At 46.9% G+C, this 288,358-nt stretch overlaps 1 protein-coding gene across 1 annotated transcript; it reads right to left on the reverse strand.

The window, feature by feature from the left end:
* Nucleotides 1-75,257: 75,257 nt before the first annotated feature.
* TBC1D10C (TBC1 domain family member 10C) lies at nucleotides 75,258-213,305 on the reverse strand. Its single transcript, XM_086953257.1, has 10 exons — nucleotides 213,083-213,305; nucleotides 192,222-192,444; nucleotides 171,662-171,761; nucleotides 161,182-161,289; nucleotides 137,032-137,138; nucleotides 118,857-118,971; nucleotides 103,874-103,939; nucleotides 96,465-96,654; nucleotides 79,164-79,318; nucleotides 75,258-77,179 (listed from the first exon to the last, which is right to left on the reverse strand). The coding sequence occupies exons 2-10, from the start codon at nucleotides 192,407-192,409 to the stop codon at nucleotides 76,709-76,711; spliced, it is 1,500 nt and encodes a 499-aa protein (XP_086809383.1). The 5' UTR covers nucleotides 192,410-192,444; nucleotides 213,083-213,305; the 3' UTR covers nucleotides 75,258-76,708.
* Nucleotides 213,306-288,358: the final 75,053 nt, after the last annotated feature.

A 288,358-nucleotide genomic window follows, 5' to 3' on the forward strand; every position in this document is an offset into this window, starting at 1 on the left:
AACACAGGCCCGGTTCTGGGACCTAGGCCTTATCACGGCCAAACGCCTGCTCACCAGACACTGGAAAAGAAGAGAACCGCCAACCCCCGCACACTGGTACACATCCTTTATTAACTGGGCCAGAGCAGAGGGCACGGCGCTGCGCGGAGAGGAGATAGCAGGTCTGAGACAGTTCCCGATCGCACACGTCTGGGATGACATCCTGGGAGCCCTGCGGGGGGAGGGCGAGGCCAGGGGGCTCACGCAGAGACAACTGAGAGAGGTAGGCGCCCCGCGAGCGGCGGCACCATAGACAGGACTACGCGCTGCGCACCCCCCCCCCCAGATGAGCAACACCGACCCCCCGGAACACAGGCCGCGACCATAATTGGTCACACACATACACTGGGGCTCTACACCACACAATGGCCCGGCCACTGCACTTAGCACTATAGCCTAGACCCAACCCCCACGAGTACACTCCCCCCCCCCCTATTCCTGACGCCCCCTACGCACCCCCACGTTAAACGTTTCGCACTCCTATTCTCACTAGCTGCGTATATACCCACCATCACACAGCGGCGGATAGGTGCCGCTACTTGAACTCTCGCCAGGGAACGCGGGAGCAGGTGACACCCACAGTCAGAGCAAATGGGGAGACACATATGTCTTACCACACACGCCGTGCACTGAACCGGCAGTTGGGGTGACATCTCCGCTCACCGGGCCCGTACCCCACCAGCTTTACAGATACTCATGCAAGCGAGCCATAGATCCCACATCTCACTGACGCGCCACCAGCGCATACCTCACAAGTAGATGGGACGATGGTGCCGTGCGCGCCGTTGGTACGTGATGCGGCACTGGCACCACAGACATAATGGGACACACCGTAGTGAGCAGCCCTGTTTTTATGCTGAGGAGTTAATGGTTGAGTTATAGAAAAATGTAAAATGAGACGTCAATTACAGGAATGGTCGTGCAATAAATGTGAGGAATGTGTACCAACTATCTGTGACAAAGCACACCAGACAACGAACGAGACACTGCATAATGCCTTCCCCTGTACCCTATGCCTCAACAGTGCACAGACTACTTGCAGCCGGCCCGCAGGGTTGTAGGCTTGGCTATATGTACTGCATTTTTTCTCACAATAATAAACGTCTTCAAAAAAAAAAAAAAAAAAAAAAAAAAATGATATATAAAAAACCATGTTGGATGGGATGAGGATTCAACCCACCACATAATTCCATTAAAAAATACTCTGACTTCCCAGAGGCAGTATCCAATAAAGCAAGGAGCTAAAAAACAGGTCAGAGAGATTGTAGATCAACTTGAATACCAAGGGGTGATTGAAACTTGCACCTCTCAAATGAGTAATCCTTTGTTTCCCATGATGAAACCAGACAACTCATATTGTCTAGTTTTAGATTATAGACATTTAAACACTTGCACAAAAACATTTGCAGTACAAAATGCACACAGTGCCGCATTAATGTCAAGTCAAGTCAAGTCAGAGCATTTATATAGCGCACTACATACCCAGAGGGTCTCAAGGCGCTAAGGAAGAGGAGGAGGATTACTTGTCAAATATCCACGTTTTAAGTTGCTTTCTGAATGCTAGGTGGTTCTGGGTAAGGCGAAGGTAAGCGGGGAGTGAGTTCCATGTTTTAGCAGCCAGGTATGAGAAGGATCTACCTCCCATGGTGGTCTTGTTGATGCGAGGTACCGTGGCGAGGGCTTGGCTGGAAGAACGTAGTTGGCGGAAGGGGGTGTAGAAGGACAGTCGTGAGTTTAGGCATTCTGGTCCGATGTCGTAGAGTGATTTGTGTGCGTGGGTTAGCAGCCGGAAAGTGATTCTCTTATTGACGGGTAGCCAGTGGAGGTCTTTCAGGTGACCAGAGATGTGTTCGTTGCGCGGGATGTCTAATATGATCCTGGCTGAGGCGTTTTGGATTCGTTGGAGTTTCTTCTGGAGTTTAGCGGTAGTACCTGCGTAGAGGGTGTTTCCGTAGTCCAGTCGGCTCGTGACCAGAGCATGTGTGACTGTTTTTCTGGTTTCGGTGGGGATCCAGCGAAATGTTTTTTTGAGCATGCGAAGAATGTTGAAGCAGGATGAGGATACGGCGCTGACTTGTCTGTTCATTGAGAGTGAAGAGTCCAGGATGACGCCTAGGTTCCGTGCGTGGTCTGTCGGGATGGGTGCTTTTCCAAGGGCTTCCGGCCACCAAGAGTCGTCCCATGCAGAGGGGGATGTACCTAAGATGAGGACTTCTGTTTTGTCTGAGTTCAGTTTCAGACGGCTTTGTTTCATCCATTCGGCAACTTCTTTCATTCCTTCGTGTAGGTTAGTTTTGGCGGTGCTGGGGTCATTGGTGAGAGAAAGGATTAGTTGAGTGTCATCCGCGTAGGAGATGATGTTGAGGTTGTGTTGGCGGGCGATGGCCGCGAGGGGGCTCATGTATACGTTGAAGAGGGTGGGGCTGAGTGAGGATCCTTGTGGTACGCCACAGATGACTTTAGTGGCCTCGGACTTGAATGGTGGAAGGCGGACTCTCTGGGTTCTTCCGGTGAGGAACGAGGTGATCCATTCAAGTGCTTTTCCTTGTATTCCGATGTTATTGAGGCGTTGTAGAAGGGTGCTGTGGCAGACTGTGTCGAATGCTGCAGAGAGGTCGAGGAGGATGAGGGCGACTGTGTCTCCATTGTCCAGTAGAGTTCGAATGTCATCTGTTGCTGCGATGAGGGCGGTCTCAGTGCTGTGTTTTGCTCGGAAGCCGGACTGTGAGGAGTCGAGGGATTTGTTAGCTTCGAGGAAAGCGGCGAGCTGGTTGTTGACAGCTTTCTCGATGACTTTGGCCGGGAATGGAAGGAGCGAAATGGGGCGGTAATTTTTGAGTTCGGTGGGGTCCGCTGTGGGTTTTTTCAGAAGGGCGGTGAGTTCAGCGTGTTTCCAGTCTTCCGGGAAGGTGGCGGAGTTGAAGGAGCAGTTGATGACGTCTCGGAGGTGCGGTGCTATGACGGAGTCTGCTTTGTTGAAGATGTGGTGAGGACAAGGGTCTGTGGGGGATCCTGAGTGGATGGAATTCATCAGGCGGATGGTGTCCTCAGTGGAGATTGGGTTCCAGTTGTTAAGGGTGTTCACGGGGGGAGAATGTTCAGCAAATGGTTGGGTGGGATGGTCTCCGGGTTGGTTGTCGAAGCTGTTGTGGATGTCTGCAATCTTGTTGTGGAAGAATGAGGCTAGGAAGTCGCAGAGGGCTTGAGAGGGGGTGATGTCGTTGGAGTTGGCCGAGGGATTGGAAAATTCCTTGACGATGTTGAAAAGTTCCTTGCTGTTGTGGGCGTTGTTGTCAAGTCGATCCTTGAATGCTGTTTTCTTGGCCTTTCGGATTAGTTGGTGGTGAGTGCGGGTGGCGTTTTTGAAGGCGTCCTTGGTGCTGGTGGTTGGGTCTTTTTTCCAGGCCTTTTCAAGGGAGCGGCAGAGTTTCTTGGACTTCTTAAGATCATCGTTGAACCATGAGGCCTTCTTGCTGCCAGGTTTGCTTTGACGTTTTTTCAGAGGTGCTAAGGTGTCGGCGGTGTTGGATAACCATAGGGTGAGGTTGGCGGCGGCTTGGTTTGGGTTAGAAGAGTGGGCTGGGGTGTTTAGAAGGAGCGATGCGGAGATCTGGTCGGTGGTGATTTTGTTCCAGTTTCTTTGCAGAGTTGGTTGGAGGTGGTTGGTGGGTTTTGGCTTGTTGTAGGTGAAGTGAACGCAGCTGTGGTCAGTCCAGAGGAGATCCGTAGTGTGGCTGAAGGAGACATGATTGCTGGAGGTGAAGATGGGGTCGAGTGTGTGACCTGCGATGTGGGTGGGGGAAGTGACTAGTTGTTTAAGTCCGAGGTTGGCGAGGTTGTCCAAGAGGGTGGTGGTGTTGCGGTCGTTGTTCTTTTCAAGGTGAAAGTTGAGGTCTCCCAGAAGGATGTAGTCTTTGGAGGGGAGCGCGTGTGGAGTGATGAAGTCCGTGATGTCTTCACTGAATTTTGCGCGGGGTCCTGGTGGTCTGTAGAGGAGGGTGCCTCTGAGTGTGGTCTTGGGGTCGATGTGGATCTGGAAGTGAAGGTGTTCAGAGTTGGCGAGGTTGGTGTCAGAGCTGGTTGAGATGCGGATTGATTTCTTATGGACGATAGCGATTCCTCCTCCTGTGTGGCCGGTACGGTCCTTGCGTGTGATCTTGTAGTCTTCAGGGATGGCAATGGTGATGTCTGGGGCGGAGGAAGCGTTCATCCATGTTTCTGTTAGGAAGGCGACGTCAGGAGAGATGGTGTCTAGTAGATTCCATAGGTCAATGGCGTGCCTGTGGATCGATCGGGTGTTGAGCAAGATGCATTGTAGGTGGTTGGGGTCGGGAATCTGTGGTGTGGTCGTAGCGGCGATGTTGTCGGTGCCGCTGAATTTGCAGGAGTTGCAGGAGAAGGGTCCATGGGTGTGTCCAGGAGCGGCTTGGACGCAGTTGGGGGCGCGACCGGGGTTAAGGGCTAGGAGGGTGGTGGCATCGTAGGTAATGCGGGAGGGCTGGGCAGCGCGAGGGGCAGGGGGTCTGGCGCTGGGCGCGGTCCAGGCGCGGACGGGCGTAGACGGGCTTACCTTTGGCGCACCTTCGGCGCGGATTGGGCGCGGTCGCTGCGCGTGAACGCTGCGCGCGGGAACTCCTGTCATATATGGGTGGTGGAGGGGGAGGGGCGAGGGCGTCTCAGCTGGGAGGCGGGGCGGGCACACGACGACCACAACAACAACAATCAAAATGGAGGCGGAGGGGGGAGCACAGCGGAGCGCTACAGGTAGACGCGCAAAACAGCAGTAAAAATCACAAAACAATGCAAAACAAGCAAAGAGGCAGGCAGCAGGCAATAATAGTCGGCAGATGCAGAGGCAAAGCAGCGCTACGATACCAAAACCAGCAGGGGACGCTGGGAGCGACCACTCGGCTCGGAGAGAGGAGTGAGTCACGGCGCTCTAAGGTGGAGAAGCGCTATTTGAGGACAGTGGGAGGGCGTCTCAGCTGGGAGGCGGGGCGGGCACACGAGGACCACAACAACAACAATCAAAATGGAGGCGGAGGGGGGAGCACAGCGGAGCGCTACAGGTAGACGCGCAAAACAGCAGTAAAAATCACAAAACAATGCAAAACAAGCAAAGAGGCAGGCAGCAGGCAATAATAGTCGGCAGATGCAGAGGCAAAGCAGCGCTACGATACCAAAACCAGCAGGGGACGCTGGGAGCGACCACTGCGTAAAAAATACAAAACAACACTAGATATCTCAAATGGATTTTTTTGCTAAAATATAGTGCCCGAAAGCAGGCATTTAACCGCATTCTCCGCATTTGGCTCACAACATCAATTTTGTCGAAGCCTCCAGGGGTATAAGAACAGCCAGAGTAACTGAATTGCTTCAAAATCTGGATGAAGAGGCATTGTCCTGCTTGGATGATATTTATCTAATGGATGATGACCTGGAGTCACACTTGAACAGAGTAAATACCATAATATTGGGATTTGCTTCTGAGGGCTACACATTTAATTTAAAAAAATCAAAGATAGCTCACCTCATTGTCCTTTTTCTGGGATATGAGCTTTCAAGTGAAGGAAAAAGCCTAGCAGCTAACTTTTAGAAAAATGTGATCTACTACAACCTCTGAAATCATTAAAAAAAATTACAATCAAAACTGTGATTCCAGAACTTTGCAGAACATACATTTAGGATTACGCAGAAAGAGTTAAACCTTTCTACGATTTGATAAGACCTGACTTTTCAGTTAGACAATGGACACAGGAACACACAGATAATCTGCATTCCCTACAAGCTGCTATGATAGCTTCAAAACACTTACAGACAGGCGTAAATATACGCAACTTAGAGTAGTTGCTGGTCAATCAGGATACACCTATCCAACATATAATGAAGGTGAAACAGTACAGATCGCACACAAATCGCATTTGTACACAAATGGTGAGAAGTGCTTTGCATCAACAGAAAAGATTCTTACAGCTGTACAGACTGCTGTAGTGAGAGAAAGGAAAAAAGGACTATTGATGGACAGAATGCAGAACAATGTCATATATTCACCCCAGTACAGAGATCCAGGCCTAAATCCATAGTTTTATTGCTCACCATGCCATTCCAGTTTGGACCCAGCCATATGCAAATCAGTCGTGATTCCAGTGGCATGGAGAGCATGGGACTCACGTCTGAGAATACCCGTCCCGCTTGGGGTGACAAATGCAAAAAGAACTTTTGATGGATATAATGCAGAACAATGTCATACATTCACCCCAGTACAGACATCTGGGCCTAAATCCATTGTTTTCTTGCTCACCATGTTATTCCGGTTTGGACCCGGCCATATGCAAATCAATCTTGACCCTGCGCCCAATGGGAACAGTCCAGCCCGAACTGCCAGGCCAGGTCCTCCCTGGATTGGAAAGAAGCATCCTAGGACCGGTTTCGGGGTTTCAACCCTTTTCAGCCAGGATAGCTTGATTCTAGTGGCATGGAGAGCACGGGACTCACATCTGAGCAGACCCGTCCCTCTCGGGGTGACAAATGCAAAAAGAACTATTGATGGACAGAATGCAGAACAATGTCATACATTCACCCCAATACAGAGATGTGGACCTAAATCCATAGTTTTCTTGCTCACCATGCCATTCCAGTTTGGACCCAGCCATATGCAAATCAGTCTTGACCCTGTGCCCAATGGGAACAGTCCAGCCCGAACTGCCAGGCCAGGTCCCCCCTGGACTGGAAACAAGCATCCTAGGACCGGTTTTGGGGTTTCACCCCTCTGCAGCCAGGATAGCTTGATTCCAGTGCCATGGAGATCACAGCACGCACGTCTGAGCATACCCGTCCCACTCGGGGTAACAAATGCAAAAAGAATTATTGATGGACAGAATGCAGAACAATGTCATACATTCACCCCAGTACAGAGATCTGGGCCTAAATCTATCATTTTCTTGCTCACCATGCCATTTCGGCTTGGACCCAGTGTTAGAAATGGGGCTGCCAATTCTACGTGGGGTAGCATGGAGCAGAGCGGGCAGGCCAAACTCCTGAGGACATGTGTGAAGCATCCACGCAGTACCCACAGTCGACACACCAGGCACACCACAAAAGAGACACAACACCAATTTGAATGTAAAAGAATAACTCATGTATTATTCAAAATAGGCAAAAGTAAAACACAGTAAAGCACAGTAATCACAATAGGGAGCCAACGGGCGCCAGGGCAATGGATACCAGGGGGATTATTTACAGGGGAAATGGGCAGAGCAAGAAAAAGGTGAGTCCATTAGTTTCCAGGGCTGAAATCAAACAAAGTGTTATCATTTGACATGGAACATTAGCAGTATAATGTAAGGGAAAGAAACACTAGGCATGAAACACAGCCGGCCTGGCATTAGCACCCCCTGCAAAACGGAATAATAGTCACGCAATACTAACATCTGGCCTAGGCAGGCATAATCACATTTAACATGGGCCCCATCATATAGGCGGAACACGGGACTACAAACCTCCCTTGGCATGAACACATTAGGTGAAACCTATGCGGAGACATATCACTCACTATACCTCAACAGCCCACAGCATAGGAACAGAGAGGCACAACTTTAGCAGTAGCACCATTGCCCATGAATGCAAGGAAAACATCAGCAGAGGGACATCTGGGCATCCTCCTCATCGTGGGGGCATCATTCAATAAATCAACCCTAGGCAGATGTTCTGCTAATGCCCAATTCAGGAGCCTCAGTTCCCTCCGGGCCTCTTCAGTTTAACAGGGGCCAACGGGCCCGACAACAGTTTCCAGCTAGGCAGGACGGCCTCCGTGGCAGCAAAACACCAGTCCTGGGGGCGGGCCCTGACCAAATGCCCCAACACGCCCCCCAACCCCCTCGCGGTTGAGCCCCCACTCACCGGGCTATCGCGGTGATTTCCTCGGCTGGTGTGACACCCGGGGGGGGGCTCACTTTGGCGCCCTCCGGCAGTGTCTTGGCCTCCTGGGGGTGTGGTGCCCCTCCGGGGCTTTAGATGGCTGGTGGGGGCTCTCGTGCTCCTCCTGAGCCCCCTCCGCGCGGGTTTCTCTAAGGGTACCGGGCCTCCCGGCTCTTCCCGGGCCCAGGACCAATCACAGGCAGCTAAAGGGGAGGCATGCCCGCGGCCGCCAATGGCAGCCTCCCTCCCAATGGCCGGCAGCAAAGACGGGTGCGCGGCCGGTGACGCGGCCGGACGTCTCCCGCCACGTGATGGGGGTGTTCTTGGCCTCTGAGGCCTAGCGCGGCCTCCTGGAATCCCGCGGTGGCCCTCCCTGAGCTCGGGCCGCGGTGGGGAGCAGCAACACAGGCGCCGGGGCCGGTGCGGTGATGTTCAGCCCCAGGCACACTTCAGCCGCGCCTACACCACAACCGTCAGTGGTGGCCGCGGCAGCAACGGAACGGCCGGCTCGTCAAGGGGCCTACAGCCAAGCCACGGGCTGCGGCGGTGAGTCGGGCAGCGCTTCCCCGGTACAGCGCTTAGATAACGCAGCGCTCTGGGCACACAGTCGTTTGGAGGCCAGCGCTGGGAAGTGACAGCGCTTAGGCTAGCGTCACGTAGGGGCACAGAAGCAGTTCTGGCATTGGCGCTTTGGAAGCCCAGCTCCTCGGGGGCAACAACAATATCTGCAGCCACACAGCACTTCTGCAGCACAGTGCTTCCAAGGGGCACACAGCTCTTTAGGATTGTGGCGCTTAGAGGGCAGACAGTTTCTCAAGCCCCAGCGCTTGTAGGCTCAACGCTTCTTGCAGTCCCAGGCAGTATAGCGCTTGACAGGGGCACAGTGCTTCCAGCAAAACAGCTCCTTCAGGCCAGGCAGCGCTTCTGCAGCACAGCGCAGGGGAGGCGGACAGTCCCAGCAGAAAGCCCCAGGGTAACACTCCTCACCTCCTGGGCGGCGGGTCCAAGGTGCTCCTTCCCTTCTAGGCGCTTCTGGGCACAGCGCTTGCGTGGCGCAAGTTTCCGGCAGCTTCAGGGACCTAGGAGGGCCCTCCTTCTTCAGGGGCCCGGGGGGTGGGGGAACAGAGCAGTAGGCACTACTGGGCCAGGTCAACAGTCAGTGGGGGCTTCATCAAAACAAGGCGGTAGGCTTTCACCATCCCCACTGCAGAGTGGCCCTCCTCCTGAACAGCAGCCTGAACTCCTGAAGTGGGGCTTCCACTAGCCCTGGGGACAGTAGGGGGGTCCTAGAAGGGTGCAGGGTCCAGCACACAGGCCCAAGTGGCGGTCTCCCCTGGCAGCAGGTCCCCTCACGTTCCTGTCCCAGCTCTGTCTCTGCACGTGGTGGCACATCCCCCTTATTTATACCCTCCTCACCCCACCTCCCAGACAGTGCCAGCAGCTTCTGGAATTCTCTGGGGAACTGGTTTAAACTGGCTCAGGGGGAGGAGTAGAGCACCCTGGGTGCCAGGCTTTCCCTCCAAATGCAGGGGTGACTGGGTACCTAACGACTAGACCGCTAACCTAATGCAGTCAGGTGGCACAACGCACAGCCATGGCATCTATTTTAAAAATAGCAGTTCACCAGGGTACATTTTACACAATGGGGAGAAAATAGGTGTACACCATTGCATCACAGTATCACATTGACATGGCATCTCACACCACACATGGCCTATACCACTTTTTTTACCATGGAGGAGACATCCTAAAATAGTGGGGTGAAAGGCAAAAAATTTTGGGGGAAAAGGCCCAAGTCCAACACCCAGCCATATGCAAATCAGTCTTGACCGTGCGCCCAATGGGAACAGTACAGCCCGAACTGCCAGGCCAGGTCCTCCCTGGACTGGAAACAAGCATCCGAGGACCGGTTTTGGGGTTTCACCCCTCTTCAGCCAGGATAGCTTGATTCCAGTGGCATGGAGAGCACGGGACTCGCGTCTGAACATACCCGTCCCACTCGGGTGACAAATGCAAAAAGAACTATTGATGGACAGAATGCAGAACAATGTCATACATTCACCCCAGTACAGAGATATGGGCCTAAATCCATCGTTTTCTTGCACTCCATGCCATTCCAGTTTAGACCCAGCCATATGCAAATCAGTCTTGACCCTGCGTCCAATGGGAACAGTCCAGCCCGAACTGCCAGGCCAGGTCCTCCCTGGACTGGAAACAAGAAACCCTGGGCGTAGTTTGAGTAGCAACACTACACGTAGCTTCACGTAGTATACTTTGAGCTACACATAGTACACGTAGAACTGCGTAGCTTAGCTGATGGCACTGTGTACTGTCTGCACTGTGAAATAATTACAAATGGCATCCTGCACAGTGCCAGTTATGATAAAATAAGTATCTCTATCTTTATATGCTAAAAGCATATAGTACTTTCACAAAAGTGAAACTGAAAAATTAGCAAGCAGGGAGAGAGGTGATGATTTTGTGACCCTCCCTAACCTAGGGGGAATACTGAGCAGATGCCTTGAAAACGAAAACAAAAAACACATCTTATTGAACGATTTGGTGGTGGTCCCATCCTCTTAGGACCACCCCAAGCACAATTATTGGCAAAAAAACATTCCCAACCAAAGGCCCTGTAAAGCATTATGGGATGAGATTAACAGTGGGCAGTGAATATTATATAGTATCCAATATCAAAATAATTCTACAAAGAGCTGCAGTTTAACTGGTGGTTACTAGATGTCCCTCACAAGTCAAATGCAAATGCTTGATGAAAGGGTTCCAATGGTTTTGCATTTGACGCGTGAGGGACATCTAGTAACGACTAGTGGAATTACAGCTTGATGTAAGAATAATTTCAGTGCTTTGCATTTGACTCGTAACGACTAGTTGAACTGCAGCTCTTTGCCATTCCAGTTTGGACACAGCCATATGCAAATCAGTCTTCACCCTTCACCCAATGAGAACAGTCCAGCCCAAACTGCAAGGTCATGTCCTCCCTGGACTGGAAACAAGCATCCTAGGACCGGTTTAGGGGTTTCACCCCTTTTCAGCCAGGATAGCTTGATTCTAGTGGCATGGAGAGCACAGGGCACAGGGTCAAGAATGATTTGCATATGGCTGGGTTCAAACTGGAATGGCATGGTGAACAAAAAAATGATGGATTTAGGCCCAGATCTCTGTACTGGAGTGAATGTATGACACTGTTCTGCATTCTGTCCATCAACTGTTGTTTTTGCATTTGTCACCCGAGTGGGATGGGTATGCTCTGACGTGAGTCCCCTGCTCTCCATGCCACTGGAATCAAGCTATCCTGGCTGATGAGGGCTGAAAGCCTGCAACCGGTCCTAGGATGCTTGTTTCCAGTCCAGGGAAGACCTGGCTTGGCAGTTCGGGCTGGACTGTTCCCATGGGGCACAGGGTCAAGACTGATTTGCATATAGCTAGGTTCAAACTGGACCGGCATGGTGAGAAAATAAATAATGGATTTAGGCCCAGATCTCTGTACTGGGGCAAATTTATGACATTGTTCTGCATTCTGTCCATGAACTGTTATGTTTGCAGTAGTGAGAGAAAGAGCACTGGCACAGGGGGAGCGAATAATTGACGTAACCCCGGTACCGGCCTTAGAGGCTGCTACCAAAGCTAGCGTTCCTAACACTAAAGCCTTGCATCCAAGATGGATACAATGGGCTAATTCTCTTACTGCAACAGACATGGACTACAGGTATGATCCAAGTTTAAAAACACAAACATTCCTGCAATACGAACAAGAATATCCTCTCCAAAATGAAATATTGCTGCTAGATCAGTATGAATATATAATTTACACTGATGGATCTGCTCAGCTGGCCATTGGGAGTAATCAGCAATACAGAGACGCATGCGCAATAGTTAAAGGTCACATGCTGGATGAAAAATTTCCTCCAAGTTGTTTAAAAACTCAGGGCCTTATTTATGAAGGTCTTGCGCCGCCGGTGTGTCACTTTTAAAATGGGAAAAAGTGACGCACCAGTGGCGCAAGGCCTTTATAAATGAGGCCCCCAGTCTCTAGGAGACTGCACGGCATAGCTGGCAGAATTAAAAGCCCTGTTACTGGCACTGGTAAATACGGATCGAGAATACCCCACACTAATTGTGTGTGATTCCTTTTACTGTGTACAGTCGTACAATGAATGCTTACACCACTGGGGACAAAATGGGTTCAAAGATTCAAAAGGTGGCACAATTAAGCACAAAACACTACGGGAACAGGTAGTGGAGTTGAAAAATGAACTACCAAGGGCTCATGTGATACACACTCTGAGTCAACAACATGATGGCGTTCACATTGAAGGGAATTCATTGGCTGACCAAGCCATGAAGGGGGCTGTACGTACGGCTTCCGTAGCTGCAATCACTCGTTCAAAAACGAGAATAGATTATGGTTGCAATTATTGCTACATGCAATAAATCTGCAGTACCGAAAAGATTTCCACTCAAGTACTCCTACAAGTTAGATGCAACCAACATCCCATTTGCTCAGATTCCTTGAGTTGGGGATATAGTAATACCAAATATGGATCGCAGGTTAGGTTTCATTCTAGCAGCAAACGAGGGTATAGGTTCTGCACACATATGAGTTATGGTGACTGTTTCCTTACTAAAACAATGTTACTGGTGGCCAGTATTAGCAAAACAGACTAAAGATTATGTGCCCGATTCACAGAACTAACTTAAGACAAAATCCTAAACTTACTACCATTTTGGTATTCACAGAAGTAACTTACTCATTTTGGTATTCACAGAAGGCACTTACTCATTTCGGTATTCACAGAAGTTAGGAGTCCTAACTTTAGGACTCCTAAATGCCTTTTGTGAATACCAAAAGTCTTAAAGTTAGGATTTTTTTCAGTTTAGGAGTAGTAAAGGTAGGACTCCTAACTTTAGGACTCCTAAATGCCTTCTGTGAATACCAAAAGTCTTAAAGTTAGGATTTTTCTCAGTTTTGGAGTAGTAAAGTTAGGACTCCTAACTTTAGGACTCCTAAATGCCTTCTGTGAATACCGAAAGTCTTAAAGTTAGGATTTTTCTCAGTTTAGGAGTCCTAAATTTAGGAGTCCTAACTTTAGTACTCCTAAATGCCTTCTGTGAATACCGAAAGTCTTAAAGTTAGGATTTTTCTCAGTTTAGGAGTCCTAAAGTTAGGAGTCCTAACTTCACTACTCCTAAACTGAGAAAAATCCTAACTTTAAGACTTTTGGTATTCACAGAAGGCATTTAGGAGTCCTAAAGTTAGGAGTCCTAACTGTACTATTCCAAAACTGAGAAAAATCCTAACTTTGAGACTTTCAGTATTCACAGAAGGCATTTCGGAGTCCTAAAGTTAGGAGTCCTAACTTTACTACTCCTAAACTGAGAAAAATCCTAACTTTAAGACTTTCGGTATTCACAGAAGGCATTTAGGAGTACTAAAGTTAGGATTCCTAACTTCTGTGAATACCGAAATGAGTAAGTGCCTTCTGTGAATACCAAAATGAGTAAGTGCCTTCTGTAAATACCAAAATACACAGATATCTACACCAACATGCCTCAACAAGAGCAAGCTACAGTTTCCACAAGACCTGCGGAGATACCGAAAATTGATTGAACTGCATCTGGCTAGATACGTTTGATACGTTTTCTTTGGATCCAAGTGAACCTAAAATGAGACCAGCCCAAGAAAGACGCAACCAGCAAATTTAAGATTTTCTGAACTTTCTTAAGAAGACTTACCTGGTATCGCCTTGGGTAGAACTCAGGGTAATTACTTGGATACTTTTCTTTCTTTTCTAGATAGGCTAAGGTAATGTCTTTAGTATGCTTATAAATTGAACTTTCAAAGTAACACAAGATGGGAGTGAAGAGGTAATGCTCACAAAAGCAGAACTTACCTTCGACAAAGCTCTGCAGCACAAAAAGTGAATCTGATTCTAAAACCTCACCTATCACCACATCGTGAACAAAGAGACTTGTCATCAGTGAACATTACAGCAGTTCCTATGCCTGATGGTATTGTGTGGGACAGGGTTGATTACGATATTTTTGGTCCGACCTTAACTTTAAAAAATTTCACATTTATTTGAAACTAGCTTACCCGTCGCGCGTTGCTGCGATCTCAGAAGAAAAGAAATTTAAGGAAACTTGTTATGATAACATTCAATTTACATTCTGTCATTTTTATTGAAACTTATTCATTTTAATATGGAAAACATTTTAAAGTGTTGTTTTAATTCTGTTTATTTATTTGAGTGCTTGTGGATACACAGTATTTTTTGTTTTTCCGTCTGGTGCGTACACAAATAAATCAGAAGGTTTTCCGACGCGTGAGCTGGCCACATACAGTTGTCCATGTGAGAAGCACGGATTCTCCAAATCTAGTCCACACACTTGCAGCAATTTTCCTTGTGCTTTGTTGATGGTCAATGCAAAAGCAAGTCGCACCGTAAGCTGTAAACGTTCAGTATTGGAAAGATTATGAGGGCCCTAGCGGGCCGGGGGGCTGATATTTAACACATTTTTCTTTTTTTTCTTTTTTGCCAGAAACCTTCGCGGGAGTGTACTCAACAACTTTTAACATTTTTTTTTTTTTATTATTATAATTTTTTTTTGTTGCCAGAAACCTTCGCAGGAGTGTACTCAACAACTTCCCAAAGTTTCATGACGATTGGATGAATGGTGTAGTAATGCATAAAGGACAAACAGACATACTTTCGTTTTTATATATATAGATATCATTGAGTGATATTATTACCTCCAGTACATTTTCCGATGATTGGGATTATGAAACTGTAAATAATATGTTGTCTGATTTAGAAAAATCTGATGCTTTTTCTAATAGTGAAATGTTGGAAGAAACATCAGATTTTGAAACAATGTATTGCTATCAACATTATGGTCATCATTATCTGTGAAAAATTGCTAATCCCAGAAATGTTTTTACCTACCACTAATGGGAACATTGCCCTACACTGCCGAAAAGCAGTTCAAGACATTTGCACAGAAATTTCCACATTTTTCAGGGTTTAACACATCAGACCCAGTCTCAAATTATTATAAGGTTGCACCAACACCAGCACAGAAAAATATGTTGACAAACACCATACAGATTTATTCTACTTCCTTTATTGCTCAGTTGTCTGAACAAAGTTTCGGATCACTGACATAATATTGATTGCCATAATATCCCCATACACAAATATCAACACATAAATATCGATGTCCAAAATATCGACATCCTATCTTTGTAATGTAAAGTACAAAAATATTGAAAAAATAATATAGATGTAAATAATATCGATGTACAAAATATTGTTTTTGAATATATAAAAAGTCATGTTAAATAAATTAAATAATAAAATTAACTTAAAAAAAGTATTTAGGTGTAATATACATTTTACCAAATATAATAAATAAATGTAATTTAAAAATGTAAACATACATATATAAAGGGGCCGATTCTGATTCGATAAAATGCCCTCCGAATAGCCGTACGGAGTTTTTTTCCCATACGAATCGTGTGCAGAACCATACCCGTCCGTACGATGTAGTACAATGTGTACCCAAAGCAGTTTTCCGTACGAATCGTACCGAAGACCGTACAACTCACTAATCGGTACGAATCGCATTTGGAACGCGCAGTACGCGATGTCCGTACGGATCGAAGCTGCATTTTCCGACCCAGCAAGTACGAATCGTATCGACAACACTTCGTACGACTCTTTTTCTATGGGAGATTTCGCCTCGAAATGCGTACGAAATGGACCCCCCAGGTTCGGTGCGTACCCCCCATGACTGCAAGGGTACAATGCATCGGGGTACGGTGCGTACACCCCTGGATTTCAGGGGTACGGTGTGTATGTCCCCATGTGTACACCCCATGATCGTAGGTGTACGGACTGTAGGGGTATGGTTCGTACACCCCAAGGTCGTAGGTGTACGGTGCGTATATGATAGTGTTGCCCTCTGTACGAATTGCTCATACGCGACATTTACCGTACGAATCGCGTACTGATTTCCCGGTCCGGATCGTAGGTGGCGGGTCGTACGGCATTTTTACGAATCGTACGGTTCACTGTGTGGGTCGATGTCGTACGAATTAACCCTTCATTTTCGTACGGTTCGCAAAGATTCTGACGTATTTTCTCACAACGGATCGTACTACGCAATTCGGACGGATTCGTACGATTCAGACGGAAACGGCTATAAATACGAATCGTCGTACGGATTCGTTTCCGGAATCGGAATCGACACCAAAATGTAATAAATAAATGTATATTTATTTTAAAACAATTAATAAACTAATTATTGTAATTTATTTTAAAATGTAATAAATATATAAACATTTACAAATAAATATATATGTGTATTTATATACATACACCTACAACATAAAATCTAGTAAAAAAACACTATATTATAAAATAAAACATTAAAATAATTAATAATTTTTAAACTTACATTTTTCACTCCATTAAGTGCAAGAGTAGGGAAAGTGTTGGTTAGCGTAGGGGTAAGAAATACGATTCCCACTCCAGTGAGTGCAACAGTTGGGAAAGTATTGGTTAGCAGAGGGGAAAAATTACTATTCCAACTCCAGTGAATGCAACAGTAGGGAAAGTGTTGGATAGTGGAGGGGTAAAAATGACTATTCACACTCCAGGGAGTGCAACAGTAGAGAAAGTGTTGGATAGCAGAGGGGTAAAAATGACTATTCCCACTCCAGTGAGTGCAACAGTAGGGAAAGTGTTGGATAGCGGAGGGGTACAAATTACTATTCCCATTCCAGTGAGTTAAACAGTAGGGAAAATGTTATATAGCAGTGGGTTAGAATTAATTTCCCACTAAAGTCAATTCAAAATTAAAAACAAACAAAATATCAACTACAATACTAAAAATGTTAATAACAAAAAAATAAAACATATAAAAATTACAAAAGATCAAATCATATTATAATGCTAAAAAAATCTAAAAATGACCTACAAACATTATTTTATAAAAATGTAAAAAAGAATTTACAAACAAAAACTATCTTTAATAGGAAATAATTATAAAGAAAAACATTGATTGTTACATAAAATTTACATTTTTTATTTACTATCCTATAACACCACACAATTCACAACACACATCCAAATTTCTAAAAAAAGTATACCTCCATAAGTAACATAATTAATGATCAAATAAACAAATATTATTATTTAAAAAACAAATTAACACATATAAAGCCAAAATACACACACAAAATAAAAGTAAACAATTACCATAAATATTTATCAATTAATGAATGAATAATAATGAGCAACTAATTATTAATTAATAAAACCTAAAATACTTTCCACCCTCTACCTCAATAAACCCACAAAACACACCTAAAACTCAGTACACAATTTCCAATACTAATATTACATTATTAAAGTATTATCACTTAACAAAAACGTATTAATTAATTGAAAATAATTTACTTCCCACCCTTTACCACTATAAACCCCACAACTCACATCTCAAATTAATTACACAATTGCCATATTTAATTTTTAATTAATTAGTTACCATTAATTAACAATTAATTATTATTTAATTGTAAATACATTTCTTCCCACCCTATTCCGATATAAACCCCACCACCCATTCCAAAAGAATGACACATTTAACATATTTTATTACCAATTAATTAATTAATATTAAGTAACAAACAATTTATCAATAAGTATTAATACATTATTTCCCACAGTTAACACTATAAATTTAATAAATATTAATATATAAAAATTCTTATTGCATTTATTAAAATTAAATTACTTCCCACCCTTTTCCCCTATAAACCCACAACCCACTCCCACAAAATTAACACAATTAACATAATTACCAATTAATTAATAATAATTTATTTATTTTATTTATTTAGTGTTTTATAGAGCACGAACCGGACCCGTGAGGGTATCAGAGCGCTTTACAGTAGTATCAGGTGGGATACAAAACAAAGGGGGGAGGAGAGTCCAGGGATAAGGGAACAAAATGGAACAGTATATGGTAAAACAAAACAATCATAATATTCGACTACTATAAGGGATAGGAGCAAAACGATGCAATAAACTAGAAAAGCAGTCTCATCACCCAGAAGGATTGTTCAAAGTGCAGGGTGGGTAACATAGGGGAAGGCAGCCAAGGAATAGTGCAATGATGATAGGTAAAGTCAGGTTGAGGGGTTGCTTGTAGCGTGAGCTTTATGGGAGGAATTTGCCCATTAAGAAAGATTTGGTTTCCTTTTTGAAGTGGGCTAGAGACAGTATCCTTCTGGGTGGGAGTGAAGTCCATATTCTCGGGCGGCCCCAGAGAAAGCCCGATTGTATGTTCTTTTTTTCTTGACGCGTGCAGGTTGGAGCAAGAGGGCTCTGGCGGACCGGGAGATTCTGATTCCTCTGGATAATACAAGTTTCTGTGTGAGAAAAGCAGAGGACTTGGAATAGAGAGCCTTGTGGGTGATGCAAGCCAGTTTGAAATGGATTCTGGCCTCAAGAGGAAGCCAGTTCAGAGCTTTAAGGTGGGGCGAGATGTGGTCAAACTTCTTAGAGCCAGTTAGAAGCCTGGCAGCGGCGTTGAGGCAGGCTTTCAAGGGTGCCAGAGAGATCTTGGGCAGGCCCGCGAGAGTGGAGAAACCATATTCTAATCAAGAGATGACTAAGGCCTGGATAGCCGATTTTAGATCAGGAGGGTCGAGGAAAGGTTTCAAATTTCGTAGGTAGTTCAGGTGAAATCTGGCGGTTTTGGCCATCGCGTAGATATGGCCCGCATGTTCAGGTTGCCGTCTAAGGTAATTCCCAGGGATTTAGCAGAGTCCACAATGGTAGGAGAGCAGTTTAGCGCTGTGATAGCCTTGGTCTAAACTTGAATGTATTGGCGTTGGGTGGCGAGATTAGGAGGAGCTCTTGTTTTTTTGCGTTGAGTTTAAGCTGGTTGGATGTGAGCCAGTGTACAGTTAGTTTTAAGGCCTCATTCAGGGAACGGATATCCTCTGGAGAAGAGATATTGTGGTAGAGCTGTGTGTCGTCGGCATACAGGTGGTAGGAGACATTGGCAGTGCGCAGCTCCTCTGCGAGCGGTTCGAAGTACAGATTGAAAGGGTAGGGCATAAGGTTGATCCTTGGGGGACTCCAACTGTGATCGGAGAGGAGGCAGATAGGTTGCCGCTGATCAGGACTCTCTGCGAGCGGTTCTGGGGGAAGGATCGGAACCAAGCCAGCACGGTGCCATCCTGGCCCATCCTAAGTTTGAGGTGATTCAGGAGAATTTCGTGGTTAACCGGGTCAAAAGTCGAGGATAGGTCAAGGAGAATCAAGAGACAGGTTTTGCCTTGGTCAAGGGCTTGAAGGGCATTATCGACAATGTGGAGGAGTGTGCTTTCCGTGCTGTGTCCAGGTCTGAAATCAGATTGCAAGTCATCTAGAAGATGGAAGTTGGAGATGTGTTGGCTTAACTGTTGCTGTACATATTTTTCCAGCACTTTAGCTAGGAGAGGGATGTTAGAGATAGGTCTGTAATTGTCAGGAGAGGCAGGATCTAAAGGGTTTTTTTTTAGAATGGGGATCACCTGTCCGGCTTTTAGAGAGTCAGGAATTGATCCCTGTAGGAGAGAGGAGTTGATTATAGTCGTCCAAGAGGGGACGATAGCCTGAGAAATAGAGGCAAAGCAGTTTGAAGGGAGAGGGTAGTTGAAGTGATTGTTGGGGCTTAAGGAGGAAAGAGTTTTTGAGATCGAGTGTTCATCATGGACTTTGAAGTTGGACCATGAAGCTTGGTTTTTGGGGGAAGTCTGGGAGGGCAGCGCTGGGTGGGGATGAGGAACAAGAGGGGTTTGGGAATTGGTAGCAGATATGAGTTCCTTTCCTAGGGCAGAGATTTTATGATAGAAGAAGGAGGAGAATTGCTCACATGGGATTGTAGAAATAGGGGTTTCTTTGGATGATTTAGCAAGTTTGTTTGATTGGTGTTTGACTAACTCGAATAATTTGCGAGGTCTATTCTTAGCGTTATCCAGTTCAGCTCTGAAGAATTCTTTTTTAGAATTTATGATTTTTTTGTTGTAGGCGTTTCTGGCCAGACGGAGAAGTTTAAGATGGTCGGCGGAGGGGTGCTTTTTCCAGTTCCGTTCTGTTTGTCAGAGGGACCTCCTCTCATTGTTAAGGGATCCGTTGAACCAGGGATTCCTGTCTTTGATCTGTGTTCGTTTCAGTTTTAGCACGGCAAGGTCATCGATTATATTGGCTATAGTTGAGGAATAATGTTCAGTGAGGTTGTCGACCGAGGTGATATGGGGAGGAGGGGGGTGGTCAGTTGCACAGCGGGCAGCCAATTTCTCGTGATCCAGGTTCTTGGTGTCCCTGATCCATCTTTTGGGGATCACCAGTTGCGGTGTCCATGTCTTGTGAGTGCCAGGAAGACAGAAGGTGATAGCTTGGTGGTCAGACCAGTTGCAGGGATCTATGCAAATGAGTTTGACGCAGATTCCTTGGCGATGATCCAGTCTAAAGTGGCCCCTTTTGAGTGAGTAGGGAGGGAGCAGGCTTGGGTAGGAGCTTTGTCGGTCAGGAAGTCTCTGATGGCGTTGACCTGCGGGTCCTTGGGGTCATTCCAGTGCAAGTTGAAGTCACCAAGAAAAATGTCATTGGCGTTCTGAGAGGCCTTGGCTGTGATGATTCCCATGAGGTGGTCTATGAAGGTGTCATTCTTGCCTGGGGGGTGGTAAAAGATGTGCAGCCTGCACTGAAGGGAGGTGTTGTTGCAGACAGATAGGGCAAGATATTTGCAGGAATCAGTAGGTTTGGCTAGAAGTTCAGTGATAAGGAGGTTGGAGCAGTAGATGCAGGCAATGACGCCCCCTTTTTTTTAGATTGCCTGTCCAACCTTACGATGAGATAGTTGGGCGGGATTAGAAGGTCTAGGCAGGGCGAAGAGGATTAATTTAGCCAGGATTCCGTCAGGATTGCTACATCTGTATTAAGGTTCAGGATGAGATTGGCGACATCAGCGGCATGCTTTACCGCAGAGCGGCAGTTGATAAGAAGACCAGATAGAAAGGGGACGGTATGCAAATCATGATTAGGGCCGAAGTTGGGACTGGCGCTAGGTTACTGTTGACTATTCCTCTGTTGCGGAGAGTGGCTGATCTGCAGGGATTGATTGCAATCGTCGTATGGGTTGATCTTTCTTCAGGTCAGAGAAACATGGGTGTTCATAGCTAATGAGGAGGTCAGCAATTTCATCCTCCATGAGTTCCATAGTGCTAGTCGTAGCAGGGGTAGGTTTGTAGGATAGGAGGAGGGCCTGTATTTCTTCCTCTGAGAGGTAGCAGGGCTGCCTGTGGGGGTGCAGGTGTCTCAGGGGTAACAGGAAAGGGTGCAGAAGGGGCTTGGAGTAGGATGTGGGGGGGGGGGGTAGGGTTCTGTGAGAGCCTGATCTTTTGGAGAGTGAACTCGAAGAGGTGCAGGAGGTTTTTAAGGTCCGTGAAGGACTTGTGGATGCTCAAGGTTAATTCAGTGGCTTTGCGGTGGAGAGTGTCCAAATCCCTAAAAGAAGGGTGCTCTTGCGGGCAGGGGGTCGGCGATGAGGGAACTGACTTGGTGGAGAGTGCAGTGGGCTTAGTAGTGTGGTTAAGATGACCAGAGTCAGGGTTCCAGTATCCCCACGGAAGGGAGGGTTTAGGGTAGAGTGTTTAGGGAGGCTACTGATGGCTTGTGAAGGTGGCCTGCTGGACGGGCTATGAGGTCTAGAGGGTTTGGCCAGGGGGGGTGTCAATATGCTTAGTAGTGTGGGTAAGTCGACCAGCGTCATGAGTTCCAGTATCCTCACGGTTAGGTGGATTTGAGGTAGAGGGATTAGGCTTAGAGGTGTGGCTAAGACGACCAGAGATAAGAGTTCCTGTATCCCCCCAGAAGGGTGGATTTGAGGTAGAAGGTTTAGGGAGGTTATTGATGGCTTGTGTGGTGGGCATGTAGACGGGCTAGGCTGTCTAGAGTGTAGGACCAAGGGGGTGGTGTCAGGATCCGTAGGAGAGGGAAGGGAATGTGGAATGGAGGTAGTGGGTAAGGGCTCGTCGGCGTTGGTAGGCGCTGGATGCATAGTATGGGGGCTCTGTCGGTCTGTGTTGGGAGCCCTATCGTGGGTGGCTGGAGAGAGGGCAAGTTCCCTTGGAGGTTTTGGCGGGGGAAGGCACAGGGGGAGCGAGGGTGCAGGGGGGTCGTGTACATGTTTTTTAAGGAGAGGGAAGAGGTCCGCAAATTTGTTGAGGTCTTTTGGTGAAGCTTGGATCAGGATGATGCCATTTTTGTATAGGGTGATGGTGAAGTCAGCACGCAGGATTCCAGAAGGTGCGATCGTGAGCTTGCTGCCATGTGGAATGTTCCTGGTATTATGTACGTTGAGAAGGTTTGAGAGTGTGCTGCGCCAGATGGACGTTCTGAAGTAGAAGATAAGGTCATTGACGATTGGGCCCTTGTCCGCAGTGGTTCGATGGTCAGAGACTAGGGTCTCAGGGTGCCTTTTCAGGATGGAGTGTTTAAAGGATTTAGCGGCATTTTTTTTAGGTAGGGAGGTTAGATAATGTTGTAGGAGTTGTTGCCTGTGGTGGTCAAACCATGCCCATGCTGGGAAAATGGATACTCAGGTCCCGGAGGAGTGTTGCAGGTGGTAAGTCGAAATCCACAGAAGGTCTGAGCTATGCACAAGGATTGTCTAGTGCGCAATAATGCCAAGAAGAGTTGCCCCCTCAAAAGGGTACAAAATATAGTGAAGGTCCAGAGAGACCCCCTTTCCTTTTCCTTCCCCCTCTTTCCTTCCTTTTCTATTCTTTTCTCTTCTCTTCTTTTTTCTGTTACACAGGTCTAAGATGGCCGCTGCTTTTTTATCCTAGATCAGGCCTCTTTTCCTTTCAAAGTTCAGTGATTCAGTCCTCCTTTCATGCCTATTGTAGGGGGGCTGGGTGTCCTCGAGGCAAAAAGGAACCCAAAATGGAGGATAGGATCCCCGGACACCGAGGGCCCCCCTTCCCCCTGCAGGCAGAAGGAAACGGGATTTGCTCAGCTGATCCGTGATGAGATAGGAGGACTTTCCCTCTATTATGCCAGTAATAGGTAATAGTGACTCACCCAGTTCCTGTGGAGTCTGCTGCCATGCATGCCTTTTTCCAGCCGTCCTGCCCTCTCCTGATTAGCGATCAGCTGCATGGGGATGTCTTGAGCTAAGCCTCGGCTCCCCTCTTCTCTGATTAACATTGCAGCAGCGCCTTCAGGTTTATTCCCCTGGGGCATGGATCGGAGCTGCGTCCCTGCTCACCGCGTCTCCGGCAGATCTGTACAGCAGGGTGCTCCCCGGCCTCTTGATCAGATCGCCTCCCGCGAGGCCAGGGTAGAAGCAATGCCTGAACCCACTATTACAAAGTGTCACCCTCGTGGTAGACAATACAGCTAACTGTGATCAGTGGTGTCCGAAGTCAGTTTCAGTTTGGTAGCAGGGCCGCGTCGTAGCCGTTGGTTGGTGATGATCTGTGCTGTACAACAGTCCGGTGGCCTGTTCCGTGCTAATGCTAGTGAGTAACAACCAATTAATCATTAATTAATAATACATTATTTCCTACAATTAACACTATAAAATCTCAAATAAATAAATACTAATAAATAAAAAATATTAATAAATGTATTATAATTAAATTACTTCCCCCCTATGCCCCTATAAACTCACAACCCACTCATACAAAAATGACACAAGTAACATCATTACCAATTAATTAATAATCATTATCAACCAATTAATAATTAATCAATATTAATTTAATTCCCACAATTAACACTATAAAATCTAAATTAAATAAATATTAAAAAATAAAAAATATTAATTAATCTATTATAATTAAATTAGTTCTCACCCTATTCCCCTATAAACCCACAACCCGCCCCTAAAAAACACAATTAACATAATTACCAATTAATTAATTAATAGAAATTAACAACACAATAATAATTACTTGATAATAACGTATTACCCACAATTAACACTATAAAATCTTAATTAAATAAATACTAATAAATAAAAAATATGAAATAACTTACTACACTTAGATTAATTCCCACCCTACTCCCCTATAAACCCACAACCCACTACAGAACTAAAAAAAAGCTAAATTTAAGTAGCATAAAACTAATCACTACTAAAAATGTAACACATCTATACTAATATAATAAAGAGAGAGCCCAAACCTTTGAGGCGGGTAAACTCAGGAACCACAGCACCAATCACAACACCCAATACAGCGTTGGAAAGGGCAGTTGCAGCAGAAGGACATAGGCTATGCAGACGCCCACCATATACATTTAAAAGGTAAAAGAATCGTGCCAGCAAAGTAGTCCCTTGTGGGCGTGTCTGCATTGTGCTGTGGGTGTGTGCTGGGGGCGTGACAATCGCTAGGGGCATTCCGTCACAAGTGTTGTTTTTTCTTCCCAGGTTCTATACATTCCTGCTCTCTTTAAATAGTAATTCAGTGGAGGTCCCATTCTCTTAGAACCACCCCAAGCACAGTTATGGGCAAAAATACAACTAAAAGGCCCTGCAAAGCATTATGGGATAAGATTAGCATCATTTTTAGCATTCATGAAAGGGTTTCAATGTTTTTGAATTTTACTCATCAGGGACATCTTGGGACAACGAGGTGAACTGCAGCTTGCTGTATAATATTTTAAATGCTATTGCATTTGCCTCATCAGGGACATCTAGGGACGGCGAGGTGAACTGCAGCTTGATGTATAATATTTTAAATGCTATTGCATTTGCCTCATCAGGGACATCTAGGGACAGCGAGGTGAACTGCAGCTTAATGTATAATATTTTAAATGCTATTGCATTTGCCTCATCAGGGACATCTAGGGACGACGAGGTGAACTGCACCTTGATGTGTAATATTTTAAATGCTATTGCATTTGCCTCATCAGGGACATCTATGGACCACGAGGTGAACTGCAGCTTGATGTATAATATTTTAAATGCTATTGCATTTGCCTCATCGGGGACAACTGGGGATAACAAGGTGAACTGCAGCTCTTTGTAGAATTATTTGGATACTATAATATTCACTTCCCACTGCTAATCTCGTCCCATAATGCTTTGCAGGGGCTTGATCTCAAAATCATCACCTCTCTCACTGCTTGCTGGAAGCTAATTTCACTTTTGTGAAATGACTATATGCATTTTAGCATGTGGAAATACTTGTTATTTTACCTTGAATATATGAGGTTTCTGTTTTAATAATTGGAAATCTGATGGAAGAAATATTGCGGATTTATTGTACTAAGTTCGCGCCAATTCCGCCCACCCCTACTTTAAATACCCCTGCACCCCATAATCATAACCCACCCTTACTCTATAAAATACCCCAACACCCTTAAACACTAACCCATCTTAACCCTATAAATATACCCTATACAACAAAACCCAAACCTATCCCTAAACCCTATAAATACCCCTGAACCTCAAAACCCAAACCTATCCCTGAACCCTAAATATACCCCTGTGCCCCAAAACCCAAACCTACCCCTGAACCCTAAAATACCCCTGTACCCCAAAACCCAAACCTAGCCCAGAACCCTAAAATACCCCTGTATCCCAAAACCCAAACCTAGCCCTGAACCCTTAAAATACCCCTGTACCCCAAAACCCAAACCTACCCCTGAACCCTAAAAATACCCCTAAACCCCATAACCCAAAACTATATCTGAACCATTAAAATACCCAAACACCCCAAAACATATACCTCAGTACCCCAAAACATATACCCCTATAACCATACTTGCGTTATCCAAACATTTAAAAAAAACATGCTTTTACCATTCATGCATTTACAAAGAATTTTGTGTAAATGTATGCGTGGTAAAAGTATATAAAATGTAATGCCATGCGTTATAATGGCATTGCGGAGTCATGGTACTTTCGTAATGAAAGTATGCGTAGTGATGGTATGCGGAAAGAAAGTTGCGGAATAATGGGTGTTTACCCTCCCCCGTAAGTACATTGGTGGCACGGCGGCCCACATCTCCAGCAACATACTCATATTTTTTCACCACCGATTGGAAAAATGCACAGGTCTCTCTCATTGATGCCCAGCACCGACATACACTTTTAGACACACCTCCCACCACAAGTTCTAGAATTGCGAACTTTAGAGATGGGGAGCTACGTTCGAATCTCGGCATCAGCTCAACATCCTGTGATTCCAGGCAAATCGCTTTGTCTCCCCGTGCCTACCACAAATGAATGTGTTCTTCTGTAATGTAAATTGTGCTCATGCCATGTTGTCGAGTTCGCGCTATATAATATTGCAAGGAAAATAAACTAGGGAAACTCGAGTTCACACACTACTGAATCGGAGCGTTTCACAGGCCTGTCACAGATAAGAAATGCTATCAAAATGAAATCCTACGAAACAATATACTACTGGCCGGCAGCAATTCATACCCGGACAACGTCGGGACGGGCTGCTAGTATATTAATAAACAAAAGCAATACTTATACAAAAAGTTAGATCACATACTTTTAAAATATATACTAAAATACATACCACGAATTTAAAAGTCAATATTTTAAAGAACTATATTTTTGCAAACGATGTTTCTTACCTTAAAGTCGATATTCTTGACCACGATATTCTTGCTGTCGATATTTCTGTATCACGATATTTCCAACTCAATATTTATGTATGTCAATATTAAAAACCCGATATATGGAAAGACATTATAGACAGAGGGGCAGATTACAATGAAAGTGATTCGATTAATGGAAAGACACTATAAACAGAGGGGCAGATTTACAATGAAAGTGGCTCAGTGCATTCAGCAAGCCAATTGGCTGCGCCGCAATAAGTCACTTTCAAAGCACAGGGATGCAACATATTTACAACAATATGTCACATCTCTGTGTTTCCCCCTGCGCTGGCACTCAAACTGCAGCCATGCACCGGCGCAGGCACCCTTGCACCATGGTGCAAGGATGCCTGTGTCGTGGGGAGATTGTTTTTGTGCAGGAAGGGGCACCATCCTGCACAAAAGCAATCACTACAGGTATTTTCCTCTTTCAATGCTTGCTGAAGAATGCAGCACTCTTTGAAGGAGGAAACAATTATGAGAAATGAAACCATTGCTTCTCGTGCCTCCCTACGCCTTCCCTGGGGAGGAGTTGCATTCACACGCATTTCCAGATTTACAATTCCTCGTAAATCTGGAAATGTGTCTGGTTCCATGGGTTTTGCGTGGGATCACCCACAGCAACACCCATGGAACGCCCCTTCCACATATAGGGGACCATTACGATGCGATTCGTATTTACTTTGTCCGCCACGTAGCAGAGATTGGGTCCGACCGCCATGCATGCAGCGGTCCCACTCATCCAATTATGATGAGCCCGCCACCGCTGGGGTCGGATTCCGCAATGTTAACATTGCCGCAGACGATGCTGGCAGCAGCACCACCGCGATGCAAAAAAGAGCATGTTGTGCAATTCACTACACTATGTAGCAGGCACTACACTTTGCCTGCCACTTGGTGCAGTGAACCCCCCAGTGCACCCACAACCTCCAACACACGGGGGGCCTGCAACAGGCCCCGGAACCAATCCCTGTCAGCCTTTCAATGGCGGTTCACACGGAAAAATGAAATGAAATGAAATAACAGCATTTGTAAATCGCACAGCTACCTCCGGAGAGGTGTCCCAGCGCCAGGGGCCATCGGGACGATTAAATGAGAAATTGCCCAGAGTCACATGGTGCTGGGCTAACTTTTCGCCGGCACTGGGGATCAAACCGTGAACCCCGTGGTCTGGAGCCAGGCACCCTGGCCACTGCACCACACCTCTTCTGGAACGGCTGGCTTCCGCTGGCATCCTAATATGGTAGAACGTGCCTGCTAGGCACAACCACCATTTTAGTGGTATTGCTCCGCCCAGCAGGCAATTGTAACGAGTGCTACTGGCAGAAAAGCGGCGGACGTACTTTCTCTCATCCGCAGTACCTACCGCCAACATAATGTAGTGGGGGGGTTTTCACGTTACGATGGCGGAGCGGTCGCCACTGCCGGGCCGGCGGTGGTGATCGTTCTGCCATCGTAATGAACCCTACAGTGCTGCGTGTAAAGGGGCCATATTTACAAGGACAGGAATAGTTACACAGGGTGGCTTTTCCTGTCCTTGTAAATATGGAGCTGTAAAATGTGCCGCCAGTACGTCACAAAAAAGTGACGTACTGGTGGCGCAGGGGGCTTGTAAATCTGCCCCTTAAAATCTGTCTGGGGTACTAGAGACTGGCAGGTCCAGGGAACAGCAGCAATATTTCGAGCATGCCTCATTCCTCAGCACATCATGTTTTTGAATGAAACTGTGCAACAAACTTCCTGTCTTGGAATAGCCAAGAACAAAGACGTGAATACATCTCGGATGCCCACACCATTTCACACCGAGGGTAACATAACATTACAAGAAGGGATCACATTAGATGAAATCATGAAATATAACAGATCAGACCACGATTGGAAGGGATGGTTGATTTGGCCCATAGACACCAATAAATGTTGTGAAAGATTCATGGGTAAAAGCAAAGGGTTTAATATCCACGGGCCAGATCCACGCTATGTACAGAGAAAACATCCAGGGGTAGTGTTAGAAATGGGATCCCTGGCTGGCCAGGGCTTGCGCCAAAGTCAGTCAGAGACCACCACTCCTAAGTCCGGGCAAGGGAGTTACACGCCAAGATAACCCCTGCTCACCCTCTAGGTAACGTGGCGCGAGCAGCAAGGCTAAACTTGGAGGCTATGTAGGTTAAGTGTTTGCGCGCGCACCCAGCAACAACACCCAAGGCCCACCACAAAGGAAACTCCACACAAGGTTATATATAAAAATAGCCTTTGTATTATACCAAAACACATTAGATAAGAACACACACTTTACAATGTGCCAACAGGCACGGGCAGAATTTACAGGGGATATGTACAAGACTGGGCCACATGGACCATTGTCAGGAATAGGCACTTTTAGAACTTAGCACTGGGTAGAATTAGCACTTAGAACATAGAATATAAATCACTGTAGCATAAAATAGAACATAAAGCACACAACCAGTAATCACTGGTAACAGGTAAGTACCACCTACGCAACCCTAACCACCTTAGGAACAGGTCACGCAGGGAACCAGGACCTCACTAGCACCACCTGCACTAGCAAGAACAACCACCTAAGTATCACAATACAAGTAGGGGCATTGGCACATTACACATGATGCATCACAACACATTCAGAGGTGTAGGGAAGGAAAACACATGATGCATAACATACATTCAGCGGTGTAAGAACAAGGCACATGACGCATTAAAACACATTCAGAGGTGCAGGAAAAGAACAATTGCGCCAAACTTACATAAGTCACCACCTGTGGCAGTCCCTAGGCCAACTGGCCTTGTTGGGGCTAGGACGCCCTGTGTCCCAATGTCAGGGGCCTAAACGTGGCAGCTGCCCACGAAGTGCTGGGCAGCTGTATAACAAGGATGGGGCCAACGCTGGAGCCTCGCAGGCTCTGGCCAACTGACTGTCCCCTGAGCCCCTCTGGGCTCTAAACAAAGGACTGGCCCCTCCGGAGCCTCTCAGGCTCAAAATAAACTGATGCCCCTAGAGCCCTCGTGGCTCTTCACACAGCAAGGTCGCCTGAGCCTCTCTGGGCTCTTAACTAATGATGTGCCCCTCGTTGGAGTCCCTCCTGGACTCAAGACAAATAAATGCCCCCTCGAGCCTCCCGGGGCTCGTCAACACATGGGGCCGCTTGGGGGGGAAAGAAGAAACTGCTCTTGAGCCTCTCTGGGCTCCCGGAAATGAATGTGCCCCCACGAGCCTCTCAGGGCTCAATCAGGAATGCCCCCGGGTACTGCCAAGCGGAGCCCCACTCACCTAGATCTGGCGGGGGAACTCCTCTCTGGTCCTGGTGCTGCTCCTCGGCGGGGGCGGCGTCTCCACTCTCAGCTCCTCACAGCAGCGGCCGGCCGGACTTTACCACAGGCGGGGCTCTCTCCTGGCACAGGAGCCCCGCGGCCTCACGCGCTGTTTCCGGTCTCTCCTCTCACCCTCCGGGGCTCACGTCTTCGCTTTCTTGGAGCCTCGGGGGGGGGGAAATGTGCCGGCTTCTTCTTCTGCTGCAGGAGCACGGGGTGGGCTCCCGTCAGCTTCCTGTTGTCCCGCCACAGCTTGCCTGACTTCCGGGTCGCGGCTGCGGCCAATCGCAGCGCAGCTCTGGGGTAGGGAGGCGGGACAGCGCCTCCTAATCTCTCTCTGGGCCGGCGGCGGTGAAAAACGGGGCAATGCCGGGTGGGCATCGGCTTTAAAGATCAATAAAGTGCTACAGGCGCTATAAGCAGAATAAAGCGCAATTAAGCGCCGTGGGCCCAAATAAAGCGCTCCTCAGCGCTAGCAGGGCAATATGAAGCGCTCCCAAGCGCTATGAAAAGGTAAAGCGCTTCCAGACACTTCAGGGGGGAATACAGCGCTCCCAAGCGCTATAAAGACAAATCAAGCGCTCCCAGCACTTGAGGGGAACAAACAGTCCAGCAAAGTTCTTCAGGTGGGCAGGGGGGCAAGGCTGGACCCAGAGCCAGCTCACTGGGTCTCCAGGCAGGGAGACAATCCAAGTGGCGGTCCTCCTGCCCAGCAACAGCAGCAGCCCCCTCAGGATCCTGGAAGAGAACAGCTTCTGTGGGGACACAGCCCCATTTTTATACAGGTCATTCCTTTTTTCTGAAGGCAGGGTGGGGGAAGAACCAGTCGCAGCTGGTCTGGGAGCACCCTTGATGTGCTCAGCCCCTCACTCTATTCACTGGCAGGGCTAGGGTCGTTAGACGCACCACAGGGGGCGGAGCCAGCATTGTGTGGGGAAAGCCCAGCCCTATTCAGGAACCAGGTGCACTCCTCTCCAGCCATCAGCATGCTAATCTCCACACTCCCCACCGGGCAGACCCATCATGACTCATGGAGCCTGGCATCCCAGCCAGCTCCAGCCAATCACACGCCAGCACCTTTACAGCACACGCACAGCCATGTCTAGAAGTGGCACTTCCACACTAGACACATACACGCCGCATACATCATTTCACAGCATTCAATCACACGAGTCTGCACATACCAGACTCGAGCCTGTACACCCCACGCATCAGGAACTACCAGGAACTACCAGGGACACATACATTCCCCATGCATTCCTATGGGAGGGCAGGCCAACCACTCAGAGTGCGCACGCACTTTCCACTGGGACACAGTGAAAGTGCGCAGAAACCAAAAATCACTACCTTCAATTCACATACACAAGCAAAAAGTTTTAGGGGTGAACCTGCCAGAAGGGCCAAGTCCAACAGGTAGTTACATCATACAGTGTTGGAAAGTTCTGTCTCGATTGGCTAAAAACCTCAACACTTGCACAGGTAAAACAACACTTATCCTTACTTGCAGAGGATGTGGACCTACGTGATTTTTTTTGTTAGGTCCTAGAAAGCCACATCATAGATGTTTCTATTATGCTGTCTAAAACGAAATTTGGAAAATATCACAACAAGAGGCCGCAGAGAGAGTACGGGAAAAGATCGTATTAACTTAGAGGAAGCTCAGGCAGTGGTTAACAAAGGTTTAATTACACTAACCTCCAGGATATATTCACTGGCCAACTTTGTATCTCCTGCTGTTGATGTACTAGACAGGATTTGTCCATATTACAACATGGGCAATCACAATTGCTTTCTATTATGTTGTTAAGCCGGATGCTGCAATCGTTGCTCACAGGCTATGTGCCTTGGCGTTTCATTAATAGCACATCTCTGTTTTCTGCATACAATCTAACGGAAAAACAGATAGAAATGGCACAAAGGGGAGCAAAGTATACATTGCTGCGCATTGAAAAACTGAACAGATTAGCTTTTACAGTGGCAGATTCACCGTCCACAGAATGGTTAATCAATGGCCACATAACTCTACTTTTCAATTTCAATATTGCCTTAAACAAAAGCAGGCAAGCAGATATGAAGAAATGGGTAGGGAATTCATGAAGTAATCTTGGGAATTACCGTACAGATTTCGATGCCTGAGTGGGGATAGGGAAGTGTTTTTAAGCGGTACAAACTGTGAGAACACTTTAAATGGATCACCCATATGCCAGGATATAATGCTGCATGGGGCCTGTCAGCTGCATGGGGCCTGTCATGGTTCAGTGGCGAATGTATCCTGTCACTTGAGGGGTGCCCCAGCTGCAGTGATCACTCTGGTGTTGATGCTGAACGATCAAGGTTGCTGTGGGATGCTTATGGGCATCGCATATCTGGTAACCCTCAATTCCAGGGTTACTTGCTGTATGCAAGTATTGTTTCCACCAACACATACAGTCAGGGAGACGCCATTATGGCCTTCGCTAAATGTTTCTTTAATACGGTTTGATGCTTTGAGCAGAATGGAAGCCATGCTTTTACAGAAGTCTGTGCCCTTAACCTCCGCTCGAGAGACTTTTGATCTCCAGATCGCAAGGTCTTCAGCAGAGATACAGGCACTCATACGTATCAACTGCCCCTTTCATTTAGCAGAAATGGTAAATCGTATCTTTAACATGTCTGATACGACAGACATCGTCCACCTATTTCAGACTATATGTACTGGACTATTAAGTACCTTTCAGACAGTCCTCGGAGTTATACCAAACTTTATACACCCAGTATTTGGAAGCATTTTTGGAGGACTGCCGCTGATCCTATTTCTAATAGCAGGTATCCTGATTGTCATTTTTCTGCTACGCAATGGACGTCCCAGTCACCAATAAGATGGAAACAGTACTACTGGAGTGAAAATACTGTGATCGCATGGTACAACATCTAGGCACACTTCGCCTAATAGAACTAAATGCATCTTGGTTCTTGTCATTTAGACCAGTCTGGATGAACTGCATCTTACCTGTCCTCTGATGCCTGTTTTGCAGAGAAGAATACATGTTGGATTTCTGTCTGACACTCCCATCATGTGCGCAACCGGACGTTGATGCGGACCCGATAATGGCCCATGTTCTGCAGTGTCCGCAGCATATTCCAATGTTGATGGCAGCATTCCTAGAACCACCACAGGTAGTATCAGCTCCTGCTGGTATGGCCATCAGCTCCTCCTCTGACACCCAGGCCTTGGATAGCGCACAGGCTGCCCCAGCACCGGCTGTGGACAGTATGGAAGATCATCTGTGCTCAATTGACATAATCTGCGAGGTGTTACAGGGACCATAGTCTGCGGAGGCAGGCAACGAAAATGTTGCGTCTACCAGCCAGGACACATTCACATTTGACTCATTTAGCCCGTTGTGTGCATGAAGAATCTTGGCTTTTTTTTTTTAAACCTTTATTATATCGTTCACAAAAATTACAGAAATAGACCTACAACCACAGGGGCTGGACACTGCATTTAGGAGATACGTATCAGAAGTTCAATAACACAGCTCTTCAGCCGGCAACCCTGAGGTCCGGCAGTGGTACAGGATATACGGTGCATTGAACACAGTGCAGATCGCATATTATTCATAAGGTTTCGTTTTACATTTAACCCCCTTTCCCCCCCCCCAGAGACAAGATAAAGAAGAAGATACAGGATATCCGGAGCCACACATTCGAAGGTATAATAAAAGCAGGTAGGTGTAAGAAGGTAGTCGCGGACCAACTTAAAAGGAACAGTAAAGACGCAAGCGCTAGCAAGCTCAAGGAGGGTAAAGAACCGAACAACCGATCTCTCATCGTAGCCGCCCACCCTCAGACCCCGCCCACTCGTATACTTCAGGATGAAACAGAAAGTACTGCTACCGGACACTGCAAAAAGAAGAAAGGGGCCATAGAACAAAACAAAGGCAAAATAACAAACCCCCCCCCACACCCTCCACCCTGCACCCCTGCAATGGCTACGGCCTACCCCACTAGCAGCGTGCCTGTCGCCCAGAAGAACACCCTAAAAAGAGAGAGAAAGAAAGATAAAGGGGCCATAGAACAAAACAAAGGCAAAATAACAACCCCCCCCCCCACCCTGCAATCCTGTAATGGCTACGGCCTAACCCACTAGCAGCGTGCCTGTCGCTCAGAAACATCCCTAAAAGAGAAGAAAAGCAGAGGAGGAGAGATAAAAACACACTCCCGGACTCCCTTACCCCCCACCAGTTGCGACCACCCCGAAACACGGTCAAAATAGAATGCAGCGAAAAATAAAATGATGCACACCACCCGACTCCCGTACATTACAGGTCACAATCCCAGCAGAAAATTAAAATATTATGCCAAACCCAAAAAACACAAATTAACCCTGGCCGGTACGATTCTTCAGTAGAGCACTTATAATCCAGACCACAACAACAGCGAAAGAAGCAGAGCGTTCATAAAAGTTCAAGTCAGTACGAGCGAGTCGAAGAAAGGATAAAAGTTCACGGTATCCACAGAGCAAGTGAGGAAAAGCGTGGAAGGATAATGAAACTCTCCGATAACCACTGGTGATCTTGTTGAGGCACTCAAGGTTGTCCATGTCGATGTTTAGCGGGATATGGCTCAAGCAGGGGAAGCTAACAGTGTTCACGGGCGCGCGATCTATCCTGTAGGGATCAGCAGCGCACACAGAATCCGGCTTCCGCACAGGGTCCTCGAAGTTGAGCATACAATGTTCCATGGGTATTACAGCTGGCTGATATAATGCCAAAAAGTCACCGTCCGGTCTCCGGCAGATATTGTCCACTATTGCAGACAGTGCCTGGTATTTGACGATGATCTGCGAGTGGAGCGCCCCAATGGCTGCCATTACGGCATGCAGCAATGGTGTGCCTTCTGTCCCCTCCATCTCCTCTCGCGAAGCGACAGAGCAGGATATGAACCCCGGAGGTCGACTACTCCGGGGTAGCAGGCACAACCGGATCAGACAACAACAATGGGCGCCCTCACCTCACGATTTCTACACCTTCGCCACTAGTCAGGGCTCCGGTCCGTCACCCCCGGGAGGCTTACGGTGTCTCCGGGCGTCAGATACAGGACCGCAGCAACCGAAGAGTCACGATGCAGCATCTGCGGTATAGACAGGATACGAAATCGCCGTTGGAAACGAGTAAAGTGTTTCTCCGTTCGGGAGACCGGACGAAGCCCAAAGTCCACAGCCGATGTTGTTCAACTCCAGCCCGGGTGGGCTGGAAATCGAGGCCCCGGCTTCCACGCTGAGTTAGGCCGAGAATGAAACACGGCGTATCTTCGTCACCCGATGAGTTAAAAAGTTCGGGATTGCACCTTCAGAGTCAGTCACTCCTCGTGTACACGGGAGTCAGGTGTGAAAGCAGGATAAATTGCAGGATATACGAGCTGCTGGCGGAGGTCGGCGGAGCCGGGAGCTTATGCGGCCATCTTGCTTTCCAGCGTAGCTCCTCCCCCAATCTTGGCTTTTTTTAAAGAAACAAACTGAAATTGGAATTCCAAAACAAAATTGACATTCTTTTTTGGCATGCATGGCTTTCAAATGCTTGTAGTAGTTTGAGCTATACCTATGGACACATTAGAGCTATAGCTTGAGTGACAATTTCCTTTTTCCCATTTTAAAAGATTTTTTTGAATTTTTAAACATTGTTTTAGCAAAACAAAAAAAAATAATGTTTTTAACTATTTGCATACCAGTATCTAGTCAGCCTAGTAGTACATTTCGAATTTAACTATATCATCCATTTGGAAGAGGAGTGGGTGTTATATTCCATATAGGCACCCTGATATAGGCCCAGGTAACATCGTAACCCTTTACCTATATTCTTCCCTACATTACACTTATAACGGTTTACAGGGACTGACCTTTTACCTAGATGTGACACTGCATTCAGAACGCGGGTTTTCCCTAGTTTCCCTAGTTCAAAATACATTATGCATGAGGATTCTTGGAATCCCAGCAGGACTACCATCTCCTGTATAACATCTATGTATAAAGTTCATCCCAAGTCCGACACAGTAATACAGCGAGGTAGGACCCCTGGGGAGATCTATGGGTATATAAACAACACATCTTGCGAAGATAGGCAGAGGAGACCCGGACTTCCTGGCCGACACACTGACCAGAGACGCTGAGGTTCCTACATGCAGACACTTCAGCTCGCAGAGGTCTAAACATCCCTCATGGGGTGTCCAACTAGAGACCAGGACGGGGTCCCACAGTCTCTCACTTCAGGTAATGGGGTTGACTTTATCCTAGACGGATTCTTGGCATAACACCTACACACATGCTAGGTACACTTAGGTACATCTAGTTAGGGAGTCATTGTAGGAGTACGCATCTTTTTATCATGTATTTTATATACTTGTATGTATTCATGATTACTGCAAGATGGTAGAACTTAACCATCCATTTCCTTTTATAGTACTGCTAATTATTTATATCTTTTACTGTCCAACATTTTTTGCAGCTCCTCTATTTTACACCAGAATAACAACTGTTCAATAAATACCCATTGAAAACGCCCAGCCTGTTTATTCTGTGTATCTCTCTAAGACAGACTAAGTAAGCACGAGAGCCTGAGCGAAAAGTAGTATATTGTTTCCACAGTCCTGAGGGATCAGGGTTGTCATGTTTGATGGTTGCCAAGAAATATTCCTTCCTTGGTAAGAGGAGATTACAGTGGCACTGTGAGCTAGCTGGTACAAGTGGCCAACATACTCGGTGAGGGTGTTCAGAATCAGTCTGACACCAATCCTGCAGTTTATGCTGCCCGAACGCACATATCCTGTATAGATTTTATAGGAATTACACAACACTGCCTTCTACGGCAGCAACCAACATGTGGGTATAGCTGTGACATTGCGGTCACAGGCAGGCCAGTTTTGGCAGGTCACAGCTCTCATTGATTCAGGAGCCACCAGGAACTTTATAGACACCCAGTCCACGGTGGGCTTGGATATGACTACAGTGACTAAAGATAAACCGGAAACAGTAAAGGCAGTGGACGGCATTGATTTAACTTCTGAACTAATCTGTTTTCAAACTGAGGTCATGATGTTGGCGTTTAGAAATGAGCACACAGAGTCCATCACCTTTGACGTTATTGATGCACCACAGTTCAGACTAATTTTAGGCCTCCCGTGGCTGGTAACCCACAACCCTCACACTGATTGGGTAACCAGGATTATGACATTAAATTTGCTCACTGCAATGACTCCTGTTATCCGCAGAAAGATATCTCCGGTGGACGGGCAATACAAGCTCATGCGCTACCTCTTACTGGGATGGGTACGGTCACACAGGGGGATGTACCTGAGGCATATATTAATCTGGCCACAGTGTTCAATAAAAAAGGAATCAACACGCTACCTCCTCATCGCTGTTTCGATTACAGGATAGACCTACTTCCGGGATCCACACTTTCATGTAGCCGTGTCTACTCCCTTGCGAAAAAAGAAAACAACCACCTCCACACCTTTCTGGATGAGTATCTGAAGAACAGATTCATCCGCCATTCCAAGTTGCCTGTTTCATCTCCCCTCTTTTTCAAGGCTAAAAAGGAGGGGGACCCGAGAATGTGTACCGACTATAAGGCCATGAACGACATAACAATCAAAAAACGATACCCTTCGCCCCTGATATCCAACCTTTTAGATCAGGTAAAAGACGCAGCCATCTACACCAAACTGGATTTACGTGGGGCCTACCATCTCATCAGGGTCTGGAAGGGAGATGAGTGGAAGACCGCATTCCGAACAAAATATGGTCTTTTTAAGAACAAGGTCATGCCTTTCGGACTCTGTAACGCCCCTGCTGCCTTCCAGTATTTTATCCATGAAATACTGAGAGAATACATCAATCTACTCTGCATCGTCTACATAGACAATATACAGAATTTTTTTAAGGACATCCCAGAACACATTTAACATGTTTGTACCGTCCTTCAGCAACTACAACAACATGGTTTGTACATCATGCTACAGAAAAGCGTATTCCACACCAATACGGTTGAATTCCTGGGTCGTATCCTAACCACTGCAGGGATTAAAATGGACACAAGAAAGGCTGAAACCATATTGCGATGGCCATCCCTTGCTCTGTGAAATAAGTCCAGAGATTCCTGTGATTTGCTAATTACTATTGTTGCTTCATCGCAGGTTTCTCACGGATTGTCACTCCCATTACAAGTTTACTACGCAAGGGCTTAAAGTTCTTATGGGATCCCAAAGCTGAAAAAGCCTCACAGGAACTGAAAACCAGCCTTACATAGTCGAGGCCGATGCTTCACAGAATGCCTTGGTGGGTGTGTTGTCACAATGGGACACCAAGACAGGCCTGTTACATCCAGCGGCTTTCTATTACCGGAAACTACGGCCAGCAGAACGCAACTACACAATATCAGATTGAGAACTCCTAGCCATTAAAGAAGCCTTTGAGGAATGGCGTCAGTACCTAAAGGACGCAAAACATCCAGTGAGCATCTACACAGACCATAGAAACCTGCAATTCCTCCGCTCAGCCAGGGCCCTCACATCTAGGCAATTACGATGGACCTGGTTTTTCAATGAATACAACTTCCTGATTACATATCGACCTGGAAGGGAGAACACTAACGCAGATGCCTTGTCCTGACTAAAAGAAACCGAAGAAGAAACAACTGCAGCAGAACCTGTGTCCATCATTCCCGAACACTGTTTTCAAGGGCTAATCCTTTTGTCTACTTTCTTATCCCTGCTACACAATGTCATCAAACAAAAAGATTCGGTGGTTTGGATCGGTGAACTCAAAGAGATTACTGTACAAGATGGATTCCTGTACAAAGGAGTCTGTTACTACCTCCCTTTGGCAGACCACCAACAATAGGCGCAATGCATGTGTCATGACCACCTCTTCTTCAATCATCCTGGATACCATAAAACCATGGACCTACTACAGAGACACTTCTGGTGGCCATCCATAGACACTGACGTTCACGCCTACATAGCTCGTTGTGCCATCTGTGCCCAAGGAAAGACCATGTCCCAACCTACAGAAGGGTTATTGAACCCAATCCCAGTGCCTCTGTATCCTTGGCACACCATACAGTTGTTGTACCGCCCAGGACCAAGACAGGATACATAACCGTCCTCACCATTGTGGACCACCTAACTAAAATGGCACACTTCCTTCCATTGAGGAAGCTACTGTCAGCGGCTGAACTGGCTGTGATCTTCAGGTACAACGTGGTGCGGTTGCACAGAGTGCCTTCTGTGTTGATCACGGACAGGGGTTCCCAGGTCATATCCAAATTTTGGAACGAAGCGTGCAACTCTATGGAAATGGAAGTGCAGCTGTCCTCAGCGTATCACTCCCAAACCGATGGGCAGGCAGAAAGAACCAATCAAATCATGGAGCATTACGACTGGAACCCAATCTCCACTGAGGACACCATCCGCCTGATGAACTCCATCCACTCAGGATCCCCCACAGACCCATGTCCTCACCACATCTTCAACAAAGCAGACTCCGTCATAGCACCGCACCTCCGAGACGTCATCAACTGCTCCTTCAACTCCGCCACCTTCCCGGAAAACTGGAAACACGCTGAACTCACCGCCCTTCTGAAAAAACCCACAGCGGACCCCACTGAACTCAAAAATTACCGCCCCATTTTGCTCCTTCCATTCCCGGCCAAAGTAATCGAGAAAGCTGTCAACAACTAGCTCGCCGCTTTCCTCGAAGCCAACAAATCCCTCGACTCCTCACAATCTGGCTTCCGAGCAAAACACAGCACTGAGACCGCCCTCATCGCAGCAACAGACGACATTCGAACTCTACTGGACAATGAAGACACAGTCGCCCTCATCCTCCTCGACCTCTCTGCAGCATTCGACACAGTCTGCCACAGCACCCTTTTACAACACCTCAGTAACATCGGAATACAAGGAAAAGCACTTGAATGGATCACCTCGTTCCTCACCGGAAGAACCCAGAGAGTCCGCCTTCCACCATTCAAGTCCGAGGCCACTGAAGTCATCTGTGGCGTACCACAAGGATCCTCACTCAGCCCCACCCTCTTCAACGTATACATGAGCCCCCTCGCGGCCATCGCCCGCCAACACAACCTCAACATCATCTCTTACGCGGACGACACTCAACTAATCCTTTCTCTCACCAATGACCCCAGCACCGCCAAAACTAACCTACACGAAGGAATGAAAGAAGTTGCCGAATGGATGAAACACAGCCGTCTGAAACTGAACTCAGATAAAACAGAAGTCCTCATCTTAGGTACATCCCCCTCTGCATGGGACGACTCTTGGTGGCCGGAAGCCCTTGGAAAAGCACCCATCCCGACAGACCACGCACAGAACCTAGGCGTCATCCTGGATTCTTCACTCTCAATGAACAGACAAGTCAGCGCCGTATCCTCATCCTGCTTCAACATTCTTCGCATGCTCAAAAAAACATTTCGCTGGATCCCCACCGAAACCAGGAAAACAGTCACCCATGCTCTGGTCACGAGCCGACTGGACTACGGAAACACCCTCTACGCAGGTACTACCGCTAAACTCCAAAAGAAACTCCAACGAATCCAAAACGCCTCAGCCAGGATCATATTAGACATCCCGCGCAACGAACACATCTCTGGTCACCTGAAAGACCTCCACTGGCTACCCGTCAATAAGAGAATCACTTTCCGACTGCTAACCCACGCACACAAATCACTCTACGACATCGGACCAGAATGCCTCAACTCACGACTGTCCTTCTACACCCCCTCCCGCCAACTACGTTCTTCCAGCCAAGCCCTCGCCACTGTACCTCGCATCAACAAGACCACCATGGGAGGCAGATCCTTCTCATACCTGGCTGCTAGAACATGGAACTCACTCCCCACTTACCTTCGCCTTACCCAGAACCACCTAGCATTCAGAAAGCAACTTAAAACGTGGATATTTGACAAGTAATCCTCCTCCCCTTCCTAAGCGCCTTGAGACCCTCTGGGTATGTAGTGCGCTATATAAATTCTTTGACTTGACTTGACTTGACTTGACTACCTCTGTTGTGTGCTGCTGTCCGTGGAAAAAGAATGGTCAGAAGTGCTATGGATAGTGGAGTATGTTAGAAACAACAAGGGACCCCAATTCAATCAGCATAGGACATCGGGGAGCATACTTTTTAGAGCAACAATGGTCCCATGCATACAAGTTATATGCGAAACAATAAATATAGACAGAATCAAATCTATATTTGGAGCGACATATCCAGCCGGACAGAGGTCTTCAAATTTACTCAATAAAAGGATAAGACATACAGAATGAATACCTTCAACAAATCACCAGTGTGGGCACAAGCCTGTACCCAGACACTATTAGATCAAATACAGAAGGTTGACAGATAGCGAGGAAAGGGCTTTTTAAGGCAAAAGAAAGTTTTCTGTTAAAGATTCAAATGTACAGAAATAACAACAAAGCACCATTACATATACATTCACATATAAATCAAGTTTTCTATAAGATTGGTCGACGGCGTTTCGGTCCCACTACTTAGTCATGGGGACCATAATCAGGACATTCAATAAATGCCTTAACGTTTTTAAGCCTCTAAATGCCTAAAGAGGGAAGTAAAGGGAAAGGTATATATACACATTTAGAAACATGATCATAAAAATATTACATAATTTATCTGGTGACTTATGTGAACAGTGAGCCTGATTACGTTACATATACACTGGGGAGAGGGAGAACTTGTGCGAGCCGCTACGCTCTGTGCCAAAGGGACATGTCTGCGGGAGTATAAACCGCTAGACGTTTTGTGGAGAAAGTGGGAATAATTCCTCAGTAGTGCCGGCGATGTGGATGGCGCATTATGGTGCAAAAACGGCGCAATGGGGTAGAGAAACAGTGGCCGAAGGTTGTGCAAGAAATCGTGGGAATTTTACAATAGTGCCGGTGATGTGGGTGGCGCATTATGGTGAAAAAACGGCGCAATAGGGTAGAAATAAACGCAGTGGCCGAGGGTTGTGCATAGAGGTGTGCCCTTAGTGAATGAACGTGAGGGCGGCCAGACCGGAAAAGGTGGAAATTATCACAGTGGTCGAGGTTGTGTAAGGAATGAATGAGGGGGCGGTGAAGTTCGTGGTTGAACAGGTTACATGCTTACTGTGCACTTGGGCGATAATGCGGCGAGTGCGGGATTAAAGGACACGGAGGTGGATTCTCAACGGAGCAGGGGGGCTTACCGAAGCTGTAAGACCGATCGCTTTAGGCAAGGAATAGTGGCCTAGCAATGGTCGCGAAGCCCTGAAAATAATTAAGGGAGATCGTTATAAAGTGAACACGTCGCGGACTCCATGGTTTAAGTCGGCGCGTGAGGGTTCTTACCTCAATGAGGCATGATATTTTGGGGCCGCGCTACAATAGCGTAAGCAGGCGGTTCCCAGGAGTATACCTGCGGATAAAAACGGGCGGTTAGGAGAGCCACATTTGTAGAGGGTGGCAGGAGTAGGGAGCCCATGGGCTGATAGTTCTTACCGGATTAGTCGGTAGTTCGGTCTGTATCCTGGCTTCCTCGTGGGGAAGGAAGCGGTGATATTAAAGGGGCGGGAGGATTCTGATAGGGTAAAGGACCCAGGACTGTGCAAGAGCACTGAAATAGATGACGGACATATGGCTGAGCGGCCATATTGGTGGGAGATAAAAGTGATTTTAAGTGAGCAGTGCGCAGTGAGGGTGACAAAATCATAAGACATTACATTTCAATTGACAACTGATAAAACAGGAATAACTTGGCAAAAAGGAAAAGCCATAGGTGACATTGTAAGCTTCTGAGAAGCCCTAATCAGAGCGTTTCAGTTCAATATGAGCCAGACTTTAAATGAGGGCAGTCCAATCCTCCTGAAGATTTAATCCAGAGTTTAGGCTGTCAGTTTTCAATATCCATTTAAGCTCCTCCTTGTTGAGCATTCGAGTAAGGTCCCCACCTCTTGGTGGGATGATAACTTGGGTGATTACAGTCCAACGAATTTCATTCTCTGTGTGTCCTTTATTTGAGAAATGTTCAACTAGGGGAGCATTTGGTGTACCACACCGGATCCGACTCCGATGTTGGGATATCCGTAGCTTGACTTTCTGTTTGGTCTGACCAACATAAATTAAATCACAGGGACAAAAGATTGCATAAATTATGTTACAGCTATTGCAATTGGTGAAGGTCCTTAGCTCATTTTTTACATCTTTGTATACAAACTCCTTACAGTCTATGGAGAAGTCACACACAACACCACAATCTGAGGCTGTTAGTGGATTCGATTCGCATAGTTTTTGCAGGGATAGGAAAGTATCTTCTGGGTATAGGTCTTTCCCAGTTAGAATATTTTGATTGTGCGCTCGCTTTGCTGTGGCCTTATCCATTAAGGGGCCCATAAGTGGGTTTCCATCCAGTGGCATTGATGGTGCAAACAATTCTTTGTGACCCGCCCTCTTTGCTATGTTTCTCCATGCCCACCGTGTCGCTTCCACAGTGTTTATTTCCAAGTGGGAACACCGTCGCATTAAGCGGGGTAGGTGCAGCTGTGTCTAACTCAATCACTACGTGGGGTTGGTATGGATCTGGATGTTGCCAAAAATGTAAGTATTGTGCTTGTGCACTATAAGCATAAAGCTCAAAGTCAGGAGCTCCCAGTCTCCCCTGGGAGAATGGAAGGGTCAGCAGCTTCCAAGCTACCTGAGGCTGTCTACCTGCCGAAATTAATTCAAGAAAACTTGGGCTGAGACATTTGAAGAAATGTGTATTAAGTGGCATAAAAATATTCACGAACAGATATAATAATTTCGGAAGTATTACCATTTTTGTTATTGCAATACGTCCCTTCAGGGTAAGCGGCAACCGTTTCCACCTTTGTACTTTGCTTTCAATACAGTCTACAACTTTCCCATAGTTGGCCAGCCATAGTTCTTGTATGGACCTGCTTATCCATATACCTAAATAACGTGTCTCTCCGGTCACCCACTGAATAGGGAATTCCGTTTTGCATTGAGTGGTCCCGTCAGTGAGGGGCATTAATACGGATTTAGTCCAGTTGATCTGCACACTTGTCAGACCACTGTATCTAATCAGTTCTCTCATAACTATGTCGAAATTATCCTTAGGGTTTAATAAATATATCGTCATATCGTCAGCATACATCGATATTAGGAGCCCTCTGGATGTAAATCCAATGCTACGTTGTGTGTGATGCTGCCGAAGCCTTGCCGTCAATGGTTTGGTAGCAATAGCAAATAATAATGGCGATAGAGGACAACCCTGTCTCGTCCCCCTGGTAATGACAATGGCTCCGAAATCTGCCCATTTACTTTTACTCTGGCCATCAGGTTGGTATATATTACTTGGAGTTGTTTAATGAATATGGAGCTAAATCCCATCTGGGTAAATAGGGCAAAAAGAAATTTCCACTCCAAAGAGTCAAATGTTTTTGTAGCATCTAACAGCGCTGCAACCGCCTGGACATGCTGAGCCAAGTAATGCAACAGACCAAATAACACTCTGAGATTATGTGCCGTTGATCTGCCTGGTAAGAATCCAGATGGATCCGGCAGCGCTATTTGTGGAAGCATGGGCTGTAATCTAATGGCCAAATGTTTAGCATATATTTTAGCGTCCAAATTAATCAATGATAATGGTCTATAAGAATCTGGTTCAGTGTGGTCTTTACCAGGTTTCAATAAAGTTATTATTGTGGCTTCTCTGAGAGTAGGGGGAAGTACGCCTGTTTCCATCACCTCTGCAAACACCTGTAGGAGCCGAGGGGCAACAATGTCTACGTATTCTTTATAAAATGCCGCTGTGAGCCCATACGCTCCAAGAGATTTATCAGCCGGCATGCCACTTGTAAGAAATGGGGTTACCAAATCTCCAAGGGGGTAGCATGGAACCAAGCGGGCAGGCCAAACTTCGGAGGACATGTGAAGCCCTCACGCAGTACCCACAGACGACACACCAGGCACACCACAAAAGAGGCAGGACACCAGTTTGAGTTGGAAAAAATAAGTAGTTTAGTAGTGTTTCCAACCTGCAAGGCAAAAATGCAAAACAGTGATATCACAACAGGACGCCAATTGGCGCCAGAGCCAAGTACATCAAGGGGGATTATTTACATGGGAAGTAAGGGCTGAGTCTGTAAGTCCATGGCTGAAATAAAGAAGGTGATTAAATTTGTCATTAAGCCTGGGGTCACAATGGCGGGGCCAACTCAGGCTCTCATCCTTAGCAGTTTAACTCCAACCCAACCCCTGTAAAGGAAAACTTCATGGCATCACAGTAAATCCCAACAGACAGGAACACCTGTAATAAATCAGCAATGGGATAACCAGGGGCCTAGAATGACACGTCAGGCCAACACCGGGGCAGGACACCTGCATTGGCGTCTCCTGTGAGCACAACATAAATCACCCAGCATTAACATCAGGTAGGGGCCCTACTCATGGACCAGGAACACCTGTAATGATACAGCAAGGCTTCCTCTACCATCAACCTAAGGGTATCAAACATCAGGCGGAGCAGGCCTAAATCAAGGGGCAGAAACCCATCAATCCAGAATGCACATATCATTAGACATCACATTAAGCCCGGAAGGTAACCATCTCCTCCGGTGTGTATAACCACTTCATTCAGCAGGGTCTGGGCTGGTCTAATCCCATCCACCCGGGGTCACCAACCTAATCCTGAGCACCTGGGCATAAACATATAGATTGGATGTCAGGCCTAAACATTTCAGGGAAAATCAGGCAACAGGCAAAAATGTGCATTTCATTGAGCATCTCGCATGGCTATGCATATCGAACCTTTCCCTGGGGGCCACTACAACCTTCTGCCTCTCCCCCGTGGCTTTTATGATGAGCAGGGGTCTCTGTAGGCAGTTCAGTAGGCCTAACTGGTATCCTGGTCCATAGTCGCTATTGGCCCCAAAAGAACACTGGGTAAGCTGGCATCCTCTCTGAACACCTCGGGGTTCCTAATGCCCCCAAACGTTACTGCACTGCAGGGGCACAGGCGCAGCGGAGCCCATTTCGGGATCTCTATCAAAAGAAAATAGTACTGGCCCTCCGGGGTAGGGATGCAGCCGCCCGCAACAGAGTCCTGGGCCGGTCACCGGCAATGCTCCCTGGCACACCCTCACCAGGTTCCCTCTGGGCCCCACTCACCGGCAGTCCAGGGCCTCTCTCGCCGTTACCGGAGGGCTCTGCTCTGGCGCGGGGACACGCCGAGGCCCTCCCTCACTCTGGCGAGAGCCTCGCAGCAGCCACATGTTTCTGGCGTTCACCCGGGGCTTCTGGAGACGTGCCCCAGGCTCCTCTGGGGTCTCCTGGGCGAGGGGCTGGCACCGACAGTGTGCCCCGGCCCCCCCCCTCTCTCCTCCACCAGCCCCTGTCCTCGGGGCGCAGACCGGCGGGGTCGGCTCCTGCTCCGGTCGCTTCTCCCTGGGCTCCCTCCTCTACACGGGAGCCCTGCAACGCCTCTGACGTCTTCACCCGGGCCCCTCCCCTTCCACACGGGGACCCGGGGCTTCCGTCGGCCTCCTCCGGCGGGGGCACTCACCGGCGGGGTGGGCACCCGCTCCGGTTCACGGCCACAATCGGGGCTCCCCCTAGACCACGGGGGCCTCGCAACGCGGTCGCTTCACCCGGGTCCCCCTCCTACCTCACAGGGACCGGGGGCTTAGGCTCGGCTTCTCTTCTCTGGCTGCCGGCCGGCAGCCAATCCCTGCGCGTCCTTCCAGGGGCACGGCCGCTCAGGCCAATCCGGGCGCAGCGTTGGCGGGGGTGGGCCGATGACGCGGCCGGGCCCCCATCACGTGATGCGGGTGTCGGCGGCCTCAGGGCCTAACGCGGCCCTCTCTCCACTTCGGCGGCCCTCTCCTGGTACCGGGGGCCGCGGCGGTGATTTTCGCCAAATTCCACTCGGAGCAAGGCAGCGCCAACACTCCTCGGGCTGCGGCGGTGATATCGGCGGCACAAGGGGTAGGCTCCCTTTATTTAATTACTAGCAGCCCGCCCCAGCGTTGCCTGGGGCAGAAAGGGGCTGGGGGCATTACACCCGCTCCCGCCCCGACCCCCTCCCGCACCGACTCCCTCCGCCCTGACTCACTCCCGCCCCCCTCCCGCCCCGACTCACTCGCGCCCCCCTCCCGCCCGACTCACTCGTGCTCCGACATTTTCATTTACTGCTGCCTCCTTCTTGCCTCCCCCTGCATCACACAGTCTCGCACTGAACTTTCCCTTTACTTAACTGTGCCGCCGCTCCTCACTGCACAGCCGCTCGTCAGTGCACCGCTGCTCCTCCTTCGTCGACATCACGCACGTTGCGTCGCATCGCGGTCATCACGCACGTCGCGTCGCGGCCAGCGCTACTTTCAGGGGACTACTTTGTTTACAAACTTAATTTTTTTAATTTACTTTTTTTTTTTTTATTTATATAGCCTATGTCAATCTACACACCCTGACATTTTCATAGATGTATCGGGTGTGTAGATTGGCGCTGTGGTTCCCGAGTTTACCTGGCCAAAAGGTGCAAGTTCTCTCTTTATAATAGTAGTATAGATTTATTTGGCGGACAGCGCGCCAAAACGAGGGTAGGCTCCTCCAGCTCGATTCCCCTCACAGTCTCCTCAGTAAACGGCGCTATTCACAGCGCACTGCTCCTCCCTCGCTGCTCAAACAGCTCTCAGCTCTTCCGGGCACAGCGCTACCGGAGGCAGGTTGGCACCTCACAAATTATGGTGCTCAGGGCTTCACAGTGCTTCGGGGCCTCACAGCACTTCAGCCACACAGTCATGAGGGCACAGTGTTTTAGCCTGCCACAGTCCCTTGGGGGCACAATCTTCCCCGGGCAGCTCCTCTCGACCCAGCACTTCCAAAGGGCCACAGCTTCACCAGAGGGGGGTAGACAGTCCCACTCCTCACCTCCTGGGCGCTTCTTTCACGCAGCGCTGGCGCAGTTCACGGTCCCCACAGTGTCAGGGACCTGGGTAGGGGCCCTTCTTCGTCAGGGGCCCGGGGGACAGCGGAGGGGGGGAGTTTTAGGGGTGCAGGGCCCAGCTCACAGGCCCATGTGGCGGTAGCTCCTCGCAGCAGGTCCCCTCTCTTTCTTGTCCCAGCTCTGACTGACTCTCTGGTGGCACATCCCCCTTACTTATACCCTCCTCCCAGGCAGTGCCAGAACCTTCTAGAATGTTGGCAAAGCTGGCCTAAACTGGATCAAGGGGAGGGGGTGAGCACCCTGGGTGCCAGGCTTTCCCTCCAAAAGCTAGGGGTGGCTGGGTAATATTATCTAGACCGCTGACCTATGCCAGTCCGGTGGCAAAACCCATGGCCATGGCATCCATTTTAAACACAGTACATTTCAGTCAGGTGCATTATACAAAGGGGGAAATTTACAAGTGCTCACACCATTACATGACTTCACATATTAACAAGGTGTCTCTCACCACTAATGGCCTATACAGGTTTAATCCCATGGGGAAGACATTCTCAGATTAGGGGGGCAAAAGCGAAAAATTTCAGGGGAAAGGCCCAGTCCAACACAACTCCTCCCCAGCCAAAAGCCAGGGTAGACCGATCAATACCTTGATGGGCTTTCCTGCTTGGGGTGGAAAAAGGTGGACGCAGGCCTGCAACTACAGGAGCACCTGCAGTCTCTCCTCCACTCTGGAACCCAGAGGTTCTCTCTCGCAACCCTCCCTTCACCAACAAAACCACCCCACGGGTGTTCCCTAGTGGGATGTGGCCAGGACTGGCCTCTAGGCCACCCAGAAGTCTCTGGCCCTTTTTCCTTCCTAGAGTGGGAGGCTCTAGCCTCAGGCTTGTAATACTCTTGGACCACTCTCCTCTCTCCAAATTGCCACTGGTCCACCCACCTGGGGTCTACACCCACAGGCTGACCAGCCCTTAGGGGCGAGGCTCTCCTCCCCTTACTTCTCCTCCTAGGGTTCCGCCATCTCCTATGCCTGGGGACACCCTCACAACACCAACACCCTGGAGTCGAAACCCTCAGGCTGAACCGGTGACAGGGGCGAGTCCTCCCTCTCCCTGCACCCCCTCCCAGAGTTCCGCACCCTCCTAACTGGAGTAGTATCCCTGAGAGTCAAATTTGGGGGGACTCTGAACACAGATGTCCCACCCGCCAGGTCCGGCAAACCCTCAACCTGGCCACCCAACCCGGGATCTGCGCCCTGTGGCTGAGCTGGTGACAGAGGAGAGAACTTCCTCCCTCTGCACCCCCTCCCAGAGTTCCGCACCCTCCCACTGGGAGAAGTACCCCTGGGAGTCAAATTTGGGGGGACTCTGAACACAGATGTCCCACCCGCCAGGTCCGCAAACCCGGAACCTGGAACCCCAGTCCAGGATCTAAACCCTGTGACTGGTCAGACCCCCGAACCACTGGAGCTCTGGTTACTGATGCTCCGGGTTCTCCTGACACTAGGGGATCCCCTTCACGAGAAGGCACATCAGGACAGCCTAGGCTCCCAACCTGGGGTTCCCTAAAAGAACTCTCCAGGCCCTGTGACTGCGGTTGGGGCACCTCGGGACACCTCCCCATCTCACTCCCTCCTATAGATGGGATGTGAGGCCCTACAACCCTCTCACCATCCTGGGCCTAGCTGGGCCATTCTTAACCTCTGCCGCCTCGCTGGGTCGGAAGATCCCTGCACCACTCCTTTCAGGATCACCCTCCAATGTCTTCCCTGACGCTCTGGCACTTACCCAGCGGTCTGCCTCCCGTGCAAGTTCCCTGGGGTCTGAGAACCCGCGCTGCAACAGATGGTGACGCAGACTTGGGACACAACTCCTCAGCATGTGCTTCCGGATAACGGCATGGCACAGCCCTTCCCAATCCTCCACTGCTCTCCTCACCACACAATAATCCTGAAATACCGGTGTCCAGAGTTGGCCTGCAACTTCGCATTTACACTTCAGAACTTTTGAAAAGCGCACTCGCTTAAGAAACTGCATTTACCGTGATGCTCCTGGGGTTACCCGCTGGTTGGTGGAGTGGTGTGCGACCTATTGAACCCTACTTAAATATGGATCCCTCGAGCCTTCGAGCTGACGAGCTCAGGTTACGCACCCACGCGCCCTGAGAGGTACCGAACCTGATGACACTTTGGCAGCCTGCACAGCAAACCCCTGAAAATCTACCTACACTCTGCTGATGAAGGACAATAATCCTGAAACACCGGTCTCCAGAGTTGGCCTGCAACTTTGCATTTACACTTCGGAACTTTTGAAAAGCGCACTCGCTTAAGAAACTGCATTTACCGTGATGCTCCTGGGGTTACCCACTGGTTGGTGGAGTGGTGTGCGACCTATTGAACCCTACTTAAATATGGCTCCCTCGAGCCTTCGAGCTGACGAGCTCAGGTCACGCACCCACGTGCCCTGAGAGGTACCGAACCTGATGACACTTTGGCAGCCTGCACAGCAAACCCCTGTAAATCTACCTACACTCTGCTGATGAAGGACAATAATCCTGAAACACTGGTGTCCAGAGTTGGCCTGCAACTTTGCATTTACACTTCAGAACTTTTGAAAAGCGCACTCGCTTAAGAAACTGCATTTACCATGATGCTCCTGGGGTTACCCGCTGGTTGGTGGAGTGGTGTGCGACCTATTGAACCCTACTTAAATATGGCTCCCTCGAGCCTTCGAGCTGACGAACTCAGGTTACGCACCCACGCGCCCTGAGAGGTACCGAACCTGATGACACTTTGGCAGCCTGCACAGCAAACCCCTGTAAATCTACCTACACTCTGCTGATGAAGGACAATAATCCTGAAACACCGGTGTCCAGAGTTGGCCTGCAACTTTGCCTTTACACTTCGGAACTTTTGAAAAGCGCACTCGCTTAAGAAACTGCATTTAGCGTGATGCTCCTGGGGTTACCCGCTGGTTGGTGGAGTGGTGTGCGACCTATTGAACCCTCCAATGCAGTCCAACACTCCTCCTCAAACTCTCCCCAGGACTGGTGGGACAGTTTTCCCCTGCCCCTGAACACTAACCCGTCCCCCTCTTCCTGGGAATCAGGCACGGTCTCCTGGGCTTCGGGAATGGGACTCATTGCACTGGACCTACACTCGCTGTCACCACTGGATCCCACCCTCACCGGTGTATCCAGGCTCTTAAAACCACTCTCAGGGGACAATCTACCCACCTGAGCTACACTCTCCCTGGCAAAGGCCCTCTCCGCCTCTGCCATCCTCTCTTGGGCTAGGACCATTTCTGTCTCTAGCCTCTGCTCCTGAATCCTCAGCTGCGCTAACTCCGTGGCCTGCTCAAACCTGAGCTTCTCCAGCGCTAGCTGATGCTCCCTTTATTCCCTCCTATCTACCCACTCTTCCGGGGACAGGGAAAGGGATTGGGCAGTGCCCCTGGGACTGGACCCAGTGCACGACTCCCTATCTCTGGGGTCCTCAACAGCTTCTGGCGTCTCTGCCCTGTCTAACTCTTCCTCCTCTCCATCCAGGTAATTACCCTCCAGGGATATGGATTGGGAGCCCTCCCACTGGCTTCTACCGAATCCAGCCTTCAAATACTCAGGGGGTAATCAGACAGGTCCCCACCGATCTTTAAGGGCTCTCCCCTTTTGAGGGCCTCATAAAGAAACAACTTTCTCCTAATGTTTCCTACTGGGGGTATCCCTCTCTCCAGGAGGAAGTCTATCACTTCCTGTTTGGTGTACTCCATCAGTTCCACCTCATCATAGACCAACCCCATCGTGGTGAGGTTTCCCGGGACACACCCACAGTGGAACAAGGGGACACAATTGAAAACACTTTTCGGAGGAAGCAATACAGCACACAATATTCAGCCAACAATAATCCCCACAATAGGCTATGAATACTCTCAAGGCTCTGCTTGTGGTGTAACCTGTGGCCGCTGTGGTACTGCGCAAACACAAGTCCTATCCCACCGCTGCCACCAATGTAAGAAATGGGGTTACCAAATCTCCAAGGGGGTAGCATGGAACCAAGCGGGCAGGCCAAACTTCGGAGGACATGTGAAGCCCTCACGCAGTACCCACAGACGACACACCAGGCACACCACAAAAGAGGCAGGACACCAGTTTGAGTTGGAAAAAATAAGTAGTTTAGTAGTGTTTCCAACCTGCAAGGCAAAAATGCAAAACAGTGGTATCACAACAGGACGCCAATTGGCGCCAGAGCCAAGTACATCAAGGGGGATTATTTACATGGGAAGTAAGGGCTGAGTCTGTAAGTCCATGGCTGAAATAAAGAAGGTGATTAAATTTGTCATTAAGCCTGGGGTCACAATGGCGGGGCCAACTCAGGCTCTCATCCTTAGCAGTTTAACTCCAACCCAACCCCTGTAAAGGAAAACTTCATGGCATCACAGTAAATCCCAACAGACAGGAACACCTGTAATAAATCAGCAATGGGATAACCAGGGGCCTGGAATGACACGTCAGGCCAACACCGGGGCAGGACACCTGCATTGGCGTCTCCTGTGAGCAGAACATAAATCACCCAGCATTAACATCAGGTAGGGGCCCTACTCATGGACCAGGAACACCTGTAATGAAACAGCAAGGCTTCCTCTACCATCAACCTAAGGGTATCAAACATCAGGCGGAGCAGGCCTAAATCAAGGGGCAGAAACCCATCAATCCAGAATGCACATATCATTAGACATCACGTTAAGCCCGGAAGGTAACCATCTCCTCCGGTGTGTATAACCACTTCATTCAGCAGGGTCCGGCCTGGTCTAATCTCATCCACTCGGGGTCACCAACCTAATCCTGAGCACCTGGGCATAAACATATAGATTGGATGTCAGGCCTAAACATTTCAGGGGAAATCAGGCAACAGGCAAAAATGTGCATTTCATTGAGCATCTCGCTTGGCTATGCATATCGAACCTTTCCCTGGGGGCCACTACAACCTTCTACCTCTCCCCCGTGGCTTTTATGATGAGCAGGGGTCTCTGTAGGCAGTTCAGTAGGCCTAACTGGTATCCTGGTCCATAGTCACTATTGGCCCCAAAAGAACACTGCGTAAGCTGGCGTTCTCTCTGAACACCTCGGGGTTCCTAATGCCTCCAAACATTACAGCACTGCAGGGGCGCAGGCGCAGCGGAGCCCATTTTGGGGTCTCTATCAAAAGAAAATAGTGCTGGCCCTCCGGGGTAGGGATGCAGCCGCCGGCAACAGAGTCCTAGGCCGGGCACCGGCAATGTTCCCTGGCACACCCTCACCAGGTTCCCTCTGGGCCCCACTCACCGGCAGTCCAGGGCCTCTCTCGCCGTTACCGGAGGGCTCTACTCTGGCGCGGGAACACGCGGACCCCCTCCCTCACTCTGGCGAGAGCCTCGCAGCAGCCACACGTTTCCGGCCTTCACCCGGGGCTTCCGGAGACGTGACCCAGGCTCCTCTGGGGTCTCCTGGGAGAGGGGCTGGCACCGACAGTGTGCCCCCCCCCCTCTCTCCTCCACCAGTCCCTGTCCTCGGGGCACAGACCGGCGGGGTCGGCTCCCGCTCCGGTCGCTTCTCCCGGGGCTCCCTCCTCTGCACGGGAACCCCGCAACGCCTCTGACGGCTTCACCCGGGCCCCTCCCCTTCCACACGGGGACCCGGGGCTTCCGTCAGCCTCCTCTGGCGGGGGCACTCACCGGCGGGATGGGCACCCGCTCCGGTTCGCGGCCACAATCGGGGCTCCCCCTAGACCATGGGGGCCCCGCAACGCCGTCGCTTCACCCGGGTCCCCCTCCTACCTCACAGGGACCCGGGGCATAGGCTCGGCTCCTCTTCTCTGGCTGCCGGCCGGCAGCCAATCCCTGCGCGGCCTTCCAGGGGAACGGCCGCACAGGCCAATCCGGGCGCAGCGTTGGCGGGGGCAGGCCGATGACGCCGCCGGGCCCGCGTCACGTGATGCGGGTGTCGGCGGCCTCAGGGCCTAACGCGGCCCTCTCTCCACTTTGGCGGCCCTCTCCTGGTACCGGGGGCCGCCGCAACGTAAACCACAACAGTGGGGGTTCCTTCAAGGCGGCGCCCGGCCGCGGCGGTGATTTTCGCCAATTTCCACTCGGCGCAAGGCAGCGCCAACACTCCTCGGGCTGCGGCGGTGATATCGGCGGCACAAGGGGTAGGCTCCCTTAATTTAATTATTTATTTGGCGGACAGCGCTCCAAAACGAGGGTAGGCTCCACCTGCTCGATTCCCCTCACAGTCTCCTCAGTAAATGGCGCTATTCACAGCGCACCGCTCCTCCCTCGCTGCTCACACAGCTCTCAGCTCTTCCGGGCACAGCGCTACCGGAGGCAGGTTGGCACCTCACAAATTATGGTGCTCAGGGCTTCACAGTGCTTCGGGGCCTCACAGCACTTCAGCCACACAGTCACGAGGGCACAGTGCTTTAGCCTGCCACAGTCCCTTTGGGGCACAATCTTCCCCGGGCAGCTCCTCTCGACCCAGCACTTCCAAAGGGCCACAGCTTCACCAGAGGGGGGTAGACAGTCCCACTCCTCACCCCCTGGGCGCTTCTTCCACGCAGCGCTGGCGCAGTTCACGGTCCCCACAGTGTCAGGGACCTGGGTAGGGGCCCTTCTTCGTCAGGGGCCCGGGGGACAGCAGAGGGGGGGGGAGTTTAGGGGTGCAGGGCCCAGCTCACAGGCCCATGTGGCGGTAGCTCCTCGCAGCAGGTCCCCTCTCTTTCTTGTCCCAGCTCTGACTGACTCTCTGGTGGCACATCCCCCTTACTTATACCCTCCTCCCAGGCAGTGCCAGAACCTTCTAGAATGTTGGCAAAGCTGGCCTAAACTGGCTCAAGGGGAGGGGGTGAGCACCCTGGGTGCCAGGCTTTCCCTCCAAAAGCTAGGGGTGGCTGGGTAATATTATCTAGACCGCTGACCTATGCCAGTCCGGTGGCAAAACCCATGGCCATGACATCCATTTTAAACACAGTACATTTCAGTCAGGTGCATTTTACAATGGGGGAAATTTACAAGTGCTCACACCATTACATGACTTCACATATTAACAAGGTGTCTCTCACCACTCATGGTCTATACAGGTTTAATCCCATGGGGGAGACATTCTCAGATTAGGGGGGCAAAAGCGAAAAATTTCAGGGGAAAGGCCCAGTCCAACACCACTTATCACTTGTCTAATGTCATCCACCATTATAGGTAGCTCCATATATGCTCTGGCACCATTGTTGAACCATGCCAGCGTCACGGTGTCTAAGTAGTCCGTAATATCCGATTGCATAGGGTTGGTACGAGAGGTGTACAGTGTTTGATAAAAATGGGACATAGTATGGAGTATGTCCTGCGGTGTTCTCACTACCGCCCCAGTACTCGTGTGTAGCTCCGTGATGTATTCAGAACCTCTCGGGGATCGGAGTAGGCCCGCTAACGTTTTCCCCGCCTGGTCACCCTTCCCGTAACGCCTAGCTTGTGCGTGTTTATGCAAGTATGCTGTTTCTCTCCCCGCCTCTTCTTGAAATTCTGTCAATTTAATCCGGAGTTGGGCTGTAGCTTCTGGGGATTGGGCATTTCGAATTTCCCTTTCTAAGCGCTGGATATCGCGTTCTAACTTTTGTAGCGTGACCTCTTGTGACCACTTTGAATGCCTCCCAAAGTGTCCCTGGCAAATCTACTGTGCCCTCATTTAGCGTGAAATATTCAACTAATTTTTCCCTTAGTTCTTCCCGGAAGACCTGGTCCAACAATGTTTTAGACGGGAAACGCCAGCTAAGTGGCGTTATGTACGGTGGTGGAATTTGCAATTTTATGTGAGTGGGCGCGTGATCAGAAAATGTACGTGGGTAGTGTGTTGCATCTGTAGCCCAAGTGTGTACATCCCTAGAAAGCAAGCAATAATCCAACCTAGACCAGGCATTCTGATGCTGTGTGACACATGTGCCTTCTCTAGTTGTCGAGTGGAGAGTGCTCCATGTATCTATCAATTGTAGGTCCTCCACTATACCCAATAACATTTCTCCCCCTTTTGGGTGCTGTTCTCATGACACTCCGTCTATCGGCTGTAGGTGACATAACAACATTGAAGTCTCCCCCCCACAATACCGCCACCTCTCCCAAGGCTTGGATATTCTGCCAGATATGGCTGTCCGTGACGGGACCGTATGTGTTTACTATAACCGCCGGGGTGTTGTATAATGTACCCTGAAGTAGGATATATCTACCATCGCTGTCTATCGTCGAGTGATGTGTCTTCCATTGAAGACCTCTATGTATAAGTATTGCCACACCCCACGAATAGTTTGAGTAGTTTGCTTCTACCACCTCCCCCCACTTGTTATGTCTAAGTACATAATGGCCGTAGGCGCTAAGTGAGTCTCCTGTAATAAAGATATATACACCCCATGACTGACTAAATATGAGTGGATGTGCCTAGTCTTCCTCCTGTCATTAAGCCCCCGGACGTTCCAGGAAAGACATGTGACGTCCGAAATCAATGGTGTACGCGAGAGTCGCACCAGGAAGCAACTCTTTCCAACAGTGTGCCGTATGGGTTTATACTCATTCCTATAGCAATAATGGTGTGCAGTGTAGCCTTGAGCGGCAGACATGCGCAAAAACAAGTTAATAACAGCAGTCTTTTAAAACCTAAATTGTGACATGGCAACCCCCTAATTAGGTTGTGAATCACCCTCCCTCTCCCCCTTAACTGCAAACTAACGGTCCACAGTTTTGAATGCAAGAGAATCATCCCGTGGGGGCATGTGAGGTCACGAGCAATACACCCCTGCACTCTTGGCAGGGTGGCTGAGCAGACGACACGTTACCATAGGCCATGACAATTAACTTGCTAGAAAAAACCTGTAACAACCATCGGAGCCCCCCATTTAACCACCCCTTGGGTGGAGCATCCACTTATGATTGGCAATATAATCTTTGTCACTACGAGCCCACAATAAATAATCTGACATTTTACTCAGAACTGTCACTTATCTGTATTTCCAGCGTATATGTCCTGTACTCTCAATCGTTATCACTCATAGTCCTCTCCGTTTTTGAGTCGCTTGCCATTGCATATTTTTTCTGATCTTTCGCCATCTGCTTGGCTTATGCAAGCGCGGCCTTTGCATCCGTGAAAAAGGTAGGTTTCCTGTGGCCCTGGACCCTCAGTTTGGCTGGGTAGAACAGTGCATATTTGGTCCCGATCTGGTGAAATATTTTCTTTGCAGGGATGAATTCTCCTCGGGCCGCTTGCACCTGTAATGTAAAATCCGGACACAGGGCTATGTTGTTGCCCTTGTATTGAATATCTCCCTTTTCTTGTGCGAGTCAAAGAATCGTGTCCTATCCCTGTAGTTAAGAACTCTGGCTAGAATTGGTCTTGCCGGTGCTCCCGGTCTCGGCCGCGGACCCAACGTACAATGTGCCCTTTCAATGAGGAACATGGCGGACAGTTCAGGCCCAATAAGATCTTTCATCATCGTCTCAATGTATTTCTCCATATTTTGGATGTCCGTTGTCTCCGCTATTCCCATAATTTGTACGTTATTCCTTTGTGATCTGGCTTCCAAATCCTCGTTCTTTTGTTTTATTAACTGTAGGACTCCATCCATCCCTCACAGTTTCTTATCCATGTCCGTTTGACCTTCTTCTGTCTCTGTCAACCTCGTCTCCAGGACGTTCAATCCTCCTGTTTCTCTACGCATTGCGTTATTCTGTCCATCCTCTCAGCTAGAGAGTCCATCTTTGAGTCTATGCCCTGAAGACTGGATTTCAGGTCTCTGAACATTTCCCGGATATCATCTTGAGGCGGGGAGGCCCCAGCACTATCCCCGGGCTGGTCCTGTTGGCCGGTATCACTGTCCGCTGATTTATTGGCTTTCTTGTCAAAGGTTATTTTCGGTTGGCGCATTTCTGGTTTCCCCATGCTGTCTCTTTTGCCTATTAGTTACCCTGTGTGAAGTCGATGGCCCAGCCACAAGCACCGTGTGCGCTCCCTCCACACCTATAGCACTACAATCCTACAGCCGGTGTCTCCTCCCCTTCGCCAAAGTGTTGCGTCAGCATTTAAAGTTGCTACCTGGGACTACACTCCACTCCCCCTGCACGTGCCTTCTGTGATTCCAGTGGTCTCACATATCGTCTCGATCCGCAAGTCTAAGCCCAGAGAAGTTGAAAAGGGAACGACACACCGCCGACGTATCAGTCAGCGCAGCTCCAGCTATATCCACGCTCACACCTCAGGTACAGACCTCTGCCTCCAGTGAGCGGGCGACCCCACACGCGGTGACCAGCGACTGTAAACAATCTGTACGCACCTTTCCGCGTATCCAATGCTAGTCACTGTACACTGCATGCAATTCGAATTCCATCAAGTGCCACATTGACGCCCACACCTCCCGGTTGGTTCCTTCCGTGCACAGAGAGGGGGCACAGCACACAAATCATGCAGTCAACACTGTGTGTATCCCCCGTCCAACTCGGTGTTTCATTGTGCCAATTAGTGGCGCATCTCTCCTCCGTATGTTCAAGTACTGGCACCAGTAATTCCCAAACGATATGCGCAGTTTTCAAATCAGGTCATCTACAATGTCCCATTTGGGCTTTTCCTGATATCACTATACTCTTGATCTGTATTTATCTATCAGGACAATGCCAGGGTGTTCTATTATAAACATATGGCAGCATGGAGCAGTCTTGCCTCTGCACTTACCCCTGTGCAGGCCGCCGCATATCCAGTCTCCAGGCCTCCTCCACAAGTAAACCCCGACAGCTCAGCACGAAATGGCGGCAGCCCGGGTGCGGCTGGACAGTATGCCGGTATCAAGACAAGGGGTCGGTGTCGCAAGAGGTATTACACACAGTACAGGGCAGTATGTGGACAAGGCGTCAACAAAGGCATGAACTGTTGTTTACCCCAAGCCCTCTAGCTTCAGCACACGTCCCCCTGTGATTGGGTCTCCTCCATTAGGGCTCGCAGTTCCGTCCCCTTGCCCTGCCGCAGTTTAGCTACTACAGCCTCGCGGACAACAATGCTCCCTTCACTGTCCAAATTTATGCGGCGCAAATCCGGGGCCTGGTTGTCTGCCGGCCCTCATACCTCTGTGCAGTCAGTGCTTCCTTGGACCTCCCTCCGGTGCCACAATGCCACAATCTGGGGCCGCGCCGCATTCTAGCTCCCGGCTTCCCCTTGTTGTCGGAATGCTAGGCCTCTTCCTTGCGAGGCCGCCCAACTCGCCTCCACCACTTCTCCGCCAGCAGTATTAGGATCTCCGGGCAGGGGGCACCTTCTGGTCACGTTGTCCGGTCTCTGGGCCTAGGTCAATCGTGTTATGAGCAGATATACTACGGATTTTGTAGCCTCAGCCGACGGAGCCGCTCTAAAAGGTAGTCATTCCGCAGCTCAGCGAAGCCAAGCCCCCATACAAATTGATACTTTAAGCAGAATGAAAGCCATTCTTTTGCAAAAAACTGTGCCACTGACCTCGGCCAAAGAAACCTATGATCTACAAGTCGCAAGTACTTCTGCCGAGATACATGTCCTCTTAACTACAAATTGCCCTATACATTTCTCAGAAATGTTAAGTCATATCTTAAACATGTTTGATACGAGCTTTATTGTACTTGTATTTCAGACCGTATTTTCTGGACTGTTAGCACCTTTTGAAGCTGTCCTAGGAATATTTCCAAACTTCGTACACTCTGTGTTTGGCGGACTGCCCCTCCTTTTGGGAATTGTTGCAGGGATACTATTTTTGCACCTACTGCTGCGATATGGCAAGCCAATTCACCAGCGACACCCAGTTTTCCATGGAGACAACTCTACTGGCGATGAAGTGTCGCGAGCGCATCGTCCAAATTTTGGGGCTACCTCGTCTGAAAGAATTAAATACCACATGGTTTCTGTCATTCAAACCAATTTGGCAAGATTGCATCTTACCTGTTCTATGCTGCCAGCTATGCGGAGAAGAATGCGTGTTAGACACTTGTCTCACACTCCCATCAGTCATGCCAACGGATGTTGATACTTTGCTGGACCCAGTAACGGCCCATGCTCCGTGTTGTCCCCAGCGCCTACCAATTCTGATGGCAGCATTCATTGAGATCTCATAGACGCAAATTGCAACTACTGAGGTACGAGAGGAAACAGGCGCGCAGGTACCATCCATTACAAACATTGCTAATGCGACCACTGCTGACGGTGATGCTTCACATCTATGTGCAGTTAATCTTCTAAACGAGGTAATCCAACTGTCACCTACAATGGTAGACAATTTTTTGTCAACAGACATAGAAGATTTCATGTTTTCTCCAAACCCTAACACTGACTTTTGAATTTTGCACACAGTGTTCTGAGAGATTTGAATTTGACCTTCATTTTTCAAAACAAGGTATTATCTTTGGAACTCTTTTTCCTATGATTAATTTTTTTTCCCAAATGTGTATTTTTCATTTTTTTGGCACAAGTAGTCTACTTATAGTAGAACCATTCATAGAGAACAAGATTTCTTTGAGTACTTCCAGGGACAATATTTGACCTTGTCCACATACAAACAGTTTTATGTATTCTAACATGAAATGGTTTCAGCACCTTTTTCTTCTGTATTTACGAGCCATTTCATAAATGTATGTTTTCGTGATTCATTCAGTTAGCATTTGAAATATCAAAAACTTTGCTTCGAATGAAACATTGCTTTAAATGCATACAGCACATATGCTTATTTTTGTGTACAACCAGTACCATTGCATTTTTATGTATTTTGGGTGGGTTTTGAACACTTCATGTGTAGATATGTTTTAGATATGTTTCAACGTGTTTAGAATATAGTAATGTTGTAAATAAGAAAGTGGAGTGGGTGTTGTGTTTGATTTTAGATTCTGAATGAATTTCCCAATGCATGCCCTTATATTGGTACAATACGCATTGCCCTTATATAGGCATAGAACTCCAGTCCCTATTTAGGCTTAGCCCATGCTGCTCAAATACAGGCATGGCTACTTCCATCCATTCATCTACGTCACAACGCTTTCTTGGAAAATCAGACTCTTAAGCCGTTAGGGACTTCCCCTTGCTTGAATATTGATTTCTCCAAGAACTCATTATTATGCATGAACATCTATTCCTTAGGGGTTTATTCATCACGTTCATATGCCCGACTTTACGTCAAAGCTGGCATTCCTAAACACCTTCAAGGTATAAATATACCTTCACTTGCTATAGCAAATCACCATGTGGTTCGGTGCAGTTCAACTACCTACTTGCCCGACGCAGCTCGCTGCAGCAAGTGCCGAAGGAAGCCAACTCTCCAGCTGACGTACTGAACAGAAGCTGTCATCCTCCTGCCGAGAATCCAGCTCCATTCTTTCTGACTCCCCTTGCGGGGTGTTGGGAAATCGAGTCTGTGAAAGAGATACCAACCTCTCTCATTCTAAGGTAAGGAGCTGATTAGAACCTAGAGAAACCTTTGGCAATTCTTGGCAAAACTTAACCTATGCTAAAGACAAACACTTACTTCTTCCCTCGTACTAGACCTAGGTTAGGTACATTGGGGTAGGCGTCTTTTTGAAGCACCAGTTTAGTATTTTAGCCTATGTTATTTATGTATGTATTTTTACATGTCATAGCAACAGACAATGCTATTACAGTATTATTTTATATTACTGTTTCGCTGTACGCATTATACTTTGCATTCTTTCTAACGATTGTAGCAGTTCACCTCTCTTGCATGAGAAAGAAGACTGTTCAATAAACTCTTTTATTGAAACGCCCATCTCTCTATTTTTATGCAACTCTGTAGAAACGAAGCATGCACGATTGACTCAGTAAAATAGTTATCTATTGTTTCCACGACTCTGGAGATACATTTTGATTCTTGGGAAAACAAAGTTGTCATGTTTATGCGGTTGTCAGAAACTAATCCTTTCTTGTTTACTCGAGAAAGTTTATAGTGACCTCTGAGCTAGCTGGCACTTACAATTAAGTTTAGTATACTCGATAGAGTCATACTGACCTCAGTCCTATGTCAAATCTATAGTGTATATTAGTCCAATGTGCAGAGCCTATTGGGAATATTGGAACTACACTACAGATCCTCTTGGCCGCATCGCCCGCAGGCTGGTCGATGCCCCCAGGGTCTGTGTTAACTTCGGCCCCCAGGAGCCTAGTCTCCAGCAAAGTGCGGCACTCTGTTGGCGTGTGCACCCGAGGCCGCAATGCTCTGCGTCAGTGCAGGGTGGACTGCTGGCCGGAGCTTCCAGGCCTGCGATGCTCTGCTGCTCTGCTGCTCTGCTTAACTGCGGAGTGGATTCCCCTAAGATGCTGTTCTCCCAGTCGGAGGCTTCGCTGAACACGCTGCATCCCCGCTAACTCGTGGGCTCCTCCAAGCCGCATCGTCCCCTGCTGGCCAATACTGCGTTGCCTCACGGCCGTTCTGGAACAATAAAGGCACAATATATTAAAGCTAGCTAAATCACACACATCGTGCTGGGGAGTCTGGATGCAGCCTGCCTGACTTTAAAATGGCGGCCGCCGCTGACTAGCAGACCTAAAGTGGGGTGATGCAATGCAAGGCAGACAATAGACAGAAACATTTGTCTCCTTTCCCTTTCGATTTACACATGTTGCCTTTGTCTCTCCTGCCTTATTGCCCCGGCCATTTTGAGTAGCGGATTGCTCCCTCTTAAGGCATCAAATCGATCTCCAAAATGGAAGCCACCAGGAAAGGGCAAGTGAAAGAGGACTATGCAAAGAAATAGAAAAGGGCATTCAGATATTAGATGAGCTTAGACCACTAAGACGGCGGCCATCTTGGAATGTCTCTATATCGCACCAATGAATGGAAATGTGCAATGGTCTGGGAATGTACATTGAATGGTACTTTTGCCATACGCCCTAACTAAATGGTCTAGAATTAAATACATTCTATGCTAGATAAGGGGGAACTCCCAAACGATCACAAACCTAAGGTACAAAAAGAGAGTATAGACAGTAGCAGAAACCACAGAAAGACCCAGGGGGCACGGGATACATCAAAGTGGGACACTAGGAAACAAAGGAGAGGAGAGACACCACAGGAACAACAATAGACCTGTTACCAGCCGGAGACAGATAATGACATCTAAGTGAGGGCACCACTACAGGAACACCCCGGAAAAGTATTTAACACCCTTCAGCAAATATGCCCGGAACCAATTTAAAATCAGCAGACATAAGCTCTTACGTCATAAAGTACCCAACTAACCTATCCAGGAATGCATCCAAAAAATTCAAACACAATCTAATTAGAAAAAACCCAGACACGCTGATCTCTGACCCCTCCTCTAATCTTAGCAAAGGCATTATTGTAAATGACCTGATATTTTTCACCAGAAAAACGGCTAAATAGCGTACTGTCATTACGAAGATGCTCAACATAAAAAATGTATGCAATATCCCACATGGTACAAAACTAGAGATCATACGGTCACCAAGACTAAGAGCGGACCTATGCATAACTATCTACAAGAACGGAATTGTGCTTATACAAACAGCCAACAACGAGTTAGAAAAGTTCGAAAACCTGTTTTTAATCTTAAAAGAGTGTGTAGATAACTCAAGGTCTCAACAACACCGAACCACACAAGCAGCCACCCTGTACACCAACAACACTACCACCACAGACATCATAATACCTAGAGACCTTCAAGAACATTAAAAAACATACAAAGCTGCCAGGAGACACAACCTTGTCAGGAGGCACATTGGACGGGAAGGATACAGAAACAACAGAAAAATCTATATTATATGCTAATACCGCTTCAACGTCGTTACAGAGGGAAGAATTAACGCCTCTCCCCCAGGATTTGACCTCTCCCACACGAAGGCCATTCAAAGGGAACCTCCATCCAGAAATAAAAGATATGGAGGCTATCACCCCTTCCATACCCCCCTCTACAACAGCACAAATTGCATCTAGGACCTTACAAAACTCATATCCCCCGAGCTTGGTATCAAGATCACAGGACACAGTGAGCGCATCTCACATCGCACATAGAGGAGGCACAGACTACCGAACTAATGACAAAAAAAGGAACTCAGGAAAATGCACAGATCCAAAACACTGGGACACAAACAGCAAATCCTGAAATAGGAAGATGCGCACTCCTAATATATCACCCCAGACTCAGAAAGAAATCGAAGCTCTTCAAACACAAGTGAGCAAGTTGTCACAGGACATTCTAAGTTCACTTTAAGCTATGCAAAAAATACTAGAAATCACTGTAAGCACTCACTCCAAAGTCGAGCACATCCAAAAATGAGTGCATAATTCTCAAGGAAAGAGCAGTGAGATAGCCATGCCATTATCATATAGGCATAATCGACCAGACAGAAATCTTAAATACTTATCGGAAGATGAAACCTTAACCTTTCTCCGGTCATATGAGTCTAAAGACAGCAACAAAGGTGAGGAAATTAGATCAGTCCCGATCGATGCTAATAGAACATGCTGGCCTAAGAAGGTGAAACCCAAACTTACCAACCTACAACAAGTCCAGCTAATTGCCAATTCTCAAGAGCTGAACCCTAGTAGCTCAGGAAAACCACTGATATGCCTACTGCTAAACTGTCGGTCCGCAGCAAAGCATGCCTCAGACATCGCTGCCCTCATCGTTAGCCAGGAAATTGACATGACAATCCTAACAGAAACATGGCTGACGGAATCCTCTTACCCTTTCATGGTTCTACTGGTGCCCCCTCATTATGACATTGTGAGATTAGACAGACTAAAAAAGACAAGAGGCGGTATAGCCTGCATTCACCGATCGGATATAGAGGTCAGCCAAATACAATCTGACCCACTCGAATCCTGTGAATACTTCAGTCTCAGTATTAGCTCTGCAGATAATCAAGGTGCAACCTGCATGCTCTGTACCACCCACCAGGAAATAATGCTACTTTCATAGACCAGTTAATGGAGATCATCACAGCTAACTCTAACATTCACTCTAATGCCATATTCCTAGGCGATTATTTTGCACTGGGACGACAATAATGACAAACAGGTCAAAGCACTTAAAGACTTTTTAACAGATCTAAACCTTACCCAAGCCTGCACACAGCCAACACAGGAAAGGGGTAACCTTAGACTGGATAATCTCGAGAATCAAGGATACTACAATCCACTCAATTGTTCCTTGCGATTGGTCGGATCACCATGCCATAACCTTCCTGATACCCACCTTGAAAATGAAAAAGACCACGCAGCCTATCAAACTCAAAAAGTGGACCCGGGACACCAAAGACCCTAATATTGAGCTACTAGTTGCAAGATGTGAGAAGGACCTAAATCCGCCTAACAACTTGCTGAATGTGAACGAACTCACGGATCACTACACTGCATCAATGATGAATATAGTCAACTCCACCGTGCCACTAAAACTGAACAAAGTCACAGAGAAAGATAAAAACCCATGGTTTAATGGGACACTGAATGAAGATAGGCGGAAACTGAGACTTTCAGAAAGAAAATGGAGACAGCACACATCATCCCCCCAGCTGAAATCTCTCAGAAAAATCAGAAACAACTACAACAAAAGGGTCCTCAATTCCAAAAAGAAATTCTTTAGATCGGAACTGGACAACGCCAAAAACAGACCACGGAAACTATTTTAGATGTTAAAGCAACAATCCAATAAGTATGCCAAATCTTCCCAAGAAACTACTAAAACTCAACTTAGCTGCAAAGAATGCTCAACATTCTTCACCGACAAGGCCAACGCGCTAAAATTAGAGCTCAGCATGGCAGCCTCCCTAGCCATCCACCCGCACTGAACAATGCTACCACGACAAACGATCATGATAGGGTGAAAAACAAGGCACAATGGCAAACCTTCAAGCTATATGACCAGAATACCATTGCCAAAACTCTCTTGGATATCAAACCTAATAACCACTACAATGACCCACTCCCCTCTAAATGTCTAAAAAGAATCAACCATATCGTCATCCCATTATGGACAAAAGTAATAAATGCCTCACTCTCTCAAGAGATGCTTCCAGAATGCCTAAAAACAGGTCAAGTCCTCCCCATCATCAAAAAACCTACAGTGGATCCGGCAGAGCCAAATAACTTTCGCCCAGTAACCAATATTTCATTACTTGCCAAACTAATTGAGAAATGTGTGCAAAATGAACTGAGCCATCACATCGCTAATTTCAAGCTGCTGGGCGACTGCCAATCGGGATTCAGAACAGGCCACAGTACGGAAACAGCGATCCTACATATGGTGATGATGCGCTACAGGCTCTAAATCACAATCAAAGATGTCTACTAGTCCTTCTTGACCTGTTGTCTGCATTTACTCTTGAATCTGCTCGCAGGCCAGGTCACCACCTTGCTGCCGAACAGCTCCACCTGCTGATCGCCCGCTGCTGTTCCCGAGCGCGAATTCGGGCCTCCAGTAACCCGTTTTTGCCGCTAAGTATTTGGTGTGTCCACTCTTGTGTTGTTTTTTCCTCCTGCTTGCTTGTATTCTGTGCCCAGTAGTAGTGTTTATTTCCCTCCATTTTCATCCCAGTCGCCCCCCCTCAGCCCGTCTTGTGTTCTGTACCCCCGCTCTCCCGCCGCTGGCCCCTACGGCCACGCCCCCTTCCCACCCCGCTCCCGCCTCCCTGCGGCTCCTCCCTCCCTCTGCGCCTTAAATGGCGGCCGCTGTGCAGCCGCGATGCTTGCGCACCGCTAGCGCGCCACTGGCGCGCCAAAGGCAAGCCCGTCTGTGCCCGTCCGCACCTGGACCACGCCCAGTGCCAGAACCCCTGGACCCCGCACCCACCACGATGCCAGACTCCGATACGACGCCACCACCCTCCACGCCCTCAACACCGGCCGAGACCACCGCTGCTTCTAGGCCGCCCCAAAACGCACCCATGGACCCTTCTCCTGCCACACCTGCAACTTCACCTGCGACAGAACCACCAAACCTCCAAGGACTAGACGCAACCACCTCCGCTGCATACTCCTCAACACCCGCTCCGCACGCAAACACGCCGTCGAGCTCTGGGACCTGCTCGACACATCTACCCCAGACGTTGCCTTCCTGACCGAAACCTGGTGGAATGACTCCACGGCACCTGACATCGCCATAGCCATCAGAGGCGGCTACAAGATCTCCAGCAGAGACCGCACCAACGGAATTGGAGGAGGAATAGCCATCATCCACAAGTCCACCCTCCAGGTCCACACCCTCGCTGACGACTCCCTCAACCCCGCCGAACACCTCCACTTCCGGATCCACACCGACCCCAACACCACCCTCAGAGGAACACTCATCTACAGACCTCCTAGACCCCGGGCCCTCTTCAGCGACTCCATTGCCGACCTCGCCAGCACCCACGCACTTGCCTCCACGGACTGCATCCTCCTCGCGGACCTGAACTTCCACCTCGAGAACAACAACAACGCCAACTCCGCCACCCTGATCGCCAACCTCGCCAACCTAGGTCTCCGACAATTTGTCACTGAACCCACCCACGCCGCTGGCCACACGCTCGACCCCATCTTCTCCACAAGCACTCACATCGCTTTCAACCACACCACCGAACTACACTGGACCGACCACCGATGCATCCACTTCACCTTCAAGAAACCAACCACCACACCACCGCACCCAACAACTGCCTCGCCGCTGCTGGAGCAAAGTCACCAAAGACCAGCTGACCTCCACCCTCGCCCAGAACCCACCCACCAACCACACCGACACAGACGCCGCCGCTCAAAACCTCAGACAGTGGATCGACGACTGCGCCAACACCCTCGCCCTGCTCAAGAAACCCTCCATCAACCACCCCAGCAAGAAAGCCGCTTGGTTCACCGAAGAACTCCAGACCTCCAATTGTACATGCCGTAAGCTGGAGATGAAATGGCTCCACGACCGCACACCAGACAGCCACGCAGCCCACAAGGACGCCACCCACAGACATCACCACCTCATCACAACAGCCAAGAGATCATCCTTCAAAGCCCGACTGGAAAACAACGCACATGACAGCAAAGAACTTTTCAACATAGTGAAGGAACTCTCCAACCCCAGCGCCAGCACCAACGACATCCCACCCTCGCAAGATTTGTGCGACTCACTGGCCACATTCTTCCATCCAAGATTGCCGACATCCACAACAGCTTCAACACCTCATCCGCCTCGACCGCAACAGACCCCACCCCGAACGCCACCTGCACCAACCAGCTGACCACCTGGTCCCACGTCATCGACGACGAGACACGCAAGGTCATAAACTCCATCCACTCAGGATCTCTGTCAGACCCCTGCCCACACCACGTTTTCAACAAAGCCGACGCAACCATCGCACCCCAACTACGGAAGGTCATCAACATCTCCTTCGACACAGCGACATTCCCGGAAAGCTGGAAGCACGCCGAAATCAACGCCCTCCTCAAGAAGCCCAAGGCGGACCCCAAAGACCTCAAGAACTTCCGGCCCATCTCCCTGCTCCCCTTCCCGGCGAAGGTCATCGAGAAGATCGCCAACATACAGCTGACCCGACATCTCGAGGACAACAACATCCTAGATCCATCCCAGTCCGGATTCAGACAAAACCACAGCACCGAGACAGCCCTCATCGCCGCCACAGACGACATCAGGCGCCAACTAGACAATGGCAAAACTTCAGCCCTCATCCTCCTGGGCCTGTCAGCTGCCTTCGACACGGTCTGCCACCGCACACTAAGAACACGCCTCCGCGAAGCCAGAATCCAGAAGAAGGTCCTGGACTGGACCACGTCCTTCCTCTCCGGCAGAACCCAGAGAGTCTGCCTCCCACGCTTCCGATCCAAAGCCACTACATCATCTGCAGCGTACCCCAGGGCTCATCCCTCAGCCCAACCCTGTTCAACGTCTACATGGCCCCCCTCGAACAAGTGGCCCGCCAGCACGACTTGAACTTCATCTCCTAAGCCGACGACACCGAGCTCATCCTCTCCCTCACCAAGGACCCGCACACCGCCAAAACAAACCTCCACGACGGAATGAAAGCTGTCACCGAGTGGATGAGGAGCAGCCGTCTGAAACTGAACTCAGACAAGACGGAGGTCCTCATCCTAGGCCACATCCCCCCTGCGTGGGACGACTCCTGGTGGCCAACCGCACTGGGGGGAACAGCTCCAACACCACGGACTACGCACGCAACCTAGGATTCATCCTCGACTCCTCCCTGTCCATGTCAAAGCAGGTCAACGCCATCTCCTCCTCCAGCTACAACACCCTCCGCATGCTTCGCAGGATCTACAAATGGATCCCGACCGAAACCAGAAGAACGGTCAGCAGCAGGCTGGACTACGGCAACGCACTCTACGCTGCAATCCCGGCCAAACACCTGCAACGACTACAACGCATCCAAAACGCCTCCGCCCGACTGATCCTCAACGTCCCCCGCCGCAGCCACATCACCTCCCACCTTAGAGACCTGCACTGGATCCCTGTCAACAAGAGGATCATCTTCAAGCTCCTCACTCACGCACACAAAGCACTCCTCAACACCGGACCAGCCTACCTGAACAACAGACTCAACTTCTACACCCCCAACCGCCAGCTCTGCCCTGCCAGCCTCGCCCTTGCCACCGTCCCGCGCATCCATCGAACTACCTCTGGCGGCAGATCCTTCTCCTTCCTTGCCGCCAAGACCTGGAACACCCTTCCCACCCATCTGCGGCAGACCCAAGACCTGCTCACCTTCAGAAGGCTCCTCAAGACATGGCTCTTCGAACAGTAGCAGCATCCCCCCACCCCACCCAGCACCTTGATACCCTCACGGGTAAGTAGCGCGCTTTACAAATTCACTGATTGATTGATTGATTTAACACGGTAAATCATGAAAAATTACTAGCCAGGCTTCATGACAGGATGGGTCCATCTGAATATGTTCTGAAATGGTTTGAATCCTTCCTTCAGAACAGAACACAAAGATTCCTGGTCAACCAGACGCTATCCCCATCATGCCTGAATTCAATTGGAGTCCCTCAAGGATCTACACTATCTCCGTCACTATTCAACCTATATGTCGAGCCCCTTACAGAAATTCTCAGAGACTCAAACATATCCTATCACATGTTCGCGGATGACATTCCGATCTACATCAAGATCGCGTCACTGGAAGACATCAAGTTAATGAATGAGGCCTTAAAAGTGTCATTACACTGGTTAGCTAGCAATCATCTGAAACTACATGCACAAAAAATGGAGTTCCTATTTATTTCACCACCAAAGAACCCCACAGAAGTGAAGGAATGGACCAAACTGATCACAGCACTAAACTGCACCCCTATTCTAGTTGACTCCGCGAAATCGCTATGAATCATGCTGGATAAGAACCTTGACATGAAAGCCCATATCAAATCAATGGCAAAAAGTGCCCGGTTTCACTTGAACTATATTAGAAAAGTGAAACCCCTCATTTCTATGGCGGACCTCAAATTGTCAGTCCAGTCCTTAGTTATTTCAAAGATTGAATATGGATGTACAACTTTGGCAGGTCTATCAAAAATGTCCACAGCACCACGAAAAGCATGTCTCAATGTGGCCACAAGACTCATTACCAGATCTAGGAAATACAACCATATCTCCCCACACCTGAAAGCTTTAAACTGGTTACCATACGAAGCCAGAATTCTAATTAAACTGTCAAGTATTACCTACAAAGCGCTCCACTACAAAACACCAAGGTACTTAGCCCAGAAAATCAAGCTATCAGGGGGAAGCAGACCAGCAGGAGTGCCAAAGAGCTGCTGCTGAAACCACCCATCTTTCGGAAGAAGAAAACGTATGACAGAGCTTTCTCCGGAGCAGCCCCAGAACCTGGAACTCACCCCCACCAAACATTAGAAAAGTTCCAAACATGGCAACATTCAAGAGGGAAGCAAAGATCTTCCTAATGAGCAAGTTCTTTTCTTAGGCAAGACTGTTCATCACCAGCACCGTGATATAGGTGTTATCAACACAGAACAACAACGTATGTAAAGATAAAGTCACCAGTTAAGCTGAGAATATGTTTTAACGGTACTGTACAACTCGGGACTCGTTTTGATGTAGAAATCACGGAAAAAGACACTTCGGAACCTTTTGTATAGGAATACTGTTACACCTTGTACACTAATCAGTTCCAAAAATTGTTATTTGAAACCGACAAGATAGACATGTACAGGAATATTATATGTATTTGTCAGTGCTGCTATACAAGCTGTATCATAAACCTCCCTCATGTAACTGTGAAGTGCTCTGATACCCAAGGGTCACGTTTGCGCTATATAAAACTCTATAAATAAATAAAAAATTTAAAAAGGGTATAACAAGTGATTGGTGAAGGTAGGGTAGGAATCAAAAGTGGAAAGAAGGTGGATGGCAAAGGGAGAAAAAGAACAGCGAATGACAAAGTGAAGGATGGATTCGGAAGAGGCTGTTAGAAGTTTCCTGGTCAGTAATAATGAAAGGATGAATCAAGGCCTCACATACACTTTTAAAGTTCTGACGTTCCAGCAGTCTACAGCTTGATATAGAGGTTGGCGATACCTAGAGGAAGTACCAAATCTAGAGTAAAACCCAAGAGAGGGATCATATGGTACTATCCCATTCAAGAAAGGGAGAGTAATGTAATAGAAATGCCACCTGTGGATTCTCCACTGTTTCTAACAATTCCTCCAGAAATAGGCGGATTTTCCTTTACCACTCAACAATAAAACATACTTGGTCTGTTCTCTACTAAAGGTAGAACAAGGCCCCTCCACTTTCCTAAATAACCTTTGGAAGCTGTAGACCTGAAAGCACTCACACGGACAGGAATCTGTTTAATGTCTACTGAGAATGGTCTTCTGCAAATGTCAAGGTGTGATAAAGAGGGTAGTTACCTACAGCAGCAAGTAAGTAAATGGGACAAAATGAAATAGAACATTAGGTGTAGGACACACACAAGTTCATGGGCTAGAGGGTAATGAGGGTGACTGACGGAGAAAACACAATTGAAGAAAGGAAGGACTTTTAAGACAGGAAAAAAACCTGCAGTAAAACTCAAAGAGGCAATAGAAATTGAGAGAGTGGGGGAATAAGGACATGGGAGGTAGAAACATAACGCAATATGGAGTGTATGTGGGAGACAGGAGTGAGAAAGAGGGAGAAATTATAGAATAGGAGGGAGGGGAATAGTGCAGGGGCACTGGAAAGGGGGGAAATCAGGGCAACTACAGAGAGAGAGAGAGAGAGAGAGAGGAAAAAAGAGAGGGAAAACAAGATAAGCCAACTAATGGGAAGGAGAATGATATGAGAAGGAATTAAAATAAATAGAGGGTTTTGTAGAATGAGAGAAAGACAGAGGGAGGACGACAGAATGAAACGTTGGTATGATATATGGACAGACATACAGAAACAAAGAACATCTAATAGATTTGGTGGGTGAGAATGTGAGAGTGCATCTGAAATGAGAGAGTAGAGAAAGGGGAGAGAGGGATAAACACAGAGTGAAGGGCTGTTTAAACGTGTGGGGGTGTGAAACCGAGAGCAAGGGCACAGATAAAGTTTAGTAAATTAAAAGAATGGCTGTAGTTGGCGATTTCCTCCAGCATGTCAAGCAGATTCAGATTATGTCTCTTCCCACAATATAAAAGTCACCAAGTGTCAAGCTGTGCTACACCCCCTAAGACATCAGTCACAGAAAGACTTCTGTGTGGCAAAAAAGGGTCCATGAAAGATCTGGATGTGTACAGACACTAAAGCCTGAAGTTTAGCAGTGAGATTTCTGACTTATTATATCACGAGATCTTAGGGTAACCAGGAAAGTCAGTGATCTGAAGGTAAACAAGATCTTCTGGTAGTTGAAATTAAGAAGAAGATTCAGAAACTTGAGGTTGCCATGTGCCGCAGGGACCAAGGTGGACCATAGCTTCAGTGATTAATGTCCCTGCGAAGGAACTTCTGGGCACTTGAGCGTGGCCGGAAGCCACAAGTATATGATACTGAGGCAGAACCTTAGCACGCCCTGGTGAGCAAGAGCCACTAGGACAAGCAGAACCCTTGAAGACCTTGGAGTGAGCAGGGTTTGGGGCAACTTTGGGTGAGCACACATCTCTGGACCCTGAGGGTGAGCTTGGGGCGCAGGGACCTGAACTGAGCAATGCCCCTGAAGTATATATTCTCCCCCAAGCCCCACTGCGAGGATTGAGGGTGAGCAGGAGCGTCAGCCATCTGTTGGTGACAGTACACCTCATGCCCTTTGGGTGAACAAAACATGAAGGAAGCTATACGGCTATATAAGTTATGCGAAATCTCATGGTAAACATGATCCTCAGGGAAATGAGGATGTCCTGAAGCTTCCAGATAAGAGTGAACAAGAGCTACAGGGTCTGACGGTGAACAGGGAAGTCAGGTGACCAGAGGATGAGCTGGAAGTCTCAGAGGACCGGAGAGTGGAAATCAGTTTGAGGGTGACTTTAATAAGTGCGTAGTTTAGAGACCAACTGATGGTGAGCAAGAGTCTGAAGGCCTTAGGATGAGCAGCACCCATGGATTCTTAGGTGTGAACAGAATCCTACAGAAAAGAGGAGCCACATGAGCTTCTGGGGTCATGTTAGTGAGGGCCAAGCAAGGAGCCATAAGAATGACGAGGAGTTTTAGGACATGATTGCCGAAAGAAGATTCAGAGATAGGAGGGTGAGCAAGGGCTTGGAGGATCTAAGAGTGAGCAACGGATTCAGGGGCACATTCCTTGAAAGATGTGTGAGTGAGCTGCAGAGAAATAATGGTGTTTACAACATTGGATAATGCTATGATTCTAGAACATTTGAAAACTTTTATTTATCACAAACGTCTCCCAAAATAAGCTCCCGATACTAACCAAGCAATGTTTCATGAAAGGTTGTGATCTGCAAAAAAATAGAAGTGGGCCACTTGATTTGGGGGGCACGGGCCAATTTTTGGCCCTCCTGATTCACCCTTGGACATAGGCTACTTTCAGGCCTGGGGACAAGCGTGATGCCAGCAGGGATCGTATCTGCTGTATGCACAAATGAACAGTACCGATATCCTGAACACTCTCACTCACTCTCACAGATGAGGTGAAAAGGCTCTAATTTTCATACATTTTGCATCATAGCACTTTGGGCATATTTTCAAGAACGGCGTTAACATTATCACAGCTTTAGCAGCAGGAAACTGTTGCTAAAGCGGCGATAAGGGGCTTGATAATATGCCCTTCTGAATTCCCATAGAAGCCCAGGTTCTGGGGTGAACATGGGCTTCTATGGGAATTCACAAGGGCATATTATCAAGCCCATTATCGCCACTTTAGCTGCAGTTTCCTGCCGCTAAAGCAGCAATAATGTTACCGGCGGTCTTGATAATATGGCCCTTTGTTTTTCTTCAAAAGCACCTTTCCTGATGTATTTCAGTGCCTTAAAGAAAGGTGTTTTATGGTTCATAGTGTTCACCCGTTGTACTCTAACCTCTTATGGAAGTCTTTTGTATTACACGCGTGGCCACACAGAGTCTGTAGTGCACAGTGCAGTGTTGCCTATTCTGAGCATGTTTGTTTAGTATAGGGCACTGCAGGATGGTTTACACATCGTAAACGAAATACACGCTACAAAACAACCAGACAACTCAAGGCTAGCAGTTCAAGCATGCTGTGACTTCTCCCAGTAAGGGGGAGATGTGAATGCAGGAAGTGTTACCACAACAGGGAAGACTGCTAAAAGCTTGATGGGCCAACATCTCAGAAAAAACTTGGATGGCCTCAAAACAGATGCGAGAAAGACCCAGGCCCAGTTGAATTATTTTTGCACGTTTGTCAAAACCATAACTCTGCACCCGATTCACAGAATGAACTTAAGACTCAATCCTAAACTTACTACTATTTTGGTATTCACAGAATTACTACTTTTGGCATTCACAGAATGAACTAAAGACTCAATCCTAAACTTACTTCTATTTTGGTATTCACAGAAAGCACTTACTACTTTTGGTATTCACAGAAGTTAGGATGTTGTCTTAAGTTTGTCTTAAAACAAACTTAAGACAGACTTAAGACAGACTAAAGTTAGGATTTTGTCTTAAGTCTGTCTTAAGACAAAATCCTAACTTCTGTGAATACCAAAAGTAGTAAGTTCATTCTGTGAATACCAAAAGTAGTAAGTGCATTCTGTGAATACCAAAATAGTAGTAAGTTTAGGATTGAGTCTTAAGTTCATTCTGTGAATCGGGCCCTCAGTTTTAACTGAATTTTTTAATGAACATGTGCACAAAAAGGGAGGGTGGTGTATAGTAAATTGCATTATTTTATTAAGTAGGAGTGTGAAAAGTTGTCAGACAGCTTACAGCACTGCATTTTTTACCTCCATTGCTTTGTAAACTGCAAAGCTGACAATTAAAAAAAAAAGTATATGAAAAGCTGCAAAGAGATAGGTGACAGCAGGAATGTTTCTGCCCATGACCAGGAGCAGGCTGCAGCCCATCTGCATGTAGCATCCCTCGCTTTCATAAAAGGCGGAAGTGCGGAAGCGAAAGCGAAGTTGGTAACTTGTTGGTTGTAATTCTGATTGCATTTATATAGCGCTTAACACCCCTGAGGAGGTTTTCATAGCGCTTTTTCAGCAAGTAGCACGCTACTCCAGAACCCAGAAAGGATTGGTGGTATACTAATATAGTGAAATATGAAATTAATGTGAGGGGTGGACATGTTAGTCTGTTATTTGGATTGAAAATGATAGTGGAGGGATAGAAGAGGGAAGGCTTTCCATTTCTATAGCGCTTGCTACCCCTGATGAGGTGTTGAAGCGCTTTTCGGCGAGTAGCACGCTACTCCGGAAGCCCAAAAGGATATGTTATGTTGTTAACATGCTAAAAGTCGACAATGTCAATACCTCAAATATCAGATCTTTGCAATAGTTTGCCCATTCATCTTGTGGCCCACCCATCCTTGTTCCTGGCCCCCTGAGCAAGAATCCTAGAGCCGGGCCTGAGCGGAGACGGCACTGAAACAATACAGGGACTGCGGTTCCTACCGCTTACCTTCAGGTTCAGCCCCACAAACTGAAAGGGAAATGAAAAGAGCTGTTGAATAATGCACTTTACTTGTGTGTCTTGTTTGTACAGTTGTGCAAACTTCTCCAGGCTGGGGCCGCTTGTTAATGATTGATTGCCTGTATGTTGTGTGGAGAAGATAAGTTGAAGGACAGGAGAGGGCGTGCTCTCTCCAGAGTTGACGGGAGCTGCTGCAGTGTTCCAGAGCTGGTCTTTCTTTACTCTTACCTGTGCGATAGCTATGATTCACCATGTCAGCTTCTTTTTAAACATTCCTGCAAACTCCATGTAATCTGCGAAAAGTGTATGACTATCAGATGGCAAACAATGGGGTGTGCCAACCTTCTGCTGAGAGCCTTCCACCGCACTCTGCAATGCTAATAATGGCTCTGATTAACAACCCCTCTGGTGCCTGCTCTGTTGATTGGCTGCACAGGTGACCCTCTATCTTTTGATTGATTCTGGACTCAGTATACCAACAATAAGGTCCCCTTGGGGCGATTTCTCCCTTAGTTCCCTGTTGGGCTTGACTCAATTTTCTGAGAAACAACTCTTTCTGACTCTTTACTGCTGTACAAGTGCATACACATTCACATTGTGCTCAAAGAAAATTTATTTTGCTACTTTGTACATTATTTACAATGAAAAGGCCCTGTGCCTATTCATAAAAAGTCAAAGGTCCATCAGGAAGGAACGGAGTATCTCTTCAGGCTGCCGCCGCTCCCCTTCCGGTCCAGGACCTCTGTGGCTGGTGCCGGCGACTTCCGCTGGAAGTGGAACGTCTTGCCACGCGTGTTCGGCTTCCTGCTGGCCTTCTTCTCCTCCAGCTCCCGCCTTTTGCTCTCCTGCTGACGCGCTGCCTCTCTTTTGTTCTGTTCTTTGAGCTCCTCCCTCTCACGCTTGCGCTCCTCCTTGGTCTTCTGTGGGGTCACCTCTTCCACCACGATGGTGGGGATAGAAAAACCAGAAGGTGGCAGCGCATCAGTGTCATGCCACTGCACCTGCCTGAGCTGCTGGTCATCAAAGACCGCCTTGGCCGCGTAGAGACGCGCGCCTGGGTGGTATTTGAACCCAGGCCGCAACTTCTTCATCTTGGCCAACTGGGCAAGGCCGGTCCTCTGGATCTCCCGGTCGGACACAGCCAGGTTGTGAACCTGAGGAGAGAAAGGAAGGTGTGACAGCCAAACAAAACAACCTTTGAGCAGACTTAAGAAACAAGGTGAGGGTGCAGGTGTGTACACCTTCATGTGCATGTGTGTGTCTAAGCTTCCAAGACCAGAAAACTGCTGAACAAATCTAGCACTGGGTACCTGGGTACATACCTCCTCCTCTGGGTTAGGCCCTATGCCTAACCCGCTGTGTGTGGTCAACACCCGCAACCAAGGCCATGACCAGCAAGGCTTGGCCTCCAGAAAGGCCATACTCGCATGTGGGCAGCGACCCTTGATGCACCACAGGTTTGGCTACAGGACCTGGACCCTAGGTGCTATGCCTTACCCTCCAAAGTAGCCAACTACTGCTGTGCACAGCCTTAAGCCATATGCAGCAAGGTTGGCTGCCATGTCTGGCCTTTGGGCAGCCCCTGCACTAACTCATTGCGGGCGGCCATCTACTGCTGCATATGGTCTTTGGCGGTGCATAGTTGGTTTGGCTGCTGAACCTTGCCTCAGCCCAGGCCCTATACACAACACTCCATAGGTGGGAATGTGCTGTGGGGGTGTGGGCCACACCTGCCCCTTTCCCTCCACCCACCTTGTGTGGCCAATGTGTAGCCAGTGGGCAAACACACAAGTATGGCTCATAAAAACTTTTTTTTTTCTTTTTTTTTCTTATTTTTCAGGTTGCATGAATTCTGTGTCCCAGGTTCATCCGTCGGACTCAGGGAGGGTTCAGGATCTGCATATCTGGAATATCTGGAATATGATTTGTACATCCTGTAATAAACATAATTCTTTTTAATTTTTATTTATTAGAAGATTAGATCCATTGCCCCTCCAGTGGTTGTAAACTATTAAGTGCCAGGGCCCTTTTCAGAAGGCCATTTCTGCTTGCCCCACCCACTGCCCCTGCCAGCACTGCCAATGACAGTACCCACACAACTACTACCCATCACACTCCTCCAAAGTGACAATTCAGGGTATTCCAGTCCACCAAAGCTAAAAGAATGGCTTGGGCGTCAGGCAGTAATTTTTAATGTGTAGTGCGCATTCCTAAACTAGACAAACACCACCACCATGTGTTGCACTGTCGAAAGTGCCGGTGATGTCAATTAAGTGCCAGTGCCGAGCACTGGATACCACCAGCTCAAATTAAGAACTGGTCCTACCACTTCACATGGGCCTGGGAACTAGAATATTCTTATTCTGCCCCCTTATGCCCTTTTCCTTTGCTTTTTTCCAATTTAGTGCTCAGTGTACCATACTGGGTAATGGTCGTAGAAAAATAATTTTGACCAGCCAATCAGAAGACAGTGGATTTGCAAATCCATAATAGATGATGGGAAGAAAAACTCCCTCATCAATTGATGTTCCTTTTTTAAACTTGATTTGCAAATCCTCCATGGATTCGGGAATACACAGAGAATCAGCAAATTAATTGTCCAGCAATCTTTAAAATTTAACATCTTAATACCCAGCCTGAGCATCTCTTTAAAAGCTAATTTCTCAAAAATTACTGAAATGATTTCTGCCAGGAAAAACACAATCCTCGAGTTAAGTTCTACCTACATGTCAAATTTGGTGTAATTCTTTCCAGCTACTTGTTTCTGTATTAAAGAGCAAAGCCCTTCCGGCACTTTTCTGCCTATTGGCTAGGTTTGCACAATATGAATACCACACACATACTTACATACAGAGAATCCAATGGGAATTAAAATGGGCAGTGGCACTTTTGGGACCCCTGCCCCTTTAGTTTGGGTGCTGCTTGATGGCTCTGCACTAAACATGTCACTGGAAAGTTAATTAGGAAAATATTATTTTGCGCCATTTTGCTTCACTTTTGTGATGCAAACACGGCGCAAAATCTTAGTAAATCTCCCCGAAGACTCTGCAGCAGGCAGAAATCCCACTCATCTACCAGGCAATTTTCACGACACACTAAAGAGGTTTACCCACATCTCTGAGAAACAGTATTTCCCACCTCTGTCATGAAGAAATCCTCTTGCAGCAGCTGAGAGGGGATACTTCGCATCTGCTCCAGGGTTTCAAGGACTCCACCACATTGCTTCAGCTTCTCCGAGGACCCAAGTGCCAACCGGACCAGAACCAGACCAACCCTGAACAGAACCTTCACACCTGGTGGGAAATAGAGGAAGGACAATGGAACTGTAATTAACCCAGAGAGTTGAAATGTGAGAGGTGGGGAATTAAGATCAGAGCAGGCACTTCTGCAGAGAGAGAGAGAGAGAGACAGAGAGAGAGAGAGACAGACAGAGAGCAAGAGAGACAGCGAGAGAGAGCAAGAGAGACAGAGAGAGAGAGAGAGAGAGAGAGAGAGAGAGAGAGAGAGAGGGAGAGAGAGAGAGAGAGAGAGAGACAGACAGACAGAGAGAGAGAGCGAGAGAGACAGAGAGAGATAGAGACAGAGAGAGAGAGAGAGAGAGAGAGAGGGAGAAAGGAGAGAGACAGAGAGAGTTCAGACAGGGTATGAACCGAGCAATCAGAAACTGAGGGAATAGATGGGAGATGCACCAGAGAGAAGAGCTGGAGTTTTTGCAGAGAGAAAAGCAGCAGACAGAGTATGAACCAAGCAATCTGAAACTGATGGGAATAGACAGTAGAGGCACTAGAGAGACAGGAAGGGCGGAAACTACTGCAGAGAGAGACGTTTCAGACAGGGTAGGAACCAAGCAATCAGATATTGATTGGAAGAGACTGGAGAAGCACTAGAGAGGGAGGAAGAGTGGAACCATCTGCAGAGAGAGAGGAATCAGACACAGTATGAAGTGAGCACTCAGAAACTGGGGGAAGAGACAGGAGGAGCACAAGAGAAACATGAAGAGAAGGAATGTCAGCAAAGAGAAGGATCAGACATGGTAATGAACCAAGCAATCAGAAACTGACGGAAGTTGACAGTAGGTGAGGGACTGGAGAGACAGGAGCAGCGGGTACCACTCCAGAGAGAGGGAGAAAGAGAGCAAGGAGAATAAATAGCTGGTGCTGGGAGATGAGGATAACAAAAGGTCTAGAAGAAGGCGGTATTGAAAATGTGGCAACATTCAGTGGCTTTCCTGACTTCCCACCTTGTGGTTTTCTAGACTCATTCAAAGGTAAAGAGACCACTACTATAACCCTGAAGGTGGTGCCACAGTGTGGAAGACCGAGACCACAAAAGTGGAGTGGTCACCCTGTTCGGGGAAGCCCATTGGACACCATTTGGCCATTATTTCCTCAGTGAGACTGACATACTAATCATGGGCTGAAACAAAAGCACAATGTTGCAATGCCCTGTGAGTAAGCTTAGTCAATCACTCAATAAACTCGAATTTGTAGAGCGTGGCTAATCACCCATGAGGATATGCAGGCGCTGGGTTCTTGCTGGAAGTCCTTTTCTGGGTTCATGGGAGAGAGGATGCTGTTCAGAGGTGCAGGAAGAGGTGGGCGGTGAGGTAGGAAAAGGAGCATCCTCAACTGTTCCTTCGGCAGATGTGAGGAGTGTGAGCGAGGGCAAGGGAGGCGTAGCGCAGGTGTCTGATGGGTTTGTTGAATTTCGAGCACTAGATGGTGTATACTGGTCCATGGTCATGGAGGGCATTGTAGGCGTGTGTCGGCATCTTGAAATGGCATCTTTTCTGCATGGAGACCCAGTGGATCTTCCTGAGGTGGGGGTGATGTGGAACAGTAAGGGGAGGTCTAGGATGAGTATGGCGGCTGAGTCCTGTATCATCTAAAGTCTCTTCAGGAGTTGGGTGGTGAGTCCGTCGTAGAGCGTGTTGCCAAAGTCCAGCCAGTTGGTGACTAGAGCTTGAGTGATGGCTTTCCTGGTGTTTATGTGTAATCTGAAGATCTTTCAGAGCATGTGGAGGGTGAGGAAGCAGCCGGAGGACACTGCATTGATCTGGCATTTCATGGTGAGTTTGCTGTCCAGGAAGATGCCACGGTGGGGGGGGGTGGACTGTTGGTGTGGATCCGAGTTCAGAGGGCCACGCATCGGGTGACGTACCGCAGAGAGGTGTTGAGCCCCAAAATCAGCCATTCTGTCCTGTCTATGTTGAGCTTCAGGTAGTTGGTCTTCATCCAGTCGGCGACATTTGCCATGCAGTTGTGGAAGTTGGTCCTGGTGGTGGAGTGGTATTCAGAAAGCAAGAGGATGAGCTGCGTGTCGTCTGCGTAGGATATGATGTTGAGGCAGTGGGTTCTGACGATATTGGAAAGGGCATCATGCACGTGTTGAACAGGGTGGGGACCACCGGGCGCAATGTGCCTACGATGTAGAGCACACGGGGGAGTTAATTTCCTATTTTCCGTGATGTTGCCTCGTGGGAGCAAATAAAATTGCTTGTGTGCCGCTGGTAAACGCGGCGTCTGCAGTGAATGCGTCACAGTCTCCATGCGCGTGTGATGTAACATGGACTGCCGACGCCGCACGCCGCGTTTACCGGCGGCACACAAGTACATATATCCATTATATTGTTCTTAATTCCTTCTTTTCCTTCATGAATTATTGCATAATAAAATATGAATTGGGATTAATAACTGTCTATGGGAGTGTACATATTTGTATAGAGAATTGGGCCTCACTAGATTGTGTTTCCTATAGAGTTTTGTCACATAATTACTTCCGATGATATTCATCACCTATCATCTGTCTTCCCCATCGCAGTTCATATAAAACTGAGGAGCCCCGTCTCATAGACAGAGTTATTAACCATGCGTAGAAAACTTTAGAGATTTGAAGAAGCACTAATACCAAATTATCTTCAAGTACATCATCCTCTTCCCTGGTCTCAGAGGACTCTACTCTTCTGTACGTGATTGACAGCAAGGCATAAGGCTCTCTTAATAGAGCTTATACATCCTCAAGTTTTTCCCTGTGAGACAGTTCTTATGCAGCATATGCTACGCAGCTACTGTTGAAGGATTTCCAGACTCTCTGTGATTGTTTGCAAGAGGGAACTGACCATGTGTCTGACCTAGTGCATATGGAACTCTTGGTGCATTCGTTTGGATGTCACATTCCACGCATTGCAGGCTGCAGCCTGCTCCACAGGAGCAGCGCTAGCAGGCAGATGCCTGTTATGGATCCAGCCCTAGAAACTTGAAGCTGGTCACATATTTCTAATTGAACATCTATTTTTATAGGTCCTTAGTTGTTTGGGAAAAAAATCTTTTCCCTAGAAAAAGCTGGTACAACACCAACAAATGTCACTTTCGTGGCCAAGCCCATGGCCGGTGGGCTCTGCCTGCCAACAAATTTCAGCTCCAGTCCAAACAACCCCACGATCAAGGGCAGACATTACTATACAGAGGTCTGAGGAAAGCTAAAGTGCTTGGTACCATAATGGAACCAGTTAGTGCAGGGTGCACGAGTGCTTTGCATTACAAAACATGGCTGCAGTTCAAACAGCCACATTCAATACAATGGTTCAGAAATACACCCTTAGCAGGGCACAAGTCGAAGGTACATGCGGGTAGATGGCGTCTACCCACTCTTTTCACAGGTTGAATGCAGTCTCCACTGTCAAGAGGTTGGGTTCCACAGAAATATGCTAAACGTGTCCAGGTGTAGTTTTCAGACATTGAGACACATTCACCAGCACCTGCGCGTTGTCTACTTCCATTTTGACTTAGTTTAGTCCCTGTATATAAGAGGGTTAAATAATAATAATAATATAGCCATTTCTAGAGCACCTGGTTACACTAAAACAGTGTGTCCCCGCGCTATAAATTGCTGTAAGACCCTAGAAGGCAGAAGACCGGAAGGAGGGGGAAAATTAAGCTAGAAACACTAGTTGTAGTTGACAGGGAAAAGATGGGTTTTAAGTTTTGAACGGAATCTTGTTTCTGAGGGCTCCATACGAAGATCTATGGGCAGTTCGTTCCAGTGTTTACTTGCCAAAAACCTAAAGGAACGGCCTCCCATCCTGGCCTTGCGAATGCGAGGGAGTTTAAACAGCATTGCTCCGGCCGATCTCAGGTTCCGGATGGGGCGATGGACGGTAAGGAACTTTTGCAGGTATCTTGGGCCCTTTCCTTGGGCAATGCGGTGGGCAAAGCAAAGCACTTTGAACTTAATACGCTCCCTGATGGGGAGCCAGTGAAGTCTTGACAGAGCCAACTTCCCAGATGCTCTGCGGGGCAGATTGAGAACCAGGCGTGCAGCAGCGTTTTGTACACACTGCAGTTGGTGTAAGCCTTTCTTACTTAAACCTAAGAGCAGGGCATTACCGTAGTCAAGATGAGGTGTGACTAATGCGTGGATTAGGCTTCTCCTAGCGTTGATGGGAAGAAGGTCGAGGATTTTGCGAAGAGTTTTGAGTATGCTGTAGCATCTACCTGTGACTTTGCTGACCTGGTGTTTAAAAGAGAGATCAGCATCAAGCATAACTCCGAGGTTCCTGACTGATTCCGATGGAGAAGGAATTGCGCCCAGTTCAGTTGGCCACCACTCAGGTGACCAGTCACAAAAGGATTTACCGATGACTAAAAGCTCCGTCTTATCGCCATTAAGGCGTAGGCAGTTGTTATTCATCCAACCTGCTACTGACAGAAGGCAATTGGAGAAATTGGTGGCATCTTCCTGATTGTGCGTGAGTTTAATCATGAGCTGGGTATCGTCAGCATACGTGACAATATCCACTCCGAAAGATTGCACAATGTGGGCCGGGGGTTCCATATAGAGATTGAACAAGGTAGGGCTCAAACTGGAGCCCTGTGGAACCCCATGTCTCAGCTTCCTGGGGGAGGATTTGAATGGAGGACAATGCATTTGAAAACTCCTGTTTTCAAGAAAAGATTTAATCCATTCAAAGACAGATCCTACCACTCTCATATCCGAGAGGGGAGACAGCAGCGTTGTGTGCAGCACGGTGTCAAAAGCTGCACTAAGATCTAGAAGTACCAACGCTGCTGTCTGCCCCTCATCCGCCATTTGCCTCAGACATTCTGTAGAGAAGAGAAGGGCTGACTCAGTAGAGTAACAGGCTCTGAACCCTGACTGTGTGGAATGAAGGAGAGACTCATCTTCAAGATGCTTCATGAGTTGAATGTTGGCTATCTTCTCCACCACTTTCATACAGAAGGGGAGGAGGGAGATAGGGCGGAGATTCTGAAACTGGGAAATTTGCACATTGGGTTTCTTTTTTAATGGTATGACTTGGGCCAGTTTCCATGCATCCAGCACATGGCACTCTTGGAAGGATAGAGTTATCATATGACCAATATGATCAATAGTGCTTTCTAAAATTCCCTTACAGCGTTTCGGAGGGATGACGTCCATGGGTGAGCCGGACTGGATGCTATTAGCGATGCTAAGCAGGTCTTGTCTGTCAGGGACTTTAAAACACGACAGGCAAGGTTTATTGTCTGAAATATCCACTGTCACACAGTGATCAAACGGTGGATCAGTGCCACTCGTAAAGGTGGTGTGTATTTTATCAACTTTGCTTACAAAGTAGTCTGCAATAGAGTCACATAGCTCATTGGAGTAGATGTCCTGGGCCTCTAGTCTAGTGGGTACCGTAAGTTCTTTATATACCGAGAAGAGTTCTTTGGTGGGGTTGTCTGCCAGTTCTATTCTTTCCCTGAGATAATTGCCTTTAGTGGCTCTCAAGAGTTTATGATATTTTTTTTGTTCTGCTCTGTAATTAAGCTTGCTTTCTGAATCATAGTTTTTTCTCCAGGAGCGTTCAAGCTTTTTACATTTCGCTTTGACCTCCTTGAGCTCATTGGAGAACCAAGGAGCGGTTTTAGTATTTCTTACAGGGGGTTTCAGTGTCCAAGGCACAACTGTATCCAGAGCTTTGGACATCCAACTCTCATAGTCATGCCATGCTTACAGAAGGGTGTCACCACGGGGAGGGGGTTCCTTTAGCAGGGCAAGATTAAAAGAATCTAGGCTAAAGTTTTTCCAATTTCTGTGTTTGTGGGAGTTGGGCTTAGTATTCCTGATTTCCTGAGGAGTACCATTAACCACAAAGGGAATAATGTAATGGTCAGACCAAGTGATTCTAATCGGAGTGGAGACCTTAATACCATCCCAATTAGCAAAAACAGGGTCCAAGAGATGCCCTAATTGATGCGATGGGGACAATGATTGTAAGTTGAGCATTAGAGATTTCAGAGCTTCAACCACCGCCTGTGCCTCCCCACAGTCATTGTCTTCAAAATGGAGGTTTAAGTCACCCAAAACGAGTAATTTTTTATAACGGAGTGTAGGTTGAGTTATCAGTTCTGTCAGATGGTCACAGAACTGTGTGGCCCCCCCCGGGAGGACGATATATAAGGAATCCATTGATGGTATTTTAGGGCAAACTTTTATCGTGAAAAAACCACACTCACTGTTAGATAGGGTGGCTTTCTCTAAAGTACATTGTAAGTCCCCTTTATATATCAGTGCTAACCCCCCACCTCTCTGACGAACTCTGTCAATTCTGAGCAGACTGTAGCCTGGGGGAATAGCTTCAAGGGTTTCGGGCGCCGATGTGTCATCTAACCATGTTTCAGTCAGAAAAAGGACGTCAGGGCCCTCCTCTGTGAGCAGATCATGTATCTCCTGTTCATGCTTTTTCATAGATCTGCAGTTGAGCAATGTCAGCTTTATTTTGGCTGTTTCTTGTTTTTCGATGTTCGGGTGGTGTGCAGTAAAGGCACAGATCTCACACTGTAGAGAGGGAATGTCCGCTCGTAGGTTGTGGCGGCAGCTATCATTGAATGTGGGACACAGAGATAGAAGTTGTTGTTTGGTGTAGAGAATACTACCCCTATTTATACAGTCACTATCAGGGAGGGCAAGGGGTCCAGCCCCGAGCCTCGTCCGGTCGCGGACAGGCGCAGACGGGCTGGACTCTGGCTTGACTCCGGCGCGAAGACGGCGTATCCGCTGAGCGCGTCCGCTGCGCGGAGTCATAGCCGAACGTTTATGTAGTGGCGACTAGCCCTACCCAAAATGGCCGCCGCTGCTTCCCACAGCCCGGGACCCGAGGATATTGGCCCAAGAATCGGCCAGCACCCGTAGGGAGATAAAAGTTAAAAATGCCCACACAAGGCAGAGTGCAGTGACAGGTATTTAAAAATGTAATTAGGTCCAGAACCAAAAAATAACGAAATTACGAGCAAAATGCTCGGCTGGAGTCCTAGCACTAATGTGATGAGGGGGGGGAGCGGACACAAAGGGAAAATCACAGATATAACTGCAGGAGAGTAAGAGTAAGCAACCACCCGGCTAAAGCCTCGGGGGTAATGAATCAGCAATCAAGGGACTGCCCTGTGACCTCTGTTTATGTAGTGGCGACTACCCCTACCCAAAATGGCCGCCGCTGCTTCCCACAGCCCGGGACCCGAGGATATTGGCCCAAGAATCGGCCAGCACCCGTAGGGAGATAAAAGTTAAAAATGCCCACACAAGGCAGAGTGCAGTGACAGGTATTTAAAAATGTAATTAAGTCCAGAACCAAAAAATAACGAAATTACAAGCAAAATGCTCGGCTGGCGTCCTAGCACTAATGTGATGAGGGGGGAGCGGACACAAAGGGAAAATCACAGATATAACTGCAGGAGAGTAAGAGTAAGCAACCACCCGGCTAAAGCCTCGGGGGTAATGAATCAGCAATGCACTGATAGAATATCAATAGTAAAAATATCGATAGTAAAATATTGAAGCAAAAATATAGATAGTAAAAATATCGACTCCCTTTACTTAAATAGTTAAGTACAAAAATATTGAATCAAAAATATCGAAGTTAAAACCATAGATGTAAAAAATATCGATTTGAAAATACAAATAAAATTAAATTATATATATTAAAAATATAAAATATTAATATTATCTTTAACCAAATTAATTGAATTTAATATACATTTCAACTAAATATTAAAAATAAACTTAATTTTAAAACATAGGGGCTGATTGGCGGTGGCGGTGAAACCGTCTGAGTAAAGCACTTCTCCACCTGCCAAATTACAATGGTGGGCAAAGTCCGTCCACCACGGGTCCGTCACAGGCAATCGTTACTATTGCCCGGCGGACCCACCTTGCATCAACAATATGGTGGCGGTGCCTAGCAGGCACCGCCCACCATATTACGATGCTGCATCCCCACCAGCCGGTGTATGGCAGTGAAACTTCCATTCACAGGCTGGCTGGGATTGCATTTGGGGGCCGGTAGCGGGCCCCCCTTGTGTTGGGGGAGATGGATATGCACTGGGGGGGTATCTAAGGTACCCCCCTTCATTTCCCTGCACCAGGAGGTAGGCACCGCGTGGTGCTTGCCACATAGTGCAGGGAAATGCAAACACAGAATCTCTGACATTGCGGGGGGTGCTGCAGCCAGCGGCACCCGCCGCAATGTCGGAGATACACGATGCGATGGCCACGGTGGCGGTCACATCATGATCTTGTGTGCAGGACCGACGCAATCCAGGCAGACGGTCCTAAGTGCCGACATGTCGTCCCAACAACTATGTGACGACATCTCAAGTTTTTTCACCGATAAGATCGTTGCTATCTATGAAAAAATTGAGGCATCTATTCCATCCAGAAATAATAATCCTGACATTAATACATCAGGTCAAGCAGTTGCGGCCAACTCTGATTTGTTTCTTAACTTTCCGAATATCACTCTGCCAGAGGTAGAGATGTTGATCAATAACATCAAAAGTGGGAGCCCTTCTGATCTATTACCAGCAAGATCATGGGAGAGGTGGGGAAAGTGCTTGGTCCGGATATTTAGAGCCTGGTGAACCTCTCATTGGAAACAGGACGTGTCCCACGGGAATGGGAAAAGGCTCTAGTTAGACCTATCCGGAAGAACACCGCCATCCCTTGGACTAATCTGTCCAATCTCAGACCCATCTCTCTGATACCATTTTTGGGTAAAATCATTGAAAAGCACACTAACAAGCATTTGTCCAACTTCCTGGAATTATCGGGAAGCCTTGACCCTTCACAGTCTGGTTTTAGACCGAAATATAGTACCGAAACGGCCCTGCTGTCGATAACTGACGATCTTCGTATGTACCAGGACAGAGGTATATCTGTTGTCCTGGTGCTACTATACTTATCGGCAGCGTTCAATACTATTTCTCATAAGATCTTGATCGAACGCCTGACTGTGAAGGGACTGGGTGGCAAGGCACTGGACTGGATAAAGAGCTTTCTCTCCGACCGCACCCAAAGTGTCACCATGGGTGAATTTCGGTCGGATGAGGTTAAGATCACCAAAGGGGTGCCACAGGGCTCATGTCTGAGCCCAACTCTTTTCAACACCTATGTGGCACCCCTGGCAGATATAACTAGAGCCTTTGGTTTCTGTCCAGTGTCTTATGCTGATGACACCCAGCTGCTTTTTCCTTTTAAATTATTGACCCCGGAGGTCATACAATCTTTCTCCGAGGGGATGAAAACAGTATCCCAGTGGATGTCTTCCAACTTCCTTCAGTGTAACGTTGGTAAGACTGAGGTAATGCTTTTCGGTGAGGCCAAAATATTATGGTCCCCTGACTGGTGGCCTTTAAATTTAGGACCAGTCCCCGAACCAAAACTAGTAATCAAGAACCTTGGGGTGGGGGGCGGAGCCAAGCCGGCGACCGTGATGGCCGCCAAGTCCCTCGGCTCCGTGTATCATCTCCTCCCGAGGGCACCTTCTGCCTGATGTCCTGACTCGAAAGGGCACACACGGGTGCAGGAACAGCTCTGGTACTTGATGGCGCATCCCCGAGGTTCGTACCAGCCCCACACGGGGAGAAACAGCCAGCGGCGTTTGCGGCCCGAGGCAGCTTAAAGGCCGGGGACTCGTCTGGACTGCAGGGCCGGCCATCAATTGAACAACAACGGCCACCAGCTGCAGTGGGGGGCCGGGCGGCTCCGGATCGAATCGGAACGGCTGAATTTTGGATCGCCCGCTTGGCTGATTGGGGGCATGAGTTGGGGATCGACCTTTCATGGTTCCCCTGAGTGAATCGTGCTTTTTCAGGAACTTTGCTCGCTTGCCGCCCGGGACCGTGGTGAGACCCGTCCCGCTAATTGCGGGAGAATCCCGAATTTACACCCGGCCGCGTTTAATAGCGCTGACACCATCGGCGGCTGTGTTTTGGTTACGCCTCCACTGTTTGGGTGACCTGCCGGTGATATTATGACTCATGATGCCCCGCTGCGCATGCCCCGGCCCCGATCTTTGATTGTGCTTCCTCGGAATGTAGCGAGGGGAGCAGAGTGCTGCATCCGTGAGACCGAGTCCCGACCTGATTTACAAACTATGGAGCAAGGGAGTTTGGCTAAAGGGGGGCACGGAGCAGAATTACATCTTGGCGATCTCTTTGCTGCCCTAGCTGACCTTCGTGATACCTTGGAGCAGGATGCCCGATCACTGGGTGATAAACTGGATGATGTAGTCTTTGTGGCGGAACTAATGAGACCGGGTGGTTCGTTGGCGCACAGTGAGATGCCTCCTTTATTGCCCAGACGCGGCACTATGGCGCCAGCTACTGATATCGAAAACTCCGGGACACGGGCTCTCGAGCCTTCTCCAGTTGGTGACATTGGTGATCTAGAACTATCCGTGGGCACTTGCTTGGAACCGAGCGATGGAACTTCCTTCCACGCTTTGCTGCTGGTATCTATGGTTCTGCTCCAGCCATGTTTTGACAACGTGACGATCTTTCCCTGCTCTGTTTCGCCGATTGAAATGTGGCACTCATGTTATAGCGTCAGGTTGGGTCCATCACGCTGGCAGGACACGGGCTCGGATGAGGTCCGTTCACATCACAGCATTGCAGACTTGCTGCTGTCTGGGTTTGCTCTGTTCTTCTTATTCCCTACGATTGCGGATTTGGAGTTCGACAATTTGGTTGGCCATCGCGGTATGCGCAGGACTGGACAAGGATAAATGCTGTTTCCTCAGTCTCGATACTTTTTGTTTGCGGGTTTATGAGGGATGTGCGGCATATTGTTTTACTTGTTGACATGCTGGGCTGATCCTGTGCCTAGTGCACTGCTCTATTGTACTGATTTTAGCAGAAATGTTTTACGTCCTGTCCGCATCCGTTATTTGCAGAGGAAGAGGCCGGGGGACTGCTGGGGGGCTCCCCTCCGTTTTCCGTTTCTTTCTTTTCCTTCCCTCTCTTGGGTTCTTCTTTTAGTCTAGGTGGGTGGTAGTTTCTTTTCTCTCTCTTCTAAATCTCGGGTTTCACAAAATGGGCGACAGGCACGCTGCTGAGGGGGAGGCCGTAGCCGGAGGCAGGGGTGCGGGGTGGGGGGTCGGGGGGAGGGGTTTTCTCTGTTTTCTTTCCCTTTTTCCAGTTTCTAGGGCCTCTTTTTCTCTCTTGCTCTGCTTGGCTTTTTCTTTCCTTTCTTTCTTTTTCTTATCTTTGGGATTCCGAGTAGTAGATGGCTTGCCGGATGTTCTTATGTCCTACACCAGTATGGGGGATGTTATCATAGTGTTTTCAGATACGGCGGGCGTGTGCTGCATTGGGGGGCGTAATGTACTATTTATTGTCTATCCTGTTTAGTGTGCGTTAGTGCCAGCGCCCCGCCTGCAGTGGTCCCGAATGTGCATATCCTGATTTGTGATGTCCCCTAGCTCTGGTATTACTAGATTGTATGATATCGGATCCTGTACTATCTTTAAACTTTTAAAAAATAACCTCTCTTATCCTGGTACCACCATGGTGCGACAGTATCCTGGGCGTTGATGTGGAATTGAGGAGGCGGAATGTATATGTTTTGACTTACTGATTTGCATTGATCGTCTCTGTGATAATGGCCGGCTGTGCTTTTTCTGGCCTTATGTTGTATTTGCCTTATGTGATAATAAAGGTTTACCAAAAATAAAAAAAAATTAAAAAAAAAGAACCTTGGGGTACGTTTGGAGCCAGAGCTGACTATGAAACAACATGGAAATAATACAGTGGGGTCCTGTTTCCATGTGATAGGGCTCCTCCGTAGGATTTTCCCGCTCCTTCCGGAAAACTCTGGTTCAGGCTCTAGTGATCAGCCGGCTTGATTACTGTAATGGTCTTCTGGTGTCTGCAAACGAAGAGGTGTTGGACAGACTGCAAGTGGTACAAAACACTGCAGCCAGGCTAGTCCTCAACGCTCCCCCCAGATCCTCCTCTAAACCTCTGTTGGATAAACTTCTCTGGTTATCCATTTGCCAAAGAGTGAAATTCAAGACTTGCTGTATTGTACATAAAGGACTACATGATTTAGGCCCTGCCTATCTAGCTGATACATTTGTCCCATATGTTCCCACACGCTCCCTTAGGTCAAGTGAGCAGTTGCTGCTAAAGATACCTAGGGTTGGCAGGGCTAGAATGGGTGGCAAGGCCCTGTCAGTGGTTGGTCCTACTTTGTGGGACAGTCTCCCTCTCCAATTAAGACAGTGTTCCGACCATTTTGTTTTCAGAAAACAATTGAAAACCTTTTTGTTTCAGGTCTAACCAGTTAAGTTAATAAGTTAATGAGAACTTAATGATCCGCTACTTCGTGAGTTCTGGCCCTGTACGATTATACTGTCCCCGTTTGGCTTCTGTTGTCGCTCAGCGCGGAGATACTCCTCCGGGAGTTTATTCAAGCGCTTTATAAACACGCAAATAAATAAATAAATAAGCACCGGCACGATGGCGGACGGACAGATGGCCCCCCTTAATAATTTATACATTAATTTACTTTAAAATAATTCATTAACTATTATCTTTATTTAATTTTTAAACTTTTAAATTAATTAATTAGAAAATTAAACTATTAAAATTAAAATAAAACATACATTTTGCATCACAATAAATACAACAGTAGAGACAATGTTGGATAGCGGAGAGGTAAAAATGACTATTCCCACTCCAGTGAGTGCATTAGTAGGGAAAGTATTGGATAGAGGAGGGATAAAAATTACTATTCCCACTCCATTGAGTGCAACAGTAGGGAAAGTGCTGCATCTTCTTTCTTGCTAGTTCAGTTTCTCCTTGTGATGTGTTATCTTCTTCTCATCTGTTGAATCTGGACTACATTTCTTTGTTATTCTTCCCTTGCTTATTCTTTCCCTTATTGTAGTGTGAGTCTCTTTCTTCTATGTTTTGGTGGAGTTCCTTCCTTCACTACTTTGTGTGTCTGTGTGTAAGTCAAGTGTTTAGTTCGTGTTGTGCTATGTCCTGCCTCCATCCATGCCTGTCTGGCCAGTGGGTGTGTTTGGGGGTAGTCATTGGTGCTTTTACCTCAATCAGCTACTTGTTGCTTCTTATGTCACTCTTTGATTCTATTCTGTTGACATTTATTAGAAGGTGAGGATGGGTTATATCCATCTGGGTATATTTATTTATTGCTTCCACTTAATTTAATTCCACCTATCTTTCTGATCTCTCCCTTTTGTGTACTTCATTGCATCTAGTCAGCTGCATTTGTGTTCCTCTCTTTTATTCCTTTTCATGGTTCTTATTGCTATATCTTCTTCCAGGTTTTCAACTGCATTTGTGTTCCTCTCATTTGGGGGATATGTGCTATCCTGTACATGTGAATGTACTGCCATTATATCTCTACCTGTTCAGCCAGTGTGAATGTGCTGTGTGCTGCATGGAATGTTGGAGTGATGATGCGGATTGGAATGTTGGGGGCCTGTGAGGTGAAGTGGACAGCTGGAGAATGGGCTGAGCAGCAGGAAGGCAGCTCCTGCTGGGGCGGCTACACTAGAACTCATCTACCTGTAACTTACTTCAATAAATCATCTTAAACTACATTTTGCCTGTTGGACTTCATTACCACACAATCCTTGGCATTTGGCTGGATTTTTGGGAGTTGGAGTGGGAACAAGATGCCTTTGAGATATGTTGAAAAGCTTAGTCTGCAGCCTTCCTTCAGAATCTGAAGGACCCAGGAGTCTGAAATGCTTCATCTCTGGTCTTAGAAAATTCCATGAATTTTCCCCTCACTCTTCTGGGATATTCAGGCCAGGGGCGTGGGTGGGTTTGGGGGGTATGGGAAGGGGTAGGAGTCATAATAAGTTGTTGCTGGGGTCTTTCGATGAAGGAACAACCCCGGCCACATTCCCTTCCATGAAAGGGCTGGCAGGGACCCCCTAGAAGAAGATGGCTGCCCAAAGGCTCATCGAAATTCAAAACCTCTTCCTCTTTGAGTCAGCAGATTATGGTACTGGGCAGATTGCTTCACCGAATCCCCTAACTGTGCATTAGATAACTTTGAATGAAAGGTGACTACCAAAGATTTTTGCTAATTCTCCACCCACCATGAGCGTATCAAGATTTGACGTCTTCCAGCAGTGGCTGAAGCTGCACCAGCAGAGGACAAAGAATAAAAAATCTGACCTGCTGCTCCATCATGGAAAGCTTAGTGGTGCAATCATCACATTGTTGTAATTCTTCTGCTAGAGCAAGAAAACCCTGAAGAAGAGAATGTACTGTATGAATGGCATATGGCCCTGCTCTCAGGGTTAAGTTTCAAATTGAAAAAAGCCCTTGTTATCGCACATTCTCCATTTCTGTCTAGAGCGTCGGCCGGAGCTGCATTCTCTGAAATGATTATACCCCTTGACGCTAGACCAGCCATGATAGAGACTTTCTTCTTTAAAATTTTCAACAGGATACCTTCAGGGAAGGAACCTGGGAAAACTGGCCTTCTCCACATGTTTTCATTCCCTGTTCAAGTGACCCCTAGTGGCTTTATGATCATCAACCTGTGCAACCGCCTCAGGAAAGGATCAATTTTCACTAAGGGGGTTGACCAGCTCTGTTAATTCTGACACCTAAATATATCAGCACCACTGTTCTCCTTTGTCCGAATGGTCAGAGTCAATATCTTGCGGGGCAGAAACTCTAGGAACCAAGGAATGAAGGTTGCCCTTCTCAGCCTGCAGAGGCAGCCTCTACAGCCTTATTCATCATGGCCTGCAGCAGCTCCATGTCTAAGCCTAAGCCAGGGTCCACAGCCACTTCATCAGCGGAATTCCTTCTGGGAGATGATTGCGCTTAGTCGTGCGCTTTACCTCCATTGAGGTGCTACACATCAAGAGCAGAATCAAAAATGGTTTATTTTCATCTCTAGAGAACAATTCCCACTTTGCCCAGCAACTGGGCACAATACTTTATAAAATATCGCAGGACCGCTACCATGTTAGAGTCAGTTTACATGGTCCTGCAAATACTTAATTGAAGAAAATATAACCACTCTCTTTTCAGGTCCATATGGTACTGCAAGGAAAGGCTGGGCATTGACTATCTCTTGAGCACTTAGCAGAGGAGGTAGCCTCTCAGTTGTGCCAGGTATGCAGAGCTTTCCTTCAAGAGATTTCTGCTGATCAGAGATCTCCGTGAAAGACACCAACATGCAGAAGCAGCCAGCTTTAGGGCAGTGCGACTGGTGCAGCCACACTCGGCGCTAAGCTCGGTGGGCACTGTGTTAGAAATAGATTATGGGTTTAAAAGTCTCTGCTGTAGAGTACTTTGTGTGTCCAGCAGTTTTCAGACAGCAATAAAAATGTCAAAATAACTCTGGTGATTAATGTGCAGGCTGGAGAGAGATGAGTTTCGTCCAGTGACAGTTTTAGCTCATAAAATAGAGCAAGAGGGTGAATGTGCCTGCTGCAAAGCTTTTGTCACAGAGATCCTTCTGTTACTTGTAATTCATAAGTTACAATCCTAGTATAGCAGAGTAACCTATGAACTGTCATCAAAGAGCTGCATGGAAACTGCATGGTATAGGTTAGAACGTTATATTTTTTTCCAGTCGTTCATTATCCCACTGTTGCTAAAAAAAGGTTGTATTTGGGTAGAAATGTATTCTCACTATTAAAGCCAACCCCAACCACTGTGGGACGCTTTAAATCCTGAGTTGGTGCTTCTCCAGACCAAACACTCTTAAGCTATACTAGAGAGGATATTTTATACCTACACCTTGTATACCTCAATGTTTTATGACAATGAGGATTAGATTTCCTGTAGACTGATTTACATACGTATGATTCATTATTGCTGTATAAATTGTGCACCTCGTAAAGTGTTGTGACACCCTAAACAGGTATGAGTAGCGCTATAAAACAGATGAAATGCTTGTGAGAGAGGGTCTATGGAGAGATGAGGGGCACCATTCGAGAGTGGCAGTGAGGGAATCTGTGGAGAAGGAAGTCATTGGAAGGGTGCCAAAAAGATTGTCGCATTGGGCGCCACCAGTGCTAAAGCCGTTCCTAAAAGCAAGCCAATCCGCATATACCTAAAAGTGAAAAATAATGAAAGCAGGAAGGAATAAAACATAAGGCTCACTACTACAAAAAGAAAACATAAACTTATCCAATGGAATGCAGAGATAAAAAGCAGGAAGTATTCGAGTAAAAGCCTCTTTTTTAAGGTCATGCAAAAGGAAGTTCAGTTGCATCCATTGTATATGGTGAAATCTGTGCCAGGGAAAGGCGAAGTTCCTTCTGTGAGGACTGGGACAAGGAATAGTGTCAAAAAAGGTAACGCAGCTGTGATAATATATTTATTTAAAGCAAACACAATCAGATAATGGACGGAGCACTGAAACTTTTCAGACACTCACCCCCAGCCACTATTAGATCTGGGTTGCACACATCATCATTCTTTTGCTTACTTCACCGCCCCAGTTCAGACCCAGCCATATGCAAATCAATCTTGACCCTGTTCCTCATGGGAACAGTTCAGCCCGAACAAGCCAGGTCTTCCCTGGACTGTAAACACGCATCCTGGGACTGGTTTTGGGGTAGCACCCCTCATCAGCTAGGCTAGCTTGAATCCAGTGGCAAAGTGTGCAAGGGACCCACGTCTGGTCATACCCTGTCAACTTAGGGCGAACAAAGCAAACACAAGGAGATGATGGACAGAGCACTGAAACATTTCAGATACTCACCCCCAGTCACTATTAGGTCTGGGTTATAGTTATTTATACATGCTCTTGTATATATGTATGTATATACACACACGTATACACTCTTTTCCAAATTTCCCGTTGTACTTTGCCTCATTGCTTTTATCAGTAGCTCCTTGTGTGCCCCACCCAAATCACTTCTACAGAATGATGTCACTGGTAGTGTGTGTGTGTGTGTGTGCAATGAACAGCACAATGGAGAAGATTCAAGGGTGACATCATGCAACGTGCTATCAGGGGATGTGACCTTGTACATCTAATAGAACAGTCAGAGAGAGAGAGAGAGAGTGTGTGTGTGTGTGTGTACACCTGCCTCTGTGTGTGTGCGTGTGTGTGTACGTGCATGTGTGCAACATTACATTACATAGCCTCTGCTGGAATTGCAAGGCCATTCACCTTCACTGAAGAAGGCGTCCCAGATACGGAGCACAGTCGGAAAGGGCAGAGTGCGGGTGAAGAGGCAGAGGAACCACTCCGTGATGTAGAGCAGCGGGCCCACGCCATGCTTCTTCAGATGCTTGTAGACCGCAGGACAAACCTTCTTCAGCAGGGCCACGAAGACTTCACCATCCAACTGTACGGCCTCCTGTGCAGATATAGCAAGGGGTTAGGCTTTTTGGGATAGGGCATTGTTGTCAAGAGGTTAACCTCCTCATGCAACATACACAATGCATGCAAGCCACACTACTGCACAGAAATCGATACCTGCTGGGCGACGGGTTGGGTGTGAAGTCTTGGAAACATACATTTATTCAGGGAAGGCATATAAGCCATTCAACTAGTCTAAGGGTAAAATATGTAGGTACATGATTAAAGCATTAGATTTGGTCATTCAGATTCAGCCCTCCTCAAGAGCCTTCTTTTCTAATGCAAAATTGCCTCCAGCTCAGTATCAGAGGCTATAACTTGGCCACAGTAAAAGTTTATTTTACCCGCCACAAAGTTGATACTCAGGACAGCCGTGGCCCATCCTATTGCCCCCTCACCTTTTGACAACTATAAATAAAGTCTGTCAGGCTGAAGAAGTCACAGCTCCAGTGATGTGACATCTTCAACCTGACAAAGCACCTCAAGACCCTCCCTCTTGTGATGAGGGGGAGCATCACTAATTGCCTCAGACCTGGACGCTTCAGTTCTAAGCCCAGAAGTGTGCAGGACTGAATGTCAATCACTGACACCTCGTTACATAGTGGGGTCAGCAGACTCACTGACCCAATCCCACCCTGTGACGAGTGAGGGACGGTGGCCTTTCCTCACTCTAAGGTCAGCCAATTAGGGAAGGCAGCAGTCCCAACTCTGCTGGGACCTCCTAGGGTTGGGACTGCTGCATTCCCTGGTTGAGAAGGCAACAGTCCCAGCCCTGTGGGATCTCCGAGGCAGAGCTGTGCAGGTAAGTATGATTTTATTTTTAATGTTTGGTGCGTGCATGCATGCATGAATATATGAAAGTGAATGTTGTGAATAGATGTGTGTGTGTGTGTGTGTGTGTGTGTGCATGCATGTGTAAATGCATGAATGTGAGTGAATGTTTATGTGTGCATTTGTGCCCCAACTGCCAACTTCTTTGTTAATAATGCAGGCCGCCACTGACTCAGGATTAAGCATAAAAACAAACAGGCAAGCCAGCCTTAATATGTTATGTTATGTTATGTTATATGGGCTTGTATAGCGCACAGCTGCCCCAGCCAAGGGGCGTCCCGGCGCATCCTGTAAGAGACGTAATCAGAGGGAGGGGTCAGGAGAAGGAAAGAGACTAGCAGAAGAGGTGAGTTTTTATCGCTTTCCTAAAGGACATCAGGTCCTGTATCCCTCTGATAGAGTCAGGGAGGTCGTTCCAGAGCTTTGCGGCCAGGTACTTGAAGGAACGGCCGCCCATCCTGGATAATTTGATACGCGGTACTGTTGCCAGATTTTGTCCTTCTGAGCGTAACGTGCGTCGGGGAACGTAGTTAGACAGGAGGGGGCTGAGCATGGGTGGAGAAGCCATTTTTAGAATTTTAAAAGTTGGCACAGTGTTTTGAAATGAATTCGTTTCTCCATTGGGAGCCAGTGGAGTTTAGTGAGAGTACTGGTTACAGATGCGTGGCGGGGGATGCCTACCAGTGCCCTGGCGGCAGCGTTCTGTACTCGTTGGAGTCTAGCTTTTTCCGCTATATGGTGGACCCTAGACTTGGCAAGTGTGAAGGCCTGGAGAGGAGCATGAACCGCAGCCTCCATCTTGAAAAAGAGGATAAACATAATGTTAAAATAATATCCTAATCAGATCTCGCGGATAATGTTTGGACTTCCTCTGCAGAGCAATAATGTTTTCGAACTGCACTTCTTAATAACCAGAATTGCCACTGAACACAGGTATTTTAACAAATGTAGTAGCACATGGATGTAAAGATAGTGAATGGAACAGAAAGAAGTTTAGTGCTGCAGATTGCACAGATCACTATCCAGAACCCAAAGGGACTTATTCAGAGTTTTGGCGGGAGGGTGCTCCGTCACAACGCAGAGTTCTCTCTGCAGCAAACTGAATGTCTGCCTGTTTGATTTACAGACAGGCAGACTATAAGTATGTCAGCAATCAAGATTACTCCATCCCTGTCGCTGATGTACTCCTTCAACAGCCCGACGGAGTAATGGCCGTCAGAGCTTTGGTCCATTGACCACCTGCCTGATTTAGAGTGGACGAGGTGATCGAATGGCCAGTCTTCACTGTCTCTCACAGTAAGATAAAACCTGGTGGCAAGTGGAAGTAAAAGCTGCAAAATTATCCCCCATACCATGGCAGGTTATTTCCATGAGATACCACTTTGGGGTTTTTGTTTTTCAAAAGAAAAACCTGGTAAAAGTTTGACGCATTGTACCATCATGTTGATGGAACTGTTTGTCAAATTTTTAATATATTGACAGGAACCACCATTATGGCAGTTCCTGCCAATGATTAGCGATGTCCGCTGAACTGAAGGACATCTTTAAATTAGGAGTACATTTTCTCCGTGGAGAGTTTTACTCTGTCACCCTAATGGAGTATTTAAAGCACCCTGAGCTCTAAATCAGGCCTGAATTCACTGGTCTAACAAGGCTGCTCTTTTGTACAGCAAAGCAGCAACCCTGAACTAAGAACTCACACTAAGTTATCAATGAGTGGGTTAACTTAGTATGACAAGGACATGATAGTAAGGAGTCAAGTCAGGAAAACATCCCAAAAACTCTTGTTCAAGATTATAAATGACAAATACAGGAGGGTTGGAAAGGACCTAACTCCCATGGGAGAAATAAGGATGGACTTAAATCCGAGGAATGGCACTGAGCTCAACAGGTGATGTGGGTAAGGGCTAGCGGAGGCAGGATTAGCAGTAAACTTAGCCCAAAAGTGCCTGGCGGATTAACGCATGGTGGACGTGGTCCCTTTTCACTTCTGAATCCTGACTAGGGCTGGAGGCATGTACTACTTTTGGCAATAGTCCAGTCTGATGCCCACTCCAGGCCAGTCCATGCCTGTAGGATGTCTGGGAGATAACTCACCCTATGCCACATTTACTTCATCAGAGCACAGCAGAGGGCTTCTTTGTCAAAAATACTCAGAATTAATGTATCATGACACCTATCACTTATGGACTGCCTCATTAAATAAATTGACATATGTTATGTGTCTGACAGAGACTCACAAAGAATTTCGTGCTCAATGAAGCCTCCAGCCACCTCTTGTACAGCTGCCTGCAAAGTGCAGTGAGGCGCATGAATTTAGACATTATATAAATGGTTTTGTAATCCACGTCAAACGGTGCACCACTGAATGTTTGCATATTAAACAATAATAAACAAGGTACAAAATCATGGTCAAGAAATTGTGTTCTCCAAATCTTCTTTTTTATTATTCATAAATAGTTCAGACGTAACATGTAGTGACGATGAATGAACGCGTTTCGTCCAGTACACTGGACTTCCTCAAGGAATAAGCAATCTTGGAATCTTATTCAAGTTATAAGTATGGATACAATGCGATCCATCAACTAAAAACAATAGGTAGGCTGTCCAGTTTTAGGTTTAAACCTATTAGAACTGATAAAACCCCACCGGAAGGGAAATAGCGATCACCAGTGTAAACATATAAACACTGAAATAAAACCTGCACAACAACAAACTGAACGCCATTCAAAGAAAGGAAAGGGAAAGTAAAAGAGCTATTTTTATTTATTCCTGAATGGACCAATACAAAGGTAACTATGTTATATAAGGTAGCAGTAAGAAAGACTGGGCTAACATTATTCTGCTTGAGTTTTGTTGTTTAGGGATGTCACTAAAATATTGTTTCTTCATCCTTTTTTCAGTTTTGTGGTCTTTGGTCTGAAGATACAGGGGTTAGAAGCCTGTTTTAGGTGTTGTTTATTTATGTTATAAACTGTAGAGAATCAGGAATTATCTAAATCATATTTGATTTTTTTGGCTACGTTTGAGTGTTTCAATGATAGAAAAAATGTTGGTTTCATAAGAATCTTTCCCAATATGTAGCCTCACATTCACTCACAGAGAATGGGTAAAACCCCTTGATACATCAGCCCCCTTTTCTAGTGAGTCAGTATTGATAGTAGGTGAATTGCCAAACACCCCAGGTTTTAAACATTCAATGCAAGGTATAGTGACAAGCATTTGTGAAAAGAGTGCAGTCACAAAGCATCTGGGATACTGGTGAAAATATGACACCATACTTTTGGAAAACATGGAATGCAGTGTCACTTGGAATGCTGCTGCAAAACGTTCTTACTAAGTACAACAAAGATTGGAGTGGTATTTTTTGTATTTACAGTGATTCAGCCACGTATATGAAAAACTTGTGCGATGACCTGTCAAAATCGATCCTTGAGCTGAAGTGCTTCCCTGTAAGAGATCCTTGCCACGTGTGAAATGGCAATCTGAAAGCATCTTTACAATCTACAGAGTTAATGAAGAATGCTACTGACTTTTTAGTCCATTCTGGTGCACTGTTTTGATATGCGTGGGAACTAAAATACAAATATTTCTCATTTTGTGCTTTGTGTGGCATCAAAGAAAGAGCCATCCCAACTGTGTCACTTAGATGGTGGTTCTCAGTCCTAGAGGCCACGAACGCTATATTATCCATGTGGCAACTGTTAACAGAACTTTTGCTGAGTGATGATGCAAACGGCAAGAAATGTGAGGGTCTTTGGATCCATATTGATGGTGATTTGAAAAAAAGTACACTCTACTGCATTCTTGGATTTTTACAGGAAAGCATGACTGCTGTAGTGTACATGATAAAAAAACTAAAGTCTGAAAACACCCTTGTCTGCCAAGTGTTCAGCATAATTCATGTAGATCTGAGACATCTCCTTGAGAGTAAGCTTGGTGACACTTTTAGTGACTTTGGCACTGCAACATGTTCCATGTTAGAGTGCTTGCCACTTGGTAAGCAAAGAAATGTTGATGAGAAATTCAGTAACTTTTATTTTAGAATGTATGAGAAATAGCCCTTCACCAACCATGGCATTTGCAGTCAATGAAGCCTCACTGTGGTACTCTTCACAAGTTATAGATTTACATATATACTAAGCATGGGCGGAAAATCCGTTCCGCTCGCGGATTTTGCGGATTTTCGGTAAATTCGCGATCCGCGAACGCGCGCGAATTTACTGAAAATCCGCAAATTCGCACGCAGCAGATTTTTTTTTCTTGGTGATACAATTTTGCGGCGTGCGGCGTAAGTTCGCAATTGCGAACATGTAGTTGCGGCGGGCAGCAACAATCTCGCACTCGCGAAATTACAAAATTTGCAATTCTGCACAAGAAATCCACTAGCAAGCAGCATAGACCTTCTGAAAATGATGATTTTTATCAGAATAACTCCTCAGGTTGACATTTGCCTGCCCTTTTTTGGATTTGAGGCCTTTTGACTTTCTTTGGATCACTTTTGGATTAGAAATCAACTTTCACAAGTAAGTTTGTTTGGGGCATTACATTTGCTGTTCTGCAGAAAAACGAGTTTTGCTAAACTGAAAGCACTCAGCAGGTGCAAAAGTTCAAATTCATCATTAGTAACCATTCCCTGTAGTGCTTCCTGACTGGGGCCCCTCCAGAGTTCAGTTGCTAGTTGCAACAATTGTATGACCCTGCTCTGACCCTCACAGCCGTATCATAGAATAGCTACAAGTAGGCCACAAAGGTCCTGGAAAAAAAAATTGCACTGCAACAGAAAGCAAATTACAGATAAGGAAGCAGGTGCCAGACTGGAATTTTAAAACAGTGACACATTAATAAATCAACCCCAAATTAATTCATGTCAGTTGAACCAGGGCAGGTGTGCTTGCTTTTTCCCCCCATAATCTACAGTGATGATGATGAACCAGAGGGTGGCATTGATGTACCAGAGGGTGGCATGGGTGAAACGGAGGGTGGCAGTGTTGAAACAGAGGGTGCTGTGAACCTGTGATGATAAACCAGACGTAGAAACAACATAGTCGCGACCGTTGCGTGCCGACAAGTAAGTTCGCAATTGCGAACTGGTACAAAATCCTCGCGAACTGGCAGAAACCCTTGCGAACACTAAAAAAACAAAAAAATCCGCAAATTCGCGAGAATTCGCGGATTTTGCGGATTGCGAGTTCGCAAATACGCAAATTCGCGAACGCCAGATTCGCAAAATTCGCCCATGCTTAATATATACATTTTCTCTGTAGTTTCAAAAGTGCTGCCTCATTTATGACCGCTTCAATAACTCTGAGGGCATATGCGCCCAGTTCAACGCATATGTTGCAGAACCTGTCGCAGAGAATCACAATCTTCAGGTGCATCAGTATAGGCATGGAAAGCTATGCCAGTGGCCAGAGTTAGCAAATTGTGTACTGGCTATTTTGGCGTTGCCTGTCTCAAGTACCAATGTTGAGAGGGCCTTTTCACAGATAAAAGTTTACATGAGAAGGAAAGAGCGGGCCTGCATGGCCAAAGACTCACTGAAGTATTGTATGATGCACTACAATAAGTTTGATTTGTAAAAATACATTTGGACCTCATATACACTGTACGTAAACTGTCTATATAACAAGCACTATCAGTGCAGAAAACAAGCAATAATAAAAACAAAATGTTCCATAAACACCGGAAAAACACTGTTCCTGTTGTTTTTAATAGAGCAAAAATGTGTAACCACTGATAACCACTGTTTTTTAAGGTATTGAAATCACTGGAAAACACTGAAAAAAAACCACCAGAATTTACCAAAAATAGAAACTGAAAATAGGAAAGCCTAACAATAGGCAAGGTCAGACACAAATAAGGAGACCCAGGTCACATTGACCCATCATCTGCTCGACACCATAATAAGCACTGATGCTAAGGTTCCGAACCAGCAAGCATATTGTTTATAGTTGATGGATCGCATTGTATCTATACTTATAACTTGAATAAGCTTTCCACAATTGTCTATTCGCTAAAGAAGTCCATTGTACTGGACAAAACGCGTTGGCTGTTCTTCACTACATGTCACGTCTAAACTATTTATGAATAATTAAAAAGAAGATTTGGAGAACCCATTTTCTTGACACTAATTTTGTACCTTGTTTATTATTGTTTGACGTTGATTAAAACATTATTTAGCCCAGTTGAGGACCGCACCTTGACAGTGGGTGCTTAAACAGTGTGCACACAAACGTACTTGGGATATTTCCCTCGTTATTATTTTTTGGGGATAGCAGGATAGGTGCAAGTCGCTGTAGAGATTTCGCTGTCATATATGTAAATGGTGCGTATACATTAACCCCCAAAAGAACCAAAACAGTTAACAGCATGAGGGCAGTTACCATCTCAGGGCTGTAGTATCCAGGCAGGTATCTCTCACATATTTGCACCAGGCACCAGAAAGCTTGCTGAAAAAACACAAAACATTGTTTAGCTTCCCCAAACAGATAACAGTGTGACCAGACATTTCAAACAGTAAAGTAATAATATTTTAACATACTTGTAGCAGCAGACTTTTTATCAATGTCATAGCGATGTTAATAACAGGTGGTAATAATATCAAAGTCACTGCAATTGAATTATCCACCTGCACAGGAAGTGACATCACTGTATTTGTCATCACCCATCTGGAAAGGAAGTGACACTACTGGTTTTCAAACTAAAATGGCTTTTAAAGAAAAAGCCAAGCAAGAAGATTTAATTTCCCATCACCCATCAGCACACGAATTGACATCAGTGAATCTCTCCATCCACCTGAACAGGAAGTGATATCACTAAATTTCTCATTCTCCATCTGAACGGGAAGTAAAATTAGTGGTTTTGCCGCCAAGACTTTCTAAAAAAGAAGAAGCCATGCGAGAGGGCTTCATTTCCCATCACCCATCAGCACAGGAAATTACATCACGACACCCTGCACTCCTCCCCCTCCCAAGAACTACTAAATGGCAGCTGCAACACAGATGTACAGTGGACGCACTTCTGGCATGCCAAAAGCGTACCAAAGGGAAGCCCTCCTGCACCTGGACTGCACCCAGTGACCGGAACCCTATTCTGGTCACTGGCCAGCGATACTCCGCAGAACTGCTGTCACACCATGCCTCACAACGGTAGGAGCTTCACCTGCACCCACTTCCAGTTCTCCAGCAGCTACCAACCCATAACCACCATGCAAACCCCCAACACACATGCCACACAAGTACCAACAACACCTACACCCCCATCCTACACCACACGCCACAGCAAACCCACACGTCAAGACCCACTCTCATGCGTGCTTCTCAACACAACACAATATCACTCAGCAAACATACAACCGAAATTTGAGATCTACTGAGCATTGATACACCCCAGGAGCGTTCCGTGCAGGTAAGCGCGGTGGGGCCAGGTGGAAGGGAGTCAACAGACAATGATGAGGGGAATTAATTCTTTATTTAATTTTCCCTTGTCATTGTCTGTCGACTCTTTAGGACTCGGTCTCATCGATCTTACCTGCACGGCCCGCACCTGCACATCCGACATCCTCTTCCTCGTAGAGACTAAGCCATACCCGCCATCTGCTTCCGACATTGCCATGGCAAGCTTGGTGGGCTACAAGATAGCTTCACATGACCACCTTCACAAGCCTGGAGGAGGCCTCAATATCATCCACAAGGAATCCATAAAAAATACAACACCCACGTAGAATGGCACCCCATTCATGAAACACCTGCACTTCAAGCTGCAAGTATCTGAAAATTTCACCTTGAACAGAATCTTCACCTACCGTCTATCTGAACCATGAGCCACCTTTACAAACCTCATCACTGACTTCGTTGCTCTGCTCACCATCGGCCCCAGAACCTACATTTTCCTTGGTGACCTCAACTTATCAAATTATCAAAGATCTTGAGGGTCTCCCCAAGTTAAGTAGCTCCATGGCCTTGGGAGATCAGGCCTCGGAGGGCATAAATAAGGGCCCTATCTGGCAGCTTGAGGAGCAACTATCGGAGTTCCCTCCTCTTGGGGAGGAGGACTTCAGCTTGCTAGTACAGGGTATCTCCTCTGGCCTGCCCTTGGACCCGGTCCCACATAAAATCTGGAAGGAATACGAGAAGGAACTTTTTCCTACTCTTCGCCTGATCTGCAACCAGTCATTGGCCAGTGGTACAGTTCCCTCTCACTGGAAGCAGGCCTTGGTATCTCCATTGTTTAAAAAACCATCTCTGGATCCCGAGGGCTCCAAAAACTATAGGCTGATTTCCTTATTACCTTTTCCGGCTAAAATTGTGGAACGCTTGGTTAGCGCCTCTCTCTCTAAACATCTGGAGCAGCATCAGCTGCTGGAGGAGGTGCAATTCGGATTCCGACCTGCCCACGGGACCGAGACGGCCTTGGTAACCGCTATGGATGAGCTGCAAAGGCGTGCGGACAGGGGACAGGCAGTTGCTTTGATTCTGCTTGACCTGTCCGCCGCCTTTGATACGGTTAACCATGTGATCCTTCTGAGAAGACTGTATGAGGCTGGGGTGAGAGGCTGTGCCCTGTGTTGGTTTTGTTCATTCTTGCAGGATAGACAGCAGGCGGTGTCCCTCCCGCCTTTTCAGTCTGTGTTCTTTCCTGTGGTGCACGGGGTTCCGCAGGGTTCGGCACTCAGGCCTATGCTATTGAATATTTATCTTAAACCCTTGATTACGGTTATTAAATCCTTCGGGATTAATACCATTAACTATGCAGATGGCACTCAGCTAATCCTCTCCTTTGAAGGCGAGGATTCGACACCGGTGGATGTGTTTCATGAGTGTTTACGGGAAACGGCCTGTTGGCTGCAGAACAACTCCCTTCAATTTAATGCGGCTAAGACCGAGGTGCTTTTCTGTGCAAGGGGAGGATTCCTCGTCCCTTTCCTGAGAACTTCTGGCCCCCTGAAACATAGGTCAAAGTTCAACCTGTTGAAACTATCCGCAATTTGGGTATCATGTTGGACAGTAGACTTTCCATGGAAGCTCATGTCACAAAGACTACAGCTTGCTGTTTTGCAGTAATTAGGTCTCTGCGGAAGATTATGCCTTTACTTCCCTCTCATGCACGGGCTCTTGAGTAGGCTCGATTATTGTAATGCCCTTTTACTTGCCTCTCCTGGCTTTCTGTTGGATAGGCTTCAGAGAATTCAATCTGCTGCAGCTAGGCAAGTCTTAGGGCTGCCCAGAAGATCGTCTGCGTCAGCAGCATTGGCTGAACTCCATTGGCTTCCTCTTAGGCAGAGAGTACAATTCAAGTCTCTCTGCCTGGTCTTTAAAGCCCTTCATGGGCTCGGACCCCCAATAATGCAATCAAAATTTGCTTGGTATTCTCCCACTAGACTGCTTCGCTCTTCATCGGCTAGATTGGTGAGAGTACCCAGATTCAGAAAAGTCAGATCAGGGGGCAGATCTTTTGGGGTGGCTGCCGCTAAGTTGTGGAACAGCCTCCCTTGGGAGGTTAGTCAAATTAGGGAACTTCTCCCTTTTAGGAAATCTGTGAAGACCTGGTTGTTTCCTAAGCCTTAGTTTCCTGTGCTTGCTTTAATTCTCTCGCCTTTCGTGTAGCCTCCAGCGCCAGGATGCCTGTAAGGTTACAGTGTGCTTTACAAGCTGATTAAATAAATAAATAAACTTTCACCTGGAATACCGAAATGACCACTGCTCCACAGCACTCCTACAAAAGCTTGAGCTACAGTTGACTCACCCAGTTCTTCTCAGAACCAACACACACCACAGGACACACACTAGACCCCATCTACACCACAAGCTAGAGCATCAAATACAACTCCACCACACAGCTCATATGGACCGAACACTCAATCATCCACTTCCAAATCAACACACCTCAGGTTAACATCCGTACCAGGTTCAGCAGTCCAAGATCAGTCACAGTCACAGAAGTTGACTGGCTCAGCTGCCTCAGCATGGATCAACTTAGTCCACAGACAACCTCGACAAGGACTTCAACAATTGGATCAAGAACTGCACGGACTCACTTACTCCCAGCAAACCCAAGAAGCATAGTAGATCAAACCCGCAGGCCAGCTAGTACACAGAAGACCTCTGAGACACCAAACAACACTGCTAACATCTAGAATGGAAATGTAGAGCCAGCCACGACACCACCACCCGAACTACCTACTAGGGTGCATTCAGACGTTAGCACCAGCAAGTAAGAGAAACCAAAAAAAAAAACACTTGTGAACTGCATTGAAGGAAACTCAAACAGCTGCAAAAATATCTTGTAGATCGTCAAGGATGTCACCTTCCCCTCGTCCACTGTCAACAACATCGCTGCCTCCCAACAACTCTGTGAAAACCAATATAACTTCTTGCAGATCAAAATTACACACCAGCCCTACCCCAGAGAACTCATTGGTAACATTCCAACCATCAGCCAAGACAGCCACCTGACCAAATCGACAACCCTCACCAAAACCTACACATTGGCAATCATGCACACCATTCACTCAGGGCCACCACATCTACAACCTGGGAACATCACCAATCAGCACAACGTTGTCCCACATCATCAACCCCTCCATCTTGTCCACCACTTTCCCAGATGATTGGAAACTTGTAGAAATCAATGCTCTCCTCAAGAAGCCCACAGCCAAAGTGAATCAAGTGAACAACTTCCGACCCATCTCCCTGCTCTCCTTTCCAGCCAAAGTGATTGAGAAGACCATCAACAACAAACTCACAACCCACCTCGAACTTCACCATTTTCTAGACAACTCTCAATCAGGATTCAGAACGAATCACAGCACCCAAACAGCACTCATTACGGCCACCGATTACATTTGAATCATCCTGGACCAAGGAGAAACAGGAGCCCTCATCCTGCACAACTTCTCAGCGGCCTTCAACACTGTCTCCTCAATACCCTCATCAGAAGATTCCACGAGATAGGCATTCAAGGATCTCCTCTCAAATGTATCTGTTCCTTCCTCACAGGAAGAGCCCAAAGGGTCAGGCTAGCACCCATCACATCAGAGACCAGGAATGTGATTGGCGGCGTCCCGCAGCGATCGTCCCTTAGCCCCACCCTTTTCAAAATATACATGACACTGCTCACCAACATCATCCGAACACAAGCCATCCCCATCATCTCCTACGCCAATGGCATCCAAATCATTCTCTCCCTGATGGACAAGACAACCACCACCAGAAACAACTTCACCAACAGCATGAGCATGGAAGCAGACTGGATGCGAACCACCTGCCTGTGATCAACTCTGACAAAACAGAAGTACCAGTCTTCATCAAGGAGGCCTCCACATGAAACTTCAACTGGTAGCCGTCAAAGCTAAGACCAGCAAACACACCCACAGACCACGCAAGAAATCTAATTATCTTACTAGATGTCAAGCTCAATATGATGACTCAAGGCAACTTACTGTGCTCTTCCTGCTTAGATAGATCTTCAATGGTTGCCTCAGAACACCAAGTGGACTATCATGCTTGCACTTATCACCTGCAGGTTGGACTACAGCAATACTCTCTAAGCCGGAATTGCCAAACAACTCCTACACAGACTCCAGACAATCCAGTACATTGCCGCAAGACTCATACTAGACTTCCCGTGCCGCACCCACATTACTCCACACCGCAGGAAGCTTCACTGGCTCCCTATTCACAAGCACAGCCAATTCACACTTCTCACACACACATTCAAAGTCCTACACAAAACAGGACCAGAATACCTAAACAGGGGCATACACTTTCACCAACCCCCTATACACCTAATTTCTGTCTCACTCTCACTCGCACACACTCCCCACATCCACAAACACAATAATGTAGGTTGCTCATTCTCTTACATTGCACCCAAGACATGGAACAACCTCCCTCTATACATTAGAGCCTCCTTCTCACTTCTTGAGTTTCACGAGAAGCTGAAGACCTGGCTCTTCATATAAGCACCTTGGGGACTACACACATACGCAGTAGCCTAAGTGCCTAGGTAGCCTCCTATGTGATTAGTGCGCTATGAAATGCCGAAGGATGGGTGCAGGGGTTAACCGGACCATGACTTCAATCTATGAAATGTCTGATGCACGTTAATATCAGCCCCAGACATGTAACCCACTATTAATATTGTATTGTCTCCACTAATCAAATACCTTACTCTCTTCTCCTTCACAATCAATCAATCAGAGAACTTGTAAAGCGCGCTACTTACCCGTGAGGGTCTCAAGGCGCTGAGGGGAGGGGGGGTGCTGCTACTGCTCGAAGAGCCAGGTCTTGAGGAGTCTTCTGAAGGCGAGTAGGTCTTGGGTCTGCCGTATGTGGGTAGGGAGGGAGTTCCAGGTCTTGGCGGCGAGGTAGGAGAAGGATCTGCCGCTGAAGGTCATTCGTTGGATGCGAGAAACAGTGGTGGGGGCGAGGCTGGCGGAGCGGAGCTGGCGGGTGGGAGTGTAGAAGCTGAGTCTGCAGTTCAGGTAGGCTGGTCGGGCGTTGTGGAGTGCTTTGTGTGCGTTGGTGAGGAGCTTGAAGGTGATCTTCTTGTCAACGGGGAGCCAGTGTAGGTCTCTCAGGTGGGGGGTGATGTGGCTGCGGCGGGGGACGTTGATGACCAGTCGGGCGGAGGCGTTTTGGATGCGTTGTAGTCGTCGTAGGTGTTTGGCTGGGATTCGTGCGTAGAGTGCGTTGCCGTAGTTCAGTCTGCTGCTGACGAGGGCCTGTGTCACCGTTCTTCTTGTTTTGGTTGGGATCCACTTGTAGATCCTGCGGAGCATGCAGAGGGTGTTGTAGCAGGAGGAGGAAACGGCGTTGACCTGCTTAGACATGGAGAGGGAGGAGTCGAGGATGAATCCTAGGTTGCGTGCATGGTCGGTGGGTGTTGGTGCTGTTCCCAGTGTGGTCGGTCACCAGGAGTCGTCCCAGGCCAAGGGGCTGGGTCCGAGGATGAGTACCTCCATCTTGTCCGAGTTCAGTTTCAGATGGCTGCTTCTCATCCAGTCGGCGACGGCCTTCATTCCCTCGTGGAGGTTGGTTTTGGCGGTGTGTGGATCCTGGATCACTGAAATAATATTGAGGGACAAAATATCGACTTGCAAAAATATCGTGGACAAAATATCGACAGTCAAAATATCGAGTTTGTATCTACAAACAGGTAAGTACAAAAATATCGAGTACAAAATATCGTTTACAATAATATAGTTGTAAAAAATATCGACTTTATTAAAAACAGTGTTAAATTAAATTAATATTAAAATTTAATTACTAAAATATACTTAAAAATACTTAAATTAACTTATAATAATTAAATAATAAATGAAAATAATAAAAATATTTTTTTACAATCTTATTTGTTAAAACATATATATATATAGTAACATACTATAATTAAATAAGATATTATTATATTACCGTACGATGCCAGAAGTGTAAAAAATACTATTCCCACTCCAAAGAGTGCAAGCATAGGGAAAGCGTTGGATAGCGTAGGGGTTAAAATTACTATTCCCACTCCAGTGGGTGCAACAGTAGGGAAAACTGACCCTGAACCCTAAAAATACCCCTTTACCCAAAAACCCAAAACTGACCCTGAACCCTAATAATACCCCTTTACCCAAAAACTGAAAACTGCCCCTGAACCCAAAAAATACCCCTTTACCCAAGAACTGAAAACTGACCCTGAACCCTAAAAATACCCCTTTACCCAAAAACTGAAAACTGACCCTGAACCCTAAAAATACCCCTTTACCCAAAAACTGAAAACTGACCCTGAACCCTAAAAATACCCCTTTACCCAAAAACTGAAAACTGACCCTGAACCCTAAAAATACCCCTTTGCCCAAAAACTGAAAACTGACCCTGAACTCTAAAAATACCCCTTTACCCAAAAACTGAAAACTGACCCTGAACCCTAAAAATACCCCTTTACCCAAAAACTGAAAACTGACCCTGAACCCTAAAAATACTCCTTTTCCCAAAATTAATTATTATTATTTAATTACCAATTAATTATTAATTAACAATAACAATAAAGTAAATATATTAGCACATTAGCTGTAATTAATTTAATTTAATAATTAATATTATTTTTTCCCAATTAATTAATTAACAATAACTAAAAATTATATGTATAAATAAATTACTCTAATTAATGTAATTAACTAATTAATATTATTTAATTACCAATTAATTACTAATTAAAAATATGTACAAAATTATATTAATTAATTAACTAATTAATATTAATTAATTACCAATTAATTATTAATAAAAAATATTTACAAACATATATTAATTAATTAATTATTATTAAATTACTCCCCACCCTTATCCCCTATTAACCCAACATCCCGCTCATAAACATTAACTACAATTTATATTACTATTAATACATTTTTTTTTTAACCTTTTTTCTACATATTATCGAAATTTTTTACTTTGACTATTTATATATATTTTGTCTTGTCAATTTTTTTGAGTCGATATTTTTGTACTCGATATTTTTTTATCATTATTTTAATCGATATTTTGACCAACGATATTTTTGTTATCGATATTTTATTATTGTCGATATTTTTAACTCAATATTTTGTCCATTCGATATTTTGGAGTCGATATTTTGTCTGTGCACCGTGGATCCTTGGTGAGGGAGAGGATGAGCTGGGTGTTGGCGTAGGAGATGATGTTGAGGTCGTGATGGCAGGCCACTTGTGCAAGGGGGGCCATGTAGATGTTGAACAGCGTCGGACTGAGGGATGAGCCCTGGGGGATGCTGCAGATGATGTTGGTGGCTTCGGATCGGAAGGGTGGGAGGCGGATGCTCTGGGTTCTGCCGGAGAGGAAGGCAAGGTCCAGTCAAGGGCCTTCTCTTGGATTCCGGCTTCTAGGAGGCGTGTCTTTAGAGTGCAATGGCAGACCGTGTCGAAGGCGGCCGACAGGTCCAGGAGGATGAGGGCTGATGTTTTGCCGTTGTCTAGTTGGCGCCTGATGTCGTCTGTGGCGGCGATGAGGGCTGTCTCGGTGCTGTGGTTTCTTCTGAATCCAGACTGGGACGGGTCCAAGATGTTGTTGTCTTCCAGGTGGGGGGCCAATTGCCTGTTGACGACTTTCTCGATGACCTTTGCCGGGAACGGGAGGAGGTAGATGGGCCGGAAGTTCTTGAGGTCCTTGGGGTCCGCCTTGGGCTTCTTGAGGAGGGCGTTGATTTTGGCGTGCTTCCAGCTTTCCGGGAATGTCGCTGTTTCAAAGGAGATGTTGATGACCTTCCGTAGTTGGGGTGCGATGGCTGCGTCTGCTTTGTTGAATACGTGGTGTGGGCACAGGTCTGACAGAAATTCTTAGTGGATGGAGTTCATGACCTTGCATATCTCGTCGTCATTGACGTTGGACCAGGAGGTCAGGCGGATGGCGCTGGTGGTGTTCACAGGGGAGGTGGACTCTGGCGTAGTCAGGGCAGTCGTGGTGTTGAAGCTGTCGTGGTTGTCAGTGATCTTGCGGTGGAAGAAGATGGCTAGTGAGTCGCATAGTTCTTGTGAGGGCGGGATGTCGTCGGCGTTGGCTCTGGGGTTGGAGAGTTCCTTTACGATGCTGAAGAGCTCTTTGCTGTCGTGTGTGTTGTTGTCCAAGCGGTCTTTGAAGGAGGATCTCTTGGCTAATCTGATGAGGCAGTGATGTCTGTGGGTGGCGTCCTTGTGGGCTGCGTGGTTGTCCGGTGTGGGTTCGTGGAGCCATATATTCTCCAGTTTCCGGCATACGTGTTTGGAGTTCTGGAGCTCGTCGGTGAACCAGGTGGCTCTCTTGCAGGCGTGGCTGTTGGAGGGTTTCTTGTGCGGGGCGAGGGTGTTGGAGCAGTCGTCGATCCACTGTCTGAGGTTGCGATCTGTGGCGTCTGGGTTGTTGGGGTCGGTGGGTGGGTTCTGAGCGAGGGTGGTAATGAGCCGGTCTTCGGTGACTTTGGTCCAGCAGCGGCGAGGCAGCTGTTGGGTGCGGTGGTGCGTGGTTGGTTTCTTGAATGTGAAATGGATGCAGCGGTGGTTGGTCCAGTGGAGTTCGGTGGTGTGGTCGAAGGCAACGTGGGTGCCTGTGGAGAAGACGAGTCCAGCGTGTGGCCGGCGGCGTGGGTGGGTGCGATGATGAGTTGTCTGAGGCCGAGGTTGGCGAGGTTGTCGATCAGGGTGGCGGAGTTGGCGTTGTTGTTGTTCTCGAGGTGGAAGTTCAGTTCCCCCAGGAGGATGTAGTCCGTGGAGGCGAGTGCATGGGTGCTGGTGAGGTCGGCGATGTAGTTGCTGAACTGAGCCCAGGGTCGGGGGGGTCTGTAGATGAGTGTTCCTCTGAGGGTGGTGTTGGGGTCGGTGTGGATCTGGAAGTGCAGGTGTTTGGCGGTGTTGAGGGTGTCATCTGCATGGGTGGCAACCTTGAGGGTGGACTTGTGGACGATGGCTATTCCTCCACCGGTTCCGTTGGCGCGATCCCTGCGGGTGATCTTGTAGCCGTCCGGGATGGCTATGGCAATGTCGGGCGCCAAGGAGTTGTTCCACCAGGTCTCGGTCAGGAAGGCCACGTCTGGGGCGGAGGTGTCGAGCAGATCCCAGAGCTTGACAGCGTGTTTGCATGCGGAGCGGGTGTTGAGGAGTATGCAGCGGAGGTGGTTGGGTCCAGTCCTTGTAGGTTTGATGGTTCTGTTGCAGGTGAATCTGCAGGTGCGGCAGGAGAAGGGTCCGTGGGTCCGTTTTGGGGTGGCCTGGTGTGGTTTCGGCGGTTGTTGAGTGTGTGGAGGCTGCTGGCGTCGTAGTGGAGTCTGGTGTTGTGGCGTCCGCGGGGTCCAGGGGTTTGGAGCTGGGCGCGGTCCAGGTGCGGACTGGCGCAGACGGACTTGCCTTAGGTGCGTCTTTGGTGCGCCAGCGGCCGTGCAGCTGCCTCTATTTTAGGGGAGCTGGGAGCGAGGAGCAGCTGGGAGGCGGGAGGCAGTGGTTAGCGAATGGGTATGGGGTGGGCCGCAGGGGCAGCAGAGGTGGGAACAGTGAGCTGTGTGCACGGGGCGAGGAAAAACAGCACCCAGGAATGGGCAGCAAAAACCAAGGGTGCGAGGGCACAAACGCTGGTGGAGCTGCAGCGGGGGAGCGACCTACCTGGCAAGGTCTAGGGTCGCTCTCCTCACCGCACGCTGCCGCCAATTTAAGGGGAGCTGGGAGGGAAGAGCAGCTGGCAGGCGGGAGGCAGGGGGCAGGGATTCGCGAATGGGCAAGGGGGGCGGGCCGCAGGGGCAGCAGCGGAGGGAACAGTGAGCTGTGGGCACGGGGGGCAAGGAAAAACAGCGCTCAGGAATGGGCAGCAAAAACCAAGGGTGCAAGGGGACAAGCGCTGGTGAAGCTGCAGCTGGGGGGGGAGTGACCTACCTGGCAAGGTCAATGGTCGCTTTTCTCACCATGTGCCGCCGCCAATTTAAGGGGAGCTGGGAGGGAGGAGCAGCTGGCAGGCGGGAGGCAGGAGGCAGGGATTAGCGAATGGGCGTGGGGGGACGGGCCGCAGGGGCAGCAGCGGCGGGAACAGTGAGCAGTGGGCACGGGGGCGAGGAACAACAGCGTGCAGGAATGGGCAGCAAAAACCAAGGGTGCAAGGGCACAATAGCTGGTGGAGTTGCAGCGGGGGGAGCAACCTACCCGGCAAGGGTCGCACAGGGCCACATATTTAGAAATTCTGCAGAAGTAGGGGGGTGAGAACCACAAAGTCTTGAAAATAAGTTAAAGGGAAAGCAAGAAAAAAAGTAAAATCAAATGGGCAAAGAGATAAGGCTGAAAAAGAAAAACTAAGGCAGGTAGAAAGGAAAACGAAATAAAGAATATGAAGTAAACACAAAAAGGAAACCATATTTGACTGCTTTAAAGAAAGAAAGAAAGCAAGATATTTTAACACACAAATTAAAAAGGAACAGTTACCTAAAATCCACCCTCAAATAACATATAATGATTCACAGATTAAAGATTTGAAAGTACTTGTGGGTGTGAATGACACTAAGTAATATGGAAAATCTGCAATGTGGTCTAATTTCCCGAAACAGTGTGATTTTAGGGCTGGCAAGTGGATATCCCATGGGAGTTCCAAAGGAGTTGACACAGCCATTACCTTTTGGATATTCACAAACAATCCCAATGGTTCCCTCACACTCACTGCACTATTCAACCTGAAGCTCAATATGTATATGTACCAGGTGCACCATGCACCTCCATTTTTTCAGTCACCCTAGCTCTATATGGATCAGGATAATCCTGCACTTCATTGGCAGCACACACTGGAAACGGTCCAAAGCTGCATTTCATTTTGGTTGTGTACTTGTACTATTCAAACATAATATGAATAATTTAGTACAAACAGAAATAGAGTAACTGTCAGTGAATAGATGGTGCGTCAGTGAAGTGGAAAGTAGATATTGGAGATCAACACATGGGGTGTGCTTCACAAATGTAAATTGGCACCTGCAGATTTACTCATGTAAATGTACTCTTGCACCTAGGTGCAAATGTACACATTTTGCATCACTATTTCCGCGTGTTAATTTACACTTATGTGTGTAGACTTGCATATCTTTAACCACTCAAGGCAGTCAGAAGAGCCTCTTACAAAATGAGTTGAAAGTGCAAAGGTATTACGAGCAACTTTTCACAAGTAGGTGGAGATCTTCACCACCGAAGCCACAATCTCTCTGATGGAAACTATAGGGATAATGATTAACTTTTATTATTCCTTTTTTTTCAAATGAAATATTAAACATTCAATATTAAAAAATAAAATAAAATGGTATTGCAAATTAACTCATCAAATTAAGTGTGTATTACATAAATAATTAATTTGGTTTATTTATTTAAAACAAATACCGCCCACCCTTGCTAACATTTTTGTATTTTAATATGTAGTAACATTTGTTTAAAGTTTTGTAGTGAATAAATGTAATGTTGCTTAATTTGTTTAAGCGCGTTAGTACATTTTAACATAATACAATAATTATATATTATATATATTCACTGAAAAAACCATAGTTTTGAGGGACGTTATAGTTAGGAAATTAGCATTTCAAAAACCTTAGAAATTCACTGAAAAAAACCACAGGTTTCAGGGACGTTATAGTTAGTTGGACATTTCATTCATACAAAACCAGAGAAATGTGGTTGTTATAGTTAGTTGAGCAAACTATAACTCACGCACCCGCAATGCACTGCTGATGACGTCACATATTACATCACTCATGACATGGTCAGTGACATCACTCATGACATCACTGATGAATACTGATTAACACTATTTAACAAAAAGAACGGTTTCTGAAACAAGTGCCACCTATTTGCAAAATTTGGTATAATTCCGTTCAGTAGTTCTAGCTGTAGCTGTGGCTAAAATTTCCTTCAGACATTAACATGGAGAAAACGTGTTTTGGGACCCCCTTTTTTCTCTGCCCCCGCTTGACGAATCATCCCAAAACTTTCAAGACAGGAGCTGACCTGAGCAATCCATTAGTTTTGAATATATCGCAAAGATTCATCAAACAGCGCCAAAGATATTGGCAAAAGAAAAAATGCTTTTTGAATAGAAACGAGGTCCTAACTATAACTACCTACTGGCGACCGCCAGTAGGTAATATATACAAATCTTTCTCTCTATACATAGATATCTATATCTATATATCTATATATATATATATAATATATATATATAATATACATAATATATAATATTTTCTATGGTAGTGTGTTGCAGTACCAATGCTTGGCCATTTTTGCTGCTTTACTTATTCCAAGATAGATACGTAGTTCTCGAGATATGCAATATTTTCTTTGGGTGTGTGTTGCAGTACTAACGCTTGGCTATGTGTGTTGCTTTACTTATTCCTGGGCTGGGCTGCAGTACATAGTACATTTGAGCCTGTAATGACACTTTTAGGCCTGTAGTTACTTAAACAAAAGCCGTTCATGAATAGCAAAAATCTTACTCATTTGTCTGTGTGTGTCTGTATTAATATGTCCCTCCCTAAACCCATCCTTACATTTCTTTAAACCCCACTATTTATCAGTAGATATTCCACATTTCCCCACCACTCACCTACGTCCAACGGTGTTTACTGATAAAGAGTATGCTTAAATACGCAGAGATCTCCAAGTAGAAAATATAGACGTGATGGACGTAGAGATCTCCACCCATAGGTTGGTGGACAGCAATTTGTAGTAAGTATTTCTAGTATAGAACCACTTTATGTACTATCAAATGCAGTTTGAAAAGCAGGCCCTGAGGGTCTCAATGAATAGATCAATGCAAGTTCTTATAACAGAACTGGGTGTGATTGAGTTTGTGATATAAGGTTCTGCATCAAAGCTACTATTACTTGTGGGGTTGTTTTCATATTCAAAGACAATTAAGAACTGAATCTTCCCTCGATGAATATACTGTAGAGGCCATAGGGGCAGCGAAGAGCAATAAGATTCCACTTTACTGGTGAAAAGCTGGAAGTCTATATCTGTGGCTGCATAGGAACATTGCAAGCAATACCAAATATTTCTATCATCCACAAAAGTATATTTACTAAAAGCATTCATGATGACAGACAAAGTTAAAGTAAGTGACGTTAAGACCCGTGTCATGACAAACTATGAATTATCAATGAGTTGAACATGAATCAGATGTAAACTTTTGCTAAGTAGAATCTATAGAGTAAAACTGAAGATTTTTGCACGGAAAATGGACCTTTTCTTGACAGGTCAATCTTATTTGAACTTATTACAATGGTAAATCAGATTTACTTTTGCTTGTGGTTTAGGATTAAGAAAAGAAATGTTCTATAATTGGTTAATATTTAAAAAACCTTTGGTTAGGTCAGCTAACAAAAGAGTAGTCACAAACAGTGTTTTGAGGAGAATGATAATTCACTTAAGAGGAAAACAGTCAACTATTAAGTTGAAGTAAAAAATTATAGACTGAAAGGAGAGAAGAAAACATGCAAGGAAGAATAGCAATAATCAAATCTGTTAATGAACGTAATAAAGAACCAATTAGGTCATACATTTTAAAAAAAGTAAACAAAAAAGTATTGAAAAAAACACAAAAATGAAAAAACCCAGTAAGAATGATGTCCTGGAGAGACAGAAAAGAAGTAGTCAAACAATAGAAACAAAAGAGAATGAGAAAGAACGTGAGGATAAAGATAAGAAAATATGATAGAAAGTAAAAAGAGAATAGAACCCTGTAATAGAACAGGACACAACAGAAAGACAAGAGCATATGATCATGAGAAATTAATTAAGAAGATAAGCACAGAGGCATGATGAAGCAATAAGAATTGAAGGAGGGCAGAAAAGAAAAAAAACGATAGGAGAAGTACCTCAGCGGGCATCTGCATGAGGAGCATAGCGGCGATGGGGCCCTGGGCCTGACAGTATCCCTCCTCTGGCCTGTACATGGTGTAGGCCTTCAGCACTCTCAGTAGGCCTTGCTGCCTGAAGGGAAAAAAGAGTAGCAGGTTAAACCACATGATACAGAGTTCTATACCCTCACTATCAAGGATTCCTTCCTCAAAGCGCCCACATGCAACCACGATAAAACCATAAACTTTCCAAAAGCTTACACGATCTTTGATCTTATGAAAAATACCTTGGAACTGGATTTTGGCTGTATCGCACTCTATGGGATGCGCCCCAGAAAACGGAAAAGACAATTTTCATCTATTTATCTTCGCTGTTTACTTGTAGAAAAGATCATTTGTGGCAACATCTGGAGCAGCAGGAGCCTGGAGGATTTATGTCAGTAAATTCGGAATACGATTATCTGACAAAAAATATGTAAATGGATGTATCATTAAAACCTTGTGGTACCCAGTAAGGGGTCAGGGTTTGTAAGAGTTGACCATCCTCTAGTGCTGCATTCCAGAACTTGTTGGAATGCAATAGAATGAATGCCTGGTTAGAAATTCTCGTTTTAGCTGATTTAGAGTTTTCAAAGAGGTGCAAACTCTTGTAGCACTCCTGAAATGGTGGAGCATTTTGTGAAGTATTTTTACAACTGTGTTGGGAAATACCATTGTGTTAAACGTGTCAGCCTTAACCCCTTCGCTGCGGGGGTAATTCCCCCACAGTGTGAGTGGGGGGGTCGGCGGCGCCACTGAGCTCCACTGTGACTCATGACGAGCTAAGCTCGTCATGAGCACCGAAGGAGTTAAGGTGGTCTTCCTCTAGACTTTTTGACTCACCTTTTCCATTTTTTGCTTTACTTATTTTTGTTGGTCTTAGGATTTTACCACTGCTAACCAGGGCTAACGTGCTTGTGCTCACCCCCCTAATACATGGTTGCATTGACTTATATTCAATTTGCATAATTAATTTACTGATAAGTCCCTTTTAGAGTGGTATACCATCTACTCAGGTCTGCAGATTAAATGCTAGAAATTGACCTGCCGCACTTACTGTGCCACCCACTTAAGCAGCACCTTAAAACATGTCCCAGGTCTGCAATTGCAGCCTGAATGCAGTTTTAAACTGACTTATTGACTTGGTATTAAACCCCCCTTGCCAAACCTTAAACTCCCCTTTATATATATATATATATATATCATCCTTAAGGTAGGACATATGTAAGCCATAGGACAGGATGCTGTGTAATTAAAAGGTTGGACATGTACTGATAGTAAAAAAACTCCTAAATATGTTTTTCACTACTGTGAGGCCTACTTCTCCCATAGGATAACACGGGGATTCCTCATTACATATAATAAGCTGCAATTTCCAAATCGGATTTGATAGTTATATCGTGTTTGGTGTCTTTGGAATTGTATTGAAAAACCCTACTTAATTGTAAAGTCGGGTTTTTAATTACAATTTAAAAAAGTGCCACTTTTAGAAAGTTGGCTGTTTTCTGCCATTAACCCTTTTGTGACTAAAGCCCGGCCTGGGTCACATGACTGGGTGTAACTGACAGTTAGGCTTTGTGAATTCCTCCCAGCCATCACACACTTGAGGGATTGGGTGTGCTTGAATGGGCCATCTCCTGGAAAGATGGGGACGGAGCTAAACATAGCCCCACTTGCAAATGACTTGCCTGTGCTCTCCCTTCACACAAATGCCAAATGACCCCACATTGTCACTGCAGTGGGCTTGGAGCCAGGGTGGGGGAGGCAGGAAACTCAATGCACTTCAAAGCTATTTTACAGAACCAGGACACCCGGGTATAAGACACATTGGCAAAGCCAATAGGTTCCACCTCTGTGTGATCAAATGGCTTATGTCAATATTTTTTAGACATGTTGCACAGCATTGCGGGCTACTGAGCAACATGGCTGGAAGTAAACATCATTTTGTTTTTACTTTCAGCCATGTTGCATAGCCCCCCCATGCTGTTGTCCAATATATCTATAAAACATTGACAAAACCAATATATCTCACCTGTTTGAGAGCTATTGGCTTTGCATACTCATTTGATTTCTAAATATAGCTTTGTTTGTAGAATGGGGAGCTTATGGCAACTGATGGGATGAACTCCTCTACTCACTATTGTACTACTCATTTATTCAATAGTCAAACCCTTTCAAAAGAGTTAGATTGTTTGTTTATAATTCAATGGTAATAGGTCATAAACATGAGTTTTATGCTGAAAGCATAAGAGGGAACCAATTGTATTCAATTGTGTTATTTAATTTTTAGTTTGAGTTTGAGTTTAAATTACTTGTAAAGCGCACGTACACCTGAACGGTTTCATGGCGCTGTGGATCACTGAACCTCAATTAGCGGAGGGGACCAGGGGGCAGAAAAGGGGTTATTGAGGGAAAGCCTGTGAGAAAAGAAAGGTTTTTAATGCTTTTCGGAACATAGAATATTGGGTAAGGGACCTGAGGTGGGGCGGGAGCGAGTTCCAGAAGGTGGGGGCGAGTGTGGAGAATTTGGAACCTCCCCATTTTTTTCGCCGAAACCGGGGAACGGTCAACAGGTGTTGGGAGGAGGACCGCAGTTCCCTTGCAGGGGCATAGGTTTTTATCTCAGAAGAGATAAAAGCAGGGGCGGAACCTGACTGGGCCTGAAAAGTAATGCAACCCATTTTGAACAGGGATCGTTCGCGAATAGGGAGCCAGTGCAAGGTTTTTAGAAGGGGAGTGACATGATGGGACTTGGCCAGCTTATAGACTAGACGAGCGGCCTGGTTCTGCACCAGCTGTAGCCGTCGAACATTGTAAGCGGGCATACCACAGTATAAAGCGTTGCCGTAGTCTAATCTAGAAACGACCATAGCCAGTACAATGAGTTTTAGGGCAGGGAAAGAGAAAAAGCGGGATACCTTGCGAATGGTGCGGAGAGAGAGGAAAGAAGAAGACACCACTGAACTCACCTGGGAGTGCAAGGTGAGTTGATCATTGATCTTGAAACCGAGCGTTTTGACAGAAGGGGAGGGGGATGGCGGAGGACCAAGGGAAGAGGGCCAAAAGAGAGGGGACCAGGGACTGGCACAACCACCTGTCAAAACCAGTTCGGTTTTGTCTGGGTTTAATTTCAGGTGGTTGTGGTTCATCCAATCCCGGATGAAGATCATAGTGGTTTGAAAATTAGACATGGAGTGAGGGGATGAGGATAGGGTGAATATGAGCGGGAGGTTATCCGCATAATTAAATACGGAGACCTCCATTTGTTGAAGGGCAAAGATAAGAGGGGCAATGTACAGATTAAAGAGTAATGGGGAAAGGGAAGAACCCTGGGAGACCCCACAAGGCACCTTACAGGGTTCAGCCGAGAAGTAGCCCAGGCGCACAGCTTGGGTGCGGTCCCTTAGGAAGGAGGACAGCCAGACCAGGGCTACCCCGCCGATCCCGGCCGTCCTGACACGGGAAAGTAAGATGGAGTGGTCCACCGTGTCAAAGGCGGCCGAGAGGTCGAGGAGGACCAGGGCCTGGGGAAGGTTGGTGTCCATACCTTCTCTAAGGTTGTCAAGGACGGATAACGCCACAGACTCGGTGGAATGGGCGGGGCGAAATCCGGCCTGACGGGGGGCTAATACCTGGTTTTCTTCCACAAAGGTGGTGAGGGCTTTGGTCACGTGTCGTTCCAATACTTTCCCTAAAAAGGGTAGTAAGGAAATGGGTCTGTAATTGACAGGAGCAGAGGGGTCAGCGCCAGGTTTTTTGAGGATGGGGAGGATTATGGCTGTTTTTAGAGTTGGAGGAACAACGCCCTGAGATAGGGAACAGTTGAGAAAAGAGAGTGGGGGTAACACACAGGTCGTGAAAATGAGCCTGAGGATGTGAGCAGGGCACGGGTCAAGAGGGGAACCAGATTTAACCAGGGAAAGAAGAGAAAGGAAGGATTCTTCCGTTAAGGGGGGGAAAGAATCAAAGCAAGCCTTAGCAGGAGGGCTAGGGGGATTGAGAAAGGAGGAGGAAGGGGGAGAGATGTTGGCTTTAATTTTTTCAATCTTGTCCAGGAAATAAGTGTTCAGAGAATTGCATAGAGACTGTGAAGGAGAGGGTTTGAGGGTGGTTCTGTCAGAATAAGCAAGATTATGGATTATAGAAAAGATTTCTTTAGGCTGGTTCTCGGCGGCTAAGATTTTGGAAGAGAAGTAGTCGGTTTTGGTGGTTAAGATGGTTTTCTTGTATTGCAACAAGAGGGAGGTGTACTGGGCTTTAAGACTGGGGCAGTAATGACGTCTCCAGGCTCGTTCGGCGTGGCGAACTGAGAGTTTTAAAGCCTTAAGTTCCTCATTGAACCAGCGGTTGGAGTCGTTGGGCCGTTTGGAGGAGACTCGCCTGAGGGGAGCGATCGAATCGCAACCTGACTGGAGCCACAAGTTGATGGAGTCTGCTTGAGCTGTCAGCGATAATCCGAGTAGATCTGGGCAGGAGGGAAAGAGTGTGGAGGCCACTACGGACGCATCAATCCGGCCCCAAGAACGAGCCCAGACATTTTTGGAAAGTGGGAGCTTAGTGGTTAAGTCAAGAGGTGAAAGAAAGGAAATCAAAAAGTGGTCAGACCAAGGGCAGGGGGAGGTGGAGAGGGACATTATAGGGCAGTTGAGGGACCAAATCTGGTCAAGGGTGTGACCCTGAGTGTGAGTGGGGGAGTGGACATAGGATTTGAAGTTGAAGGAACGAAGGGTGTCTGAAAATTCTTTAGAAGTAAAGCATTCAGCTGGGTCAGAGGGCCAAAAGTTAAAATCACCTAGCACCATGATGGAGGAGTTGTTAACCGCTAGAGTGGCCACCAATTCTTGAAACCCAGGGAGGAAAGTTTGAGAAGGTTGGGGGGGACGATACATGAGTAGGCAGGTAAGAGGGATTTTGAGGGAGAGAGAACGGACAACTAGGAAGTCGGAGGTGCCAATAGGGGGGAAAGTGAGGGGCTGAAAAGAAAGCTCTTTACGAGCGATCAAAGCGACCCCCCCGCCCGCTTTATCAGCGGGTCGGTCAGCGCGAAGCGCGTAGTAAGTAGCAGGGAGAGCTGCTAATAAAGAAGGGAGGGAGCTATCACGAAACCAGGTCTCTGTGAGGAATAGAAGATCAGGTTTGTGTAAGTCTAGTAGAACAGAGAGATAGTGGTAGTGTTTAACAGCAGAGCGCGTGTTAAGATAGTAGATGAAAAGAGAAGTGGGTTTGGATGCAGCTGGGGGCTCGGGGCAGGAGACAGGGGGGGGAAGAGGGGGAATGAGACTGGGAGGGGAGGGGAGAAGGGGATATAGAAGCTGTGAGTCCCAAACTGTCGATATAGGAGGTCACAGAGTCATTGAGCGGCCAAGGGCCTTGATGACCGTAAAGTTGGGCAGAGGAGTATTGTCTTGGTAGGGCAAGGGGGGGTGTCCCTTGGTCCGGTCGGTCGCGGACGGGCGCAGACGGGCTTGCCTTAGGCGCGCCTTCGGCACGCAAACGTCGCGCCCGCTGCGCTCGTCCGCTGCGCTTCCGATGGCGACACATACTTTATACAAGTGGAAGAGAGGGTTGGAAGGGGGCGTGGCCAGCGCAGGTGGGCGTGTCCTGCTGGACGCGGAAATGGCGGCAATAAGGTCCAAACACCTCACCCGCTGCAGCGCTAAATCCGCTGTGCGGGGGTGTCAGTTGCCAGAAGCGAATTCAGTGCGCAAGGATAGGTGGGTAAGTAGGTTTTTAAAAACACAGTGAATTACAGTTTTAAAAATTTACAAGAGATCGCTGCTCCCGGCTGTGCCTCAGGAGGATTCGGTGAACTGGGCGGCGCTCGTAGTCAGCTCTATATATACGCCTGGTGGAGTGGGCGTGGCCAGCGCAGGTGGGCGTGTCCTGCTGGACGCGGAAATGGCGGCAATAAGGTCCAAACACCTCACCCGCTGCAGCGCTAAATCCGCTGTGCGGGGGTATCAGTGCCAGAAGCGAATTCAGTGCGCAAGGATAGGTGGGTAAGTAGGTTTTTAAAAACACAGTGAAATGCAGTTCTAAAAATTTACAAGAGATCGCTGCTCCCGGCTGTGCCTCAGGAGGATTCGGTTTTTTACTTTCCTTATGTCTTGAGGCCAGTTTCTTGGTAAGAGTAGTATATGTGTTGAATACATTTATGTCGGGGGTGCAGTAAACATGTTTGATTAAATGAATTTGATAGGGCACCAAACTGTACATACAAAATACAAGAACTGGCTGTGGATGAAAGCTGTACTAGAGTCAGCACCAGACATGAGCAAGGTACACACTCTAAACAGGAACAGCAGGTGCAAACTACTTGGCAAATGGCAATATAGAGCGATGTGTCCTATGCTATAATAGTACCTCAATTGGCTCTAACCATGTCCCTAGCAATGGTGGTCATTGCGAAATTCCTGATTATCATGGAGCAGAAGGCCCCACCCTCGAGCTACAGTTGAAACATGTACCAAGTACCATAGGAGCGTCCTTGTTAGAATGTGTGTGCTAGACAAACGCTATATACATATGTGCATACCGACACTATAGTGAGGGACAGTATAAATATGAACTTATGCTGTGAGAGCACTTGACTGCCCTTATGAGCAATGGCTCCTGCACTGATATCACGACTTGGAGTATGATAAAATCGGGATCGGGAAAGACCACTGGCAATCATGCCCGGATGCGGGAGACCCCCGTCGCATGTGTGCTATAGCACATCAGCACCTAAGTAGAAACCATTTTAAGAGACAATAAATAGATGTTAAAACTCACAAGTAGAGCATTACTTTTTTTTCTGTTTTGCCAGTTCAATATAGAATTTTATTTTAGTGGTTACAACAATTTTACATATTCACCCCTGGCCTCCACTAAGTTTAAAGAGCATATATAATTTCCTGGTGGGTAGCCTCAGCACAGGATTCCATGGTGATAAGAATACCACAGAAGGGGGTGGAGGTGTCGGGCTGACTGTAATTTGAACAGCCACAGAGCTCCTTGCTTAATGAACATGCCTGCCGTAATTTGCCGTAACTCTGCTCCGGAAAAGGGAAACAACTGCCAGGAAAACGGCAGAGAGCCAAGACCCTGATCCCAGCAGCAGAAATGGCCTACCACAAGTCACCCTTTGTCCTTTTGCATCCAAGGGGGGGTTGAGCCACTCCTCCTTACTGCATTTTTTCTAGAATGTGGACTATGTTGAAGTGTTCAGATGCACACAGGTGAACCGGGTAGTGTAGAACAAGCCAAGGACGGGAGAGGGTGGGCTGCTTGGTATGGGGAAAGAGCAACAGGGGATGGGGGCGATAGGCAAGCAAGGACTGGACAACAAATAACAGGGGAGGAGTCATCAAAATAACAGAGTGAGTAGAGGGCAGAGCAAACGTCGACGCTAGTAGGGGAGACAAACTGTAAACATGCACTCTGATGTAGTGCTAGCAAGAAAGAAAAAGAAAAGTACCTCCACAAATTCCCAGCCAGTGGGAGGACAGCGAAGGACCATTGGCCGAGGACCGGAAGCTGTATTTGGTCCTTGCTCCACAGCATGGACCAACACACAACAGAAAGTGATACTGGGAGGTGCCTGTATGGAATGACCAATGCAAGGCAAGGAAATGAGATGGACGTTGCAGGCAATAAATGGTAAGTAATGGGCGGGGCTTAAAGCTCCTTTTAAAGATTTTTTTGTTGACAAGAGATTTCACAAGCACAACGCAAGCACTGTGCAGGAGGAACCTATAAATAGGACCTCAAACACCAACCCTTCAGTACACTACTGGACCTGTGGATACTCTGCCTGAAAGAAGGACTGCTTTGCTGCTGGAAGGAATGCCACTATGCTGGACAATTGCTCTGAAGGACTGCTGCTGTGCTGGATTGCTGTCCAGTTGTCCTGCTGCTCTGCTACCTTCTGCCTGGGTACAAGTACTGAATCTTCAACTATCCCAGGATCTTCAGTGTGTCTTGCATGGGCTAGTCTGCTGGCCTCCTCTTCAGAGCCACAGGGACACAAAAGGCGTACTCCATCTTGAACCCTTACCTAGACCCAGTCTGAGTGAGCCGTGATCCTTGGAAGTAGTTCTAAGGCGCCCAGATAGCCAAAATCCCAAAGTGTGGACTTGGCAACTTTTTTTGGCTAAAAACTGCTCTGAGAACCAGATGAGACCGGGACCAACCTGCTTGCTTATCTACTCGAAGTGCATCGCCAGTCAGATTGACTTTGCGGCTTCTCCCGCTGCATTCTTCTCCGTAGCAGCAAATCCTTTTTGACGGTCCTTTGCCAAAGGGGTATTCAAACTCGTGGAACTGTCTACAGCTACAGCCCTCTGCCTTATCCCGCTGGAGATTTTCAATTTCCATTTCAGCAACTAAGTCTGAACGTAGAAATCTTCACTCGCCTTCAACCCAAGGCCAGCTAACGACGACTCTCCCTCCTCGGACACCTCCTGTAGCTTTGCCCCGCTGAACTTGACCTTTTCAGAACATTGTTCTCAAATTTTTTTTTGTCCGAAGGTAAGCGCTGACCAGTCACAATTCGCTTCTTGTTTTCAAACCGCACTCCACTGGGGTCACAGATAGTGTTTGGCTCTCACTCCGTCTTGCGTGAGTAAATGGCCACGGTAAGCACTTTGGGCCTCATTTATGAGAAATGACGCATCGGTGCGTGAAAGCAGCGATGCCTCACTTCTCAGTGCGCACACCTTGCTACATACCTGATGTGTCATATTTATTGTATGACGCATCATGTCGCAAGGAGTTACAAATACGTCAGTATTTCTGACGTATCTGTAAGCGCAAAAGTGACGCATTGCTGGAGTGTGTCACAAAAGTGACGCAACTCCAGCAATGCGTCCTTTCACATGAGGCTTGCCTGCGTCAGTCTTGCGCCTGCTGTGAGGCAGGCGCAAGATTTTGACACAACGGCGTCCTAGAAGTGACGCAGTGAAATCTCATAGATTTCCCTGCATCACTTCTACGATGCTTTTTGCGGGGGAACGCCCCCCCTGCATACATTATACCTGATGCAGGTATAATGTAGCGCAGGTGTTTACAAAGTGACGCATCTGCTTAGATGCGTCACTTTGTAAATAGTGCGCAACAGGATGCATGTTTTATGCCGCCGATGCGTCATAAAAAGTGGCGCATCGGAAGCGCAAAACTGGCGCAAGGCCCTTTGTTCTTTTAGGTACTCATTTTTACTAAAACTTTAAAATATCATAGCTCCAGTTCTGGTGATTGGATTTTTGTCATTTTGGTGTCAAATAATTTATTAGAATGTACTCTATTGGTCTAAATAGATTTGAAATGTTCTTGTCTTGTTTTGTCACTTTATTACTGTTTGTGTGCTGCATAAATACTTGACACATTGCCTCTAAGTTAAGCCCAGCTGCTTGTTTTGTGCTTAGCTACCCAGGGTTAAGCACAGATGACTTTTTGTGGTTCACCCTGCAAGGGATTGTGGCTGTTGCTTGACCAGGGCTCACACCCCAGTCAACCAACAACCCACATTCTCACACATCTCTAATAGAGTTTGGTGTTTGTGATAGAGGAATGGCTACACCAACCTGCACAGTAAGTCAATTATCGTTTTTTGCATGCCACATCTGTATTCATCTGGGATGCAGTGTTCCATGAGACACCTCGTGAAGAGGAGACGATGAATGTAGCTAGGAAGATCGCTGATGGCGGCAGGTGTGCAGAGCCACCGGGCAGTAGCACAACCTTACACACCGAATGTCTGCAGAGGTTGACTCAAAGTCTTAGTAAAGAGGTTTACATGAGGATCTGAACTTACTGATGATTCTGTGTGTGGTCCTGTTAGAGTCTGAAGGCTCCTCAGACAAGAGGCTAGGCTTCTGTGGCTGGACCCTTGCAGGAGTCTGGGAGATAGGTTTTTCAGGGATGGCACATTTATGCAGAACAGAAGTACTCGCACCCTAATCAGGACAAAACAAAATGCTTCTAAGAACCGGAGAGTTGTTTGTGAAAATAAAGTGACTTGTCTTTCTTCATCCTATGAGTACATTTAGATGCTCTTAGAAAGGCCTCGTTTAAAAATCTGTGCCTAAAGCCCTTTATGATGGAGACATAGACAATAGCTAGATTTGCTTGGACTCTGGAAAGTACGAGCCATGCAGAACTGTTTGTGGGAGTCTGAAATTAAGCAGGAAAAACCTAGGTTTTTGAAACAACCATTAGAAGGATTAAAACGTTTGTATCATGAAGACATAGAAACGCAAAAAGAGCATTGGAAAAACTCAAGTAACCATGACAACCTGCAAAAAGGAATCCCCTGAAGGATTCAGGGAGAAGAACCCATCCGAGGGCAGAAAAAAGGAGACAGACAACACATGACCTGCATGGATGAGAAGCAATGGAGCTAGGAAGGGGACAGAGCCCCCGGCTGAGGATCATGCTTCTAAGCACTATCAAGGTGTGCATTCAAATAGCATCACATCACCCTCTGTCCGCCTGTGCTGTTTGGAGATGGGAGGACCACCAGCTTTCGTACTACTGTCGTCCGAGGAAGGAGGGGCATTACTGCTCATCCTGTAAGAGGGTCGGTCTGAGGTGTGTTTTTAACTTGTCACCTCCACTAAAAGCCTAACAGTACAGTACAGAAGCCAAAAACAAGCATTGGCAAAACCAATACGTCTGGCTTGTGCAACTATGCAGTCATTTTGTTGCAAGCATATTTGATAGGTATTGAAACTCAAAAGTAAAATCGCTGCCATCTAAATATAGAAAACATGAAATGATAAAAACAACAAGCAGTGATTGGCCTCTCCACCTTATCAGTGAGTAAAGTGGATAACTTTTAGACAGATGGGGACATGTACACAAGCAAAATGCTGCCACTCAAATTAAAGAGAGCCAATGGCTGAAGTGGGCTGACTCACTGCCCTATGCTGTGGTGAGTGGAAGCTAAATGTGAATGACACAATAACAGATTGATACATGTGTATGTGTGTTTACTATGGAGTGTGTTGAAAACATGAGGACAGCAAGACAGCTAAAAAGCTGTTTCTAGGCGAGACCTAAAAATAGCCCTATGGAGAATCGAACAATTGACTGTAAAGTACAAAGAACATTTTTCTTTCCATATCTGCCTGAAAAATGTACAGATGTTACTCGTTTGATACTAAATAGTTATGCATGTATGTATTCCTTTCGAATCTAAATATGTGGCAGAATACAAAAAACGTGTCAAGCAATTCTTCTAGAATTCCAAGAAAGCATTATAAAACATATTGGAAATATAGGTGTAAGCATAGGGGTGAACAGTTCGGACTTTTTCAGGCAGCTTTTGTTAATTGGGTCCTGCCATGCCACAAATATATATTTATAGCATACAATGTCATGTGTAAATTCCGAAGACCGTGGGTGACTTACATGTATGTCGGCGAACTCTGTAACTTCTCGGTCCTAAATGTCTGCACAACAGGAAGTTGCCTTATGGTACTCCCACAAATGACAAATACAATTTTCAGCAAATGGCATCGAAATAGGGTTTTTTTTTCCAGAAAAAAACAATCATTGGCAACGCCAATAGGATTGGTGTTGGCTGCTAGCCTTTTGGCTTTGTCAGGATTAAATTGGGGAACTAAAATGCTGAAATCAGCCTGCCCCCTTCTGCTTCTCACTCTAGCTCTCTCTATCCATCAGTCCATTCTCTCCCCTTCCTCTCTAATCTCTTACTCTCCACCGCTCTCCCTCTCTCGCTTTCTCACTCTATGAATCTCCTGTGTTCCTGCTGTAGTGAATCTCATAATCTGGAGAAAGTGGCAGAGATACTAGCAGTGGCCTTGTGCTTACAAGACTAGCCTCCAATGACTCCAGCCCAGTAGGGTAATGCCAGATGGAATAAAAGGCCAGACCTGCCCTGGGCCTTGTCAATGCTTTTGTTTTGCTATGTTTTTTTAAAACGTCATTGTTGTTGGAGTTGCTTGGTCCTATGCAATATAAAAAAACATTGGCTAATAGCAAGAGAATATATTTGTTTACAAAAATCACAGAATGCCAAAGTAGTCTCTGGCACTGAAAGGAGCGGATGTGCACTTTGTGAAGGAGCGGAATGACGTCACACACAGTGAAGTTAGCCAATTACTGACGTGGGCCTGACCCTTTGCCCCACGTCGTAGGTTGTAATGGATGAAAGAAAAGTGTGAATAACAACAGATCAATGGATGACGAGGGCTGGCTGAAAGCCCATATAAGCATATTTTATATGTATATACATATAATTTTAGTAAAATCAAAAGGTCTTGGTTAAAATCGAGACTGTTGGACTCAGCCCTTTCTGCAGGGTCCCCCCCAAACTTTTTCTCTTCACTCCTCTATTTTTTCGGAATTGATTTTTGTTGGCCCTATGACTGTGCACTCCACCACCTTGACTCTGTAAGCGCTCTGTAAGCTCTCCGATGTACAAATCTCCTGTATTTTTTTTCGTCTGCCTTGACCTTATATTACTTCTATGAATCTGTAAAGTGCTCTGATACCCTCACGCGTCAAGTTCGCGCTCTATAAAACCTTAAAATAATAAATAAATAATGATAAATAACCAGTGGTAAAGTGCATGTGCTGTCCCCTTAAAACATGGGGAAATTGGCGTATACCCAATTGGCATATTTAATTTTTTTGTAAGATCCTTGTAAAGTGTATACCATGTACCCAGGACCTGTAAACGATACTTCTGGGTCTGCAGCAGTGAGTGTGCCTCACACTTAAGTAACCCTTTAAACCTGTCCCAGGCCTGGCATTGCAGCCTGTGCTTGTTTAGTTTTAAACTGACATTGTGACCCGGCAAAATAAACCTTTTCCAGGCCCAAACCTTCCTTTTTAACACACATACGTCACCCATAAGGTAGGCCCAGAACAGCCCAGAGGGCAGGGTGCAATGGATTTAAGATGCAGATCAAGTACTTTAAAGTTTTACATGACCTGGTAGTGAAAAACGCTTATATTTGTTTTTCAATACTACAATGCCTACCTTTCCCATAGTATCACATTGAAGTTACATTATTAAGTCCTATCCTAGTCTGGCGGTCTGAGGACTGGCAGACTCACAGGGGTGCAGCAGTGGTGGTCCATCTACTGCCGCACCTGCGGTCCAACTGCCCCATTATGAGCTGGGTGGTCGGACCCCCCTGGGACCACCACCAGGCAACCACCGTTCAGTTGGAGGTGGTGCAGCAGGCAGAGGCCGCAATACAGTGGCGACCCCCCGAGGGAGTGCTCTGGAGCGGTGGGGCGGGACAGGGGGAGGGGCAGGGTGGGGGGTAGTGGAGTCCGACATACTACGGACAAGAGTAAGGTAAGTAATTAAATAAACAATTTACCTTGCGCGCACTGCATCGCCGAATTAGCAATGCAGCGCGCAAAGGTAAATTGTTTTACTCGTCCCCCGCGCTCCTGCAAATCAGAGGAATTTCCTCCTCTTCCTTGATTCGTCCGGCTCACCGCAATTATGGTACAGTCCTGACCACGCGGTTCGGAAGCTGTCCTCCCTGTCCTGTACTCCCAGAGCTTGGATCTCCATCTCCATATACAGATCATCACAAAACCCGGATCTTGTGAACCACTAACTGGTAGTGGAGTATCTCGCCCCATTTTTCTCCAGCCAACCTGTTTCCTCACGCAAGACCTTCCGCTTAATTATTACAGTGAATTCTCTGTGATTTACTGCCTCGCTTAACTTGATTGATTGATCCGTTTCTGCTGGGCAACTTGATTGATTGATCCCCTTTCTGCTGGACCTCTATGGCCGCTCCCCATGACCTTTCTCTTCAGTACTCAGCACTACCTTGGAATTAGTGACCATTGTCCTGATGATGACCTGAAATTGATCCAGTTGAAACGCCGTCAACTACCCAGCACAGACCTTTGGCGTTATTGTGGTCAATCTATTTATCCCGAATCAAAAATACTGACATTGTATATATTTGCATTGTTTTATTGACCACATTATTATTTGTTCTTACCCTTTCGCCATTCACGCTGTGTTTTGCACCCCAGTGTCACTGCGCCGTTCACTGTCACTAGCACGTTCAGTGCACACTTGTGTGGTATGGTCACTGTATATAAAATTGTACTGTAGTGCTGTTACAACTACCTACAAATATTAGTTTTCACCTTACCAATTCTGTTGTGGTCTCCCTTCTTTTGTTCCCTCCTTTGTGATGTATACTATTATTCTAATTGCGCTGCTCGAATTACTTCCAGTTGAGACATTTGTTACAAGCTCTAACCCGTCTCACCTGGGTTAACCGGTTTACTCCTGTAATTGTTTCTCCGGCATGGACATAGCACCATATCTGCACTACTTGAAGTTACAGAGCAGCTACGGTCTGCCTTGGATGTGGGCAGAACCTCAGCACTGATCCTGTTGGATCTTAGCGCAGCCGTCGACATGGTCTCCCATAGGATCCTGTTACATCGGCTAGAGGAGATTGGGCTCAATGGCAAGGCCATGGCCTGGTTCTCCTCCTTCTTGCCCGATCGGTCTTTCCAGGTCTCTGCTCCTCCTTTTACCTTCAGTGTCCATCCACGTCGGCTGTGGTGTTCCACAGGTATGTGCCCTGAACCCTATTTTATTTAATATTTACGACCGCCCCCTGGCCATTCCGGCTAAAGCCCGGAGTATTGCCATGGTATCATAAGCCGATGTTATCCAATTGGTGTTCACATTTTCCAACAACGCTAAACAAGATCAGGTGAAATTTCAAGACGACCGTACGGCCCTCTCTGAATGGATGGCCGACAACTACTTGCAACTGAATTCCACCAAGTCAGAAGTGGTGGGCCGAGACATGGGGCAATCAATGGGGGCCCATTGCCCTATGAACCGCCACCCAACCGAAAACCGTGGTTCAGAATCTGGGAGTTCTGGTGGACAGCGCCCTCTCATTTGAGGGGCACGCTAAGACAATGGCGGGCACTTGCTTTGGTCTTTTGCGCAGCCTGAAACCCATTCTGGTTTCACAGGCACAAATATGGTGACAATCACATAGAGATGCTGCAACATGCACCTCCAGACAACAAATGGCATCAGATTTCATGCGAAACATACTGACCATTCCCATTCTGGGACTCTTTGATGCACCCACCCGACAGATAATCATCCAACCCACCGTGCTGTCTCGACTAGATTACTGCAACAGGCTCCTACTTGGCGTTAATAAAGCTGTGACCAAAAGACTTCAACGGGCACAGAACGCAGCTGCCTGCATGCTCTTTGCACTACCTACGTTTTGCCAAGCCTCAGACCTTCTTTGCCGGCTCCACTGGTTGCTTATAGAACAGAGAGTCAACTTTAAGGCGCTATGTACTACACACAAGATCCTGCATGGCCTGGGTCCGCAAATTCTGAACGAGCTGCGCTTGTTGTATGTTACGGGCAGTTTGCACACACCGCACCAGTGACGTCTGATGTTATCTCCACGTGTACAGGGATATTTGGAATTGTGACGATATTAGTAAATTAAACGTTGGTGGGAAATGGTGATAGCCAGATAAAAAGAACAGATCGTATTTTTTGCTGGCAGAACAAAAATACACTGCTATTTGCTGTCTTATGTCAGATGAGAACTAAATTGCCTCAAACAAGAACACTGTCATATACTGCCCTCTGCTGGAAAAAGTTCAGTATTAAATCTACCTATGAAGTTAGCAGCAACACGAATTCTACTGCCAATAAAAAATAATTCAGAATCATTTAGTTCTGTCTGGACTGAAATTGACTGGATTCTAGACACGAATGAAACAAACGGATGCTGCAGTATGACTGACTGGATGTGTGAGTGGCTGTCTGAATCAGTGAGTGGGTGTTTAAGTATTTGTGTGGGTCTGTGAGTGGTTGTGTGGGAGTGGGTATATGTGAGGTTGTACAGGGGTGTGAGTGGGTGTGTGAGTGGTTCGGAGGATGATGTCATTTGAGATGTCATCAGTGATGCCATCAGTGATGTCACTGACCATGTCATGAGTGATGTAATATGTGAGGTCATAATCAGTGTATTGCAGGGCCATACGTTATAGTTAGCACGCATAAATATAACTGCTGAATTTCATTGGTTTTGTTCAAGTGAAATCTGAGTCTAACTATAACGTCCCTGAAACCTTTGTTTTTGTCTGTGAATTTCTTTGGGACTTTTAATTCTATTTCCAAACTATAATGTCCCTGTAACATACATATATGTATATATTATATATATATATATATATATATATATATATATATATGTATATATATATATATATATATATATATATATATATATATATGTAAGATATCAACATTGAAAGTTTTTTAAACTGTGTAAATATGGACAGCCATATTATGACAAATTTATGTTCCCCTTCAAGCTCTTCAGAATGTGTTTATTTTTGTGGGTGAGTGTCTTATGTTGGTGTTTTACTAAGGACTGAGCAGCCCAAAAATATCTCCCCGGATTCACAAAGAATGTAATTAGTGACACTAATGACACACATCTTCATTGTGAACAAGGGATGAGCTTCTTGCCTCTTTAACATCTGAATAGACCCTCAGCTGGAAGGATGGGCAGGAACCTCTGCAGTGTAAATTATGTACTCCATGTACGTTTGTCATTTTCCAGCTGGATGTGGGCAAAGAAGCATTTTTATGAAAGTGGCCTTTTATGTAGCAGATGATGATTAACCGGTTCGATGCTGATGACGGAACCGCTCCGTCATCAGCTGCGGTTGGGCTGTGCTGATGACGGAGCGGTTCCGTCATGGCCCTGCGCGGCGCGTTCTATTGAGTGGGCGGGGCCATGACGGAACCGCTCCGTCACAAGCACAGCCCAACCGCAGCTGGTGACGGAGCGGTTCTGTCATCAGCATGCGGCCGCCGAGCGGCCGCCCCGCCCACTTAGCGCTGCGGCGGAATAGCTGCCGCAGCGATGTGGTTAATGTGCAAATACGAGCTCAGAGAAAGAAATATGTTGCTGTTAATGACTTTATTGAAATTGGTTCAAAAGTATATGCTGGTGAACATGATTATATTACAGAAACTAACACCAATTGATGCCGGTCCACCAGAGAGCAGTGTGCATGAAAATCAATCAGCATTAACTTGTTATACATTTTGATGCACAGATCCTCATTACAAGTTGCACAGTACTGCCAGGGTGCAAACTCTGACTCGTAATCAGTGGTACTGAGCCGCAACACCTCTCCAGTGCAGTGCAATTACATGGAAAGAAGGGGACTATAACAACTATCCTCATGCCGTCAACAACTTTGGGCTCTTATCTTCTTACATCTAAATTACAAACCATTTGCAAACATTAGTATACTGTAGTACTTGCTGCAGAATTTAGGATTTTTAGTAGCCCGTCTGCTAGCCTATCTTCCAAACTTTTTAACTTGTGGTGGCTAGCTCAAAATACTTTTGAGGCGCTACAGAAAAAACCGAGGGGCATATTAGCAAGAGTAGCGATAATTATCGCTAAATGCGCTTAGCGCACTTTTTTTTATCGCTGCTTCTCGCCGGATATTATCACAGAGATAACGTGCTATTAGCAACGTTTATCTCCAATGCGACAAAATATCCAGCTATAGCGGCTCAATGCGAAAATATCGCTGGAAATCCAGAGACATTCTCGCATTAACGCCAATGGTGGCTTAATCTAATAATCCACCCCCCATTGACTATACAGGTAAGTCAACTTTTTAGCAGGCGTTAGATTCTAGCGATAATCGCGCTTAGCGCGAATATTTTTATCGCTTCACCTGCCTTGCTAATAGGCGGTAGCTGTGTTAGCGACTGTTTTCAGTTGCTAACAGTTTAGGTACGCCCACTTTGCATGTCATTAGCGATAAATATCGCTGACATGCAAAGCGGGCCCCAAACCTGTAGCTATCGCCCATGAGCTGTCGCTAACTGCTGTTAGCGACAGCTTGCTAATAGGGCAATAAAAATATCGCCGCTTTAGCGGGAAAAGAGTCCCGCTAAAGCGGCGATATGGCCCTTGCTAATATGCCCCAGAGTTCTAAGAAAGCCTGGAACGTGAACAGACTGTATTCACTCCACCAAAAACACAACCCCAAGAACACCAACACCAACAAGTACAAATGAAAGTTTACTGAATTGACACATATAAAAGAAATTCTGAAACTACGCTTTGATCTTCCTTACCCAGGGCCTTCTGGTGAGAGGAACATCTCATGAAACGGGAACTGGCGATGTATGTCCTTCTCAATAGTTTCAATCCATTGCGGATCCCCTGCTGCCCGGTCAAGTTCCTGGGTTTAAAAGACAGAAGGCTTGTAAGGCAGGTGGATGGATTTCGGCTTGTGCTGCTTGCTATGGTTAATTCCAGTTATGAACATTAATCTCCAGTCTGGGGCTTGAGTTATTTTACATTTATTGAATTGACATAGGCCAGGTGGTTCCCATGATAACCGTGCCAGAGGCCCCAAGCTACACTCACTGAAGAGGCCCAACAAGGCTGAAACCCGTCTGGCAAAGTTCCTGAGGGACTTTGCCTGAGAGTTCTGGCTCAAGTGTTTATATTGGAGCAGGACACATATGGGAACTTGTACATGCCCACATTATAGCTCTACAAATGACACATCATGAAATGCACACATCAAAAAGAATATAACACACACCAGAATGAATGTCATTTGTTTTAAAAGCAACAAAATACATGGCAGAATCAATAAACCATGTAGTAAAACTAATTAGATAAAAAGCAAAATCAATACATGACTTAGTGAATGATGGGTATTGTAAACATGCTAAGTTGAATAAAACATATACTAAAATGCACGTCAATCACGCAGAAATTATTATGACCCTCACTGAAAAGATAGATTTTTGCTTACCCGTTTTCGGATGGGCATTATTCATAGATCCCTCAGCTTCCCAGCCAGAAATGACTGGTCCAGATGCTAATCAAATGTCCATGCGATTAGATATCAGTTCAGACTACTATGCATGTTTTATTTTTCTGTACATTTTATCAAGTTCAGAGGAAGAGATGGATACTCCCTGTTCTTAGATCATTAGGCTTGCATCAAACGTCCTGCATGTTTGGTCATGCAATCGAGTTGGGAAGGACTTTTAATTGTATCTATATCCACATTTTTAAGTTCGGTCTTCACTTGTAGAAAGTCTATGTCCAAGTCAACTGTGGTTTTAATCCTGAGAATTTAACGATTAGCCAATTTGTGCTGCTGCTCACCAAGTTTTCTCAGTGAATATATTTTTACATGTCATGTTTTAAACTGTTTGTATTGTGCTTTTATGATTATTTCACTAATAGTCGAATAAAGCTTGATTTGATTTGATTTGAAGTGAATATTACTTGAACTGAAATTAATTTGACACACAGTAAAATCATTATAACATACATGGACACTAATATGAGACATGTTTATATTAATGGAAGCCACATTGAAACCAATATGACAGATATTCAAATAAAATATAAGATTCACTGAAATGAGTGTGACCAGGGTTCAAATAAATGTGGCCTACATTAAAATAATTGTGGCATACATTGAAACAAATATGGAATTGACCGAGAGGAAAATGGCATGCCTTAAAATTAGTATGGCATGTGTTGAAATGCAAATGAGATTTGATGAAATTATATTGAACACTTTAAAACAAATTACAATTACTAAATTCAAAATGGTATGTGTTTAAATGAATATGGCACAGGCTAAAATAAATATGACTGACATTGAAATAAATATAAACTCACTCAACAGATAAGTACTAAAGAAATGTGGTCCCATCTGTACAATGTCAAAGTGTGTGAGGGCAGTATTAAGACATGTGTTGTCTTCCCCTGTTCTGTCTTAGGTTCAAGTAGATATGTCATTTGCTGTTCCTATGTGGATCACTATATGATCTACAGTTTCAGCCTGTCTTTGACATTGTACAGATGGAACCACATTTTTTTAGTACTTCTCTGTTGAGTGAGTTTATACTGACAGTAAGGGAGCCAGAGAAGTCTCAGTCCTTTGTCTCTCCCGGTGTGTTTTTCATTGAAATAAATATGACATGAATTGAACTGATTATGATGTGCAAAAGGACTATGACATGATTTAAAGTAAATATGGTTTATGCTGATATGAATATGAAATGCAGGGAAATCAATACAGTATGCTTTGAAAGGAATCGCAACTGTGTTAGACATGCCTAAAAATGAATATGACTTATACTAAAATATATATACCATTTGTTTCAACAAATATGGCATATGTCAATATGAATATGACACAATTAGAAGTGAATATAACATAAACTGAAATGAATATCACAAGGGTTGGAATTGAACTCATGTTCAAATAAATACCTCGCCTATTGAAATGAATATGTCCCATGTCAACATAAATATGGTGTGCTTTAAAATGAATACGACAATCCTGAAATCCCATGAGATAAGTGTGGCATACAGCAAAATGAGTTAAGCACATGTTGAAATAGATATGACCACGGTTTAAATGAATATTGCTTGTGTTGAATTGATGATGGCATGTTTTGAAATGAATGCACAAATATTGAAATGCGCTATACATATAGAAAATGGACATGACATCCCATGAAATTAATATAACGTGCACTGAAAAGACAGAGAAAATCCTTTTAAAATGCAACACATAGAAATGCAGCATAAGGTGATTCTGGTACAAGGGTATGCAGTACGACAAGCTTGGAGCACAAAGACAGAGGGAGACCATTGCTCACATTACAAACTGTGCAGAACAGTATTACTGCATGGTTTCTTGTAGTTATAGCACTCAGCCCAAATGCAAGTATTACTGGGTCTAATCCAAGAAGTTGCAGATGAAGCTGTCAGACACTTGGAAATACCACTAAAAGCGTTTCACCTGCTCAGAGCTGGTGGCATATCATTGTAAATGACAAAATGATATCAAGAAGTAACATTTCGGGGGGCGTGACTAGCATCCGAGCAAGATGGCCGCAGCCTAACAGAGCTCCATGACAACAGGAGTTTCTCCCGATAAATAAGATCACTAATCCTGCCACCACACAGTCATAACCGGTCGGACCGCGATCCGCTTCGCCTGCGGTAAAGACGGTGCCGCTCAGAAGCCCAGGAGGTGCTACAGATGCGGCACTTGAAAGAAAGAGCTAATGCGGCCTGTGCTCCATGCTGAGACCGGGACCTTGCGTGATCTCTGTACCCGCGGAGGAGGGGTCCAGAGCGACCCCAGAAGTGATGGAGCCGATGATGAGCAGGGCAGCCCTACTGGAGGCACAGAGGCAGACTCACGCCGAGGGGCGCGAGGGAACACACAGACGTTCGCCCTGGTAGTGGTGAGGAAGACGGAGAGAGATGCATGGCGGACCGGCGATTGCCCTGGAATTCTTTAAACAAGTGAGTGCGGAGCCCGCTACACTCCTGAAGATGGCGACCCCTGGGGACAAAGCACACATCCATTAAGGGCCACAAGAGAGGGACCAGTGCTGCCCGGTGAACGTGGGACTGGCAGTCCATTGCGCCGGGGGCCGCTGGGAAGCTGGAAGCTGCTATGAGCCGCGTCGAGAGGGGGCGACGTTGGGCCGCGTGAGCTGGTCTTTAGACCGGCGCCAAAGACTGACTCAGCCTGTAACAACGTGCATTGATGTGGGGTCCGGCTGAAGTCGCCTGGGCCCTCATTAAAGAATACTCACGGCATGTGGTTCTCCCCCCCACCCAACGTTGCGGGGCATGGTGAGGCAGCCAAAGACGGCCCCTCGGTTTTTCGCCCTACATTGAGTCGGACAAGTGGCAGACCATAGACTTGAAATTACGCTGCGATGAGGGTTACAAGCACACCCTCCCGCCAACTGGGCTGAGAGGAATGTTGGCAGGAAACCTGGAAGGACGCGTGCGAAGGCAGCTCGCACGGCAGGCAATGGCGACTACTGCCCTCACACTATGACTGTGGGGTTACTCCTGGCGAGTGGAATACGGTGGAAGACTGGATAAGTACGCATACTAAAAAGACTCATCGGAGCCCTCACAAATGGACACTGCACGGGCTGCCACCCCGGCGGCGGATGAATCGAATAAATCAGATGAGGTCACCCTTAAAGATGTAATGGCAGCCTTACAAACTGTTCAGTCCTCAATTGGCTCAATTTCTACAGATATCTCCCAAATACGGGCGGATTTTTCGAAAATGACGGAAAGACTGGTGGATGTCGAAAACATGCCGACTGCGCTCTCCACAGACACGGCTGCCTTACAGCGACAAGTGAAGCACCTAGAAGCAGATAACAAACGCACCATGGCTAAACTGGATGATTAGGAAGGCCGTTCCCAATGCAATAATGTGCGCCTCGTTGGCATACCGGAGAAAGCAGGTGGGCCAGCCCTAGACCTCTTTGTAGAATACCTCATTAAGAACCATCTGCAACCCCAGGGCCTGTCCAGCTTCTTCTCTGTGGAGAGGGTGCTTCGCGTACCAGTTGGTAGACCACGCTTGGGGGCCCCCGACCAATTTTGGCACGCATCTTCAATTTTCGCGACCGCAATGCAATTCTACAGGCGGCAAGAATAGACCCCCCAATTGGGATTGATAATTGTGCTGTTACACTCTATCCGGACTACACTGCTGCGGTCACCAAACAGAGACACCGTTTTCTAGAAGTGAAGAAAGAAATGCGTGCCAGAGAACCCAAGTATCCGATGCTTTTCCCGGCAAAACTGAGAGTGGAGGCGGAGGGGAAGACATGGTTCTTCAAAACACCAGAAGAGGCACAGGAGTGGCTGGAGGGATGGCCCCCGCCAAAGGCTCCAGGACACCAGGGAAATATCAGCAACACCAAGTGACTGAATCGCAAGTATCCAAGACCAGAGGGCATAGTAAATCGGAAGACTGATCGTACTTTGATGAACGGACTTACATTCGATGCTAAAGTCCCTAATGTTGGTGCCTGGCAGATAAAAAGGACTGCTGTTGCAGCCATGGGCCACAGAGCAGGGTTGTCTCATGTGACAAGAACTCAATGTTTGGGACTGATCTCTCCAGAACACTGGGGCGTGGGCATGGGCTCCTTACAGGTATGAACAGGCAGTATATACTAATCACTGTGGAAACATGTCCATTCCAAGGGGGAGACTTTTGAGGGTCATCGGCAGACTCACCCCCACTTACCATCTTACAAGTTCAGGGATTGAAGCACTCTGCTCAGTTGGGGTGGCAGGTAGTTCTAGAACCGCCAGGCAGGGAGGCAGGGAGGCAGGAGGGGGGAGGCGATTGGAACATAGTTAGGGGATTTATGTTTAGTTTTGTTGTTTCTGATCCACAAATTGTTCGATGGTACTGACTATTACGTAATGTTGCTTTGCATGCTACGCAATCCATTGCACTGGTCAACTACAGCGCTTGCACATGGCACACACATTGACGGGACCTGAAGAATCGGGTACCCACTCGCTGACGCCGGAGGTACCGCCCCCCCCATTTTGCAGCAGTATCATGTCAGTGGGAGGGAAGAGCTTATAATTTAGTTTCAGTTTACATCCACCCGCGCTCCACCAGACAGCCTTTCACGATTTGGGTACATTTCTGCTGGCCCTCCCACAGGGAGAACTAGGTATTTGTAGAGGCGCTGGGACTCATAGATGTCTGGGGCACCAGATACCCCCATCGAGCGGCAGTACACTTTCCACTCCGGAGTACATAATAGTCTCTGGAGGATAAACTATAACCCCAGGGAGACTCCTGGAGATAATACATTTACCTAGTGGCATCTTAGACCACTAACTGATTCAAATTAAATACACGTCACATATCCCATGTCGGAGACACATTTTTCCACTCCACCCCGGATATCTCAAGATTTCCAGGATTGGTAAGGGACTTTTAAAGGACACAGGGCAGTATTTTAATGAAAATGAGCATTCAGTAGTGTCCCCGACCACCTTATGGGAGGCATACAAACCAGTGATTCGTGGACAGGCTATTTCATCGTCAACACCTGGACACCCTGGAACAGGGAGTACTCTGGGCTGAAATTGCCCACTCCGCCAACACTAATGACTCCACGGCACATGATTTAACCCTGGCGTGCCAGGAGTATAGGACCTATCTATGGGAGGTGGCCAAAGCGCGAAACACTGAAACACAACACTTGATATACGAAATAGGGAACAAGACAGGTAGGCTTTTGTCTTAAGTCTGTCTTAAGTCTGTCTTAAGTCTGTCTAAGACAAACTTAAGACAAAATCCTAACTTCTGTGAATACCAAAAGTAGTAAATTCAATCTGTGAATACCAAAAGTAGTAAGTGCATTCTGTGAATGCCAAAAGTAGTAAGTGCATTCTGTGAATACCAAAATAGTAGTAAGTTTAGGGTTGAGTCTTGAGTTCATTCTGTGAATCGGGCCCAGAGGTGGTGGCTAATGGATGAATTTCTAGAGACTTTTCACTGGGCAGGGGTACGAGGCAGGATTGCCCCTTATCACCACTCCTCTTTGCTTTAATATTAGAGCCGCTTGCGGCATGGCTAAGGCAGGACCAAATGATCTGTGGGATGAGGTGGGAGATGGGCTGGGAGGACCGCATCTCGCTTTATGCAGATGATGTATTGCTATACCTGGCGTGTGGGAAGGGTATGCCCAGATGTGGGTCCCGTGTTCACTACGGCACTGGAGTCAAGCTATCCTAGCTGAAGACGGCTGATAGCCAGAAACCGGTCCTAGGATGCTTGATTCCGGTCCAGGGAAGACATGGCTTGGCAGTTCGGGCTGGACTGTTCCCATGAGGCACAGGGTCAGACTGATTTGCATATGGCCATGTCTGAACTGGGGTGGCTTGGTGAGCAAAATAACGATGGATTAAACCCAGATCTGTGACTGGAGGTGAATGTTTTGCCATTGTGCAACATTCCGTCCATCATCTTGTGTGTTTTGCTGTTCACCCTATGTGGGAAGTGTATGCCCAGACGTGGGTCCCATGTTCGCTACGCCACTGGCGTCAAGCTATCCTTGCTGAAGACGGCTGATAGCCAGAAACCGGTCCTAGGATGCTTGATTCCGGTCCAGGGAAGACATGGCTTGGCAGCTCGGGCTGGACTGTTCCCATGAGGCACAGGGTCAGACTGATCGCATATGGCCATGTCTGAACTGGGGTGGCTTGGTGAGCAAAATAACGATGGATTAAACCCAGATCTGTGACTTGGGGTGAATGTTTTGCCATTGTGCAACATTCCGTCCATCATCTTGTGTGTTTTGCTGCTCACCCTATGTGAGAAGGGTATGCCCAGACGTGGGTCCCGTGTTCACTACGCCACTGGAGTCAAGCTATCCTAGCTGAAGATGGCTGATAGCCAGAAAACGGTCCTAGGATGCTTGATTCCGGTCCAGGGAAGACATGGCTTGGCAGTTTGGGCTGGACTGTTCCCATGAGGCACAGGGTCAGACTGATTTGCATATGGCCATGTCTGAACTAGGGTGGCTTGGTGAGCAAAATAACGATAGATTAAACCCAGATCTGTGACTGGGGGTGAATGTTTTGCCATTGTGCAACATTCCGTCCATCATCTTGTGTGTTTTGCTATTCACCCTATGTAGGAAGGGTATGCCCAGACATGGGTCCCATGTTCACTACGCCCCTGGAGTCAAGCTATCCTAGCTGAAGACGGCTGATAGCCAGAAACCATTCCTAGGATGTTTGATTCCGGTCCATGGAAGACATGGCTTGGCAGTTTGAGCTGGACTGTTCCCATGAGGCACAGGGTCAGACTGATTTGCATATGGCCATGTCTGAACTGGGGTGGCTTGGTGAGCAAAATAATGATGCATTAAACCCGGATCTGTGACTGGGGGTGAATGTTTTGCCATTGTGCAACATTCCGTCCATCATCTTGTGTGTTTTGCTGTTCACCCTATGTGGGAGGGGTATGCCCAGACGTGGGTCCCGTGTTCACTACGCCACTGGAGTCAAGCTATACTAGCTGAAGACGGCTGATAGCCAGAAACCGTTCCTAGGATGCTTGATTCCGGTCCAGGGAAGACATGACTTGGTAGTTTAGGCTGGACTGTTCCCATAAGGCACAGGGTCAGACTGATTTGCATATGGCCATGTCTGAACTGGGATGGCTTGGTGAGCAAAATAACGATGGATTAAACCCAGATCTGTGACTGGGGGTGAATGTTTTGTCATTGTGCAACATTCCGTCCATCATCTTGTGTGTTTTGCTGTTCATACCTGTCGTCCCCGGCACAATCAATTGTCTGTCTACTGGACTTCTGTACCGCATATGGGAAGGTCTCCGGGTACACTATAAATTGGGCAAAATCACTCCTTTACGTACAATGCGGCCCCACCCCGAAGATACCGCCGGGCTGTAAGCTGCAAGTTGCAGCAAGGGAATTCAAATATTTAGGGATATATATCGTGCCCCAACCAATGCATTTCATCAAAGAAAACCTCATGAAACCACTAACAAAGTTTTGCCGCAACGTGAAACACTGGAGGTCTCTTCCACTGACGCTGCAGGGCAGAGCTGCCTTCTTTAAAATGATGGTGTTACCTAGGTTTCTGTATGCCCTCCAAAACACCCCATTCCCAGTTCCCCCTGCATACTTCAAAGCAATTGATTCAGAAGTCACTACTCTACTTGGGGACGGAAAACCTGCGCGCATAGCACTGCACAAACTAGTTCGGAGCTGGTATGATGGGGGAATCGCGTTACCCAACATAAAAATGTGTTATTGGCCCTCACAACTTATGATTATAAACCACTGGCTACATGCCTCGCAACAAGAGCCTTCTTTTTGAATGGACAGATATAGCCTGCCAACTGACCACATACGGAGAGCCCTATAGACTACTATGCGGAAGTACGCCCTCACGAGTCTGACGGCTCATACGGTCTAAATATGGCACACTGCACAGCGGGCACTGGGGTGGGAGGGTGTACTGGCGCAGGCCACAACGCTCTGGGAGGCCAAGCGGCTAGGTAAACTATAAAACACAAAGGGGTTCAGGAATGGGATCTCATTGGTATTACCAAAATAGATGGCCTTTGGGTTAAAGGAGGGGTAATTTCTTTCGCTCAACTTCGAGACACATACATTATGGCCCCGTCCGAATTTTTCAGAAATACACAAATAAGACACGTGCTGACGAGCGCCCATTCCACCAGACACACAGTTACCAGAAGCCTTACCGTTAGAAGATAGACTCCTTACTGACCACATGAACACAAAGGCCATCTCACAAAACTATCGTAAGATCATAAATAACCAACCAGACCCCACGGCGACTCTACAGGAACGCTGGAAGACAGATGTAGGGGATGTGGGCGATTCGTACTGGCAGGTAGCATTGTCATCTCCGCGAGAGGTGGCGATATCTTCCAAACTCAAACTAATACAGCTCAAAATTCTCCATAGTATGTACTACTCACGCATTACTATGCATAAACTAGGAGGAGCGCCTGACCCTCTATGCCTACGACAATGTTGACTACCAGGCACATTTCACCACATCATATAGCAATGTCCTTTGCTCAAACCCTACTGGAAAAAAATGTCATAAATGTGGTCCCGCGGGTGGGAGAGGCAGATGTTCCACCAGACCCGAAAGAGAGCCTCCTCAATATCTGGGAGCCCACAGATTTGAACCTACGGCTGCAGGAGTGGGAGTCGCTGGGGATGACGATTGCAAAACGGAACATAGCCCGAAACTGGGGTTCGGGGTTAGTCCCCACATATCGACAATGGGGAAACGACATGGATAGCGCAATGGTGGCAGAAAGGGCGGTGTATACTCACAGAGGATACCCAAAGAAATGGTGTAGGATATGGGGTAAATGGAACGCATTCAGAGGAAATATATGTGAACCTCCACAGGCAGAATCAAGCTCGGTTGTCAGTTGGTAATAGGTTTCTCAGACTAATTTATTTCTGTTTGACTATGTTGCACTGAGCTAAGTTAGAAATGAAACGAAATCAAAGGATTTTTGTGTGTATGTATGAGCAACGAGCATCGATATTGTACTGTATAAAACGAGATGATTGTGCTTTAAGATGTGATGTAAACATAAAACAAGTGGATTATGTTTGGATGTTGGTTTGAAAACGTAATAAATTTTTTTTAAAAAAGAAATAACATTTCAGAGGCAAATGAACAGACAATCTCTCACACACACAGCTAAGCTGACAGCAAAAACATCTGTGCAGAACATGGATATAGTGTGTTAACATGACAAATCCAGATCTCACACCATAAAGCCTAGATATGAAATATTGTCTTGTTAAGAAATGGGTAAATATAGTCCATTTAGGAACTCCTCCCTCAACAGCCCAAGAAACAGAATTAATAACTACGCTGTCTATGCCCCTGGCAGCCCCAATCTACCTCCAACCGTAACCTCAACTATTCCATCTCAAGACAGTACATCCTACTGTCACATATACCCCACGCCAAATCAAGGCATATGATCTGTACTTCTAGCTGGCTCTTTTCCAACTGCCTCCCAATCCAACTATCTAACAACCTACATGGAGACTGAAGATTGCCATCTGGACTCCTTGGGCAGGGTCTGGTCAGCCCCAGAAGTGTTCTATTTTCTGCAAAGCCTGACAGGTGAGACTTGATGGGAGGCATGTGACTGCATGGAGGTGCAGGAAGGGGACAGAACTGTTGCACCGATTCAGGTCTCATGAGATGGGCTCCAACTCACATTTGCTCCTCAAGCCTTTGCAAGACAAGTGTGTGGAGGGCAGACATCATGGCAGTCTGTCTTTGGGCAATTTGAATTATGAGGTCCCAAATAGCTGTCCAAGGGCCATTTTTTGGCTGGACTTCTGCTGCCAGCTGCTGCCATGTATCTCATAATGCACCAGTTAACCTTTCTGCCTGTCAGACGCTGTACTTCCCTGCAGTCCTGATGTCCAGCTACTGTTGCCTTTGGTGCCTAAGTTCTGGCCGCTCAATTTTACATCTCTGATAGGGCTCTAACAGGCAGCTGTATTGGCTGCAGATTTCTTCAGTATGCAACAGCGTCCTACCAGTATGGTGTCTAAGATTCCCACAATACATTCCAATTCTTTTTCCATGCTGTCAGCAGAGTAGGCTTACAGAGGAGCAGGTCTTTAGTTTCTGCCCTGTATCACAGTCTGTGTCCCATGCCTCATAGTCTGCTGAGAAATCTAGAGCAGGTACATGGAAGGAGTCTTCCTCAACCTTGTAACTCACCAGCAGCTGTACAATGTCTGGCTCAGAAGAAGGAAGTGTGCCTGTCACTGGAGTTCCAAAGGGCATATTGATGAGATCAAATTCAGTGGCCATGGATACAGTCTTACTTGGGGCAGGTTGGGAGCAGAGGTGCCACTGTGAACAACACTGCTTTGCCCCTGGTAGTTTTCTGTTACTCATGGTTGCAGAGTTTCAACAATGCTGTTCCTCCCGTCCACATGTGATGTACTAACCTTACTTTAGAAGAACCTTTCTCAAAGATGTGTGCAGACCCTTCTATTGTTGGTGTAGGAAGTTGGCTCTTTATGTGATGTAATATAATGTGATGTGTTGTGCAAAGAGCCAAGGGGTTCCCTTATAAGTGGACAGGGGCGTGCTGTACCAATCCCACGGTGACCTTCTAAGGTGTAGTGTGGTCGAGCAGCTTTAGGATTTTCAGAAAGGAGTGTTAGATACCATACAATAGTCAATAAATTATACACACGACTCAGTAAAAAGACCCTGACTGATTTATAAAAATAATGCGTATCTTTATATATATATATATATATATATATTTCTCTCCTCGTTGCCTCGGAAAATCGTCACCGCCTCCAGACCAACGGGTGTCTCGCCTGAATCAAAGACCTCCGATGCCGGGTCTTTCAAAATCACCACAAAACGAGTAGAAGAACCACACGCTGGCGAGACCATGTACCAGACAAAATGAATTTATTTGTCAACCCTCGGACGCGTTTCGCCTGACCAGCAGACTTGTTCACCCTTTTTATTTTTTTTATTTTTTTACCAGACAAAATGAATTTATTTGTCAACCCTCGGACGCGTTTCGCCTGACCAGCAGGCTTGTTCACCAAAGTTACAATACAAACATTCACCTTTTTAAAGTGCAAAAGTGCTGGGTCACGTGAACGGAAAACACATTACGATCAAAGTAATGGAAGAAAGACTTATAGTAACTTCCTTTACAACATTGTCTATAAATCATTGATAATGCACAGCAATTTAAATGACATATTTACATTCCTCTCAACCACCAAGTGATTGTAACAAGCTGGGGAACATCCCCAATAATATATGTCAGCGATTTGATCGTTGGCGCTTTGTGCTCTTCTAGATTTAACAGAGCTTTGCTAACCCCAGTCAAGCATAAAATACAACTTTACTCGTTTACTGTTAGATAGCGCCCAAATGGGCTTAAATGCCAATGATGTGTCATATTGCCATAATACCTCTTCACTGTGCAGATGAATAGTACAGCCCAAGTGGGCAAATACAGTAAGTTTCCGAAGTTTACCCACCAAACATGTGCCACCCTTAAATCATTTTGTGCAGTTAAAAACAACTTCATTGAAGGAGCGGGGATCATGAACCTGCCTCTCTCCATTTACCCAGATTTTGTACAGCAGCCATAGAGCACATTATAGTATATTCTAAGACTTGATCACAACCTCGAAAGATCCCTCTCTACAGGTGTGTTTTCATGTCTTCTTCCAGATTAAGACCCCCAGGGGCCTTGGCGTTGAGTTCCAGGATATATCTGGATTCCAAGCGCCTCAACTTTTGTAGGCGATCCCCGCCCCGCATGCTATTAGGAATGGAATCAATAACAAAGTAACAGAGCCCTGCTACATCCTGATTATGAAATGTCTCAAAATGCCGGGCCACCGGATAAGCTTGATCTGCGTGCTTAATGGGTCTCATATGCTGCAGGATGCGTACATGGACTGGATGGATTGTACTGCCCAAGTATCTCAGCCCACAAGGGCATTGAAGTACGTAGACGGCAAAGTCCGTTTTACAACTGAAAAAACCTTTTATAGATTTTAGTCTTTTTGAAATTCCTGTTTGATATGTGCGGGTATTGACTCCCGCAGTGCACGCCTTACACTTAGAGCTTTTCATGAAACCTGGTTTTCTTTTGAGCCAGTCTACCCCGCTTTTTTGTTTCTGAGGTGCTGCCGGCAGCGTATTAGAGACCAACATTTGTTTAAAAGATTTGGCTTTTCTGAAGGTGATCTCAGGTCTCTTTTTCACCATGTTTTCAAGTATCGGATCGTTGGCTATGAGATGCCAGTGCCTATTAATAATGCCCCTCACTGCCTTATGCTGTTTGTTGTAAGTAGTGATCATTCTGATTTGGTTCCCAGAGTGTTCCTTTGCTCTGTCCCTAGGGGGCTTCTTAAAAAGAATGTCCTCTCTGCTTCTCATTTTAGCCTTACGTACCGAACTTGTGATGTTAGATTGCGAATAGCCTCTAGCTTTAAACCTCTTCTCAAGGATGTTGAGTTCTTTGACCTGTCCTTCAGGGTCACTGCAGTTACGTATAACACGCAGACTTTCCCCATAGGGGATGCTTCTAATGAGGCTAGTTGGATGGAAACTGTCTGCGTGTAGCAGTGTATTCCCTGCTGTGGGCTTTCTGAACAGTTGTGAATGCAATCGGCCATCTTTAACAAAAATTGTTAAATCTAGGAAATTCAAGGATGTAGAGCTAATTTCACTAGTAAATTTGAGATTAAGATTGTTGGCCTGAATTTTCTTCACAAAATTCTGTGCACTGGTCTCAGTACCCTTCCAGACTACAAATAGGTCGTCTATGTAACGACTCCTCTGTAGTATGTTGTCCCTCCATTCAATGTGGTATTCCGCTCGGACCACCTGCTCCTCCCACCAGCCCATATGCAAATTAGCATAGCTGGGGGCGAAGCAGGTGCCCATCGCGGTGCCACATATTTGTTTATACAGAGTAGACTCAAAAAGAAAAAAGTTGTTATTCAAACAGACTGACGTCATATCCACCAGCATTTGTGAGTGTAACCACAGATTGATCGGTCTGGCCCTCAATGCATGCTTGATGGCCCTGAGGCCATCTTCATGTTTAATGCTGGTGTAGAGTGTTGTGACGTCAATTGTCATGAGGAGATAATCATCTTCCCATGGTAGGTCATAGATCTTCCGCAGGAAATCTCCTGAGTCTTGGACATAGGATGGGAGTTGTTTAACCAAGGGGCAGAGGAAAGCGTCAATGAATTTCGAGGTGTTCTCAAGTGCCCCCTCATTCGCAGAAATTATGGGTCTCCCTGGGGGGTATATATATATATATGTAGGCACCAGATCCAATTCGATCAGGTAAGTACTTTTTGAAAGAGAAATACTTTTGTATTCAGAAAGTCACCTACAATTTTTAGAAGTTGCAATGATATCCTAAGGGAGGAAGAACAAGTATGGCATTCAGGTACAGTACAGCAACTTATGGACAAATGTCCAGGAGTTGAGGTGAGTGGTGGGCAAGGCCCAAGGCCGCACCAGCAGAACACCACCAACGGCACTCTGGCAGCCGGGCGAAGGGGTGTAAACGTCGTTGAGTCCCCAATGTTACTCTATGGGGATCAGTCTACGAGTAAAGAAGCTACAAGCCTTTACTGGGGAGCTAGCCGGGCTGACCCAACAGGTTGGCTCAGGCCCCATGATGCTCGGTGACATAGGGACACCTTTGGTCATCTTCTCTATGGTCCAGGGGTGACAGTTACAGATGTGTATTTAGGCATCTGGTGGTTCTTACCGGGGCCAGTTGTGGTAGAGAGAGCCTGCATGTAAAGGCTGCAGGGGAGTCCATGAAAGGCAAAAAACACGGTTGACCTGCTCTCTGGAGGGCTGGGGGACCACGCTGACACTGTTGGCCCACTGCAGCTCTGGCTTGGCGCGACGGGTGCAGTGGTGTCTTTAGGCTTCTGTCCTCTAAGGTTTATATGGGTCCCCTGCAGGATCAAGGGGAAAGGGTTCACTGCTCCACAGGAGTTCTTGGTTCCTGGGTGGAGTGCTGGCAGGCCTTTCAGGCTTTGGGGACTCAGCACCTGCAAGACATGTCATCTTTTGGTGCAATTGTCAAAATCAGCAGACAGGCCATCAGGGTTGGCGCTAAGTCAGTTGGTGAACCTTCTGTACTTGCTCTTAGCAACTATTCACGCCCATCTTCTTCTTTCATGTTGGCAGGATCTGCTTTTCTGGTGCCAGGGTCTCCCCTAAATACTGCATTTAGGGGTGTAAGAGGAGTGTAGAGTAGTAGCCAATGGGCTACTAACCCTTGGGGTACTACGCCCCCTTAAGGACGACTTCCTGTGGGACTGGGCATAACCGTATCCCCGAATTTCTAAGTTTGCCAACACAAAGATGGCTAACTTTGAAAAGTTGTGTCTACCTTAGACTAGGCCACCTTACTGGTGTTACTGGCCTGTGGGTGGGCACGCCTACCTGAAAAGCTAATTTTTCCACCTGTCCAGGTGCCAAAGGGCTCTATACAAAGGGGGACTGCTTCCTCTCCTGTGAAGGAAGCCAGACTTGCATTTCAAAGGCGGTAACTTCTTTGAAGCTCTCCTACCATGGAATGCTAATCAGCAGGTCAACCTGTGTGAAGAAATGTTAGCACCATTTTCCTGAGCAGTCTTTGTGTCTGGCAGAAACCAGTCATCCAACACACTCCAGGGGCTGGCGGGTTTTCAGCTTGCACCGCTAAGATGCCCTCTGGGTACAAGTGTTAATTAATCCACCTCTGGAATAAGTGTGGGCTTATTAATACGAGATGTTTGATTCCAAACATCCCTATTTTCAGTGAAGACATCATGTAACTGTGGAACTCGTTTTCACCAGTGTCCAGCACATGTTTTAAAATGGCTTCTCTGTTCACTTGCAATGGCAGTAATGGAACTGGCAAGCACAGGGGCATATCTGCTCATGCAGGTAGCCGTCACATGTAATATAAAGCACCCTGCCTCAGGGCTGTAAGGCCTGTGTTAGGGGTGATTTACAAATACTAAAAGCAGTGTCAAGGGGCATGCCAAATAGGGATGTGTGTCATGTGTTTTCACTTTGGTCTGCACCACAACATGCAGCCTGCAATGGTAGTCTAGCATGTGTTTAGTGAGGGGTCTCTTAGGGTGGCACAACTCGTGCTGCAGCCCTTGGAGACCCTTCTTTAGTACCTCATGCCCTAGGTGCCAGGACTACCGTTTCAAAAGGGACTTGCAGAGGGTGCTAAAGGACTGGTTTACACTGGACCATGCACAGGGACACCAAATGTGACCCTCATGCAGACTTTCTGGCACAGGCAAGCACACCCACCCAGCTCTAATACACTAAATCCTGTTTGGGAGGTGGTCACACCTCCCTGTGACAGGATGACTATTGTTCTACCTTCCTCTGCTCAGGAGGGCAGGATTGTGGCTCTGGTCGTCAGCAACCATTTTGTGCTGTCCGGAACTAGAAGGCTGGTACTGGGAACACTGAGAGCCTAAAGGAGGGCTCTTCCAGTGCTTGCATTCATACCTACTACACCGTTTATGGTGTGGGGGTATCATTCCAACATGTTTGATACCAAACATGATAGTATTCATTGCAGCCGTTTTCGAGATGGCCATCGCACGATTACGCGGTGCGCCTCTAGAGTATATGTCTGTTTCATTGACAACCCTGGTGAATGGACTCCATAGGCTACAGGGGTGTCCTGCTCATTCACCCTGCCTTCATGATTGTAAAGGCCTTCTATAGGGGTGACATATAGGTTTTAAGTGCAGTGACCCTTAGATATAGTGAACCTATATATTTAGTAAGTGGTGTAAGCACTAACTTACCCAGGCTGCAATGGTAGGCCTGTAGTTCCATTTAGCATGGTCTCTCATGGGAGGCATAATGCATGCTTCAGCATATGGGAGACCTCTGTGGTACCTATGCCCTGGGTACCTTAGTACCATATACTAGAGACTGATAAGGGTAACCCAGTATCCAATCTGGAGTGTACCTAAGTACTCAACACAACAATTTAGGAAGAAAGAAGATAGACTGGGGTCCTGATTAGCAGACTCCCACTTAGACTAGTCATATTACAGCTTAGCACCAGGCAAAAAGTGAGGGTAACCATAGAAGTAGATTCTACTTTTCTACACAGGTACCTTTTTGTCATTTGCCATGATCTACCACCAGCTCTGAGCAAGTAAAACTTTTCATTAGTATTTCCATCTACTGGGCAACTTTATCTGTATTTTTTAATGGGACTTTTACTTTGGGTCCAGTATGACTTATAATGTGGTTGACTGGTATCACCACACAAAACTATGTGATAATACTTTTTCACACAGGTAGTCATTAGGGTCATGGTCTCTCTCTCTGTTTTTGTGCCCAGACTCCTCAAACTACATATCTTTGTAGCACAAAATCCTTATGCGGCATGTTCATGAGATGCATTTTAAACGGATTCTCTCTCACTTTCCAGTGCATGTTACATTAATATCATGGCATGTCATATTAGTTTTAGCATAGGTAATTACAAAATTTAATATGTGACATGTATTTAAAAGCGTGCCAGCATCCTTCCAGCATATACCATATTAATTTAAACATGGGTCATATTTATTTCAACATATGCCTTACCCATTTCATTGCCACATTTGTCTCATAGGATTTCATATTTAAGGAGTGTCTTATTCTTTTTGACACAGGCCCATTCATTTTACCAGGTGTCATATTCATTTCAACATGTTTCATATTCATTGTAATATATGTTATATTCACTTACACATGTGTCATAATCATTTCAATGCATGCCATATTAGTTTCAACAGATGTTATCTTTGTTCCAGTGTAGGTCATATTAATTTTAAGGCATGTCAGATTATTTTTAACAGAGTTCATATCGCTTTCTATGCAGCCCATATTTATTTCACTGCATGTCATGTTCATGTAAGCATGAGTCATATTTATTTTAAAACATGTTACCTTCCTTTGACGATGGGTGGTATATAAATAATCAATTCAATATATGTAATTTTAAATTTATTTCAATGTGAGCCATAATTCTTTCAATGAGGGTCATATCCACTTAGGCATAGATGATGTGATAGGTGTGTCTCCAAAAAGAGACACACTGCACCCCTCGACAGACCAGGCTGGTGTTGACTGTCCTTTTGTCCCCATCAGCTCTCCATCTAGCAGCATCCGCAGTCTGGGCACTGAGAGGCCATGCACCTGTAGGGCCATGGTTGAAGGAAGCTATGAAGCAGCCAGGTTGTGCTTTGAGCTCCAGCTAGGCCCTTGGGCACGGCTGGAACAAGAGATGGGTTCAGTGCATGTGTTAGACTTGGCCCTCCTGGCAGGTTCACCCCTGAACTTTTTGCTTATGAATGTGAATTGGTGGTAGTGATTTTTGGTTCCTGCGCACTTTACAACTGTGTCCCAGGGTAAAGTGCGTGCGTGTAGTGAGGTTGGCCTGCCCTCCCAAAGGAATGCATTGGGAATGTATCTGCATGTTGATGGCGAGGAGGAGTACACCTGGGACCTGAATAGGGCTGGGCTTTCCCCACACAATGCTGGCTCTGCCCCCTGTGGTGCTTCTAATGTCCCTAGCCGGTCCAGTGAATGAGAAGAGGTGCTAAGCACATCACAGTGCTCCAAAACCAGCTGCGACTGGTTTTTCCCCCACCCTGCACACAGACAAAGGATTTACCTGTATAAAAAGGAGCTGTGTCCCCATAAATGTGTTCCTCTTGCTGATCTTACTTTAGAGGGGTGCCTGCTGCTGCTGGGCACCAGGAGGACCGCCACTGGGGATTGCCTCCCTGCCTAGGAGGACCCTGTGAGCTGGCCCCTGGTCCCAGCCTTGCTCCTCCCCCCCCCACCTCCTGAAAGACTATTTCTAGACTTTGCCCTGTGATGCCCCTGGATTTCTCCTCACAGCACCAGGGAAGCGCTGTTTCCTTTTCCAGGGAGCCCTTTCACGTTCCAAGGGTAGCCCAGGGCGGCGATCGCCCTCCTCAGGAATTCCCCGGCGTGGGGATCCCCTGGCTGCCAACATCGGTGCAGGTGCCCACCCTGCATTTTGACGCAGTGTGTTCCTGAAACTCGGCACGGGTGCCACCCCGTTTATTGGCTGTGGTTGCCGCATTATTAATATCCCTAGCGGGTGCCCACCCCGCCAGGGACCGTGCTGACTTTGTTGTGCCCTACCGGGAGCCTACCCCGGATTGCCGCCGCGAGTTGTTCTCACTCCCCCTCCGGGCCGCCGGGCTGCCTGCGACGACCCGGAAGTGCTTCTGTCGAAAACCGGAAGCTGATGGGAGCCCACCCTGCGTTCCGGTGAGGGAAAGCGAGAGAGGAAGCCGGCGCCTTCAACACCCCCCCCAAACACCCAGGGCTCCCAAGAGCGAGGAGAGCACCGTAGAGTGAAGGAGGATTGTCAAAAGAGAGCCCCAAGGAGCGGGAGCTCTTGTGCCGCCGCCACCCGCAAGAACCCGGGAGAGGAAGCCTGAGGAGTCCTACCGCTGGTGAGTGGAGCCGGGGGTCCGTTCTTAAAGAGGAGGGTGTCGGGGCACATTGCCGGTGTCCGCCCCTCCCCTTCAGCGTGAGGGCCTTTGTGCTTCGACCTGAAGAGGCTCTTGGTGTCCTAGTTTTACTTCAAGCCCTGAGAGGCTCCAACGTCTTCGGGGGCATTTTCCTTTGTTGGTAGAGCGGTCCCAAAAGGCAGCGGGCCGCTCCGACCTTGCCCCACATTTATCCTCGAGCCCACGAGGGGCTCAAGAGGCATTGTGAATTTCGGGCCTGAAGGACTCCGGGGGCATTCATTCTTAGAGCCTGCGAGGCACTTGGGCGCATTCTGGGTGGTAGAGCGGCCCCGGCAGGCTGCGGGCCGCTCCCCCCACACTGGGCATTCTTTCTTCCGAGGCTCCCTGCCTGCATTGTTGTTTAAGCCCACGAGGCTCCATCAGGGCCATTTTATCTACAGAGCCTGCCAGGCTCCCTGCTACAGCTGCCCAGCACTTAGTGGGCAGCTGCTCCATTTAGGCCCCCCTCACATTTTGGACACAGGGCTGGTCAGCCCCTGAGAGGTCAGTTGGCCTGGGGATAGTCACAGGTTGCGGCCTATGTGATTTCTGTGCAATTGTTCTTTCTACACCGCTGAATGTATGTTTATGCATCATGTGTTTTTTCCTACACCTCTGATTGTGTTGTGATGCATCATGTGTAATGTTTTTATGCCTACACCCCTAAATGTATTGTGATGCTTAGGTGGTTGTTCTTCCTAGTACAGGTGTTGCCAGTGAGGTACTGGTTCCCTGCGTGATATTTTCCTAAGGTGGTTAGGGTTGCGTAGGTGGTACTTACCTGTTACCAGTGATTACTGGTTGTGTGCTCCATTTTCTATTTTGTGCTACAGTAATTATTATTCCTACAAAGTGCTAATTCCTACAAGTATTCTAGTTCTAAAAGTGCTTATTCCTGACAGTGGTCCATGTGGCCCTGTCCTGTACAGACATCCCCTGTAAATTCTGCCCGTGCCTGTTGGCACATTGTAAAGTGTGTGTTTTGATCTAATGTGTTTGGTATAATACAAAGGCTATTTTTATATATAACCTTTTGTGGAGTTTCCTTTGTGGTTGGCCTTGGGTGTTGTTGCTGGGTGCGCACGCAAACACTTAACCTACATTGCCTCCGGGATAAGCCTTACTGCTCGCGTCACATTGCCTAGAGGGTGAGCAGAGGTTATCTTTGGCGTGTAACTCCCTTGCCCTGACTAGAGTGGGGGTTTCTGCCTGGCTTTGGTGCAAGCCTTAGCCAACCGGAAATCCCATTTCTAACATCCTGTCCTTGGGGGTCCTCCCTGTACTGCAGGGATGCACATCCGCAATCCATACTCTGCAGGTGATGCTGTCTGTGAAAGGATTTTGTCTTAAGTTTGTCTGTAGACAAACTTCAGACTTAAGACAAAATCCTAACTTAAGTCGGTCTTAAGTCTGTCTTAAGTTTGTCTTAAGTCTGTCTTAAGTTTGTCTTAAGACAAACTTAAGACAAAATCCTAACTTCTGTGAATACCAAAAGTATCAAGTTCATTCTGTGAATACCAAAAGTAGAAAGTGCATTCTGTGAATACCAAAATAGTAGTAAGTTTAGGATTGAGTCTTAAGTTCATTCTGTGAATCGGGCCCAACGTGATTATATTATGATGCAATGTGATACTTTGTGTTATGTAACATAACATAGCCCAGCGGTTGCAGTACACTATTTTAGATTATATTATGATGCACTGTAATACTTTGTGTTATATAACATGACATGTAAGATAACTAGGCTTTCCTGTTTTCAGTTTCTATTTTTGGTAAATTCTGGTGGGGTTTTTTTAGTGTTTTCAATGTCTTAAAAAACAGTTGTTATCAGTGGTTACACATTTTCGCGCCACTAAAAACAACAGAAAAAGTATTTTTCCAGTGTTTATGGAACGTTTTGCTTTTATTATTGCTTGCTTTCTGCACTGAAAGAACATGGTATATAGACATAGTACGTATAGTGTATGTGAGGTCCAAATAGATTTTTGAAAATAAATCCTATTGTAGTACACCATACAATACTAATTTGGGTCATGTGCACTCGCTCTTTCCTTCCCATGTAAACTTCGGTGAAAATGCCCTCTCAGCATTCATAGCCCCTTGGGCTGAGAACCATCAGCTAATGGAAACAGTTGGGATGATTCTTTATTTGATGCCACATAAAGCACAAGATGATAAATATTTGCGTTTTAGTTCCTGTGCATAAGAAAACAGTGCACCAGAATGGACTAAAAAGTCAATAGCACCCCTCATTAACTCTGAAGATTGTAAAGATGCTTTCAGAAGGATGTATGTCAGTACAACGCAATCTTTTAGTTGGCGATACTTGACAACCCTGCCATTACAACGCAAGTTGTTACAACGACTTGCATTGGAGGGCGTGGATTGTGGAATATTATAATTTTATATTCTAACACCAGTCCACGTAACAGTAGGGAAGGTGTTGGAATATAAAATTACAATATTCCTTAACCAACAGCACCATCCAGCGCAAGTCGTAGTAACAACTTGCGTTGTAATGGCAGTGTTGCTAAGGTAGTGCGGTGTAAACACTGCGTTGTAAACGATGTTCCCCTTTCAGCATACCATCTAACAAGTGGCAAGGATCTCCTACAGGGAATCACTTCAACTCGGAAATCAGTTTTGACAGGCCATCACACAACTTTTTTATATATCTAGCTGAATCACTGCAAATACAAACAATATCACTCCAATCTTTGTTGACTTGGAAAGAACTTTTTTTGCAGAGCATTACAAGTGACACTGTTAATGTTTTCCAAAAGTCTGGTGTCATGTTTTCACCACTACCCCAGATGCTTGGTGATATATATACCTGTCACTATACCTTGCATTGCATGTTTAAAGCCTGAGGTGTTGGAAATTCACCTAATATCAATACTGACCCACTAGAAACTATGGTCTGATGTATTAAGAGTTTTTACCCATTCTCTGTGGGTAAATGTGATGACACATATTAGGAAAGATTTTTATGAAACCAGCCATTTTACCTATCAGTGAAAGAATCAAATGCAGCCAAAATATCAAATATGAGTTTGATATTTCCTGATTCTCTACAGTTTATAAATTAATTAAACTATACCTAAAACATGAAACTAAACCCTGCATCTTTAGACCAAAGGCCACAAAACTGAAAAAAGTAAAAGGAAGAAGAAGCAATATTTTAGTGGCATCCCTAAAGAACAAACCTCAAGCAGAATAATGTTAGCCAGTCTTTCTTACTGCTAGCTTGTATAACAAAGTTGCATTGTATTGACCCCTTCAGGAAGAAAAAAATGACTCTCTTTTTCCTTTCTTTGAATGGCATTTAGTTTGTGGTTGCGCAGGTGTTTTTTCAGTGTTTATATGTTTTCACCGGTGAGGGCTATTTTTCTTTCAGTGGGGTTTTTTCAGTTCTTATAGGTTTAAACCTAAAACCCCACAGCTTAAAGGTAACATAACCCAGCAGTTGCAGGATGTTGCAGGGTTTTAGATAACATTACGAAATACCATTTTACTTTGTGTCAAGTAACATAACATAGCGTAGTGGTTGCATGATGTTACAGTGCTTTCCTTTCTATCATACAGGGAAAATGAGGAAGGCTTGGGTCCTGTCCCTGACCGGCCTGGACCACTCTTGTAGAATAAACAAAAAAGGAGCCGGGCAGTAAACTTTTTAGGAAAAGATGCACACCTAGTATAATCAATTACTAGGCTGAACAACCATTTGTGTTGAGTCACTTAGTATTTTATAAGAAGTTATGAACCAAGTTTTTCAGCATCAAAAGATACACCACAACATTTACAAAGGTTCACAAGTACATTGAATAAACCAAAAAACAATACATTCAATCAAATGTTAAACACATAAACAATTGTGATAAAGAATTGTGATAAAGGTAAATATGGACAACTGTACAATGCCTCAACAAATTCTGTCATTGAGGCACCAATCCTGAATGCAAATTGAACAAGTGGACTGCCAAGATGAAAAACTAGCCTACTTGTTTCACCCACCACAGAATACACAGTGAATTTGTCACACGTGCAAAAAATAGGAAAACACATAAACTATACAACAGTGTAGAAATGTGTGAATTCTATTCCTATTTCGCCCTAATTGGTTTGGTATCTAGGTGGAGCTGGACACCGACGCGTTTCGAACCCAACAACGGTTAACGGGTTCTCCTCAGGACATGGACTGGGGGGTCGTTGTCACTTATGTTGGGGGGTCAGGATACTCCCTCAATATGGTGGACACTCGGGAGTGGTTAGGGTTGCCGGCGCACCTCAAATATATGGTGTACGATTTTCGAATGCCTTCATATGTAGGCTTTAGTGGGTCTTTGTTATGCGCGTAAACAGGCGGCAGCCGCCGCAATAATTGGACAATTCTGAAACGATGGAGTGAAGCGCTGCGACCGGCACCCGAGCGATACTGAAAGACAAGTCGGACTTTCCTTTCTATTATGACACACTGTGATACTTTGTGTGATATAACATAACGTAACCCAGCGGTTGGTGTTGGTTATCTTATGTGCCACGATGTGTTATGGAGTGTAATGTTAAGCCCCCCGCCCAGTATTGCGGCATCACATGATTGTTGATGAAGACACCTTTTCAACCTATTGGAAAGCATGCGTGTCCAGAGTTGAGTGACAGGAGTATAGCAGGAAGGGGCGGTTTAAGGTGTGCATGTGATGTCATCATGGGACGGAAGTGGCAAACTCATGCAGGGGACCATACCTGGTACTTGCGTGGGTTTCTGTCCATGGCTGCCTGGCCGCCGCAGAGCAGGGGCCAGCAGCGTGCTCTCCAGGACGAAGGGATTCCTTTTCGGCACAAAAGCTTCACCTGATCGAAGGAGAAAAGGTATCAATATAAGACAGAGTAGCATCATCGACTCAAAGAGAGCCCCAACACAAACCTTCAACTTTCAACAAGCATGCATCTTCTGACCCCAGTGCTGACATCCTCTGGAGGCAGACGCGGCATCAGGTGGCCCCACTGGAGAGTTTAAGAAGTCAGAGCAGACATCAAGAATTCTCAAGTGGAGTCTTCAAAGCGACAAGAGGATCAAAGGTCCTTTCCTGTGTCTCAAGGCAATCAAGACCCTTCCACAGAAGGGTTGGAAAGGGCACCCAATGAATCACGACCCCTCAACTGCATAGGTTGACTTAGAATAAGATTGATCTAGAATCTTCCATTGTGCACAAGTGTCTCTCTTTACAAAGTGAAGTTTGGGGACCACGTGCAGGTCCCAACACTCTGGGAAGGTGTAAATGACCTATGCACATTCTCACTCCTTTTCACCTCTTTCCTGGGACAATATCTATGGGTCAGTAGAGTTCCAGCAAATGCTGGAATCCCTCTTGGGACAGTTATTCCCATTAATGGCCCCATTGGAGATTCAAAAAAACATCTGAATAGGACATGTGAGCTGGAACTAAAAGCCTGGTTTAGATCTCAGCGGACGGGTCACAACAGTGACGGATATCCTGTCCACTGAAATATAAATCCCATTATATCCTTAAGGATTTTTATTTTGGTGAATGGGATCTCCATCACCGCTGTGACGGAGTAACCCCTCCGTCGAGATCTAAATCAGGCCCTAGGTCCTGGTAACAAGTAACCAGGTCATCCATGTGCTGAGAGGAAGGTGCGGCTGAGTGTTCAGATCGCTTCGAGAGGGGGTGGGTGGGTTGCTACTGCCCACAGAAAGGGTTCCCCTACTTTTTTTTAAACACTAGTCCACCCCACGCTCACTATATGTACAAAAAACAGAGGGGCTGTACTTTAAGTGCTGCGGGTTTAGTAGTTAGATGACAAAGGCAATGCGGGGAAGCAAGGCACATATTACTGGGCAAACACCTCCATTATCACCTACCATCTCCTGCCAGGTTATACCTGTTGTCCCCCCCTCATCCTGGCCTTCTGTGAAAGGGAACAGTATAGCCTCATCCCATCCAGGAGGAACTAGAGGGTGACACGGGCAACTATAGTCTTTGACAGAAGAACGAATGATAAGATGCATGACAGGCGAGCAGGAGACAGACGCCTGTCAGGAGACCATTTATGTGTGACACGAGACCAGGTGATAGGCACATTACAGGAAGCTAGGTGATGGACACATGACAGGACACCAGGTGACAGATGCTTAACAGGTCAAAGGTAATAGATGTGTGACATGACATCAGGTGATAGATGTGTGACAGGAAACATGGTGATATACATTTGACCAGAGCCAAATGACAGAGGGCGACAGGAGAACAGGTGGTAGACGCTTGAGAGGTCAAAGGTGATAAACGAGTGACACACCACCAGCTGACTGACAGGTGAGTGGATACCAGGTGATAAATGCATCAGTGGTGATCAATGTGTCAAATGACATCAGGTGATAACAAATGACAAAATACTATGTAATAGACATGTGCCAGGAGACCAAATGATAGACGCTTGACAGGAGACCAGGTGATAGACGCTTGACAGGAGACCAGGTGATAGACGCTTGACAGAAGACCAGGTGATAGATAGTGACTGGAGATGAGGTGATAAAAGTGTGACAGGAGGGCAGTTGATAGACATTCAGCAGGAGACCAGATGAAAGATGCTTGAAAGGACATCAGGTGATCGATGCGATAGAACACCTGGTGATATATGTGTGAGAGAAGACCAAAGTTAAAGTTAAAGTTAAAAGTACTTGATAAAGCGCACTGTGACCTAGCGGCTTCCTGGCGCTAAAGTAGAAGGCTGAGAGGAGTGAAATTCTACTGAGAGGAAATCAGCAGGAGTACGCTTGAGAAAACAGGAAGGTCTTAAGGGCCTTGCGGAATTGAAGGTAGACTGGGATTGATCTGATGGACAGTGAGAGACTGTTCCAGAAACAGGGGGCTAGTACAGAGAAGCGAGTGCCTCCAGTCTTGGATCTGCGGAAACGCGGAACACTGAGGAGGGCTTGATTGGAGGAGCGGAGGGTACGGTTGGGGGTGTAGGGGCTAATGAGGGAGTTAAAGAAAGCCGGGGCAGTGCGGACACGGGCCATGAAGGCCAGACAACCCATCTAGAAAAGTGCTCTCTGGCGGATGGGGAGCCAGTGGAGAGATTTCAAAACAGGAGTGATGTGAAGGGACTTGGGAAGGTGCAAGATAAGACGGGCGGCCTGATTCTGAATAGCCTGAAGGCGGCGAAGTTCGCAGGCAGGAATGCCTACGTAGAGGCTGTTCCCGTAGTCGAGACGAGACAGAATCATTGCCAAAATAATACGTTTAAGGGCATCAGAGGAAAAGAAACGGGACACTTTCCGAATGATCCGGAGGGAAAGGAAACAAGAGGATACAACTGAACTGATCTGGGCGTGCATAGAGAGGTCCCGACTGACTTTGATGCCCAAGGTCTTGGCAGAGGCCGCTGGCGTGGGCGGGGGTCCAAAGGTGGAGGGCCAAAAGGCAGCAGACCAAGGGGAGGTGGTAGGGCCAGTCAGGACCAACTCCGTCTTGTCCAGATTAAGTTTGAGTTGGTTGAAGTTCATCCACTCAGAGATGAAAGCTAGGGTAGAATGGAATTTAGGTAGGGAGTCTGAGGGAGAGGAGAGATCAAATACCAACTGGAGGTTGTCCCCCTAATTATATACGGAGACCCCCATATCAAGGAGAGAAAGAATAAGGGGGTGAATGTAAAGATTGAAGAGGAGGGGGGACAGGGAGGAGCCTTGGGGGACCCCGCAAGGGACCAAGTGGGAGGGGGCAGAAAAACCAGAAAGATGGACCGCCTGAGTCCGTTCAGTAAGAAAAGAGGCGAGCCAAGAGAGGGCAGTGCCCCGAACGCCCGCTGCATGGACACGGTCAAGTAGAATGGAGTGGTCAACCGTGTCAAACGCAGCAGACAGATCGAGGAGTACCAAGGTTTGGGGTAGATTTGAGTCAGCCTTGTTCTTAAGTTCATCTAGAACGGATAGGACCACTGATTCAGTGGAGTGGGCTGGGCGTAATCCCGCTTGGTGTGAGGCCAGAAGATGGTTTTCCTCGATGAAGGTGGAGAGGCATGTAGTGATATAGCTCTCTAGGATCTTCCCGAGGTAGGGAAGGAGGGAAATGGGTCTGAAGTTGGATGGGAGGGAGGGGTCTAAGCCGGGCTTTTTTAGGATAGGGAAGACTATGGCCGATTTGAAAGATTTCGGTACTAGGCCGGAGGAGATAGAAGCATTGAGAAGGGAAAGGGGGGGAGCGGGCAGTGAGTGAAGAGCTCTCTCAGAATGCGAGCTGGAACACAGTCAGCCTGACTTAACTTTCTGGAGAAGCTCAAGGAAAGAATCCAGAGAGATGTGGGGGAATTGGTGAAGGAAGGAGGATGGTGGGGGGAGAGCGGGGGAAGGGGGTGGCGCAGAAATTGGAGGGATGTTGGATTTGATCTTTGCAATCTTCTCTAGGAAAAAGTCGTTCAAGGAAGAGCAAAGAGTTTGGGAGGGGATGAGGGTAGGGTTGGCCCTATCGGAAGCAACTAGATTACGAATTGTGGAGAAGATCTCCTTGGGTTTATTGGCGGAAGAGGTGATTCTCTCCGAGAAGTAAGTGGTTTTGGCAGAGAGGATGGCCTTCTTGTAGCTGGCTAAAAGAGACTTATGTTTTGCTCGTAGGAGAGGGCAATAGTTGCGCCTCCAGTGGCGTTCAGAGTGCCGAAGGTCCAGTTTAAGGGATTTTAGTTCGTCCTTGAACCACTTTTGGGCGTCGTGGGGGCGGCAAGCCTTAACATTCTTGAGGGGGGCAACCAGGTCACAAGAAGAATACAACCAATGATTCACAGCGCCTACTTGAGAATCAAGGCAAAGGTTGAGAAGATCGGGAGGGGAAGAAGCGAGAGAGGCACCAAGAGAGTTGAGATCAACCCGATTCCAATTGCGGGCCGAGATGTTCTTGGGTAAGAGGAGTTTCTCTGGATGTTCAAACTCGATGGAGACGGAGATCAGGAAGTGGTCGGACCATATGCAAGGAAGGACAGTGGGGGAGAGTATGGTACATCTAGCCGACCAAATTTGGTCTAATATGTGACCCTGGATGTGAGTGGGGGAGTGAACGTGAGGAAGAAAGTTAAGGCACTGAAGGGTGGCCGTGAAGTCCTTGGAGAACTGGTCTTCCCTGGGGTCGTCCGGCCAATAGTTAAAGTCTCCCAAAAGGAGTACTGATGAGTTGCTGACCACGAGCGTAGCCAGGATTTCCTGTAAAAGGTACAAAGGAAGGCATGTTCTGTGGGGGTCGGTACATGAGGACTATTGTGAGGGGGGCCGGAAGATTAACTGAGCGGGCAACTAAAAAATCAACAGCAGGTATGGGAGGGTGGGAAAGAAGCTGGAACTGAAAAGTGGAGCGAGTTATCATCGCCACCCCCCCCGCCGGCTTTACCGGCTGGGCGGTCCGCCCGAAGGGCGTAGTAAGAGTCGGGGAGAGTGGACAATAAGTCAGGAAGGGAGTCGGCCGAGAACCAAGTTTCTGTGAGAAACAGGAAGTCAGGGGCCTCGGTGTCCAGTAAGTTGAAAAGTTCGAGCTGGTGCTTACCGGCCGATCTGGTGTTTAGCAGGTAGGCAGAAGCCGTAGTGGGGGGCGAGATGGGAGAAGGGGCAGGAGGGGGAGGAGCGTGTGGCCGGGGAGTGAGCGGCATGGGACTGGGCGAAAGGGGTGAAGGGACAGAGATGCCCAAAGAAATAGTGCGCTGAAGCAGGGAGGGGGCGATGGGCTGAGTTTTGTCAAGTGAGAGTAACTGAGCTGAGGTATAAGTTAGGGCAGGGGCAGGATGCATTGCCCCTGGTCCCGGCCGGTCGCGGACGGGCGCAGACTGGCTTACCTTTGGCAGCCGTCGGCGCTCTGGCGGCGCGCCCGCTGCGCGTCCGCTGCGCGTACAAGGATTGCACATTTTTATGAAGTAAGGGGGGCGTGGCCTCCCAAAAGTGGGCGTGGCCGGTGGTCTCGTGGGCAATGGCGGCGAAAGTTTTTCAATCCCGCAGCAGCGCTAAGATCTGCTGCGCGGGATAGCAAACAGAAAGAATTCTGGGGTGAAGTGCCCGAATACAGAGAAACAAAGGTGAGTGCACAGTTAAAATACAATTTGCAGTTTTTTTTAAAAATAGTAGTCACAAGCATTATCTCCCGGCTTCCGCCTCAGGAGCACAGTACTTCTACCGCGCCCTAGAAGTCAGCGCGACTTATGTAGGTGCCAGGACCAGGGGGCGTGGCCTCCCGAAAGTGGGTGTGGCCTGTGGTCTCGTGGGCAATGGCGGCAAAAGTTTTTCAATCCCGCAGCAGCGCTAAGATCCGCTGCGCGGGGATAGCAAACAGAAAGAATTCTGGGCTGAAGTGCCCGAATACAGAGAAACAAAGGTGAGTGCACACAGTTAAAATACAATTTGCAGTTTTTTTTAAAAATAGTAGTCACAAGCGTTATCTCCCGGCTTCCGCCTCAGGAGCTGAGTACTTCTGTTCAAGTGATATACACTTGAACCGAAGCAAGGTGAGGTATGTTTAGCAGGACAGGTGATTGGCATGTTTTAGGAGAAAAAGAGATAGATGGTGACAGGAGAAGTGGTGATAGACGTGTGACAAGAGACCAGATGATTAGACGCTTGACCAGAGGCCAAGTGATTGACATTTGACTAGAGATGAAGTGATAGATGGTGACAGGCGACCAAGTGATAGATATTGAGGACATATTAATATAGAGTCAACCGTTTTGGTCATGGCATTATTGAAAGGCAAGTATTAGGAGCTCTGTGGTTTTTAACTAATCAAGACCTGGACACACAGGACAGGAAGTAAATGCCATAAGTGCACCTGGTACAACTTATCGTGTGATTAGTGATTGAATAGGCTAAGACCTCACTTTATGGGCCCGATTCACAAAGGTAAACCTACACCAAAAGTCTAAGTTTAGACCGGAAGTCTAAGTTTAGACCTGAAGTCTAAGTAGACCTAAAGTCTAACTTTACTAGTAGTAAAGTTAGACTTTTGGTCTAAGTTTAGACCAAAAGTATAACTTAGACCTAAAGTCTAACTTTACAATTAGTAAAGTTAGACTTTTCTCTACGTTTAGACCAAAAACCTAACTTTACTAGTAGTAAGTTTAGACCAAAAGTGTAACTTAGACTAAAAGTTAACAAACTAACTAGTAAAGTTAGACTTTAGATCTAAGGTCTAAGTTTACCTTTGTGAATCGGGCCTATAGACTTTAGGAAGAATTACAATTGCTCATGAGAGTGTGCAAAGTATCTAAGCCAGCTCTAATAATGGCAAGGTGAGCACATTTTCAAAACTGAAAGGCAGGAAGACTAATGCGATAAAAAAAGCTGCATTACAGCGTTGTCAGCCAGCATTGACCTAGGGCCTTATTTATGAGGCCGTGCGTCACTTTTACGCCGCGTCTCTTTATGTGACGCACCAGCGGCGTAAAAAAATGTGCCTTGTTGCACCATATTTACAAAGTGACGGATCTAGTTAGATGCGTCACTTTGTAAACCCCTGCCCCACATTATACCTGCGCCAGGTATAATGTATGCAAGGGGGGCGTTCGGACACAAGAAAGGGTCATAGAAGTGACGCAGTGAAGTCTATAAGATTTCACTGCGCCACTTCGAGGACACAAATGCGTCAATATCTTATGCCTGCCTCACAGCAGGCGGAAGACTGACGCAGGCCCTTTCACATGGGGCTTGACCCATGTGAAAGGACACATTGCTGGAGTTGCGTCACTTTTGTGACACACTCCAGCAATGCGTCACTTTTGCGCCATACAGACACGTCAGAAATACTGACGTATCTGTAACTCCTTGCAACATGATGCCTCATACTGTAAACATGACGCATCTAGCATGTCGCAAGGAGGACTCGCTGAGAAGTAACGCATCGCTGCTTTCATGAAGCGATGCGTCACTTCTCATAAATGAGGCCCCTAGACTTTAACACTCCACAGAAGGTCTCAGAAGGGACGTATCCACTAAGTGGCACCTTCAGCAAGCACTGGCTTTTAATTATCTTCACTTTGTATTTTTGGACTTGCACTTTTGTCTTTAGTATTATTGGTATGTTCTCAGAAATTCAAGCCTGCAAAATGCTATTGAGATAAGAAACCAAAACCAAAGGTGTTTCACATGACATGTGGCTGTTTATCAGGTATGACAGCTCCTCCCCCTTGACAGACAACAGGGGTGCAGGCAGAGACCCATAATGAGCATGGCAGACGTCTCAGATTTGCCAAGTCTTGAGGTCTGGAGAGAAGGGGATCTCCAACAGCCATCAGGAAGTAACAAGCATACTGCACCATTTACAAGAACAGAAATTACTTGCAAAGTTCCAGTACAATTTGGGTAAGTTTGTAACAATTGGTCCCAACAAACTTCCCCTATTTACACATCAGCACAAGATATAAAGGTGAAAGGCGTGTTTTCTCTCATGGTAGCTGGCAGTGAAAGAAACAGTAATGGGTTTGGATCCTGAAATTCTGCAGCCCAAATCCAGGTTAGAGATACATAGAGGGCTCAGTTGTTGAAAAATAAAAATGTGAATTGTTAATCTTGGGTCTACTTTTATTTTTGTGGATTCACAGAAATCTTCAGGAGTTCTCCTTGGAAGCTGTAACAGTCACAGCTTTCCAAGAATACTCACAACATCTGTGAATTTAAACATGAGTAAATGCAGTAGATTGACAATCATGCCTGCGTAAATGCTTAGCAAAAGAGTATTTTGATTTTAAAACACCTTTTTAAGTTGTGCCTACAGACAGCTCTCGAAGCTGCTGTTGTTCCAGATCTAGTTTGTGCAACATAGAACACGCCCTGTTATGTTATGCAGATTTGTAGAGTGCGCCATCACCGGGGAGGAGATGAGTAGGCACACCGAGGGCCAAGTGGGACTACTCAAAAAGCCAAGTCTGCAGCCTCTTTCAGAACTCAAGACGTGAGAAGGAGGCTCTTATGTGCAGAAGGTTGTTCCCTGCTTTAGGTGTGATGCAGGAGATGGCCCAACCCCCGGGTCTGGTCTTCTGCATGCATGGGATTTGTGCAAGTAGCAGTCTGGACAAGTGGAGGTTTCCGGAAGGTTTGTGAAAGCAGATGCGATCGTTGAGGTATGCTGGGCCGGTGTTATGAGTCGCCTCGAAAGTGTGGGTGAGGAGTTTGAATTGTGCTCGTTTGTAAATAGGGAACCAATGGATCTCCTACAGGTGTGGTTTGATGTGTGTGGCATGAGTTTGATTCTCAGTCAGCCCCTTCCACCGAGTGGATGGCACACTTCTCTATCTGACTTCTCTGTTCCTTATTCAATGGCTTCCTCCCACACTTGTGGATCATTGCTGCTTTATGCTGATTCTGATGGATGAGTTGTGTCCTTCCCTGCTGAGTTGAGGGGTCTTTTTTCCTTTGGCTTGCAGCACTCCATGGAAGAGCATGTCTTTTTTTGCCTTCGCCCCATCTGCTTGTTCCCCTTTAAAGCCTCAATCTGACCTCTGTCTTTCTGATTTCACCCCCACTCATCTATTGTACCTCCAAACCACTGCATGCTTTTTTAGCATTTATTTACGTTTTTAACATGGATTTTTCCTCTGGGCCCCCACTCCATTTCTAACTTGCCCTCACTCCCCACTCCTGGGGTCCAACGCTTGATCCATTGATCCCCAGTGCTGTGCGGCCCTTTCTGGTCCCTCTCTCCATCTTTGCTTTATTTTTTTCAGAGGGCGTGGCAGCTGCAAAGTGCTACAACGTCACTCATTTCTCTTATTGCCACTCCTGTATTTTATATTTAAAAAGATTTAACTTACAATTCTAAAATGGTCATTGGCAGCATCGGAACTGTAAATTAAAAAATCCAAAGCGGTGAGCCCACTTGGAATGTTTGTTGAAAAGCAATTCAAAGATGGCCGCTGTGTGTGCTCTTGCATTTGATGCACTGCTGACCATTTTGGAATTGTAATTTACCATTCCAACATAGCTGACGTTATTTTAGATCAGCGAATTAAAAATTACAAATTAAGTGCTTTGGAGCACAAATGCTAATGCAAAAATACCATTAGGAAAGTCAACTGTTCAGTCCAGGCCTTCAAAAGTGTGGACCAGAGGCTTTGGCACTGTTTCTTTGGTACAACCAAATGTGTGGTAAATGTGTGTTAAATGTCAAAGTTAAAAGTTTGTTTAAGTTCTTTATTTGTAAATTTTCATCTTAGGGTACAAGAAAAATCTACTATCTTCCTGATATTTCATATTGTATGGGAGTAACGGGTCCAATTTCACAGGTACATTGTTTATATTTTTTTTCCTCAGCTGAAACATTTTACATTTTACCATATGTCCTCTGTGTAGGAACCAGGGTGTGGAAAACAACTGGTTAAATGTCTGGAAGTGTCTACACAACATACCTCATCCTTCCTGTATGTCCTCCTATTGTCCCATATGTCATGTTTAGGTGGGCGTCCGCATGCCTCATATGTGAGTTTTTCCAATATACTGAATTAATCTATAACATGTTTCCATCTACAAATATTACAGGGACTAGGATTTCTCCAGTGTTTGAGTTATATCTCGCCTAGCATTTACAAGACACAGCTTTCTCAGGGCTTTTTTTGCATGTGTACATGTTCAACAAGGTTCAATAGTGCAATTTTTGGCGTTCGATACAGTGAGCATCTCATATTTTTTTTTTTTTTAGAGTTTTATATAGTGCGAACTAGATCTGAGACATCAGGTATCAGAGCGCTTTACACGAGCACCAGCTTCGTTACAGGAGGGCACATTCATTTTTTTGTTAGGCACAGGGAGATTAAGGGCCTAATTCACAAAAGTAATCTGAGACAAAATCCTAACTTTACGACTTTCTGAATTCACTAAAGGCATTTAGTAGTAGTAAAGTTAGGATTCCTAACTTTACTTTCCCGTTCTTCTAATCTACTGATCTATCACTCCTGCAGTTATAATTATGTGTGTCTGAACTCCCACCCTCTTATCGATCAACAACAGGGTCCTGTGCCACTCTCTATCAGTCCAACATAACCGGGGCATAGATGGCACCCTCCTTGATCAGCAGAGGGGGTTGTTCCCTGATGTTACTCGAAATGTCAGTCCTCCAGTGTGCTTGTGGACGGAAGTGAATGGCAGAAAAACTCAGGTGAATCCGGAATCAGAGATGGAAAGGGAACATCAACCCTACAACACCGAAGTCCCTAGAGGACAGCTGCCCACACAGTTTCCGGTGCTCACCTTCTTGTATCTTCTAGACATAGTCTTCTCCCAGTGCACCGTCATGTCCAACCATTTCATCTCCCGCCGGCGGAGTAGTTCCACGGGCAGCTGTCCAGAGCTTAGAAGAGATGAGGAGAAACAAGATTAAAGTAGGAAGCCTTTGTGGGCACGGCCTGACATTCTACTGCCAGTTGTAGGACATCTCCGAGACACTTTTCAACCCGTTGAGGCAATACAACCTTTGCGCGGTCCCAATGGCCATCAACAGGACTCTAGGATCATGTAATACAATCTGGGGTAATATAACACCCATTTCGCACAGCACATTAATACAAGAGGCGTCTTTGGCATATTGTTATTTATATAGCATATTTGTAGGAAAGTGGATTATTATTGGGGGGGACAAGATGCTAGGCACCTGCTAAATGCTGGACACCTGCAAGATGCAGGACATCTGCTAGATGTTAGACAGATGCTAGATGTTAGACACCTACTAGGTACTGGACCCCTCCTAGATGCTAGACACCTGCTAGATGCTGGACACCTGCTAGATGTTAGACACCTGCTAGATGCAAAACACCTGCTAGATGCCAGATACCTGCTAGATGTTAGAGACCTGCTAAATACTGGATACCTGCTAGATTCTTGACTCCTGCTAGATGTTAGACACCTGCTAGATGCTGGTTACCTGCTAGATGCTGGACACCTGCTAGATGCTAGACACCTGCTAGATGCAAAACACCTGCTAGATGCCAGATACCTGCTAGATGTTAGAGACCTTCTAAATACTGGATACCTGCTAGATTCTTGACTCCTGCTAGATGTTAGACACCTGCTAGATGCTGGTTACCTGCTAGATGCTGGACACCTGCTAGATGCTAGACACCTGCTAGATGCTGGACACCTGCTGAATGCTAGATACCTGCTAGATGCTGGGCACCTGCTAGATGCTAGACACCTGCTAGATGCTAGACACCTGCTGAATGCTAGACACCTGCTAGATGCTGGTTACCTGCTAGATGCTAGACACCTGCTAGATGCTGGTTACCTGCTAGATGCTAGACACCTGCTAGATGCTAGATACCTGCTAGATGCTGGACACCTGCTGAATGCTAGACACCTGCTAGATGCTAGACACCTGCTAGATGCTGGGCACCTGCTAGATGCTAGACACCTGCTAGATGCTAGACACCTGCTAGATGCTGGTTACCTGCTAGATGCTGGACACCTGCTGAATGCTAGACACCTGCTAGATGCTAGACACCTGCTAGATGCTGGGCACCTGCTAGATGCTAGACACCTGCTAGATGCTAGACACCTGGCAGATGCTGGACACCTGCAAGATGCAGGACATCTGCTAGATGTTAGACAGATGCTAGATGTTAGACACCTACTAGGTACTGGACCCCTCCTAGATGCTAGACACCTGCTAGATGCTGGACACCTGCTAGATGTTAGACACCTGCTAGATGCAAAACACCTGCTAGATGCCAGATACCTGCTAGATGTTAGAGACCTGCTAAATACTGGATACCTGCTAGATTCTTGACTCCTGCTAGATGTTAGACACGTGCTAGATGCTGGTTACCTGCTAGATGCTGGACACCTGCTAGATGCTAGACACCTGCTAGATGCAAAACACCTGCTAGATGCCAGATACCTGCTAGATGTTAGAGACCTGCTAAATACTGGATACCTGCTAGATTCTTGACTCCTGCTAGATGTTAGACACCTGCTAGATGCTGGTTACCTGCTAGATGCTGGACACCTGCTAGATGCTAGACACCTGCTACATGCTGGACACCTGCTGAATGCTAGATACCTGCTAGATGCTGGGCACCTGCTAGATGCTAGACACCTGCTAGATGCTAGACACCTGCTGAATGCTAGACAACTGCTAGATGCTGGTTACCTGCTAGATGCTAGACACCTGCTAGATGCTGGTTACCTGCTAGATGCTAGACACCTGCTAGATGCTAGATACCTGCTAGATGCTGGACACCTGCTGAATGCTAGACACCTGCTAGATGCTAGACACCTGCTAGATGCTGGGCACCTGCTAGATGCTAGACACCTGCTAGATGCTAGACACCTGCTAGATGCTGGTTACCTGCTAGATGCTGGACACCTGCTGAATGCTAGACACCTGCTAGATGCTAGACACCTGCTAGATGCTGGGCACCTGCTAGATGCTAGACACCTGCTAGATGCTAGACACCTGGCAGATGCTGGACACCTGCAAGATGCAGGACATCTGCTAGATGCTGGACACCTGCTAGATGCTAGACACCTGCTAGATGCTAGACACCTGCTGAATGCTAGACACCTGCTAGATGCTGGTTACCTGCTAGATGCTAGACACCTGCTAGATGCTGGTTACCTGCTAGATGCTAGACACCTGCTAGATGCTAGATACCTGCTAGATGCTGGACACCTGCTGAATGCTAGACACCTGCTAGATGCTAGACACCTGCTAGATGCTGGGCACCTGCTAGATGCTAGACACCTGCTAGATGCTAGACACCTGCTAGATGCTGGTTACCTGCTAGATGCTGGACACCTGCTGAATGCTAGACACCTGCTAGATGCTAGACACCTGCTAGATGCTGGGCACCTGCTAGATGCTAGACACCTGCTAGATGCTAGACACCTGGCAGATGCTGGACACCTGCAAGATGCAGGACATCTGCTAGATGCTGGTTACCTGCTAGATGCTGGACACCTGCTGAATGCTAGACACCTGCTAGATGCTAGACACCTGCTAGATGCTGGGCACCTGCTAGATGCTAGACACCTGCTAGATGCTAGACACCTGCTAGATGCTGGTTACCTGCTAGATGCTGGACACCTGCTGAATGCTAGACACCTGCTAGATGCTAGACACCTGCTAGATGCTGGGCACCTGCTAGATGCTAGACACCTGCTAGATGCTAGACACCTGGCAGATGCTGGACACCTGCAAGATGCTAGACACCTGCTAGATGCTGGACACCTGCTAGATGCTGGACACCTGCTAGATGTCACACAAATGAAATAAAATATACCTGTGCTCAATCCCTGGTAATGCGACACAAAGCAGTCATGCTTACAGCAAAGGCAATGAGTAAAGTAAAGCAGTGCATTAAACAGTAGAAAAAGTCACATAAAGTACAATAAAAAGTACAATAAAGCACCACAACTAATTTTAACATAGTGGGATGAGTTTTATGAGTAAAATAAGATCAAAACAACAAAAATCTAACAAGGGTGCCAGAGATATGAATTTTAAAAAATGAAAGTGAAAAAACAGAAACGCACCCAATATAACTCAATAGTTGTGGCAGACCAGGACTAAGGTGCAATTTCAGGCTGAGCACGATGCAGCTCGGGTCTAAAACACCAAGTGGATCAGCCCCAGTGATAGTCTAACTGTCTAAAATTAAAAAATTTCTAAGACCAAATTCAGAAAGGGACTTTGTCACTTATTTGAAGAAAAACGTAGAATTTTCTTTTAAGTACTAATGCAGGATAGGGCTTTGTCACTTTTTGAGAAGAAATATCTCTGTGCGCGGGATGCCACTGAACCTGTGACCGCTGCTGTGGAGCCAAAGGCCAGACACCCGAAGCACGTTGGCCCCGCTGGCTCTCTGTAGCTTTCGAGAACTTGCAATTAACATTTTTTACGTTGCAATTCAGAATGGAACTTAGACATTTTTTCAGAGGTGCAGAGATCTCAGTGTGGGATGGAGCTCAAATCCAATCCAATGCTGTGGAATTGCAGATCAGATACATTTTCTGGTGGATCATGATGAAGCTATGAAGATCTGAAGGAAACGTTTTTAAAAGTTTCCAAACTGTCTTCTGGTGCCTGAATAACTACAGGGGGAACACTTCTAAGGCCCCAGAAATGCAGAAAAAGGCATCTAGGGACTCGCAGGGAGTCAGGCAGAGGAAAACAGCAGCGTTCACCCCTATCCAGTTGCCACTGGTTCACTGGGATTCTTTACTGCAATGTGCTCATCTGGTTTTTTATGCTCCTGGAGCCACAAAGGGGATAATCCATATGATACTTGCAGATCTTTCTGTCCTTGGACATCAAGTGGAAGGAGGTCCAACCTCCTCCGGTCCTTCTCATAGGTCACATAAACCAAGCACAGCATGTTCCACCTGCCTGGCAGCATTTCACAAGTCCAGTAGTGTCCTGTGCAAAGCTGGGTCAGCATCTAGCTTTGTAGGGTTCCCCACCATGTGGGTGGGAGACAACCTAAGACACTCCTAGTCCCTCTCTGACCAGTGGAGTAAATGCTCCCAGGCCCTGGCCTACCTACTTTGTCAGTAGCTCAGGTTTGCCCTACTGCAAAAAACCCCAAAATGCAATGTGTCAAGACCAGTCCAAGATGGCAATCTTTAGCCACATTAAACGTGGGCTCAGAGAGCTGGAGGTGTGATGGGGTGTCCATAATGGAAATTACGAGTGTCCTTCCTCATCTAACACTAAATTTGAAGCGGGCCCTCGACCCACAACATAAAATGAGACAGAGGTCTAGCAGAACAAAGCAGGATCCTTCAGCAACCCGATAGGGGATGCCTGGCCTCTTTGATCCCTTTCAGCGGTGCAAACTTTTTTCATGTGCCTCAGACAGACTTGCCATGCAGGATTTGACACTATTGTGCCCACAGTGGGGCAGCAACGCTCACCCTATATGTTCTGCTGAGCTTAGTTAAGGCAACCCTGCCCATTCAGGTCGACTGGTCAACAAAGGGGGTTATTGTGCCCTCTTGTATGGAATCTAACACCTCATTTCAGGCAGTGCAGTTGTTAAATTGTGAGTTTCGCATCTCATGACAGGTGGTGCAGGGACAGCCAGCAGCTGCAGGCTAAGGCTAATGATCCTACAGTGGTTCAGGCAAGTACATGTAATGGTTCTGAAAGTCATATTTCCTAACTAGTAAGAAACCATTCGACTTTACCAATTAATTGAATGTTTAAACAAAGTTGGGAAAAGTTCTTGAACCTTTTCTGCAGCTGTTTCCTACTGAATAGTGCAGAATTAGTGGTTTAATCTGCTTTACCAGTATTTCCTATGGAAACAGCTAAACCCAATACACTAAAAATAGACTCCTGATATATTCACTGTAGTTACATGCTAACATTATTTTGGACATATATCCCTCTAGCCACTCTGCACCCTACACTATGGGCAATATTGTACATTTAATATGCTGAATGTGGTTTCAGCCAATATTGACTTTGCTGTAGGGGTCTAAACACATACATTGAGTACTGGATAGCCGTGTCCCAGTGTTGGAGTTCAAAATTACCAGCAGGTGAGTCCCAAAGAAAATGGAAAACTGTGAGCGACCACCCAGACTGGGGTCACTTTGTGACAATATTATTGTTGCATGCATCGGTATTAATAATAGTAATTATAATAATGAAATGTAATTGATATCATTAGAATATAATCACTAATTGTAATAATCATTCCATTACTGCACAAATTATTGCTAATACCACTAATAATAATAGTATGCAAATGAATACATATTAATATTATTATGAGTATTATGCGCATTGATCATCAGTTGAAAAGACAAAACGTTTCCCTTGATGCGCAGTTTTTAAAGGAGCACCTGCTTAGCAATAAACAAAAAATATCCTGCAGTCGACAATTAACAAGACAAAAAACAGACTGTGCAAATCCATGTACTGATAGGCCAAAAATACGCAAAATGTGTGCGGATTCCCATCACTCACCGAGCGCGGTGACATGCTTCATCATCTGGGTCTCCTTTTAAGGGCTACAACTCAACCCTAATGATGGAGGAGCCCAAAGATGTTTTTTCAGAGGTATGGTATCTTACAGGATATCTTTTGTTTATTGTGACGTTAATTTGGGGCTATATATCCTGTGGAGTCGTTAAGCCTAGGCCTATGACCCTCTTCTACTTCTCAATGTGCCTTGCACCTGCTTAGCATCCTTATAGAAAGTTTTTTTTTTATTGTTATGATTGTATCTGCAGTTTTTTTCTATTATTATTAGTTTTCACTATCTCCAGGTGCTCCAGGCCTGTTTACTACTGTAGGGTGACATGGCATGGCATTTCAAAAACTTGCATACGATAATTTTCTCCTGATAATCGGAGTGATTTCATCTAAGGCCTGGTTGTTACCTACACAATGGGCACTATCAGAAGCCTCACAATCAATACCTTTGGAATAAGGTCTCTATCATTTTAGAGGTTTTTCTGGACTGCAGCATTCTTGGCCTCTTGACGCTTTGTGGCAGATTTGTATCACTCATCTATACCCATGGGGCACCAGGGGAAGGTGTTTTGATCTAGACACTCTACCATGCAGGCTGCTTCCTTACCCTGTCAGAGCCTCATCCAGCTCATTTTTGGATTTTTCATCTGGGCACAGGATCAAGGTGCTCATTTCCCACCAGGGGGTGAGGGGTCCTTTCAGGGGCGGTGTTTGGGGTGTTACACCCCCAAGCAAAAGCCTTCTGAGCTGGGTAGTTGGACCTGAAGTCCTGAGTCGGGTCTGCTATTTTTGTGTCAGTTTTTCTCGTCCTGAGCCAAGAATGAAAGACGAAAGAGTGAACTTTGATGTAACTCGGAGAGAGGGACAGAGATACCTACCTGGTGGCTGCATCTCTAAATGTGAAACCAGATAACCTGGAATCAACGCCTGCTGCCCTGCTAGTCCAAATTACAGGATCCAGGGTAAATATTTTATTTTACAAGGCCTCCTATCACATATGAGTGCACTTTTAATTTCTTGAGTTCAGGGTGTGCACTATACCAGCACCTTTTAGGTTGGATTTAATAGACTATAATGTTACTCCATCTATAATTCGAATCCAGGCCACGTGTAGGGTTTACATGACCGCTGACTTGCCTCTTAGTTCACGAACGACACTGTAGTTTCTCAAAGCTATCACTTATAATAAATGTCCTTCTACGCAGTGATATAATCTGATGTACTATGGAGAAGTACTTCCTCATGTAGAAAAAATGCAATTTAGAATTTTGGGGGAGGAATTGTATCACATTTTTACATTATGTTTATTGTACAATAAGCATGCTAAACATTTCCATGCCTCGGTTTGTGCACAAAGTAGTAGAACCAAACCAGACCGGGCTCAGCTCTGGTTCGACTCGCCCCATTAATTTGCCTGCGCAGCCGCCTCTATATTGTATTGTATTGTATTGTAATTGCATTTATATATCGCTTACTACCCCTGACGAGGCGTCAAATCGCTTTTTCGGCGAGTAGCACGCTACTCCGGGACCAATAGAGGATTAGTGTTGAATTAGTATAGTGAAACATGCAAGTACATTTTAAGTGGTGGATGGGTTAGTCAGTTATTTGGATTTGGAATGATAGCAGAAGGATAGAGGAGGGCAAAGGTTTGTATATGAGACGCAGCCCTCAGTGACTTGATAAAATAATTTGTAAAAGGCGATGCATGGAGTCCTGCCCACATTTTACTATCAAGGCTTCTTGTAGCAGAGAAGAACAAGAATGCGTGCTTTGAAAATACATTTAAAATAAGTGATCTTAGGGCAGGAACTCCAGGCCATTATATGACCGTAGTCATCAGAACTGCCAGGCCCAGGTAGAACAGGCAGGGGCGTAGCTTCAGCAGAGGTGTTTGAAGTTTGTCACCCCTCACATGCATTCTCGGTTTGGTAGTTGAGCCAAGGGGAACTGAGCTGGGTCAGCTAAGTCTGTGTCACTTTAGCTCATTGTTCTCTTTTCATTAGCCACATGACTGCTGCCCCGATTTACCCCCGATGCTGGGCCCCAATGTTAATGGGTGTGGTCATGACGGAACCGTTCCGTCATGAGCATCGAAGGGGTTAAGATGTTTGAACTTCTTCATTTTTTGGATTGGGATCTTAAATGTATATAGTGACCAGTTTACTAAAAAAGTAGTAAATCTGCACCCTTAGAAGTGCTCTTTGAATGGGTGCAAATTAACTTCTTCTAGAATTCAGAAACATTGGTATTAGTAGGCTTAGAAAGCTGTGCTAGTTTCAAGTTTCCGGACACACTACTTGCAATCAAAACCCCAAAATGTGATGGCATGAATGCTTACAAATACGCCAATCAGTCGCAATCGCGTGGGGAAACATTCCAATCCATCATTTTATACCCACTGTGTCACTCTAGAGAGAGGCTCACCTAATTCAAACTATTACTGACCCCATTCTTCATGGAAACAGTCCATTCAGAACTTTAGTCATCTCGTCCCTCCACCCTGGAAACAGCTTCCTCATACAGTGGAAGAATATTGACCACATCCCTGTAGTTAGATGGTGGAGAGAGAGATCTTTTTGAAATCCGAATGGCTTGTTATATAAACAAAACTGCTGATTAGTTCTTCCAGAGCACTGCCCTGAGATAGATGCAGGAGAGAAGGTGGCACTGGAAGCCTGCCTGCTGAGAGAGAAATGGGTATGCCTGCAAAGAGGAGAGAGAGTGCAGGAGGAAAAGCACAGCTTGTTGCTCGCAAGGGGGGCAGTTAGAGAACGTGGATTACTACAGTGAGCAGAACCCAGACCGATTCACGCTGTGAGGGTCCCCCTGGTCTCTTTCAGTGGTTCTCGTGTGAACTTTGCCAAGACTTTTGCAAGGACAAGCATCACATTGTTGACATGCTATCTGCCCAGATGCTGAGAGACTGGTCCTGGCACTGTTTATGTCAGGGAGAGAAGCCGACTAGCTCCCAAATCTGAGAGTCTGCCTGGTGTCCAGATACCTGTCTGCCTTCTCAGTAGTGAAAGTAGAGTGTCTGGTCATGCAAGAAGAGAGACTGCCCAGGAGGAGAAGCCAGCTTTGGTCCTGGGATGCTGGGCACCCAGGAGATGCTGACTTTCTTTGGGAGCCTAGCCGGAGTCAACCTATGACGTGAGGGATACCCAAGTCTACTATTGCAGCTCCTGCAGTAAACTATGTACAGAAATTAAGTCTCAGAAGTAACTACGTGGTGTCTGACACTCTTGCAATGCCTGAAGGCCTGGTGCTACTTGTGCCTTACTGCAAGCAGGTCCAGTGGTGGGCCTTACGGCACTGTGCACGCAGGGGCCTAATCGCGATCTGGAGGTCACACCTGCCAGATTAGCCATCTTTATGATTGCAACTTTGAAGGCTACCATTGTCCGCAGAGGTCTCCTTTGCCAGATGGACACCTTTATACTCATCCAGAGTGACCGAGTCCCTTGTGATGCCGTTAGCAGGGTCAGCTGAGCCGATGCTGAAAGCACCGGCCAAGAATCTGCCTGATAGTGCTGGACAACCACACTGATGGGAGCAGGTAAAGAGAACACAAATGACTGAGCTAGATATGGTGATTGTGTTCTGCAGCTGGAACATTGACTGTTACTTATGCAATCCCATTCTGGGTACTAACTGGGGAATTGAACTATGAAATACTCCACAAGTAGAGATCTGGTCAAGTGGACCTATGCCTACGCTTGGATAGAAGTCCTGTAGCCGCTAGAGAAGGCCCTAGAGAGGGTGCCTGGGAGAGAGTAAACGCTTTCCTAGTAATTGTAGATGGCATCACAACCCTGTGGCTAAGCCCCGCTGGAGTCTGTAGTATGACATTTTGCTGTGTTATTAACATACTTTCTTTTTATTAACCCCTTTGCTGCAGGGGTATTTCCCCCACGGCGCGGTGCTCGTGACCAGCCCGGCTCGTCATGAGTCACAGTGGAGCTGTGCCCATGACGAGCTGGGCTCGTTACGACCCCACCCACTGATTAATACTCCCGCACAGGCAGGGAATCAATTGCGCGTGGGCAGGCTGCGTCCGTTATAACGAGCCCAGCTCGTCATGAGCACAGATCCACTGTGACTCAGGGTTAAAATAAGCTATTGTTTGCCGAGTCCTGAGCTCTCACCCTCCCCCACACTACCTCTCTGAGAAGCCTTTGAGTTCTAACCTCACTACCCTGAGAGTCAAGTGTGAAAGGGTTGTACTTGATCCTGATTTCAGAGCTAAAGTACAGTTGAATCAAGGGGACCAGTGGCACATGACCACAAACAGCACCGTTAGCCCCTGTCTGCCTCTGACCCTCTGAATGGGGTCTGACAACAAATATGTAGATACAGAGAGAAAGAGTCCTAGTGATTTTGACTGGACTGTTCTTATTGGGGCAATTCCATGGCTGATTTGAATACATGGGTTGGTCCCTGCTTATTCTGTCACAATGAGCAAAATATGATAGACTGAAATGTGGCCCACACAAATTACCAGTGTCTGAGATCAATTTCACACATTTAACTAATCATATTTTTTTATCATGTGCGTAAAGGCCCCTTCTAGAACCCAAAACACAGCCACTAGTACTGAAGGCTTTGTTTCTTGTAGTTGGTAGGGTGTGCCCAGACGTGGATCCCTTGCTCACTTTGCCACTGGATTCCAGCTAGCCTGGCTGATGAAGGGTGATACCCTGAAACCTGTCACAGGATGCTTTTTTATGGTCCAGGGAAGACGGGGCTTGGCAGCTCGGCAGTTGCCATGAGGCACAGGGTCAAGAATGATTTGCATGTAGCTGTGTCTGAAATGGGGTGGCGAAGTCAGCTAAAGAGCGATGATGGATTCAACCCAGATCTGTGACTGGGGGTGAGTGTCTGAAAAGTTTCAGCGCTCTGTCCATTATCTCCTTGTGTTTCCCCTCTACTTTAAGCCACTGTAATCTAAACCGATGCACACTACACCAATGCACTCTACACCACTTTACTCAAAACCAATGGACACTACACTTATGCACGTTATGCCAGCTACTCTGCACCACTGGACTCTATGCCACCATACTCTGCAACACTCTACTTTATCCCACTCTACTCTACATCACTGTACTCTACGCCACCCTCCTCTATGCCACTGTACTCCATGACGTTGCACTCTACTCTGCTTCACTCTACGCCACTCTACTTCACTCTATAATGCACTCTAAGCCAATGCACTTTATGCCACTCCACTCTACACCACTATGCTCTATGCCACTATGCTCTATGCCACTGTGCCACTGCCCTCTCTGCCAATCCACTCTTGCCACTCTAATCTACTGTACACCAGTGCAATCAACGCCACTGCACTCAACCGCACTCTACTCCATGCCACTGCACTCTAGACCACTCTACTCTAAACCACTTCCCTGTACACCATGGCACTCTAAGCCAATGCACTCTACAAAACTACACTCTCCACCACTGCATTCTACTCCGCATCAGTGTATTCCATGCCACTGCTCTCTATGCCACTCTCTCTACTCCAATGCACTCTACACCTTAATACAACACTGCCCCTTACTCTGCTGCACTGCACTCTCTACCACTCCGTTCTGCATCACTTCACTCTATGCACTCTGCTCCACTGCACTCTGCAGCACTCTAAATTATTGCACTCTCTTCCACTCTACTCTATGTTACTCTACTCCACTCTCCACCACTGCACTCCTCGCCAACTGTACTCTATACCACTCTACTATGCACTGCTCTAATCTACACAACTCATCCTACAAGGCTGTATTGTACACCACTGAATTCTATGCCACTGCACTCTACGCTTCAATTTATGCCACTATACTCTGCAAAACTCTTTGCCAATGGACTCTACACCAGTCCACTCTACTCTACTCTACGCCACTCCACTATACGCAACTCTACTCTGCACCACTGCACTCACGCCACTGCACTCTTTTCTGCACTCATCAACACTGCACTCTACGCCACTCTACGCCACTACACTCTATGCCACTCTATACCACTGCACTCTAGGACCATTGTTCCCAGTAAGCTGCATGCTTGCGCCGGCACGCACAGGGTCTTTTCCAAGTGCAGAGATAGTCTTACAAAGCGCACACGTCTCTGCTTAGCTAGAGATCTAAAACATACACCAGAAATGGGAACACTTTGAAAAATACGGTCTTCTGGCAATATACAGACTGGAGATGCAGGGGCTCTAAAAGGGGGTAAAACAACAACAAAGCCTCATTAAAAAGTAAATGGTCTTTTAAAGACCTGTGAATTACTCAGGTGCGTCTCTGTGTGTGCCCGGGAAGCTGTCTCAGCCCGATCTGACACACACGGGGTTGGGGGGAGGGGACAGGGTGTAGTCTGAAGCCCTTTGAGCCTAATGGGCGTTGTGCGCCTGAGGTACATGTTACAAGCAACAATCATTTATTGTTTATTATCAAACTAAAGCCGTTTGCACTGTAGAATTGGAACTGCTTTGCACTAGCATTTTTATCACATGCAATGGGCCCGATTCACAGAATGAACTTAAGACTCAATCCTAAACTTACTACTATTTTGGTATTCACAGAATGCACTTACTACTTTTGGCATTCCCAGAATGAACTTACTACTTTTGGAATTCACAGACTTTGGGATTTTGTCTTAAGACAGACTTAAGACAAACTTAAGACAAACTTAAGACTAAATCCTAAGAACAGGAACCTCCACTAAACTGCTGGAAATAGTTGACCTGTTTCCACCTCTGGATACTTTGAACAAGATGAGTAACGGGTAGCTTGAACATATAAATAGACTAATATATAATACATCCCAGAGATTTTTTGAAGCAGCCACAAGACAAAGTCAATAAAACATATAAGAATGTCCTAGAGTAAAGGAGACATGCATCTGTATCCAAATGACATGGTGCTCTACTTGCCTGGTGGTAACTCTTGATGCTAAAACAAAGACAGGATGTTATGGTAGAGATTGAAATCACACCTCTCACAACTAACACCAGCAAGCACACAAATTGATCATTAATGTCTGTTCAGTATCCAACTTAGCGAGTAATCATTAGTTTTCTGCAGCACTATACTTCATCTTTCTGTCTTCTTAGAGGGTGGCAGCAGGGACACCATACGAATTCCGGGGGCCCTGGGCCAAACGTATTTAGGGGGCCGCTGTTCAGAACAACTTTGAATTTCCGATCCATTTTCAGCACTTTCATGCCCTCTTTGGCCAGGCCACTGACAGTGGACAGACTCACTGGTCCATATTCTAAATGTGTTTACATCTAATATTTGGGGATAGTGCGGTGTGTTTTCAATATTGTAACACAGCAGCAGTTCACTAGTAGTACCACAAATAATATCTGTGCCATATGAACATGTGAGGCTCTGCTTTGATCTGAAAGAATGAAACATAAACACATCATTTCTCGGCAAAATGTCTGTTTCAAATACCGTTTTCCTTTCATTTATTTTGAATAGAGGTGATGTGTGAGAGTCCATTACAATCTGTGTAAGAATTATTCAGGGTCACTAGAGCAAGACTCTCTGCAGAACAGAGCTGGCTCTCTCAGGGGGCCCCCTGAAAAGCTGGGGTCCTGGGCCAGGGCCCACTTTGCCTATGGATTAAAACGTCTCTGAGTAGATCCATAAAAAATGAAATGGATGTGAGATAATGCTCAATATTTTTTCACTGAGTATCCTGATAATTGTATACAAGAACTACATTTTATCTTTTCTTTCTCAGGTTTGCTGAGTAATATTGGCATATACCACCTGCCGTTCTTGAATGTCCAACCAATAGCATGCTTTGCTTTATGTGGCTTGTCAGTCATGTTCCAACATTTCAGTCATCAAGTGCAGACTGTGAACCAGGATTCAGTCACTTAAGTTTGTCTTAAGTCTGTCTTAAAGATAAACTTAAGACAAAATCCTAACTTCTGTGAATACCAAAAGTAGTAAGTTTAGGATTTTGTCTTAAGTTAGTTCTGTGAATCGGGCCCTTGAACACTATCCATTCTAAATCCAGAACTAGACTGGAGGAGAATCACTTGGTTACGCTGATGATGACAAAGGTCTATCTCTTCAATAGCAATGTTGACCTTGATATAATTCATCAGCACTGGAAGAATGGCATGGACAAACGAAAGAAGCAAATGTGTCACACATCTAGTGATGGCTCTTAACTTGTCTAAGCCACCCTTTCCCGCAGTCTATGTTTGGCCTAGATGGGCGCATTTCACACACTTCCTCTTAGCAAACACATTCATCATTATGTTGTACATCAAAATGTAAGTGTTATTTGTCAAATTGCTAAAGATATATTCTCTTGTATAGTGTTCCAGCAATCCCCCACCAAGCGATCAGTGCTCCAACCAAGAATATTCAGTAAAATGTTATCATGGTGCTCCCTTCTGAGTCTTGTCCTTTTCTAAGCCTGGGGTATAGGTGCAACTAGAATAAACAATTAATGTCATGATGATGTGTGAAATGCACTTGTTCTCTATCTCATTGCAAACACAGGTTGTGAGTGGTAATTGCCACAGATGTATATACTCACAGGCTGCACTTGCATACCTGGCGCACACAGCCGTGGCTGCAGTGCACAGAGATCTTGCACTGCTGCACACAGAGGAAAAAATTAGAGGGAACATTGTCTAGGACACTCAACTTTGCAACAACGCTACATTCTACGAAAATCTACTCCACTCTTCGCCATTCCACTCCACTCAACGCCACTCTCATCTATGCCACTAACTTTTACTCATGCTGAACAGCAGCCACACGGGTGTACAACATGGCTAAAACATATTGGCGCAGCCAATAGTTCTTGCATAGGCGAGACTTTTTAGCTTTGCCAATGCTTTTTGAATTGTATTGGTGCAGATACCTACCACAGGGCTCTGGCTGAAAGGAAGGAGTGTTACCATAACGACAGAAGGCAGGATGTGGCCAGTCGCCTCTACTGAAACAGGAAGCCTTCGACTTTTTAGAACCAATCAGAATGAGCCCTCTCTGGCGCTTTCATCACCCCTTGCCTCTTACTGGAGCGCCCAGCCAGTTGTGACATAAAGAACTGCGCTAGGATGACTAATATACATAATACACACCTTCCTTTTATTGGCATAATAACACTGCAAACATTGATAGAGCCAAGCCGCAACAGTAATCAGGGTTCAGACGCATGATGGGCATGCGTGACAACATCCTGGAAAAAGCAATTACTCTTGGGAAAATAAATAAAGTTAAACATGTGAACATTAAACAGGAGCTACCTAACTAAAATGGGGTGGCGTAGCGGTTTGTTCTGACATTTTTCAGAAACAGATAAGTACTTTTCCCAGTAAAGTTAAAGACAGGATGCAGGGCCTGATAGTAACCCATTTCATTGTCAGCTTTCAACTATTGTCCAGTTTTGGACCCGAGAGGCCCGCCCCAAGTAAAGCCATAGCTGAGGCTGCAAGTATGACATCAGAAGGAGAGTGCTGTGCAGGAAGTACACCATATGGCATCCCAGAGAAGGATTCCACAAGGCAATGTGTGGCATCTGATATGCTGACACTGGGTGCCAAGTGTGACATCAGAAGGCGGAGAGTACAGTGCAGCAATGGCATCATATGACGTCACAGAGAAGGATTCCACAAGGCAATGTGTGGCATCTGATAGGCTGACACTGGGTGCCAAGTGTGACATCAGAAGGCGGAGAGTACAGTGTAGCAATGACATCATATGACGTCACAGAGAAGGATTCCACAAGGCAATGTGTGTCATCTGATAGGCTGAAACTGAGTGCCAAGTGTGACATCAGAAGGCGGAGAGTACAGTGTAGTAATGACATCATATGACGTCACAGAGAAGGATTCCACAAGGCAATGTGTGGCATCTGATAGGCTGGCACTGAGTGGCAAGTGTGACATCAGAAGGCGGAGAGTACAGTGCAGCAATGACATCATATGACGTCACAGAGAAGGATTCCACAAGGCAATGTGTGGCATCTGATAGGCTGACACTGAGTGCCAAGTGTGACATCAGAAGGCGGAGAGTACAGTGCAGCAATGGCATCATATGACGTCACAGAGAAGGATTCCACAAGGCAATGTGTGGCATCTGATAGGCTGGCACTGAGTGGCAAGTGTGACATCAGAAGGCGGAGAGTACAGTGCAGCAATGACATCATATGACGTCACAGAGAAGGATTCCACAAGGCAATGTGTGGCATCTGATAGGCTGACACTGAGTGCCAAGTGTGACATCAGAAGGCGGAGAGTACAGTGCAGCAATGACATCATATGACGTCACAGAGAAGGATTCCACAAGGAAATGTGTGCCATCTGATAGGCTGACACTGAGTGCCAAGTGTGACATCAGAAGACGGAGAGTACAGTGCAGCAATGAAATCATATGACGTCACAGAGAACGATTCCACAAGGCAATGTGTGGCATCTGATAGGCTGACACTGCGTGCCTAGTGTGACATCAGAAGGCGGAGAGTACAGAGCAGCAATGACATCATATGACGTCACAGAGAAGGATTCCACAAGGCAATGTGTGGCATCTGATAGGCTGACACTGCGTGCCTAGTGTGACATCAGAAGGCGGAGAGTACAGTGCAGCAATGACATCATATGACGTCACAGAGAAGGATTCCACAAGGCAATGTGTGGCATCTGATAGGCTGACACTGCGTGTCTAGTGTGACATCACAAGGAGGAGAGTACAGTGCAGCAATGACATCATATTACGTCACAGAGAAGGATTCTACAGGGCAATGTGTGGCATCTGATAGGCTGACACTGCGTGCCTAGTGTGACATCAGAAGGCGGAGAGTACAGTGCAGCAATGACATCATATGACGTCACAGAGAAGGATTCCACAAGGCAATGTGTGGCATCTGATAGGCTGACACTGCGTGTCTAGTGTGACATCAGAAGGCGGAGAGTACAGAGCAGCAATGACATCATATGACGTCACAGAGAAGGATTCCACAGGGCAATGTGTGGCATCTGATATGCTGACACTGTGTGCCAAGTGTGAGATGCGTGCCTAGCGTGACATCACAAAGAGGAAAGTACAAAACCGTACTTGGCTTCACAATGAACAAAGACACGGGCCAGGTGTGCCGAGTCCTGTGTGATGTCACAGTTTTCCATGGAGTCTAAAGCTACATGGAATAACTGCAATCTAAAACAAGAAGTGGCAAAGGCAATAAATCTCGCCTATGTGAGATCTATTGGTGTTGTTGGGGTGGAGTGGCATTGTCTGGCATGAAGTGGACCAGAATTGTGTGGTATGTAGTGGCATTTTGTGGTGTGGAGTGGCATTGGGTGGGGTGAAGTGTGCTGTGAGGTGTGGAGTGGAGATGTGTGACATTGTGTGGTGTGGCATTGTGGGGCATTCAGAGGAGTGTAATCAATCAATCAATCAGAGTACTTGTAAAGCGCGCTACTTACCCGTGAGGGTCTCAAGGCGCTGAGGGGAGGAGGTGCCGCTACTGCTCGTAGAGACAGGTCTTGAGGAGCCTTCTAAAGGCGACTAGGTCTTGGGTCTGCCGTAGGTAGGTAGAGAGGGTGTTCCAGGTCTTGGTGGCGAGGTAGGAGAAGGATCTGCTGCCGGAGGTTGTTCGTTGGATGCGAGGAACAGCGGTGAGGGCGAGGCTAGCGGAGCGGAGCTGGCAGGTGGGGGTGTAGAAGCTGAGTCTGATGTTCAGGCAGGCTGGTCCGGCGTTGTGGAGTGCTTTGTGTGCGTGGGTGAGGAGCTTGAAGGTGATCCTCTTGTCGATGGGGAGCCAGTGTAGGTCTCTCAGGTGGGGGGTGATGTGGCTGTGGCGGGGGACGTTGACGATCAGTCGGGCGGAGGCGTTTTGGATCCGTTGTAGTCGTCGTAGGTGTTTGGCTGGGATTCCTGCGTAGAGTGCGTTGCAGTAGTCCAGTCTGCTGCTGACGAGGGCCGGTGTCACTGTTCTTCTTGTTTCGGTCGGGATCCACTTGTAGATCCTGCGGAGCATGCAGACGGTGTTGTAGCAGGAGGGGGAGACGGCGTTGGCCTATTTAAACATGGAGAGGGAGGAGTCGAGGATGAATCCTAGGTTGCGTGCATGCTCGGTGGGTGTCGGTTCTATTCCCAGTGTGGTAGGCCACCAGGAGTTGTCCCAGGCTGAGGGGGTGGGTCCGAGGATAAGTACCTCCGTCTTGTCCGAGTTCAGCTTCAGATGACTGTTCCTCATCCAGTCGGCGACGGCCTTCATTCCCTCGTGGAGGTTGGTTTTGGTGGTGTGCGGGTCCTTGTTGAGGGAGAGGATGAGCTGGGTGTCGTCAGTGTAGGAGATGATATTGAGGTTGTGTTGGTGGGCCACTTGTGCGAGGGGGGCCATGTAGACGTTGAACAGCGTCGGGCTGAGCCCTGGGGGACACCACAGATGATGTCGGTGGCCTCGGATTGGAAGAGCGGGAGGCGGACGCTCTGGGTTCTGCCGGAGAGGAAGGACGTTGTCCAGTCAAGGGCCTTCTCTTGGATTCCGGCTTCTAGGAGGCGTGTCTTTAGAGTGCGATGGGGAACCATGTCGAAGGCGGCTGACAGGTCCAGGAGGATGAGGGCTGATGTTTCGCCGTTGTCTAGTTGGCGCCTGATGTCGTCTGTGGTGGTGATGAGAGCTGTCTCGGTGCTGTGGTTTCGTCTGAACCCGGACTGGGACGGGTCCAAGATGTTGTTGTCTTCCAGGTGGCAGGCCAGTTGCATGTTGACGATTTTCTCAATGACCTTTGTCGGGAACGGGAGCAGGGAGATGGGCCGGAAGTTCTTGAGGTCCTTGGGGTCCGCCTTGGGCTTCTTGAGGAGGGTGCTGATTTCGGCGTGTTTCCAGCTTTCCGGGAATGTCGCTGTTCCGAAGGAGATGTTGATTACATTCCGTAGTTGGGGTGTGATGGCAGCGGCTGCTTTGTTGAATATGTTGTGTGGGCACGGGTCTGACGGAGATCCTGAGTAGATGGAGTTCATGACCTTGCATGTCTCGTCGTCGTTGACGTTGGAACACGAGGTCAGGCGGTTGGCGCTGGTGGTGTTCACAGGGGAGGTGGGGTCTGGCGTATTCTTGGCGGTCATGGTGCTGAAGCTGTCATGGATGTCAGCGATCTTGCGGTGGAAGAAGATGGCCAGTGAGTTGCACAGTTCTTGTAAGGGTGGTATGTCGCTGGCGTTGGCACTGGGGTTGGGGTTGGAGAGTTCCTTTATGATGCTGAAAAGCTCTTTGCTGTTGTGTGCATTGTTATCCAGGCGGTCTTTGAAGGAGGATCTCTTGGCTAATCTGATGAGGTGGTGATGTCTGTGGGTGGCATCCTTGTGGGCTGCGTGGTTGTCCGGAAAGCGTTCGTGGAGTCATATCTTCTCCAGTGAATTGGCATTGTGTGGTGTGGAATAGAATGGCATTCTGTGGTGTGAAGTGGTATGTCATGGAGTGGAGGGGCATTCTGTGGTGTGGACTGGCATTGGGTGGCATGGAATGGAGTGGCATTGAGGAGAGTGGAGTGGCATTGTGTGAACTGCAGTAGAGTGGACTGGCATTGTATGGAGAGGAGTGGCATTGTGTGCAGTAGAGAGTCATTGTGAGGTGTTGAGTGGCATTGTGTGGCATGGAGTGGAGTGGAATTGTGTGGTATGTAGTGCCATTTTGTGATGTTGTGTGGAGTGGGATTGGGTGGGTGAAGTGCGCTGTGAGGTGTGGAGTGGAGATGTGTGACATTGTGTGGTGTGGAGTGGAGTGGCATTGTGGGGCATTCAGTGGAATGTAATTGCATTGTGTGGAATGGAGTGGCATTCAGTGAAGTGGAGTGGTGTTGACTGGTGTAGTGTGTGTGACTTAGAGAGGAGTGGCACTGTGTAGAGAGGAGTGGCACTGTGTAGAGAGGAGTGGCACTGTGTGGAGTGGAGTGGCATTGTGTGGCTTTGAGTGGGGTAGAATGGCATTGTGTGGTGTGGAGTGGAGGGGTTTGTGTTGAGTGGAGTACAGAGGCATTGTGTGGCATGGAGTGGGGTGAAGTGGCATGGAGCTGAGTGTCATTAAGTGGAGTGGCAGTGTGCTGACTGAAGTGTCATTATGTGCCACGAAGCGGGGTGGACTGGCATTAAATGGAGTGGAGTAGATGGCTGGTGGCAGGTTGGTGATGCATATAGGTTGAAGTTTGGAGCCACTTAGTTATGGGTACTTTGTGAATTTTAAGGTTTCTGTTGTGGGATTTACTGTAATCATGATTGTAAACACTTGTTTAAAGCCTGCTGCAGCGACACCACTTTCCTATTTCCCTTTCCCAACGGAGATTCGCCGAGAAAAATGTGCAGTGGGAAAAGTGCTGACACGTGGGCCTAAGCTGTGGGAATCATGTGCAGCTACTGATGTGGGAAAACCACACCATTAGGACTGAAGGTCTGGGGACTGATTTACAGTTTGGTGGTAATGCAAAGTCCTCAAATTTCTGAACAAAATGCCGGTGGTTCTTCCAGTTATGCAAATTGAGCTGGTGGATTTATCCAATCTTCTGGAAACTGGAAGATTACCACCACATTGTAAATCAGGTCATTAAACGCCGATGACATAAAGGCCCCTTCCCAGGTGCTACAAAAGCAACCCATGTTATCTTAGACTAGTTGCATATAGACATCTCTTTCCCAGATCTGGCAGCACCACCACTGTCACCAGATCCACAGGATTCAAGGGACGTGGCAGTTACAAGCCACAAGTGTGTGGACCCCCTTGGGTAAGAGTGCTACACAAATCCAGACACATACATGTTAGGTGAGATGTTTCAGAATTGTAGAGTGCATGGTCAGTAGGACTACTCACCTTCTGTCCGAGGTTCCCTGGCCAATGAATCCATATCTGTCTGTCTGGCGATATGGCGCGGCTCCGTCGTACTCCGAGTCAGACCCCACCGAGCTACAGTCATCGCGCAGGTCTAGAGAGGAGCCGAAGGTGTCTGACATCCCATCTATAGTGCTGGTCAGGCTCACGGCATCCGGCATGGCAGCCATAGTGAAGGTTTGGAGGACACCATGAGAAGCCTTCCCTGAAACAAGAGAAATTATCAGGTGAGGACAGTGATCACACCAAGTGGACTGAAAGGTCAACCACGGTCAGCAAGAACACCAATGACTGCTTTTACAGAAACATCTGCTGGCAGAAAGGGGGCATTCTGTTCTTACCCTCCCCGTTGGTGAGAAGAGGGAGTGCTGGTCTCTGAGTAATCCCTGCTGGTTAGCGCTGGAAGAGCTTCTCTTACAGAAATACCTGCTGGTCAATGCTGCTCTTACAAGTGGACTTGCTAGAATAAGCCAGTGCTACTGGTGCCACACTGACACCTGCTGGTGGAAAGAGGAAGTGCTGCTGTCTGGGTGCCACCTGCTGGTTGGTGCTGGCAGGGTTGATTTTTTTGCATTTAACAGTGCTGGCAGGAGCAGGAAGTGCTGTTGCTACAGTGGTGGGCACTGACTTTGATGTTCTTACAAATATACTGACTGACCTGTGGTGGGAGTGTTACTGCTACAGTGACACCTGCTGTCCAGTGCCAGGAGTGTTACCGGCCGGTCTGGGCTAAGGAGTGCTACTCTTACAGTGACCCCTACTGGTGGGAAGAGGGAGTGCCGCTCTTAGAGTAATAATTCATGCAGGTAAGTGCTGAGAATGCGGTTATTACTGTGACACTTGCTGATGGGAGGAGGGAGTTCTGTTCTTAGTCTTATCCCTGATGGTCAGTATTAGGAGTCCTGCTCTTACAGTGACACCTGCTGGTGGGAAGAGGCAGTGCTGCTCTTTGAGTAATAATTCAGGTGGGTAAGTGCTGTGAATGCTCTTATTACAGTGACACTTGCTGATGGGAAGAGGGATTCCTGTTCTAAGTATTTTCCCTGCTGGTCAGTATTAGGAGTGCTGCTCTTACAGTGACACCTGCTGGTGGGAAGAGGCAGTGCTGCTCTTTGAGAAATAATTCATGCAGGTAAGTGCTGTGAATGCTGTTATTACAGTGAGACTTGCTGATGGGAAGAGGGAGTTTTGTTAATAGACTTATCCCTGCTGGTCAGTATTAGGAGTGCTGTTCTTATAGTAACACCTGCTAATGACTTTAACAATCATTACGGTAGTGACCACATTAAACACAATCACAAGAGTGACCACATCTTCCTGGACAAGTAGTGACCACCCAGATGTAAATTTCAATAGAATATTACTAGCAGTCGCCACTGGGTAGTTATAGTTAGGATAGTGTTTCCATAGGAAATACATTTTTATGTGTTGCTAATAACTTTGACCCCGTTTAATGAATCGCCATTAAACTTTCCAAAACAGTGCTACTTTTTGAATATATGTATCCTCTGTGAGCGGATCTGTCGGATTCTCTGCAGAGATGACAGATCTCAAACTGCAGTACAATTGGCTGTCCTCACCTCAACCAGGAATTGGTGGCAATCATCTTAAGACTCAGGACTCGGTCTTGAGTCCTAACACAAAATTGTAAAACAAGACATATGGGGGTATTGTAGGGAGGCCCTAACCCCCTAGGCCTGGTGGTGCTGTCCAAGAGAAACCCGCCTGGGGCTACAAACATTATTTAAAAAAAGTTGCCATAAATTCACAGAGTATCTGCAGATCTGGGGCAAATTTTTTTAAAGTGCAGGCTCCTGTGCTACTTTTTGAAAACCCCCAGGGTAGGCCCAGGGAGAGGGGAGCATTTTTGGGGGGAGGGGAGTGCATCACCCCCCCTTTTTTCCACACCGAGGACACCAACCCCAGGGTCCGAAGTATCTTTCAAGGGGAGGCTGCACGCAGTCCCCTTCCCTAGGCCTTAATCAGACCTGGAGATTCTGGCCCCGTCGGGGTCCAATGTACATTTGAAGGGCAGTAAATTGTAAAATTGATACTTGTATAGCGCACTACTCACCCGCAAGGGTCTCAAGGCGCTTGTACGAATACCGCTGTGAAACCCATCCTGGCTTTCCCTGTGAGGCGTCCACTCCTGGGCACCCCAAAGGTGGAGGCCAGGCATCCTTAGCGTTGTGGGGGCCATTGTGGAGATTAAGCAAGCTATTGCCCAGAGTTGCAGAGTGGGACTCCATGATTGGAATAGGCACCGAGGCGAGAATTATCAGGTCCGTGGAATTTTGAGCCCAAGACCCGCCGAGGCGGGGAATTGAACCCTGGTCCCGGGCTAGACCTTTGCATCAGGGTCTGCTGCTCTAATAATTGAGCCATACTTCTCCACAGTGGGAAGCGAGGCCCTGCCCTGCCTTTAAAAGGCCCTGGTGACCCAATCCCCCAGGGCAGTTACTGAATTAAAAGGGAGAGGGGGCAGTATGGCCCCTCACCATGAGCCATTAATGTCCTCTGAATCCAGCTCACTTGCTATGTCCTGGGAAGCCACCGCGGGGACATAGCATTTTCCATGCCTGCAGGGGCAGGGAAACTTGTGTTTGCCCCCATCTGGTTGGAGTATTGCTAAAACTCTCGCCAAACTGGAGCAAATACAAGCTGGGAGCAGATTTTTTCCCTGGGGCTCCACCCACAGCCCACAATGTGTAAATGGTAGGTGCCATGGGTGGGCAGCAAGGCACCCACCTTGAAATAATGTGGGCTCCTGCGGATGGGGTGACTGGTGCCATAATAGGCTTGTACGGGAGGACTGTATGGCCCTACTCCCCTTTAAAAGACATAGTGTCTCCAGGGACTGATGAGGTTCTGGGAGGGGGCATTTGACCACGCACAGGGGTTGTTGGATTTCCTTATAGTAATAAAATATTACTTTACTTAAAATGAAATTCACAAAAAAACAAATGTTAATGTAACATTATAGTTATGTGAAATGTTCAGTAACAATGTAAGGTTATAAACGCTAAATAACACAGAAATTCACCATTTATAGTTATAGTTATCTCAAGTAACTATAACTCGAACATAAGGTAACTATAACTCATGCCCTTGCCATGCACTGCTAATTACCCCACATATTAAATCACTCCTGACATCTTCTATGACATCATTGATAATATCACTGCAACATTTGCAATTAAATTATTGATGAGGAAACTGAGCACGGCGGGGGTACGAGTTATGGTTACCTTAGGGCATGAGTTATAGTCACTTTGACAACCATAACTATAAATAATATATATATATATATATATCAGCAGCATATGACACAATCTCTCATGCAGTCCTAATCAAAACACTGCAAGGGATTGCTGTCAGTGGAAAAGATTTGGGTCGGCTGAAGAATTTTTGACTGATCGCACTCATGCGGTGCAGTTAGAGTCCTTTGTCTCCTGAACCGTATCCTTGGAAGGGGCGTGCCACAGGGATCTGCATTAAGTCCCACTCTCTTTAATATCTAGCTGGCTCCACTGGCAGAAGTGATCAAGTCAAATGGTTGTGAAGTCCTCTCGTATGCAGATGACACTCAGTTTGTCACCACAAAAGAACCAAATCTGGAGTCCAGTAAAGTAAGATTCCAAGACTGCCTGGATAATATTGCCAAGTGGATGCAGCAGAATTGTCTGCATCTTAACACAAGCCAAACAGAGATTGTACTGTTTGGGAAGCCTCACTCAATATGGTCCAATGACTGGTTTAGTCCTAGGTTAGGCATAGCTCCAACTCCGAAGGGAGTGGTGAGATACCTGGGAATTATGGTGGATGTGAACCTTTCCCTTAACCCCTTCCACACTCATGACGAGCTGGGCTCGTCATGGTGTAGCCTCCTCGTACACTCATGACGAGCCCAGCTCGTCATAAAACAATGTAAAACAACAATTTGCAGCACAGATGGGGAAAACGCATAGCAGCCATGGAGTTAAGGAACATGTGAACTATATCACGGACTCATGTTTGTGAATGATGCGCCTCTAAGAAAAGAGTATTTCTTTGGCTACCACTCCAATCAGGAAAATCTCTAGTCCAGGCCCTTATAATTAGTCACCTGGACTATGGGAATGTGCTAATGACTTCTATGAATGAAGGACTGTTTGCAAATTTCAGTTGCTCCAAAATACAGCGGCACGGTTAGTATGTCACCTTCCACCTCAGCCGCCCTCGGAATCCATTCTTGGAAGCCTCCACTGGCTGCCCATAAAAAGCGATCATGGTTTAAACTTCTTTGTTTTGTCCACAAACCCATCTATGGGAATGCACCACATATCTACAGAAAAACTCAAATGGTATGCCCCCACTAGTAGCCTTAGGTCTTGCAGGAAACTTTAGTTACATCCTCACCGCATCCGTACCACCAGGAATGGGGGCGGATCCTTCTCGTACCTAGCTCCTCAATACTGGAACCAGCTTCCAATACATCTTTGCATCAGCACTGACTATAGACAGCATCAGAAAGCGATTAAAACATGGATGTTTTAGCCACCCAATTCAAGACCCTAATCTGAAGCTCCCAACCTGTGGATATGTAGCAGCGCCTTGAGACCCTGTCAGGGTGATTTGTTGCCCTTAGTAAGTAACAATAAAATAACATTACATATATAACTATATATAGATATATATATATTTATATATAAATATATATATTTACTGAAAAAAACAAAGATAGAATTTATTTTAGTATCATTAAAATGTCTCATAAAACATATCATTTTGAAGCCAATAAAACCACTGAAATTCACCAGTTATACGTATCTCAAGTAATTGTAACCCGTGCCCGCCATGCACAGCATTATCAACAATGATGGCATTTCAGATGTGATTAGGGATGTAATAAATATAGTCAGCGAATATGTCATTAGTCATTTAATATGCAAGGGTAAAAGCAATGCATGGTGAGGGCACAAGTTATAATTACTTTACAGTACAAGTTACAATTACTGTACTGAAAAACTAGACTGCTAACATTCTATTTTTATTACAAAAGTTTGCACTCCTGAAGTCATATAATGCAATCAAAACTGTAATACTTCAAGCATTTTCTATAGAAATTATAAAAATGAGGAGTCTTTTTTCCCATAGGCATTATGGTTTGAGAGCTAAAAAACTAAAATGAGGACGCATTTTCTGAGTTCTCAAATAGCGACAAAGTGTTTTTAAATTATTTGTTAATTTATGTTTTTTATCCAGCTGATCACTTGATTATTTATTGCAGTTAAGGGAAAGGATGTGGGGTTATGGCCAGAGCGTCTGATTTTGCAGTTAGGGAACCAGGTTTGAGTTTTAGTGTCGGCTCAACATTCTGTGATTCTGGGCAAAACACATATTCTCCCCATGCCTAAAACCAAAATGAATGTGCCCTTGTGTAGTTCAAGTTTGTGGAACTGATGCTCATGTGAAGCACTCCAATGCCTTCGAGTCATGTCCGCGCTATATAAAACTGCAAAAAAATAAACAATTAAGCGTTTTGCACGCTTCTGTCATTGGGCTATATTTGGGTGATATTTGTGCTACATTTGGGCTCTTTCTTCTCTGTTGGCCATCTTTGGAGTCTTTTTGGTTATGAATCTCCCTAAATACCTCATTTACTGAAGTATCCTCAGTAGAAAATGCTTTCAGTTTTTCACTTCAATTTTATTAAGATGGACGTCAGATGATATATATTACCTACCAGTAGCTATAGTTAGGACCTAGTTTCCACAGGAAAAGCATTTTTTGACTTGCCTATTACTTTGGCGCCGTTTGACCGATCTTAATAACATTTTCGCAAAAAGCTGTTAAAGTAGGTTCTGTGTGTCATGGAAAGTTTGGGAGTGATATGTACTGTGGGGACCGAGAAATTGGAGCACAAAACAAAGGTGCTTTTGTAATGTTAATTCCCAATGGAAAGTGTTGTCGAATCTACACCTCGAACCGCTGGACAGAATTGCACCAAATTTGACAGAAAGGTAGATGTTGTTATTCAGATTGTGCATTTTGTTGTTTGGTGCAAATCCTCCCAGTCTTTTTTGAGAAATGTAATCCAAAAATTATAGATATAACTCTGCCCATGATTATTTCGCAGTGGTTTTGTGATTAATCACGGATGTACACGCCAACTGAAATGCTCTGATTGGCTGGGCGCAACCTGAACAGAAAGTTGCGGCCACCATTTTATCGTTCAGGAACGGTTCCCGGGGAGGAAAATTTGTGTAAAAGCTAACATAAGGGATAAGGGTGGACATACTCTGACTGCATGTTTGAGGAATAGGTCTGTTAGTGACACACTTAAAGTGTCTAAAATGGATTTTTTTTTATGGCATGTGATACTCGGGACAACGATATGACTGCCAGCGCGACCCCCCCATGTACCGTCGCTGGGACATTGCGAATATCGCAAAGTCATCATGAACATTAGCCTTGGTCTCAGTCACTCACTGATTCACTCAGAAAGTCACATACCCACTCACTCATATATGCACGCACCCACTCACTCACCCACTCAAGGCTCATGCATCCACCCACAGGCCCACCTAGACTCTCGCCCTCCCAGTCAGACCCACTCTGACACTCATGCATGCATCCATTCACTCACCATCTCTGAGATGTATGCTCTTACTCACAGACCCATTGAGACACTCGTAGACCCACTCACAGAGTAACTCAGACACCTATAAACCCACTCACAGACCCACTCAGAGATGTATGTACCCAGTCACTCATATGCTCAGAGACTCACAACGCACTCGCAGTCCCACTCAGAGACCACCGGACCCACTCGCAGAACCACTCAAACACACACACTCCCAGTCATCAACCCACTGAGAGACACATGTACTTAGTCACAGACCCACTCAGACACAGATGCACCCACTCACTGACCCCCTCAGACACCCACTAAGACACTCATGGATCAACTCACAGATCAAGTCAGAGAGGTATATACTTACTTACAAGTGCACAAAGGCCCTCATGCGACTAATCACAGATTGACTGAGAGTTGTGCACCGAAGCACAGACCCATTGAAACACTGATTTACCCACTCATATATGCACTGAGACAGTCATGCAGTTTGTTACAGAAGCATTGATAGACTGATGCACTGTGTTACTGATTCACTGAAATAGTTTTACAGTGAATAGGAGACTTACTGATACAGTGATACTTGTAGTTATAGATTACACTGAAAAGGTAATGCACTGTGTTATTGAGATATTGAGGGAGTTGTACATGCTACTATACAGTCATTTAGGTAGTAATGTGTTTAGTCTGCTGGTTATAATCCAGTTTGCAGGTATATGTTTTGGTTGTAGTGGTGGCTATTGAATATCTGTATTTGTTTTGTCAATTCGTGACGTATGTGCAGCGATCGCGGCTACCGATTTCATCAAGACGCCCGGCGTCACTGCGAAAATGGAAAATCAGTAAATGATTTTTGTTATACAAACTCCCTAAAAAATATTACTTTAAACTAAACAGTGCAGTAATAAACCCCTAGTTTCTAAAATACTGTAAAATGTGTGCATATATGTGTTTTACACCAATTAAAAATGTCGTAATCATCATGGTTACTGTAGTCATTGTGACTATCGGAGTCATTGCGAAAACAGGAAGTAGGGTACAAACACATTTTTTTTTAAAGTTACTACAAATATATGTGTACAAACATGTTCTTTAAGTTAGTGATGTGTGTATTGTAATAGTTAGAAAGGATTTTCCAAGGTTATAATTTGTGAATTTGTTTCGCGATTTCACAATGTGATCGCGATCAACGCGGCATCCCCGCGAATTAAAAAAAAAACTCCTTTAACAAGAAAACACACAACATTTTGGTTGCTTCTTAATGAAGGGCTCACCAAAGAGATTCCCTTGAGCTATGGTCCCTGCTTCAAAGGTAGTGAGCTCCCCCAACTTGGGATCAAACATGATAAGGAGGGGCCGCCACCTCTCGGCAACCAGCGTGCAGACCCACCTGCCACTATCTCTGTTGGCATGGCTACATCTGTTTATTTAGACTGCTCTGCCATCTCAATAATTTTCATGAGGGGTCCCACTATATCCATGAGTTTGTCCTGACACCCCCTCCAGGAGCGCTCAATGCCCTTTTTAGGGTCTTTCATGTACTTACCGAAAAAGGTGTATATTTTTTCATCTATCTCTGGCGTGGATACCACCTTCCCTCCTAATGAGGGTCAGGGACACTCTGCCCTCAAAGGAGCCCAACCTCCTTCTCTAGGGACTGGCGGATCTTGCTGGCAATGTAATGCGGCACCTTCTGATCTGGGGTTTACTCCGAGAATCGTGGATGATATATCTCATCGGGTTCGACATATCTGCATGTCTAGACTCACTGTCCAGGGAATCAGAGGCATTGGATGCTGGTTGAAATGGTCTGCCAGAGTCTTCCTCCCAGTAGGGTGTATTCTCCAGCATGTGCACATTCTTACAGAAGGCTTTGCACAATCTATTGAAGCATTCTAGGTGCCCCGTGTTATGCTTAAAGGCTTTTAACCATGTATCACAGCCATGACAAGAGTTAAGAAGGCAATGACTTAACTGATGAGTAGTGAAGAAAGAGGAACAGGAAGGGACGTATCACACACACACACACCCCTGATCTTTGCAGCATGCATTTTAACCCACTGCGCTACTTTATGGTGATTAAAAACTGCTACTAGCCAAAACTCTGATCTCTCTCCAAAAGGAACATTATTTATAAGTTAACTTTGATGTTTTTATTGTTGTGGGAAAACTGCTGGACCCGCAAGTAACTCTTCAGCAGGAGCTTTTACACCAATAAGTTATGTCTAAGCAAAGCATCCCCGACCCCAGCTCAGCTGCAGGTGCAGCTGAACCATAAGAAACAAAAGGATCTCTGTGGCAAAACCTATAACCCACTGAGCTATCTACATAAAATGCAGTTTGGTTCTTTGCTGAAGACATGTTAACCCTCTGCACTACTATATGATATATCAGCTCAAAACTGGCACGAGAAAAAACACTGATCTCTCTCTAGCAAGTCTTTGACTTACTATGAATTACTGTAAGTGCTGGGAAAAATGCCTGCTGCCTCAGGCTGGTACCAGTCTATGCAATCACAATATCCTGGGCTAAAACAGACACTGCCTTCTTGGCTGTGACGGTAGACCCCCAGCCCACAACCTGCATAAAGAAAAACAGTGGGGAACTGACAGATCTTGCCACTCATAAAAATTGAAGATGACTTAAATATGGATCGTGGCTACATAAATGTTCAAATACGAATTCAATTATACTCGATTGTTAGCCTTGTAACATAACAAAACTCGCTGCAATAAGGAAAACAATCAAAAAGCAACTTTTATAGAATCATTGTCTGTTGTGTCATATAACTAACAGCTCTCCTTTTTCATAATGAAACCGTTACGCTTGTATGAATTAAGTAATTCTAAATTGTCTTTACTCATAGAAAGGTTTCATTAGCAACTTCCCATAATATGAACGAGTTGGTGCGAGAGAGACTTTATATGTAAACAGTTTAGCGTGAAAAACGTCAGCTTTCATCTACACACTTGGTAGAGAGCTTCTACAAATGGTGAAACACACAGCCTAAGACAGCTCTCAAGTGGGCATTCATTATCTCTCGGTAGCAAACAGAATGCAGGAGTGAGGGTAGACAAGATGCCAATCCTGCTCTGCGATTGCAGACAGAGGGTGTCTAATATTAATTTTACTTCCCTTGGCATCTGTGTGAATGATGAGACAGTTTAATGCATTTAGATTGTTGTAATTTATCGTATTCTACTGGAATAGAAATTATTTTTTGTTTAAAGTTATTGCACCATTGCTGTGTCATACTGTGAAGGAGCTGGTTGCAAGCCCGTTTTTTTTCCTGTGTCAGTCATGGGAGCCCTGGAGAATGCACTCACGGGAACAGCAACAATGGGCGAGGATAACTCCACTGCTGCCAGTAGGAGGAGGCAGCACTGTGAGAGGGGTGTGGCAGAATAGAAATAAAGGGTAAACGCCGTGGTTATTATGCTACCCATGTTCTTTTTTACCACCCATGAACATTTTTACTTTTACTGATAGTGCGACGGCTGTTTTTAATTTACATTTGTAAAACGGAGAAATGTTAGTCTCCGCGGGCTCAAGTAGAGAGAGGGCGCTCCCCTGTCTATCTGTAGACCCTGTGCTCCTGTCCCCGGCAGCCTTCTGACGCACACTCTTCCCCCTTCATAATAGCAGACCTTTGTTTTCTGGGAGAGCTGCTAAGTTCTCAGAGTTGCGGCCTTTGCTCGGTACTAAATCATTCATTCACTCTTTCACATTTCGTGTGTTAGTTTACCAGTGAGCTGGTGAATGTTTACACCTTATGTATTTCGAATCGGCCCGGCCTGGGCACGCCAGCTTGCTCCAGCCGCTGGAAGCTGACTTATGCGGCTCCGGCCGCAACCGCGGTGTGGACTGGGACCGGTAGTGTAAGTCCCCCTCAGGCCAGGAAAGCAGAGCAAAACGAGGTGGGTACAGGAGGACTACGGTTATTATCAGGCCGCGCTGCGGGTACCGCGGGCGCAATGGTGTCACCACACGCGCTCTCCGAGGGGAGAACGTATTGTTTGTGATCCGTAGCAGAAAGGAAAAGCTACGAAAATGCTTGCCTGCTGCCTCCTCGCGTCTCCTATTTTCCCGGGGCTTCCTCAGCACACGGGAGCCCCGCACCAGCCGGCAGCATCACCCGGTCTCCCCCTCGGCACGGGAGACCGGGCGGACACATCGAAGGCTTCCCCCAGGCAGGGGGAAGCGGAAACCAAGACCTCCCGGCCCCGCGCACAACCAGGCGGCGGCCATCATGAGGCGGCTTGGGCCGCGGCGGTGATCTCTGGGGTAAACGAGGGGTGGGCACCCTCGAAATTAAAATAAAACAGATTAAAATAAAAGAGAGAAGCCCCCCAAGCCCCCACCCCCCAATTTTTTTTTTTGAAAAATTGCGGGGTGTGCTCACGGTGCGCGCTTATAGATATATAATTTGATTCTCTTTTAATTTTCTCAGGAACTACTGGAGGGATTTACACTATTTAACCAAAAGAGTGATCTGCGTACCAGACACTGCCATTTTGACAAGTTTGGTGTAATTCCCTTCAGCGATTCAAGCTGTAGCCGTGTCTAAAGGTCCTATGGAAATTAACATGGGACCCCCCTTTTTCTCAGCCCCCACTTGACTAATCCCCCCCAAACTTTCAGGGAAGGAGAGGAGCGGAGCGAGCCATCTTCTTTGAGAAATTTGCGAAGATTCATCAACCAGCGCCAAAGTTATTCCCAATAGAATGTTGGTGATTTCCTATGGAAACTAGGTCCTAACTATATATACCTACTGGCTACCGCCAGTAGGTAATATATATATATATATATATATATATATATATATATATATATATATATATATATATATATATATATATATAAAGCAGAATGAGCATACCCAGACTCCAAAGGGCATGTGGGGGTCCCAATGAGACCCCCTTTTTTGGCTGGCCACAACATGGACAACATGTAGAGGCAGCCGTTACAGCACTCTGGGACATAAACCCTATTTAAATGCTTTGGAGTGAATGGCAGGTTATACCCACACTGTTGGAATGAAAATGTTTTTGCTATCTTTGCTTAGGCATTATTCTATGTAAGTTAGCATTCGCAGCACCATTTTGAACCATTATCAAAACGTATCCTTCTGTACTTCTTTGTTCAGTTGCATCTGCCTGGAAAATTCCGTCATGGGTATGCCTTCATTGCCTCTGAATTGTACATAATGTATCTCCAGGTTTGCGGATGTCAGTCCCTCTGCAGCACTCTTATGAGTGGGCAGACCAGGCTCAGCTCAAGTGTATCTGAATAAACATGTATTCTCTACTGTCTGACCGACTCTTCATTTGGTATGGAAGGCTGAGAAGTGGTCATGAGTGACCCACGGACTGTTACATGATTGGACAACAGTTGTTATGGAAACATATTCCCTGGTGGTTCATGGGAAATTAAGTTAATGTGTTTTTTTTGATCAGATGCCCCCTATGTATCCGAAAATTACCTGGTTTTGCAAGGGGGGTCACATGAGTTTTTGGTCCCGGGCTTGGCGGCCATGTAGGGAAACCTACCAAACCCATACATTTCTGAAAACTAGAGACCCGGGGGAGTACAGGAAGGTATGGCTTGGGTGGATCCCTTAATGTTTTCCTACCCAGAATGCCCTGTAAACCTCAAATTTAGCTGAAAAAATGACTTTTTTCTCAAATTTTTGTGTGGTAAAGTTCTGGAATCTACGTGGATCCACAAATTTCCTACCACCAAGCGTTCCCCCAGGTCTCCAGATAGAAATTATACCTCATTCGTGAGGGTGGGTCAAGTACCCGCGACAGGCAAATCCCCAAAACGTATTGAGGAGAAATCAAAAATACCTATCACAAAACAACTTGGTTTTGCAAAGGGGGTCACCTGGGTTTTTTGCCCCGTGAGCTGGGTGGAATTTTGTGGATACCCATATATTCCCGAACTTTCCATCACAGATATGTGCGGAAAATGTGGTTTTTTTTACAAATTTTGAGGTTTGCAAGGAATTCTTGGTAACAGAACCTGGTGAGAGCCAGGCAAGTCACCCCATCCTGGATTTCCCTGGGTGTCTTTTTTAAAAAATGTGTAAGTTTGCTAAGTTTCCCTAGGTGCCGGCAGAGCTGGGGTTCAAAATCTACAGCTAGGCACTTTACAAAAAAAGGTTCCGTTTTCATTGTGGTGTCCATGTTACGTTTCGCGGGCACTAGGCCTACCCACACAAGTGAGGTACCATTTTTCTTGGAAGACTTTGGGGAATGTGGGGAGGGTGAAATTGTGTGGATCCACGCAGATTCCAGAACTTTCCACCACAAAATGGGAGGAAAATGTAGTTTTTTGACAAAGTTTAACCCCTTGCATGCGGGGCTGATTCCCCCGCTGTGCTGGGGGGCGTGTACAGCGCCCCCGTGCTCATGACGAGCTCAGCTCGTCATGAGCCACGGTGGTCGTGTGCTCATGACGAGCTGAGCTCATCATGACCACACCCGTTCCTATAGAACGCTCGCACAGCAGGGGAATTAGCTCAGCGTGCGAGCGTTCCAATGGTCATGACGAGCTCAGCTCGTCATGAGCACACGAGCACCGTGGCTCATGACGAGGCACGGTGGTTAAGGTGGTTAAGGTTAAGGTTTGCAAGGGGTTCTGGGTAACAGAACCTGGTGAGAGACAGACAAGTCACCCCATCCTGTATTTCCCTGGGTGTCTAGTTTTCAAAAATGTATAGGTTTGCTGGTTTCCCTAGGTGCCGGCAGAGCTAGGGTTCAAAATCTACAGCTAGGCACTTTGCAATAAAAGGGTCCGTTTTCACTGAGAAAATGTGGTGTCCACGTTACATTTTGGGACATTTCCTGTTGCGGGCACAAGACCTACCCACACAAGTGAAGTACCAATTTTCTAGGAAGAATTTGGGGAATGCGGATGGGTGGAATTTTGTGGATCCATGCAGATTCCTAAACTTTCCATCACAGAAATGTGAGGAAAATTTGGTTTTTTAAACTAAGTTTGAGGTTCGCAAGGGATTCTGGGTAACAGAACCTGGTGAGAGGCACACAAGTCACCCCATCCTGGATTCCCCATTGTATCTAGTTTTCAAAAATGTATAGGTTTGCTGGGTTTCCTTAGGGGCAGAAAGACTGTGGCTATTTTTGGGGGGGTTGGGGCATTGGTATGCCCATTCTGGGCAGCCCCCACCCCCAAGCATAAAAAAATCCAGCGTAATCGCTAGTGCCTAGTGGATTTTCTGTCCTTTCCAACAATACCTCTCCCATCTTTCTACCTGCTCAGGGGGCTGAGATAACCCTCTGAGCATGTAGAAAGAGAATGTGGCTCACTTCAGTTTCAGTTTCACTGAAATGACGTCAGTGAGACATGTGAGCTGATCGTCATTTCAGGGAAACAAGGGAGGCCTCTGAAGCTGGGGAAGCTCTTTCCCAGCTCCCGTGGCTGTTGGGGGGCAAAGGCAATCCCTCTGGTGCCCGCACCAGAGGGAATCCCCGTGCCATGGCGTCGGACGCGCTGGAGCCGTCTGATGCACATGAGCACTTATGCGTCGGACGGCTCCCGCGTGTCTGACGCATAGAAGGGGTTATGGTTAAGTTCGGGGATGGGGTCTCCCCCCACAAATAAATGTTTTATATATATATATATATATATATATATATATATATAAATATATCTATATAAACAATGCATGGTAAAGGCATACGTTTTAAAAGCGTATGCGATCTAAAACAACGTGGGGTAAGAAATGCGTAGGAAAGACATGCTGACTATTTCACAGCGTTGTTCCGTCATACAACCCACCAGCATCCCCAAATAAAAAAAGTAATATATTCTAAAGTAAGTGACAAAATAACATAAACCTTGCACATATTCCCAGATGTCTTGTATTAAGTCAAACCCTGAACTTGCAACCCTTGGCTCTGTTGTGGTACTCCTTTGTCAGGTCACGCCCAGCAAGGGCTAGCTGTGCAACAAGAACACTAGCTGATATGAAAGTCTCCACCTTAGATTACACAGGACCCCAAGTACAATAGTGAGCATTTGGGTTTTGGTTCCCTTAGTTAAACCTCCAACGAATGCCTGTGGCCACAGCATGGGGCAGGTCTGCACTGTAAGAGCAGCAGTAAAACATTGCACACACTATGGATTGAAGTCCTATAATCTGTATCACATCTGAGATCAGCTGGTTGTTCCTCTCTAGTGGTCTCAGATCAGCTGGTTGCCCCTCTCTTGTGGTCTCAGATCAGAGCAGTTGGTTGACCCTCTCTTGTGGTCTCAGATCGGCTGGTTGTTCCTCTCTAGTGGTCTCAGATCAGCTGGTTGCCCCTCTCTTGTGGTCTCAGATCGGCTGGTTGTTCCTCTCTAGTGGTCTCAGATCAGCTGGTTGCCCCTCTCTTGTGGTCTCAGATCGGCTGGTTGTCCCTCTCATGTGGTCTCAGATCAGCTGGTTGTCCTTCTCTTGTGGTCTCAGATCAAGTGGGTGTCCCTCTCGTGTGGTCTTATATCAGCTGGTTGTCCTTCTTTTGTGGTCTCAGATGAGCTGGGTGTCCCTCTCTTGTAGTCTCAGATCAGCTGGTTGTCCTTCTTCTGTAGTCTCAGATCAGCTGGGTGTCCCTCTCTTGTAGTCTCAGATCAGCTGGCTGTACCTCTCTTGTGGTCTTAGATCAGCTGGTTGTCCCTCTCATGCGGTCTCAGATCAGATGGTTGTCCCTCTCTTGTGGTCACAGATCAGCTGGTTGTCCCTCTCGTGTGGTCTCAGATCAGCTGGTTCTCCCTCTCTTCTGGTCTCAGATCAGCTGGTACCCCTCTCTTGTGGTCTCAGATCAGCTGGTTGTCCCTCTCTTCTAGTCTCAGATCAGCTGGTTGCCCCTCTCTTGTGGTCTCAGATCAGCTGGGTGTCCCTCTCTTGCGGTCTCAGATCAGCTAGTTGTCCCTCTCTTGTAGTCTCAGATCAGCTGGTTGTCCCTCTCTTGTGGTCTCAGATCAGCTGGTTGTCCTTCTTTTGTGGTCTCAGATCAGCTGGGTGTCCCTCTCTTGTGGTCTTAGATCAGCTGGTTGTCCTTCTTTTTTGGTCTCAAATTAACTGTTTGTCCCTCTCGTGTGGTCTAAGATCAGCTGGTTGCCCCTCTCATGTGGTCTCAGATCAGCCGGCTGTACCTCTCTTGTGGTCTCAGAACAGCTGGTTGTCCCTCTCTTGTAGTCTAAGATCAGCTGGTTGTCCCTCTCATGTGGTCTCAGATCAGCTGGCTGTCCCTCTCTTGTGGTCTCAGATCAGCTGGTTGTCCCTCTCATCTGGTCTCAGATCAGCTGGTTGTCCCTCTCTTCTAGTCTCAGATCAGCTGGTTGCCCCTCTCTTGTGGTCTCATATCAGCTGGCTGTCCTCTCTTGTGGTCGCAAATCAGCTGGTTGTCCCTCTCTTGTGGTCTCAGATTAGTAGGGACGCCCTACACCCGTCTGCTACTGAGATGTGCCGGGACTCTCCCATTAAATATATTGCGGCAGTGCCGAGAATGAGGCTGCCCGCGACGTACGCAGTGGGTCCTGTAAGAGGGCGGCACCCTTAGTGCCGCATTAGGCACATCCCTGCACACCAGCTGCCGGGACCCATTCCCACGGGAGTCCCGCCTGTGTCCGTGCCTCTGGGGTGTCATTTCTGGTGCACAGTGGGCTGGGGACAGGTACTTATACCTGCCCCCACCCTGTGGCCATCCTCTTTGTTTCGCGCTGGACATGCCGTCACCCTCCCAACCGCTTATCCTGTGTGCCGGCTTGCAAAGGAATTGAACGTATTAATGTATGAATTTGTGTTGCAGGCAGAGTTACAGGGCGATACGGAAGTTGATTGGTACCAAGGGGTACCCTTTCAGGAACACAGAGGGGTGCTTTATGCCAAACTCCAGGAGTCTTTACGTCAGGACCCTGGATGAAAACGTCGGCGCCTCGCTATTCCTTCTGGTGTTTCTAAGCCTGATCAACCGGGGACTTGCCTTGCAACGCTCCTCCCCTGAAAAGGTGTGAGTAAAGTGATGGACTGGTGGTCCATAGTATTTAAGGGGGAAAATCACCACATAAAAGATAGCACTGATTGGGTTGGTCATGGTGTAGTTTGGCTCATCAAGCAGGCAGGGCAGTTTAGAGTTAACCCACCACGTTGGCATACGTCTGTATGAAATAAACCTGCAGCAAACTGCTTTCCAACAAAATTTGTGTGGACTGGTTATTTTATGCAGCCCGACCATTTGTGCAAGCGGGGGGTGCAGTGGGTGGGTTGCCTATTTCGGCGCTAGTGCAGTTACACAGTACTGGCAGGAAGCGGACTCAGAATCTGTCATTACCGGTACTAGGGTGACCAACCGTCCCTAAATTTCACAGACCATCCGTAATTTGGACCTCATGTCCGTTGTCCGTGAGGATCCTTTGAAGGTTCGTTTGAATCCGTCGCGGGCCGCCGTTCTAAGACGTAATTCTGGAGCATGTGTGGTAGCAGCTTACCAAGGACTGCACATACGTTGCCCTTCGTCCAGTACACTTAAAACTTTAATATGCAATTTGAGAAATAACCCTTCACACTACTGGCGTGATCAACCTGCCGGCCCGTGACGTTTGTTTACACTTCTATTCTGAAATTTGGAATCTGTGCACTAGCATCCTTATCACTACATTGGCCAGCTTCTTTGTCAACCTCATTGCGCTCAGAAAGACTAACCACTACTTTTGCCCTGACGAAGCTCCCATGGTTGGGGAGCGAAACGCGTTGGCTGTCCTGTGCACTTTGAAAATTGGAAAATAAAAACAAAAATATATATTTTTGATACAACTCTGGTCCTGTCTTACCTCGTGCTTGGTGCTGCCTCCATTCTTCTCCTTTTTATGGATGCCTTTTGTCCATAATGTGTGGGTGGCCCATCAGGGAGCTGAGGCCTCTGACAGTGAACAGCTCTGCTTCCTGCAGGGCCACCCACACTCCTCCTAGGAGCACAGGAGTAGCCCCACCCTGCCCTTTGTCATTCTGTATGCAGCTGATTGCCGCATACAGAATGACAATGGGTCTGTATGGGCTGGTATAGCATGTGGTGGCCTCCTCCTGCCTCCTTCTAGGGCAGGACATTCTGTCACATTGAAGTGCAAACACGCCCATGCTGCTGCTACCTGAGAATCGAGTTAATCAAAGGACGTTGGTGCATGAAGTTCAAAGTAACTTTCAACGGTTCTTTCAGAGTCTCATCATGTTAGAACTGACGCATTTTCAATATTATAGTCAAGGAAGCCATGGTTGCTGCTTTTTTATTTTATGCAACTAACAACCATTGACAAAGCCAATAGTTCTGGCTTGTTGTAGGTGTAACATTACTTGTTGTATTATATATCTGGATGCAATGACAGAAGCGACAAAAAATACCAGTCGGGCGACACATTATACTAAACACAGATTTTTAGCTTAGGTGTTTTAAGCCACGCCCTTAATTACATCAAACACCCCTTTTGGAGAGACCCCCCCCTAGTTTTTTCATCCCACTTAAAGCTCTAGAAACAACACTATGTCACAGTCGCCTCACGTCCTGGCACTGTGCATCATGCATGACTCATGCTTTCCACTTTTTCAGATTGCCTATGTGCAGGGGCATAGTGAACCCTCCCCCACCCCACACTTTAGGAACTACAGCGAGGGTGGAGTTCTTGATGGGCCTCTTCTGTCTGCAACTCTGCAGACAAAGGCTCAGGTCATAATTAATGTGAAAAGGCGAGTGAGTGAGTGAGTAAGTAAGTAAAGGGATGGATGGCTGGATGGATGAGTGAAAGGGTGGATGATGGGCGAGTGAATGGGTGGATGATGGGGCGAGTGAATGGATGAGTAAAATGGATGAATTTATGAATTGATAAGTGAAAGAGTGAGTGAGTGGATGGACGGATGAGTGAAAGGGTGGATGTAAGGCCGGATGAGTGAGTGAAAGGGCAGATAGATGGACAAAAGGATGGATAGATGAGTGAAGGAGTGAAAGGGTGGATGGATGGGAGAAAGGATAGATGGATGAGTGAAAGGATGGATGAGTGATAGGTTCAATGGATGGATTCATGAATAGATGAGTAGATGGATGGGTGGGTGGATGGAAGGATGGATGGCTACGTGAAAGGGGGATGGACAGAGAAAGGGAGGGTGGTGGATGGATGACTGAACGGGGGATGGGTGGAAGGATTAGTGACTTGGTGGATGAATGAATAAGTGAAAGGATGGCTGGATTGGTAAATGGCTCCATGGATGAGTGAATGGATGGATGGGTGGAAGAGTGGATGGTTGAGTACGGATGGATAGGGTGAAAGGGTGGATGGAGGGATGGGTGAATGAAATGATGGATGGAAGGATACATGCTGGATAGGTTTGTAAATGGTTAAATATGGACATGGATGGGCACACAGATGAAAGGACAGAATGAATGGTGAAAGACTGAATGATGGCTGATGGCTGATTGAATGGTGAAAGACTGAATGATGGCTGATTACACCTTGTAACCCCCATTATCTCAAGCAACATTTCCTATACATTGACTTTCACATTTATATGAGTCATTGTATCTATATAATATCTGTGTGTTGTAATGCACTACGACACCCTGCCCTACATACTTGGGATGAGTAGCACTAGAAAAGAAATTAAACACACATGAGAGAGGGTCTATGTGAAGAGGAGGGGCACCATTGGAGGGTGGTAGCAAGACCGGACTGGCCGGACCGGGCAGTAGGAGTTTCCCTGGGAGCTGGAAAAGTGGGGTGGGGGCGGTTTTGTTACCACAAAAAGATCTGCACATTTGCATAAAGCTGCGCGCATACCGAAAAACCATGACGTGCACAATTGTTTTAGCCTAATGTAAACTTATTTTCACTTGTACTTAAGTGGGTGTCTATTTACGTACTTATACACTATTGCGCAACCTCCTCTGATGTGTCTGTAAGACTTAACTTTTGTCCTGAATTTTGACCTCCTGTCCTGAATTTTTGTCCTGAACTTTGACCCTTTGTGCTGAATTTTTAAACTCACTGTCCTGTGCAGGGGAGTTAATTTGAGCAAACACTTCCGGGGCATCCGTGACCTGGCAGAAGGGGGTTTCCAAAGGGCAAGTGCGCTCCACCTGACTAGGAAACACTCACAATAATAAGGCGCACCCAATCTCTTAAGGAAGATAGCATTGTATGATTTATTTAGCAATCCTACAGCGAAACATGTGTCAAGAGCCGACAGACTGTAATTGTCCCGCTCTTTCTCAGACCTCAACATCCGCCTCGTGAGTCGTGAGGGGTAGTGAGCGCTATGCAAATGCAATCCAGACCCTCAAACTGGAAGAAACCGGAAACATACACGTCCTGCCGTCACACCTTGGAGGGGAGGGGGAGGGAACTGAGATCTGCGGCTTCTTTCCTAAAAAATTACATTCCTAAACTTCTCCGAACTTCGAGTGCCAATTTCTCTTTCAGACTATCCCAAATTAAGACACGTGTATTCAAGACCTGCTCATGGGGTATTAAATAAAACGACGACGCAGTCCGACTTCCAAGGGGGAGGATGTGATCACGTCTGATAAGAGCAGGTCCCCGCACCCGCCAAGTGTCGAAGCAATGGCCGGGCTTAGAGTCACAGCTGTGGCAGTCTCCTTGGAGCGCCTCCATGGGCTTCAAAGCGCTAGCGCAGCCAGTGTCTGAAAGCAATCGAAGACTCTGAGCCCGACCTTCCTCTCTCTGTCCCGGTGCATCGCTCTTCCTTTTTTCTTTTCCATTTCTCCTCTTCTTATCACTCCCTTTTTTCACATTTTCTTCTCCCCTCTTCCTATTTTCTTAACCCTTTCTTTTTCCTAGCCCCTTCTCTCTTATCCACTCTCGTCATCTTCTCTCCGGGCCTCTCCCATTCCAGCCTCTCATCCCTTCTCCTTTCCTTTGCTTAACACTCTCCAGTCTCCTCTCAAGGACTTTCTCTCCCTTGCCCAGCTCCCCTTACCCGCTCTCATTTTCATCTCCTCTCTCCTTCCTCCCCCCACCTCTCTGCCCATACCTCTCTTGTTCCTTCCTCTTCTGTCTCCTCCTTTTGCCTCCCCACTCCCTCATCTCTCGGCGCTCTCTTTTGTACTCTTCCATGTCACCTTTTCCTCTCCCCATCTACACCTCTCTTCCCCCCCACCCCCATCTCCATCTTTGGCCCTGAAGTCCACTCTTCCCTCACCTCTCCAGATGTTCTCACCTCTCAGACAGGAGTGTCCCCACTTCACTCTCCGGTCCAGGGGCTCAGTAGCTCCTCGGGCAGGTTGTCTCTCCGCCCTCCATACCTCTTCTGCCTCTAGGTATGATGAAGGGTGTGAGGCTCAGAGAGTGAGGGGGTGAGGGGGCGGAGAGAGCCGAGCCTCCAAACCGCTGTCACTTCCTCTCCTGCTGCAAAACCAGAAGTGAGAGCTGAGGTGACAGTTGTTGGGGGCTGGGGAGGGGGGCGGGGGCTGGGGGTTGTCACACTCACCTCGCTGCTGAGAGACAGCAACACACACCTCACACTAGAGACAGCACTCACCTCACCCTAGAGAGACAGAAACACTCACCTCACACGAGACAGAAACACTCACCTCACACGAGACAGAAACACTCCCCTCACACGAGACCGAAACACCCACCTCACACTAGAGACAGCACTCACCTCACACTAGAGAGACAGAAACACTCACCTCACACTAGCGACAGAAACACTCACCTCTCACTAGAGAGACAGTAACACTCACCTCACACTAGAGAGACAGAAACTCTCATCTCACACTAGAGACAACACTCACCTCACACTCGAGAGACAGAAACACTCACCTCACACTAGTGAGACAGAAACACTCACCTCACACTAGAGACAGCACTCACCTCACACTGGAGAGACAGAAACACTCACCTCACGCTAGAGAGACAGAAACACTCACCTCACACTAGAGAGACAGAAACACTCACCTCACACTAGAGACAGCACTCACCTCACACTCGAGAGACAGAAACACTCACCTCACACTAGAGACAGCACTCACCTCACACTAGAGAGACAGAAACACTCACCTCACACTAGAGAGACAGAAACACTCACCTCACACTAGAGACAGCACTCACCTCACACTCGAGAGACAGAAACACTCACCTCACACTAGTGAGACAGTAACACTCACCTCACACTAGAGAGACAGAAACACTCACCTCACACTAGAGAGACAGAAACACTCACCTCACACTAGAGAGACAGTAACACTCACCTCACACTAGTGAGACAGAAACACTCACCTCACACTAGAGAGACAGAAACACTCACCTCACACTAGAGAGACAGAAACACTCACCTCTCACTAGAGAGACAGTAACACTCACCTCACACTAGTGAGACAGAAACACTCACCTCACACTATAGAGACAGAAACACTCACCTCACACTAGAGACAGCACTCACCTCACACTGGAGAGACAGAAACACTCACCTCACGCTAGAGAGACAGAAACACTCACCTCACACTAGTCAAGTCAAGTCAAAGGATTTATATAGCGCACTACATACCCAGAGGGTCTCAAGGCGCTTAAGGAGGGGTGGGGAATTACTTGTCAAATAACCACGTTTTAAGTTGCTTTCTGAATGCTAGGTGGTTCTGGGTAAGGCGAAGGCAAGTGGGAAGTGAGTTCCAGGTTTTAGCTGCCAGGTAGGAGAAGGATCTACCTCCCATGGTGGTCTTGTTGATGCGAGGTACAGTGGCAAGGGCTTGGTTGGAAGATCGAAGCTGGCGGGAGGGGGTGTAGAAGGACAGTCGGGTGTTGAGGCATTCTGGTCTGATTTCGTAGAGTGCTTTGTGTGCGTGGGTTAGGAGCCGGAAGGTGATCCTCTTATTGACGGGAAGCCAGTGGAGGTTTTTCAGGTGACCAGAGATGTGTTTTTTACGCGGGATGTCTAATATGAGCCTGGCTGAGGCGTTTTGGATTCGTTGGAGTTTTTTCTGGAGTTTAGCGGTAGTCCCGGCGTAGAGGGTGTTTCCATAGTCCAGTCGGCTCGTGACCAGAGCGTGGGTGACCGTTTTCCTAGTTTCGGTGGGGATCCAACGAAATGTTTTTTTGAGCATGCGAAGAATGTTGAAGCAGGATGAGGAGACGGCGTTGACTTGTCTGTTCATTGAAAGTGAGGAATCCAGAATGACGCCCAGGTTCCGTGCGTGGTCTGTCGGGATGGGTGCTGTTCCAAGGGCTTCTGGCCACCAAGAATCGTCCCATGCGGAGGGGGAGGTACCTAGGATGAGGACTTCTGTTTTATCAGAATTCAGTTTCAGACGGCTGTGTTTCATCCATTCGGCTACTTCTTTCATTCCTTCGTGTAGGTTAGTTTTGGCGGTGCTAGGGTCATTGGTGAGTGATAGGATCAGTTGAGTGTCATCCGCGTAGGAGATGATGTTGAGGTTGTGTTGGTGGGCGATGGCCGCGAGGGGGCTCATGTATACGTTGAAAAGGGTGGGGCTGAGTGAAGATCCTTGTGGCACGCCGCAGATGACTTCAGTGGCCTCTGACTTGAATGGTGGGAGCCGGACTTTCTGGGTTCTTCTGGTGAGAGAACGAGGTGATCCATTCCAGTGCTTTTCCTTGGATTCCGATGTTTCTGAGGCGCTGTAGAAGGGTGCTATGGCAGACTGTGTCAAATGCTGCGGAGAAGTCGAGGAGGATGAGGGCGACTGTGTCTCCATTGTCCAGTAGAGTTCGAATGTCGTCTGTTGCTGCGATGAGGGCGGTCTCAGTGCTGTGTTTTGCTCGGAAGCCGGACTGTGAGGAGTCGAGGGAGTTGTTGGCTTCGAGGAAGGCGGCGAGCTGGTTGTTGACAGCTTTCTCGATTACTTTGGCCGGGAATGGAAGGAGCGAGATGGGGCGGTCATTTTTGAGTTCGGTGGGGTCCGCTGTGGGTTTTTTCAGAAGGGCGCTGAGTTCAGCGTGTTTCCAGCTTTCTGGGAAGGTGGCGGAGTTGAGGGAGCAGTTGATGACATCTCGGAGGTGCGGTGCTATGATGGAGTCTGCTTTGTTGAAGATGTGGTGAGGGCATGGGTCTGTGGGGGATCCTGAGTGGATGGAGTTCATCAGGCGGATGGTGTCCTCAGTGGAGATTGTGTTCTATTCAGTAAGGATGTTTAAGGGGGGTGAAGGTCCAGTAGATGGTTGGGTGGGTTGGTCTCCGGGTTGGTTGTCGAAGCTGTTGTGGATGTCTGCGATTTTGTTGTGGAAGAATGAGGCTAGGGAGTCGCAGAGGGCTTGAGAGGGGGTGATGTCGTTAGAGTTGGCCGAGGGATTGGTAAATTCCTTGACGATGTTGAAAAGTTCCTTGCTGTTGTGGGCGTTGTTATCTAGTCGTTCCTTGAAGGCGGTTTTCTTGGCCTTACGGATCAGTTGATGGTGTATGCGGGTGGCGTTTTTGAAGGCGTCCTTGGTGCTGGTGGTTGGGTCTTTTTTCCAGGCCTTCTCAAGAGAGCGGCAGAGTTTCTTGGATTTCTTAAGATCATCGTTGAACCATGAGGCCTTCTTGCTGCCAAGTTGGCTTTGTCGTTTTTTCAGTGGTGCTAGGGTGTCGGCGCTGTTGGATAGCCATAGGGTAAGGTTGGTGGCGGCTTGGTCGGGGTTTGAGGAGTGGGCTGGGGGGTTTAGAAGAAGCGATGAGGAGATCTGGTCGATGGTGATTTTGTTCCAGTTTCTTTGCAGAGTTGGGTGGGGGTGGTTGTTGGGTTTGGGCTTGTTGTAGGTAAAGTGAACGCAGCTGTGGTCAGTCCAGAGGAGATTCGCGGTGTGGCTGAAGGAGACATGATTGCTGGAGGTGAAGATAGGGTCGAGAGTGTGACCTGCGATGTGGGTGGGGGAAGTGACCAGTTGTTTAAGTCCGAGGTTTGCGAGGTTGTCAAGCAGGGTGGTGGAGTTGCGGTCGTTGTTCTTTTCAAGGTGAAAGTTGAGGTCTCCTAGGAGGATGTAATGTTTGGAGGGGAGCGCGTGTGGAGTGATGAAGTCTGTGATGTCCTCACTAAATTGTGCGCGGGGTCCTGGAGGCCTGTAAAGGAGGGTGCCTCTGAGTGTGGTCTTGGGGTCGATGTGGATCTGGAAGTGAAGGTGTTCAGAGTTGGCGAGGTTGACGTCAGAGCTGGTTGAGATTTGGATGGATTTCTTATGGACGATAGCGATTCCTCCTCCTGTGTGGCCGGTACGGTCCTTGCGAATGATCTTATAATCTTCTGGGATGGCAATGGTGATGTCTGGGGCGGAAGAGGCGTTCATCCATGTTTCGGTGAGGAAGGCGACGTCCGGAGAGATGGTGTCTAGTAGATTCCATAGGTCAATGGCGTGCTTGTGGACCGATCGGGTGTTGAGCAAGATGCATTGTAGGTGGTTGGTGTCGGGAATCTGCGGTGTGAACGTAGTGGAGTGGTTGACGTTGCAGAAGAATTTGCAGGAATAGCATGAGAAGGGTCCATGGGTGTGTCCAGGAGCGGCTTGGACGCAGTTGGGGGGACGGCCAGGGTTAAGGGCTAGGAGGGTGGTGGCATCGTAGGTAATGCGGGAGGGCTGGGAAATGCGAGGGCCAGGGGGTCTGGCGCTGGGCGCGGTCCAGGCGCGGACGGGCGTAGACGGGCTTACCTTTGGCGCACCTTCGGCGCGGGTTGGGCGCGGTCGCTGCGCGTAAACGCTGCGCGCGGGAACTCCTGTCATATATGGATAGTGGAGGGGGAGGGGCGAGGGCGGCTCAGCTGGGAGGCGGGGCGGGCTGCACAAGACGACAACAACAAACAAAATGGAGGAGGGGGAGCACAGCAGAGCGCTTGGGGAAAACGCGCTAACACAGCAGTTAAAGTTACGATGTAAAATCAAAAGTGCATTAAAAGCAAAGCGGCAGCCAGGCAGAGCTGTAGGCAATAGTAATGAGGCAAAATCGACAATAAGCGCTGCCCAACGATACCAATTGACGCCAGGGGCACTGGGAGCGACCACTCCGGCCAAAGCGAAGAGCGAGTCACAGCGCTTCCAGGTAAGGAAGCGCTGTTTGTAGTCTGTGGGAGGGCGGCTCATCTGGGAGGCGGGGCGGGCTGCACAAGACGACAACAACAAACAAAATGGAGGAGGGGGGAGCACAGCCTCACCTCACACTCGAGAGACAGAAACACTCACCTCACACTAGAGACAGCACTCACCTCACACTAGAGAGACAGAAACACTCACCTCACACTAGAGAGACAGAAACACTCACCTCACACTAGAGACAGCACTCACCTCACACTCGAGAGACAGAAACACTCACCTCACACTAGTGAGACAGTAACACTCACCTCACACTAGAGAGACAGAAACACTCACCTCACACTAGAGACAGAAACACTCACCTCACACTAGAGAGACAGTAACACTCACCTCACACTAGTGAGACAGAAACACTCACCTCACACTAGAGATACAGAAACACTCACCTCACACTAGAGAGACAGAAACACTCACCTCTCACTAGAGAGACAGTAACACTCACCTCACACTAGTGAGACAGAAACACTCACCTCACACTATAGAGACAGAAACACTCACCTCACACTAGAGAGACAGAAACACTCACCTCACACTAGAGAGACAGAAACACTCACCTCACACTAGTGAGACAGGAACACTCACCTCACACTAGCGACAGAAACACTCACCTCTCACTAGAGAGACAGTAACACTCACCTCACACTAGAGAGACAGAAACTCTCACCTCACTCTAGAGAGACAGAAACACTCACCTCACACTAGAGACAGCACTCACCTCACACTAGAGAGACAGTAACACTCACCTCACACTAGAGAGACAGAAACACTCACCTCACACTAGAGACAGCACTCGCCTCACACTAGAGAGACAGAAACACTCACCTCTCACTAGAGAGACAGTAACACTCACCTCACACTAGAGAGACAGAAACTCTCATCTCACACAAGAGAGACAGAAACACTCACCACACACTAGCGACAGAAACACTCACCTCACACTAGAGAGACAGAAACACTCACCTCACACTAGAGAGACAGAAACACTCACCTCACACTAGAGAGACAGTAACACTCACCTCACACTAGAGAGACAGAAACACTCACCTCTCACTAGAGAGACAGTAACACTCACCTCACACTAGCGACAGAAACACTCACCTCTCACTAGAGAGACAGAAACACTCACCTCACACTAGAGAGACAGAAACACGCACCTCACACTGGAGGGACAGAAACACTCACCTCACACTAGAGAGACAGAAACACTCACCTCTCACTAGAGAGACAGTAACACTCACCTCACACTAGAGAGACAGAAACACTCACCTCACACTAGAGAGACAGAAACACTCACCTCACACTAGAGAGACAGTAACACTCACCTCACACTAGTGAGACAGAAACACTCACCTCACACTAGAGAGACAGAAACACTCACCTCACACTAGAGAGACAGAAACACTCACCTCTCACTAGAGAGACAGTAACACTCACCTCACACTAGTGAGACAGAAACACTCACCTCACACTATAGAGACAGAAACACTCACCTCACGCTAGAGAGACAGAAACACTCACCTCACACTAGAGAGACAGAAACACTCACCTCACACTAGTGAGACAGGAACACTCACCTCACACTAGCGACAGAAACACTCACCTCTCACTAGAGAGACAGTAACACTCACCTCACACTAGAGAGACAGAAACTCTCACCTCACACTAGAGAGACAGAAACACTCACCTCACACTAGAGACAGCACTCACCTCACACTAGAGAGACAGTAACACTCACCTCACACTAGAGAGACAGAAACACTCACCTCACACTAGAGACAGCACTCGCCTCACACTAGAGAGACAGAAACACTCACCTCTCACTAGAGAGACAGTAACACTCACCTCACACTAGAGAGACAGAAACTCTCATCTCACACTAGAGAGACAGAAACACTCACCTCACACTAGCGACAGAAACACTCACCTCACACTAGAGAGACAGAAACACTCACCTCACACTAGAGAGACAGAAACACTCACCTCACACTAGAGAGACAGTAACACTCACCTCACACTAGAGAGACAGAAACACTCACCTCTCACTAGAGAGACAGTAACACTCACCTCACACTAGCGGCAGAAACACTCACCTCTCACTAGAGAGACAGAAACACTCACCTCACACTAGAGAGACAGAAACACGCACCTCACACTGGAGAGACAGAAACACTCACCTCACACTAGAGAGACAGAAACACTCACCTCTCACTAGAGAGACAGTAACACTCACCTCACACTGGAGAGACAGAAACACGCACCTCACACTGGAGAGACAGAAACACTCACCTCACACTGGAGAGACAGAAACACTCACCTCACACTAGAGAGACAGAAACACTCACCTCTCACTAGAGAGACAGTAACACTCAACTCACACTAGAGAGAAAGAAACACACACCTCACACCGGAGAGACAGAAACACTCACCTCACACTAGAGAGACAGAAACACTCACCTCTCACTAGAGAGACAGTAACACTCACCTCACACTAGAGAGACAGAAACTCTCATCTCACAGTAGAGAGACAGAAACACTCACCTCACACTAGAGAGACAGAAACACTCACCTCACACTAGAAAGACAGAAACACTCACCTCACACTAGAGACAGAAACACTCACCTCACACTAGAGACAGAAACACTCACCTCACACTAGAGAGACAGAAACACTCACCTCTCACTAGAGAGACAGTAACACTCACCTCACACTAGAGAGACAGAAACTCTCATCTCACACTAGAGAGACAGAAACACTCACCTCACACTAGAAAGACAGCAACACTTACCACAAGCTAGAGAGACAGCAACACTCACCTCACACTAGAGAGACAGAAACACTCACCTCATACTAGAAAGACAGAAACACTCACCTCACACTAGAGACAGAAACACTCACCTCCCACTAGAGAGACAGAAACACTCACCTCACACTAGAAAGACAGAAACACTCACCTCACACTAGAGACATCACTCACCTCACACTAGAGAGACAGAAACACTCACCTCACACTAGAGAGACAGAAACACTCATCCCACACTAGAGAGACAGAAACACTCACCTCACACTAGAAAGACAGAAACACTCACCTCACACTAGAGACAGAAACACTCACCTCCCACTAGAGAGACAGAAACACTCACCTCACACTAGAAAGACAGAAACACTCACCTCACACTAGAGACAGAAACACTCACCTCACACTAGTGAGACAGAAACACTCACCTCACACTAGAAAGACAGAAACCCTCACCTCACACTAGAGACAGCACTCACCTCACACTGGAGAGACAGAAACACTCATCTTACACTAGAGACAACACTCACCTCACACTGGAGAGACAGAAACACTCACCTCACGCTAGAGAGACAGAAACACTCACCTCACACTAGAAAGACAGAAACCCTTACCTCACACTAGAGACAGCACTCACCTCACACTGGAGAGACAGAAACACTCACCTCACGCTAGAGAGACAGAAACACTCACCTCACACTAGAAAGACAGAAACCCTCACCTCACACTAGAGACAGCACTCACCTCACACTGGAGAGACAGAAACACTCATCTCACACTAGATACAACACTCACCGCACACTGGAGAGACATCAACACTCAATTTACACTACATACAACATTTACCTCACACTAGAGAGACAGCAACAATCACCCCTACACTGGAGAGACAGCAAGGCTCACCACACACTAGAGAGACAGCAACACTCACCTCACACTAGACAGCAACACTCACCTTACGCTAGAGAGACAGCAGCACTCACCACACACTAGAGAGACAGAAACCCCGACCTCACACTAGAGAGACAGCAACACTCACCTCACGCTAGAGGCAAAACTCACCTCGCTCTAGAGAGAAAACAACATTCAACTTACACTAGAGACAACACTCAGCTCACTCTAGAGAGACAGCAACACACATCGCATGCTAGAGACAACACTCACCTCTTGCTAAAGACAACATTCACCTCACACCAGCGAGACAGTAACACTCACTTCACACTAGAGACCACACTCACCTCACACTAGTTGCAAAACTCACCTTACACTAGAGAGACAGCAACACTCACCTCACACTAGAGAGACAGAAACACAGACCTCACACTAGAAAGACAGCAACACTCACCACAAGCTAGAGAGACAGCAACACTCATTTCACACTAGAGACAACATTCACTTCCCACTAGAGAGACATCAACACTCACTTTATTCTAGAGACAACACTCACCTCACACTAAAGACAGAAGCATTGAGCTCACACTAGAAAGATAGCAACACTCACACTAGAGATAGAACTACTCACCACATACTAGAGAGACTGCAACACTCACCACATACTTGAGATAGTAAGACTCACCACAAACTAGAGAGACAGTATCACTCACCTCACATAAGAGAGCAACAATCCCCTCACAAAGAGAGACTGCAATACTCACCCACCAGCTACGCAGAACTCCACCTCTATGTATTCCGCAACTTCAACTGAGACCTCATATATTTTTGGTACAATAACAAGTTTCTCTATTACATGCTAAAATGCATATAGTCATTTCACAAAAGTGAAAGTAAAAGTTTAGCAAGCAGTGAGAGAGGGGATGATTTTGGGATCTTCCCTAACCTAGGGGTAGAACCAAGCAGATGCCTTGAAAACAAAGAGCACATCTTGCTGAACGATTCAGTGATGGCCCCATCCTCTTAGGACCACCCCAAGCACAGTTATTATGGGCAAAAATACAATCCCAACCAAAGGCCCTGCAAAGCATCATGGGATGAGATTAGCAGTGGGCAGTGAATATTATAGTATCCAATATCAAAATAATTCTACAAAAAGCTGTAGTTCAACTCGTCGTTACTAGGTGTCCCTCACGAGTCAAATGCAAAAGCATTGAAACCCTGAGCTGAGAGCTAATTCTATAAATTCTACAAAGAGCTGAACTGCAGCTTCATGAAAGGGTTTCAATGCTTTTGCATTTGACTCGTGTGGGACATCTAGTAACGACGAGTTGAACTGCAGCACTTTGTAGAATTATTTTGATATTGGATACTATAATATTCACTGCCCACTGCTAATCTTGTCCCATAATGCTTTGCAGGGCCTTTGGTTGGGATTGTATTTTTGTCCATAATAACTGTGCTTGGGGAGGTCCTAAGAGGATTGGACCACCACTGGATCGTTCAGCATGGTATGCTCTTTGTGTACAAGGCATCTGCTTAGTCTTCCCCCTAGGTTGGGAGGGACCCCAAAATCATCACCTCTCTCATTGCCTAATATTTTTCAAAATCAAAGTTTACTTTAGTGAATTGGTTATATGCTTTTTAACATGTAAAGTTGCTTTATCAAAGCCTTTGTGGGTGCAGTTTAGAAGTTGACTGTGCTACTTTGCTGACTTTGTGTTTTTAATGGGAGTGGAGTGAGTTTATTGCCCAGGGTTACTCACCTCACACTAGACAGCAACACTCACCTCATGCTAGAGAGACAGCAAAAATCACCACAAACTAGAGAGACAGCAACACTCACCTCACACTAGAAAGAGCAACAATCACCTCACATTAGAGAGACTGCAATACTCACAGCTTGCCAGAGACAGCAATACTCACCCTCACACTAGACACTAAAGCTCGCCTCATGCTAGAGGGACAGTAACTTTACACAAGAGGGAAAACTCACCTCACACTATAGAGACAGAAATCCTCACCTCAAATTAGAGACAGAAACACTCTCCTCACACTAAGGACACAGCAACATTCACCTCCACACCAGAGAGGTAGCAAGGCAAACTCCACACTAGAGAGAAAGCAACACTCACCCTCACACTAGACAACAACACTCACCTCATGCTAGAAAGACAGCAACACTTAAGTCAAACTAGAGAGACAGCAATACTCACCTCACACTAGAGAGAAAGCAACACTCATCTCACACTAGAGAGACAGCAACACCCACCTCACACAAGAGAGACAGAAACAATGACCTCACACTAGAGACTGCAACAATCACCTCACACTAGAGAAACAGAAACACTTACCTCACACGAGAGAGACAGGAACACACCTCACACTAGAGAGACAGGAACACTTACCTCACGCTAGAGACAACACTCACCTCATGCTGGAGAAAACACTCACTTCACACGAGAGAGACAGGAACACTCACCTCACACTAAATGCAACGTGCACCTCAAACTAGAGAGAAAGCAACTCAACTCACACTACAGATAACACATACCTCAAACTAGAGAGACGGCAACACTCACTGCACACTAGAGACAACACACCTCACACTAGAGATAATACTCACCTCACACTAGAGAGCCAGTAACACTCACCTAATGCTAGAGACAACACTCACCTCACACTAGAGAGACAACAACACTCACCACCCAGTAAAGAGACAGTAACACGTACCTCACACTAGAAATACATCAACACTCACATTACACTAGAGAGACAGCAAGACTTTTCACACACTAGAGACAACCCTCACCTCCCGCTGGAGACAACACTCACCTCACACTATAGAGACAGCAACACTCACCTCACACTAGAGATAACACTCACCTCACACTAGAGATAAGCCTCACCTTACACTGGGGACAACACTCACCTCATACTAGAGAGACTGCAACAATCACCTCACACTGGAGACAACACTCACCTCACACTAGCGAGACAGCAACACTCACCTCATGCTAGATACAACACTCACCTCATGCTAGAGAGACAGCAATGCTCACATCACATTAGAGATAACACTTCCCTCACACTAGAGACCTTCCACACTGGGGACACCACTCACCTCACACTAGAGAGACAAAAACAATGACCTCACACTGGAGAGACAGAAACACTCACATTGTCAAGGGGTTGTTAGGGTCACCCCTTCCTAGTAGCACCACACTAATAGACCTCGATTAGCCATCTTGCCAATTACCCCTGGCAGAGGATGCGGTCACGCCTCCAACCCCCCCACCCGGGGAGGGGCCGGCCGAGCACTTTGCCAGGGCCGGTTTTGGTTCCCAGTCCGGCCCTGCCTCACACTAGAGACAACCCTCACCTCACACTAGAGACAACTATCACCTCACACAGAGACAACTATCACCTCACACTACAGACAACTATCACCTCACACAGAGACAACTTTCGCCTCACACTAGAGACAACCCTCACCTCACACTAGAGACAACTATCACCTCACACAGAGACAACTATCACCTCACACTACAGACAACTATCACCTCACACAGAGACAACTTTCACCTCACACTAGAGACAACCATCACCTCACACTAGATACAACCATCATCTCAAACAGAGACATCTATCACCTCACACTAGACAACTATCACCTCACACCGAGACAACTATTTCCTCACACTAGAGTCAACTATCACCTCACACCACAGACAACTATCACCTTACACTAGAGACAACATCCCCTCACACAGAGACAACTATCACCTCACACTGGAGACAACCATCACCTCACACTAGACAGAACTACCCCCTCACACAGAGACAACTATCGCCTCACACTAGAGACACCTATCACCTCACACTATAGGCAACTATTACCTCACACTAGAGACAACTATCACCTCACACAGGGACATCTATCACCTCACACTAGAGACAACCATCCCCTTACACAGAGACAACTATCACCTCAAACTAGAGACAACCATCACCTCACACAGAAACAACCATTACCTCACACTATTGCCAACCATAACCTCACACTAGAGACATCCATCTCCTCTCACAGAGACACCTATCACCTCACACAGAGACAACTATCACCTCACACAGAGACAACTATCACCTCACACTGGAGTCAACAATCACCTCCCACTATAGATAACTATCACCTCACACTAGAGAAAACCATCATCTCACACACAGGCAACCATCACCTCAAACTAGAGACAACCATCACCTCACACAGAAACAACCATCACCTCACACCATTGCCAACCATCACCTCACACTAGAGACAACCATCACCTCACAATAGAGACAAAGATCACCTCACACTAGAGACAACTATCACCTCTCACAGAGACAACTATCGCCTCACACTAGAGACAACTATCACCTCACACAGAGACAACCTTCACCTCACACTAGAGACAACTATCACCTCACACTAGAGACAACTATCACGTCACACAGACAACAATCACCTCACACACAGACAACGGTCTCATCCCACCAGTCAACTATCACCTCACACTAGAGTTAACAATCACCTCCCACTATAAACTATCACCTCACACTAGAGAAAACCATCATCTCACACAGAGACAACCATCACCCTACACTAGAGAAAACTATCACCTCACACAGAGACAACTATCACCTCACACTATAGACAACTATCAACTCACACAGAGACAACTATCACCTCACAGTATAGACAACTATCACCTCACACAGAGACAGGTCACATTGAACACACACTTGAGACAGAAAGCTGTATCCACCTCACAAGTTTGGCATTGCATAATCCCACTGTTCTGTTCTCTTGTATTTCCTTCTATTCTATGCTATTGCACGCACCCTCTCTCACTCCTCACATTCACCTTTACTCATTCCTCTCCATTCACTTCGAGTCCGCCACGTAGAGGTGGGCGAGCAAATAAGTTCGCAGGGTGAGCCGAGCCCGGGCAATGCCAAGCGTATGGCTTGCCCTTGTGTACGGACTGAGCCCTGAAATTATTTGCCATGTAAACCACACAACAAATATCACAGAAAATATGATAAATTCTCTTCAAACTTTAAAAAAGTGCATTTCTTTAACATCTGGAAGTTTTGTTACTAATACATCACATTATTATGCCAAATTGAGAAGTATTTATTAAATAGTTTTTCAAGATAAACTTGGAATGATTCCTGCCCTGGCCCCCTCCCTGGTGACTTGGTGAAATTGCTATTAGTGAAAGAAGAGGCAAGACAGTTGATATGTGAACCCCCTAATGTCCAGGTTCTTATAAAGAGAGCAACATTATAGTCTGTCCAATCAAACAGAATAGGCTTTTATATAGCTGGTATTCTAAACTCAAAGAAAAGGAGTACTGGTAATATAAACTCTTTGCCTAAGATCACACAGTTTAGTTAAGCGGGGAAGCTGAGAGTTATCCAGCTGTCACTTTGTACAAATCAGTCATTAAATCGGTATCTATTGGTCTCTCTTTTTTTACCTTAAACTTTAATAACTGTGGGGCATATTACCAAGCAATAGCGATAATTATCGCTATTGCTTGGTTAGAGACAAAAATTTACCGCTGAGCTGCAGCGATTTTTACCGCAAATAAACCTTGGTATTACCAAGGTTTAACGCAAATGCGATAAAAATCGCCGCAAAGCATGAATATCGCTGAAAAGTCAGCGATATTCTTGCATTACCGAGCTAATGCTCTTAGCCATGTTATCCACCTCCCATTGGATAACATGGCTAAGAACTGCTCAGGGCAGGTGTTAGCTTTTGGAGATATTCGCGCTTAGCGCGAATATCTCCAAAAGTTGGTAATAGGAGATAGCGATGTTAGCAACGGTTTTCAGTCGCTAACATCTTGGCACGCCCACTTTGCATCTCATTAGTGATAAATATCACTGATATGCAAAGCGGGCCCAAAATGGTCGCTATCTCCTACTAGCTGTCGCTAACTGGTGTTAGCGACAGCTAGGTAATAGGGAGATAATTTTATCTCCGCTTTCATGGCTTTTAAAGCCAAAAAAGCGGAGATAAACCCCCTTGATAATATGCCCCTTTGTTTCTTCCTCTTTGTGCAGGACCTAGAGCAAAGGTGGCAGGCAGAAGCCACATGAAAGCTAAGCGTGTTAACAGGACCTCAAGCTGAGCAAAAGACAGAGCCAGACATCAGACTCAAGCCTGGCTCGAGCATTCAGCAGCTTGCCCACCTCAATGTCCACCCTTCCTCTGTCGTCTTCAATGTCGACCACAATCCATTTAAATGTGCATCTGTAAGGAACTATTCCCTGTTCTTCCACACGATGGCGGAACAATCCCACTGTACACTCTTGCTATTACTGAAAGCTAATTCATAAAGAAAGCAGTACTATCAAAGTCTGTAAGTCTGACTTTGTTTTAGAGCACACACAGACAACATGCATGAAGGCGGCATGTCAACATTATAAGCAGACACAAGCACAGGTGGAGACTTAACAAACACATTAAAGTTATCTGAAGTGAGCTTACTTAAAGCAGGCACTTGTTAGCCTTCTCTTCTACTGACAAATTGTTTAATAATAAGATGCGATAAAATGTTATGTTATGTTCATTTGTATAGCGGACTAATCACCCAAGAGGGTATCCAGGCGATTAGGCGGGTGTTTTGGTGTGTGGTCCTCCAGGTGCTTTTACGAAGAGCCAGGTCTTTAGCTTCTTGTAGAACTCAAGAAGTGAGGAGGAAGCTCTGCTGTGTTGACGGAGGTCTCAAGAAGTGAGGAGGAGACTCTGATGTGTTGACGGAGGTCTCAAGAAGTGAGGAGGAGGCTCTGGTGTGTTGAGGGAGGTCTCAAGAAGGGAGGAGGAGGCTCTGATGTGTTGAGCGAGATCTCAAGAAGTGAAGAGGAGGCTCTGCTGTGTTGAAGGAGTCTCAAGAAGTGGGGAGGAGGCGCTAGTGTGTTGAGGGAGGTCTCAAGAAGTGAGGAGGAGGCTCTAGTGTGTTGAGGGGTCTCAAGAAGTGAAGAGGAGGCTCTGAGATGTTGAGGGAGGTCTCAAGAAGTGAGGAGGAGGCTCTGCTGTGTTGAAGGGGTCTCAAGAAGTGAGGAGGAGGCTCTGCTGTGTTGTGGGAGATCTCAAGAAGTGAGGAGGAGGCTCTAGTGTGTTGAGGGGTCTCAAGAAGTGAAGAGGAGGCTCTGAGATGTTGAGGGAGGTCTCAAGAAGTGAGGAGGAGGCTCTGCTGTGTTGAAGGGGTCTCAAGAAGTGAGGAGGAGGCTCTGCTGTGTTGTGGGAGGTCTCAAGAAGTGAGGAGGAGGCTCTGCTGTGGAGGCTCTGCTGTGTTGCGGGAGGTCTCAAGAAGTGAGGAGGAGGCTCTTGTGGTTCTGGAATTCCGGACCTTGCTGTGATATGGTACCGAGGTCCAACACTCGTGTCACAAAATGTCATCGTACCATGACAAATTTGGTATCGGCAGACCGGTAATGATTAGGACATTATCCCTGTGCATTCGCGTCATGATTGGGCGATGCTAACACCCTTAAATCATGGTTTCCGTTCCAAACCCTCGGACTCCATTTTGTGAACGGCATCCATCTTATGCCTTGCCCTCATATAAGTCAATTGATTAAGGTCGAGCTTGATCTGAAAGGACACGTCCACCTTAGCTGACTTCCCCATGACCTGGCCGAACTGACTCTACCGCCTCCAGCCAAACCTGTTTGGGCAGCTCCTCGCCCAGTGGCCGAGTAAGATATCATCAAAGCACAACACGCCATAAACCATTCACCACATACAGACCATGTTTTCTGCACACATACACCTGTCCATGTTCCTTGTTTATGGCCAGTTTTATGACAAGGAGGTGCCCTGTTTTATTGGGGTTTTCATCGATATCTGATTGTAATTCCGGGCTGGGCTGGGTCATCTATCACAAACTGGACATCTAAAATATGGGTTGGCCGTCATGACTTTGCGTTTTGCTCTATTGTGTAAATATGTCTATGACCATATCATAAACTCAAGAATTCTTGCCTGAAGTGTAAAACTGTGTATAAAAGGAGAAGGCTGGTTCTGTAAAAACGAACAGTCTCCTGAGAACTTACGGCCCGTGCTGTCGTACTTCTAGGACACATGTTACTTGGTTGCAGCCAATAAAACTCGATCTTTGACTTCATCTAGAAGACTCTTGGTTTCTGTGGTCCGGAACAGGGAGAACTCAGAGGTCTTCGGGTGTGATCCCCTGGCACCACCGGGTTCCTAAAAACCCGGCCCCTCAGTTGGCGCCCAACTCGGGGCGGTATCAAGCGGTATCGGTCCAAGCCAGATGTTCGTGAGGAGCTTCGTGTGAAAATTCCAGAGGACGGCCAGCCACTTCAGCGACCCCTGTATGTCGACGTGGTTCCGAAGGTCTTTGCTGCGAGGTTCCCCGCGTCCCGACGGCTACGAAGGACTGCTGCCCTGACTATCGCCCTGTTTTGGACCCAGTGATCCTTGGTAGAGCGAAACGATAGACGAGTCTTCTGGTGACGTCATCGGTCATCAATACTTCAGTTAAGTATAAGTGGAGCGTCTCCTAGTCCTTAGTATTAGTCTTGGTATCACTAAGATACACTTGGTTTTGGTATCCTTGAGATACACTTAGATTTGGAACTTGCAAGCGCCAAAGCCGAAGGACTCGTGTATTCACGAGACTATCGTATTCGATAAACCTTTGAAGTTTGAAGCTAGACTAGTGAGCAAAGATGCCTGGTCTTAGCAGACTTGGAAACTTGTTTTGTCTTGGTTGTAGAAAGGACTCTGTTGTAAAGATGATGCGAACAGATGACAGGATACTTCTGGTTGGTTACAAATAGATTTAATGCAGGACACAGCTGAGTACAATCCTCGCCAGCTGACCAGACCACCAACTGACACTCATGGAATTCTCCAGGTAGAAGTCAGAACATACATAGGCATTGTGGTAGACAGGGAACAAGAAAACACAAAGAAAGGACTAAGACAAAAGACAAGCATATTACATGAAGAATCAATGTACAACAGACTCCCGGTTAGAGGATTCATGTCCGGTTCCTCCGATTGAAACTCCAACATATGAGATATATATAAAGCACGGAGTAGGCCCTATCACATATAACGAGGTATGGATAAAGTACACCAGAAAAGATGGTGTTTTACACTGGCCCCAATATGGTAGTTTTGACGCAGAAATTTTAGATAACCTCGAGGTCAAACTGTTCAAGAAGAAAGCCCGGCCGGCGATGTTTGACTCTTTTCGCTTGTGGCGCAAAGAAGCCAAACAGAAAGAAATGAAACTAGCTAAGAAAAATAAAAGAGGTATGTCAATGGTGCAAGCTGCCATTGCATACAGGGATAATGAAGAAGAGCAGGAAAGTGAACAAATGCTCAGAAGCAAGAAATTAGCGGTAGATAAATGTTACCCGATGTTGCCCCATGAAGGACAAGATTCAAAGGGAACATCCGAGAAAGATCCATTAATGTCCCATTTATTGAACTCACCACCCCCATATACATCGAGCATTGTTGGACCCCCGAAGCGTTTTGTTATACCGCGCCCTGGCGCACGAAATACAGCTCTTGCACAAGCACCAGCTCCTCTTCAGCTGGTTCCTACTTCTCCGGCGCAGCCCTCTCAAGGGCCGCCGCCTTTGCTACATACTACCTCTACTGTTCCTACGACTTTGCCTACTGCTCCAACTGTCTATCCCGATACTACTTCTGCCACTGCCTCGACTTCCTCTGCTACTGCCTCGACTTCTGCTTTACATCAGCCTATCTTTTCTGGCGCATCTGCCTCTCCACAAGCTTCTCCTTCCGTTCGACAGAGAGTGGCAAGTACTGTCACTGGTCTGTTCCCACCTTTCTTTGGGTCGCCTAAAACGACCCCTAAAACAGGAAGTAGACAGTTGCGTAGTCAACTGCCTGATTATGAGGAAAGAGAAGTACTAAATGAGTTAGCACGCAAATGGGTTACTGACACTGTTAGATATGATGTTCAGTCTGTTATGGAAGTCTTCCGACAATGGGATGCACCCACTCAGAGATACGTATTCGAAGAGATGTGTGTATATCTTTGCGAAGATTTGGAAACAAATGATCCCAAACGCAAAATGCAGGAATTATTTCGTATGCGTTTCAAATTCTATGAAGGCATGATTGTAGGTGCCGATGTTGAAAAAGCAATAGATCTGTTATTATCCTATAGGAGTAAGGGGAATGTGTCTAGATCACTGTTTGAGGATGATGTGTCAGGTAGGAAAAAGGCACTACAGTACCCCATGAGAGAAGTTCCTCCAGTTTGGAGGGAAGGTGATGCGAATGCACATCCACCTGTTCCACCGCATTTCCAGCGTGTATGGGTACATGTCCCCTGGAAAAGATCTGAAGTGTTAGTACTCAAGCAGACATTACCTGATCCACGTAAAAACCCAGCAGGGTATTATAAGGAGTTATCACAGACTGCCAGCTCATGTATAATGAATTTAGCAGATGTAGACATGCTGTTTGGGAACGTCGTTCCACAGCCTTTGTGGAGTAAGATCCGCCATACAGATCATGATCAAGAACTAGATGACTCTTGGGCCAATATTGCTGCTACAGATGCTAGACAAGTTGGTGGTTCTAAACCAGAGCCTTTAGTAGCTGAACTTCCCGGTAGAATTATCACGTACATGAAGACCCTAATACCCGAGTTACGTGTCAATTGGGATAAGTTATCTGCGTGCAAGCAGAAGAAAGATGAGAATGTGTCTGACTTTTTCACGAGATTTGAAGAGACTTTCATTGATCATAGTGGTCAGGATATGGCTACCGAGGGTGGCCAAAGATTGTTCGTAGACAAGTTCGTACATAATCTGCTTCCCGAACTGTGTAATAAATTGAAAGATTCAGAGAGTGCTTGGGCTGTTTCCACGTCAGCACAGATTTTAGCCACAGCCCAGTACTACGAAAATAGGCGCAAGGACGAGCTAGATAAGGCAGACAAAAAGACTAAAGATTTAAAGACCAAAGTTCTTCTCCAGCAAGCCTATCCGCCTCGCACACCTAGTCAGCCCAATTATCAACGACCACAGCAGTATTCGAGAAACGCGCAAGGAAACGAGTTTTCCCATCAGCGTTTACCATACGGCCCAAATCAGTGTGCCTATTGCAAAGAAGAGGGTCATTTCAAGAATAATTGTCCAGCTCTGGCACAACGTCTGAATGGTGCCTCTGGAACTTCTGGTGCACGAGGTAGAGGTGTTCAACAGGCTCCTAGGGGTAGGGGTCGTGGAACTTTCCCCCAGAATAACACTTCCTTTCCGCCTCAGAATTCCATGAATAGCTTTGATCAACAAAATAATGCGTCTTCTAGATCAGCTCAGTACTATGCTGATGACTATTACGCAGAAAACGAGAATGAGGGTAATAATTACTAGGACAGCCATGGACAAAGAGAGGGAGTTGTTTCAGTTCCAGTAGATCAGAATGGACCTTATGTCGAGGTGATTACATCAGGAGTGTCAGAGCCATTTCTGCTGGATACTGGTGCTACGAAAAGTTCGATTATGCACTCAAAACTTCCTGGCGCACCTTTGTCTGGCGAAATGAATGTTTCAGTAGGTTTCTCTGGCGCCCCTGTTAGAAACCCGATCTCTAGTCCTATGGCCCTTTCTGTTGGCCCATGCGAATTAGAAGCACCCCTCATCCTTACAACAGGTTGTGGCGAAAATTTGTTAGGTTTGGATTTGTTAAAAAGATTATACGCGACTTTGTACTGTTCTCCTTCGCGAGTACAACTCACCCTTGGTAAGAAAGTGATTTCCCCAATGTATTTGTCAAGGGAAGATATTCCGACTGAATTGTCATCCCTCCCGGATATACTTTGGGCTACTGGTTCTAATGATGTAGGTTGTTTGGAGATAGCACCGTATGCCATAACGTTGAAAGCCAATGTTAGGTTGCCACGTATCCCCCAATACAAGATCTCTAGCGAATGTGAAAAGGCGTTGTTAGCGATCATTTACGATCAGATTGAGAAAGATGTCATTGTGGAAACAACAGGCAACATTTGTAACAGTCCTATTTTGCCTGTCTTAAAGCGTACTGATCCTTCACAGCCTCCTGTATACAGATTCGTGATTGATCTTAGAGAAGTAAATAAGATCGTTGTACCGCAGTTTCCAGTCGTCCCGACATTACTGCCTTATTGACAATGGTTCCAGCTTCAGCCACTTGGTTTTCGGTGATTGACCTGAAGAACGCCTTCTTCAGCATCCAGATCGCCGAGGAGAGCAGAGACATTTTTGGCTTCAATTTAGGAGGACGAAGCTTCCGCTTCAAACGCGCTCCTCAGGGCTACTGTGAGAGTCCATCCATATTCAGTCAGGCTCTGAAAACACAACTCGATACGATTGTTCTATCTGATGGTGCGACTCTGATTCAGTATGTAGACGATCTACTGATCGCTGCAGATACTGAAGAAATTTGCAAGCAAGCAACGCTGTCGTTGTTACGTCATTTATGTGACATGAAGCATAAAGTCTCCCTTCCAAAATTACAATTTTGCCGACAAGAAGTGACCTACCTAGGTCACATCTTATCGAAGGAGGGAAGGAGACTGACCCCAGAAAAAATACAGGTAATCGCAGGATTGAGTGCCCCAAGGACACAGAGAGAAGTTCGGGCTTTCTTGGGCATTACAACGTACTGTAGACAATGGATACCAAATTTCTCCCTGTTGGCCAAACCTTTGCTGACACTACTCTGCAAAGACACACCCAATCCTATGCCTTGGTCTGACGATTGTCAGACAAGTTTCCATGAGTTGCGCGAAGCATTGTGTTTGGCTCCTGTGTTGGGCAACCCTGACTACAGTAAGCCTTTTACATTATATGTCCATGAGAGGGAAGGTTGCGCATTATCAGTCTTGACACAATCTTTTAGGGACAAACAGCGCCCATGCGCGTATTTCTCGGCGACTCTAGATCCTGTAGCTAGGGCGTTGCCGAGTTGCCTGAGGGTCACTGCTGCAGCAGCTGTCTGTATTCGACAGTCTGCTGGGTTAGTCATGAATAATACCCTGATCGTTATGGTCCCACATGCAGTAGACATTTTACTGAAAAGAACAAAGACGCAGCATTTAACTAGCGCTCAACTGTCCAGCTATGAGCTGACACTATTAGCGAGCCACATACACATAAAGAGGTGTGATACACTTAACCCCGCCACGTTATTACCTATTCCGGCAGAGACAGATGAGGTTGAAAAACACGATTGCTGCTTTAGGACAGAAGAAGAGACAAAAGGGAGAGTAGACTTGCAGGACACTCCCCTTCCTGAATGTAATGATACTTTATGGGTTGATGGTTCATGCTTCAAGTTGCCAAATGGTGATACGACTGCAGCCTATGCTGTAACAACATTGCACACTATTGTAGAGACCGCACGCATCCCCCAGAATTCCGCGCAAGCAGCAGAGCTAATAGCGCTTACAAGAGCATGTGTGTTGGCAAAAGGAAAGCGAGTGAATGTGTATACTGATAGCCAATACGCCTTTGGCGTAGCCCATAGTTTCGGACGATTGTGGCGTGAACGCGGGTTCCTGACGTCACATGGTGCAAAAATCCAACATGGTCAGCTAGTTAACGAGCTCCTCGAGTCACTGACCTTGCCGCTACAAGTTGCGATTGTAAAGTGCAGTGCACATAGAAAGATTCAAGATGATGTTGGTCGTGGGAATGCATTTGCCGACGAGGTCGCGAAAGAGACTGCAAGGAACTCAATGAGTCGGATGTATGTTGTAGGTCCTGCTAGATGGATCCCCGATGTGGGTATGTGTGAGGACACCATAGAAAGTGTGAAGTCCATACAAGCTGATGCCACCGGAGAAGAGGTGAATGAATGGAGAAAAAGCAAGGGAAGATTGGATGCGAATGGTTGTTGGGTCGAATTGTCAGAGCACCAACGATGGCTGTTACCCGACGCATATGTGCTCGCAGTGGTGACAATGGCCCATGGAATGACGCACATCAATGTAAAAGGGATCTGTAAACTGTTGGCCTCAGTATGGCAGAATAGTGGTATCCCGAAATGCGCAGAGAATTTGGTCAGGAACTGTATGGTGTGTTTGAAGTACAATCCCGGTAGGGGAACACCAACTCCAGCTGGTCATTTTGCGCCTCCAACGTACCCGTTCGAGGTTTTACAGCTCAACTTCATCCACATGGAGAGGTGCAACAATCTGAAATACGTGCTTGTTGTTGTTTGCGCTTTCTCCAGGTGGGTGGAAGCGTACCCCCTCAAGGACAACACTGCCTTGTCAACTGCCAAAGCCCTTGTCAAGGAATTCTTCCCTAGGTTTGGGATGCCTAGAATGGTCTGGAGTGATAATGGAAGTGAATTCGTGGGACGGGTGATGAAGAGAGTGTGCGAATGTCTAGGCATCCACCAAAAATTCCACGCTGCAAACCACCCCCAATCAGCAGGTCTAGTAGAGTGCTATAACGGCACCCTAAAGCTCAAACTAGCCAAGATCCAAGCCAGCACAGGTCTTAAATGGCCTGACGCCTTGCCTTTAGCACTCCTATCTACCAGAATGATTGTCCATTCTAGACTGGGACTTAGCCCCCACGAGATCGTGTTCGGGCGCCCAGCAAATATATGGGGGGTACCGAAGCCCAGAAGGCTCAGTGAGATAGAGCACCCTGTACTGCTTGATTATTTACACGAATTGACAACTAAACTGCATATTTTACATCAACAGGTCCACAGCTCCTCTCCACCGGCGTCTGATGATCCAGGCCACGCCATCAAACCTGGCTCCTGGGTCCTAGTCCGGAACTTCAGGCGAACCAAGAACGAGGAGCCTCGTTGGACCGGACCTTTCCAGGTCCTGCTATCTACCCGTTCTGCAGTACGTGTCCATGGAAAAAAACATTGGGTGCACGGCGCCCATTGTAAACGGGTCCCACTGCCCCTTCCATATGACCGGTGGGTCCAGGACGGAATTGCTGACTCTGAGACTGAAACTGTACCTCACTTTACACTCTTCAGCGATGCACGACTGAAAGGAACTGGTACAGAAAAGGAGAGTGATCGTATTTTGCAAGGATTTGTGCCACCGTCAATGCAGTTGGACACTACAGAACCTGAAACATTGTTTAAAGACCACACCGTACCTGGGAAGCAATGATATAATCTGAGGTCGAGAAAAAGGGACTAATAAAAAGTGCACTTATGTAACTCTCTTTCCCCTAAGAACTATTTTTGATTTTACAGCTCTCTCGCCCAGGGAACTTGCTCATTTTTGATTTTCGAACCGCCATCCGGTTCTGCTGCTAGGGCCGCGGTTGAAGTCTGAGGAGTGCAGCTGGGGACGCCTAGGTCAACGGTTCTGGTCGGTCTGAGTGAATTACCCCGGACTGGACAGAGCGCACTTCTTGGCAGAATCAAACTCCCACCGCGGGCAGCAACCAGAGGATGGAGTTCCCGAGGGTAGAGAGACCTGCCAGACCCACGAACTTTAAAAAGCGAATATGCACCGTGATGGCCAAAAAGAGATTCTTGATAGTATGTATTCTACTGTTGTGCAGCATAGCGATGTTCTTGATTAGCTTTACTCTATACACGTTCCAAGTTACCCTTGTAAATAACACTCAGCCCACACCTCCTCCTACTGTTCCCACACACTCCTTTCACCCTTTGCCTGAACACGAGTCCGCCAGAAGACTAGAATTTGTAAATAACTCATTCATCCAGCTCCTACACCAGCACCAGTCTGTAATGAACACATCGAACTGTTGGATATGTGGACTTATGCCTCACACAGCCGATAAGGGCATCCCGTACTTCGTCCTGCCATTCAGTTACTATGGTTCTCTGTGGGCTTTCCAGACAATGTTCCTGTTTGCCATAGAACCATATCCCCCGCGTCCCATAGGAAGCAATGTCAGCAACAAGGCACTAGTGGCAGGAAATACGGAATATGAGCAGGGATATTGACACGTCTCGGACAATTCCCAAAGATGAGTTTACCCCGTACAGTAGATGGAACAGCACTCGGTATGGGATTTCTTTGAGTAAGAGCCAGAAATCGAAGAAATCCTCCCTAGTTTGGGTAGTACCCCACCGAGGTCACCTATGTCTGCAAGGTATTCGTAGGGATCCCAAAGCACAGTTGGGGAAGAGCATATGCACGGAAACGTATGTGTTCGCATTCCAAACTTCCCCTCCATTCTTAGCGGCTAAGGGTACATACTTCATCTGCCATGACAAAGCATACACATGGTTGCCCCCTGACTTCTCGGGCACATGTTTTATCTCGTTTCTGCTGCCACCCACCTACACGGCCGGGGCAGATTACCATCGGACAAGGACAGTTAGGGGTGTCGTGAGTCAAGACGACACTGCGGGTCAAGAGTTTGGGGACTTCGCAAAGGGTTTTCTGCCGTTTTGGGGGCCTATGGTGAACAGCAGGAACATTCGCCAGTTAACAAGGGTAGTTGAATCCGCCGTGACTGAGACGGCCGGTGCCCTTAGTAACCTGAATGCCAAGCTTCAATCGGACCGACTTATGACCCTTCAAAATCGGATTGCCCTAGATGTCATACTCGCAGACCGTGGTGGTGTATGTAGAGTGATCCAATTCAGTTGCTGCATTTTCATCCCTGATAATGCTCCGACAGTGTACCAGGCCATCTCCAAATTACACAAAATCTCTGATTCCCTTCAATTGGAAAAAGGGGATTGGTCCTTATGTTCTGCCTGTTTGTGCAGTGCGCTCCTGCAATATGTGGCCTTTGTGCTACTCCATGTGTAAGGAAGCCTGTGTCGAGGGACGAATTGAGCAACAGAATGATGCTACAGCAACATCTCCATGAATTCATCAATACCGATTTGGACTCAGATTAGCATGAGTTATTGCCTGAATATGAGGGCAAAAGGAGGGTCTGTGGTTCTGGAATTCCGGACCTTGCTGTGATATGGTACCGAGGTCCAACACTCGTGTCACAAAATGTCATCGTACCATGACAAATTTGGTATCGGCAGACTGGTAATGATTAGGACATTATCCCTGTGCATTCGCGTCATGATTGGGCAATGCTAACACCCTTAAATCATGGTTTCCGTTCCAAACCCTCGGACTCCATTTTGTGAACGGCATCCATCTTATGCCTTGCCCTCATATAAGTCAATTGATTAAGGTCGAGCTTGATCTGAAAGGACACGTCCACCTTAGCTGACTTCCCCATGACCTGGCCGAACTGACTCTACCGCCTCCAGCCAAACCTGTTTGGGCAGCTCCTCGCCCAGTGGCCGAGTAAGATATCATCAAAGCACAACACGCCATAAACCATTCACCACATACAGACCATGTTTTCTGCACACATACACCTGTCCATGTTCCTTGTTTATGGCCAGTTTTATGACAAGGAGGTGCCCTGTTTTATTGGGGTTTTCATCGATATCTGATTGTAATTCCGGGCTGGGCTGGGTCATCTATCACAAACTGGACATCTAAAATATGGGTTGACCGTCATGACTTCGCGTTTTGCTCTATTGTGTAAATATGTCTATGACCATATCATAAACTCAAGAATTCTTGCCTGAAGTGTAAAACTGTGTATAAAAGGAGAAGGCTGGTTCTGTAAAAACGAACAGTCTCCTGAGAACTTACGGCCCGTGCTGTCGTACTTCTAGGACACATGTTACTTGGTTGCAGCCAATAAAACTCGATCTTTGACTTCATCTAGAAGACTCTTGGTTTCTGTGGTCCGGAACAGGGAGAACTCAGAGGTCTTCGGGTGTGATCCCCTGGCACCACCGGGTTCCTAAAAACCCGGCACCTCACTCTGCTGTGTTGAAGGAGTCTCAAGAAGTGGGGAGGAGGCGCTAGTGTGATGAGGGAGGTCTCAAGAAGTGAGGAAAAGGCTCTAGTGTGTTGAGGGGTCTCAAGAAGTGAAGAGGAGGCTCTGAGATGTTGAGGGAGGTCTCAAGAAGGGAGGAGGAGGCTCTGCTGTGTTGAAGGGGTCTCAAGAAGTGGGGAGGAGGCTCTGATGTGTTGAGGGAGGTCTCAAGAAGTGAGGATGAGACTCTGCTGTGTTGAGGGAGGTCTCAAGAAGTGAGAAGGAGACAATGATGTGCAGAGGGAGGTCTTAAGAAGTGAGGCGGAGGCTTTGATGTGTTGAGAGAGGCCTCAAGAAGCAAGGAGGAGGCTCTGCTGTGTTCAGGGGATCTCAAGAAGTGAGGAGGAGGCTCTGCTGTGTTCAGGGAGGTCTCAAGAAGTGAGAAGGAGGCTCTGATGTGTTGAGGGAGGTCTCAAGAAGTGAGAAGGAGGCGCTGATGTGTTGAGGGAGGTCTCAAGGAGTGAGGAGGAGGCTCTGCTGTGTTGAGGGAGGTCTCAAGAAGGGAGGAGGAGGCTCTGCTGTGCTGAGGGAGGTCTTAAGAAGTGGGGAGGAGACTCTGCTGTGTTGAGTGAGGTCTCAAGAAGCAAGGAGGAGGCTCTGATGTGTTGAGGGAGGCCTCAAGAAGTGAGGAGGAGGCTCTGCTGTGTTGAGGGAGGTCTCAAGAAGTGAGGAGGAGGCTCTGCTCTGTTGAGGGAGGTCTCAAGAAGTGAGGAGGATGATCTGCTGTGTTGAGGGAGGTCTCAAGAAGTGAGGATGAGACTCTGCTGTGTTGAGGGAGGTCTCAAGAAGTGAGAAGGAGACTATGATGTGCAGAGGGAGGTCTCAAGAAGCGACGAGGAGGCTCTTCTGTGTTCAGGGGTCTCAAGAAATGAGGAGGAGGCTCTGCTGTGTTGAGGGAGGTCTCAAGAAGCGAGGAGAAGGAGGCTCTGGTGTGTTGAGGGAGGTCTCAGGAAGCGAGGAGGGGGCTCTGATGTGTTGAAGGGGTCTCAAGAAGTGGGGAGGAGGCTCTGATGTGTTGAGGGAGGTCTCAAGAAGTGAGGATGAGACTCTGCTGTGTTGAGGGAGGTCTCAAGAAGTGAGAAGGAGACTATGATGTGCAGAGGGAGGTCCCAAGAAGCGACGAGGAGGCTCTTCTGTGTTCAGGGGGTCTCAAGAAATGAGGAGGAGGCTCTGCTGTGTTGAGGGAGGTCTCAAGAAGCGAGGAGGAGGAGGCTCTGGTGTGTTGAGGGAGGTCTCAGGAAGCGAGGAGGAGGCTCTGATGTGTTGAGGGAGGTCTCAGGGAGTGAGGAGGAGGAGGCTCTGCTGTGTTGAGGGAGGTCTCAAGAAGAGAGGAGGAGGAGGCTCTGGTGTGTTGAGGGAGGTCTCAAGAAGCAAGGAGGAGGCTCTGCTGTGTTGAGGGATGTCTCAAGAAGTGGGGAGGAGACTCTGCTGTGCTGAGGGAGGTCTCAAGAAGTGGGGAGGAGACTCTGCTGTGTTGAGGGAGGTCTCAAGAAGCGAGGAGGAGGCTCTGATGTGTTGAGGGAGGCCTCAAGAAGTGAGGAGGAGGCTCTGCTGTGCGGAGGGAGGTCTAAATAAGTGGGGAGGAGACTCTGCTGTGTTGAGGGAGGTCTCAAGAAGCGAGGAGGAGGCTCTGATGTGTTGAGGGAGGCCTCAAGAAGTGAGAAGGAGGCTCTGCTGTGTTGAGGGAGGTCTCAAGAAGTGAGGAAGAGGCTCTGCTCTGTTGAGGGAGGTCTCAAGAAGTGAGGAGGATGATCTGCTGTGTTGAGGGAGGTCTCAAGAAGTGAGGAGGAGGCTCTGATGTGTTGTGGGAGGTCTCAAGGAGTGAGGAGGAGGCTCTGTTGTGTTGAGGGAGGTTTCAAGAAGAGAGGAGGAGGAGGCTCTTCAGTGTTGAGGGAGGTCTCAAGAAGCGAGGAGGAGGCCCTGATGTGTTGAGGGAGGTCTCAAGAAGTGGGGAGGAGGCTCTGATGTGTTGAGGGAGGCCTCAAGAAGTGGGGAGGAGGCTCTGCTGTGTTGAGGGAGGCCTCAAGAAGTGAGGAGGATGATCTGCTGTGTTGAGGGAGGTCTCAAGAAGTGAAAAGGAGGCGCTGATGTGTTGAGGGAGGCCTCAAGAAGTGAGAAGGAGGCACTGGTGTGTTGATGGAGGTCTCAAGAAGTGAGGAGGAGGCTCTGTTTTGTTGAGGGAGGTCTCAAGAAGTGAAAAGGAGGCGCTGATGTGTTGAGGGAGGCCTCAAGAAGTGAGGAGGAGGCTCTGCTATGTTGACGGAGGCCTCACGAAGTGAGGAGGATGATCTGCTGTGTTGAGGGAGGTCTCAAGAAGTGAGAAGGAGGTGCTGATGTGTTGAGGGAGGTCTTAAGAAGTGTGGAAGAGGCTCTGGTGTGTTGATGGAGGTCTCAAGAAGGGAAGAAGAGGCTCTGTTTTGTTGAGGGAGGTCTCAAGAAGTGAGGAGGAGGCTCTGAAGTGTTGAGGGAGGTCTCAAGAAGTGAGGAGGAGACTCTGATGTGCAGAGGGAGGTCTTACGAAGTGAGGAGGAGGCTTTGATGTGTTGAGAGGTCTCAAGAAGCGACGAGGAGGCTCTTCTGTGTTCAGGGGGTCTCAAGAAGTGAGGAGGAGGCTCTGCTGTGTTGAGGGAGGTCTCAAGGAGTGAGGAGAGGGCTCTGATGTCTTGAGGGAGGTCTCAGGGAGTGAGGAGGAGGAGGCTCTGCTGTGTTGAGGGAGGTCTCAAGAAGTTAGGAGGAGGCTCTGCTGTGTTGAGGAAGGTCTCAAGAAGCGAGGAGGAGGAGGCTCTGGTGTGTTGAGGGAGGTCTCAAGAAGCGAGGAGGGGGCTCTGATGTGTTGAGGGAGGTCTCAGGGAGTGAGGAGGAGGAGGCTCTGCTGTGTTGAGGGAGGTCTCAAGAAGAGAGGAGAAGGAGGCTCTGGTGTGTTGAGGGAGGTCTCAAGAAGCGAGGAGGAGGCTCTGATGTGTTGAGGGAGCCAGAAGAGAGGAGGAGGAGGCTCTGCTGTGTTGAGGGAGGTCTCAAGAAGAGAGGAGAAGGAGGCTCTGGTGTGTTGAGGGAGGTCTCAAGAAGTGGGGAGGAGGCTCTGATGTGTTGAGAGAGGCCTCAAGAAGTGAGGAGGAGGCTCTGCTGTGTTGAGGGACGTCTCAAGAAGTGAGGAGGAGGCTATGCTCTGTTGAGGGAGGTCTCAAGAAGTGAGGAGGATGATCTGCTGTGTTGAGGGAGGTCTCAAGAAGTGAGAAGGAGGCGTTGATGTGTTGAGGGAGGTCTCAAGAAGTGAGAAGGAGGCGCTGATGTGTTGAGGGAGGTCTCAAGAAGTGAGGAGGAAGAGGCTCTGCTGTGTTGAAGGGGTCTCAAGAAATGAGGAGGAGGCTCTGATGTGTTGTGGGAGGTCTCAAGGAGTGAGGAGGAGGCTCTGCTGTGTTGAGGGAGGTCTCAAGAAGAGAGGAGGAGGAGGCTCTGCTGTGTTGAGGGAGGTCTCAAGAAGCGAGGGGGAGGCTCTGCTGTGTTGAGGGAGGTCTCAAGAAGTGGGAAGGAGGCTCTGATGTGTTGAGGGAGGCCTCAAGAAGTGGGGAGGAGGCTCTGATGTGTTGAGGGAGGCCTCAAGAAGTGAGGAGGAGGCTCTGCTGTGTTGAGGGAGGCCTCACGAAGTGAGGAGGATGATCTGCTGTGTTGAGGGAGGTCTCAAGAAGTGAGAAGGAGGCACTGATGTGTTGAGGGAGGCCTCAAGAAGTGAGGAGGAGGCTCTGCTGTGTTGACGGAGGCCTCACGAAGTGAGGAGGATGATCTGCTGTGTTGAGGGAGGTCTCAAGAAGTGAGAAGGAGGTGCTGATGTGTTGAGGGAGGTCTTAAGAAGTGAGGAAGAGGCTCTGGTGTGTTGAGGGAGGTCTCAAGAAGTGAGGAGGAGGCTCTGTTTTGTTAAGGGAGGTCTCAAGAAGTGAGGAGGAGGCTCTGCTGTGTTGAAGGAGGTCTCAAGAAGTGAGGAGGAGGCTCTGATGTGTTGAGGGAGGTCTCAAGTAGTGAGGAGGAGGCTCAGAAGTGTTGATGGAGGTCTCAAGAAGTGAGGAGGAGGCTCTGATGTGTAGAGGGAGGAGGAGGAGGCTCTGATGTGTTGGGGAGGTCTCAAGAAGTGAGGAGGAGGAGGAGGCTTTGCTGTGTTGAGGGAAGTCTCAAGAAGTGAGGATAAGGCTCTGGTGTGAATGGAGAGTATTGCTGTAGTCCTGCCTACTAGTGATGAGTCCTTGAGTGAGGCATGGTATTCTGAGGCAACAATCTGAAGATCCTTCACAGCATATGTAGGATGTGGAAGCAGGTGGCGCTCACTGTGTTAACTTGAGCTATCATGTTGAGTTTGTCGTCTAAGATGATCTCTAGATTTCTTGCGTGGTCTGTGGGTGTTGATCCAACGGCCACCAGGTGGAATCCTATGGGGTGGCCTTGTTGTCAAAGATCAGTACTTCCGTCTTGTCGGAGTTGGGCATCTGGCAGTTGGTTCACATCCAATCTGCTACCATGGTCATGCAGTCGGTGAAGTTGGTCCTGGTGGTGGTTGTCTTGTCCGTCAGGGAGAGGATGGATGAGGTGTCATTGTCATAGGAGATGTTGACGAGGGATGATCCCTGTGGGAATAGGCATATCAGTTTATTGGTCTCCGTTGTGAAAGGTGGCAGCCAGACTTTTTGGGTTCTTCCCATGAAGAAGGGTCAGATCCATTTGAGAACGGAACCGTCTATACCAATCTCATGAAGTCGTCTGATGAGGCTGTTATGGGAAACAGCGTTGATGGCCGCGCAGAGGTAAAGCAGGATGAGGGATGCTGTTTCTCCTCAGAATAGGATGGTTTGAATGCTGTCAGTGGCCGAGATGAGTGCTGTTTCAGTGCTGTGGTTCTTCTGAATCCTGATTGAGTATTTTATATATGTGTCCATATTGTTAAGGTTTTAATTGACTAAACAATAAAATTTACAGTTACAGTTACTGATTGAGTATTGTCTAGAAAAGGCATGTTGAACCAAACATATTATAACAGCCTCCTGCACAAATGTGTCATCATGTAACATTAAGAACTGCTTGGTAAAACTGCATTTCCAAATGTGCCAGTGCAGCTACTGAATTCTCAGAGTAAACAAGAATAAGTTAAATTATGTGGCTGTTGTGTGTACTATTCAAGTCATCCATGTCAAGAAAAAATGTATTAAACATGTAGCATTCCTTACAGGTATTGCCGAATATGCTGAAAATGTATATTTTAGCAAGTACACAAACTGCTAAATAAAAAAGAGCCCCCCTCCATATGTTGACTCACCTAACTGCTTCTGTACAAATAATAATGATGATTCAGGATTTGTAAAGTGCGCCAAATCACCCGCGAGGGTCTCAAGGCGCTGAATTATAGGCACGGGGAGATTAAGTGATTTTCCCAGAATCAGAGGATGTTGACGCAAGGACTCAAACCTGGTTCCCACCATCTCCGAAGTCGGCAATTCGGGCCGTCATGCCACATCCTCTCCCATAAAACTTCTCTCACCAATGAAATGGTCATACACCTTAGTGCAATTGCAGTGTTCCACATGTCCTGAATGACAGTCCCAATCCACCAATGAGGGATGAATGTGAGAAATGAAATAGCAGCCAGTGACTGAGATTGATGCCCTGTTGCATACATTGCTGAGCTCTGTGAAAAGGCTAAAGAATATTTGGCCACATTTGTAATGCCAGTTTATATCCCAGGGTTGATCCTATTGAGGACAGTGTGACTAGGGATCCAAGTAGATTATTATCAGAAGTGATAACCACACTAATCATGCACTTCAAGACGCGCAGCGGACGCGCCACTGACGCGCCAAAGGCAAGCCCGTCTGCGCCCGTCCGTGGCCGACCGGGGCCAAGGGCTATGACCCCTGCTCCTTTTTCTACACAAATAATAAAATACAGCCCTGAGGCACTGTACAAACTTAGAGGAAAAGCCCCGCCGCCATGCCCAACTATATGCAATTTACTAGATCAGAACCTAGCATGCCCGCACTGTGGCCTTCAGACCCCCCCGGTCATCCCAACAACAACAACACAGCGAAGCATCCTCCTACTAAACAGCAGATCCCTCCCCAAACACACCACTGAAATCTCTCTGCTACTAGAAGAACAGAGCCCCGATGTCCTATTTTTAACTGAAACATGGCTCCATCTCGAGTCAGACCTAGACATCGTCCAGGCCCTACCCAAAAGGATACCAAATCATGTGAAAAGACCACACAACTGGTAGAGGAGGCGGGCTAGCCATCATCTATAAATAATGCTATAGCTGCCGCAGCTCCGACCACCCAATATCCTATTGCGAAAGCCTTTCTTTTGCCTTAGATTTCTCCCCTACTAGCACCCTATCAGGGATACTCATATACAGCCCACCAGGGTCTCCTGGACAGTTTCTTAACTCCCTGCCAGCCTCCATAGCTAATCTAGTCTGCAGCTCACCGAACTTCACTCTTCTGGGAGATTTTAATATCCATCTTCACAATGTTCTAGATAACAACGCCTTAGAAACAATCTCCAGCCTCGCTGCTCTACAGCTCCAACAATTAGTGCTAAAACCTACTCATTCCAAGGGCCACCTCCTAGACCCCATTTTTATTAACTGCCCAGACCTCTCAGTGGGAAACCCTCTGACCTTGCCATGGACGGACCACCTTCTAATACCTGCCTCATGGGGATGCATAACCCCCTATCAAACACCCAATATAGCCACTCGGAAGGAACGCAACTGGTCCAAACTTCCCCAAGCCGAATGGGCAACATCTCTAGACTCCTCCAGACCAGTCTTCAATGGGGATCCCTCTATAGCCAACGAGAACTTTAACAACTGGATTCTAAACTCTCTAGATTCCGTTCTCCCCATCACTATTATTAACCCAAAGCGCATCACCAAGAGTGCCCCCCGGTATTCCCAGGACCTACGAGACCAAAAACGCCAGTGCAAAAAATTAGAGAGAAACTAGCGCTTAGACTACTCCCTCTCCAGAAAAATCGCGTACAGAACTACAATAAAAACCTACAAAAATGGAATTAAAATTGCGCAAGCATCGTTTTAGGAGAGCAAGATCAACGATGCAGCATCCAAATTGAAGGAAATCTATAAAATTGCAAAATCCCTTCTCAAACTCCCTGAAAAAATCCACACTCCCCTTAATCCCCAATCTCGTTGTAACGATCTGGCAGAATTCTTCTACAACAAAATACAAACCATATACACCTCCTTCCCCTCACTCATGCACCAGCCTCAGCATGCATCCCTCCTGAGACACAAACCTACACTCCGGCAAACTTTCCCCTACTTGACCCCTTCACATTAAACTCCATCATGCTTCAAGTAAAATCCGGATCTCCCAACGACCCAACCCCACCCCGTTCTCTGCAAACTGTTACCACACACATCCTACCCACCATCCTAGAACTACTCAATTCCTCGCTAACTACCTGAACTGTCCCGCCTCCTTGGAAATGGGCTATGGTCAAGGCTCTCCTAAAAAAACCTAGCCTAGATCCAAATATCCCAGGAAACTACCGACCGATATCCCTGTTGCCCTGGCTCAGTAAGATTTTGGAGAAACACGTCAATAAGACTCTGACGGATTTTCTAGAAACCCATCAACTACTTGATCCAACTCAAACAGGTTTCCGACCTATGCAGGGAACTGAGACTGTCCTTATCAATGTCACAGAAGAGGCAAGGAAGATCACGGATCAGGGAGGTATGGCAGCCATCATCCTGCTAGACCTAAGTGCCGCCTTCGACACTTTAAATCACAGGATTCTATTACAGCGGCTGATCAAACTAGGAGTCTCATCAACAGCACTCTCATGGTTCAAATCATTCCTGAAGGAGCGATCCTTCCAAGTGTTTGAGGATGACACTGCTTCCATTAGTAAACCTCTCGACTGCGGGATACCGCAAGGTTCTTCCTTAAGTCCCACACTTTTCAATATATACATGAGCCCCCTCGCTGAGATCGTCTGTCCCTTTGGGATAAAGATAGTCACCTATGCGGACGATACTCAGCTAGTGGTGGCTCTCAACCACTCTCACAACATCCCCAATAGTCTGAGGGACTGCTTGGAGGCAGTGACCTCCTGGATGACATCCTCCTGTCTCAAGCTAAACGGAGACAAAACCGAGCTAATGCTACTAGGCCACTGTAGGAAGGTGGATATCTGACTATGGTTACCCCCAAACTTTTTGCCTGGTGTTTAGCTGGTTTTTGACTTAGTTGGCCTTGGATCCTGCTATTCAGGGCCCCAGGCTGATTGCTCTCTCCTTAAAATGGACTCCATGTACCTTAGGTGCATAACACAATTGGAATTGGTTCACCTTATAGGCCCCTGTAACAGTGTACCATAGGTACCCAGGGCATAGGTGTAGCCAAGGCCTACCAGGGGCTGCAGCATGTATTGTGCCACCCCTGGCCTGGCCTCCATATTTGACACAACTGGCTGATCACTCAGCTGGGGCAAGTTGGTGTAATCACCTCTTGCTTAGATATAGTATCCCTATATCTAACCCTAAACTGGACACATATGTTCCTATCAGCCACTCCTATGGAAGGCCTCATCAATCCTGGAGGCAGAGTGCTTGGAAATATGTGAGATGGCGCTCTAGCATGAGCTGAGCCTGTCTGCAGCTGTCGGGAACCACTCCCTAAGCTGTTCCGGGATATTGCCATATCATATACTCTTAAGTGCATTATAATCCTCGCGGTTATTTGCTATCTTTGGTTTGGCTTTATCAAAACATGTCGAGTAAGGTGTCATACAAATTGAAATACTATCCCCTCGACAGTTCTGTCGATGGGGATAGCATTCCACCCTTCTAGAGGGACACGACATGTGTGTAGCCTTAACCCCGGTTAAAGTTAACCAGAGCCTCAGCATCACAAAATGGATGCTGCCACCACAGACACATGTCTGACCTCCTGCTGCTGGGAGTCCGTCCAGCGAGGAGGGCCTGGACAAAGGGTTTCCTGCCTGGGGAGGTGCGAGCACCACCCCAGACAGGGTTTTGTGTATTGGGTAGGACAGGGCTGAATAGATTGAGACATGCCTGGGGCACACAAGGTGTCCCTGTGCATAAGCCAGCCCAAACCGGTTCTGGGGCTTTCCAGTCCCAGTCCTGGCGAGGAGCTGGACAAAGGAGAGGGGGTGTAACCACTCCCCTTCCTGGTCCCACCCAGAGGAGGGACCTAGTAGGTGATCCACCCCTCAGATAGGGAATAAGAGTGGGAGCAGTGCCATTGCACAGCAGATCATCCTGAATCAACTTTACACGAAGAAGAAGACTGGACTTCGACATTCTGCTGCACAGAAGACTGAAGAGAATCTCCCTTGTGGCCTAGTAGTGGCCACCCTGTGAACACAGGTACCAACCAGCAACTCGACGTCTGCTTTGCCGCCGCCTCCCGCCGGAGCCCGAGCCCAGAGCCCAACAAGAACCAGACTCCCAGACCTCTCAGAGCCCGATCCACAGTCCCTGCAAAGAAGGGACCCGTGGAGGCACCGAGTGACGTGGGACCGGACCTCTTGGAAGACACTCGAAAAGCTGACTGCGCAGCTTCTGAGGCATCCTCGACGTTGTGCTTTGGGGACTGAGAACCCCCACCACCGAGCAGCCCTTGCACCGAAGATCAGCCCTCCAGCATCTCCACGATCTGCGTGGGGCCCTTTTGCATTGTGCCACTTGACGCGCCATCCCGGCCACTAGCCACGTGGTCAGCGGCCATCTTGGCGACGAAACCGACGATTTACACAGCAGGTCTGGTTGCTCCAGACCTACCCAAGCTCCTGTAAAAAGGAGCGCCCGCTCTGACCTTGCTGGTCCGAGTGTTAAGCATCTTTCAACTTCTGCCTGGCTTGCCATTGCCAAGGCCTGTTTGCTCCGATCAAGTTGCCGACACCGCCAACAGCGAGAAGCCTGCGTGGGACAGCTCGTGACCGACTCCTGGACGTCCTCGACCCCGGGTATCCACGTGGCTGCAGAAAGAAGCTACCCAACAACGCCTGTTTGCACCCAACATCGCCTGGTTCCAATCTGGTTCCACGGTAGTCACTGGCTAGTGACTTTGAACACTGTCCCCTCTGCTTTCAGGTCTTCACATCTTCAGATCCACCCTTGGATCCACCGGAACTCTTCAGATCGAGCCGCCTGCAGCCTCTTCAGCTCCAAGCACCATCGACCAGCGTGACTAAACCCGACACTACTTCGACCCTGTGCACCCGCTTCCTGTGGGTGAGGTAACTCAGCTCCGCCGGTGCTCCTGCACTGGTACACATCTCAAGGGCCTGTGTCTTAAGTTTCAGCTCCGTAGGTCACTCGGAAGGTTCCTAACTTTCTAACTTTTTACGCACCATAGACTTTGCATTGGAAAGTGCGTGCACTTTGAACACTGCACCCGAGTCCAGCGGGCCTTTCCCGACTTAGTCACTGCTAGTCTCGAATAGCTCCAGCGATTCCCAAGGCCCTAGGCCTGTTCCCTTTCCTATTGGTTTCTCTTATACCAATTTCTTAGTATATGGTTTAGGTGGCCCCTAGGGCTCATCCATATTGTGCAACTTTTGTGTATTTTAAACTGTCTTGTGATTTAACGCTTGTGCTTTTGTGCTCATAAAGAGTCCAGGGGATTTTATAGTTAATAAATCAATATATATTTTCAATATATATCTGTGTGGTGTCCCTTTCATTTGGTATTCAAGGGGGTTGTGTATGGTATAACAGCTGGCTTCACATGCCTTTCAGAGTTTAGCCTAAGACTGCTTTGTCCACGTTACCACTAGGATAACTGGTCTACAAGGTTGAATTACAACCATCATCATAAGGGTTGCTTGGCATGGTACAAAGTGATCACTAAGAATTAGTGAGCATTATATACCAGGCCAACTTCTCACATTGGTGAGTAGCGGATTGGGATCTGAGCTTGCTGTTGTTTTACCATTACAATCTTTGAGATTATCATTTGAAAGATCATACAGGTACCTGCTAGGTACATATAAAACAAGACTAGTATACTTAAGTTCTACTGAACTTAGTTGTTGTAGAGCAAAGGGAGTAGCACACCCTAGCTACAACTACTAGATAGGTTTAGTAGGTAAACACCAGTGTAGGTAGATTGCAACACATCCACCCACACTAGAGCAATGTCTGGAGCAGAGGGTTCCACTGGGAATGTCTCTGTTGAGAGTGACCCTCCAAGGGCACCATCCAAATTTGCTATTTTTTCCTTTAAGGAACTAAGACAGCTTTGTGTCTTAAGGGGTCTGAAGACAGGGCCTTCCCCTACTACAGACCACCTAAGAGAGCTCTTAGACCAGTCTGAGACTCTAAAGCCCTCTAAGGCAAACCCCACAGGGAATGCTGAAGGAGGCCATCCTTCAGAGGATGACACTGTAGACACCCCTGGTCCTATCATCCTGGTAGATGAGGAAGCCTCCACCACTGGAGCTCCTCAGGTAGATGAAGAGGAAGAGGAAGAGGAGGAGGTGGAAAGCAGTGAGTCAGATGATGACAGAAATAGTCAGGTGCTGGTCAGTAGACTGAACCAGGCTAACTTAAGTGTGTTTGGGACTGAAGCAAGGCTGACCTTGCCCAGCCACCCAAATGGACTTAACCAGGGGCATAGGAGGAGGAGGAATCACTCAGGTGAATCCAATACCTCCCATGTCTCTAGAGGCTCTCATGGTCACTCCAGAAGGGAGATGACTAGCCCTCAGAGAAGGGAACATGAGGCCAAATTGAGAGAATCTCAAATTAGAGAGGCTGAATTGAGAGTCCAGAGACAAGAGTTAGAAATTGCCCTGGCCCAAGAGAAACTTGCTAGAGCAAGACAGCCTAGAGAGAGTGGATTAGGATCCACTGGTGGCAGCAATATCCACAAGGATAAAGACAGGTCTTTTGATACAAGAAACCCGAGTAAGATTGTGCCCCCCTACAAAGCTGGAGATGATATCCACAAATGGATGACTGCACTTGAGAGAGCCTGCATGGTACAGCAGATCCCTCAGGAGCAGTGGGCAGCAATCTTGTGGCTCTCCTTTGAAGGTAGAGGCAGAGACAGACTCCTCACAGTTAGTGATGAGGATTCTAGAAACTACATGGTCCTGAAGAGTGCTCTGATTGATGGGCTAGGCTTAACCACTGAACAGTACAGGTTAATGTTCAGAGATACCCAGAAGACACAGACTCAGGACTGGTCTGAATTTGTTGAATGTGCCACTAAGGCTCTGGAGGGCTGGTTGCTGGGAAGTAAGGTTACTGACTATACAGGATTGTATAATTTAATTATGAGAGAGCAAATCTTAAGTAATTGTCAAAATCAGCTTCTACATCAGCACCTGGTTGACTCTGATCTGACCTCCCCACAAGAATTGGGTAGGAGGGAAGACAAATGGGTCAGAACCAGGATCAGGCCTAAGAACCAGGGTGGTGACCAAAAGAAAGAGACTACCAAGCCTCAAGAGAAGGGTGGGGATAAAAGTAAGGAAAAGACTTCCCCAGGGCCCCAAAACTCCAAGAATGGGGGTGGGTCCCAAGACACTTCTACAACCCAGAAAAAGCCTTATTGTCATACCTGTAAACAGGTGGGGCATTACAAAACAGATAGCTGTTGTCCCAAGAATGGCAATAAAGAGAATATACCTCCAGGTAAGGCTCCAACACCTCCTGTCACTGTTAGCAGTGGTCCCCCAGGTGGTGGGAGCACCCCCAAGAATTTGGGTGGGTTTACTTTTGGAGGACAGGTGGACTCTGGCCTATCCAGGTCCCCTAACTCAGATACTCTTGTCTATGAGACTGGCATGGGGTTTGCCAATTTCACTGCTTGCCCAAACACTTTGAGCAAGTATAGACAGGAGCCCCTCATCAATGGCTTGAAAGTTGAGGCCTTCAGAGACACAGGGGCTAGCATCACCATGGTGGCTGAATGTCTAGTCCCCTCAAGGCAACTTTTACCTGATGCCAGATATCAGGTGACAAACATTGATGGCATAGAAACCAATCACCCCATGGCAGTAGTCAATCTTAGCTGGGGAGGTGTCACTGGCCCAAAGAGAGTGGCAGTGTCAGCAAACTTGCCTGTAGATTGCCTACTGGGTAATGATTTGGAAATCTCAGCCTGGGCTGAGGTTGAACAGCAAACCCATTCTAGAATGGTAAATCTCCATGGAAAGGTTAGTGGGGCTGTAATGGCTACAGCCCCAATTCAAGATGTCCTTCCTGAAAAGGTTGGGAGGGCTGAGCAAACCTCAGCCCCATCTTTAGATAACTTCCCTCCTGAAAAGAGTAGCAGGGCTGTACTAGTAACAGCCCATACCCAAACTGAGTCTCCTCCTGAAAAGGTTGGTGGGGCTGTGATGGCCACAGCCCAAACTCAAACTGATACATGGGTAGTGAAGCCTGAAATGATGGATCACTCAACCCAAACAGAGAGCATTGAGGAGGAAGAGAAATCTCCCTCCCACCAGACTTTAGGACAGGATCAGCCTCCTCAGGGAACTGATCTTACCCCTGATGAAGGAACTGTCCCAGAGGTTGTTAGGCCTGGCCTGACAGAGCCTCTGATGGCAGTGGACCCTTCTCAGGAGGGACCCAGTCTGGAGCAGGTAACCTGCCCCTCTCTACCTTGCCTTACTCAGCCCAGGGCTGCAGAGGACAAGAAGGACAGTGAGACCCAAAGGGTCCCCTGTCAAATAAAGCACCCCCATCAACAGATTAGGGGCACCAAAACTAGTAGCCCTAGTGAGGTGAAAACTTTAAAAACTCCTGAGGGATCCCCCTTAAAAATAGTTAGGGGCCTCCCCCAGATGGATATTGTTGGGCACCGCCAAACCTGGGACCAAAAGGCCCCAAACCTGACCTGTCCCTCCAGTAAGCCAAACAGAGGGACCCAGCCTCCAGCTTTAGGTAGCCAGAGGTTGACCCTGAGAGCACAGTGCAACTCAGTCAAAGAAAGAAAGGCACACATGGTGGAGAGTGATTGGAGGAAGCTGAGTCCTACAGAGGAATCTCACTTCAGTACTCCATCTCAACACCAGCCTTTGACTTTGCAAAGACACACCACAGGTAGAGATTCCCTATGGTGGAGACCCTCAGATACCCTTAGGGTGAGGGATTGCTTAGTGGACCATGAAACAGGGGGTTACCAAGCCAGAGCTGGTACTTCCTTATATGGCCACTTAGGCAATATAGGCTTACCTGGTCAAGGATAGCCTTATCTCCTTTCGTTTGGGGGGGGGGGTTATGTAGGAAGGTGGATATCTGACTATGGTTACCCCAAAACTTTTTGCCTGGTGTTTAGCTGGTTTTTGACTTAGTTGGCCTGGGATCCTGCTATTCAGGGCCCCAGGCTGATTGCTCTCTCCTTAAAATGGACTCCATGTACCTTAGGTGCATAACACAATTGGAATTGGTTCACCTTATAGGCCCCTGTAACAGTGTACCATAGGTACCCAGGGCATAGGTGTAGCCAAGGCCTACCAGGGGCTGCAGCATGTATTGTGCCACCCCTGGCCTGGCCTCCATATTTGACACAACTGGCTGATCACTCAGCTGGGGCAAGTTGGTGTAATCACCTCTTGCTTAGATATAGTATCCCTATATCTAACCCTAAACTGTACACATATGTTCCTATCAGCCACTCCTATGGAAGGCCTCATCAATCCTGGAGGCAGAGTGCTTGGAAATATGTGAGATGGCGCTCTAGCATGAGCTGAGCCTGTCTGCAGCTGTCGGGAACCACTCCCTAAGCTGTTCCGGGATATTGCCATACCATATACTCTTAAGTGCATTATAATCCTCGCGGTTATTTGCTATCTTTGGTTTGGCTTTATCAAAATATGTCGAGTAAGGTGTCATACGAATTGGAATACTATCCCCTCGACAGTTCTGTCGACGGGGATAGCATTCCACCCTTCTAGAGGGACACGACATGTGTGTAGCCTTAAAGTTAACCAGAGCCTCAGCATCACAAAATGGATGCTGCCACCACAGACACATGTCTGACCTCCTGCTGCTGGGAGTCCTTCCAGCGAGGAGGGCCTGGACAAAGGGTTTCCTGCCTGGGGAGGTGCGAGCACCACCCCAGACAGGGTTTTGTGTATTGGGTAGGACAGGGCTGAATAGATTGAGACATGCCAGGGGCACACAAGGTGTCCCTGTGCATAAGCCAGCCCAAACCGGTTCTGGGGCTTTCCAGTCCCAGTCCTGGCGAGGAGCTGGACAAAGGAGAGGGGGTGTAACCACTCCCCTTCCTGGTCCCACCCAGAGGAGGGACCTAGTAGGTGATCCACCCCTCAGATTGGGAATAAGAGTGGGAGCAGTGCCATTGCACAGCAGATCATCCTGAATCAACTTTACACGAAGAAGAAGACTGGACTTCGACATTCTGCTGCACAGAAGACTGAAGAGAATCTCCCTTGTGGCCTAGGAGTGGCCACCCTGTGAACACAGGTACCAACCAGCAACTCGACATCTGCTTTGCCGCCGCCTCCCGCCGGAGCCCGAGCCCAGAGCCCGACAAGAACCAGACTCCCAGACCTCTCAGAGCCCGATCCACAGTCCCTGCAAAGAAGGGACCCATGGAGGCTCCGAGTGACGTGGGACCGGACCTCTTGGAAGACACTCGAAAAGCTGACTGCGCAGCTTCTGAGGCATCCTCGATGTTGTGCTTTGGGGACTGAGAACCCCCACCACCGAGCAGCCCTTGCACCGAAGATCAGCCCTCCAGCATCTCCACGATCTGCGTGGGGCCCTTTTGCATTGTGCCACTCGACGCGCCATCCCGGCCACTAGCCACGTGGTCAGCGGCCATCTTGGCGACGAAACCGACGATTTACACAGCAGGTCTGGTTGCTCCAGACCAACCCAAGCTCCTGTAAAAAGGAGCGCCCGCTCTGACCTTGCTGGTCCGAGTGTTAAGCATCTTTCAACTTCTGCCTGGCTTGCCTTTGCCAAGGCCTGTTTGCTCCGATCAAGTTGCCGACACCGCCAACAGCGAGAAGCCTGCGTGGGACAGCTCGTGACCGACTCCTGGACGTCCTCGACCCCGGGTATCCACGTGGCTGCAGAAAGAAGCTACCTGACAACGCCTGTTTGCACCCGACATCGCCTGGTTCCAATCTGGTTCCACGGTAGTCACTGGCTAGTGACTTTGAACACTGTCCCCTCTGCTTTCAGGTCTTCACATCTTCAGATCCACCCTTGGATCCACCGGAACTCTTCAGATCGAGCCGCCTGCAGCCTCTTCAGCTCCAAGCACCATCGACCAGCGTGACGAAACCCGACACTACTTCGACCCTGTGCACCCGCTTCCTGTGGGTGAGGTAACTAAGCTCCGCCGGTGCTCCTGCACTGGTACACATCTCAAGGGCCTGTGTCTTAAGTTTCAGCTCCGTAGGTCACTCGGAAGGTTCCTAACTTTCTAACTTTGTACTTTTTACGCACCATAGACTTTGCATTGGAAAGTGCGTGCACTTTGAACACTGCACCCGAGTCCAGCGGGCCTTTCCCGACTTAGTCACTACTAGTCTCGAATAGCTCCAGCGATTCCCAAGGCCCTAGGCCTGTTCCCTTTCCTATTGGTATCTCTTATACCACTTTCTTAGTATATGGTTTAGGTGGCCCCTAGGGCTCATCCATATTTTGTGTATTTTAAACTGTCTTGTGATTTAACGCTTGTGCTTCTGTGCTCATAAAGAGTCCAGGGGATTTTATAGTTAATAAATCAATATATATTTTCAATATATATCTGTGTGGTGTCCCTCTCATTTGGTATTCAAGGGGGTTGTGTATGGTATAACAGCTGGCTTCACATGCCTTTCAGAGTTTAGCCTAAGACTGCTTTGTCCACGTTACCACTAGGATAACTGGTCTACAAGGTTGAATTACAACCATCATCATAAGGGTTGCTTGGCATGGTACAAAGTGATCACTAAGAATTAGTGAGCATTATATACCAGGCCAACTTCTCACAGCCACCGCCCCACTCCCAACATCGATCACCTCTGGCCCACTTGTCTTGGACCCCGCCCCGGTGCCCAAAGACACCATCAAGAGCCTTCATTTTAAGAAAACAAGGAAAACCCGAAAGGGACCTTCGGACCATGGGTCAAATATTTCTAAAAGGAACAAGGGTCCTAAGGGATTACAACAATAAAAGGAAGAATGGCAATATAGACCACAATAAGTACTATATTATCTCCAAGCCCAGCCGGGCGAGCAGTGTTTTATTTTCAAAAATATCAAGGAATTAATTGACTTGGAAGTGGTCAAATACGAACAGTTAGATAGGGCACAATCCTGTACCTATCCCAAGAAAATGGGAAAGCCCATAGATTTAAGAGAAAGGGTAGGTGAAAACAAAAAAGTTTTTACAGGCAAGAAAACATTTCTTTGGAGCCAAAGAGTGGCTTGCGAATATAATGAACAATTCCGCAAATCTCAACCAACAGTGTGTAAAACTTAAAAATGCACAATGAGTTACATGTCACACTGTTTTTAAGCGTCAACGTTTCGATCCCTATTGCTCCTAATAAACCGGGATCATCATCAGGACTGTTTTAAATCACTGCCTGTTTACATATACAAACGCCTTCACAGGTCCTGGGGGAGGATCGTGAGGGCACTCGTGGAGGGATAGTTTACTCCATTTCTGTTAGGGATGTGCGAGTTGGTTTTCTTGCTTCGAATTTAGAAGCAACGGCGGAGGGAGGGGAGGAAGGGCAGGATCACCGGGGTCTTCTCCCTTTTGTAAAGCGGAGTAAAGTGGCTCCGTTGCTTTGGTCCGCAAGCTCAATGCTGACTTCTTAGTAGAAGTGGCGGTGGGTGGGAAGAGGAACGTAATGGTTCTTCTCCCTTCGATTGCAGCGCGAGTCCGCTGTGTCACGCTGTGTCACACAGCGGACTCGCGCTGCACTCCTATCACCCTGAGCAGATCACCATGGGGATCGCACCTGAACTTGGATCGATTAATGTCTGCTGTCACTGGAAAAAAGCCATATAGTCAGGATATGATGTGCTTAAATGGACCAAAATTGTGCTAATTTGCAGTCAACAGTCTCAGGGACTTACTTCTCAGTAGTTTGTTTTCTCTCATTGCTGTGCTGGTCTATGATTCCAGTGTAACAATGTTGAGTTGAATCCTCTGCAAACGGGTGGAGAGTGCTTTGTCGCTGCCTTTTAGCCACCGTCTGTGTCAGTGTTTCCAACATCTCTGTCCCTTCAGCTTACTTGTTATGTTTTGTTGTGTGAATTTGTAAAGTGTGGCTAATCACCTGTTAGGGTATCCAGGCGCTGAATCACTGGTCCTTTGCTAGGACTGATGGATTGCTACCCTGAGCACCCCCTCTGATGTCATTGCGTCCTCTACAGTGATTAGTGGACTTAACAGGAATTGTGAACGTGTCACCAGGGCCGGCTTTATTGCTGGTAGCACCCGGTGCGATAATAATTTTTGGCGCCCCCACAACCCATGGCCACCTCCTCAGATTCTCTCACTACCACAGGGCAAAGTACCCCTCATCTCTCCAATCATAAGTTATTAATAAACACAGCACACCCCCTATTGTCAGCACCCCCCTCCGCAGGTCAGCGCCCAGTGCGGCCGCACCAGTCGCACTGCCATAAAGCCGGCCCTGCGAGTCACTATCATCTCTATATAACATTGTGGCATCTCGTATAGAGCATGGGATTTTGGGAGTCCACCATGTTCGCGTTGATATTATTACATACTGGTAAAGATTGTTTTTTCAAAAACATCTCTCTTTCGTTTGTTTGAAATGCCAAATTCCCTCCGACATTGTAAGCAATTGTTAGGAGACTCTAGGGTTCTGATTCTCAAAGGCCCTTCAATTTGGTGGAGACATGTAAGTTACACTTTTGGAGCAAATTTACTTCCGGGTTTTGTGTATAGCCAAAAAAGTAGTAATCTTATTCAAAAGTGTAAAATACTCAAAAGTATAAGTTATCTTTGTGAATCAGGCCCTTCGTGTCTATTTTGACAAAATCTGCCTGACTTCTTCTGCCATTGAAAGTTCTGTGTTATTTTTTATCACATTGTTTTATTTTACATGTTTAGCTATTGTTATTGCATGAACTGAAGTGATTTAAACTCCTTTAATTCACAGGAATTAGTCATACCGGTCCATTATTTTACATAATAGGCAGCGGTTCTGCTATTTCTGCTAAACACGTGAAATGACATTACTTAGAGACAAGGAAGGCCAGTAGGAGACTATCTTAACCAAATGTCCGAATTTGAGCCCCCAGCTTTGGGCACTGCAGAGGGGCTGTGACGTCCAGGACGGAGAGACGTCTGTAGGTCTGGCCACTGGCCTCGAAGGACAAGGCATGTGTCACAGCACCATTCTGGAGTGGGATCCAGAGTACCTCATTGACAGGTTTGATCGCTGGGTGGTTTATAACACTAATTAAGCGCCTTGCCTTCATGGATGTCATATAGGCAGCTACATCTCAGGAAGTGACGCATATGGAAAGAGAAACCTGGACTGGCTGGCTGTGCTTCCATGGCTTGTAGGGACAGGTGGGCCGGGGACGCTCCAGAGATGGGTGAAAAGATTCTGGAAACTATGGGCCATATTATCAAGAAAGGGTGATACATTATCGCTGCTTTTATCGGCAGGAAACTGCCACTAAAGCGGCGATAATGGGCTTGATGCTCTTGTGAATTCCCATACAAGCCCAAGTTCTGGTGTGAACCTGGGCTTCTATGGGAATTCACAAGGGATATTATCAACCCCATTATCGCCGCTTTAGCTGCAGTTTCCTGTCGATAAAAGCTCAATAATGTATCGCCCTTTCTTGATAATATGGCCCTATGAGTCTTCCTCTCCTCCGAAAGGGAGCCCAGGTTTTGCAAACTGTCCCTATTTGTGCATCTTCTGTGTGTGTCCTGGGCACTGTCTCCAGCCCTGAATGTCATCTCTTGAGGGCAGGGGGAATCCAAGAGAGGGGTTTCTCTTTCTCCTTGACTACTGGCAGGAGGACATGCCAGCTGCTGCTCCAAGAGGCTTGAAGCCCAGCAGAGGCCTCCAGCTCTTCACTTCCTTTGCTGATTTCAGAGGTTGGGCCCAAGGGGGGAGGTCTCTTCTGGTGAAGAGCTTCAATAAGCCTACGCCTCCGTCTTGACTGACACTTGTAGAGCGCTCCAACGCTTTGCTGTGGAACAGCTAACCCTGCTCGAGTCCCATAGGAAACCATGAACCCTTCATAGATCTACTGGTGCCCCCAATGCCACAACACACGAATGTTCTCACAGTGCTTCACTGCCAGGGAGGGCTTGGGGCGGTCTACCCCCTAGTGTGTCTATGTCATTGTGATGGGTATAGATCTAGTCATTATGAATACCTCCGACAAGGCATGACACCCATGAAGCATCATTATCTCGACAGCTTGCCAGTATCTGCCTGTATTTGCACCAAGGCAGAGATGAGGCAGAGTTGAGGCAGAGGTGAGGCAAAGGTGAGGCAGAGGTGAGGCAGAGGCGAGGCAGAGGCAAGGCAGAGGTAGGCAGAAGCAAAGGTGAGGCAGAGGTGAGGCAGAGGTGAGGCAGAGGCAGGCAGAAGCAAAGGTGAGGCAGAGGTAGGTAGAAGCACAGGTGAGGCAGAGGTGAGGCAGAAGCAGAGATGAGGCAGAGGTGAGGCAGAGGTGAGGCAGAGGTGAGGCAAAGGTGAGGCAGAGGTGAGGCAGAGGCGAGGCAGAGGCATGGCAGAGGTAGGCAGAGGCAAAGGTGAGGCAAAGGTGAGGCAGAGGTGAGGCAGAGGCGAGGCAGAGGCAAGGCAGAGGTAGGCAGAAGCAAAGGTGAGGCAAAGGTGAGGCAGAGGTGAGGCAGAGGTGAGGCAGAGGTAGGCAGTAGCAAAGGTGAGGCAGAGGTGAGGCAGAAGCAGAGGTGAGGCAGAGGTGAGGCAGAAGCAGAAGCAGAGGTGAGGCAGAGGTAAGGCCTCTAAACTCGTTACCTCATTACTCACACATTTGTGTCACTTGGAGATTACAACCAATGGGAAGCGTAAATCCCTTTAAAACATCATGGACAGGGCCACTGGAATTATGTGATTGTGCAGCTGCAGCGATTTGTGCATTATTATGGATTTGCCACATAATTCTCCATCTACTGCATAACCTGCAGATTTTAGCAGAAAAAATGTTATTTTGTTTCTTACTCAAATGGTTAAAAATGTACTAAAAGCGCAGTGGCGCGTCTTGCTGCACAGTAGAAGGCCCTTTGCAAAGATTGACTGGTCCCTTTCTGTTGCTTATTGCTGTATTTGAAAGTTGGTACTAATGAGGTGCAACCAATGCCCAGACAGTGATTAACAAGTGTAAAAATGACAAAATACGATTACAAAATGTGCCGCATTATGCAGTATAATGTGCCTTTTCTTACCATATAATTTCCTCAACCCTGCTGCATAATTTGCCCCTCCCCTGCCTCATAATTCCAGTGGCCCTGATCATGGAGTATAAAAAAGGTGCATATGTGTTTACGTGTAGTTTCACTTTGTCACCAGCTCTTTTCAGAGTGCTGAATAAGCCGAACTGAGAGCAGGGTTCGTAAATGAGGGGTACACGGTAAGGTACAAACAACATAGACAGCCTGGGGCACATACACAACGCTGGCCAGGTGGATTTTAAACATCCTTTTGCACCTCCGATGATCAGATTCAATGTGAAATTCCAGAGAGTGGGTACAGTGCAGTCTTAATGCATGGGCATGCTGGGCAGTTGCCCGGGGGCACCATGAGCATTGGGGCCCCATGCAGACCAGAATTTAACACTACTTTTCCGTTAAACATTTCTAATCCTGTGAGTGGTTGTGTAGGCAGGACCCAGTGCACTGCTTTGCCCTAGGCCTATAAGGCTGTTCACACGGCCCTGGGTGGGTACATCACAGATGAGGGCATCCACAAACGTGAACTTCATTCCGTGACTGGACAGCAGGAGTTGGCGGCTATTGTTAAAGGTCTTGTTTACTAATGCTCTGGTGGGACTGAAGGGCGTCTAAGTCTGGGCGAAGGGGTGTCCGGAAGTCAGTGCACTGCCTGTGTAGTAATTTTATAGGCTGGGAGATGAGAGCAAAGTAGAGTTAACCACTGAAGTTCCACAAGATGTGCTTTTTGTTTATGCTCTTTGTGTTCAAGGCATCTGCTTGGTCCTCACCCTAGATTAGGGGGGACCCCAAAATCATCACCTCTCTCATTGCCTAATGGTTTCATTGAAAAAGTTCTCTTTTGTGAATTGGTTATGTGCTTTTTTACCTTGTACAATTGCTTTATCAAAGATCCGAGGATGTTGTTGCTACATGACGCTGAGGGTTAGTAATAATCAGCAGTCAATCAAAAAACAGTAAACATATCACGCTACATTCCCCATAAGGCTTTTAACCACGCCTCTATCAAACCCACCAATCAGCAGTGAACAGCATATACAAAATACGGAGGCACCATCTTCCTGCATCTTAGTTTGCGAATAAGCAGTCACTAGAAAGTCCAAATGAGAACAAGCACAGAGTTCTGAACTCTCAATGAAGAGGAAAGAAATCCAAAAAGAAGTGCAACATCCACTGATCCAATGGAAAAAGAACACCAGCAGCTGGAAGCGGCCAAAACATGAGCGTTCCATATGTTTCAAATCCGTTCCTGAAAAACATCAACCATAGTATACGATGACAGCATAAAGATGTCACTCTTATCTGACCCAACGGGTGGGATAATCCTCGCCTCTGTGTCCTTAATAGAATCTAAAATTCTTGTCGCAAATGCTAGAAAATGTTCTATTCTTTGGCAGGACCAGAGGCTCCAATAATGCTGGTTCAATGCTCACCAACAGCAATAGAAGAAGCATGCACAATGGGCTTGTATTAAAAGATTTTAAACATGGAATCAGATTACTAATCCACAGCTTGAAGAATATTTTCGAATCTAGAACCCATAGCAAAGGCTTTGGAAGCCATGGCTCCTCAGCAGAATGAGCACCATACACTGAAATGTCAATCCTGGCTTCAGACATGACCCAATGAATACAACGGGCCAAGGTCACCGCTGACACTGGGCAGAAAGGCTTCTGGATAGCCAGTAGTAAAGGACCAGAGGATCTGTTCCATGACTCAAAGTATGTTATTTGTAAACTTTCAACATATCACTACACATTACTTTGCATTATGTGGAAAAGCAGGATAGTCAATAGAGCGTGACATAGTCTTCATTCATTTAGAGATAATAAAAGAAACACCATCAGGAGAAAGCAACCTACCTGCAAGGTCTAGAGCACGTACATCCAACACTCGTCGGCATGAAATCATGCATATAAGCATAGTCAATTTGGCAGAAATTTGTTTCAATGACAAATCATGTTTATCAGGACAAGACTCTAACAAAGATAAAACATTCGGAACATCCTATAGTTGAGTGTACTTAGGTCTCGGGGGCTGATCCACTCTAATACCTTTCAGTAATTTACTCACCATAGGGTGGACACCTATGGGTTTACCATATATAGGGTTATGTCCAGCTGACAACGCTGACCTAAAATTATTTACTGACCTGTAACAGAGTCCAGATTCAGCACACACGGAAAGGAAATTCAGGACATCTTTCAATTCGGATCCTACGGGATCCATTTCCCATTGAAGGCATCAACCCACCCAACGTTTCCATGCAGAAGAATATTGTTTGTGGGTGGAAGGAGCCCAAGCTTGATGTATAAATTCAGCAGCTGCCGCCGAAATTCCTTCAAGTCATGTCTCCTGAAACATTCCAGACCAGGAGGTTCAATTAGTCCTGAAGAATTAGAGGATGCAGAGAACCTACTGGATCCAGGAGTAACTGAGGAAAAACTAGAAGGAGGATGGGAAGAGCAACAGACAATTCCAAAAGAGTCGGAACCACGTTTGTGTCTTCCACAGAGGGTTAACTAAGACCAGTGTCACCGCTTGACATCTGACCTGGGCCGCCGCCCTCAGAATCATGGCAAATGGAGAGAAGGCATAATTCTTCTATTGCCAGAAGTGAAGTAAGGCATCCACCCCCAAGGCAATCGGATCTGGTCTCCAACTTTAAAACCGTGGAAGTTGAGCCAGGACGCAAGCAGATCCACATTGCACGGGGCTCAAGTCGACATTGTCTCTTGAAAGATGAAAGGATGGAATTTCTAATCACTGTAGTCTCTCAGGAATCTGGAGTTCCAGTCTGCAACTAGATTGTCTTTGCCAGGAAGATAATCCACCAGGATAGTGATCTTCTAAGAAAAGCAAAAGTGCCAAAAGTCTTGGGCTATGTTGGCAACTAGGTGTGATCTTGTGCCCCCCAAGCAGTTGATGTATTGCACCACTGAAAGATTATCCATCCACAAGAGTATTCAGCAATTGCTTTTGATGGGTGATATTGACCTTATGGAAAAAAGGACCCTTCTAGAAGCTTCAGGCAATTAATATGAAGTCGTAATTCTTCGGCTGACCAACAACCGTCTAGAAAATTCTCCGGACTTATATATCTGGTGAGACTCCAAAAATGGCCTTGACATTCCTTGCTTCCATATGAAGAAGCCACCATTGGAGTTCTTCTTGATTTGATTTGATTTTATTATCAGATTTGTAGAGCGCATGAATGCCCGGGGGCGTCTTGGCGCTAGGAATGACTGAGCCTGCCGGAGAGGGAAAGCGTTGTGTGTGCACAGGAGCCTCGACTAAGCTGAAAAGAGCCAGGTCTTTAGGTTCTTTCGAAAAGATAACAGTGATCGGCTGTTTTTTATTTCTGCTGGTCGTTTGTTCCAGGTTTTAGCTGTGTGCAGTAAGAAACCTCTCCCACCCCCTCCCCCATCTTAATTGTTTAAATCTGGGAGTCTTGAGGAGATTAGCACTGCTGGACCTTAGAGTCCTAGGTGGTTCGTACTGTGTCAGGTTAGTTTTCAGAAAATGCGGCCCTGACCCACGCAAGGCGTTGTATGCCAGGCAGGCTGACTTAAATTGGATTCTTTTCTCTACAGGTAACCAGTGGAGACTTCTCAGTCTGGAGGCCACCGGCTCGAACCTAGGAATGTTCAATATCAGCCTGGGAGCAGCGTTCTGTAGGAGCTGAAGTTTTAGCAGCAACTGTTTTTGAAGCCCTGCACATAGAGCGTTCCCATAATCCATTTTGGACAGTGCCAGCATGGTTACCAGTGTTTTGCAGGTGTCTGATGGAATATATGGCAACAGTTTACGGATCAGCTTCAGCGTAAACCAGATGGAGGAGGCAAGTTTATTAATTTGAGCCTTAAACGTGAGTTTAGAGTCAAACATGAATCCCAAGTTCCCTTACGCTGTCCACTGGTGAGGTAACTAAAGAAACAAAACACTTGCCAGTGCTGAGGAACTTACTTTTCAAATCCAACTGAAGAAAAACAGCATTCATGAATATAACATGGACACTTGCTTTATGAATTGCAACTTTTGCTTTTAATTTTCAACTGAAGATTATTTTAGTTTTTAGTCAATTTTTGTTTTGTGCATGGGAATACAAAAAGGTCTATAAACATTTATATACAAACATGAAAAATGCAAATGGGTATGTACAATAAATCAAACAGACTCACAAACAACAAATTCTTGGCCATCCATTCATACTACTCCACATCCATACTGGTCCCGGTGTCAAAAAAACCTATATATACAAAGCATGAAGAGTCTTTTGTTAGTCGTTTTTTACAATTGTTTGTAAAATTGAAAGAAAAGCAAACAGTCTTTCTGTAGATTGTCGAGAAAATTTCAATATAAATTCAAAGGGATGACCCGGGACTGGGTCAGTCGACGGGTTTCAAACCCTGTTAGTGCCAGGGTTCTCCTCAGGACCAAAAGTAACTACAAAGAAAAGGAAACAATCATAAATCTTATGTTCTAGAAGATGTTAATAAGAGAAGAACCTTGTTCGCTGTCTAGCTTCACTCAGCCTACCTCTATTGCTGGGTCATGGCTCCAACCGTGAAAAAAGACAATTGTATTCCAAATGAAGAGGAGAGGGAGGTGCTGGAACACAAGAGAAAAACAAACGACAAGTGCGCTAAGTTTGTGAGTACTACCAGTGCCGTTATCACATATGTCCGTCCTCTCGTCACTCATTCGGTGTCAAACTGTGCGCCTACCTGGGCGGTTGTGCGTGATTACTAAGAATTGCGTCCCCAATGGATCAGGCTCTCTCGAGATGATTCCGCGTGGAAACGCTGAAAAATCAAAACGAGACGCGTGTTACCGCTGGTTGTCTAGCGCGTCTATGGCGGTGAGTTGTTACTTCCGCTGGCAGCCATGAAACCATTCTTACCGTGGCTGTGCACCACGCCGGCTTTCAAAGTCAGCTGCAGTTCGTACTTTCCCACTCCTTCTCCTTCAGTCTCCTGGGAGTGAATGAGCACAAACAATGTTATTGACTGTGGGTGTGGCTGCGCTCTGAGGAATTGTGGGAGATGTAGTCACATAGGCGGCGGTGAGAAACTACTTCTGAAGAAGTTTACGTATTTTATTAGTAGATTTCAGCAATCTCATTCAATCCGTTGACTGCTGTGTCGAATTTCATTATTAACAGAGCTTCTCTTTGGTTTAGTCGTGTCTCCAAGTTGCCACCTCTTGGATCATTTTAAATTTTGGATAGGACCGTCCACTTTAGTTTGGTTTTGTCGTGATTCTTGGCCAGCCAATGGTTCACTAAAGGTGCGTTTTCAACTTCTCTGCGTATTCTTGACTTGTGCTGAGTAATGCGTTGCCTGACTTCTTGAGTTGTTTTTCCTATGTATAACATTGGGCAGGGACACATTATAGCATACACGACATTCCTTGTCTTGCAATTGGTGAAAACTTCATGTTTCCAATTGATGTTATTAAATGAAAAAACCGTCTCCTCTATAGTTTCATCACAGCATATGCAGGTTCCACATTTGTGTCCTGTTGTCGGTGGAAATCCAAACAGACTTCTTAGAGTAGGGCCTTTCTCGATTGGTAAGGCTGCTCTCACAATGTGGTTTGCCACACTTTTCTCTTTTTTGTATGCAAACAAAGGCGGCACTTTGAAATCCTCATGTAAATCTTTAACTAGGTGCCAGTTAGATGTTATCAGTTTTTTGAGTTGGTTGGCCGCTGGGCAAAAGGTCGAAACACAGACCAATCGCTTTTGATCCACTCTGGTTTTCTTCTGCATTAATGTTTCACGTGGCGTCCACCATGCCCTTTTGAGCGAATTTTTTAATAGTTTTTTTGGGTACCCTCGTAGGAGAAGCCTCTCCTTCAGTAAATTAGCATGTTCGAAATAATCCTCTTTCCTTGAACAATTCCTACGAATTCTGAGGAATTGTCCCAAGGGTAGATTTTGTCTCAAGCTGCGTGGATGATTGCTAGAGTACAACAATGCTTTATTTCTGTCCGTCGTTTTTCGGAACAAGGTGGTCCCGAGGCCTCCGTCAAATGGTTACATTTTTACATCCAAGAATGTTATGGATTTATTTGATGACGTACAACTAAATTTTATGTCATTTGTACGTGCATTCAGCCAATCGACAAATTCATTAAGGGTTTCAGGGTTTCCAGTCCAAATGAGGAACACGTCATCTATATATCTCATATAGTGAGAAATCCTGTCTTTAAAGGGATTGTCATTATAAATGAATTTTTGTTCGTAGAGTCCCATGTACATCACCGCTAGTTCCGGGGCAAATGGACAACCCATTGCTACTCCCTTTACCTGGAAAAAATATTCAGAGTCAAAAGTGAAGAAGTTTTTTTGCAAAGCAAAGGAAGCCAATTTGAGAATAAATTCTGTAGGTACTTGCACTGGTCTATCACGTGTGTCCTGGAAAAATTACAATGTTTCGAGGGCTTGATCTTGGGGGATCTGGGTATAGAGTGAAACGACGTCTAGCGTCACCATTAGTTGTTTGTTTTCATCAAACTGTATGTTCTCGATCTTTAATAAATCCATAACATTCTTGGATGTAAAAATTGAACCTGACGTGGCTGAGAACTGAAAGTCTGTGTTAACTGACACTGGGTGTTTTCCTGTATTGGGCTGAGAATTTCCTATTATCTGTGTGTCGCAGTTAGGGGTAGGGATAGAATCGTAGATGAGCTTTACTTTGTCAGTGAAAAAATGCCCCAGTTTATTTCATAGCCCTATACTACCTTCTATCTGTTTAGCAGCTGTCTCTGTGACTTTTTTGACAGTAGCAAAGAGTTCCTTACTGGAGATTTTTGCCTCCTTAATTTTCTTTACAAAGAAGGCCGATTTTTCTTCAGCTATTAGTTTTTTATAGGTTGCTAGTGTCTCACAGTAAATTTCTTTCTCCTTGTCCTCATAGTTAACCCTCCATCTCCTTTTGGCCCGCCTTGGGCTTCGCCATCAGCAGAATCAGATGGTCGTAACTGAATCCCTGTTGTAAATTATGAATTTTCAGGCATTGAAGAGCCCTGTAATGTAGTGGGCCTTGGAAGATTGCTTGAATCGTTGACGCAAGCAACTCCACAGTCCTGGCCAGGGATCTAAAAGACACCATCTGTTTCGACAAAGTCCATTTCAGCTCCCTCTTGATGGATTTCACTTTCACAGAAGGAAGAAGTAATTGTGCCGTGAGGAAGTCTATCTGAAAACCCAGGAAATCCATGTGGTGGGAAAGAATCATCATGGATTTCTTGGAGTTTATCACAAAACCCAAATATTGGAGGAGGGACACAGTCCACAACAGGTGCAATAACAGAAGGGGTGATTTTGAACTAGGAGAAGTATGTCGTACAGATCGATGCGTACCCCCGTCTCTCTTAATCGAAGATTAAGCTTGATGAACACCCAGGGAGCAGAGACGTGATTCGTAATGGTACCATTGATCTTTCCATTGGAATAGAAGATACTGATGATGAGAGGGGTAAATGGGAACAGACAGATAGGCATCTTCGAGATCTAGGTGAACCATCCAATCTCGTACTTGAAGAAGATCTCTCAACAGATGGGTGCCTTCTAACTTGAAGTGACGATAAATCACAAAAGGATTGAAAAGTCTGAGATTCAGCATTAATCTTTGACCCTAACCTTTCTTTTGTACTTAAACACATTACTGCAAAAACCCTCAGGTGTGGAGACGTCAAAGCAATTGACTGTTTTGACAAAAGTTCCTGAAGTTCAGTGTCTATAAAAGACTCATCTTGTTGAGAAAAACAAAGGAGGGGGGGGGGTGAGTCCTGATGTGGTGACTGAAAGAGCTCTATTTGATACCCCTTAACCGTGGTCAGAACCCACAAATTGGCAGTAATCTTTGCCCAATTGTGTACAAAATATCTCAGCCTGCCCCCTGAGAAAGCTGTGGAAGGGTTGTGGAAACCATTACCATTAGACTAGTTGTCATTGTTACATCTGACTCCTCGATTGAAACGGCCTCGAAAACATCTGGACCTGGTAAGGTAGAACCCTGCTTGGGCAGGATCTTGGGTATATCCTCTACGTCTGGGGCTAAATCCACGTTGAGGACTAGCTAATTGAAGCAGCCAGTCGAGTGTCCTCTGCTACAACTGGCCTGCCAGAAAGGGGGTTGAAAACTCGTTTGAGCGAGGTTTGATATTAATCAATGCATTGACAAACTTGGCTATGTCTTTGACAAAACAGTCCCCAAACAATTGGCCTCCTGCCAGGGGACCCGGTTCTGCAATAGCCAATTTGACCAAGTGAGGGTCAATTCGAAGAAGTACAGACTTGCGATGCTCTGAAGCTAATGTGCAGTTAGTGTTGCCCAAAAGGCAAATTGCCCTCTGGGTCCAACCTGCAAGAACTTCTTGGTTGATAGAAGCCCATGTCTCTTGGGCTTGGAAGGCCAATATTAAAATTTTTGCTAAGGGCCCAGAAACGTCAAGGAGTTTTGCCTGGCAAGCACGAAGTGCTCTATCAATACCCATTTTGGGGTCCTTATTATATTTCTTCAGGAAGGTTTGCATGAAGGTATCTCTATTCGGGGTGAGGGCTGTTTTGTCTGGCAAATCGGGGCACAGCCCATTCAGAGTGTAATCTGGATCTGTTTTTTTTTGTCAAAACACTCGTGCAGATTCAATTGCATATGCTCAGCCACTGCAGGGGGAAGTGGCCAAACGGAGAACCTGGGGAGCACAGTGCTCGAAGGATCGAAAGTGAAAGGGGACTCAGTGGAGGGGGAAATGGAACGATTGCGCTTTTTTGATTGCTTGCGAGCATGGAATTCGTGGGAAGAGGATGTATCTGTATCAGTGTCCGTGGGAGGGGCTGGGACCAAAGGTAATGAAAGAGGGGGGCTAGAGGGTGAGCCTGCACTGTAGGCATGATCTAGAAGAGCTCCTTCTGTCACTTTCGCAATCACTTTCGCAATCACTTTCACAAGTGGCCATGACAGGGCAGAAGGGGAAGACGGGGGAGAGGGGAGAGTGCCAGAAGGAGGAGGGATGGATGTGCACCCTCCCAGCTTATCTAAACTCTGAGAAATGGAAAGAGTGCTGAAGACAAAGCCTGGTCTAAATTTCTCTGCACAGATTTATCAATTTTGGCTTCCATGCCCTCATCATAGCAACAATGTATGTCTCCTCCTGGGCCATAAGCAGCCAGATAATGGTTGTAAGTCTCGTAATTAGACATATTGCAAGAGAGTCAGTGACACCTCAATCAAATCCCCAGAGAGAAGCCAAGATAAATCAGAGATTTAAATGATATAACAGGAGGGAAATGGAAGACCAGAGTCTTAATTATTGCAGCCCTGGTCAGCTTAGAAACAGGGCTTTAAAAGGGGCACCCAGCTGGTTGTAGGAAGTCTGAAATATCAACAAAGGGTCTCATCACGATGTCGGTTGGAAACCAAACCACCCGAATCCTTGTCAGATTGGGTTCTGACCGACCGATTATGATGCTTCCGAACACCGTTCGGAAGGACTCCCATTGACTTCAATGGGAGCATGTGTTCCGACCAACAACACAGGCTCCTGGGGGAAATGGGTGTCAGCGGAAAACTTTGCACCCTATGTCAGGCACCCTATGGTGCTCGCCACACTGTGCATGGTTTTACAGGGGGGTCCCTTGGGTACCACCTCGACCCCCAACCTCAGGATGAATGGAGCCCTACTAGGGGCCTCCAAAGTCAGTTTCCAACAGCCTTTTTGTGTCGGACAGACCAAGTCAAAAAGGCTGACTGAATCCGACATAATAATCGGTTGGTCTTAAACGCAGTCCGTAGAGCTGTATGAATCAGTTCAGACCAACTCAGACTCTCGGAATGCCAGTCAAAACCGATTTGGAATGACCGAACAGTTCATCTGCATTGTAATTGGTCGGTCGTAATTGTTTCCGCCCGAGTCAAGCTGATGGGCTCCGAGACGGTCTAGGAGATTACGACTGTCAGTCAGAGGCTTTCGGTCCGACATCGTAATGAAGCCCAAAGTCTTTATCAGGACTTAAGCAGGGAGATTTACAGCCCTGACAGCCTGCAGGAGGAAGCCTCCAGCAAATAGTTATTACATTATTTATTTAAATTATGACATGGTACCAGAACAATCCTGCCGATTCCCCTGGGGAGAGGATACTCCAGCGATCTGTTTTAGAAGTTTAGAATAGAGACGCGTAGGCAGGCTTCCGATGAGGCGCATGGGGGTAGCCCAATCGGGCTGCACACTTGACCTCGCTCCCGGGAGAGGCTGAGATCAAAGTGCGGCTACGCAGGGAGTCCAAGCCACCGCAGAAGTGAGTACCCCGCAGGGAAAGTGAAACTAAGGAATCTGAATAAAGGAGTAAAAAAGACGTGACAAGTGGGGAAAAATCACAGTGAGAAGGCGCAGCACGTGCCGAGTAAGAAAGGGAAAGATTGACCGCGCAGCGGTCTTAGCCGATATGGCGAGGAGCGCTGATCCAAACCTGAGGAGAAGAGGTTATCTATGAAATTCAAATTGGCAAAGTGTTAGAAGCAACAATTTACAAAAACCAACATGATATACATAAAACTTGACTTGACTGTGGAGCAACAAAGAAAGAAGCAGAAAGATGGTGCTTCTCTATTTTGTATGTGATGATCACTGTTGATTGGTGGATGTGATAGAGGCGTGGTTCAAAGCCTCATGGGAAATGTAGTGTGTTATGTTTATTGTTTTTTGATTGGCTTCTGATTATTACGTGTAATATAGATTGAGAACCATAATCAGAGCCTCTGGTCCTGTCATAGAGTCCTGTCAAACTGTGTGTTAGGAGAGGGGCTGAGGCGTGTTGTACCCAAATATTTTTCTCGACATACCGTCTGACAGAAATATTGTGGCCTTCAATACTTTACAAGAAAATCTTCCTACTACAGATAATAATGGAAAATCTACATCAAATGGAACAATATTTTTCTAACCCATATTTAGGACACAATATTTATGTCAGACAATGTTTTTGTAAACTATAATTAGGTCATGTTACCTCTGTCAGACAATGTTTATGTAGAATATAATTTGAACACAATATTTATGTCTCAAAATGTTTTTGTTAACTTTGGGCCCAATTCACAGAACTAGCTTAAGACAAAATCCTAAACGTACTACTTTTGCTGTTCACAGAAGTTAGGCTTTTGTCTTAAGTTTGTCTTAAGACAGACTTAAGACAGACTTAAGTTAGGATTTTGTTTTAAGTCTGTCTTAACTCTGTCTTAAGACAAACTTAAGACTTCTGTGAATAGCAAAAGTAGTAAGTTTAGGATTTTCTCTTAAGTTAGTTCTGTGAATCGGGCCCTCTGCTTAAAACACAATGGGCACGATTCACAGAATGAATTTAAGACTCAATCCTAAACTTACTACTATTTTGGTATTCACAGAATGCACTTACTACTTTTGGTATTCACAGAATGAACTTACTACTTTTGGTACTCACAGAAGTTAGGATTTTGTCTTAAATTTGTCTTAAGACAAACTTAAGACAGACTTAAGACAAACTTAAGACAGACTTAAGTTAGGATTTTGTCTTAAGTCTGTCTTAAGACTAACTTAAGACAAAATCCTAACTTCTGTGAATACCAAAAGTAGTAAATTCATTCTGTGAATGCCAAACGTAGTAAGTGCATTCTCTGAATACCAAAATAGTAGAAAGTTTTGGATTGAGTCCTAAGTTCATTCTGTGAATTGGGCCCATAAATTGTAGCAATGTTTCTGTAAACAATACATAGGTCATAATACTTCTGTCAGACACGTTTCTGTAGCCGAAATTTCGAACACAATATATATGTCTGCCAAGGTTTTTGTAAACTATATATAAAACACAATACTCGACTATGTTTCTGTAAATTATATTTAGGTTACAATAGTGCTGTTAGACAATGTTTCTGTGGACAAGATTTATAGCACAATATTTATGTTAATGTTTCTGTAAGCAATATATAGAACACAATTCTTATGTGAGACAGATTTTGCGTAAAAAATATTCTTACATACAGTCAACTCCGAGGACTGCCACTAAGGATGCCCAAGGGTGCTATGTTTTCCTGCTGGTTCCCCAAAGCAGAGTCAATGTTTGCAGAGAGGATCCAGAAGTAGGGTTTCAACCCTAGAATTAGTTGCTGTAGGGCAGAGGGATAACGCATTCAGTGGCCGTTAGCTGCACGGACCAGTTTATACAGAACCAGCGGTGAACGTTTTCTCCACCCTGTCTCTGTAGCTATGAGTGCTGAAGACTGGACAAGAGCTGAATGCAGCCAGTTGTGAAGCACTAGGTTAAGGGTAAGAAAGAGAAGATAGAAGATGAGCCCAGACCCTAACTGAGGGCATAGGTCTCATCTACACCTCGCATTCAGCCACATACAGAAGGCACCCTTCCCTTGAGGGAGTCAGACCTTGGCCCAGACAGTACTGGTCTTTGAACACAAAGGTGCGCTCTGTAACAGCAGCACAGATGAGGTTCTAACTAGGGCGACAAGGACCCCTAAGAGACACGGGGGAGGTGTCCATGCTCCAGAAGGGATTAAGGATCTGATTTAGATCTTGGTGGATGGGGTACTCTGTCACAATAGCGACGTATATCCCGTCCGCCGAAATACAAATCCCATTTTATCCTGTTGGATTTATACTTTGCCGGCCAGGACACCCGTCACCATTGTCTATCGAGATCAAAATCAGGCCCCAAGTTCCATGGGGAAGTGGTATGTGATGTAAAAGGAAAGTTCCATAGAACGTGCTTTGGGCATTTACTGACTCACCATGCGGAACCCAAGAATCATCCGTCACTTTGTTTTTCCAAATGAATCTGCTGACTCTTGTTCCCACCTTTACCAGCTGGAAGTTAAGACTTGCGACGCCATCTTTCCCTCCTTGATATTCACTCGCACACTTCCAGTGGATCGGAGCACACCCTGGCTGCCGGAGGGTTTTACGGATGAGGCGATAGTTGCTCAGTAGCTCTGGGCCCTGATAGTGCTGACCCTTCACGGCCACAGTTATTCCACCTGTAATGCAAGCCTAGGAGAAGTCGGATTCTATCCTTCCTTTCCTTGGGGCCTGATTACAGGTGACTTGTTAAATCACGACCCCTGTGCAATGAGATGCAGTGTGATTGTTGTCACACCTGGTGCAATAAGAATCGCTCCTTCATAGATATCATTTAAGGGTCGCCATGGGGTCGCAGTTGCGACCCCTAGCTTACCCCTTGCGACCCCTGGCACTGCATTTGCGACCCCTGGACTCAGAGGAGGTAAAATTAGTGTCAGAAACACTGGGGCAATTCTTCCTCATTTATGGACATCAATTGGGGCTCCAATCTCCTTGTTTTTTGTCTTTTTTTATTACACCAGTAGTGAATAACAGTATACTATCCACTTTTAGTATAATAAGAAATGGACTACAATTAGCTCTAATATATTCGCCCAACCCATTTCCGGCCGCTGACTTACCTAAAAAATGCTTTTAAATGTATTCGTGTGTTAATGTGTAAGCAACTGTTCGTGAGTGAATTCATTGGTCAAATGGGGTGTGATGTCACTTCCGTTACCCTTGGCCTTTCGATGAATTGACGTTCATGCGCACCTGGAGTTACATTTCAGTAGGTCAAACCTTGGAAAAGGGGGAAAGTATCGAATATGTACTAAAAGTCAATAATTGTGTCCAGACAGAATCAATGCTCCCAATTAATTGTCTGAAAAAGGATTTTGCTCTTCATCCTGAATAAGAGCCCTCATTCTTAAATACAATTGAAACTGGGTGAAAAGATTGATTCCGTCTTTGTTCTATTATTCATGCTTCCCAAGAAATGTCCCAAAGCAGCACTAACTTTACCAGGGCACTCTCAGTGTAGAAAACTCCTAAACATTCAACTGTTGGTAAGGTCTGGTATCTGAACCTTCATGTGCCTTCCAATGAGACATTTTCACAGTGCATTCATGGAGTACAATCAGGGTTAAATCAAAAAAATAAAATGCCACCGACTGTGAACCAAATCCGAAATGGAACTGAGCAAGCGAGTGAGGCTGGGACTCGTTCAAGGCAGGGACTCTCTCCGAAGGGAATCTGGAAATCGTTTTGACCAATTGATGCTTTTTACATCTCAGTTCTTTTTGAATTTTGCCAAAAATGTAGACGTTCCTCAGTTATTTCTGTATGGACCCTCATGAAATAATCACATTTATCAAGGGTTTCCTACTGCACAAGAAAAGAAAACAGCAATCCCAAACATACACACCAAGAGTGTATGTGACGCACCTACCCTAAGAAAGAAACAAAAGTTTCCCACACAAATATCCCCAGGAAAGTCCAATCTTTGGAGTATTACACTCCAATGATGTGCACCACAACTGCTCCCGCTGTTTCTAAAGCGCAGTCTTCATGACCAAGATAAAGTTTATCACAACTGTTGGTTGCACCACCAAACTCAAAATCCAAAGAATAATTTGATCCATCCAATGTTGTTAGTATTACATTTCTTTATTCTTCTTTCTTGATTAAAAAAGCGCCAAGCAGCCAACGCGTTTCGTCCTACTTCAAAAGGACTTCATCAGTGATCATTAGATGATATAAGTATCAGGTATATTGCTCTGGGTCTAAGTGCAATGGTCTTCTGAAGTTGTAAGCGCATAGATCAAGACGTGGATTGCTGGTGTCCCTGGTGGAAAACTCCTAATGCACAGAAGCCAATTACTTTTTGACTTACCTTGAATGTAGAGGGTACAGTCCGACTGCGAGGTCATAGAAAAATGCAGAAAAATGTGTAGAAAGTGAATGTATTTTTTGTATTATATCTTTATGCATTCTCTGATCAAAGGCAAAGCTCTAATCCATTGAAAGAGCAACCCTCTTGCATTGTTTTTGATTGCCTGCTGGCTATTACACATGATGTGTAGTTGCAGAGGTGGGTTGATTAATGGACCCCGCCATTGTTAATGATGATTGTTGTGGCAGTGATGTTACTGCGGGGTTAATAAAATAAGCCGGAGGGTTTTGCCTCATGGTTGTGTATAGCACTGTTCATCCTGTGTCTGAGTATTACTTTAACACGTACCCCAGGTGGCCAAGTATTGTACATGAGGCAACAACCTAACACTGGTGGTGAGTGGGCTCGCTTACCCTGGTGCGCGCTGCATCGGCTGCTCGTAGTGCAGGGTGCTCCTGTTAATTGGTGCAGAATGTGTCCGGTGGCTTCGCTGCACCATGCGAAGCCCACATTTCATTTACCGGCTACTCGTGGTGCCTGGTGCTCCTGTGGTCTGGTGCGGAGTGGCATGCATCTACTACAGCTCTCCTGGTTTTCCTGGACCCGCCCACAGCTGCTCCAGTGCACGGTAATGTCTGCGTGGGGCAGCCGTTGGTCAGGCTGTCTTTTCCAGATCGCGCTGGCTGTGTGCTGCCCGAGTGAATCCATTAGTACTGCTGTGGCCTCCTGGTGCCTGTCTGCTGCTGTGGACCACTACCCCTACATCTACAAGGTCAAAGGGGTGACTCCCTGCCTGTTTGCTCAGCATAACAAGTGGCCACCTATGTGTTCTGCGGGGTATCTGGCAGAGCTCGGTTTCCTACGGTGGAAGTCTCCTGCAGCCGTCTCACACCTGATACCTGCGCAGATCAAGCCAAAGGAATATTTGCACGTGCGCAAGCTGCGCAAAGATCACCAGGCTCCCCATCCTGGGTACAGATAAACGACAGCATTTTGGCACAGCATGACTGGACTTTGTGAACATCATTACAGGTCACACCACCATCTGCCCATCCTTCTGCTACACCAGTCGGGAGGTGTACTTGTTTGACTTTGTCCCAGGTCAGGGCTGAGACACCTGGGTTGACAGCGAAAGGGTTTGGTTTGCTTCGTCATGGCCTCAATTCCTATGCTGGAGTCATCTGTGATTGATGGCCCTCCACCGGCCACACGTTCTGTGCTCGACTCAGAGACTTAGCCAGTACCTGCACCTTACCAGACCCTGACGATGAGATCCAGGCTCAATTTATTCGAGGCTGTTTCTCAGTCAAGCTCATGGGAAAATATTCTTCAGATCCCAGGGATACCGATGGCTTATATGCTAAGAATAGGTTGGTCCAAAGAACTCTCTAAAATGCGAGCTGCGCACGTGGAAGCGGCTCTGCAACGAAAGGTGGATACTTTGGTGGATCCTACCTGCATCAAGGGCCCTCTCGAGTTCACAGAAAAAAATGTTTTTTTTTGCAAAAAACCCAACCATTGTGCTAAGATGTTCTGATCTACATTCAAAAGAGGGCAAAAGACCAAATCAGTACACGCTATGCAGACTCCAAAAATGCCAAATGATGAGGAAGGCATGGACGATGATGACACAGCAGGAGCAGTTGGCTAATTTCACCATTTTGGGTGATTTAAATCTCCATCTTGATAATATTGAGTGTACAACTAGCAGCACACTGATCGTGGACCTGACTGCATTGAACCTACTACTTTGCAGCAGTGGCCCGACGCACACGGCTGGCCGCTTATTAGATCCCATCTTTCCCAATTTATCCCACATCCAATGTCGTCCTGCCCTTCCCTTATGTTGGTCAGATCACTTCGCGGTTAAGTTTCAATGTACAGCCCCATTGAATTTGTTCACACCTGTACCTGTAACACAATCACAATAACGCCCCTCGTATTGGTTCAATATCACTGTCGTCTTTGCAAACTATTTACAGCTGGATTTCTAATGCAACCAATGACTGACTCCCACTTTCCGTTAAAAAATTGTATAATCATCGTCGCCCAGCCCCTTGGTTTACCGAACAACTGAAAATCGAAAAAAGTAAATGCAAAGCATTGGAAAGATGCTGGAGGAAAAAAATATTCCTCTGAATCTAAAACTATATACAAAACTGCTCTAAAAAAAATACCAAGCTCTATGTAAACTAGCTCGAGCGGATCATGTCTCCTCCACTATCTCCAATGCACAGAATTGCTCACGTACTCTGTTCACAATGGTCAAGAAATTAGCAGGCTCGCTGGCTCGGACAGGCAGCCCATTTCTCCTATCCTGGATGAATTACAATGTAACACTCTTGCTAACTTTTTTATAACTGAAGGGAAGCTAATATATCTGACATTGGATAAAACTAGGCCAACAGCGACCATTCAGTCAGTTTTCCCTCTTGAGCCTACTTTTACTGCCGAACCTCCTACGAATTTGGAAAAGAGGGCGCCCCTTAATATTAATTCTTCTAAAAAAATCTTAAGCAGCATTAAATCGGGATCTCCCTGTGATCTTCTCCCTGCTTCTGTACTTCTGCAATTTGAACAGCCATCCTTGAAAATCATTATGGAGCTATAGGCTATTGTCCCGCCTGATTGGAAGCACGCCATGGTCCTCCCATTGTTGAAAAAAGCAAATGCTGACCCTGCCCAGCCATCCAATTTTAGGCCCATTTCCCGACTTCCTATTTTTTCCAAAATCTTGGAAAACATTTACATTTACAATTAACCAAGTTTATTGAATCTTCTAACTTTTTACATTCCTCTCAGTCTGTCTTCAGAGTGGCGTTTTCGACCACAACGACTCTTCTTGGTGTCACCGAAATGTTGCGGCAACGTTTAGATACAGGTAACACAGTGGCCCTCATATTGTTTGATTTGAGTGCCGCATTTGACACGGTTTCTCATACTGTGCTAATTAAATCCATGAAGCACCATGCAGTAAAAAAACTGCAGCCACCTGCTTCACCATTTTAAAATGGTTGAAGAAAATCATCTGGATGCTCCCTAATGCAACACAAAAGACTGTAGTCCAGGCACTTGTAACATCTAGACTGGACTATGGGAATATTATTTTTTGGGGAGCAAACAGGGATGTGTTACGCAAGCTTCAGGTGGTGCAGAACTCTGCCACCAGATTGCTTTGTAAAATCCCAAGAATGTCTTCTACTTCTAACGCCTTGAGAGATATGCACTGGCTTAGAGTGGAAAATCAGACTACGTTTAAAGCCCTGAACTTTATGTTCAAGATCAAGACTGGTACTGCTCCTCAATACCTGCATAATCTAGTCCGCCTCTATCAGCCTTCCCGCCTGTTACGTTCCACGACTCAGGAAACATTTGTGGTTCCCACGATTAAACGCACAAGAATGGGTGGCCGCTCTTTTTCTTATCTTGGCCCACTCTTGTGGAACTCTCTCCCCATGGCGATCCGCAAAGAAACACTTCATTCAAACTTCTGTAAACTATTAAAAACCTGGGGGCATATTATCAAGGGGGTTTATCTCCGCTTTTTTGGCTTTAAAAGCCAAGAAAGCGGAGATAAAATTATCTCCCTATTTCCTAGCTGTCGCTAACACCAGTTAGCGACAGCTAGTAGGAGATAGCGACCATCTTGGGCCCCACTTTGCATGTCAATGATATTTATCACTAATGACATGCAAAGTGGGCGTGCCAAGATGTTAGCGACTGAAAACAGTCGCTAACATCGCTATCTCCTATTACCAACTTTTGGAGATATTCGCGCTAAACGCGAATATCTCCAAAGGCTAACACCTGCCCTGAGCAGTTCTTAACCATGTTATCCAATGGGAGGTGGATAACATGGCTAAGAGCATTAGCTCGGTAATGCATGAATATCGCTGACTTTTCAGCGATATTCATGCATTGCGGCCGATTTTTATCGCATTTGCGATAAACCTTGGTAATACCAAGGTTTATCTGTGATAAAAATCGCCGCAGCTCACCGTTAATTTTTTCACGCTAACCAAGCAATAGCGATAATTATCGCTATTGCTTGGTAATATGCCCCCTGGTTGTTTAATCAATAATTTTTCGTTTCTCTTACTTTCTCGGTTCCTCCAGGTCTGCGCTGGAAAACCCTTTTTGGGTAGCTGTAACATAACATAACATAATAGTTCACACCATCCATGCTCTGCAGCCTAATGGATATCCACGGAGATGCATCCCTAAATGAAATATTATTTTGTCAGGCCATCAGCTGCCTGCATTGATAGATACAGGGGTTCTATTAATATTTTGCCACAGATTGCACTAAAGACTCTCCCTTTACAACCAACCTTATCATCCACTTGCACCCAATTTTTTCATATGGATCATTGATGCCGCTCCCACTGGCAGGAGTGTTCACAATCGTCCTTTGGCATAGAGGTAATAGCATATGCCGACAATACTCAACTGATCCTGGTAATGGACAAAGATAACCAGGTCTGGGAGGAAAAACTCAAATGTTGCCTAACGGCCACCTTTGATTGGATGCGGAGAAACCATCTAAAATGCAACACAGGTAAAACCGAGATCATGCCGATAGGCCCAAAAAATGAATTTATCCCCAGACTATGGTGGCCCGAGAAGGCAGAAATACCACCCCATACCACCTCCTCGGCCCATAACCTTGGGGTACACTTCGACGCCGATTTATCTTTTAAACATCAGGCGTCAAAAGTGGCAGGCACTTGCTTTGGGGTGATAAAAGGGCTCAGGAAGTTCTTTGACTTGCTGCCCCTCGAAGCAAGGAAAACAGTCACGATTGCATTAGTTACATCTCGCATTGACTATTGTAACAGCTTGTATGCCGGTACCAATAAGGCGGTCACCCATAAACTCCAGATGGTACAGCACGCGGCAGCAAGGCTGGTTTTAAAATGGCCTAGAAAATCCTCAGCAACCAAAGCCCTTAATGTACTACACTGGCTGCCCATAACAAAAAGGGTCCTGTACAAAGTGCTGATAATTACCTTTCGAGCTGTCCACGATCTAGGCCCTCTATACCTAAGAAAAAAATATGGAAGATACTGTCCAACTCGAGCACTACGGTCCTCAAATGCCAACCTACTGACCGTTCCAGGGTTTAGACTTAAAACCCGTGGGGGTAAATCCCTGGTGGTGCTAGGTGCAAAAGCATGGAATGCCCTCCCCCCACACTTAAGAGCACTGGACAAGGAATCAGAATTCCGCAAACAATTAAAAACTCGGATTTACAATCTTTCAGATATAACCGCCAGAGCACTAGTGTGACTCCGGTCCTGGTCTCTTCAAGCAGTAAGGCAACTTTAACATCAGGTTGACCATATATTGGCGCCGAGATGCTCCTTGGAGCGATTGTTAGCGCGGTATAAATGGGCCATTACATTACATTACATTACAATGTAGATTAAGCATGAGTCCCACTCCATTCATGCTAAGGTATACGTAACAAAGGGAGGCTCTGGAATGCTGTTTTGCTGCCGGACAGCAAAACTTCTTCAACTAGTCACTTTTGCCTTCAACATACATCTGGGTACCGTGGACAAGCTTGTGAATGAATTCGAAACACTATTCGATTTTATAGGATGCCTCAAAAACCGTCTCATACACCTGCATAGTGATGACTTCATCAAGCCTGTCGCTTTGAAGCATCAAAGGATAGTGTTCCATCTGCACCCCAAGGTGGAGGCAGAACTACATAAGCTAGAACAGGCAGACATTATTGAGAAGGTTGATAGCCCTACATCCTGGATAACACCGATTGTGGTTGGACAAAAATTCAAGCAACCAGGAGAGGTCAGAATATGTGTTGACATGCGCCTACCCAATCTGGCCATCTGATGTGAGCGGCGCCAGGCGCCCACGGTTGATGACATTGTGGCTGAGGTTAGTGGCTCGATGTGGTTTTCCAAGATGAATCTCTGGACAGGTTATCAACAGCTACTGCTCACACCAAAATTAAGAGCAGTCACCACCTTCTTCACCCATGTGGATTTGCGGAGGTACAAACTCTTAAGTTTTAGAGTATCAAGTGCAGCAGAAGTTTCCCAGGACACCATTAGATGTGTGTTGGCAGGCCTTGCGGTGTCCTCAGTGTCAGCGATGACACTCTGGTACATGCCTCTACCCTGGAGGAACACCTGGACTGTCTAAAAGTGACATTCAAATGACTAAAGGACAGCAGTCTCATGCTTCACAAACGGAAATGTGCCTTCCTTCAGAAGACAGTGGCGTTCTTAGGGTACCAGTTCACAGAGGAAGGAGTCAAGTCAAATCCTGTGAAAGTCCACGACATCCACACAGCTCAAGTACCCACCAGTGTAACTGGCATACGTGGTTTCTTAGGAATGGGTACATACTGTGGGTGGTTCTCTCAAAACCTAACGCCCCCACTGGCCTCCTTAGGGAGCTGACCAAAGCCAATACTGTATGGAGCTGGAGACCCGCCCAAGAGGAATAATTTCAGGTGACCAAGAAAGCGCTGTCGGCAGATAGTACTTTGGTGTATTTTGACCCCAGCCGTGAGTCACAGTTGTCTGTATATGCAAGCCCCATTGGTCTAGGGGCTGTACTGTTGCAGAAACAAACCAATGGTGAGTGGGCTTCAGTAGCGTATGCCAGTTGTGCTTTGACGGAGACCGAACTACTTTACTCCAACATTGAAAAAGAGTCCATTGTGGTACACTGGGGATGTCGGCATTTACTCCACCACCTCCATAGTCAACCGTTCACTGTTCATATGGACCACAAACCACTGGTTCCTCTCATCACAGGATCTTCCTCCAAGCCTCCTCCGCGGATTGAGAAATGGATCCTCCAATTGCAGGTCTACTGTTTATCGGTGGAATACTGACTGGGGCCCAGAATCCTGTGGACTATTTGTTCAGACATGCCAGACCAGCCACGGAGGAAGAGTAGTCTGATGCTGAAGAAATAGAGGAGTATGTCCAGCTTGTAATGGAATGGTCCAGACCTTTGCCCACCTCATTAAACAATATATTTCAGGCTACAGACAGTGATGAATGCCTCCAGTTAGCCATATCTGCTAAAGAGTCTGGAAACTGGCGCACTCTAATTCAGAAAATCTCTCATCACACAGAGGAAGCAAGACTAACACTGGCATCATTACACCATGTTCAGCTGGAACTAGCAGTGTCCCCAGCAGGATGTTTGATGAGAGGGACCAGTTTGGTGATTCTGAAGAGTTTGCAACAACGGGTGGTTGACCTTGCTCACACGACTCATCAAGGGATCGTCAGAACCAAGCCAATTTTTTTATTAATAAACTGCATGATTACTTAAAATCTTTACAGTATAAAGGTGAAAAAAAGAATAAAAAGCTTTATGAACGTCCCGACTCCCCCACTCTCAAGTCCCATCCAAACATAAAAGTGAGAGTCACTTTAAGTTAAAATACTAACATATTAGTCCTGATTAGCTGTCCTAAACATGGTTCTTTTAAAAGGAGTGATGAATAGATTGTACAAGTGTTTCCCAGCTGATAAAGGGGGGCACATGAAAGTTCGGTAGAGTCAATTCATGTACCAAGGGCTGTTGACGAAAGATGGATTCTTCGTGGATCTTTAAACCAGAACCAAGCCAAGATTGAGATGGAAAGCATGGTTCCCCAGTCTCAATGATCTAGTTGAAAGGTCAGTAAAACAATGCCCCCTGTGTCAGGCTGCAAGTTCTGTGGAACCATTGGCATCCATTATTACCGAGTCTATTCCTCCTTTTCCTTGGTGTCGGGCAGTGCTCATTTCCGAAGTTTGCCAGATGGCAGGCACATGCCAGTTGTCATAGATAATTTCACAAAGTACCCAGAAGCCTGCCTTTTTCTATCAGACAGAGCTCTGACCTCCTCATCTTTAGGAAAAGTTTGAAAACGTGGCTCTTTCAGCTGTGATTTCAGCGTGGTTGGTTGTGCACGGTCTGATGTTATGGGGTCTACACTTGTGCTCCAGCGCCGGGACACTCCTGAGAGTAGCCGTGCGCTATACAAATATAGATTAACATAACATAACATAACATAACATAACAAGTTGAGATCGTTGAGTCAACAACAGCTAGCCAGACGATACCACGTTTGGAAAAAGTCATGGCCACTCATGGTTTGTTGGGCAAACTCCAAACTGACAATGACCATCCATTCTCCAATCAAGAACTTGCTGAGTATTTGTAGTCACAAGGTATTCGCCATTGGAAAATTACACCCTGTTGGTCCCAAGCAAACAGAGAGGCAGATCGGTTTATGCCACATTGAATAAAGTCCTCTGGATTGCTCTAGCAAATGTGTTAAAGATTAGACTGCAAACGTCAACATTATCGGCGCCATCTTGCCCCTTTCGAGCCCATTCGTGCGCGTAAGCAGCAGCCATTTTTGAGCATCATGGCCTCCCTGCACTGTGGAATTTTGATTTGCGATCTGAACATCATCTGCGCCAGCTTGTCACCTATGTACTACATGCACGGCAGCTATTCTAGGTCACCTATGTATTACGTGCATGGCAGCCATTTTTGGTATCATGGTCTCCCTGTCCACGATCGATCGCCAGCACGTCCCTCTGACCCAGCAAGCATCCTCCGCGCACCCTGGCTCCCCCTCCCTCCTCCTCCTTACGAGCAGGACCCTTCTGCATGACCCTGTCCTTGGGAGTCACGCTAGCGCCTGACCAACACCTCCTCTCCTCCCATGAATGCCCCTCTGTTGACAAACCTCCCTCCTGCGCTGGATTGTCCACGCGGCATGAATACCACTCCATTGATAGCCCCTCACCCCGTGTCCGACTGTCCACACAGGTCCGAGGCCATTGCCTAAGCCGGGAGATATCATTTACTGCCCTTTATTGTATGAGGTCGCTCTCCTTCAAAGGGCCCTCTATTGATCCAGGCCTCCCCACCCCCTGTGATATGATCAGGCGCACACATCCTAAGACTCGACGGAACACTCAGCTGCGTGATGGTCCCCTCCTCTTATCAGCAGGTTGAGAACCTCTATTGTGAAGGTAAATGGGGGTGGGATTGACACTAGGATTACGGGGATGTCTTCTCTTGCCTCACAAAGATCTGATTGTATTAAAAGAAGGTCACATGCCATAGACCAGTGTATAAGAGGCCAGGCCTCCGAGAGGCTGTTAGAGCACCTCGACATGATACCTTGTTGTCTGATCTGATGTGTTCTGCTCCGTCGGAATAAACTTCTGTTTCCTGCCTTCTGGTCTCCGGCGCCTGCCTCATTGCTTGGTAAACTCGAATGGTACAAGGGCGGTTAGCGCCGGGCAAATCTTGAGAAAGGTCCTAGCCCTACCTTTTTCTACAAATTGGCGTCCCAAAGCGTGGGGCCCATCAGCGACACGTGGATCCAGTGGGAGAGGTCCCGATGACAGAGTGAACGACTGCAACGATCGGGAAGAGCTCGTGTCCGATAGACCCTCGTCTGACAGCCGATCATCCGACCTTCACTAGTTCTGAACAGACCTCTCTCGAGTGATCTACGGTCCTGACTGGGAACCATCAGGAGTGCCGCGAACAACACGAAGGAGAGAGGACGATCGGGCGCTGGATCCAGAGGACAGGAAACCGTCCATGCGGTCCGGGTAAGGTCGTGTAAACACGACGAATTGAGGAAATTGTTTTTGTTTGGATAATACTAGTATTACGCTTTGTTGAAACCCTCTGGAGATTCACTGTCTGCAAACGGGGAAAAACAAACAGGCTCTCTCTTTGCAAGCAGTGAAGGATAGGTAACGCAGACTTTTGTCCCCATTGTAATCCGTCGTACCTATCTTCCTCCCCCACTGTTTCCCGAACTATCGTTCGTGGATTATTGTCTGGAGATTCTTTGTCTGCAAACAGGGAAGAACAAGGCCTCTCTTTGCAGGTAGAGAAAGAGTGGGTAACGATAATTTTTCGTGCCCACTTATTCTCCCCACTGGATTGTTTGATTGGCCGATTATTCGGTATTGGTTCTTTTGAGGTATTCACGGCCTCCAAACAACGTAGAATAGAAATATTCTGTCTAGTCTTTGTCCGCCGTGATAAGATAGGTAGTGCAGACTTTTGTCCCCGTTGTAATCCGTCATGCCTGTCTTCTCCCCACTGGTTGGTAGCCTGTTTAGCCCGGACCGCTTATTAGAGATGAACCATCCAGCTCCACTGGAGGGCACCCCTAATAAGGACATGTTCACTAAGTATGGACTAGTCGCTATAGCTTACACTAAACTATGGCATAAATATACGAAAAAGAACCTTGAAAGTCAGTGGCCACTGATAGGTTCCTTTGACGAAAATAAAATAAAAACATTAGAAATAGCGCTCCAGAAGAATAAGACCACGCCCACTATGCTCGACAGTATCGGCATGTGGCGCAAAGAAACGGAACAACGAAAGAAAAGAGAAGAAGCAAAAATAGGGAAAGAATTACGAAAGGCAGCCCACCTAGCCGCAAAACAACTAGAAGAAGAAATAAAAGAAAGAAAGGAAACTATGCAAAACCAAGAATCAGGGTCGACAGGCCAATGTCCTGTTAGGACCCCCTCTGCGCTCTACCCTGAATTGCCCTCCAAACAACGAGCGAACGACGAGCTACTACTAGGTCCCCCAACCATCTACATGCCCCCTCCATATGCCCCCTGCCGACAAAGCTTCCACGCTCCGAGTGTGAGCGAAAGCGATCTCAGCGCTAGTGCACCAGCCCTCACGGCCTTTGCACCAGCCACATTAACAACCTCATCAGACGACCCCGAGTCTAGCAAACAATCATCGGCCAGATTAAATAGATTAAGCAAAGATGAGCGGGACGGGATCGACAAAATAGCAAAGACCTTGGTAGAACGAAGGGAGAGCGAAGAGTACACAATGAACATATATAATTCACATGCCGAAAGCCACAGACGGCATTTTATTTTGCGATTCAGCTACCACACCCTGAACGCGTATGAAGATAGGTATCAGAGCAAGGGTCCCGCTAAATTAACAACGCTGTATAGGAAAATTGATGTTGGAGATGGGACTGAACGTGAGGCGACGGAGCTCTTCATGCAAATGCTTGAGGTCTTCCGCCACCTCACAGAACAGAAACCAGAAGCCAAGGTTACGGTCCCTGAAACAACCTCGGCAGAAGTAGCCAATACTATGATGCCTATCAGAGAAGCGGCTCCTTACTGGATCCCGCCACGGGGCCAGGGAACGAGCGATGATATTAATAATGAAAATGCAAAGGGAAGGGTTGTGTACAATTGGGTTTACCAACCATGGGACCGACAAGATATCCTAACCTTCAAGCAAACCCTGCCCGACTTAAGAAAGAACCCGACAGCATTTTATACCGAATTGGGTACAGCCTTGGGTTCGACAATAATGACTATAGCAGATATTGACTTGTTCTTTGGGCTATGTCTGCCAGCTGACGTGTGGAAGCAAATCCGGAAGGCTGACCACGCGGATCTGTTTGGACATACCTGGGACCAACTCGGTAAACTAGACAGACAGCGAGAGCCAGGGAGTAAACCAGTGAAGGACATACTGGAACTCCCAGATAAAATAGTTCAGAAATTAAAAACACTGGTCCCGGAAAGAAAAGTAGACTGGTCGATAGTCACGGCCTGTCGACAGAAACCCCAGGAAGATGTGTCAGAATACTTCTCCGGATTTGAGAAAGTGTTCTCCGACTACAGTGGCCAGGACATGACCACCGCAACCGGACAGCACCTGTTTGTGCAAAATTATGTAAAAGGACTAACTCAAGAAGTCTCCCAAAAACTACAGACAAGTGAGAGTAGTTGGGGGGCCTCCAAACCCGCAGCTATCCTTCAGATGGCTCAGTATTACGAGCACCAAAAGAATGAGAATGATAGGGCGTCCGAGAAAAAGAAGAAAGATTTGAAGGAAAGGGTAATGATAGCCCAGATACAGGGTATAGCGCTAGGACGGGAACATCAAAGGGGGAACTACCAATCAAACGCCCCCAGAGATCTACCTCCTAAGGATCACACCCCGACATCTCACACTGGACGGAGAGATATTAGCAATGACCAATGCGCCTTCTGCAAAGGGTTCGGCCATTGGAAAACCCAGTGTCCGGTTTTGCTAGAGATGAATAGAAATAGGGATTCCAGGGATGTGGCAGGTGGTCCGAGGAATAGAGTACAGGGACGAGGGAACTCCAGCGACACTAACAATGACAGATCAGGAAGACTGAATACATTTGACCGTCCCCGACAGAATCAATATCAGCTATCCGAAGGTGAAAATGCCCCCGATTTTGCATAGGACTGCCAGGGGCAAGGGAGGGATCCAGTCGAGCTCTGTGTTGACCAGCAAGGTCCTTATGTCACCGCTAAGGTCTTGGGTACAGAGTCTCCATTCTTGGTAGACACTGGGGCGACACGTAGTGTGTTATCAAAATGACTGATTCCAAGGGCACCCTTGTCTGGCTCACACATAACGTCAATAGGTTTCGATGGGACGCCCTCCACTAACCCCCTGTCCGTACCTGTTACCTTTGACCTAGAAAGCAACACTGCTGACGCGACATTTCTACTCTCCTCCAACTCCCCTGACGCCATTATGGGCATTGACTTACTGAAACATTTTCGAGCTACCATTAGGTGTTCCCCAGATGGAATACGAGTCATTCTGTACGA

Source organism: Lissotriton vulgaris, chromosome 1_2, assembly GCF_964263255.1.
Source record: "Lissotriton vulgaris chromosome 1_2, aLisVul1.2, whole genome shotgun sequence".
NCBI lineage: Eukaryota > Metazoa > Chordata > Amphibia > Caudata > Salamandridae > Lissotriton > Lissotriton vulgaris.

What these genes read in the sequence shown, in the direction of transcription:
- TBC1D10C (XM_086953257.1), bottom strand. Translation starts at nt 192,409, where the DNA reads ATGGCTGCCATGCCGGATGCCGTGAGCCTGACCAGCACTATAGATGGG. An exon ending in GAAACCCACGCAAGTACCAG is followed by an intron (nt 137,139 to 161,181) that starts GTATGGTCCCCT and finishes TTTTAAACCCAG; the next exon opens with GAACTTGACCGGGCAGCAGG. An exon ending in CTCTCACCAGAAGGCCCTGG is followed by an intron (nt 118,972 to 137,031) that starts GTAAGGAAGATC and finishes TTTTCCCTTCAG; the next exon opens with GCAGCAAGGCCTACTGAGAG.